The sequence below is a fragment of the Ostrinia nubilalis genome, chromosome 17 (assembly GCF_963855985.1).
Source record: "Ostrinia nubilalis chromosome 17, ilOstNubi1.1, whole genome shotgun sequence".
NCBI classification, from domain to species: Eukaryota; Metazoa; Arthropoda; class Insecta; order Lepidoptera; family Crambidae; genus Ostrinia; species Ostrinia nubilalis.
In genome coordinates this window covers 12,563,929-12,848,555 of record NC_087104.1, presented here as the reverse complement: position 1 = coordinate 12,848,555, position 284,627 = coordinate 12,563,929, and the positions used below count along the sequence as shown (strand labels likewise).

Sequence of the window (284,627 nt, the reverse complement as noted above, 5' to 3'; positions counted from 1 at the left end):
ATCTAAATTGAGCTTTAAAGACAAATTGTATTAAAAATAAATGCATACAGTATGAAAAAATATAACATTATTGATTAACAGCGCCATAAATGCATTATTTTGGAGTCATAAAAAATATATCATTCGCTGTAAACATTGTAACTAACAAAATAAAAAAAAACTCAATCCCTGTAAAGACCATAGAGTTTTGTGGAATCTTTGGAAGATTTTACGCAATTATTATGGTAATTGTTCTGTGAAACATACAACCATAAAAATAAAAATAATAATACAATTTTGCATTCTTTGCATAAATAAATTTGTTATAGAATTAATTTCGTTTGGTTTAATTTATACGCATCTAAACAGTCTTGAAACATCCAAACAGGACCATATAAGGTTTCAACTTTTTAGAAGATGCCAAAACTTATTACATTAGGCTTAAATTAAATAAAGCCTAGAAATTATACAATAATGTTATGTATCTATTTTTTCAACTCATCTTTCAACGAAGCATAACATCTCTATGCGATTTTGAAAATATATTAGTGTCGAAGCAGTGGTAGGGTCAAAGTAATATCGGGACGTGTAAAACTGCTTTTTAACAGCCTACTTGAAATGAGTATACAATACGGGACAGTTTTTGTATGGTCATAGGGTCTAAAATAATTTTGGCAATTTCTAAAAGAAAGTCAAGAATAAAAATAATTGAAATAACATCATCAGTCACATACAAAATTCTTAACATTCAAATTAAATTAATAATATATTGTTAAAAATATGTAATAATAAATGTTAATAATAAAAATGAATGGCACTATAAACTATCGTTATAACTTTACCACTAAGCATTGATTTTATCATCTTCAATTCAAAAATAAGGTAATACGGGCGACTTTCTAAAGCCATTTTCGTATTTTCTATCTTTATCGGTACTATCTATCGCAGTCACTCATATCAGCATCTTGCTTTGAGAAAAAGGGATGGATGTATCCAAAAAATAGACAATGTCGTAAAGAATAGCCTCGCGAAAACCAGAATTTTTGCAATTTTTGATTCGATAATTTATTGAGTTGATAGTAGAAATGGATGATTTTCAATTACCTATGATGATAATGATTAACAAATTGAATTAAAATAACAACAGCAGAACAGATTCCGTTCTACCATTTTCAAAACTAAATGTAACATACATTTATTTCTTTCTTTCTAACAGATTCTAATTGAAAAGGACAACCTACAGCTTTTAAGCTAAAATGTAATGATATTTTATCTTTTGAGAATGGTGAAACAAAATTTAATAATAGTGCGATGTAGTACTAACAAATAAGATTTTTAATATAAAAATATTTAAAAACTACTTCTCCTATGTTCTACATTACATGGTTTGTCTACATCAAACTAATGGAAGATACTTTAAGGTAGTTAGTTTCTAAATAAAGATCACACAAGTTTCATATTTCATATCACATCATAGCTGGCTTTTGTTAATAAGACTTTATTTATGGAAAAAATATAATAAATGGACCAATTGTTCGATCATTAAACATTGTGCTACCAAAAAAATATATTATTCATGTAAATAAAAAAATACTAGGTACGATAACTGAGTCAGAGCCTGAGTTATAGGAGCGGAGTGACGTCAAACGTCAGCAAGAATTCAGCTATGCTTCAGTGGGTCTAGTCAAAATGCCATCGCAAACCAATAGGAAGTTTTCACTAATGTCAGTCGCCGCGTCACCAGTAATTCGATTCGATCGGAAAATGGCAGCCAAAATGCACATTGAACCACCAACGACGCGGCGATATAAAAGTTCATTCGAAATCGAATAAAAGTTAAAAAATGTCTATGACTGCGATTGTTTTTACTTTTTTTAGCTTTTTTTTTTTAATTTGTTTCTTCCTTCTTTCTGCTCTCTGTTTACGTCTATGCTTCGCCGTCAAACTAACTGTCAAAACGACATCGCGATACGGATTTGTCAAAACAGCCTTAGGGTGGGTTGCACCATCTTAGTTTAACTTTGACAAACGTCTAAAATCTGTCAAAGTCCATACAAAAAACACCGGTTAACGTCATAGTTACGGTCAAAGTTAGGTGGTGCAACTCACCCTATTGGTTTTCGATCGCATCGAAGCTTATCACCGGGGTTTTAGTAATCGCAATGAAAATGGCGGGTGTTGCGATTCGATTCGATTTTGATTGAGTCTTAAATGCATGTTGGCTAAGCCTTTGTATGGGAAATTTCAATCCAGTCTTTCGATTATCGATAGGTAGGGCTTTGCGATTAGATTTTTTTGCCGTTTGACTAAGCCTTTTTTGTTATCGACCTCTTATGCGATTTGTTTATTTGTTTGCGACTGGTTTGCGATGGGTTTGCGATTTTAAAGTGCGTTTTGACTAGACCCGCAGATGTTGATATCTGTATGCTCTGTCAAAAATCTTATTAACAAGTCCACACAAAACAAAACGTATACTCGTACATTAAATACAACGTTACATTTAGTATCTCAAACCTTTAGAATAAGTAATATTGGGTGCGTTTGGCGGAAAAAAAAACGCTTGGAAGCGCTTGGAAGCGAAATGGCGATCGCTACGGCATGCCCGTATTCACAAACATTACTATGAGGTCTCACAGTGCTTGTAAACGCACAGGGTGATACACGAACTAATCACATAGCTCTATTCAACGCTGTGCGTTCGATTTGCTGCTTCACTTAAGCAAGCATCGTTTGTGAATACGGGCGTAACTAACTTCAATAGTGACGTGTTTCATTCATTGTTTAGCAGTGACAGCGCTTACCGCTTAGCGGTCGCTATTTTTCTCACAAGCGTTTCCGAGCACTTTTTTTCCGCCAAGCGCACCCAATCTATCGGTAAATTAACAATATTGTAGGACAACCGAACTAAAACCGTTAGCACAGCACCTTACATTTAACTATTTAAGGATTTTAAGGCATTATTGTGGTTTTTAGTTCACGTTAAAAAACAAGTCGGTTTGAATTACTTCGAGGTCACTTTGGCTATTTACAGGAGTTAAGGTCACAACGTATTTTAAACAAAAACTTTTCATGAGATTAAGAAAATAAGAGCTATATTTCTTTGCATTTTTTAACATTTTCACGTTTTTTGTTAATGAATAAAAGTTATTGGTAACACACACCTATTTAGAACTGGTGATTTCTTCAACTTTTTATTTTTTTAGTAGACATACAAAAAGTATTTACTATACTTAGTTTGACAATCGCTTTTAATATTGTTTTGTGTTGTGACCTGCCCTTAATTTCTATTAGCAGAAGATCTAAAAATATTTTAGACGGAAACTACACTAATTCGTGTATAACAAGGAACACCTAGATAGGGGGTATCTACACGACCTAGTAGATAAAGTTCCTCTAGATTAATACAAAACGAATGTATTCAATAACTTTGTTTTAATTTATGTGAATACCTCGCTTAAGGGTCCCACGTCAAGGCTCTTACTCGTATACGTGAATATCATACGTTTTTAATGGCGGCGAATTTAGAATTTCACTACATATTAGGACGGCTACATTTTGAGACGGGCTAGGTATTCATTCAAATTTAACCATACAAAGGATATAATATCTAGGTAGGTATTTTTCATGTACTCCTGAGAATTTGCTTTTGTCCTTGACATAAAATTAAACGAAATATAATTTAAAACAATTTGAAATAAAACGCCACCAAATAAATTGCTTTTTGAGTTTGACCTTGATTTTGGCATGGAAAGTGAGAAATTATTTGTTCCAATTCTACGTGGGACTCTTAACAGGGCCTACCTTTACACCTCAGCTCTACACAGGACTGCAAGGATCGTTATTCGAGTCGAGACAGTAGTCTAGGTGGTCATCCATCACAGCATAGCTCTCGCTCTTGAACCGCATGCATTTGGGACATTGGTAGACCTGGAAATAAAAAAGAGTTCGGTTATGTTCAGTTTGGTGAAAATAAGTGAGACGGTTATTGTATAGTTCCGTCGCCGAGCACGTAAAACTTAGTCTAATGAACCCAAGCTACACATCCTTATCACTCGCGCGTAATTATATTGCTGTCGCGCTCGCACACTCACTGCGGCCGCCCGTCGCACAGTCGCGGATGAGTAGCTTGGGGTCATTGGACGGAATTCTACGTGCTCGGCGACCGGGCTTTAGATTAGTGTTTTTTTCGGCGTTTTTTGGCTTTTGGGTTACGTTTAGCCCTCAAATAAATAGAACAACGTGCACACACGAACATTCGTAGGTGGCTCGCGTGAATATTAACTTAATCCGTCTTATTACAAAAGTGAAACCCGGGACGAACACTGGTTTAAAATGATATTTCCATACTAAGGCTAAGTTGCACCACCTAACTTTGACCGTAACTATAACGATAACTGGTGTTTTTTGCATGGAGTTTGACAGATTTTTGACGTTTGTCGAAGTTAAAGTAAGATGGTGCAACCCAGCCTAAATGTCAATTTAAACCAGAGTTCAATAAGTTTGTCGCGCGTCTACAATCATACGAAAACGTTACAAAAACGAGCCGAAAACACACTAATCTACAATTTTTTGTCCTATTTCTGTATACAACAAACATTCTAAGTAAGATTATCGAAAAGATGGCGTCTCACTCTAATTTAACATACTACCTCCATTTATCTAGAAAGAAGAAAGAGATAAACATAATACTATTTGTTTGTTGAATACAGAAACCGAAAAAATATTAATATTGTTAGTTATGAGTAGTTAAATCAATGGCAGTTTCGAAGAAAATACACAAACTAGAAAAACAAACATAACACTGGCAATCCGCGCTAATAAAATCCTGGACAAAAATATCTTGTACACACTAACACAAACGAGCAAAGGGTAAAAAAGGTAAAGGACTAAAAGGAAATAAAGAAATAGCACATCATATTTTTGTCACAGACATACATAATAATATGGCCTACAGAACCATTAATTATTTGGATTCTTGGAAAATAATCTTATGTCTTTATAACAAGGTTCAACATCAATTTGATGATTAAAAATACATTGATGAAATATCACTACAATTTTTAAGAAGTACCTACAAGGCATTTGTTAACACAATCATGCAGAATAATAGTGGTATATTCACATTGCTCTATGAACAAGTGTGAACAAACTCATAAACTAGCTAAAACAATAATTCACTCTAATGCGGAATTCACAGGGGTCACTTTAGTTAAATGATATAGAATTTTAAATTCTTACGGAATACGGGATACGTACGGAATCATTTTCAGGTAGGTATACTTGTATGAACTCAACTTATAAGTAGGTACTCTAAAAATAAAATAGTAAGACACGGGTCTTAACGCGACGTTTATTAATGAGTTACATTATGTACTCGCGGCTTGTGACCAAATTGACGTTTCGGCTGCGATGCTGAAGCCGTGGTCACAAGCAGACTGGCGGCTCGCGGCGTCGTCCGTTCGGGCGGGCTTGAAAATGTTCAACTACCCTCATATTGTCATTTGTTACACTACCACTAGTCACAAGCCGTGAGTAAATAATGTAACTCATTAATAAACGTCGCGTTAAGACCCGTGTTTTACTATTTTAGTTGAAATGGAACGCGAAAGTTTAAAATCTTTACTCTAAAAATATACAAAACCCATGTAAATTCTGCATAGTATCCATGCACAAGTGACAGTTATTTTTATGTAATCAAATTAAACAATATTAAAACGCTTGTTAAACTAAAAAGACACACATAATAAATGTCAGATGTGCTTACCTATAAATATCGTAAGTATGTGTGAACTGTAATAAATTGTGTAATAATTTTAAGTAAATAATATAAACTGGAATTGCCTGAAAATGTGTGTAATAAATAATACATACAATATTTATAAGCTTCTTAAAAATACTACAATATAAATAAAATGCATATCAGTAAGCTAAAACAATAAATAAATAAATACGTAAGTTGTAAATGCTAAATAAGCGTATCTTTCACTACATATATTTTTGTACTAAGTAAATAATTATGATTCATAAATAAATTATTAAAAAACCTAAAACCACAAAGGAGCATTACATACATCTAATCATATTCAAATGATGATATTATTAATGTAAAGGATGAATGATAGTTTTTCATTGAATTTTAAAAAAGATGTGCGCCACTGCGCCACTACAGTGGCTTACTTAAACTATTACTTGACAGTGGCGCCAACTAGTAAGCGAAAATACTACAAACTAATAATGTAAACCAGTTATGTAATGAGAATGACTATTGAATGACTTAGTTTGTAGACCTAAAATGAAGCGATTTAAATTACAAAGTACAAACATTTCAATCGTGAGAATAGGTTTTTAATTGTCAAATGTCTGGAACCCAGTGATTCGAATGTGCAAACACCGGAAAATTAAACAAAGTGTAGTTCCGCGGTCGAATACTGTAAGTGTTGTGTGTCGAGAACAGTTGCGAGAAAATAGTGAGTTGGAGAACAATGATACGAGAGGCAATCGTAATAAAAGACTGCGAAAGAGGGTAGACCGATATGTCTGCCCATAACTCGCAAAATTCTTCAGTTACTCCGTGACCATGGCGCTTGCAACAGTGCCGAAATATCGGAAACTCAAAATTAAGGTACATGGTAGCAATCCCGTCAGTAATAATAATTTTGTTAGTGACCATGAAAGTTTAAAACAACATACTAAAATGAACCTTATATCTTTTGGAATTGAATAGATTTCTTTTTTAACTGGTACAGAATGTCCTACGTCGTTAAGTCCGTCTAATAAGCCAATTTATATGGCATTCAAGTTTAAATAAATAAATAAATAATTGGTTAATAGTGTCAGCTACAACAGTTGGCCTGTTTAGGGTAAACGCCCCTACAATAAGCAACTGTCGACGTGTTGTTGTAACAAGACAAGAGTCTTGAAAGGCTTGTCGCACACTGGGCAGTCGAAACGCAGCGGCGGCGGCGTTCCTTCTTTATCCATCTCCATGCTTTCTTCTTCTGAGATTTTCTTCTTCTTGATGCCCTTGTCAAGTAAATTGAGACTTAGGTGTATGATACTTGAGTTGTTTTTAGTTTGTTAGTCGTCGCGCTTAAATACTTAGCAGATTAATGATGTTATCTTCTTCGTAGGGTTAATGCACGATGACTTCTCTGCTTTTTAGGGTTAATGGCGTTATTTTGGGCCAGTTTGTAATTCGAATCAGTATAGTTTGCGCCAATAGACTAACAAGTTCGACAATATTATTACTGGATTGTCTATGCCGGTGCGTATAAAGTTGTCATTGATTTCAAAGTGTAATTTTTAAAATATTTAAAACACTGTAAGAGCAGTCTCCAAGTCCAAGAAATTATCAAATAGATATTTAAGATTTATAAACAGACATAAGAACCATAGATAATCATAATATTTTGGCGCGGACTGCAAATGCTAACAATGTTAACAGCATTGTTGTGTTCCGGCAGTTAGAGGTAAGATAGCCAGTTCCTCCGTGGTTGAGGATTCTGGGTGAAGCTCGCTTCCACCTTGGGCCTGATCATCACTTACCATCAGGTGAGATACAGGCCAAGAGCTTCCTCGTTGTGGATAAAAAAATAATTGATAAGCGAACCAAAGACAACTCTTTGCATTGGCCAATAATAATTTCATTAGACGAACCAGACCACCATACGGCATAGACAAGATAAATTAGCACTTTCTATCATAGCTACTTATCGCGATCGTCATTTGTCGATCCCTAAACCTATGCGCAGACCATCGATTTTTCGTCGGCCAATACTTTAGTCGGGCAGTTGATCATTGATGTATGGAAGTGCGCACATTACACCGATTTGATTTGGCCGATTCTTCATACAAATTAAAATCGGGCCCAACAATATCGGCTAACTAAAAATCGGTGGTCTGCGCCTAGTCTAATCCAACTTACCGTCTTCTTAGTAGCGCCATTTCCAGCCGGTCTAGTAGTGCCGGCGCTACCAGCCGGTCTGCCAGTGGTACCAGGTCTACTAGTACTACTGGTAGGCCTGGAGCCAGCCTGCCTCGATGACGGAGCAGAAGGTGCGGTAGGCTGAGGGTTCCTACTGGTGGTCGCTGTCCAGAACACGTCTGGGTTGATCTTTCTGACTTCGTCGAGCTGTAACAATTGATTTTTTAAGGGTTTTTCTTGCGTGTTGATTATTTGACAAAATACTAAAATTAATCCTAAACCCAATTGATTAAAAAATATATCATCATCATCATCTCAGCCATAGGACGTCCACTGCTGAACATAGGCCTCCCCCAATGCTTTCCATGTTGCCCGGTTGGTAGCGGCCTGCGTCCAGTGCAGCGCCTTCCTGCTACCTTTATGATGTCGTCGGTCCACCTTGTGGGTGGACGTCACACGTTGCGTTTTCCGGTACGCGGCCTCCACTCCAGAACCTTGCTGCCCCATCGGCATAACATGTATAAAGTATAATATTTCTGTGTACTTTCTGTGTTTGTCGTTCCAAGTATGGAGATTATATTTAGGGGAGAGGGGCCTGGCCCCCTGATATGTTATGTCCGATTGATACGGGGTCGACGGCACACTACATATTTTTGTTGCAAAACCGACCTTATCACAACTACATAAGTTGCCACAGTGTTTACTTTGAGTGCTGTCGTCTGTATAGTCAACCGCACATCAGAGAGCATTTAGTTGCAATATCGCCCCTATCACAAGCACATAAGTTCTATGACTGCGCTGCGCCGTGCGGAGGTGACCATGATGTTCTCTTTCTCGCACGCCGTCTGTCTCGCTCACGCTCCGACTACATTGCAATATCGCTCCTATCACAAGCACATAAGGAACTATGGTATAATATTCAGATTAATGTACCGCTGTCTGTACAAATGCCAGCACACCCGACTATACATTCTCGTTGCAATATCGCCCCTATCACAAGCACATAAGGTGACTGACCTGCAGCACCAGCGGAGGTCGACAATGATGTTCTCTTTCTAGCACGCCATCTGTCTCGCTCAGGCTCCGACTACATTGCAATAACGCCCCTATCACAAGCACATAAGGAACTATGGTATAACATTCAGATTAATGTACCGCTGTCTATACAAATGCCAGCACACCCGACTATACATTCTCGTTGCAATATCGCCCCTATCACAAGCACATAAGGTCTACACTGACCTGCAGCACCAGCTCCTGTATCCTGCGCTTTGCCGTGCGGAGGTCGACTTGATGTTCTCTTTCTCACACGCCATCTGTCTCGCTCACGCTCCGACTACATTGCAATATCGCCCCTATCACAAGCACATAAGGAACTATGGTATAATATTCAGATTAATGTACCGCTGTCTGTACAAATGCCAGCATACCCGACTATACATTCTCGTTACAATATCGCCCCTATCACAAGCACATAAGGTCTACGACTGACTTGCAACACCAGCTCCTGTATCCTGCGCTGCGCCGTGCGGAGGTCGACCATGATGTTCTCTCTCACGCACGCCATCTGTCTCGCTCACGCTCCGACTACATTGCAATATCGCCCCTATCACAAGCACATAAGGTCTATCTATACTGACCTGTAGCACCAGCTCCTGTATCCTGCGCTGCGCCGTGCGGAGGTCGACCATGATGTTCTCTTTCTAGCACGCCATCTGTCTCGCTCACGCTCCGACTACATTGCAATATCGCCCCTATCACAAGCACATAAGGTCTATCTATACTGACCTGTAGCACCAGCTCCTGTATCCTGCGCTGCGCCGTGCGGAGGTCGACCATGATGTTCTCTTTCTCGCACGCCATCTCTCTTGCTCACGCTCCGACTACATTGCAATATCGCTCCTATCACAAGCACATAAGGAACTATGGTATAATATTCAGATTAATGTACCGCTGTCTATACAAAGGAAAACGGAAACGTGGTCGCCCCAAGCAAACTTGGCGGCGCACTGTGGCAGACGAGGCGAAGAAGATCGACAAGACTTGGAGCGAGATCAAACACATAGCTCAAGACCGAACGCGATGGAGGACTGTTGTGGACGCCCTCTGCCCCATCTAGGGGACATAGGACCATAAGTCAAGTCTATACAAATGCCAGCACATCTGACCATACATTATTATTGTTGCAATATCGCCCCTATCACAAGCACATAAGGTCTACACTGACCTGCAGCACCAGCTCCTGTATCCTGCGCTGCGCCGTGCGGAGGTCGACCATGATGTTCTCTTTCTCGCACGCATCTGTCTCGCTCACGCTCCGACTACATTGCAATATCGCTCCTATCACAAGCACATAAGGAACTATGGTATAATATTCAGATTAATGTACCGCTGTCTGTACAAATGCCAGCACACCCGACTATACATTCTCGTTGCAATATCGCCCCTATCACAAGCACATAAGGAACTATGGTATAGTATCCAGATTAATGTACCGCTGTCTGTACAAATGCCAGCACACCCGACTATACATTCTCGTTGCAATATCGTCCCTATCACAAGCACATAAGGTCTACACTGACCTGCAGCACCAGCTCCTGTATCCTGCGCTGCGCCGTGCGGAGGTCGACCATGATGTTCTCTGTCTAGCACGCCATCTGTCACGCTCGCGCTCCGACTACATTGCAATATCGTCCCTATCACAAGCACATAAGGTCTACACTGACCTGCAGCACCAGCTCCTGTATCCTGCGCTGCGCCGTGCGGAGGTCGACCATGATGTTCTCTTTCTCGCACGCCATCTGTCTCGCTCGCGCTCCGACTACATTGCAATATCGCCCCTATCACAAGCTCATAAGGTCTACGACTGCGCTGCGCCGTGCGGAGGTCGACCATGATGTTCTCTTTCTCGCACGCCATCTGTCTTGCTCACGCTCCGCCTACATTGTTGCAATATCGCCCCTATCACAAGCACATAAGGTCTACACTGACCTGCAGCACCAGCTCCTGTATCCTGCGCTGCGCCGTGCGGAGGTCGACCATGATGTTCTCTTTCTCGCACGCCATCTTCTCTCTCGCTTCACGCTCCGCGTCGAAGTCACTCCTGTCATTACAGTCATTTGTTTATAATAATAATAAATGATTCTTTATTCAAGTAACCAGGACTCAGTTTGTTAGTAACAATTGCACTTAAAAACTATGTTAGTTAAAACAAGATGTAAAATAAGAAATTAAATAAATTGAATTTAGATTAAGATTTAGAATTGAAATAAGTATCATAATAAATTATACTCATTTCAATTCCAAACCCACAATTAAGTGTGAGGTTATGCATACATGATATTATGATTTATGATATTATAAAAATAATTATGTTACTTAATTACAAAATTGTAATTATTCAGAAATATGACAAATCAAGAAAGCAAGGTGTGTGTGCAATCATATAAATGTTAGGAGGAAAAATTTGTAACTTTGTGGGAACTAGTCTCTGGAGCTATTAAACCGATTTTGTATTTCTCTTTTCTGTAAAAGTAAAAAGGTTCGTTATCCAGGAAAAATTAACTGATGAGTGACATAGGCTACAAAATCCACGTGGGCGAAAGTAACCTACTAATCAACCGACACATTTTGAGGAAGGGAGTAAGATTGATACATAAATACGTTGAACGACACCGATCTCACTGATGAGCCTCTATTTTATTTTATCTAATTTCTCACAATTTTAAAACATCTTAAAATCTATATAGTGCTTTATAATAAGGGGGCTTAGTGAGTTTACATCAAACGTCGTCACTAGCGAGCGCGTAAAAAAATGACATTCAATGTATGACGGATTGTACAGCGCCCCTAGCGGAAACTTTCAAGAACTATCGTCGTTCGTTTCAGCCAAATGACGTCCACTGCTGGACAAAGGCCTCCCCCAAGGTTTTCCACAATGAACGGTCCTGCGCTGCCCGCATCCAGGCTCTTCCCGCGACCTTTACCAGATCGTCGGTCCACCTAGTAGGAGGCCTGCCCACGCTACGTCTTCCAGCCCGTGGTCGCCACTCATAAGAAGGCTCAAGGTCACCCAAAGGGCGATGGAGCGGGCTATGCTCGGAGTTTCCCTGCGTGATCGAATCAGAAATGAGGAGATCCGCAGGAGAACCAAAGTAACCGACATAGCTCGCAGAATCGCTAAAATCAAGTGGCAGTGGGCGGGGCACATAGCTCGTAGAGACGATGGCCGTTGGGGCAGGAAAGTTCAAGAACTAAAATTTTCATAATATATTTTTAACGTGCTCACTAGTGAAGACGATTGATGTAAACTCACACTAAGCCCTCAGAAAAAAGTTTTCTTGTTGAATACTCACCTATACAAGTCCAGCTGAGCTTTCAACACATCTGTGTCGTCCGTCACATTGCGAAGCCTCCTGACCTCTGTCTGGAGGTTCGCTATCTCCTCGGCACGCGCAAGTAACGCATTGGTTAACGCCTCCACGTTGGGGGTAGCGGGTTTCTGATGAAAAATATAAAAACATGATTGTAAAGTCAAATATTAGTACAATAGGGGAAAAAAGGAGAGTTGGGAGTGGGGGGTTTCTGTAAAAAAATATATTTTATGTTTGTAAAGCTTCAGATACATTAGGGGAAAGATTTAGAGCAATTGCACCAAGTTCAGAAAATAATTGTACTCGGGAAGTGTGGAAAATGTTAAAATGTGAGTTACCTGAGAATTTTACGTCAATTTGGTGCGTTTTGGCACATTATTGAGTTTAATTAAATTTGTATTAAAGTAATAATTTGACGCAAGGAGATTTTCTAGAGCAGTCTTTCCCAAAGTGGGCGATAACGCCCCCTTGTGGGCGCTGCAGGCTTAAAGGGGGGCGGTAAGAGACCTCGGAAAAAATCGGGGCATTGTGTAGAGGCTTGGGAGGCGATTTATAGTATCATCTACTAAGAGGACTCTTAGACACCGACTGAGCACTCGACTCTTGACTACAAAAATGGGGGCGCTAAAAAAGAATTTATTCTCAAAGTGGGCAGTAGACAAAATAAGTTTGGGAAACGCTATTCTACAGTAACCGAGTTGATGCAAGAAATTTTGTAGAAAAGTGGCACTTACTTGTTCCTGTTGAGTCAACGACTTCTTCAGAAGTTCATTGTAGTCTTTGAATATTCCTTCAAATATCGACAATGTGCTCCTGACTTGTACACTGGAAACAATACACAAAACTTAAAGCCCATGACTATGAAATACCATTTAAAACTAGATTCAAACTTATGTACAGATTCAAGTTTATGATTGAGTAAATTTCAATACTTTAAACATATAATTATAATGCCTAGAAACCGAGTAACCGCAAGAAAAGTGAGGCACTTTACTAGAGCACTAGTTTAGTTTTTCAAACTACTGAAAACAAACACTAGTGAAAACGTATGTAATGTAATCATTGGATATAGATGACCCACGCTGAACTGTCCCACCAAACTCAATGACAGGGGGGCGCTACCATCGTTCAACTATATGGTTTCCAACATGGCAAAAATCGGAATCAGCGATCCGGTATTGACGGTGGCGCCCCACTGTCAATGTCATGGATAGGACAGTTCAGTATTTTGGAACTGTACATATGATTTTTTGCCCCACTTTAGACAAATCACGGAGACTATTCATCCAGGTGTCATTAATCTAAGACTGACTTATTAAAATCTGTAGACATACACGTAACCCAACGAATTGTTATGTAGTTTGTCCAGCTGTTGCTTCACTTCGCTCAGGCTCGCTTTGAACTGGTCGACGGTAGTCTTCTCCAGCTTGAAGTCTTGAAGGCTCGCCACTAGTCCTAGTGTCCCTACGATGCTGTCCGTTAACCTGTGAAACATAAGACATTTTAGTGAACCAAAATTTGTATAACGAATTTTCTTATTTAGCTGCTCAGGGGCAATATGGTAGTTGGTGTTAGCCAATAATTTCAAAGCACTGCTGACCATTTAACAGTAACTGTTGACCAGCTAGCAATATTTGCTGACAAGTTAGCGATACCTGATGACAAGTGAGCAGTAAATTGCCGACGAGAGAGCAATACTTGCTGAAATACTCGTCAGTATAGTATTTTTTACTAAAAATACCTGCCGATGAGTGAGTAGTACGTACGTACGTACGTACGTGTTCGTATGATCAATACTCGTCTTCGAATGAGTGGTACCAGCTGACCAGTTCCTGATCGGTTACCAATATCTGCCGACGAGTGAGTAATACAGGCCAATGAGTGAGCTATACCGGCTGACAAGTGAACAATAACTGCTGACTAGTGAGCAATACCTGCTGACGAGTGAGCAATACCTGCTGACGAGTGAGCAATACCTGCTGACTAGTGAGCAATACCTGCTGACGAGTGAGCAATACCTGCTGACGAGTGAGCAATACCTGCTGACTAGTGAGCAATACCTGCTGACGAGTGAGCAATACCTGCTGACGAGTGAGCAATACCTGCTGACTAGTGAGCAATACCTGCTGACGAGTGAGCAATACCTGCTGACGAGTGAGCAATACCTGCTGACTAGTGAGCAATACCTGCTGACGAGTGAGCAATACCTGCTGACGAGTGAGCAATACCTGCTGACGAGTGAGCACCACGTACCCGTGTGTTAGCGCGTTCATGAACTCCCCTAAATGCTTCAGCATGCGGTCATGTCGCTGCTGACAAGTGAGCAATACCTCCTGACGAGTGAGCACTACTTACCCGTGTGTGAGCGTGTTCATAAGATCCACTAGAAGCTTAAGCGTGCGGTCATGTAGCTTCTGACGAGTGAGCAATACCTGCTGACAAGTGAGCAATACCTGCTGACAAGTGAGCAATACCTGCTGACAAGTGAGCAATACCTCCTGACGAGTGAGCACTACTTACCCGTGTGTGGGCGTGTTCATAAGATCCACCAGAAGCTTGAGCGTGCGGTCATGTAGCTTCTGACGAGTGAGCAATACCTGCTGACAAGTGAGCAATACCTCCTGACGAGTGAGCACTACTTACCCGTGTGTAAGCGCGTTCATAAGATCCACCAGAAGCTTGAGCGTGCGGTCATGTAGCTTCTGACAAGTGATCAATTCCTGCTGACAAGTGAGCAATACCTCCTGACGAGTGAGCACTACTTACCCGTGTGTAAGCGCGTTCATGAGATCCGCCAAATGCTTGAGCGTGCGGTCATGTAGCTTCTGACAAGTGATCAATACCTGCTGACAAGTGAGCAATACCTCCTGACGAGTGAGCACTACTTTCCCGTGTGTGAGCGTGTTCATAAGATCCACCAGAAGCTTGAGCGTGCGGTCATGTAGCTTCTGACAAGTGATCAATACCTGCTGACAAGTGAGCAATACCTCCTGACGAGTGAGCACTACTTACCCGTGTGCGAGAGCGTTCATAAGATCCACCAGAAGCTTGAGCGTGCGGTCATGTAGCTTCTGACAAGTGATCAATACCTGCTGACAAGTGAGCAATACCTCCTGACGAGTGAGCACTACTTACCCGTGTGTAAGCGTGTTCATAAGATCCACCAGAAGCTTGAGCGTGCGGTCATGCAGCTGCTGACATGTGAGCAATACCTGCTGATGAATGAGCAACCCTGCCTTCAAGTGAGCACTACGTACCCGTGTGTGAGCGCGTTCATGAGCCCCGCCAGATGCTTGCGCGTGCGTTCATTTAGCTGCTGACAAGTGAGCAATAACTGCTGACACGTGAGCTATACCTGCTGACGAGTGAGCAATACCTCCTGACGAGTGAGCAATACTTACCCGTGTGTAAGCGCGTTCATGATATCCGCCAAATGCTTGAGCGTGCGATCATAGAGCCTGACGTTGGCCATAAGCCCGTTGCACTCGCGGGACGGAGACTCGGAATCTCTGGACGCGTCCCGCTCGGCACTTAGGGACAGGCGGACCGGTTGGAACACCTGAAAACAATGATTTATTAAAGTTAAGATGGACATTTACAGTCAGTTAAAATGATCAACTGAACTGACATAAACACAGTGTACAATGAATTTAAACTTAGGCTATTTACTCCCACTTAAAGCGAGTGACGTGTACGTGTTATAGTTAGGCGTGTGATTCCGACTACCCCCACTTTTTTCTCGTTAATGTCGTAGGAACACCAGGCTTTCTCAACTCGTCTGGCCAGCGTGGGGCGTGTAAGCCAAATCCTCTATTTGCAGAAGCAATCGCAATTTGAAAATGCGACTTAAGCAATGAGGAAGCTGCCGAGCTATTTATTTATTTATTTTATTACATTTATAAGTTATAAACTTACATTTTTTCATTTAATACCTATCTTAAACTATTGAGTATTTTGGTGGGTATAAATTCTTTTTATTAATGCAAAAAAACCGTCAGCTTACAGTGATTTGTGCGTCCTTGAGTTTGGTCTGCAGCTCCTGTAGCTGTTCCTTGTACAGCCGCGCAGCTTCCGACTGCTCGGACTTGTGCTTTGAGAACTCCAGCTGAAATGAATAGTTTCAGTAAGTTTCACCTGATGTTCGAAGATGCGGCATTTCGATTCGTAAAATAGGTATAGTTCCAAAATACTGAACTGTCCTATCCATGACATTGACAGCGGGGCGCCACCGTCAATACCGGATCGCTGGTTCCAATTTTAGCCATGTTGGAAACCATATAGTTGAACGATGGTAGCGCCCCCCTGTCATTGAGTTTGGTAGGACATTTCAGCGTGGGTCATCTATAAGTTACACGGATATGTTGTAAGCGAGTTCACGCGATGTTCTAATAGTTTTTTTTGAAGGAATTTCGGCAAGGTTCGGCCGAAAAAGGTGACTAAGTATCTTTCGCCACCTTCTCAGTACCAGCTGATAATTTGTCTTGAAGTGGTGATAGGGTATGCTATATTTAGAAAGTATGGGTATAAGTTCTCTAAATAGGGCCTATACACGTACTAATAAATAATCAGAGGTGGAATTGTGAAAAGCAATCGTTATCATTTGACAGTTCATAACGTACGATTATTCTGTCAAACGCTTTGTTTAACTGACTTTATCGTACGTTATGAACTGTCAAATGATTACGATTGCTTTACACAATTCCACCTCAGAATTTGAAAATCTTCGAACAAAAGCTTCACAAAGCTTCAGCGCTCACAAGCTGGCGCCACTGTCTTAGCCACAAGTAAGTGATCAGACTTGACTCGGCAGTAGCACCAACTGATGAGCGCTAAAGAAACCCCTCAAGGGCCTCGATACGATAATATTTTTTCCCAGGATCAAACTTAGCTTTCATAGGTTAGGTTTGTATTGGCGGTTAAGCTGTAGATTCTAGAGACACAGAAGTTGCAGCGGTGGAAACTAGAGATGGGAATAGCCCCCTATGAATGAATGAATGAATGAATGAATGAATGAACACTCACCCTAACATTCTCCAGGTCCCATACCCTGAGCTGGGACTCCTTGAGCTCAGTTTGAAGCCGCGATACCTTCGCTTCCAACTGCTGGATGTGGGAATCACGCTTGGTCAGCTCATCCGATGATATGCTGGACTGCAAAATGGAGACAAACACTTAGAAAATAAGGTGCATTATCGCTAAAGCAGAAATAAAAAAGAGAGTCGAAAACAAAATATAAGTATTTAGTGTGAGGAGTGAGAATTGTTACAAAAATTAGCATAGTGAATAAATAAGTTGGTTCCTGCGGTACCGCACGGTAAGCTAACAGCTTTCAGCTCTTAATACAAGCTACTAAGATTCAAAATATCTAGTATAAACCATAAAGTTAATGTAGCTAGCGTAATAGAGCAACAAATAACTGAGCGAGCGAGATGTCACTAGCAGCAACACTTGTGTGATAAAAAGAGATGTGCCGTCGCCGTCACGTCAAACAGAACCGTTTTTTGCAACTATTAGACAGTTCAGAGGCACTTATTGGCACGCTGAAAATTTGAACTCTTTAGATATTTTCAGCTTTTATGTGAGTGAAATCGTGGATGTTTATGAGAAATAGTGCTTCAGAAACGTAGGGACTGGTTCAGTGACTGATTTATTGTACAAAACAGTGAAATAATCCTGACACTGACACACAAATGATATCCAGTGTCATCCAAAATCGGTTTCGTTTGACAGCTCGTGGTTCTTGCTTTATTACGAAGGAATACTAACTTCATGGTATTAACAGTCACACTGTTCTACAAAGTTTAAAAACTTACAACACTGTTAGCGGACTGCAGTTTCCCGTGCAAGTCCTGCACGGTGGACTTCAGGCTGATTATCTGGCTGCCATAATCACTATCTTTACTGGACAGTTTGAGCTGAAACCCAAAAATATATTTCGCTTTAGCTTAATTGAAGCAAATCTAAATAAACATAACTCAAAGGTGACTGACTGACTGTCTGAAATAGTGATCTATCAACGCACAGCCCAAAACACTGGACGGATCTGGCTGAAATTTGGCATGCAGGTAGATGTTATGACGCAGGCATCCGCTAAAAAAGGAATTTACGAAACTCCACCCCTAAGGGGGTAAAACGAGATACACGCGTACGAAGTCGCGGGCGGCCGCTAGTTCAATATAGTATTAAAGCCTTTTATAGATCGTTTCATAAACGAAGATGCGCCCCACCATTCTTCCGCTAATGTTTGAGATTTGAGTGTTATCAGTACACGCTAAATCATCCATGAGTGCACACGCACACTACAATAATGACGCTCGGATTGCTCGGTACCTCAGTCTAGCAACTAACAACTTTTGTCATCGAATCGTTTGCGTATTCGACAATATTCGATACTCAACCTTCGAATTAAACGATTATTTGACAATTTTGATTCTCAAAATAACTTTTGTGCAACAATTTCTCATATTAAGTTCACTTTACGACACGTTCACAATGGTGCTGTTGTAGTTTTCGTACTAAATCTTTTGATGGCGATTCGAATACGCAAACGATTTGAACTCGAAAGTTTTTCGTGCTAGCCGTACTGATCAAACTCCCCGCACCCCGCGCTTCCCTCGAACAAAAATTGGTGGGGCGCGTCTTCGTGGATGAAACGATCTATATTAATATGGGAACATTAGGCTTTCTCTACCCGTCTGGCCAGAATGGTGAGTGTAGTATTAATCCAAATTCTCCCTTTTATCTATTGTAAATAAGAGAAATTATAAAGTGGAGACTAACGCCCATAACGCGCGTGGACGCACAGGGTGACACACGAACCAATCACAGAGCTCTATTCAACGCTGTGCGTTCACTTGGTAGGGTCCAAAAGATAAGGAGACATGTAAAGTGCCCCATAATAAGGGCTTTCCTTTTTTTATTATTTACTATATTTTGACGTTCATAAGTGCCACTTGTGGTCTAAACTGAATAAATATTTTTGATTTTGATTTTTATTTATTTCTTAATGCATCGTTTGTGAATATGGGCGTGTATGACCAGATTATAATAATTTACCTCTAAATTCTGTAATTTCTCTTTGAGCTCATCCCTCTCTTTGGAAGTTGCGTCGACTATATGTTCCAGAGATTCCTTCTGCCAGGTCAACTTCTCGTTTTCAACTAGCACCTGAAAACAGATAAAAATGATTTGTATTGTAAATATTTACTATTAACCACTATACAGGTTGCAGACCAAGGGTAAGCTTAAGTTTAGGTGAGCACGCAGTTTTCCATAGTTGTGTGCAAACTGCAAACTATGGGAAACTTTGTGCCATGCGAGCAAAGTTAAACGAACTTAGCTTAGCTCTAGCCTACAACCAGCTTTAAATTAACCCCTCGAGCTAAGTAAGAAAGAAAGAAAAAATGTTTATTCAGTATCATCTAACTAAACTAAATCTAACACTAAAATAACGTAAAATACCGTATGTTTTAGTTGGGAGGGGGTTTGTGGCGGTTCACCAAAATAACCCACAGACGAAAGGGGTTTGCAACTTTGCACTACAGACCCTTGAATCCGCAGTTTGACATTGTCTACTTAATATTGTACCATATACTCGGCACATAAAGTTGAAAATCTACTATGACTCTTCAACATTATGTGCTCCAACCGATCTTCTAATTATTTAATTAATATTGAACCATATATTCAGGACATAAAGTTGAAAATCTATCGACTATTTTCTCGGGGTGCCCTCTTAGACGCATAACATTTTTCATCATAATTTAGTTTGGTATAACAGTATTTGCATAAAGTTTTTTCGCATAAACTTTGATATGCATAGTTTTCTAAATGCATAATGGTTTCTTAGGCATAATAATAACTTTCTCTAATTTTCAATACCATAATTTAAATAATCATAAATGTAAAGAACATAATTTTTATATACATAAAGTTTGTTTTTAATAAAATACTATAAACATAATTTAATTATTTATAACATTTAAAGTCATAAATATTGTCTATAAGAGCAACCAACATTGAAGAGTAAATAATTATGTATTTGTGATGTTGCGAACGATCCTCCTTCCACCTTTATACTCTTTCGGCCTATAGATTTGCAAAAACTAAATTCTCTGTATCATTGTCATTTTTGTTCTTAATTTTTGACCTGTTTCTTAGAAAACTTAAGCTCGTGAAACTACATTCTGTTTGATCTTGAATCCCTCTTATCTATTATAACGCACATATTATACAGTCCACATTTCTTTTACAACATTAAGCTTGCCTGGTCTGAAATTATGTTGATCCCGACTGGCCGTGGTCTCTTCCACGTGGTACTAGTCTGCCCTATACTAGAGTGTAATTTAAAAGCCGGAGGCGCGGAGGGAGTGCGGTCCTCGCTCGCTGTAACATATATCCGGCAGCCGTGCGAGCTGGAGCGGCTGAGGCTGGTCGCCGAAGGCGACCAGCAAGCCGAAGCTGCGGAAGCGAGCATGGCATGCCGGGTATATGTTACGCCAGAGCGGAAGGACCGCACTTCCCGCAGCGCCGGAGATAAGGCAATCCTAATGCTTGCTTGCATGCTTGCTTGCTTGCATGCTTGCATGCATGCTTCCTTGCTGCTTGCTTGCATGCTTGCTTGCTGCTTCCTTGCATGCTTGCGTGCTTGCTGCTTGCTGCTTGCTGCTTGCTTGCATGCTTGCTTGCTGCTTGGTTGCTGCTTGCTTGCTGCTTGCTTGCAGGCTTGCTTGTTTGCATCCTTGCTTGCATGCATGCTTACATGCTTCCTTGCAGCTTGCTTGCATGCTTGCTGTTTGATTGCATGCTTGCTGCTTGCTTGCATGCTTGTTTGCATGCTTGCTTGTCTATTTATATTTGTTAACTTATAACATTTTTATATTTCATATTTGTTAAAATTATGGTATTTTGTATATTATGAATGATAATATTTATGGCATTGGTTTAGATGCCAATAAATGTTATGCCTAGAAATCGTTATTAAAAAAACGAGTATACAGAAAAAATATATACTAAAATATTATTATAATAAAAGTGGTTATGGCAAAAAAAATATGCCTTATGAATTATTCTGTATGAACGTTATGCGAAATGATGAGTATGCCAAAAAACTTTATGCACTCTTAAATTATGACAATATTTTTTATGCAACCGAATATGGACCCATTTTCTCGTCGTCGTCGTTTCAGCCAAATGACGTCCATTGCTGGACAAAGGCCTCCCCCAAGGATTTCCATAACAACCGGTCCTGCGCTGCCCGCATCCAGATTCTTCCCGCGTTTTATCTATTGGCGATTTAATTTTGCGGAAACTTCACGTATATCATACTTGCCTCCGTTGCTTTTCAATCAGCTACAGCTGCACTGTGAGCTTTTACGTGTGATAAGCCGAAGCACAGAGGTAGAGCATCACTAGGGCTATCCGAATCACCCCCATGTATGTTCCGCGATTTTTGATAATTTTCGAGTTATGATTGTTTAAAATTTCTGTGCTTAGGCACTTTTTTGGACACTGTCGCGCGAATGGATAAGGTACATGCCTGTTTTTTTAATATTGTTAGATGAATACTAGGCCTATCTGATTCAGAAGTACATATTTCCATCCATAACACAAATGTAAATCAAAAAAGTTAAAATCCTATAATGTTGTAAAAAAATCGTCATTCCGGTAGCCCTAGTGATGCTTTTTCTCTACTTTTTTAGTGTCCGACCGAATGTTCGGTTTCGGTTTCGTTTTCGGTTGAGTTTCGGTAAAAACACGAGTTTCGGTTTAGTTTCGTTTTCGGCGGCAAACTTGCCGAAACTACGACCGAAACCGAATATGCATTCGGGAGTTTCCGCGCTGTTATCGGTCATGTTCGGGGCGTTGAATGGGTGAATGAATCCGATCAGAGCCAATTTTATTTATTTAAACTTTAATGCCAAAATAAATTTGTACTTAAGGCGAACTTAATGCACTAACTAAAGCATTCTCGACCAGTTTACCTTTGGGTTGAGCAGAAAAGAAATTAGTTTGGCGGTACTTCTAGTGCAAAGAGAGAAAAAAAAACAAATATGCTACATAAATACATAAATAATATGTAAAATATACAATAATAAATAAATACATACATAGATAGATGATTGAGTTAAACTGAAATTACAATTCATGAAGGTGAAATCATTTGAAGGAAGTGGTTATGGACAGATTTTTTAAAAGAAAACTTATTAGACGCTTGCCTGGTCCCTTCAGGCAGAGAGTTCCAGAGCCTTATGGCCTGGAGACGGAAGGAGTCGGAGAGAAAACCAGTTCGGTGAAGAGGAGTGGAAAGAACGGACTTGTTGGAGGAGCGGAGCTGACGTGAGTGCGTAGAGCTGAGAAGGTTAAACTGAGACTTAAGATAATATGAAGGAGAGTTGGGATCATTTAGAATTGAAAAAAGGGTAGAGAGAATTCTGACTTTGCGTCGAAGCGGGAGAGGCAGCCATTGAAGCTGAGAACGGTAAGCGGAGATATGGTCATATTTACGCAGACAAAAAAAATACAGCTGGTATTGTTGACAAGGCGATCCAACCATCTGATTTATCTAAAGCTAAGTGAACAGTGCAATAAATTTATATTCACTAGGAAGTTCCGAGCCTAGAAGGTAAACTATTACTGGTTTGAAACTACACTTGTCTTACCATGAAAATCTATGTGATTTAAAGAGAAAACAATAAAGACTGACTGATTATAATAACGTTTTCTTTATTTTTCCCTCAAAATATGAGCCTTGTAAGGAAGTTTCGGTTTCGGTTTCGGTTTCGGCCGAAATAGACACCGTTGCCGAAATTCGTTTTCGGTTTCGGTTTCGGTCGTAAAACTAGTTTCGGTCGGACACTATACTTTTTGGGACATCCTGTATAGATTGGGCTATTGTCGCCTCTTCTAAATGATATTGAACCATATACTCAGGACTTAAAGTTGAAAGTCTACTGTTAACATCATGTGCTGTTCCGAACCTGTCGCCGCTGTTTTTCAACCAGCTCCAGCTGCGCCGTCAGCTTGTATATCGTATCGTCGTCCGGAGACGACACGAACTCCAGTCCGGACGACGGGCCGGACGACGGGCCGGACGCGACGACGGAGTCGGACGTCTGCACCTCCACCTCCACCTTGCGGAGAAGGTCCGCTTTGAGCTTCTTGTTCTCTAAGCGGAGCTGGAAGATACATTATTTATTGTAGTGTAACGTCCAAAAAAAAATCATCGGTAATCTATGGCCACTAACGCCCGTATTTACAAACATTACTATGAGGTCTCACTCTCACAGTGCGCGCGGACGCACAGGGTGACACACGAACCAATCACAGAGCTATTCAATGCTGTGCGTTCGATTTGCTGCTTCACATAAGGAAGCATCGTTTGTGAATACGGGCGTAAGACTGTGCACATTATCGGGACCGCATGATAAGGCTGCTTTGATATTCCTACGCACGCCGTGGAATTCTAAAGATGAGTATAGACTTGGGCATGTTATCGAGCATTTCTATGTAATGTAACGTTCTTATTAATGGTACAATACAGGTAAAATAAACGATGTTTGGTTCGTGAAATGGTAAACACTATAACATTTTATAGAGCGGCTCGTTGTTCTGTTACAAGTACCTAAATGCTCTAGTAACTAGACTAAAGTTTAGTCTATACTCACCTTAAAACCATTAACATTGCAATTTCAACCATAGCGTTAAAACTATAAATTGCATTATTATTCGTCACAATCCCTTACCGAGCCGTCCCGATAATGTGCGCGTCTCTAATGGGCCCCTGTCAATATCTTTTGTTGTCATACGAATGAGAAAACAGACAAAAGAAATTGTACAAGACCGAAACGGCACAATTTAGGTAGTCTTATCTTTAGGAAGATAACCCAGTGAAATGACAGCTGTTTACGAGAATGTAGGGTACATTATACTTAACCCATCAAACCTCAAGCAGTCGCATAGGACCGCGTAACAATTGATTTCATTGTATCGCGGGGCTTAAAAGGTTAAATTTTTTTTTCACTAGCATACACAAAAATATTGTTGAAATGTAAAAAAATATTACAAGTCATATACCCTCTCAACCAATTCCTTGGTCTCTTCAAACTTCTCCTTATGCAGTTCTTGTGTCCTCAACATGTCTTCCTGACACGAAGCTATAAGCAGGAACTGTTCCTTCATCGAATCGTTGTTTTGCTTCAAAGTCTCCTTCAAGATCACGTTTTCGTCGAGCAGTTCGCCGAAACGTTTCTGAAGTTCTTCCGTGCTTGAGTCGTCGGTCACGATTGTGCTTGCTGCCATCATACTGGCTGGTGAAGGCTGGAGAGAGAAAAAAAGATTTTAAATTTGGAATTGGAAAAAAATGCTCTTTTGTTTTTTGGCGGGAATTTGACAGAAAGATTTGCCGAAATTGGGAGGTAAAATAGAAATTAATGTTTAATTGCAAAATAGCACAGTTTTAAAACTAAGTTTAGCTTGACCTTTTTAACGTCATGACATTATTTCGAAATTAAATTAAATAATGAGTTATTTATCAGTTTTTTGGAGCACCGTCGCTATGATTTTTTTTACATGACTTAGATTGTGTTCATAGCACATAAAAATTAGTACCCTATCATTTTAAGACAGTATTGACACTGGTGGCACCTTTAAGTGGGGTCCAAGATCATCCTTCAACCTTCATTATACTTAGTCAACCCCTGCCTGAATAAATTGCATTTCAGATTATATTCTTTAGAAAAACATTTATTCAACCGTTGAAATCTTTTTACCGCACACAAAAGGAAAAACAAAGGTACAAAAAATACAATGGACTGAATGCAAAACGATGTCGAGTAGATGATGTGCATAATTTTGCCTTTTTCCATTCGAATGTTACACGTCAAAAATTTAAATATCATTATCTCGAAGCGATTTTTTCGTAAACAAAAGAATTAGGTACTTATATTAAGTTTAAAATATGATTCTAAAAAAATTGTTCACATACTTTTTTAAGATAAAAATACCTACAGATAAGATAAAAGTTGGCGTCTGAATACATTAAGGTAAATACAGTAAACTATACAATGGTTGTAATGAGGTAATTTTTATGCAATTAGGATTTTTAAGCACTTAGGCGGTCGAATTAAGAGAAATTTTGCAACAGAAAATTTAGTCATGCAATACTACTTACTAAAATGATGTATGTGCTGTTAATATTAAACTTCGGTACTTTCCTAGAAATATTCACGTGTTACAGACGTCAGCAGAGTGCTCTTCTTAGCGGAAACTCACACAGTGCAGTTAAGAAATGCGATTCATTCCACAAGGTCCGCAATACGATGCCCCGGTGAATTCCCTACGAGGCGCCTTTACACCGTACGGTGATTCACAGAGACAGTTAACCGGAAGTAGGTTTCGAATTGACTTGCAAAAAAGGCAATAATAGATAGACGTGTAACCGTAGTCTACTAACCATAAATAGATATAAGTACTTACTAAACTTAAATGTAATTTTAAATTAGCAATGTAAGAACTTTGGATCTATCTGTAATTTACTTGCATTTAAATTTTAAAGTAAATAAATAAATAAATTATTACTGTAGTACTGATAGGTTTTTTCTGTAGCTAAAAACACTGTTTTGTTCATCTTATTATTTCACTGATAAACATTAAAAAAAATTAAATCACGCACGCTATAAAATAAACGGAACAATCAAAGGGGAAAGTTTTGCGTTACTAGCAGTACAAGTAATTTTGTAAATAAATAAAAAGATAATAAACATTGATTGTGTCACAAAACTTACTGGTTACTAAATTAACGACATCACTAGTCCAAAGTAAACACCGATATGCCGAATCACTGTTACCGCCAATAATATTATACATAAATGCGTTTATCTATCCGCACATCACCTGCCCCGAGCATCTATGTAGATTATAGGAATACCCCTGAACAGGCCGAGTGATGTGACTCAATCCTAATCTATCAATATGTATCGATTGTACTACTTATCTAATATTACAGTGTCTGACGTTGATTTATTTTTATCTATTTAATACAGCCCAGTGCCTACTTATGAAACATGATTTTTTTTGTTTTAAAACGATACTAAAAGAGTAATGTATGACGGATTTTTTTTCAAGTAACCATTTCTCATAAACGAAGAGAACAGCTAAATTGAATCGGATTCATGATAAAAAATTTAATAGGTATTAATAAGAAAATCTGATCGTATAAATCGACCTTTTAAAGCTAAACAGTAATTAAACCTGTATCGTATGCTATAATCAAATCGAGAAATACGATACAATGATTTAGCATCTGCGTTTTTAGAATCGCATTACGTTTAGAAACACCTTTTTTTCAAAGCTCGGCAAGTAGATTAGTTATTTGAATAATGTTTTATTTTTAAATCCCTGTTTAGTACTTTGAGGAAACCTAGCTAGGGATAAGATTTATGTATTTATAACTGTTGTTTATGATCTTCTTTTCAGTATTTTCAAATCTACCTCACTATCGCCAGAGCTTAAATTTAGCTATGCGTGAGAGGGATAGTTAGTTATGTCCGTAAATATGGTCTTCTAGAGTAGAATAGCCCCATACAAGCTATACTTATTAGTTTAAGCATAACATCAATGATATTACAGAACTATAGATATGTTACGTTCATAGAAATTACGATTTTAATCCGTGCCGAGCTATTCCAAATTGCACACATTGACAAATGTAACTGATAAGTGAAACAAAAGATACGAAATAGCACGCAAATGAAAGAGATAGCTATAGTTTTAACGATTCTGCACTAACTAATCTATGTCCGCAGCGCACGCATCCTTATCGCTCTAACGTCAAAACAAGATCGCTTTCTCTTTCTTAACTTGAACATGGCGCATGGCGCGATGGCGTCTTGATTGTTTGCATAAATAATTGAAAATATAAATACTAAATAATTTTGCATAATCACGTGTGGTAAGAGATCCCTTGTATTTTGTTTACTTTAGAGTCATAATTGGTACACTTTCGAAACACACACGATGGCATTTTTTATTTATTTTGGTAAGAACAGGAACTTACGGTGTGGTACGCACGCGATTGCGCACGACGCAGGCCACACGAAGACTAAACACAAGACGTCCCAATTGGGACGTATTTGAGTATTCACAGCGCGAGCGCTTATAACATATCTGCTTTTGTTTTTATATAATATCATTGCATAACATTGATAACTCGTATAAAAAAGTATATTCATAAGGCAATCATGCATGAAGCTACAAATCAAATCAAAATCCATTTTCATGCATTTTCGTTTCTAATAGATTGGACATGTGTAGGTACATGTGTACCTATACTCGCGTGTCAATCTCGCTCTAAATTCCTAACAATATTAACCATCGAGTGTCAACTGTAAAAGCAAAATAAATAAATCTATACTAATATTATAAATGCGAAAGTAACTCTGTCTGTCTGTCTTGCTTTCACGCCTAAACCACTGAACCGATTTTGATGAAATTTGGCATAGAGATAGTTTGAGTCCCGGGAAAGGACATAGGATAGTTTTTATCCCGGTTTGTGGAACAGGGACGCACGCGATAAAGTTTTTCTGTGACAGACAAAATTCCACGCGGGCGAAGCCGCGGGCGGAAAGCTAGTAAATAATAAAATTAATAACCATTTCTACTAAAGTATAGTCAAGTATTATAGGCATGTTTGACTACTTGCCCTAATAGTCAATTATGAACTTTCTGTGGGGATAATAATAATAATAAATAAATACACTATTGCAGACCAAAGAACGGAACAGAAAGAAAAGGAACACAACTAGGCGGAAGGTACCTACAACTAGGCGGTCTTATCGCTATGAAACTGTTACCAGTTTATGTTAGTGCATTTATGTTAGTCTGACCCATTTTAATTATTCCAAATACCTATTTTTTTTTATTTTTTTTTATGTGACAGGAGGCAAACGAGCAGACGGTATTTCTTTAGTAACTTTAGTAAGGAGGAGAATGGATCTCCAAAGTATGGAAAACATCATCAACATCTATCGAAATAACTTAAGTTGGTAGGTAAATAGGTAAGTATTAGAGATGAAACGGATAGTTGTTTGGCCGGATACCGGATACCGGATATCCGGCCAGCTGCTAGGCCGGATAGCCGGATATCCGGCGGCCGGATAGTTGGCCCATTGTCTCGTTGCATGTCGTGACGAGTTTAGCGCCGCACAGGTGCTTTGAACGCGATCAGTGGGTCTATTAGTAGACTAGACGTAGACAAGTCACACTTTTCGAAAATCGAATCAGTCCGAATAGCATGTCAGATATTTCCACTTGTCTAGGGGGCAGATCAATTCGGGCGATTTCGGTTGCCATCGTGAGTGTGTGATTGAATAGCGAAAATTAAATTAGTTTACTTGCTGCGTAATCTGACTGAACTGCATCATGACATCAGACCATCAGTGAAAAAAAGATCGCGTATTTTATTTGGAAATATTTCGATTTAACAGATATTTACTATTTACGTATTCGTCATTACAGTGAATAGCCCAGAAAAAGAAATTAGTTTAAAGGCCTTAATATGGCTTTTTCTAACTTTTTGGACTTTAAATAAAAGCCGTCATTATTATAAGCCATTTTATTGATGTTTACCTCAAAGATTAATTTATTTCATTTTATTAATAGGAAATTGTCGCAGTTTTTTAATATCCGGTATCCGGCCGGATAGTGAGTTACTATCCGGTATCCGGCCGGATAGTAAATTTAGGCCGGATATCCGGCCTACCGGATAGTTACCGGATATCCGTTTCATCTCTAGTAAGTATGTCATTAAAATATTTTAAATTTTTTGAAATGACTCACGGGACGGGACGGGAGTCACGGGTCACGGGGTATCGTTACGTAAAGTCCGCAACCACGTAACCACGTAATGTTACAGCAAGAGAATCGTACATCTTAAAAATTTTAAATCAATAAATATAAGGTATAAAGACCCCCTTTTATGGCCATTGGCCACTGTACCTGTTTGTTTTGGCCACTTAAGATGAAATTAGTTAGTAGTCATAAAATTATTGTAATTTAAAATTTACGTGGTTAAAAAGAAACCACGGGATTTAGGAAGAGCATGGCATAGTTCAACTGCTCTTGAAGATTATGAAGACAACACAAATCTGTTTATAGTCTGACGACTGATTGCAGAAAAAACCTGCACAAAACAAAATTATAAAGCCATAGTGGCCGAAACTGGTACTTCTACCCTACGTCTCCAGACTATCACACTGTTGCCACCTCTAAAAGATTAAACAGCATTATCTCTAAACTATTAACATATAATGGACAAGTCTCTCAACCACAAATGACAGACTAACAACTTGTAATAGCAATTAAGTTGGTTTTAAACTTGTCTCAATTGCTATGAATATCTAATAATAATGAAACCAGCAATTAAATTACTTTCGCAATGAATTCATTGGCCTGTTACAGAGTTTGTTAGTCTTGTTATTTCTTATTTTATTGATTAAATAATTATTCACATTTACTTACTTAGTTCATTTGCATACCATGTCAAAGTACCTATTCATTAGTTTGAAGTATAAGATAACAAAAAGTTACATAATCCAAATTAAACGTTTTTGTCACAAACTGAACATGACATTGAATGCAGAATGAAGCAATAAAATAAGTAACTGTACAAAATAAAATAGGGTGGGTGTACCAGTAACAAACCGAATAAGCGACATTTTAAAAGTAATTTTGATATTGTGACTCAATTATTACAACAATCATTGCAAAAAAAAAAGAATTAACTACTCCTTGTCTATCATAGAATCAAGTAGCTTATTCCAATTTTCTTAATAGCTGTAAGGTTTATTTTTATTTACAATCAATGTGGAAAGTCGCAATGTGCCAAAGGTTGACCAGATCGTACCAAGTCGTGTTTGTCGCTTTTATTTATGACTAACTAGCGGCCGCCCGCGACTTCGTACGCGTGGATCCCGTTTTACCCCCTTTTCCCGAATATTTTTTGCTATAAACCTCACGGAGCCCGAGACCTTTCCAACGAATGCAAAACCGTGGAAATCGGTTCGTGCGTTCTGGAGTTATAGCGTCAGGGAGGAAAACCCGACTTATTTTTATATAGTAGATGATTGGTAGAAGTACGGCAGTGCACCAAACGTAACAAAAGTGGCGGAAAATTCGATAGATTGTTAATATTTTGGTGTGAAATTAGAAATGGTGTACTACTGGTTCCTGGTGTGGGACTGGTGAACCCACCCTACTTCAAAATTAAACTCACACAATCACCCAGCTGGAAATGTGCCTTGTATGCCATGTTGGCTTCGTCAGAGAGATCTTTCAAGGCATCCTCCAAGTGCGACTTGTCCATCTGCACATCTCCGTTGACTGGCCCACACTTCACGTCCAGACTTGAGGCCGCAGACGTCCCGAGGATGATGAAGGAGTCATCATCGTTGTTATCCACATTGGTAGCCATGTTTGTACATCAACCTGCACACAATGAGATGGTTACAATATTAATATGATCATAAAATGTAATATTGTAGGTGGATGAAACGCAACATCGTTTTGTTGTCAGGAAACTAATTTATAAATATGTTACAGCTTTGTAGTTTGAGAAGATAATAAATTGTCTATTGAACCATTTGGTGTAATTATTATTTATAAGATTGCTACCATATAATGTTAGTTCATGTTAGTGACCTTGAAAGAAAACAATAAACCATTTGGTGTTCAATTTAATATAAAAAAAATCTGTGCGACTGAACATTTTAAAGCTTAACTAATTACAAGTACCTAATTTACAATAAAGAAAGCTTATCCATAAGCCAATTCACATAATATGTACCGAACCAACAAATAACTGGCAATAATCCAACGAAAGAGTCAGATTTAAGTCATCTGGCTGTTTTTTCGTTGGTTTCTAAGAATCTGCATTTTAAAATGGAATAATTATTGGCTCCTATTTGTGCATCTTGTGTGTATATATTTTCCTATATTGTATAATACTGAAAAAGCTATAACAAATAACATGACTATTCAGATAGAAAAATACCAATGCTTATTTATATTATAAGAGAATAGGTTGCTTTGATCTGGAAATCAAGAGGCAATTAGTATAACAATCAACCTGGTGTTAAATTACTAGTTTTTTCATAATAATTATAATGTCTAATGATATTTATAATGAAAACCTATTTTACCTACATTAAACTGTGTAATTTAAACCATATTGAAGTTTACATTAATAAATATTTTATTCAGCTGTATCAATACAGCTCAAATACCTAGCTATCATTTTATTTTACTAAACCATTGGGAAAACCTTGAGACTGGATAATTAGTAAGTATCATAGGTATAATCAAACCACTCACCAAAAAAAAGTGACAAAAGGAAAGACAATAAGAAGTACACTGTATGAATAAAAATATCACACTGTCTATTATTTAATAGCTTTGTCACAAACTAGCCCACAACAAACCTGTTTATTTATTGCACAAATATTTAACAATCCAAAGTTTCTGATAATGCGTTCTCTGTTCACTTCACTACATAGATAGGCGTATCTTTTTTCCGAACACTTACAAGCAAGTACATCATACATACCTACTTCATGTTGAATGCAAATGCTATCAGCGCAAAATGAAAAGGATGTCGATAAAAACAGCAGTCGAGATAATGCTAATGAAAACAACTGTGACGCACAGGCATGCCAAATTTGTCGGGCTTCCCCGAATACGCCGTAATTTATGACGATATCCCGGCATATTTTCTCCGCAATTTTACCTCTAAACACAGCAATGTAATACTTTCAGTACGTCTAAACCGGCAAACGAACCAAATTTATGAAGCTAAAAATACTATCATCTACCTAAAAATAGTAAAAAAGTCCCCATTTCTGAGAACCCTCGAAAAGTTCAGTGATACATCATATTATTGCGAAAGAATTGCAAAATACGAAGCACTTACTGTAAACACCGCCAGATTAGCACGCCAGCAAAAAGTACAGAACTGAATCAATTGCAAATTTATCGGAATTTATTTATTTTAACAAAAAAGCACACATTGTTTACGACCTTGTACAATTTTTTTTATGAAATTGACAACCAAGATATGTCAGCTGATGCAGCTGATGTATGTCACTAGTGATGTGCCTATGCAGTCAGTCCGGTCACAAATCATTCAATTGAAAATATATTTTTCAATTGAAAATTTTGTAAGCTTTATAATGTGATGTCTTAGCTATGTACGACAATTTAAAAGCTTCTGAAATATGACGTTGACAACAGATGTCACTGATGTCAGTTGATCGAAAGCAGCTGAATCTGCTGTTGTATTCTTTGTGCATTTTTAAAAAATAATTTAGATTATTTTTAGTGAATTATGTCGAACGATAACACTTTAGATTTGCACTATGTGCAACAGAGTTTTCAGAGAAGTCTCAAAGAAGACGACGATGTCGTCATTGAGGCTTACATTGATGGATACAACGAACTCGTAAAGTATGTTAAAGTTAGTTATTTCCTAATTCCGTATGTTAATTATTTTAAGTCTAACTTGAATGGTGTTTTAGGTTCTTAAATCTGATTGGATCAGTGTTTTCGTTCGTGAGTAGCGACGTAAAGAGTAAGATTAAGGTCATGGAGAAACATAGGGAAGGGGAGACTGCTGTGTACTATGAGTCTTTTAAGAAAATGATGAAGTATGAGAAAGAAACGAGTCTCCACGACAAGAGCGGGTTTGTGTCGGGCTCGCGGACAATGTTGCGATTGCATAGAGGCTTGGGTAGGTGTGAATCATTGAGTTTACTTGAAGTTTTCCTGTTCAAAATCTTATTTGTAAAGCTTTTCTTTTTTACTAATGTATTTCTCGATAGTGCTATACCATGGTACATCACTTTAGACCCAAAAGCTCCTAATTTTAATTCCCAGTCAGATCATTTTAAGTTATTAATTTATTTTACAAATAAATTTTTTCTTTGTCCAGATTTCATCCGACTATTCTTGAAGCGCCTGAGTGAAGGTGACGAGACTATGAGCACCTGCTACACGTGCCAGGGCTCGTACAATGAAACGCTAGCAGAGTTCCACCCGTGGTACATCCGTAAGGCGGCCACTCTTGCCATGCACGCACTGCCATCTAGACCAGATTTATTAAAAAAGGTAAAGTTATCATTTTACTTCTAAAGATTCCTCAATAAACAGTAAGGGCAAAAAGGACAAATTGTTTTCTTTTTAATATTAAGAAATATAACTCTAAAGATTATTTTAAATATCTACTCTGCACCTGCGACTTTTATCAAAAGTCCTTAAAGTATCATTTATTATTTTAAGCTTGTAATAGATATGTTTTGAATTGGCTGTAATATCATTTTATCTTAATATTACAATGTTATCAATGGTTTTGTTTGCTCTTCTATGTAATAGAAACATTGTTATTCTATTGAATGTGTGACTTATGACTTTTATTATCATTAGGTAATATTGTAATAGTTGTTAAGTTGGTCTCGGGGTCGTGAAATAATGTTCAAGGCACAATTCAATCATCAACAAGTATATTGTCAATTTGGCACAACGAAATACACATAAAACTTGGATTATATCAGTCAAAACAAGATCTAAACACCGAAATATTGTGAGAGTAATATAGCGCGCGTCGCGGCCACGAGCGGACTGGCAATAAGGTCGAATTTAGAAAAGACGCCGGCGACCGTTGGTGAGAGCGTGAGTTACAAAATAAAGCCCGCCAAACTCAAATGCGAGCATTAACCCCAGAGGTCGCGTTACAACCTCCCCCTCTGACCAAGACATAGCGCCCTCGCGTCAAGGTCAGCAAATGATACCTTGGGTCTACCACGCCTATGCCTCTGACTGAGCCGTTTCGGCGGCCCATCGCCTACGGACGGGGTCAGCTGTGGGACGCGATACCCTCCTGCGTGTTCCTCCGGCCAGTATGCAGTACTCGCGGCCTCCCTAACATGACGAAATCGGTTTCGTCGATATAAATCGCCAGCGGAATAATAGCGCGCGGAATGAATATAACGTGCTTCGTCAGCGGGGTTGATGACCTCAATTACATTATGGAACCCCTTGTAGGGCCCTCTCCTCCCCCTAGACGGAACGTCGGATGGCAGCATGTCACGTGACTCTGGGTACTCGATTTGGTTCTTACTAAAAGAAGCTAAATCAACATTGGCACAACATGGATGAAGTGGGTTTCCGGGAGCCTCCCCCTGCATTGAACCTGCCCCGGGGCAATAACCATCGGGAGGCGATATCGTAGGGGGTTTCCGGTCGCTCCGACCGTTAACACGTTGAGTGCCGCGGGCTCCGTGCACTATACAGGTACTCAGCTGCATCGTCGGTCTTGATACGCCCTTAGGCCTTACCTTCCCCTGGAGTACCCGGTCTGCTGCTTCTACCTTCATCAGCTCTGCCTTGCCGGTGGTAGATAATTCGAAGCTGGTGATGAACGGATGCCAACGTCGCGGCCCATCGTTGAAACACCAGCTGCTCTGCGGTAAGTCCAGCAGGATACCAGCTTTGGTAATAAAATCTCTACCTAATAGGGTTCTTGTTCGCGCGTGTGGTAGCACCAAGAACGCGGTAGGTATTATACGACCTTTCAAGGTGACATTGACCTCGCCTTCGAGCGCCGTCTGTAGGTGTTGCGATCCATTTGCAAGCCCTACGATACGTTTGGACTCCCTAAATGTAACACCTGCCTCGCGTAACATATTATACAGGACGGGGCTTGCGATAGAGTGTGTGGCCCCCGTGTCAATAATTGCCACCCCCGTTCGGTTTACGACCTGAATTTCTATCAGCGGTCTCGGATCGTCGTCGCTGTCTATGACATAGGCCGTACTAAAGTCCGATTTACTCGTACTACTCGGACCGGGTGCGCCTTTACAATTATCGCATTTTGATCGAACTACTCCCAGCTGACCGCATCCGTAGCAACGTAGGACATTACTATCGTTTGACTCAAATGTAGTAACGTCACTTTTAATTTCTTTATTGCGGCAGTTATCTTTAGTATGGCCGAAAAGTTTGCAGTAACTACACCTGGGTCGAACGCGCCTTTTCCCCTCACTATTGCTATTATTCGCATTTGAAACTCGCGGGTTATTCGACACAGATTCACTACACGAATCGAAATAAACTTCGTCGCGATGTTTACTCGTAAATGAACTCGGGGGGTCGTTTACGGCATGCGACGGGAACGGGTTAACACTCGGGCCCGCGGTCGAGCGGCATCGCGCAGTTGGTGGGTTAACAGGGCTCGCGCTATTATTATTATCAACGTGAGAACTCACCTCTGCCAGCGACTCTTCCACCAACCTGACTTTACATATCAGCTGTTCCAGCCCGTCCACAGCGTCACGAGGCACTCGTTTTCTTATCTTACGATCTAAAAGTCCATAAACAATGTCTAGCTTCATTGCTTCGGGTACTACGTACGGTAACTTTGATAATAAGGCGCGCACTTTATTCACAAACACATCGGCTCGTTCGTCACTTTGTTCGGCGGAAAATATGTCGCGAAATATTTTATACGCAGGTCGCGGCACGCCGAACATTCCTCGAAGTCGCTGTAGGGCTTCGGTCCATGACGTCACCGACGACTTCACGCCTTGCCACCACACGGCGGCCTCGCCGACCAGCAGCATCGGTAGCCCACGCAGGGCGTGCTCCTCACTGACGTTGGTGCACTCGCGGTACACTTCGATGGCATCAATGAATGCTTCGAGCTCGTTCGAGTTCTTTGACCTTCCGTCGAAGCGCGCTGTGCACTTCGCGAAGTTACCCGGGCGCTGTGGGTAACCTGGCGTGTCGGGTTGTGGTGATGATGAGTGCGAATGTTGGCCTCTGTAACCAGTCAGGATGCTCTCTATCAGCGTACGGCTGGATTCCGTTTGGCTCCTGGTGATGCTGGAGACAAGGTTCTGGAGCATTTCCTCCGACATGGTGACGTTCGGTGATGACACCACTGTCCGGTTCACTTCGGTGTCAGTGTAGTCTGCGTCCGAGTCCGATCCCTCGTTTCTCGCGGTCCTCGCGGCATTCCTCTTCGGTGGCATGTTGAGACGATAGAAAGAGTGGGTTCTTCAAGTAAATGTCGAAAGGCTTTCGTTGTTTACACTTGTGTTGAACGTGCCCCGCAAGTTGGGCGTCACTGTAATAGTTGTTAAGTTGGTCTCGGGGTCGTGAAATAATGTTCAAGGCACAATTCAATCATCAACAAGTATATTGTCAATTTGGCACAACGAAATACACATAAAACTTGGATTATATCAGTCAAAACAAGATCTAAACACCGAAATATTGTGAGAGTAATATAGCGCGCGTCGCGGCCACGAGCGGACTGGCAATAAGGTCGAATTTAGAAAAGACGCCGGCGACCGTTGGTGAGAGCGCGCCGGCAGAGCGCGCGAGCCCGTGAGTTACAAAATAAAGCCCGCCAAACTCAAATGCGAGCATTAACCCCAGAGGTCGCGTTACAATATCTTATTACTCTAAATTATGACAAAATACCAATGTGTACATTGAGATTTTCCTATTTAATAATAGGAAAATAAAAAATAAAATAAAAGGTATTTATTCAGGCATAGCCCATAAAAGTGTTAGTAACAAAGGTCTTAGAAACTATGTTAGTAAATCACACAATAACCTACACATAATTAAATAACGACAATTTGGTGTCTTTAGTAAGATGCAGTGCTGCATAATAGTACTGAGATACTGACATAAAATAATCCATAATTATGTATGAAATTTTCATGGTATGGTCTACTCAAATATTTTTTTCTTTAAAGACCAATCATTCTTGATATTTAGTTTCGTTTAGCCCACTATTTATCACAGAGGTATTGTCCCCCTCCCCACTGATAACGAATTACCAATTTCCTATGTTTACTTATCTCAATTACATCATTGTAATCACTTGATAATGATACATTTTTCAAGTTGGTGTTATTCAAAAATATGATCAATTTACTCATAGATACATTTTAGTTTTCAATTCTAACAACTAGGCATGTAATAATAATAATAAAAAAAGACCTCTGATCTTATATCATTTAACTACACAAATATAATTTTATATCTTTGAACCATAATATAGTAAGGATGTTCATGTAAAAAAAGTATAGATATTTTTATCGATTTAATATATCGTAGTGTTCATGTAGGGTATCAATAAATTATAAATGAATATCGATTGTTGCTATGAAGTTAACTCCTTACAATGTCAAAACACTTAAGCCATATTAAATTCCCTACACACTTTTCAATTAAATTCAATTGAAGACAATAATAGAGCAATTTATTAATGTCTCAAAACACGTGAGTACCGTATAATTTTCTGCATTTAGCCACCACAGTAAAAAATCTGTCAATTAATATTGAACCTTAAAATATTATAAAATCAGGTCAGAAATTGTCATTTCTTTTTTGTAGTTAAGTATACCCACAGATATGGATTAGAGAGTATACCGGAATGATACGGAAACTGCGTCCACTTTAGACGTTTCGTATCGGACGTTTACCGTGCGTTTGTAAGATCGCACACTAAGAGTAGGCGCACACCGTTGATTTTTCGTCGGCCGATAGTTTAGGTATGGGCATGTATGGGAGTGCGCACTACGCCGATTCGATTTGGCCGATTCTTCATACAAATTAAAATCGGGCACAACTATCGGCCATACAATTTACAGTGTGCGGTCCTGCAAACGCACAGCAAACGTCCGATACGAAACGTCTAAATTGAAAGCGCCCATAGTGGCATTATTCTGCATTTCTTTAAGGTCATATTTAACGGAGTATAATTTCTAAATTCCAGATATTCGGGTCTGAAGAGAGCCTGACCGCAGCTATGACCATCCTACCTCAGACACTGATGTCGTGCGACGAGGTATACAGGCGAGTCGAGCAGTTGTACACAGACTTTGAGTTCCATGAGTTGCCATAGACAAAACAGACCACCAGTGTTCCAGACGATTCCAGCTAATGTTGCCAGTGTAAGCGAGGTAATCGCGCTTTCAGTGTTGCCTGTTAAGTAATAATTTTATGAGGCTGGTTGTCTTTTTGGACGCCTACTACGTAAATGTTTGGTGTGGCTAAAAAACGAAACATTTAAAAATTATAATAATCTGAAGTAAGCCGTATAAAACCTGTTCACAATAAATGCTGATATTGCAGAATGAACAAAGAAATACTTCCATGCGTATGCATACTGAATAGAAACGTACCTAAATATTGAATCGATTGATAGATATGTACTTGTTATAAGAACAACTTTGCTTGGAATACCCTGTATTAGATAAGTTAAAGTTAAAAATAAGATGATGGTACAAAACTAAAGCAGGTCTGATCATAAATATTGAATATCAACTTGATTGTTTTCAAGGGCTACCTAAACAAACTCCGACAAACTTTACTTCGACATTATGTTACTCCGACACTACTGAATATCGACATGACTTCGACACTACACTACTCAGACAAAGGATATTACGCCTTTGTACACGAATTCCATTCCATTTAGACACGAATTTTTTCGCCCTTTATAAGTATTTCCGACACTAAGTACCGTATTCGATTGTGCAGTATAAGGAAAGGAAAACTTCGATTCCTAAGTCAGTAAATATCTTTTATTCCTTATTAAATGGAAGGAGACTGCGAAATGTTTATATCAATAGAAACTGATAATTTACGACGATACAATTTAATTGTAGGTAATTGTTTTTGAAGTCACGTAATCTTGTTTTGCTATCACGTTTGCTATAACTACAACCAAGGTCGCTTATTAATGTTTTGCTCGTGTTTTAAAACATTGTGCAGTTTTTAATCCTACTTTTTGAAAGATATTTGGCTAGAATGTTGTTTTGAATTTGGCGCTTTAGCTTAATTTCCTTTCCACTGACGTTATTTTTATAGTTCTTATTTGTTTCTTTTCATATAATAAGAAATGAAAGAGATTATCAATTAAAGATACTTCTATTATACTATCTACTGATATAGATGATCCACGCTGAACTGTCCCACCAAACTCAATGACAGGGGGGCGCTACCATCGTTCAACTATATGGTTTCAAACATGGCAAAAATCTGAACCAGCGATCCGGTATTGACGGTGGCGCCCCTCTGTCAATGTCATCCATAGGACAGTTCAGTATTTTGGAACTTTAACAGTAATTTCATTTTATCGGTGTTGTAAAATTGATGACGTTTGTTTGACGTGGCCCTTATCAACGAAGGGATTAACCTTGGTGCCGCTTTTAATCAACTTTGTCCAGCTGATTGCTTGCTATTAAAATGTATTTAGCTAAGGGCTGATTTTTCAATCGTCGGATAACTTTTAACTGAAGAATAAGTTTGTCATTTTGGCATATTTCCCATACTAAACCTGTCAAAGTGCCAAACTTATTCTTCAGTTAAAAGTTATCTGACGATTGAAAAATCAGCCCTAAAGGAGTTAGAATACGACCGCGAACGGCGCAGGCGCAAATAAAAGAAAATTAAATGTCGCGGAGAGGCAATCACGCTCTATGTCTTTGATCGAATCGATTGTCTTGTACAGCCAGTTTCGTGACACCCAAAGTAGCCAATAAGTTCGCAACACGTCTTTGTTACAATTGGAATAAGGTTGTGTCATTTTTTGGTCACTTTGGGTGTCACGAACTATTTGACCTTAAAGCCCTACTAACGTGAACTATATTTTCCGTTAATTCTAGTTTAGCTGTAAAAAAACAATTTCCCAGCTAACGCAAGTCGCTCAGCTGAAGTCGGTTTTAGGTAATTCAAATTTTACAAAAACATGTAGAACATTTTCAACCGACTATTTGCGATTGTCTTGGGTTTGCCTAGGCGCTGGAAACTTTGTCTTTATTAATATGAAGTTATGAAACGCCATCTGTCTGTCGATATCAGAACTGAGCTATTGCTCATCTATAACGTAAATAAGATATCATCCCAACTAATATTATAAATGCGAAAGTAACTCTGTCTGTCTGTCTGTCTGTCTGTCTGTCTGTCTGTCTGTTACGCTTTCCCGCTTAAACCTCGCAACCGATTTTGATGAAATTTGGCATAGAGATAGTTTGAGTCCCGGGAAAGAACATAGGATAGTTTTTATCCCGGTTTTTGAAACAGGGACGCGCGCGATAAAGTTTTTCTGTGACAGACAAAATTCCACGCGGGCGAAGCCGCGGGCGGAAAGCTAGTAATAATATAATTGTGCGTCTTAATTTATCTATAAGCTTTACAGAGATTATTTTATTTTTGTTGTTGCATCTTCTAAAACACTTTTACTATTGTTTATTGCCACAGCACTATTAATCATTGGTGCTTTTTTAAGCTTATAAATTAGTAAAATATGAGTAGGTAAGTATAAGACCACTGCTGCCTATACGTAGCGTAGCATTTCCTAAATGTTTTTACATTGAGGAATACGTTATTTACTTATTCAACTATTTGATAAACGCGTGTTTGTTTGAACATAAGCAGGCTTACTTTATTTGTAAAATAAATAATTTTAATGTGAACAACACGAGTGCTAACCAACTGATCTCATTTTTAGCAATCCTTTTTTGAGAAGAGCCATATTACTTACAAAGTTGTAAATCATGTAATATCTTTAATAAATAAATGCTTGTAATGAAACGTGTTCATTACAATACTAGGTTTTAGAAATATTGGTTTAACTACGAGTGCTTATAATGTATGAATTCCAGATAAATAATCATCAGTCAATTTTTACAGCTTATAGAAATACCCTACTGAGATCTTATAGCGAATTTTTGAGAATAAAATTGACCTATTGATTTCAGATTGTTGCCTAAAATTGGCTTAAAAATTAACGTTAACGCAGAGATGTATAATAAGTAAGGGCTGTGTCCCACCAAAGCTCAGACGAATGGCGAGCAGGCAACATCAACCAAAGCGGAGCGGAGCTCTGTTTAACCATTTCCAGTGAAGCTCAACTGGTACGACTAAATAAGTAAATTCTATTAGTTGCTTAACAAACTCATCTGTAGATGTCCAACAATTTTTATCAATACTGGGTTGTTATTTCGCCACTTGAAGTTTCAGAATCGTTGGACTATACGCTTTGGTGGAAAACAGCCCTTACGTTGTCATTGTACTGTAGTGCTACAAGTACGATCTCAGTAGGACTCTGTAATAAATAATGTTTCATATCTGATGTTTGAATACTTATGTACTTTTGTATAACATCTTGAGCTCAATCGTAACTTTTGCTCAGGACTTTTGAACGTTTAAAAATGTAGCTTTTGATAACCGTGTAGCGAAAACAAGCTTTCGTATAATATTAATAAGATATACAGTACAATATCAAGCGTGTATGATCATTTACATGTTATTATTTAAGTATTATCGTTTAAAAAAATATCCATATTGTATTAATTTGTAATAGCTTCTAAAATATTAATTTCAAGTTCCTTTGTACATAAAATTGTATTACGTAATATGTATATTATGATAATTGTGTGCTTGCTTAAATATACATTCCCAAATCATTCCTGAACAACTTTGGGAAAAGTAACTTTAATATTATTTGTATAGTAAAATGAGATTTTTGTATTATAATAAAGTATTTTGCCAAGCATGTTGTAGTTTTTGTTGAATCTTGTCAATATGGATACAGCCCAGTAGGCCTAAGATGCGCGCCGCGATAAGCGGTTATCACGCCATTTTATCGATTTTGCCCATACATTTTGACGTCGGTAAAAGTTATCACGGCTACTGGATGCGTATTTACTATTTTTGAACCTATTGGTAATTCGTATAAAAATCGTTAACAAATTACTTTATTTCTAGGTGATTTATTTTTCTGTACAAGGAAATGCTAGTTTTTCTTTTATACTTAACCAAATGAAACAACGATATATAGTTTAATTTGCTTGTATTCAACGCATAAAATAATAGAAGGGTACAACATCTCCGACAACTTTGCTTATAAATCAACAAACACAAATACAATATGTACGTTGATACACAACGTAAAGAAACAGGCTTATCTATTGCTCTAGCACAATAAAAAAAATCAATACCTCAATATATTCAGCATTGAATAAAAAGGTAATAATAATGTTTATATGGAAATTATTATTTACTCTACCAACGTATCTGCGAGTCAAAGGCTCACACGGTATTTCCAAATCGGTCCAGCCGTTCTCGTTATACTCACCAATGAATGTTTACGATAACAATATAAATATTTATGCCCGTTTTCATCATCAATCCCTAATTCTTAAGTGACCCCTATGAAATCAAAATTCTTTGTGTTACCATAGGGGTCACTTAAAAATTTGGGATTGATGGTGAAAACGGGCATTCGATATTTAGTTCCATTTTGAACTGCCTCACAGATAAGTTGGTCGCAACGTAAGGCCCAGAACAGACGGTGAAACGCAACTGCAACGAAACTGCAACTGCTAGTTACTTTTGAGTTGCATCTAAGTTTCTGCCATAGCGTCCGTTGAGAGACCACACATGACACGACCAGTTTGAAACTTTCAGTTTCAGTTTCATTCATCAGAAAGTTGCAGTTTCGTTGCAGTTGCGTTTCACCGTCTGTTCTGGGCCTAAGACTTACATTACGTGTTGTAGTAGTTTAAGATTCTTAATGAAATTAATATTACATTTAACACATAATAATGTATCATTATAGTAATGTTAAATTACAAATACATAGTACACATTTTATTTAACAAGGTATTACATACACAGCTTTTCCTAAATGACCAAATCTAGTCCATAATTACCAACAGCTTATTTAAATATGTACAAAGTACGATTTTTATTATGCCAAGTTTATTAGTTAAATTTTATATTTTGTATGACTTCCACATAAATATGTTTAGCTAATTTGTCACAGTTTCATTGAGCTACAAAACGAGACAGATATTTCAGAACTACACAAAGCTCAATTTTAGCAATCAAATTCAAATCGTTAGGTAGGATATAAGAATATTTAATTTCACTTTGAAACCTGAAAATAAAAAGATATAATATATGGATTTAAGCTGCACTGTATTGTCGCTAAAGAAAACTGACTTGCGCTTTATTTTACACAAAATAAATTTAATATCAACAAAACAAATTTAACCAAATAGTGTTTTCATATTCGATATAATAAAAAATCTAACTATCTCACACTCACTATACATAAAAGTGGAGTAAGAAAAGTTAAAACACATAGGAACGTAAGTAGTGCATAAGATACAAAAATACATTCAAAATAACTTTATTTTCTTAATCCAAAGCTTAATTTTATCGATACAATTAATATCATATATTAGTCATAAGTATTTTAATCTAACTTCACAGCGTTAATTTTAATTAATAAAGATTAAATCATCCGATTTAATTAAGCTATTGGTTATGTACCTCCGGGATCCCACGCTACGTCTTCCACTTTTTATCAAAATATAAATTGCTGAACGAACGAACACAAAATAATAATGCATTATTATTATTGTTTGCAGCAATACGACTTTCTGCGCGTGACATTTTTTTTAGAAGAATTTAGTGAGAAGTTTCGAAATTGTTTATGTTATCTTAACTAGCTCTAACTATAACCTTAGATTAGACTACAATATTCTTATTTTATATCAATTTTCTGACTTCACCATACCATTTATATGCATGTGTTAACATGGGCTAGTGTCGGCTCATATACCCATTTACCTAACACCCTGTATTACATTACGATTAGTAATGAACAGAACGACAACTGCTTCAATGCAAGAAATGACTAGTTTTAATTTTAGCTTATAATCAAGACACTTACTTTGATCCGGCTCGAAGGACCAATACTTCTCTTGACTCTGTTAGTAAACACGTCATTTTAGGCTGTTACGTTACATTTTAAGGAGTGATCGTTGGCACATTGTGTAATTTCGTGAATTATGTGTTGGTTATATTTACGATGTCTCATCTAAGCTATTGAATTAAATTAAATCATACTTGGACACTTCCTTCATTGAAATCTTTGAGTGTTAGTTACAACTAATTATATGTAACATAAACTATTTATAATAATAAATGTTAATTAAATCTAAACTGTTATTTACATACCAATATTAATAGGCAGATAGTTTGCTGCGTTTTTTCGTTATATTTACAATAATAAACATAAAATACATATAACTACATTATTTTAGCTATATAGCTTCATAATCACATAGGTTGTTGAAATACATAAAGCACAACACTATGATCGTCAATTGATTTGCACTTCACTAGTGTCAATTTTCTTCTTCTTCTCTCTGGTCGCGCCGAGCGTCCCACCGGTGTTAATTTGTATTAATATAAAATGGGCTGAAATAAAAGCAAGTTGATCTACAAACAGTTTATCATTATTATCAATATGGTAGCAGAGCGTAGTTAGCTACAACAGTGGATAACGGAACAATAAAAGGGGTTGCGATCCTGGTGAAAATTGTGGTAGCACATTGTGAGTGTGACTTCGACAAAAATGGCGTCTGCGGGCGTTGCTGCGGCGGCTACCACTTTGCCACTTCTAAATGAGAACACAAATTTCAGCACATGGAAATTTCGTCTGAAATTGATATTGGAGGAAAAAGGTGTATCATATGTTTTGGAGGAGGACAAAACAAAGGAACATGACAAACAATTCATGAAGGATGATGCCCGAGCCAAATCACTCATAGCTCAGTGCATTTCCGACAAATATGTGGAAATTATAAGAAATGCGTGTAATGCAAAAGAAATGCTAACGTTATTGGAAAATAACTTCGAACGAAGAAGCGTATATAATAGATTTTACCTAAAGAGAAAACTTTTGTCCATGAAATGCACAGAGCCATTACAAACTTATTTGATCAAGTTCTGCTCGATAATAAGCGATCTACAAGCCATTGACGTACAAATACAAGAAGACGATAAAATTTGCTACCTGCTATCTTCACTACCCAAGGAATATGATCATGTCATAACCTCAATTGAAACAATGGCAACGGAGAAGAGTTTGAGCTTTGACTTTGTAAAAGCGAGACTACTCGACGCACAAACTAAATTAAATGTGAGTAATGAAGACCACGAAGAAAAGGCTTTCATCACCTGTTATACATGCGGAAAACCCGGCCACAAATCATACGAATGCAAAAATAAGGAAAAAGTACCGGAGCAGAGGAGGAATAATGCAAGGAGCCGTGGCAGAGGCCGAGGAAGGCAAGGACGAGGATCAAGAGGATATCAACCGTCATCTTTACTACATCAAAGTGACCTGAGTTTCATTGCGAGTGAACAAGAGATGTTAACTGCTGCTGGCAATGATTTTGAAATTAATTTTATTGTGGATTCCGGTTGTACACAACACATTGTAAGTAATAATTATGAAAAGTACATGTCAAATGTTAAAAGCTTGGATAAACATATAAAAATATTTGTTGCAAATGGTCAATACATAACAACCAATAAAATTGGAACCTTGAGATTTAAACATAAAAATAATAACATAAAAATAGAAGCGTTAATTGTTGAAAATGTCACTTATAACTTATTATCTGTAAAGAAAATAACTGAAGCTGGATTTTTGGTAAATTTTAACAAAAATAATGTCATAATAAAGGGCACACATGTTAATTTGGTTGGCTATTGCGAAAACAGGTTGTATAAATTGAATGCAAATATAAATTTTGTAAAATGTAACATGAGTAAAGCTAGTAATCAGTGTGATGATGATCTTTCCAATAATATCTGGCATCAAAGATTAGGACATTTAAATAGAAAATGTTTAGGTATAATGCAGTTACCAACAAGTAATAAAGTTTGCAGCCCATGTATGGAGGGGAAAGCTACAAGGCGACCGTTCAAGGAGACATCAAAACCAAGATCGAGGAGAGTGGGTGAAATGTTACACACCGATATAGCAGGACCTGTCAGAGAATGTGGACTTAACGGTGAGAGATATTTTTTGACTATTTTGGATGATTACTCTCATTTTTGCGTAGTGTTTCCAATGGTAAATAAATCTGAAGCAACCGATATATTAATAAATTACATAAGAAGGTTGGAAAATGACATAAGTAATAAAGTTCAAAGGATTCGATGTGACAATGGCGCAGAGTTTACAGCACTTAAAGTGAAAAACTTTTGTAGAAATAAAGGAATACGATTGGAATATACCTTACCTTATTCCCCGCAACAAAACGGAGTGGCGGAGCGCTTAAATAGAACCTTATGTGATAAAGTGAGAACTTTGTTTGCAGAGACAAAATTGCCTAAGTCATTGTGGTGTGAAGCGATACAATGCGCAGCTTACCAACTGAACAGATCTCCTTCAAGGGCGATCAATTTCAAGACACCATGCTTCATGAGATATGGGAAAACTGACTTATCACGACTGCGAGTATTTGGTTCAAGAGTGTGGGCTACTATCATACCAAGACAAGGAAAATTGAATAAAAGAGCGCAAGAAACAAGGATGGTTGGTTATGGTACTGTGGGATATAGACTGTGGAATCCGGAAAATAACTCAATTATTGTGTCAAGAGATGTGCAATTCGATGAAACTGATTTTCAATACAGTCAGAAGGAAGAAATTAAACAAGGAAAGTATTTACAACAGGAAGAAGAAATAGATACAGACAATGGAAATGATGAAAGAAATGAAAGTTCAAGTGAAGAAACTGAAGAATTAGATGAAGAAAAATACTGTACTAAAGCTGGAAGAATAGTGAAAAGACCTGCATATCTACAACAATATGAAAGTAATATTGTCATCTGTCTAAGCGCAAGCGTACCAAACTCATATGAAGAAGCAATAAAGAATACTGAGTGGAAAGAAGCAATAAATCATGAATTACAAGCACTTGAGAAATTGGAAACATGGGAAGAAACAAAATTACCGAAGGGAATGAAATCAATAGATACAAAGTGGATTTTTAAAGAAAAAGAAGAAGGAACTAAGAAAGCAAGGTTAGTCGTGAGAGGATTTCAACAGAAGAAAGAAGATATTTTTGAAAATAATTATGCACCAGTTGCGAGACATGCTACAGTAAGAATGTTTATTTCAAAAGCAGTACAAGAAGATCTTGAAATTGTACAACTAGACATACCAACCGCATTTTTGAATGGAATGCTAAAGTCGGATGTATACATAAAAGTACCAAAAGGATATGAAACTAAAAATAAAAATACAGTGTTGAAACTGAAGCGAGCATTGTATGGACTGACAGAATCTCCTAAATGTTGGAATGAAACTATAGATGAATTCGCGAAGAGAAATGGATTTCTACGATCAGAATACGACTACTGTATGTACTACAAAAAAGACTGCTGGATGTTGATATACGTCGATGATATTCTCATTATTGGAAATGGAGAAACTACTATAAAGGAATTAATTAGACAATTCAATGCGAAGAACCTAGGAAAAATGAAAACATTTTTAGGCATGCAAGTTGAGAGAAATGAAGATTCTATAAAAATAAAACAAACTAATATGATAGAGAGAATACTAAAGAAATATAATATGACTGATTGCAAAGGAATGAAGACACCTATGGAAATAGACTACAATATAAAAATAAATGATAATGAAGAAATACTGAATGTACCCTACCGTGAATTGATTGGAAGCCTGCTATACTTAACTGTGACTTCAAGACCGGACTTGACATTTGTGGTATCCTATCTGAGTAGATACCTAGATAAACCAAATGAACAACTGTGGAAAGCTAGTAAGAGAGTGCTACGCTACCTAAAAGAAACCAAAGATAAAGGTATAATATTTCGAAAGACTAAAGATACAAACCTGTATGGATTCTCTGATGCAGACTGGGCTGGAGACAGAAGCGACAGGAAAAGCGTAAGCGGCAGCATAATACTACATGGAGTGAACCCAATAGCTTGGTTTTCGAAAAAGCAATCGTGTGTGGCGCTATCCACCGCTGAATCGGAGTACGTCGCTGCTGCTGCTGCTGCACAGGAGCTGGTAAACATCAAGGGCCTCAGCAAACACCTGAGCATCAATAGTGATGCTATTTTACTTGTTGATAATATAAGTGCCATATCTATGTCGAAAAGTTACGAAAATTCTAAAAGAACTAAGCACATTGACATAAGGGCTCATTTCTTGAAAGATCTTATTGAAAAGAACATCATCAACATTGAATATGTAAATTCAAATGATAACTTAGCAGATTTAATGACTAAAAGCTTATGTAAAGAAAAGTTTGTAAACTGTGTTAATCACTTTATGAGTTAGTAACTAAAAATACTTTATTAAAACTTTATAAAAGTTATATACATTCAGGAGGAGTTGTATTTTGTTTAATTTAACTTAAGGAAAGTAATTAATGATATGAGTAAATATAAAAAGGTGTAATAACGCTGACTGTTGTGAGATTTAAGATTATATACTTACCTGAAAAGTAAAACAAATTAGTATTGTATAATTAAATAAGTTAAAGTAAATGGTTAATAAGATAAATAGGATAAATACTTACATAAATACCTAAGTTAACTTGTAATAAATGTATGGATAGATAACTAAAGAATACTAAATACATAGATAAATAGTAAACTAATAATTTTAAATATGTAAAAGCTGTAATTGTTATAGTCTAACTATTGTATTTGTATTTGGGGACATAGTGTGGTGCTTTACAAGTAGCAAATTTAAGACGTTATTGTTAAATTTGAGGAGGAGTGTTGAAATACATAAAGCACAACACTATGATCGTCAATTGATTTGCACTTCACTAGTGTCAATTTTCTTCTTCTTCTCTCTGGTCGCGCCGAGCGTCCCACCGGTGTTAATTTGTATTAATATAAAATGGGCTGAAATAAAAGCAAGTTGATCTACAAACAGTTTATCATTATTATCAATATAGGTTAGCGAAACTATTAATTTTATACGTGAGCAAAAATATACTTGGCGATATTATAACAATGATAATAAGACCTAACTTATTTAACAACTTCATTTTAGTCTCCTGCTCCGTAATTTTATAATTTTGAGTTTGAAATTGAATGTTTTAATTATGACGTCACAAAATATCTAATTAACTACAGTAAAAAAAGTGGTAATTATAGAGATTTTTGATGACAAATAAGGAACAAAATATGTTATTACATAAAACCAGTCGAATTATCTCTATTAGTTACAAAAATACCATCTTTATACATTTGTTATTATTTTTATCGAATAGACTTCTCTTCACTCTTTCTACAAGTGTTTGAAATACATATTTTTACAGTTATTTGACTTGAAAGTATGACGTCAACTCATCAAAGTAGCTTACTTTCTAATACCAGCGCCGTAAGGTTGATCAAGTGTGATGCCTTTTGGCAAACTTTTGGATAATACCTAATTTTAACTTTAACCATTAATAATAATTATACATATTATTTTTTGTTAATATATTCAACTTTTTATACACGAAATCTATTTAACATCCAAATGTTAACAGTATAATGCTGAATTGGTAGCCTTTTTGGCATATTTTGGATACCTACATCAAATTTTATACATAGTAATAGTATTACAATATTTATATTGTAATATTATAAACTGCGTACCAAACACACCTTGGTATTTCTTTATCAAAGCTACGAATGCTACGAATAAAGCGTTCAGTCACTTCAGTAAGTTAGTTATTGGTAGTTGACTCCACAAACTAAATGAATAAATAAAAACGACACCTTTTCACCTAAATTAAAATTATCGTTTTCATAACTTACTTTTGTAGGAATTATTCATGAGTAGTGCCCGGTAGCTATTTCAAATGTCAATTAATTTGAATTGTATTGTGTTCCCTGCCCCGGGTGCCAACAGTTGCGCAAATTAGTTCTCACTGGCGCATCTGCATGGCAAGGTCAGTCATGAAACGGGGGGTGGGGGGTGCAATGGGGGGGGGGGGGACGACGACAATCGCCCCGGGTGCCAACCCATGCTACGCCGCCATTGTACTCAGTAATTGCCTAGTCCTACCGTCTTGCTATCGCCTGCGGGTAGCATCGTTGCCTGCCAATGTCGACTATTTAAAGAGACACTGTGGAGTAAGTATTCAAATAGACACAATAATGGAGTTTGAAATCTTGAAACTGACTAATGGCGTCAACTAGTACTTTTAATCTACCGTAGTAAACTTCTACCGTCTTGCTATCAGCGCGGGCGCGGCGGGTAGCGGCGGTACCTGCGTATTCGCCAATGTCGGGTATTCATAGACACAATGGAGTTTGAAGTCTTGAATTGGTTTATGGCGTCAACTATGTAGTACTTTTATGCCCGTTTTCATCATCAATCCCTAATTTTAAGTGACTCCTATGCAAACAAAATGCCTGTTATTTGTTACCATAGGGGTCTCTTAAAAATTAGGGATTGATGGTGAAAATGGGCATCAATCTACCGTAGTTCGTCCTACTGTCTTGCTATCGGCGCGGACGTGGCGGGTAGCGGCGGTACCTGCTTATTCGCCAATGTCAAGTGTTTAAATAGACACAATGCAGTTTGAAGTCTTGAAATTGGTTAATGGCGTCAACTAAAGCCTAGTCCGTGAGCACGTAGAATCCCGTCCAATGACCCCTAGCTACCCATCCTTATATTGCTAGTTATATTGCTATCACGCTCACACACTCATTGCTGCCGTCCGTCGCATAATCGCGACAGCAATATAATTACGCGCGAGAATTAAGGATAGGTAGCTTGGGGTCATTGGACGAAATTCTACGTGCTCGACGACCAGACTTTACCACTTTCAATCTACCCATCAACTAGCAAACTTTCGTCCTACCGTCTTGCTATCGCCTGCGGGTAGCATCGTTACCTGCCAATGTCGACTATTTAAAGAGACACTGTGGAGTAAGTATTCAAATAGACACAATAATGGAGTTTGAAATCTTGAAATTGGTTTAAGGCGTCAACTAGTACTTTTAATCTACCCATCAACAAGTAATCCTACCGTCCATCAACTAGCATCGTCCTACCGCCTTGCTATCGGCGCGGGCGCGGCGGGTAGCGGCGGTACCTGCGTATTGGTCAGGCCTGCGGCGGCTCGTCCATGGGGTTGGCGCGCGGAAGCTCCGCGGTCCCCGCGGCCCCCGCGGTCTCTGCGCCCGCGACCCGGACCGGTACCTACTGCCTTCGTTAATATCGAGTAAATATAATAAACGTTATAGTCAAATAGACACAATGGAGTTTGAAGTCTTGAAATTGGTTAATGGCGTCAACTATAGTCCAGTCGCCGAGCACGTAGAATCCCGTCCAATGACCCCAAGCTACCCATCCTTATCGCTCGCGCGTAGGTAATTATATTACTCGCTCGCGCGCCCGCAGTGAGTGTGCGAGCGCGACAGCAACATAATTACGTGCGAGTGATAAGGATGGGTAGCTTGGGGTCATTGGACGAAATTCTACGTACTGGACGACCAGACTTTACCACTTTTAAATCTACCCATCAACTAGCAAACTTTCGTCCGCTGGCGCGGCGGGTAGCGGCGGTACCTACTGCTTTCGTTAATATCGAGTAAATATAATAGTCAAATGGACACAATGGAGTTTGAAATCTTGAAATTGGTTTACGGCGTCAACTAGTATTTTTAATCTACCGTAGTAACTTTTCGTTCTGCCGTCGCTCAACTATTATTTTTTAATCTACCCATCAACTAGCAATCTTTATTCTTTGCTACCGCCTTGCTATCGGCGCGGGCGCGGCGGGTGGCGGCGGTACCTGCGTATTGGTCAGGCCTGCGGCGGCTCGTCCATGGGGTTGGCGCGCGGAAGCTCCGCGGTCCCCGCGGGCCCCGCGGCGTTTTCTATGGCGCCCGCCGACCCGGACCGGCTGCGGGACGCGCCCGATGCCGATGTGGAGGAGTCGGCTTCCGAACTGCTGCTGCTGCTTTCTCTAGTAAAAAAGTTACTAGAGGTTAAGCCTTATTCGCGCTAGTCGAGTAATTAAGTAACTAAAATTTTAAAAACTTATACTTTATTTTGACAGGCGAGTAGGCCTTCCCTGCTTACTAGCCCACTCATTTAGTACATATAAAAACCACTAATTAATTGTAAACTGAACTAACGAAGTGAGAACGGTTTTTTGATCAGACAGAAGCGAGTAGTTTAGTTACTAAAGACGAGTTACTCTACTAAATTACTTGACTAAAGCCTGGTCCGTGAGCACGTAGAATCCCGTCCAATGACCCCAAGCTGCCCATATAATAACGCGCAAGCGATAAGGATGGGTAGCTTGAGGTCATTGTCCGAAATTCTATCTGCTCAGCGACCGGACTTTAGTAATTAAATATCTTCAGATTTTACTCTTAAGGAACCTTTGTGTCTATTGATTTTTCGCCCTACCAGCGCTTCAAGACAAACATTCCTTAAATAGGTTACTACAGGTCAGCAGTGTGTGATTCAGTAGGACAAGACCACAACCACTTTTCCTGTATATTCTCAAGTACAGTAAGATCCGAGTTTAGACGAAGAAGAAAAATGAATACAATGTATAGACGACATGCAATTCACAACAACAACTATTTACTACTATACATTTTTGTTGCATTCTTGCATTATACAACAAAATCTAACATTGACAACAAACTCACCAAAGTTTCATAGCAATCGGGTGAATGGTTTAGCATACGGGACAAACAAACATATTATATCAAACCTTTTTATCAATTAGATCAACTGACGAGTACAAAATCGATTACCAATTCGCTTATCGAATACGAGCTTAAATGAATTGATATCGAAGCTAAATGACATTAGCATTAGATTTCTAGCTCTAACATAAGGTTAGGTCTATTTAGAACAACTAGTTGTCTATTCAGCTATGTATGTGATACTCCAAACAACTTGCAATTATAAACCTCAAGACAAAGACATAAGGTTCAAAGTACACTGGCGAAAATGAATTATAAAAGGTTCATAGAATCAAATAATAATAATAATAATAAATAACTTTATTAACACACATTACAAATGAAACTTACTTGTGGAATCCATTGGTTTGGCACGTGTTGTAAGCCCCGCAATGTTGGCACTTTAGTCCTACCACGTGGAACTTGACAGTGGACAACTGGAACAAGAATTAAAAACAAATGTAAATAAAAACTACATATTTTTTTTAGCAAATTGTAACAGGTTAAAAAATTGGTAACATGTGATAGGGTATCTATTCATTATCAAAGCAGCTATGATACCCGAACATGATAAATGCGCACCTTGCTGGAATGCGAATCTCCCTCACACTTACCCGCCATCCCCGTCTGTACCAATAGCCTAATTCACGTATTTTGACACAGTCAAAATCTCGTTGACGTTGAGAAGTTGTCCTATTGAAAAACAGTTCTAAATCCGTATTCACAAGGGTCATTTCGATTAGAACGATTACTCGATAGGATCAACTCAGCGATTTGTTGTCATTGAAGTTTTGTTAGGTGAATAAGGCTACAGGGCGGTGATGTGACCGACGGCAGTTAACTCGACCGAGTTGTACAATTGATTATCAAAAATAATTTGGGACTTATACAGTTCGTGAAAACTCTTTTGGCAAAAGTGAAGTTTAATTAAGTAATTCTATGTGTGTTATAAAATGCTGTTTGGTTTCTAACAATAAAATAAAATTTAAAAAAAGTCCATTACCTTATGACAGTCTTTGCACAATATCGTTGCTTTGTAGTCCGCATATTCCGGCGGCATAGGCGTCGCTGCCACTTCCGAGTCCAGGTAGTTCCATAGCTATAATAAAAAAAACATAACATTAATAAAAAATATAGAACACCTCCGACTCTGTGGTCAGAAGGGTGCTCACTTAAACGAAATATTCAGTGTTTTCTAAGAGAGACACACACAGACAGAAAGAAGAGTGCTGCAAAGTTCATAAAGGTTGTAGTTTACAAACTTTACACTCATATAGTTTATTGTGAGAGTGATAAAATAGTTTTTTTGTTTTAAAGAATAGTAATTTGGGCAATAATAATAAAATAATAAAATGCTTGTGTTACGAATGGGCTCACCACAATAGTCGAGTGGCGGCGGGATTCCTCCTGCCTCCTTCCTCGGATGAGTTGACCAGTCCGATCACTTTTTTACATTTTAATTTTTTCTTCTTTCTTTTTTGAACGTGAAGTAATTTTAGGACACAATTCTGATTTTGGAGTAGCTCAAAGCAGGGCCAACACAGCAGATGGCCGCAGTGACTAGTATTCTATAGTGTAACTTACGTTGGACATGTCAATCATGCTAGTCTGGCAGGTAGGGCAAGCGTAGTGTCCCGAGTGCAGCAGCTGCTCGAAGCAGGGCCGGTGCAGCAAGTGCCCGCAGTCCGGGATGTGGCACGGGATCCGGGACGTGTGGATGTCTTCTAAGCACACCGGGCAGTTGGAGCGGGACACGTTCTCCACACACTGCAAGGGAAAAATTAGTTGTTTTAGACACCGTGGCACAACAGGCTAATGTAGGAAGCATCTGGAATCTGGATTATAAACGGAATTATGTACAAACTCATAAATCTCATTTATTTATGCAAGTAGGCTTTAAAAAAGTCCATAAAAGCATCTGCTTTACTATCTATCTAGAATGATATCTATCCTTTATGGTTCAAAAACAATAAAAATTCAAATTTATGTATGTTAAAAGATTAACCAGTTTGCACTGCAGAATAACTACTTGAATGTTGAATTACTGCAAAGAGCTCTTCCCTGAAATCCATCATCCATTATTTATTTGACTTCTTACAACATTAAGTCAAGTAACGGTCGCGGTCTCGCAGCGCAAACCGCCACCTTAACAGGTGTCATATCAGGCATGTGTACTGCGGGATACAACGATCACCCTATGGCCGACGCGTTGTAACTGCACCGGCAGACACATGTTGCACCGCTCGCAATGGAAGAACCAGGCTTATTTACAATAGAATCAAAGTCTGTGCCTCTGTGGACTTCTGAGCAATATAAGAAGTCAAGCAAAACTCACCCTGTGGCCGACGCGTTGTAACTGCACCGGTAGACACAATCATGTTGCATCGCTCGCAGTGGAAGAACCAGGCTTATTTACAATAGAATCACATACACAGGTTTTTAACCTAGCTCAGGCTACAAAAGACTGTGAACTATATGTAAACTCTAGCATAATAAGTTCGTATAATGCTCTTATTTTAATGAATAAATTATTTATTTATTATATTATTTATTTATAATCAAAGTCTGTGCTTCTGTGGACTTCTGAGCAATATAAGAAGTCAAGCAACACTCACCCTATGGCCAACGCGTTGTAACTGCACCGGCAGACACATATTGCACCGCTCGCAGTGGAAGAACCATGCTTATTTACAATTAGAATCAAAGTCTGTGCCTCTGTGGACTTCTGAGCAATATAAGAAGTCAAGCAGCACTCACCCTGTGGCCGACGCGTTGTAACTGCACCGGCAGACACATATTGCACCGCTCGCAGTGGAAGAACCATGCTTATTTACAATAGAATCAGTCTGTGCCTCTGTGGACTTCCGAGCAATATAAGAAGTCAAGCAACACTCACCCTATGGCCGACGCGTTGTAACTGCACCGGCAGACACATATTGCACCGCTCGCAGTGGAAGAACCAGGCTTATTTACAATAGAATCAAAGTCTGTGCCTCTGTGGACTTCTGAGCAATATCAGAAGTCAAGCAACACTCACCCTGTGGCCGACGCGTTGTAACTGCACCGGCAGACACATATTGCACCGCTCGCAATGGAAGAAGCGGTCGCGACCGCCCACGCGGCATATTCCACAGCCATCGCAGTGGTACTGTCGCTTGTCCTCGTCGTCGAACAGGTTGCAGATCAGACATGTGTACTGTGGGATAGATAGATAAATCGTTTATTTGCAAACACTTTGAGGCGATTATCACACTGCACCGGGGTCCGCCACGTGGCGACATTATAACGAATCCCGCGCGCAAACGCGTTGTCAGTGTTGTGCCGCGCGTGTTTTCTATACAAACTGAGGTACTTGCATACAATGATTAAATCTGTCGTCCCGCGTACCACGGCGGAGCGCGGTGCAGTGTGATAATCACCTAACACACATTATGTATAGTTGCAACAAGACAAAAGTGACAACAAAACAGCAGGAGACAAAGATGATGAGCACGTTTAATGAAACAAAATTAGCTCATAAAATAGTTTCCTGCGTCAGAGTGATGTGTGCTGCAGCGAAGCAAAAAGCAAGGAGCTCAGTGTAAGTAAACACTGCCCTCAAAAGGGCAGAACACTAATTTTCAGCTCTAGCTAGAGAACACACCAAGCTCACGTGAACGGATACAAAAAAATTATGTTAAATATTTTTGGACGTTGGACATTATACACTGTGCTGTCCAGTTCTAAGCTATGCAGACACCCAGATCAATACAAAATGTTTGTATTGTGTCCCCAAGATACAGGATTACCTAGTTTGGGGACTACTAGTAAGCTGTAAGATATTGTAATTTTTGGTAATAAAGGTTTTTATATTATTTTATTATGCTAGGATCGAACCCACTACCTCTAGCTTGGTACTCCATGTTAAACCTTTTTCAGAACAACTTAGCTATTACTATTAAATTGTAACTATTTAAGTATTTGATGAATAAAATTATTTGTATTACACATACCTTTCCAAACCGGACACCACAGTTCTCACACTCCGCCTGCACTTTCTGCCGAGTGTCACACTCCGTACAGATGAGCTCGGTGACCGACTTGCGGTTGAAGTAGTGCTCTTCGTTTTCATCGTGACAGTATCGGCACATGTACAACTTGTTGCAGCATGGCGTCTGGAATAAAGTATTGATTCTAAAATGGAGACAACAAAAATTAAAAGTTCTCCATTTACCAGCAACGCCAGTGACTGTTAACATTCTACGTTATTATTTAGTAGTAACACTCAATGAAACATATTAAAAAATAGTGGGAATTTATTATTCTAACAAAGTACTGCCATTGATGTAATTTTTAAACAAAGGATTTAAATATGTAAAGGAATTGGCTGAAAATCCTCGAGAATCCAGAATCCATGAACTCATAAAATACGCAGTTCGTTGACATGTCTTTGTTTTGTAAAGTCGCGTTTCATCAAATCATAATAATTTCTACGTCGCGAGTTTAAATATAGACCCGGGTGTTGTGAACCCTGCCGAACAATCTCCACGCATGTTATAGATTAACATCAATGGGGAGTATTGAAATTGTAGTTTTAACTTACTACAAACTTAGCTCGGCGCTTGTAGTGGGCACAACCAACGCGTTTTTCAGCGGCCTGCTCCGTCTGCATCGCGCAGTCTCCATTCGGCTCTGCTTCACCATTAGACATGTTTTAGACTTCAAAATTGAATGCGGTTGTTGCAAATAACAAAACAGTGCAACAAAATTGGCTTTGAATGGAAATTTCCAATTTTTTCACATGTTTTACAGGAATGAATAACAAATTAGCGTGACAGCTGGTCGATTTTGCAAGATTTGACAGTCGACATACGTGAATGACATGAGTCATTCATTCTCGATTTAGTAAATCGATTTACAGTCGAGTATTCAATTAAAATTACTTTCTTAGTGCCTCCCTAGACAAGTTGCACTTTTTGATCGAATCGAAAAACTAATTAATTTCGTCTTATCTCCATACAATGTACACTTTGTCTACTATACCCAATGAAAACAAAACATGCACGGCGACCTCTCCTGTGGGTTCTACTACACAAAGTGTTATTAGTGCACATTTTAATCGAAAACTAGTCGAAAAATTGTCGAAAGGTCTTTTTTTGTATGAAGTATTGACGGATTCAATTTCATTTCAGTTCGAATAAAAAATTAAAAAGTGCAACTTGTCTAGGGGGGCGGGGATATTTAATCGACAAGGCACTCATGCACGAGCGAGCATTGACGCTTGGACGCACGCACGCGCATTCTTCACCCATTTTGCATTGTTATGATAATTAATTTTACTGCCTGTGATCGACTCTTGAGACAAGCTATATTACACCCTATTGTTGACAACATTGAGCATACATTTTTTTAAATACTCTCGCAAAGAAAACCTTGATTTTGTAAAGTCGGATTCTTTAGAAATTTCCCTATATGTAAACAAATATGGCCAACTGACATTAAAACATTTTTAATCTGTGCCCTAGTAAGGCGACAAAACCTCTCGTTAATCGCGGATTGAAATTATTGTAGTACTTACGTACCTATAGAAAGAATTTATAATGCTTTATAAAGCAGTGCATTAAACAATTAGTAGTACATTCAATGAAGAAAAAATACATTGTTGATTAAGACCCTATTTAAATGCAATCAGTAATAAAAATGATTGAATAATTGAAATAAAATCGATTAAATTTACCGATTATTGTCTATGACTTACAGGTTACAACATGATGTGTCAGAGACAACATGGAGATATAACCAGACTGAGTACAGTCGTACCTGTGTTAAATTAATAGGCTAACTTTATGTATAAGGATTCAGGATTACGGGCTAATTTGATATTTTCATAAATTAACGAAAAAATATTATTATAGGTAACCTGGTTTAAATAAATTAAATGAAACCATCAATCGAGTTAGTAGGATTTATTTTATTATTCATCAATAATCAAATTCAGAACTTGAATATTCAACTGCAATGTCTGCTCATGAACGCTTCAAACTCGGTACTTCTTTCCCAATTCCATAAAATTCAACACTTAGAAAGTGACAAAAAACTTTAAAATAGGTAGTTGAAACAAACCACAGCTAATTTTCATAGTGGACTGTACTATACGATAAACATGTCAGTCAATTTGACAACCTTTGTTGAAAACATTATTCAATGAAAATATTGTCCGAACCCTTAGTATTTCTCTTCGACAAATACTTTAACACATTGTGAACCACTTTTCTTTCACGACTATAAAAAGATTTTAGCAATTTAATTCACAAAATCAATTGCGCACATTTAAATTAAAGTTTGTTTACACTTTGACAGCAATAGACTGACATGCAAGGTGACATGTCAATGAAGTTTTTTTTTTTTTTTTTAAATCCTTCCTGGCCTGGAAATTTGTACCATTGGCCGAATACTTGTAAGTTGTCAATATATTCTTTCATGTCGTCAATGAAGTTTTCAGTTACTGTTGCCATTAAAAGAAATTAGTACCATTAGTTTTCCGCAACATGGCGAGGGTTTTTATGTTCCTGGTCAGGCTATACTTATTATTATTCTGTGGTTTAACCAATACTGTTTGGTCATGAATAATGAATGTGGTATTTCAAAATAATTTTTGATATAAAGATACCAGATCGGGTACTTACTTAAATCTTGTTACCTTAGCGTAAGAATAATTTGTTTCTGATTTCAATACTCAATTATTCAATTAAAGCACTGTGAACGGCACATTTGGCTGAAACGAACGAACGAACGGCACATCCTTATTCTTGACAGTTTTCATGTTGCGTTTCGTTCTGTCCATAACTGTGAATTAATTAAACATTTATTTAATTTTACTTATTCAAATTATGTGCAGAGGATCAGGATTTTTGGCCTTAAAGAATTAAACCAATACAGAGTGGATGCTACATGCAATCCCTTCTGCCAAATAGAACATGACCACCTGACATACAAAATTTATAAAACTATGGTTGCAAAACGCGTTCCATGACATTTTAAACTAATAAATAAATGTCACGCTAAACGTCGAAATGGTGTGCAACCGTAAATATATTCTTTGACCGCAACATCTGAGAAAAAATGGGTTCCTGCTGCGTAATTAATTGTAAAAAGAGGTCTTCAACTTCAAATCTACAAAAGGACAACATTACTTTCCATCGGTAGATAAATATTATTTTATATATTTCATAAATTTGTAAAAAACAAATATCAAGAAGTGTTGCCACTGAATCACACAAGTTCCTAATTTTGTAATTTTTTGAAGTTGAACATACAACCTAGTCGAGTTAAACAATGTTTTTTGTAGACAGTTTTGTTAATTTTATTGTTGATATGTTTTTGTTGAGACCTATCTACAAGATAGGTAGAGGCTTTATCTTGTCTAATAATAAGACACCTACTATTAAACAAGCTTAATTTCAATATTTTTACAAATTATTTTACTATCGCTAAATTACGGACTTTCTCTATTACAATAATTTAGTATTGTTAATTTTGACTTCAATACGCTTGCCACCCTACAGTAAAGTTAGTGCTGCGACAGCGCAAAAAAGGAAATATCGATATCGACTAGTTAGGGGGCGTCCATAAATTACGTGAGACTTTTAGGGGGGGGAGGGGGTCAACGAAAACCTCACTAAATCTCACGTGGGGGAGAGGGGGGGTCTCGGAAAATATCACGTAATTTTTCCCGCAAGAAATAGAGTAAAATTAAATAATGAACCGTCTAATTAAATTAAACTAAAAATGCCTCCATCTGCATTGTGAACACTAAAGATGCAGAATAAATGTCGAAATTAAAAAAAAAACGTCATCGGCATCGCTATTGCGTAAAAAATTGACCAAGTGCATGTCGTGCCACGCGCATTGTAGGGTTCCGTAGTTGTCTGTCGTTACCACAATATATTTCAGAAGCAAGCAATTACTTCATCTAAAATCACTTTTCATAATTTCTTCTTAGGAATTTTTACTGGTTAAGAAATTGTTAAATTACTCCAAAACTATTAAAGGACATCATCCATTTTGGTCCAAAATCAAAAGTGCCGGCCAAAAAATAAAAGTGCTGTATTCTGATAGAATACGTCCGCCTTAGCATTTATTACTATGGCACCAAAGCTGTAGCACCACTGTGCATCGTAGTATTTGAGTTCTAAAAATATATGAAACGACTGACTTTGATCTCAAATACTACGACGCACAGTGGTGCTACAGCTTTGGTGTCATAGTAACAAATGCTAAGGCGGACGTATTCTGTCAGAATACAGCACTTTTTTTTTATTGGCCGACATTTTTGATTTTGAACAAAAAATGTATGAATCGTCGATGAATTTTAGATCTCAAATACTCGACGCACAGTGGTGCTACAGCTTTGGTGCCATAGTAACAAATGCTAAGGCGGACGTATTCTGTCAGAAGACAGCACTTTTTTTTATTGGCCGACACTTTTGATTTCGAACAAAAAATGTATGAATAGTCGATGACTTTTAGATCTCAAATACTCGACGCACAGTGGAGCTACGGCTTTGGTGCCATAGTAACAAATGCTAAGGCAGACGTATTCTGTCAGAATACAGCACTTTTTTTTGTTGGCCGGCACTTTTGATTTTGGACCAAAAATATATGAAACGTGGATGATGTCCTTTCGGATTTTTTTAAATATCACGTGAGATTAGGGGGTGGGGGAGGGGGTCAGGCAAAATCTCACCAAGGGGGGCGGGGGGGTTGAAAAATAGCCAAAATTGTCTCACGTAATTTATGGACGCCCCCTTTCAGAAAACAGATTAATAAAATAATATTAATAATTAATGTCGCTTTTAACCACCTTTTAACAGTACACACACGGCCTTAATACTTACAAAGAATATTTAAATTTGAGTATTTGTTTGATTTGATATTAACAAGAAATTGAAAAATTAAAATTTTAAACCAATTCATAGTTTCCAATTATTTTTATTAAAATCCATGCCATGAACCATAGAGCAATGAATCTTATCGACAAAAATTATCGATGGTGTCATGCTCGGCACTGGCACGGTTCGATTCTGTCAAGGATTTTTTTTTGTTTTAATGGCGCAAAATTTCAAATTGTCATAGCAGTGTTTCAGATAAAAGCATAAAACTAAATATTTTATAAATTTTAGTGTGAAAACATTCCCTAAAATTAGAATGAAGCCGTTTTTATTCATCGCGATTATAATTTGTTTCATCCAAAAAGCGATCACTCTTATACCTCCAAAATTTCAATGGAAACTAATCGACTACGCATGGGAGGGCGACTTCAAGGATACGGCTCTGGCCATGGGGGCGTATATTCCTGAAAATAATATGCCTACAGGGCTGGCGAGGTGGAAGGACAAATTATTTATTACCGTTCCTCGGTGGAAAAGAGGTGAGTTGGCCATATTTGTTTACATTTACTTAGGGAAATTTCTAAAGAATCAGACTTTAGGCCTGTTCCTAATACTTAAGTTTTCCGAATGCGGGCCCTTTAATCTCCCGGTCGGGGTATTATTACGTGCTCTGTGGTCGGGGTTAGAACAACCAAATAATGAGCCGTATCTTCTACCTATGGCGTTGAGTTGATTCCAATCATCAACGCCTCTTTTAACAACTATCTTCTAGCAGCTCGTCCTCCAGGGGTTCCTTCCTCCAGCTTCAGTCAGCAGGAGCCCCTGATGCTGTACCCGACGTGACCGACGACGCGTGTCATCCCTCCACCAACGCGACTAGTCTCCACCTTCATACATTTTTTACTCTATGTAATAATCTGTGGTCTCTTACTTTGTCCAAATTACGGAAAGTCCCCACCCTCATGCTGTACCTATACAGTGTGAGTCACGATAAAGTGTACCTACATATGAAAATAGGTGAAACTAGAACTCTTTTTTGTCGATAAAAATAGGTCTAGTTTCACCTATTTTTATATGTGCACTTTATCATGCGTGACTCACACTGTATTATTTTAGGTAGGTATACAGCGTATAGGAACGTGAGATCAAAGAATCTCGCAAAGCAGCTAGCTAAGGAATTGTGCGCTGGGATGTTCCCTCGCATAACGCGGTCGTCCCAAATCGACCAGTAAAAATGGTTCTACAAATACGGGGTTTAGGCCTGATTTCCATCAAAGCGGAGCGGAGCAGAGAAGTGTTGAATAACTAATCAGATTTCATTATTTCCACTGCGCGTCTCCGCTCCGCGTTGGTGGAAACCGGTTCTTATGGCATACGTTACAGAAGTTTGCCGCAACTCCAATGCAGGCCAGGGTAACCAACGAAAATGAGCTCTAAGACCGCATAGGCACTTCAACCGGCCTGTGGCGAATCTCCTTATTACTAGAGTGCTTACCAATACTTTTACTATTGGGTATTTTTTTTTGCCTGCGGTTACAATAATACTAATCCTGGCCCTCCACGAAATTATGTTGGACGCCCCTGCTCTAAGGTTTAGGAGATAAGAGCAACTCCTCTTCCAGGGGTTCCTTCCTCCCTCAACTACGTGTACCTGAACGGCAGCCAGCAGGAGCCCCTGATCCCGTATCCGACGTGGCGCGACGCGTTCGTGACCGACGACGCGTGCCATCCGTCCACCAACGCGACCGTCGTGTCCACCTTCCGCGTCCACATCGACCGCTGCGACCGCTTGTGGGTCATAGACAATGGGGTCGCCGATATGTCCAGTGAGTAACATATTAACCAGAATTCTGGCTTGATGAACTTCAAGATTTATTACAGCCTGAATGGAGCTTGACTTAAAGGTAGAGGACTTAAAAGTAAATAATTTAAGTATTTCAATTCCAAAACCGGGCCTTTTAGAGCGCTTTTACATTTAGGAGATTTGGCAGCGCGACAAACTCGCGATAGACGCGCTTCCGAAAATTTCATACTATGTGACAGCGGATGCATGCCTTCACATTATAAAAACTTCTTCTAACGCCCTAATGTGAAAGCGCTCTTACTCTCATATTAGGTAAGTACGATAGAGTTACGAGAAGTACCTACTTACCTAAATGTTTCTTCATTTGAGATTCGCTGTGTTTAATAAATCAATAGGACCTGACTTTTGGTAGTTTACCAAAAAGGTAAGCCATTTAAATCGGTCAGTTGACCAATCTAACAGTTTGTTGTTTGTTGACGTCACAAATTAAATACCTATTAGGGCCCTCGCCCACGGCGACTTAGGCGGTTTACGAAACGCGCGACAGCATCGCTACTAACGCGCGTTAAGTAGTCGCATTTTCAACGCACTACAGAAGTGTTGCCAACGCGCTACAGCAGCGCGACTGCATCGCTACAAAATGTCGCCGTGGGCGAGGGCCCTTAGGTACCTAAGGCTTGATTTCCTCCTACGCTGACGTCGGTCGCGTACATCGGTCGAGCGTACGAATAAACACAATGTTCTATGAAGCACCGCACTGCAACGCCGTCGTCAGCGGCAGATGATTACATAGAACTAGTGTGTAATCGTGCGCGCCGCTGACGTCGGTCACCGATGTCAGCCTAAAAGGAAATCAAGCCTAAATAAACCAACAACTTCCAGACGCCGTCAGGCAGATATCGGACCCGGCGGTGCTGGTGTTTGACCTGAAGACCGACACACTGCTGCGCCGATACGACCTCGGCCCAGACGTGCTCAAGGACTCTTCAGTTTTGAGCAGCATCGTAAGTGCACCATTTCAACCGAAGTACGTTCACTACTGAACATAGGCCTCCCCCAAAGATTTCCACAACTAAGTAAGAAGTCCTGCGCTGCCCGAATTCAGGTGTTTTCTACGACGGAAAATGTCTCTTAGAAGACAGAAGATTCAGTTTTGAGCAGCATCGTAAGTGCACCGTTTCAACCGAAGTACGTCCACTGCTGGACAAAGGCCTCCCTCAAAGATTTCCATAACGACTGGCCTTGTGCTGCCCGGATTGTACTTTATTATTTTGTGGTGTTACCCATAACGGAAAATGTCTATCTTAGGAGACAGAAGAATCACTCCCAATATTGTAAATCCAATTTTCGCACGTGTATTCTCAGTAGGCTCAGACAGTAGCGGGGGGCAGTGGGGGCGGTCCGCCCCGGGTGCCAAGCATCAGGGGGTGACAAGTCGCGTAGATTTATTAGATTAGTACTCACTGGCACATCTGCATGGCAAATCTGCGGTCTATGTCATGATACGGGGGGGGGGGGGGGGGGGATTTTCTGTCAATCTTCGAATCAGTAGGTAACCCCAAAATCCTGGGGGGTACCAGGGGGTGCCTTAGGACTAGTGATCGCCCCGGGTGCCAACCCATGCTACGCCGCCACTGGGCTCAGAAAGTCATTCCGTGATAGGACAACCGGTACTTTTTTCCCAGAACTGGGACTACTGGAAATACACACTTTCGCTATAAAGTTTTTACTTACGACACTCAGGTTGTGGATATCCCAGGCAAGCATTGCGACGACGCGTACGCTTACATAACCGACATGGGCTCAAACGCCCTCATAGTGTACGGTTTGAAGGCCCATGAAGCGTGGCGCGTCGAGAACCACTACTTCCATTTCGACCCACACGCGGGGGTGTACAAAGTTGGCGGGGTCGACTTCTACTGGAGCGATGGCGTGTCTTCGGCTGCTTTGTCTCACACTAAGAGCGATGGGTAAGTCTTATGACCACCAATATGGCTCAAACGCCCTCATAGTGTACGGTTTGAAGGCACACGAAGCGTGGCGCGTCGAAAACCACTACTTCCATTTTGACCCGCACGCGGGGGTGTACAAAGTCGGCGGGGTCGACTTCTACTGGAGCGATGGAGTGTCTTCAGCTGCTTTGTCTCACACTAAGAGCGATGGGTAAGTCTTATGACCACCAATATGGCTCCAACGCTATCAAAGTGTACGGTTTGAAGGCACACGAAGCGTGGCGCGTCGAAAACCACTACTTCCATTTCGACCCGCACGCGGGGGTGTACAAAGTCGGCGGGGTCGACTTCTACTGGAGCGATGGAGTGTCTTCAGCTGCTTTGTCTCACACTAAGAGCGATGGGTAAGTCTTTTGACACACCACTTAGTTCCAATCCAATCATAGTGTTATAGATCGTGTCATCCACGAAGACATCCACGAAATCATCCATCAATGCACACGCACACTACAATAATGACGCTCGGATATCTCGGATCAAACTCCCCGCACCCCGCGGTTCCCTCGACCAAAAATTGGTGGGGCGCTTCTTTGTGGATGAAACGATCTATACAGCTTGAAAGCCAACGAAGCGTGGCGCGTTGGAACCAGTATTTTTACTTCGACCCACACGCGGGGTTTTCTGAATGACACAATAAATTATAGGGTACTACAGAAGATAATTTTTTTTTGTTGTAGCTACCGAGATCTATACCTGCACCCTACTTCTAGTACAAAACAATTTAAAATGTCCACCAAATTGTTAAGACACAAGGATGCTCCGAGAGAGGATGTCTTCAACGGGGTTGAGGTATGTAAAAAAAGTTTTTTTTTGGACTTCCTTGTTGTTCAAAAATCCAAAATTACAAGTATTTGTAATTTACAGATCATAGGAGACAGAGGCCCCATGTCTCAAGCGTCAGCGTGCGATTACGACCAAAAAAACAATATCCTATTTTACACTCAGGTAAGAAAATAAACGTCTACTGCTGGACAAAGGTATCCCAAGGATTTCCACAAAGACCGGTCCTGCACCGCCCGCATCCAGGCACCTCCCGCGACCTACACCAGATCGTCGGTCCACCAAGTGGGCAAGTGGGAGGCCTGCCCACACTTCGTCTTCCGGCTCGCAGGTCTTGGGGGAGGCCTTTCTCCAGCAGTGGACATCATTCGGTTGGATCGAACGAAACAAATAAAAAATAAGTGGAGGATGAACATGTATGCAATTCCCCATCTCATTTTATTTATTTATTTTCTTAATAAATTGGACTTCACAACTCCCCAGCTGTGTAAGAACGCAATAGGGTGTTGGAACGTCGACAGGCCGTTTATTCCAGAGAACACCCTGATTCTCATGAAGGATTGCAACATGCTGGAATTCCCGAACGATGTCAAGGTTTGCCTCTTTTCTGTCTGAAATACAATACAAATACAATCTTACAATCAATCCATAGTAAGGAGTTACATATATCCTATTTCCTAATGACTTATGTTTTAAATAAACATTTACAATATTTTCTTTTCAATTTTAAATTATCAGTGAAAACTCATAGGCTTGTGTAAGACTTATTATTTTTATTCTACTTGTATCATAATATAAGCTGTATGTTTTCCTAATAAAGAAAAAAAATTATTACTTCCCAAGAGGTCCCACTGGTTGTGTAAACTAAAAATCCTATATGTTTTTTTCCGAAATCCTATGTTTATTCATATTATATCCTATATTACCTAGCTATATTATTTAATTTTGAATCTTAAGAAAATGTTTTTTTAAAGCCTCTAATTTTAGCTTGTATCAAAAGGATACTTTTTTGCTATTAGTTTGGGAGTAAAACAGGTTCTAGCCTTTGTCCAAAAAAACCTAAGTGAAAACAATGCTACGCAACGCAATTTGCTTCGCCCCCCAGGTGGACCAAGAAGGAAACCTGTGGATTCTGAGCGACAGGCAGTCGCGATTCCTCTACGACTCCATGAACTTCAGCCAGGTCAACTTCAGAGTCCTCACTGCCCCGGTGACGTCACTCGTGCAGGGGACTCCTTGCGAAAGGTAAACTAAAAGATTAACTTGTAGGGTTTAATGTAATAAAAAAATGAGATGCCTTCAGATGGGCGTATACTTTCGCAGAGGTGTTTTTATTATCAGAAACAGTACAGCTTGGCATTATATGTACTTCCTTTTCCTGTTTGCTAATTTTATTTTGGGAATAATAATATGTTTCTTCACATTTTTTAAAAATTAGTTTAAGTCTTTTATATCTTCAAAATTTCATGTCCTTTGTTTGCACTATCTACATCAGTGGTTCTTAACCTTTAAGTCACGAGGTACCATTTTCCCAAATTTCTGTCTTGTCAGGGACCACTTATATTTTTTTCCAAATCCTATGAAAGGGGAGGTCGATTGCTCGCCCACTGTGCGCCGTTTGCGTTGTGTTGACTCGACTCATCACGTCACGTCACTTGTTCATTACGATGTTTTCGTGGACCACTTGGAATGCCTCCAGGGACTACCAGTGGTCCGCGGACCACCGGTTAAGAACCACTGACTATATAATAATAAAAAAAGTACACAAAGTCATGGTGACTTCAGTTTGTGCCATCTTACTAAACTGTTTCAATCCTACATAACAATATAGCACGAACACGCTAGCCCTTAAGCATGAAAGTGTGTAAATAGATTTAAAACTAAAATACCTAGTATAAAAATAATAACACCAGTGTGGTTTCTCCAAAGGATGTCAATGCTGGGCCGGGCTCTAAGCGCACTGAGTTTCAAGAAGGCATCTAAGACCAAGCCAGCACCGGACCTGAAACCTCTGAAGTCCAATGACCCGAGGTCCGCGTCTTGTTGCTCACAGATGATGGACAAAGACAATAAGGAAATGAAGGCTGCTGATGAGAAGACCGATTCTTGCTGCTCTCAGGAAAACAAGGATAACAAGGACGCTTAATAAGGGTTGCAGAGTTTAGGGCTTGTTCTCATTGCAATCCAGTTTTACGGGACCCCAGTAAAGCAGAATTCTGCAAAACTGGACTGTTACGTGAACACACAATGACATGCCAAATCTCATAAGTTGTTTCAAATTCGAACGGATCGGTTTTTTTGGGACATTATAAACACGATTTTCGTGTGACTTTTATTATTAAAACACGGATACTTCTAAACGGGATATCTCCGTGGGAACAAGCCCTTAGTTAGCTAATGAAGTTTACCATAGTCTCCATAACTATCTGTGTGTAGACTGCAAGCTTCGCAAACCCTGGGAAAATGCGTCAGCTACGTGAGCTAAGTTAGGTATAATTTCGAGCTGTTCCCAAAAGCTTTAAACCTTTTCGAGTGATGCTATAGTTCTCATCGTATTCCAAAAAAAGCGCCCAAAACTTGAGTTAAACGGAGATTAATGTTTATGTTAAAACAATTTAGCAAATTGGTACTGATCGCCGAATGCACTATTTATTTAATTATAACTTTTGAATATTTATGTTAATTTATTTTAATACATTAAACATAATATATTATGGAACACTGTTAAATAAAACAATACAAAATAATTTAAATTTTTATTTAAATATACAACATGGTAAGTTATAACTATATAATTAAATAAGTCTATGTGATTGAATAATAATATTTGCATGTGTCACCGCCGGTTTTCTCGATAAGTTTTTCGTTCACGTAATTTCTCAGTCTTTTCACTAACATTATATTCATTGTGAACAAGCCTTACTGTTTTCTGTGATGTATTGAGATGAGGACACGCCTTTATTATTGTCTATTTCTTTCCAGATGGTATCATTATACCTCTATTGTATATCTAGCAGATAAATCTTCTACGTGTAACTTTGCTCGTAATTTTAAACTATTTAAAATAAAATAAGTAAATATACAGGGAAGGATCTCCTAATTTTCAATAGGTATAGGAAACTAATTTTCTATGTATACCTACTGTTTAATTCTCTCTTTCTTTACCACGAGAGAGCGAGTGTAGTTTTCTAAGCCCTGATTCTATAGTGATTTAATTATTTACAGAGTACCAACTAACCCTGCCACAAAATCTTATTAAATACAAGTGTTACACTAGCAAAGAGTTCAGAGTAACATATTGAAATGCATTAACACAAAGTTAGCATGAGCTTTATATTGGTATATAATATAACAATATAATGATTACTTCATAAAAGATCTGCCGAAGAGGCATACATAATACCCGTTTTGCGTTTATAAATACATAATAATATAACGAAAGTTATTTATAGTGAATTATAGACTTTAGCAATTATCAAAAACACTTTGATTTAAAAGTGAATTAATGACAGTTTCAATTGTTATTACTAGTGTTTACAAAATAGCTAAAGTCTAAGCGCAGACATTTTCATATTAGTTTTGTTGATATAACTAGACAGAAAATAATTTTATAGTTCTATCAGTACAACTGATGGAAAGGTTCAGCCAAACAAACGCGATCACACGCGATTAGCCGGCGTGCAGCGATGGCGATCAGACAAATGCATTGATCGCCATCGCTGCACGCCGGCTGATCGCGTGTGATCGCGTTGGTTTGGCTGAACCTTAACTAATGGAACTAGACGGAATACGGACGTGGACAGTAGAAATCTGTTTAACGTGATCTTATTCGAGTTTAGATTTTTTTATACCTGTCAGACTAACTAGCCTTTACCTCAGAAGTTTAATTTAATCTAGCTATGGCCAGGATATAAAATTTTAAACTTTCGCGTTCCATTTCAACTAAAATAGTAAGACACGGGTCTTAACGCGACGTTTATTAATGGGTTACATTATGTACTCGAGCCGCCAGTCTGCTTGAGACCACGGCTGCAGCATCGCAGCCGAAACGTCAAGCCGTGAGTACATAACGTAACTCATTAATAAACGTCGCGTTAAGACCCGTGTCTTATGCCCGTTTTCACCAATAATCCCTCATTTTTAAGTGACCACTATGAAAACAAAATTCCTATTACATGTTACCATAAGGGTCACTTAAAAATTAGGTTTTGATGGTGAAAACGGGCATTACTATTTTAATTTTATGGCCAGGATGTTCTCAATACGTTTCTCAGGTGGGGCATATATCGGTAAAGAAACCACTAGATCGTTATAAAGTTTGGTTACCTGATTTTTCGATAGCGATTCTATGTTCAAGAAGTAAAGCAGCCACTAATCGCTTTTGGTAGCGATCGTTACATGAACCATGAGGTAGACTGACTTTTGTACCCTCTTATTCATATAAAACTAAGGTACTGCTATCTCTATTTTTCACTTAATTACTTCCCTTGTGATGAAAAGAGACAAAGCATTCCCAAGTCTCGTGAAATAGAAATTTTTATAGTATTTTGTGTCAAATTTTAGTAATCATTATACCATTTTAAGATAGCTATGTTCCTATTCCCAATACACCAATTCCCATATTCTGTGCTCAGCGTGGTCGAGTCAAAGCGTAACGAATTGTCAAAGAGATTCTAATATTTACAAGTATTTATTTATTGCTCGACTATCATAGGCCATAGTAAGTTGTAAAAAGATATAAAATAAACAGAAGTTGCGCTCCATTCCGCCGGTTGACACTTGAAAGTGAAAATAAGATTATATTTCAATCAGTATTTAAAAATACATCCAAACGACAACGAGTAATAAAACACAGTCGCAAAGTACATTATGTATTATAAAAAGAATATGCATTTTGGTGGTTATTCTGATGCATCAATCTCATAAAAGTGAAATATTTAGGTAATTATCAAAAGAGACTGGTCAGTTAAGAACTGTATGAAGTATACAATTAATCAAAGAAAATTTCATACAAACATGGAATAAATTTGTAACAATAATGATAATTTTAATACAAGACATTTTGGGGTAAAAAGACTGCAATTAACATACAATATTATCGTTTTGCTCTAGCAATTAAAAGATATAAAATCTTTCAATGTACGAGTAATGAATATGTGAGCTGGGTTAAACAGATATGATCAAGCGATCATAAATCCCAAATACAAAAAAAGCGCACGTAAATGACGTACATTATCGTACTACAGTTACGGACATAACCACGCACGTTGTGGAGGCAGTGACCGAGTGACGTAATAATGATCTGTTTTCGGTGATATAAAAATAATTATAATTATTCTCTAGTTCATGTTAAGTTTTTTTTTATAGAAAACCTGATAACGGCTAAACATTAGCAACTATATTTTGAACTTTATTGTTGAAAACGTAAGGTTCAAAACCAATTAAAATACCAGTAAGAGGGTCATTGAAGTCACGATCAAGTGTCACCGGCGTCAACGCGATAGTCCTTACAAATTATGGCAAAGACTTACCATTCCTATCCGAATCTACGCGTCTAACGCCGAACGGCTAGCCTACGGGGCCTGCGCGGGATTTGCTACCTTACGGCGTGGTCTCAGAGCCCACTTTGCATTATCTGGTGCTTTCGGCGCTTGCGGCGGTGTGTAGGGGCGTTTTCTGCTCGTCGATTCGCTTCCGCAGTGGCGCGTTGTACTCCCAGCCGTCTTCGCCTTTGGGGCTGAATAGCTGTGGAAGGAAATGATATTTCGTTGATATGCTATAAAGAGAGGTTTTTTTTACTATCAGGCGTCAAATAAGATTCGTTGTTTGATGTAGCCTGATTGTCTAACCAATTCCTTCCTTACCACATAATGTTAGCAATACTGTTATGGTGGATCTAAGTTCAATAAGATTATTGTAGGCTTGAATAAGCGTCATAGGCAGCGGTCTAATTAAAATCATGTCGTTAAAAACAACAAAAGAGAAGCGGCGGCAGCTCTAATGTCGGCGATGGCGGCACTAATGTCGGCGGTGGCAGCATTAATGTCGGCGGTGTCGACTCTTAAGAGTCGGCGCCGGTGTCGGCGGTGTCGGCGAGAGGCTATTAGTACCAACCTGCGTGGCCCACTTGTCGTGCGCAGCGTCACGTTGCTTTGCGGCGTCGCGCTGCGCCTGCTCAATACGGCGCTTGGCATCGGTGGCGTCGGCGGTGTCATCTCAGGAGACTGGAGGCTATGGCAGCAACTTGCGTGGCCCGCCTACTTGACGTGGCGCTCGTCGTCGGTGCCGGTGTCGGCGGTGTCGGCAATAGGCTATAGGTACCTGCGTTGCCCACTTATCGTGCGCAGCGTCACATTGCTTGGCGGCGTCGCGCTGCGCCTGCTCGACCGCTTGGCGTCGGTGGTGTCGCCGGTGTCGGCGGGAGGCTATAGGCAGTGACAAGGGCCTGCGTAGCCTATAGCAGCGCGGCGGTGTCGGCGTTGGTAGGAAGCTAGAGTCGGTGTCGGCGTTAAGCTAGACTTAAGGTACCAACCTGGGTCGCCCACTTGTCGTGCGCGGCATCACGTTGCTTGGCGGCGTCGCACTGCACCTGCTCGACGCGACGCTTGGCGTCGGTGGCAGCGGCGGTGTGAGCTCAGGAGACTAGAGGTAGTGACAAGGGCATGCGTGGCCTACTGCGACGCGGCGGTCAGCGTCGGCAGAAGGCTATAAGTACCAACCTGTGTAGCCCACTTGTCATGCGCAGCATCCCGTTGCTTGGCGGCGTCTCGCTGCGCCTGCTCCACACGGCGCTTGGCGTCGGTGCCGGCGGCGGTGTCGGCGGCGCGCAGGGCGCAGGTCACGTGGCGCCACACGCGGCGCGACTCGTGCGGCGGCGGTGTCGGTGTGAGGCTAAAGACAGTTTCGGCTGAGGCAGCTATAGGTACCAACCATGGTGGCCCGCCTACTTGACGCGGCGCTAGGCGGCGCCGATGTCGGCGGGAGGCTATAGGCACCAACCTGTGTGGCCAACTTGTCGTGCGCGGCATCACGTTCGATGCAGCACTAGGTGTCGGCGACGGCGGTGTCGGCTCAGGAGACTAGAGGCAGTGACAAGGGTCTGCGTGGCCTATTGCAGCGCAGCGGTCGGCGTCAGCGGTGGAGGCAGTGTCGGCGGAAGACTATAAGCACCAACCTGTGTAGCCCACTTGTCATGCGCAGCATCCCGTTGCTTGGCGGCGTCTCGCTGCGCCTGCTCCACACGGCGCTTGGCGTCGGTGGCGGCGGCGGTGTCGGCGGCGCGTAAGGCGCAGGTCACGTGGCGCCACACGCGGCGCGACTCGTGCGGCTGTAGCGGTGTCGGTGTGAGGCTAAAGACAGTCTCGGCTGAGGCAGCTATAGGTACCAACCTTGGTGGCCCGCCTACTTGACGCGGCGCTAGGCGGCGCCGATGTCGGCGGGAGTCTATAGGTACCAACCTGTGTGGCCAACTTGTCGTGCGCGGCATCACGTTCGATGCAGCACTAGGTGTCGGCGACGGCGGTGTCGGCTCAGGAGACTAGAGGCAGTGACAAGGGTCTGCGTGGCCTATTGCAGCGCAGCGGTCGGCGTCGGCGGTGTCGGCGGGAGGCTATAGGTACCAACCTGAGTGGCCCACTTGTCGTGCGCGGCATCGCGTTGCTTGGCGGCGTCTCGCTGCGCCTGCTCCACACGGCGCTTGGCGTCGGTGGCGGCGGCGGTGTCGTCTCGCGACTGTGCGACGGGCGCCCGCAGTGAGTGTGCGAGCGCGACAGCAACATAATTACGCGCGAGCGATAAGGATGGGTAGCTTGGGGTCATTGGACAAAATTCTACGTGCTCACGGCAGGCTTTAGAGGTTGTAATACTAACCTGTGTGGCCCACTTGTCGTGCGCGGCATCCCGTTGCTTGGCGGCGTCTCGCTGCGCCTGCTCCACACGGCGCTTGGCGTCGGTGGCGGCGGCGGTGTCGGCGGCGCGGAGGGCGCAGGTCACGTGGCGCCACACGCGGCGCGACTCGTGCGGCAGCGGTGTCGGTGTGAGGCTAAAGACAGTTTCGACTGAGTACTGAGGCAGCTATAGGTACCAACCTTGGTGGCCCGCCTACTTGACGCGGCGCTAGGCGGCGCCGATGTCGGCGGGAGGCTATAGACACCAACCTGGGTAGCCCACTTGTCGTGCGTGGCATTACGTTTCTTGGCGGCGTCGCATTGCGCCTGTTCGATGCAGCACTAGGTGTCGGCGACGGCGGTGGCGGTGTCGGCGGGAAACTAGTCAGTGTCGGCAGAAGGCTATAGGTACTGCTCGACAAGCCGCTTGGCGTTGGTGGCGGCGGCGGTGTCGGCGGTGTCGGCGGTAGGCTATAGATACCAACCTGAGTGGCCCACTTGTCGTGTGCCGCATCCCGTTGCTTGGCGGCGTCTCGCTGCGCCTGCTCCACACGGCGCTTGGCGTCGGTGGCGGCGGCGGTGTCGGCGGCGCGTAAGGCGCAGGTCACGTGGCGCCACACGCGGCGCGACTCGTGCGGCGGCGGCAGCGTCGGTGTGAGGCTAAAGACAGTTTCGGCTGAGGCAGCTGTAGGTACCAACCATGGTGGCCCGCCTACTTGACGCGGCGCTAGGCGGCGCCGATGTCGGCGGGAGGCTATAGACACCAACCTGGGTAGCCCACTTGTCGTGCGTGGCATTACGTTTCTTGGCGGCGTCGCATTGCGCCTGTTCGATGCAGCACTAGGTGTCGGCGACGGCGGTGGCGGTGTCGGCGGGAAACTAGTCAGTGTCGGCAGAAGGCTATAGGTACTGCTCGACACGCCGCTTGGCGTTGGTGGCGGCGGCGGTGTCGGCGGTGTCGGCGAGAGGCTATAAGTACCAACCTGCGTGGCCCACTTGTCGTGAGCAGCGTCGCGTTGCTTGGCAGCGTCTCGCTGGGCCTGCTCGACCCGCCGCTTGGCGTCGGTAGCGGCGGCGGTGTCGGCGGCGCGCAGGGCGCAGGTCACGTGGCGCCACACGCGGCGCGACTCGTGCGGCTGTTGTCAGCGGGAGCTATAGGAATATACCTACCGCTGCAACTGCTGTGTAGCCAGGATCTACAGCTTGACCGCCAATTAAAACCCAACCAGTAAAGGTCAAGTTTGTCCCGGGGGAAAGTTAAACTGTCATTGGACCCGCAATGAAATGAATCAAAAGAACATAGAAGCTAAAGTCCGCTCGCCGAACAGATAGAATTTCGTCTACTGACCCCAAGCTATCCATCCTTATCGCTCGCGTGTAATTATATTGCTGTCGCGCTTGCACTCTCTGCGGCCGCCCGTCGCACAGTCGCGACAGCGACATAATTAGGCGCGAGTGACAAAGATGGGTAGCTTGGGGTCAGTGGACGAAATTCTATCTGTTCGGCGAGCGGCCCGCCTACTTGACGCGGCGCTAGGCGGCGCCGATGTCGGCGGGAGGCTATAGGTACCAACCTGTGTGGCCAACTTGTCGTGCGCGGCATCACGTTCGATGCAGCACTAGGTGTCGGCGACGGCGGTGTCGGCTTAGGAGACTAGAGGCAGTGACAAGGGTCTGCGTGGCTTATTGCGGCACAGCGGTCGGCGTCGGCGGTGTCGGCGGGAGGCTATAGGTACCAACCTGGGTCGCCCACTTATCGTGCGCGGCATCGCGTTGCTTGGCAGCGTCTCGCTGCGCCTGCTCCACACGGCGCTTGGCGTCGGTGGCGGCGGCGGTGTCGTCAGGAGCTAAAGGACTAGCTTGGGGTCAGTGGACGAAATTCTATCTGCTCAGCGACCGGACTTTAGCGGCCGAACCAACCTGGGTCGCCCATTTGTCGTGCGCAGCGTCGCGTTGTTTGCTCGACGCGGCGCTTGGCGTCAGTGGCGGCGGCGGTGTCGGCGGCGTCGGCGTTGTCTACTCGGATACTAGAGGTTGTAATACTAACTTGTGTCGCCCACTTGTCGTGCGCGGCGTCGCGTTGCTTGGCGGAGTCTCGCTGCGCCTGCTCCACACGCCGCTTGGCGTCCTTGGCGGCGGCGGTGTCGGCGGCGTCGGCGGTGTCGACTCCCGAGTCTAGAGGTTGTAATACTAACTTGGGTCGCCCACTTGTCATGAGCCGCATCGCGTTGCTTGGCGGCGTCTCGCTGCGCCTGCTCCACGCGGCGCTTGGCGTCGGTGGCGGCGGCGGTGTCGGCGGCGCGTAAGGCGCAGGTCACGTGGCGCCACACGCGGCGCGACTCGTGCGGCTGTTGTCGGCTGACGGGCGCCACTCGCTTGCGGCGTGGCTTCATGCTGGATACCTCGAAGAGGACTTCTGTTCGCTGGAAGGAGAAATTGAGATTAAAGCTTAGCTCTAAAGTGTAGGCTGACGAAATCACACAAATAGTCAATAATTAATTATAGATCGTTTCATCCACGAAGACGCACCCCACCATTCTTCCGCTAATGTTTGAGTGTTATCGGTACACGCTAAATTATTATCCATGAGTGCACACGCACACTACAATAATGACACTCGGATTGCTCGAATCAAACTTCCCGCACCTCGAGCTTTCCAAAATTGGTGGGGCGCGTCAAGACGCTGAATGAAACGATCTATAACAGATGTGTCCCCACCCCAGACCTTGTACCCAGAATTAAGATTGGATTTTCCCTGGTTTAAGATGGCATATAATGGAATCTACTTTCAAAATCTTGTGATGTTTCAATTTGGCCTCGCCCACCTGGAGGGAAAAGTCACACACAACCCATAGTGAAAAGCATATCACGACGGAAAAAAAAAGTCATAAAACAAAACTATGACCAACCCCAGAATCAGTCCACCTCCCGTCCATCCTGGTATTCCACTCGCCCTGCGCAGTATAATAGGGCTTCTTATCCGGACCAGCGAACACTTCGCATGTCACGCGGTGCTTCTTTCCGCCGTAGAAAGGCTTCGCCAGAAACTCTTGTATTGGCCAGGCTATTATACATAGACAAGTTATTACCATACAAAATGTCCACCTACCCTCGAGTCCGTTTATCCTGGTATTCCACTCGTCCTGCGCACTTTAATAGAACTTTGACAGGCCTGGTGACATCCACGGGAAAAATGGGTGGCTAATGCCCGTTTTCACCATCAATCCCTAATTTTTAAGTGACCCCTATGGTAACACTTTTCGGGAATATTGTTTTCATAGGGGCCACTTAAAAAATAGGGATTGATGGAAAATGGGCATAAAAGTCGCTAAAAGTAAGTTATCACCTAACAAAACTGTGACCTACCCCAGAATCAGTCCAACTCCCGTCCATCCTGGTATTCCACTCGCCCTGCGCAGTATAATAGGGCTTCTTGTCCGGACCAGCGAACACCTCGCAGGTCACGCGGTGCTTTTTCCCGCCGTAGAAGGGCTTCGTCAGGAACTCGATGTTGGCTTTGTCATTATACATAGACAAGTTATTATCGTACAAAATGTCCACCTACCCTCGAGTCCGTCCATCCTGGTATTCCACTCGTCCTGCGCCCTTTAATAGAACTTTGACAGGCCTGGTGACATCCACAAGAAGAATGGGTGGTTCTATTACACTCTGCCGGAATCAATCGACTAAAAGTCGCTAAAAGTAGGGCGGGGGTGGTCCCATCTACTCTGCTAGAACCTCACGGCTACGTCACTATAGGTAACAATATCCACCTACCCCCGAGTCCGTCCATCTCCCATCCATCCTGGTATTCCACTCGCCCTGCGCAGTATAATAGGGCTTCTTATCCGGACCAGCGAACACCTCACACGTCACGCGGTGCTTCTTCCCGCCGTAGAAAGGCTTCGCCAGAAACTCTTGTATTGGCCAGGCCATTATACATAGACAAGTTATTACCGTACAAAATGTCCACCTACCCTCGTGTCCGTCTATCCTGGTATTCCACTCGCCCTGCGCCCTGTAGTACAACTTTGACAGGCCTGGTGACATCCACGGGAAAAATGGGTGGCTAATGCCCGTTTTCACCATCAATCCCTAATTTTTAAGTGACCCCTATGGTAACACTTATCGGGACTTTTGTTTTCATAGGGGTCACTTAAAAAATAGGGATTGATGGTGAAAATGGGCATAAAAGTCGCTAAAAGTAAGTTATCACCTAACAAAACTGTGACCTACCCCCGAATCAGTCCATCTCCCATCCATCCTAGTATTCCACTCGCCCTGCGCAGTATAATAGGGCTTCTTATCCGGACCAGCGAAGACTTCACACGTCACGCGGTGCTTCTTCCCGCCGTAGAAAGGCTTCGTCAGGAACTCTATGTTGGCTTTGTGGCCAGTCTGCACGCACTCGATGACGACTGAGCCGCCTAACTCGATCCATGGCACGGTCAGTATTGATCTGGAAAGAGTTTAGATTTTATGGGTTTGGAGTTTTTGAATGGACCAAATTACGATTTAAATACTTAAATTAGACGAGCTGTTCTGAACATATAATTGTGTTACATCACAGCTCTGCTCGTAACCTAAAATAACTTTAAATGAGTGTTATAGGTTACTCAACGACAGTTGAGGCGCTCATACAGATATAATATTAGAATGCAATTTAAGACTTACACATTCAAGTTCTAATCGAATACACTAGCTACCACGCTCTTGTTAAATGTCTGCAAGCGAGACAGAAAGCAGTTGTCAGTCCGACTTCAAAAGACGTCAGCGCAGACAGATAAATAATAATAATAAACAATAATAAACAATTTATTTCATAACAATGGGTACATTACAATGTTAGTGACCGTAGCTCCCTTTTAAGCTAATGAGCCTGTATCAGGGAGCAAACGCTCTTCCATTAATTTATTCATACTATAGTAGAGAATGTACAGTTATAAAATAATATTATTCTGAACATATTAACTTGTTTTTTTTTAAAGTTTTTTTAAGTTTAATTTTAAAGTTACACTATAAGAATCATAAGCAGTAACTGCTCTAACATAAAAAGAAGCTAAATTATAAATTTAAAGAATTAACACATCAGCTAACAGGTCTATTATCCTATTTTTAACAATAATTTTAACACTTTCTAGCGTGGCTTGTATGTAGTGTATTGTGTGTGTGTGTGTGTGTGTGTATGTGTGTGTGTGCATGTGTGAGTGGGTGTGTGTCAGTGTGTATAATATGTTTTCGTTACTATTGAGTTTTCACTAATAATGCCTCTAGATCATCATAGGTTTTATCTTCCAAATATATCTGTAAGCACCTTTTACACTCGCGATATGTTTTAGGATATAAGTTTAGGTTTCTATTCAGAATTTTGTAGAGGTAGGCCGAACGAGCCATATATTGTCTAGTAGCAAACACAGAATTACATTTAAGGGTAACTAGCTTTTGTCGCCTTCTTGCAGCATTAGTGGCGTCAAATTCCAGGGTTCTATGTTTTCTAAGTATCGTCTGTAAAACATAAAGCTTTCTAATTGACGAGATTTGGGTAGTTTGATAAAGTCTATCTGTCGAAAACCTTTGTTTTTTAAAGTACATGACCTTTATCAAACCACGCTGAGCCCGTTCTACCTCAAGAAATCGAGTCTTGGCTGCGCCCCCCCATACGGGCAAGCAGTAGGTAATGACAGACTGCACCAGTGATACATATATATCCCTTATGAGACACCCATCCCTATTCCCCGCTTCCAGATCCGTCCTAGGCACTGCATGTCTCAACATCTTAAAAATCCACGTGAGATTCCTAATTCTTTGAGTAACCCTTTCAAGCTGAGGATACCAAGTAAGTCTCTGATCCAACCACACACCTACAGATACAAATATTTGATTGTGTTGATGGCCTCAACTCTCGTTGCGCGAGCTATAGTGGTGTCAAGTACCTACTCAATTGTTTTAAAGCACGCTCCGATGAGCACTAACCTGCCGTAACCATTGGGGAATGTGAGTGTATACTCCTCGCCAGTGTCCAGCAATGTAACAGTCCCCTTCCCTATATTGTGGACGCCTATGGACAGTCCCAGGAACTTGCTCTTAGTCCACACCCAGGCTTCGAACTGGATGCGTTTATTTGTTCCACGTAGAAGGCAGATATGGTTTGCAGGAAATAAATGACAACTAACCTGCCGTATCCATTGGGGAATGTGAGTGTATACTCCTCGCCAGTGTCCAATAGCGTCACAGTCCCCTTCCCTATATTGTGGACGCCTATGGACAGTCCCAGGAACTTGCTTTTAGTCCACACCCGTAGGGGCCACTCCGAAACTCTGTTTACGCAGTTTCGGGTCTATTTGTCACCGTGGCTCATGCTGGCATCTCGCTTTGTGCGAGAGGGATGGCAACATAGGAAACTTCAGATAGCTTTTTTCGGAGTAACCCCATAGGCCTCGAATTCGATAAGTTTGTTCATGTGTTCCGCGTAGATGGCAGATATGGTTTGCAGGAAATAAATGTCAACTAACCTGCCGTATCCATTGGGGAATGTGAGTGTATACTCCTCGCCAGTATCCAGCAATGTAACAGTCCCCTTCCCGATATTGTGGACGCCTATGGACAGTCCCAGGAACTTGCTCTTAGTCCACACCTCTCGTTGTTTCGCGTAGAAGGCAGACATGGTTTGCAGTGAGATAATGACTAAACTAACCTGCCGTATCCATTGGGGAATGTGAGTGTATACTCCTCTCCAGTATCCAGCAATGTAACAGTCCCCTTCCCAATATTGTGGACGCCTATGGACAGTCCCAGGAACTTGCTCTTAGTCCACACCCAGGCCTCGAACTGTATGCGTTTGTTCACATGTTCCGCGTAGAAGGCAGATATGGGCGGGTGGTGGGAGACTTGTTCTGCCACGAAGGAGAGTTGGTCTGCTGTGCACCAGGGGACTGGGCCGTCACCAACTTCCTGTTGGTAAACAATAACGGTTTTAGATAAGATCTAATGAAGATAGTTTTTAATCTAGTTCTATCTGGAATTTAGGATAAAATTAACAATGTGTAAAAAAGTACTTATTGTAAAAATAATGCGCATGCTTATTGCCCACGAGTAAAACATATTCATCTTTTGTATCCCTTGATACCTATGTTTATTAAAATTGGGAGTGAAAAGAGCGGCAATGCTATAGAAATGGATTATGCTTTACAGTAAGTTGCTGGGTCGTTGCGTAGATTTTCACATGGATAGTTTGGAGAAACATACAGTGCCTTTATGAGGTCGTCGGTCCATCTTCTGGGTGGACGTCCCACGCTGCGTTTTCTAGTAAGATACTTCTAGAACCTTGCTACCCCATCGGCCGTCAGTTCTGCGTACTGTGCCTTGCCCATTACCATTTCAGCTTCACTACTATATGGACCGACGACCTGATAAAGGGAGGCGCTGTATATACAGCTGAAAGGGGCTACTGGTGTGCGGGATGCCGCGGAAGGATCGACGATGGAGGAGCATTTATGCAATGTGTAAAGTGTAAGAAAATCTACGATATATTATGCGCCAATTTTACTGAAACCATGTTTCTTACACTTTCACCTGAATTTAAGAACACTTGGATCTGTGTGGAGTGCCGCAGTAAGATTCCAAAAACCGACAATTCTCATACTCCTATACGTCATTACAATTTGCATGATATGAGTATCTCTAGTGATTGTCCAGATATATCAATGAGCAGCCCCGATAGGGTAACAGTACGCGCTGGAGCACGATATGCTCAAGTGACCAAGCAAAATGATCCTGATCCGGTAAAAAATATCCTAGATTGTATGCAAGCTACCCTATTGAAAGAACTGAAAAAGGCTCAAGATGAGTTTGAAGCGCGATTAACAGAGAAAATCAGTACAGTACTTACTGAGCAGTTTTCGGTATTGAAATCGGAATTACTGGACAAAATATCTGACTTGACAATGAAAGTGACAGATCTAGAGAAGAAAATTGAAGATATGAGTGCCTCCAGCACTAGACCAGAGAAAACCAAAGTTCCCAAGGTCTCCAGGGAAATTAACATCATTCCTGGGTCTACTAACCCTAGCCTCAAACAAATCATAAACAAGCGTAAACCATCAGACAAGCAAGAAGGAAGGAGAAATACCGGGGCTACTAACGGAACGCCTACTAGAAACCTCTCTGCTACTCAAAACACGCAGACTCCTATCTCTGGCAAAAAAGATGAAGAAGCCGACGACGGTGGCTGGATACAAGTGAGACGGAAACGTGCGCATACCTCACTCCCTGGCGTGCTGCGAGGAACTGCTGTGCCCGGAGCCACGTCACTATGTGCTGCCGAGAGATGGAGATATCTTCATCTCTACTATGTACAGGAAGGTACTACAGTAGAGCAGGTGCGTACCCATCTTAAGTCTATTTGTGATAGTGACATTTGCACAGTGGAGGCATTAAAGCCACGTGGGCGCTATGCATCATTTAAATTGGGAGTTCCTGCAAAATATGCTGAAAATGTTATGTCTTCCAATAACTGGGCAGAAGACATCTGCGTGAAGCCTTGGCGTCAGTCCTTTCGTGTCAAGGAAAGTAAAAAGTCAGAGTCATAGACGAATCAAAAATGTGTCCTTGATCTACCAGAATGTTCGAGGGCTGCGGTCTAAAACTAGCGTATTTCTTAATAATGTTACTCAGTCGAGTTATGATATTATAGCTTTGACTGAGACATTCTTGACAAGCTCCGTGTCCGATGGTGAGCTCTTTCCACCGGGCTTCACTGTGGTTCGAAAGGACCGTGCGGGAGATTCTGGATGGGGAGGAGTTCTGTTGGCAGTACGGGATTGTTTCAATGTTAGAGTGATTAAAGATGTTGATGGTCTCACACCCGACATGGAATTAGTTTTAGCTATTGTAAATCTTAAAGGAATCAGTTGTTTATTTTGTGTTGTATACCTGCCTCCAAATTACAATAATGAACAGTATCTAAATGTATTGACATGTATTGAAAATGTAATCTGTACCTACCCGAATATGAATGTTTTAGTTATAGGTGACTTTAATCTGAAGTCATGTAGTGTTAACGTTAACATGAATTTTAATCTATTTTGTGACTTCTGTAATCTCCGGCAATATAATAATGTATTAAATAGATATGGTGGTATGTTAGATCTCGTGTTGGGCAACCTCGAACCCGAGCAGGTTACGGTGTCTACAGGATTGGAACCCTTAGTGCCAATAGACCAGTACCATCCTGTACTTGAAGTTAGATTTCAAATTTCGATTGGTTTCCTGCCCACCTCGCCACCTACTGATGTACGCCCTAAAACTAGGCCTGATTGGAACTGGCGTAAGGCTGACCTTCAAGGTTTATATGGGACGCTGGCTGCTATGGATTGGTCTGATTTGTTTGGCGTTGACGATGCAGATTCAGCTGTAGAACTGTTTTATACAAAATTATATGATAGCATAAATTGTTTTGTACCATCTAAAATCAAATCCACGTGTAATAAACGGTACATTTATCCTAAATGGTATACTGCAGACATTATACGTGATATTAAGAATAAATACTTTCATTTGAAACGCTATAGGACTGAAGGTAAGGAGTTCAACAAAGAACTTTTCAAATTCTATAGATGGCGAGTTAAAATATTAATAGACAACGCTCATAAGCAAAATTTGAAAGAACTCCAAAAAAATATTATCAACGACCCGGGTAAATTCTGGGAGCATGTTAAAGATAAAAAGAGGGAGAGATGTCACATCGATGCTTTTAAGTTTAACGGCAATGAAGTGACTGGTCAGGCTGCAGCCGACGCCTTTGCCGAATACTTTGGCTCAGTGTTTCAGAGTGAGGTTCCACAGCTAGATTCTGGTGAGGCTGCACGTTCAGCACGTGCGGATGCCACTGCCATTTCTATAGATATCATTGACAAATCTGATCTAAGAGAAGCAATGAAGCGCATTAAGGCGCGATCATCTGGTGGCCCCGATGGTATTCCAGTGTTTCTTGCTAAGGACTGCATATCTGCTCTTCAGGAGCCCCTTTTGTACATATTCAACCTCTGTCTCAGACGCTCTAAGTACCCGAAGCAGTGGAGGACATCGCGGGTTACGCCTATTCCTAAGGGGGAGTCCACTATGGATGTCTCTGGTTTTAGGCCTATTGCCGTGCTTTCAGTGTTTGCGAAAATTATGGAATCAATTTTGAATTTACGTATCGGCAAACAAGTCAACCACTTGCTGCATGATGATCAGCACGGCTTTCGAAAAGCACGATCGACCACTACTAACCTGGTTAGGCATGTCGATTATGTGCACGCTGAGATGGATGCTGGTCATCAGGTAGATGCAGCCTACTTTGATTTCAGAAAGGCGTTCGATATGGTAGATAATGATATTCTCCTTCAGAAACTGGCTCTTATAGGATTAACTCCAAAACTTTTGGATTTTTTTGCCAGTTATCTTGAAAATCGAAGTCAATTTGTAAGAGTGAATGGATTTGAGTCTGATGAATACTACACACGATCAGGTGTCAGTCAAGGTAGTACCCTTGGACCCACACTTTTCTTAATCTTTATAAATGACCTACCTACATGTGTTAAATTTTCTGAATGCCTACTGTTTGCGGATGATCTCAAACTTTGTTTGGGTGTCTCCAGTGTTCCAGACGCTATAGCATTGCAAAGCGACATTGATGCGGTATTAGAATGGAGTTTCGTCAATCGCCTAGCATTTAATACTGACAAGTGTAAAGTAATTACTTTTACACGTAAACGTTCTCCATTGAATATTAATTATTATTTATATGACACTCCACTGGAAAGAGTCGCTGACATACGAGACCTAGGTTTAATGCTAGATTCTAAGTTGGACTTTCACAAACATGTGACAAAAATTTGTAAATTGGCTAGTAAGTTATTAGGGTTTGTTATAAGGACGTCTGCTCAATTTGACGATATTAGGGTAGCTAAGATATTGTATAGCGCATACGTCCGTAGCAAGCTTGAGTATGGTGCTGTCATTTGGGATCCCTACGAGGATAAATATGCCTTAATGATAGAAAAAATTCAACGCAAGTTTGCTCGCTGGCTGTATAAAAAGAGATACGGATATTACCCCTATTTGTACCCGTCCTTGTTTGTCTCCGGCATGGTTGATTTGGAAACCCTTAAGTTTAGGAGGATAATGTCAAGTATAATATACTATTTGTCGATTATACATGGCAAAATTGATAGTCCACAAATATTAGCGAAAGTAGGCTTATCAGTGCCTACGCGCATACCACGGGATGTTACCGGGATGGTTGAACCGCGTCGCCGCCCTAGGCTGCTACACCGGCCGGTCACGCGCACCACTCGCGCAGCGAGCGCGCCTTCTACCCGCGCATTACGTTTAATCGGGGACTTAGTTGCTCAGCACGATATCGACATATTTGCCGACCGCTTAGGTACAATAATGGTATTAATTCATAGATTTTTGTGTAAGTAATAACTTTGACATTGATCTCTGGACATAAATGTATTTATCTCTTATTCTTATTAGTAGTCTTAGGTATGACATTCTATTTTGGACTTAATTATTTTATGTATTTAATTTTAATGTTATTTGACTATTATTTAATTTATCGTTTTAATTATTTGACAATTTTACATATTGAAATTGCTATTATAAATTATCTGTATTGTATAACTTGTTGGCGCGTTGGACTTTCTGTAAGCCTTCAAGCAGATTATAAATAAATAAATAAATAAATAAATACGCCGGTACCAACCGTGGGATGTGGAAGTCATTAGGGGAGGCATATGTTCAGCAGTGGACGTCCTGTGGCTGAAATGATTATGATGACTATACGATACAGCTGGTCTACTATTATATACGGTCGCGGGAAGAAACTGGATGCGGGCAGCGCAGGACCTTTAATTATGGAAAACCTTGGGGGAGGCCTTTGTCCAGCAGTGGACGTCATTTGGCTGAAACGGACGAACGAATTACCTTCTCCGCAGCGTTGGAGTGTGTGTCGGCCCCGTCCAGCTCCCAGTGGCAGCGGAACACCTCCCCCAGTATGGGGTTGTAGGGCTTCTTGGCCACCTGCGACTTGCGGCCTACTACTCTACGATACAGCTGGTCCATTATAAGCGGACCACTTGTATCATTCGGTCGCGCGGCGTCGGCTGGTCTACTATCATCATCTTCATCATTTCAGCCAGGTCAATTATCTCATCATCATCATTTCAGTCACAGGATGTCCACTGCAGAACATAGGCCTTACCCAATGATTTCCACTTCACCCGGTCGGTAGCGTCCTGCTTCCAGCGCCTTTCTGCTACCTTTATGAAGTCGTCCGTCTACCTTGTGGGTGGACGTCCCATGCTGCTTTTGTCCGGTACGTGGCCTCCACTCCAGAACCTTGCTGCCCCTACTCTACGATACAGCTGGTCCATTATAAGCGGACCACTTGTATCATTCGGTCGCGCGGCGTCGGCTGGTCTACTATCATCCATCATCATCATTTCAGCTGGGTCTGAAAAAAGGCCTCCCCCAATGATTTCCACATCTCCCGGTTGGTAGCATCCTGCTTCCAGCGCCTTCCTGCTACCTTTATGAGGTTGTCGATCCACCTTCTGGGTGGACGTCCCACGCTGCGTTTTCCAGTAAGTCACCTCCAGAACCTTGCTGCCCCATCGGCCGTCAGTTCTGCGTACTGTCCCGCGCCCATTTGTCACTTCAGCTTCACTACTATATGGATCGACGACCTGATAAAGGTAGCAGGGAGGCGCTGGATGCAGGCCGCTACCAACCGCGCGATGTGGAAGTCATTGGGGGAGGCCTATGTTCAGCAGTGGACGTCCTGTGGCTGAAATGATTATGATGACTATACGATACAGCTGGTCTACTATACGGTCGCGGGAAGAAACTGGATGCGGGCAGCGCAGGATCTTTCATTATGGAAAACCTTGGGGGAGGCCTTTGTCCAGTAGTGGACGTCTTTTGGCTGAAACGAACGACTATACGACGATAGTACCTTCTCGGCAGCGTTGGAGTGTGTATCGGCCCCGTCCAGCTCCCAGTGGCAGCGGAACACCTCCCCCAGTATGGGGTTGTAGGGCTTCTTGGCCACCTGCGACTTGCGGCCCGCGTGGTACTAGCTCAGGTACCACCGGACCACTTGGATCATTCTGTCGCTTGGAGTCGGCTGGTCTACTATCATCATCATTTCAGTCACTGCTGAACATAGAACTCCCCCAATGATTTCCACATTTCCCGGTTGGTAGCATCCTGCTTCCAACGCCTTCCTGCTACCTTTATGAGGTTGTCGATCCACCTTCTGGGTGGACGTCCCACGCTGCGTTTTCCAGTAAGTCACCTCCAGAACCTTGCTGCCCCATCGGCCGTCAGTTCTGCGTACTGTGCCGTGCCCATTTGTCACTTCAGCTTCACTACTATATGGATCGACGACCTAATAAAGAGAGGCGCTGTATATAGGCCGGTATCAAACGTGCGATGTGGAAGTCATTGGGAGAGGCCTATGTTTAGCAGTGGACGTCCTGTGGCTGAAATGATTATGATGACTATACGATACAGCTGGTCTACTATACGGTCGCGGGAAGAAACTGGATGCGGGCAGCGCAGGATCTTTCATTATGGAAAACCTTGGGGGAGGCCTTTGTCCAGTAGTGGACGTCATTTGGCTGAAACGAACGACTATACGATGATGTTACCTTCTCCGCAGCGTTGGAGTGTGTATCGGCCCCGTCCAGCTCCCAGTGGCAGCGGAACACCTCCCCCAGTATGGGGTTGTAGGGCTTCTTGGCCACCTGCGACTTGCGGCCCGCGTGGTACGAGCTCAGGTACCACCGGACCACTTGGATCATTGTCGCTTGGAGTCAGCTGGTCTACTGTCATCCATCATCATCATTTCAGTCATTGTTGAATACAGACCTCCCCCAATGATTTCCACATCGCCCGGTTAGCAGCAGCCTGCATTCAGCGCCTTCCTGCTACCTTATGAGGTCGTCGGTCTACTTTGTGGGTGGACGTCCCATGCTGCTTTTTCCGGTACGTGGCCTCCACTCCAGAACCTTGCTGCCCCTACTCTATGATACAGCTGATCCATTATAAGCGGACCACTTGTATCATTCGATCGCGCGGCGTCGGCTGGTCTACTATCATCCATCATCATCATTTCAGCTGGGTCTACTATCATCATCATCGTTCCAGTCACAGGACGTCTACTACTGAAAAAAGGCCTCCCTCAATGATTTCCACATCGCTCGGTTGGTAGCGGCCTGCTTCCAGCGCTTTTATGCTACCTTTGTGAGGTCGTCGGTCCATCTTGTGGGTGGACGTCCCATGCTGCTTTTTCCGGTAAGTGGTCTTCACTCCAGAACCTTGCTGCCCCTACTCTACGATACAGCTGGTCTACTATAAGACGGTGTTACCTTCTCCGCAGCATTGGAGTGTGTGTCAGCCCCGTTTAGTTCCTAATGGCAGCGGAATACCTCCTCTACCAACCGAGCGATGTGAAAATCGGAGTAGGTTCAGCAGTGGACGTCCTGTGGCTGAAATGATGATGATGATGACTATACGATACAGCTGGTCTACTATACGACGGTGTTACCTTCTCCGCAGCGTTGGAGTGTGTATCGGCCCCGTCCAGCTCCCAGTGGCAGCGGAACACCTCCCCCAGTATGGGGTTGTAGGGCTTCTTGGCCACCTGCGACTTGCGGCCCGCGTGGTACGAGCTCAGGTACCACCGGACCACTTGGATCATTCGGTCGCATGGAGTCAGCTGATCTATCATCCATCATTATCATTTTAGCCGGGTTTACTGTCATCATCATCGTGTCAGTCACAGGACGTCTCCTGCTGAAAAAAAGCCTTCCTCAATGATTTCCACATTGCTCGGTTGGTAGCGGCCTGCATCCAGCGCCTTTCTGCTGTAGTCTGGTCGCCGAGCACGTAGAATTTTGTCCAATGACCCCAAGCTACCTATCCTTATCGCTCACGCGTAATTATATTGCTTTCGCGCTTGCACATTCACTGCTGCCGCCCGTCGCACAGTCGCCAAGCAATATAATTAGGTGCGAGCGATAAGGATAGCTAGCTTGGGGTCATTGGACAAAATTCTACGTGCTCGGCGACCAGACTTTACCTTATAAAGGTAGCAGGAAGACCTGCTACCTTTATGAAGTCGTCTGTCTACCTTGTGGGTGGGCGTCCCATGCTGTGTTTTCCGGTAAGTGGTCTCCACTCCAGAACCTAGCTGCCCCTTCTCTATGATACAGCTGGTCTACTATACGAGGGTATTACCTTCTCCGCAGCGTTGGAGTGTGTATCGGCCCCGTCCAGCTCCCAGTGGCAGCGGAACACCTCCCCCAGTATGGGGTTGTAGGGCTTCTTGGCCACCTGCGACTTGCGGCCCGCGTGGTATCACTGGACCACTTGGATCATTCTGTCGCATGGAGTCAGCTGGTCTACTATCATCCATCATCTTCATCATTTCAGCTGGGTCTACTATCATCATCATCATTTCAGTCACAGGACGTCTCCTGCTGAAAAAAAGCCTTCCTCAATGATTTCCACATCTCCCAGTTGGTAGCGTCCTGCTTCCAGCGCCTTCCTGCTACCTTTGAGGTTGTCGATCCACCTTCTGGGTGGACGTCCCACGCTGCGTTTTCCAGTAAGTCACCTCCAGAACCTTGCTGCCCCATCGGCCGTCAGTTCTGCGTACTGTGCCGTGCCCATTTGTCACTTCAGCTTCACTACTATATGGACCGACGACCTGATAAAGGGAGGCGCTGTATATAGGCCGGTACCAACCGTGCGATGTGGAAGTCATTGGGGGAGGCATATGTTCAGCAGTGCACGTCCTGGCGCTGAAATGATGATGACTATACGATACAGTTGGTCTACTATACGACGGAGAATATTCTTCTGATTAATTTCGTTGCGGGTCCAATGACAGTTACTTCAATAGTTGAGTTTTTATTGGCAGTCAAGCTGTAGATTCTGGCTACACAGGAGTTGCAGCTGTGGGATAGCTCCCGTACTATACGATGATGAATTACCTTCTCAGCAGCGTTGGAGTGTGTATCGGCCCCGTCCAGCTCCCAGTGGCAGCGGAACACCTCCCCCAGTATGGGGTTGTAGGGCTTCTTGGCCACCTGCGACTTGCGGCCCGCGTGGTACGAGCTCAGGTACCACCGGACCACTTGGATCATTCGGTCGCGCGGCGTCGGCTGGTCTACTATCCTGTAATGATGATACATTTTATTGTACACCACACAAAATAGAAGGAATTTAGGCCAGGGGTTCCCAAACTTATTTTATCTACAAGGTGAGCAACTTCGAGAATAATTATTTATTTTTTAGCGCCCCCATTTGTAGTTGAGAGTCGAGAGCTCAGTCGGTGAAGAGGCCTCTTAGTAGATGAAATTACAAATCGCGCCTCCCAAGCCTATACACAACGCCCTGTAGCCTTATTCACGTAACATAACTTAAACGACAACAAAACGCTGAGTTGCGATCCTATCGAGTAATCGTTCTATCGAGATGACACTTGTGAATATGGATTTAGAACTGTTTTTCAATGGGACGACATCTGAACGTCAGCGAGATTTAAACTCTGTCAAAATACGTGAATAAGGTCACTGATATGTTTTTTGAGTCTCTTACAAGTACAACTCCCTTTTAAGCCTGCAGTGTCCACAAGGGGGCGTTATCGCCCACTTTGGGAAAGGCTGATTTAGGCGGTCTATAGCTATGAAGCGACCTCTGTAATAGAAACAATAAATGACTTGTATTGACCATCAAGCTCAGATTTTTAGCAGTGAAATACTTACTTAACAAACTGGTCGGGGTGTGCGAATGAGTCCGCGTACATCTCCAGAAGCGATCGCCTCTCAAGTATGAACGTCGGTAGCACAACCTGTAAACAAACAATATACTATAAATAAAACTTTTCACGAAATAAATATTAGTAAAGCCCGGTCGCCGAGCACATATAATATCGTCCAATGACCCCAAGCTACCCATCCTTATCGCTCGCGCGTAATTATATTCTACTGTGCCTTGGTGAAAACCGGGCCTCATAGAGGACGATTGAATGAACTTAATTCTTTTTAAAATAGAACTCTAGGCATTTTATAGCACGAATGAAAGGAGAAATAAACAAAAGGGCTCAAGCAAAGTGTCAGCCTACGTCACAGTCACAGATAGCGTGTTTTTGAAACAGCTTTGTATTGTTATTTTCTGACAGGCGAAATTTAATTATGTTATCGCCGCGAAAAACCATTTTGACATCAAAATATAATGAAATATCAGGCCATTCCTCACAATCATGGAAAGTTCAATGTTTCTAAATGCTAAATTTTATGAATCATGTCATATTAGATTTTTAACTGAATGTAACTAAAATAAATATGTATTATTTACATTTTGAGTTTTAATAACATGCAATATGGTTTACTATCTATGCTACTGGTTATTAGTAAAATAATGAATCAACCTGATAAGAAAATCATTGAAATACATTGTTATTGTTCAACACTGGCCGTGATATTTAAACAAAACGATTTTTAGGCTCAGTTGCACCATCGACTTTGACCGTGACTATAACGATAACCGGTGTACATTTTGTATGGCGTTTGACAGATGGTTGACGTTTGTTAAAGTTAAAGTAAGATAGTGCAACCCAGCCTTAAAATAAGATCCAGCCTTAGTGTTAGCAAGATATAATAACTGAAATGTACCATGTTTTATGCAAATAAATAATTTAAATTTGAATTTAAGATAAAGCAGTATGTTCTAATGTTTTCAAAATGTCTGTAACGATACGATGATGTTTTTTTACAGGTTATGAAGAGCGTTTGAAGTATTAAGCTCAGTTATGGCTAAAGTTTACTGAGCTTTTCAGTGATTTGGCAACCGCAGCGATCGGTATCTCTAGCAAAATGGAGCGATATACACAAAGTTGTTGGCAGCTAGGCGATTGGAATAGGGTAGCGAGCTGGCTAATTTCTACCTTATATACAATGGATTTTAAAGTTTGTGTAAATGTGTATCTATACTAATATTATAAATGCGAAAGTAACTCTGTCTGTCTGTCTCACTTTCACGCCTAAACCACTGAACCGATTTTGATGAAATTTGGCAGGGAGATAGTTTGAGTCCCGGGAAACAGGATAGTTTTTATTCCGGTTTTTGAAACAGGGACGCGTGCGATAAAGTTTTTCTGTGACAGACAAAATTCCACGCGGGCGTCGAGAGTGAGTAGAGTTGGTAGATGTGCTGCCGGTAAAACTATAGCCAGCAGTGGACTAATGGAAAAAAAAAAACAAAACAGGCAAATGTTTCAGATGCCAAATGTCATATTATTGATTCAAAGGTTCAGTTCTGTTTTTTATTCAAAATTGTAAAGTGAATGGAACAGACAACGGCAAGTGAAGTTAAACACTGGTATCTAGAAACAGGGGTGATTTTGCAATAAAAGATTGCTGTCTTATACAGGCTGTTGTTTTGATACTTGATCAAACAAAACGGATTGTTTTTATTGATGAAATGTAAAATCTTTTCTAAGAGAAGGAAGTATAAATCTAAAAAATATCTTTTTCAAAAGAATTTTGATGTTTTTCCTGTATTGTGTCCAGCAGTAGAATCAATCCTTTTTGTGTGGTCCGTACTTAAAGCGACACTCTGTATATTGTCGGTCTGTACAACTGAATCATATGGACTAACCTTAGTGAGATCCATTCCAATCTTGACTTGTGATAAGAGGTGGGTAACCACGGAGCCGTGGTTCTCCATGGAGCCGAGGTCGCTGTCTGATTCATCTTCGTATAACGCTGAAATTAAACGTCATCATTAGTAATTTTCTTTCGATACAATACTGTCAAATATAAATCCCAACAAAAACATTTTCATGTAAAATGTTTCCTAAGAGAATCTAACCTAGCCAAGCAAACGATGACAACATTCACAAACGATGCTTGCTTAAGTGTAGCAGCAAATCGAACGCACAGCGTTGAATAGAGCTCTGTGATCGGTTCGTGTGTCACCCTGTGCGTCCACGCGCACTGTGAGACCTCATAGTAATGTTTGTGAATACGGGCGTGACTCTACATGCCCTAACTATACCTATGAAACGAAGCTCAAAATTAGACACAGAACAGAGTCTAGACTCAACTGTGGCTGGATTGACTTAAATATTCAGATCAATCCAAGGCCTGAATTAATTTTTAAGTGTGAAATTAATTTTATACGGGTCTAAATGGGTTGCCATACGGGTAGACATAATATCTGTCTCGATCTAGAGGCGTATTTTGAAACAATTGAATTGTATTTTGCAGTTGAATATACATTAATCGTGTAACTTTCAGTATAGACGTCAAATTCAATATTTTATGAAAGGTCGCATCAATTGGCTAGTGAAGCAATAGCAATGACCTTCGTTTCTAACGATAATTGTTATTATTAAATATTAACGAATTCCACGACTTTTCCAATATCTCCAAGCCCTTTTCTGTCACGTTTAAACCCGAAAAATGACACCTATTCACTTATCCAAAGGCATTGTATGCAAACGCGCGGGCGATGACAGCGTGACTCACGCTCACGGTAGGGTTGCCATCTCTAAAGGTAACCAGGACAAGACGCGTGAAAACCCCGGGTTTTGGAGCCCAGTGTGCTTACCACGAGTTTACATTAAAACTAGTACATTTAGCGACTGCGTAAAAAATATATTTATTTATTTTGCACATAAAAGTGATGTACAAATATATGACAGCTTATACAGCGTTTCTAGCGGTTACTTTCAACAACTTCATTCTGTCATTTTCACTCACTAGCGATTATAGTTCCAAAATACTGAACTGTCCTATCCATGACATTGACAGCGGGGCGCCACCGTCAATACCGGATCGCTGGTTCCGATTTTTGCCATGTTGGAAACCATATAGTTGAACGATGGTAGCGCCCCCCTGTCATTGAGTTTGGTGGGACAGTTCAGCGTGGGTCATCTATACACGTGCATGTCAAGTTTTTTTTTAATTTGTCGCGTCACCCAGCATCGGCTTAAAACTTAATTTTGAAATGCCCGAGGGCGTCTTTCTCGGGCGTAGTAGAGACTAGGACGAATTCGGGGAAACTCGGAAAGGTGGCAACCCTGTTCACGAGGATATTTGAAGGGACGTGACAGGAATTTGGATGTCACCTGAACCTATTGTTTTGAGAGCAATTGGGTTTGAGGTGACGTTGCTGTGACAAATAGGGACAGATGGGATAGGAATACGTGAACTATTTGATATTTCACGGTTAAACGTTAAAATAACGTGTCGTAACTCGTTATTGTGCGTGAATATTGTAAGTGAATGCGTATCATTATTGCGTATGCGTAGTTCCGGGGGCGTTTCAGGTGCGTTGCCGGCCTTTAAGGTGTAAATATGCTCTCTTCTTGAAAGTTTGCCACCTAGTGCCTATATCCAGAAAAGAAATGACTCAGAAATGTGGAGATCCGAAAACGAACTAATGTCACTGACATAGCCCGACGGATTAGCAAGCTGAAATGGCAATGGGCGGTCAGATAGTACGCGGAACTGACGGCCGATGGGGCAGCAAGGTTCTGGAATGGAGGCCGCGTACCGGAAAATGCAACACAAGGTGGATAAAGACCTGATAAAGGTAGCAGGAAGGCACTGGACGCGGGCCGCTACCAATCGATCAACATGGAAAGCATTGGGGGAGGCCTATGTTCAGCAGTGGACGTCCTATGGCTGAAATGATGATGATGATTAACTTAATGTTTTGTACCCACCGTCATAGTCGATCTCTCCGTCCCTGGTGCGCGGCAGGTCGACCGTGGGCTGCGCCGCGTCCTGCTCGGGCGCGCCCTCGGTCGGGCAGTTGCGGCTGGCGCTGCAACAACAGATGCACATGGTTAAATTATGGTTAGATGGTGCTTATGTTTGGATAGTGGATTTAGAAGTCTGAATGGTAAGGTTCAGAGTTATTTGAGGAATTCTGTCACTTGGTTGGTAAAATGTTTAATCATGGATTTTGGGGTCCTATGTCTTTAGTCGGTGGACAGACGACATCTAGAAGCAGGCTGGAGTGAACTGGATGCGTTTGGCCAGGGACTGAAGTCGGTGGAAGGTTGAAGAGGAGGCCTATAGATAGAGACATAGATAGATGTTTTTAGTGGTAAAGTTCAGAGTTAAATGAAGAATTTGGGCATTTGGCTGGTAATTTGTTCATCGTTTTTCAGCTCCAAATTAAGAGGATTTTTACAATGTAAATCACGAATCAACGAATTTAGTTCAAGAATACTATGGATCAAGTCAGAAAAAAGGATATTTTAAATATTCCATCTGTCGCACAACATTACATAAAGATAGATAAAGCGATTGATGAATTACAAGAGTAATTTTCTTGCATAGCTAATCGTGCTTAATTAACTTAGAAATAACTCCGCCACTATTGAATATTAGTAACAGTCACGAACAGTTTTTTAACCAATTGAATTGCATGCATAATAGATTTATTTTCAGATAAAAACACTATAACAAAAAGAATTGCTTCGGTTACACTTCTGGGAAATGCATTGCACTTTCCTCACTTTGCATCAATCATAGTTTCATAATATAACTATTCACTTCATCATGATGAAAGCTTCAAAAATACGCCTTCTGGGCGTACACATTTCAAATTTAAACTTAACCAAGGTAATGAGTAGTTTTACTATGAGAAATACGTTTTAACACGCAGCTGTTACTATGGGGGTTGTATTGTTTAGTACACGTCAGTGTTGGGGACGTTATTGAAGTATTGATGTTTATTAAATACCTCAAGGTCAAATAAGGTAATCAGAGTTAAGGTTTGTTGTTGTTAGGCAGTTCATTGTAGGCATAGGTTTTCTATAAAATTATCACCATTTTTCAGCTTTTAAGTCGTGAAACACTTTTAGGATCAGTAACCAGTTTTACGATATCTTGTGTAGTTTTTAATATTATGTCCAGTTTATTCTGTAACCTATATTGATACCGTTTGATAGAGCTCATGAAGCAGTTTCAGGATCAGTAACAAGTTTTTTGTATCTTAGATTAGAAATAATCGAGTGAGGTCACTTATCGTTTCCACCCGGTATGCTACTATGCTGGGAAAGTTTGAAGATAACCAATCAATTTGGAAATTAACGCGAGTCTAACAAAATTACGAACTAACAACGCATCCGATAATTTCTTTGTAGTTACTTTTACAAAGCATGTCACGACATGGGAACAAGACATTTGCCATGACAAAGAAAGTTGCTCGTCACCTTCCCACGGAGTAGGGTTGCCAGGTCCAAAAACACAAAAGCCGGACTCTGTGCTTCATTTGGCCGGACATTTTACCCTAAAAGCCGGACATGTCATCGTAGCGTCTTTCCATTCTATACATAGCCAGAACGCAAGGGTGTGAAACTAATCGAGTATAGTTTGGATGTGACTTTTTTTACTAAGCTCCTCCAAACTATACACGACCAGTACGTATACGCTGCGTACTGCTCGCGTATACTTTGTAGTGACTTAGGTCAATTATCTTACTCCAAAATATACATCGTCAGTACGCATACGGACTAATCATGTATGTATTGTAATAAGTTCGCGATTACAATGTATACGCGAGTACTTAGTTGCATGCTCGTCATTTTGACTTATTTACCTCTCTTTCTATTACATATTAATTCATAACTGCGTGTCTACTTTAAACATTGAATCAATTTCGACACGTGCCATTGTTTTGATAAAGAGCTTTTTGGTGTTTCATATTCTGCCATAGAAAAGATATTTGTTTTGGGGCTGAATAACTCTTAAATTAAGAATTATGTATGTCAAAATGATTTTTGTTCTTGAGATAAAATTACAATTAAATAAATAAAAATAAATATCCCTGGACATTTTACACTGCGCTTCTAGTCCCAAACTAAGCAAAGCTTGTACTATGGGTACTAGATAACGGATATAAACATACTTAAATACTTTTTTTGTAAATACATACTTATTATACATAGAAGACACCCAGTCCAATACAAACAAATATCAAAATATGTTCATGCACACAAATTAATGTTTGTACTCCCCGCTACCTCCGGAACAGTTATCAGTTTCGAACCACTACACCGAACGGTCGACAATTTTAGTTAATAATGCACGTTTAACTTTCTTCATTCACTGTCACTAATAAATAATTGGTATTTAATTTGAAATCTACCTAATCAATTTAATTTCAGAAACCACTTACATTAGTGTTATAAATCTAGATTTATTATAATAATATGTAGATTCAGTAAAATAATAATATTTTATGTAATAATTAATGATTTTAAAAATGGCATCACCGTACGTGATCTACATAGGTAGTTCTTATTTCTAATCTCGAGGACAAAGCACGAGCATAATATCTAATAAATGTAATAATTTTAAATATAATTCCATATTTTATTAAATCAAATAAACTAAACACACTCTAGTCAACTGTAAGTGGTGTAGTATAGTTTGGAGCGAAGACGGAATCCATCCACGATACAAACTATACACGATCAGTACGCAAAATTCGTGTATAGTTTGTAGTGACCGACTTACAAAGAGACACTCCAAAATATACACGAGCAGTTTCCTATGGGTGCGTTCTGGCCATGTATAGAACGGAAAGACGCGTCATCGTATCATCAGTTGCCCAAATCCTGATGCGTGCGCTTCATATTATTCTGTGGCTCGACTTTCGCCTGGCGCGGCAGGCCAAATAAAAAGCCTAACAAAAGCCGGACAAGACCGTAAAAAGCCAAACATGCCTGGCAACCCTACACGGAGTGTCAATAAATGCCAAGGTTTCTCGAGGACTAGGTCAGGTCAGGTACACGTGGCACGAGGCTTGTCACTTGGACACGGTGTAATAATATTACAGTGCAATGTCGAGCGAAATTAACAGCTGTAAATCTTTGATGAAGGTCAAGTAGTAGTCCCAGACTTTAGGGCGACTAGTAAATAATACCTACACATAATTAAAGCAAACATTATAAAGAAACAGGTCATATACAAAAGAAAAGGTCCCAAAATTCTAACACCAAGATAAGAAGGTAAAAAATGCTTGACAGTAAAATATCTTTTATTTTTTTCATTTTATATCAGTAATTTTTTATTATCAAAAAGTATCACCTACTAAAACTTAAGCAGTTGACACACATAAGATGTACACTGCACAGCATATATTTTTTAACTTGACGTACTTAAAGTTTGCGTCAAATAGTTCGCATTTCGCAACACAACTTTATTCCAATAGCAAAAAAGACGTGTTGCGAACTTATTGGCTACTTTGGGTGTCACGAACTTTTTGACGCTGACTGTACCATCGTCCGTACTTACGCATTTTGTCATCTCAAGGGGGAACGATATAACTCAGCCTAATGCCACATTTTAACAAGTTCGAGGATCTAAAGTAGATAGTAAAGTAAAGGGACACCTTATTTCATTAATATGTATACCCATGCCTTGTGATCCATAAAACAGCTGTGAAGTGTTTCAAGTTTAGGTAATAAAATATTTATGTTTACAGAATGCCAAATCTACCCAATTTAGTATTAACTTATTCTGTTTTACTTGTTTTGTTGCTGGGTTTGTTTTGTTTTTACGTAACTTTGATTAAAATTCAAGCGAAAATGACTGTCGGAGATGTGATGAGCATGAAAAGGGATAGGCAGGCTGCTGCCTTTTGTATGATGAAAGATCTAAAAAATAATGTAGAAGGGACTAATCCCACATCACAAAAGCACGGAAAAATTTCCGTGCTTTTAAGCGATTTTGTGAAAAATATTATTGGCAGGTAGTTGCTAATTGCTCATAAGATAGGCCCCCTTAATTTAATTTATTGTCCGTGGTGCATAATCTTTTTCTTAAAGGTTTTAAACCTTTGTTTGTCACCTGTCATCCGCTTTGCAATGGAGGGAAGTCGAACCTTAATTTCGAACTCCTCCTATGTTCTTCTGATTAATTTCGTTGCGGGTCCAATGACAGTTTAACTTTCCCCCGGGACAAACTTGACCTTCATTGGTTGGGTTTTTGTGGCGGTCAAGCTGTAGATCCTGGCTACACAGGAGTTGCAGTGGTGGGAACGAGAGGTGGGAATAGTCCCGTTAATCCCACATCACGTTTTCCACGACTGCTACTCTTGTATATCCAAGATCCATTGACTGCCAAGCAATAATGAAAGACCAACCTTCAAAAGTGAAGGTAGTTCAAGACGTAGTCTCGCGAGATATCTAAATGTTCCCTAGCTGCATGAACAGATGGCCTACGAAGTTAGCTGGAAGTGACTGGACGATAATTTCGGGAGATCTCTTTGGCGTCTTTAAATGACGATGATGGGTCCTACTTAAGCCCTGAGTCCTGATACATTATTTTTCCAGCCTTGAGCGAGCGCGGCTCTAATATGACGTTTCCTCTCGAGTTGTCATCTATCATTCCTAATTCACACTATAACGGTCATAGAGCAGAAATATTTGACCATTATGAAGCTGCGCAAATGCAGAGACTTGTATCTTGTGACGTATACAAAGCACCAGTGAATATTTTATTTTTATTTAATCAACTTTATAAAATAATTTAGTCTACTTATACAACGACTCGCTTTGCTGTTATGGTGTGTCTCTACATTTGTGCAGCCCCTTGGTTTACTAAAGCTACAGTGTCTGTATTATGTATGTGCTATAAATGGATATTAGAATCGAGAGCACTGTGTGAGATACTCAGCGAACATTTATAAACATCGCTCATCCGCCGCCGCTGAGTCGACAGTAATGTTAACATTAACATTACGGTCAAGGGCACACTTTCGCGGATATGGAACCTAACCTACCTAAGCATTTGCTAGAGCTCGTATTTTTTACTACATTATGTGTTGTTTGTTTTGCTTCATCTTTGAGGGATAGCTGCAATTTAGGAAGACTTTATGGCCTATCTACGTAGTTAGTAAAAAGATATATACAGTCGAACATAGAGCCTCCTCCTTTATTGAAGTGAGTTAAAAAGCGTCTGTGCGTTTAGCAGAAGCTTTCGTTATTTCAAGCTTAAAGCGCCATGTCCAATTATTTCGGAATTACCTATGTATGTAAATGTTGCTTCGAACATTTACGTTATTACTGCGTCTTGCACGTGCACATCCACCGAAACTACGAGAGAGATAAAGTCAGAGAATTTTTTTAGTCTTCTGTTGGTTTTTTGAATAAATGAAAGCAATAAGTCTTTTTATTTATTATTCTATACGTCACCCAAGGAAAAAACGCATTACTATTCGTATGTTTTATGCAATACATGCAAGTCCTGTGGAAAGATTCAGCGGTGATAAACGCAGTTTTTACAATTTAAAAGATTAGTTGAGTGTTGAGCTCAGTAGACGCATTTTCGAATTGTAATTTTTTTATGCATAACAAGGCAGGTATTTGACCACAATCGCACCTGATGTTAAATGGGATGCAGTCTAGAATGGTACCTATCTGCCCTGTAAGTGCCTTTTCACTCTCGCCTTGAAAAGGCCCGGAACTGGATTATATTATAATAGCATACGAAATAACAGAAATCGTATACGAATCCCTCCTTATGTGGTTGGTGAGTGGCATGTGTATGCAGAGAAAGCAGCCTCTTCATATGTTTTTATAACCTAATTTTGAAGATGTTTTGAGGAGAGTAAATAATCTATTTGATCATCAAATCACTGTCAGTCTCTAGACTGAGATGTTTATACAAATGGTAATAAAAATACGGGAATAAACCACCCTACCTATCCGATCGAATCAATTTCCCAAGGGTTCCCGTTCACGCTTGGTAAAAAGGAAATTACTTCCACTTTGTCCGATTGATTCACAGTATACAAGGGCTAAAGCACTTGAAGCCCTTAAGACATAAGGTTAAGTATGCCATAGTTCTCAAGTCGCAACCCACGCGACGCCATGAAAGCCCTCAAATGCGTATAATGGCGCGTTTTTACATACATAAAGGTAGGCAAGAAACTCTTGCTACCATGCAGGCCCATTTTTCAATGAAAACCTCTCGACCTTGAATTGAGAGAAAACGAGAATATGAACAAAGAAAAAACACTTCGAAAAGACATAACATCAAGGTTACATAACATTTCCAAAACTGATAGAATGATTACATACTAGACATTATTCCATCAATTTTCCCTCGTTCTGGATAAAAACTTTTAAATCGATTTAAACTGCAATCGACGTTGACCGATCGACAGTATCGAGAAGTTTATTAATAGCTGGACACGCCTCAAAAGGCATTCACACTTCAGAAAGTTTAATCATGTTGTAGTCACAACCTCCCCATGCGTTGATAATACAACTATACAGGGTGTTAGGTAAATGGGTATATGAGCCGACACTAGCCCATGTTAACATCGGCATATAAATGGTATGGTGAAGTCAGAAATTTGATATCATCATTTTAATTTTTTTAATTTTCATACAAAATAAATTTTATAAAATCCGATTTGTATGAAAAATAAAATAATTAAAATTAAGATATCAATTTTCTGACTTCACCATACCATTTATATGACCATGTTAACATGGACTAGTGTCGGCTCATATACCCATTTACCTAACACCCTGTATAGTTGTATGTCTGTTGGCGGTCACACCTTCTGTTCCATGTGATGGATGGAAAACTCCGCAATGGGCGAGTTAAGGCTAGAATCGATATAAACTGCAATCGATGTTGACCGATCGAGAGTATCGAGAAGTTTATTGATGGACACGCTATAAAAGCCACTCACACTTCAGAAAGTTTAGTCAACAACCTTTCCAAGCGTTGATAGTATAAACGGGTATACATACTGTATGTGGTCACACCTTCTGTTCCATGTGATGGATGGAAACCTTCGTAATAAAGGCTGGAATCGATACAAACTGCGCTTGCAATCGACGTTGACCGATCGAGGGAAACGAGAAGTTTATTGATGAACTTGATGACTGGCCACACCTAAATTGCCGGTGTGTTTACTGTTTGTTAGTGCTTTTGTTGATTCTTTGTAATTTCTTTGCATTCAGAATTGTAGAGCGATGTCGACGAAATCTTCACTGTTTCGTAATTTCTAATACTTATTAGCTTTTGAGATACTTATTTTTTGCTTTACTATTAGCATTAATCAGAATATTATCTACATATTATGAGTCTTCACTAGGCTCACTTCCAGAAATAATACTGTTAAACTTTCAATGAATTGAATTCATTTATTGATTAAAAATGAGTGCTGCTGCTAAAACTAAAGCCTTGACTCGTCTTTGTATCAAACCCCAACACTTTATCTTGTTGACCAGTAAGCAATCAAAAGGAGACTAAGTTTTTATAGAACGTTTTTGTTGGTATTTTGCTTACAATAGTCTGGCTGAAACGCTTACTTTCCGGTTTTCTATTCCAATCAAGTAAGACCTTGATAAAATACGGGCTAATCAATATCGTTAGCACTTGAAACTTAACATTAGCCGGGGTAGGCCTGGGAATGTATCAGTTGGGTCAACTTTACAAAAGGCTGGGTTTATCGTGCACAGGCGGAGATCGTAGAGCACGCGTATTTAGTTTTCATGAACAGGCAAAGCAAGATTCAGTGGCTACATGTGCTAAAAGTGTAGAGCAATGTCCAATAGTGACAAGCTGCAACTTATTATGGTGTGAAACTATGCAAGCATAAAAGCGGCAATTTCCGATTGAAAACAATCAGTAGGTACTCAGGGTTCCACTCTGTTTATTATAATTATAGCTCTGGCGAGGATGTAATGGCGCATGGGGCCAACGACCAGTGTTCTTGATGTCAGTCAAGGGATGATAAAATTAATAAAGAATTCATTCATGTAAGATGTATTTTACTAACCTTTTAAGACTTAACTTTTCTTGTTTCCGCGGCTGTCTATCCGCGATAAACTAAAAACCTACTGAACATGACGAAGGTTTAGGTAACTGACCTAAATTCACGTGAAGCCGCGGGTAAAAGGTAAATAAACGTTTTTTTTTGGTCCGCGTCCGCTTTCCGCTCCGCGACAGCAACGTGCGTGATCGCACTTTTGGCCTTTGGCGGTCACTGCCAGGGCTGCAGACGGCTATCGATTGCCCATAGAGGCCGTGAAACTTATGCGACATTTTATGGGAAGGACGAGCGGTTATTTCGTTAGTTTGCCTTTACGTTCGCGTCCTTCTATTGCGTAGTTTCTTTTGGATTTAGTGACCGTTCTTTACAAGCTTTTTATTTCTTTTGGACCTTTACTCGGGCCAAAGAGGTTTGGGAGTTTTCCAACATAGCGAAAGTCATTGTGACACATACTCTTTGAGGCATGAACATTATCAGAATGTAAAAGTAAAATTATTTACGCTTTATGTTACTTGCATTGTACGTACAATTAAAGCGCATCTAGAACATGTAATAAAGAACAAATAATACATTATTTTTCATTTCAGCAAACAAACAGATATCAGCTCCGTTCCAGACCGTCTTAATTATGTCAATTAGCACCACCACACGTGTGTTTATTGGCAACAACTTATAAACTTTTTCGCCGCATTCTACCCATTACTGAAATGTTCATACGCATTTACCCATAGCCGGCTAGTCTGTGCTTTGTATTCTGCAGAACATTTGGCAAGACGCGCTAGACGACGAACAATAACACGCAGTGGGCGGGCCGCGTTCTTTGCCAAACGGAATATCATAAATTCGCGAATACATTCTCCGTTTCACTTTTTAATCATATTTCTCGAGAGTCTTGTAAGCCCGCTTAGCGACTCGGGGATCTGTCTTAATTTATTTTCTAATGTACTGTCGACAGTCAGCGACTTAATATTTTTGGAGCAAAATCGCCCCAATCAGAACTACATAAGATGCTACATTGTTTACGTTGATTTGTCATCGTCTACTATAGTTTACTATACTATAAATTGGTCTTGTCACTCGGCAGACTGTTTCTCAAAAAACTAATGACTATGATTCTATCTATAGTGGCTAGATGAACAAAATCGTATCTGTCTTGTTTATAAACACGCGTATATTAGTATTTATAAGTTGCGGGTATTGTTAGTAATGACATGTCTCTTCTATTACGGGGCGTCATGCCACGCGGATGCCTTATACGTCAAATCATACGTCATATCACGTAGCTAGAGATTGAAGAACCAAAACTTTCGTTTTAGGTTGATATAAGAAACCAGAACCAAAAGGAAACCCACAGGTTGGTAAAAGAAACTGGATGCAATTAGTATTCTACCCTCAGTGGCCGCTAAAAGCTTCAGAACCTTCTCTAGCGTAGTTTTGGAACTAGAGGTATAAAAGAGTTTGCACTATACTCGTAATTACTAAAATGGTAAGTAGTTTGAACAGAAGGAACACTTTTCGAAGAAAATATCTTCTTCAGGATTAATAAGTTTGAGTTCTTAGTAAACTTCAACCTACTTTGCCTATATTGATAGTTACTGTTTCAAATTGAGAATTTGAGATTTCATGTAAAATCTTTTTGTATAAAAACTCTATTCCTCAAAAAATAAAACACTGTAAAAACTTGCACTTTCATTAAAAACTAGCTTTCCGCCCGCAGCTTCGCCCGCGTGGAATTTTGTCTGTCACAGAAAAACAATATCGCGCGCGTATTTGCTCACCGTTTAGACCTACCCTGGTCTACGACAAACATTTTAAAACCAAAATCAGCTCAATCGGCCCAGCCGTTCTCGAGTTTTAATCAGACTAACGAACATCAATTCATTTTTATTTATATAGATAGATAGATTGTGTCTATGTAAGCACATTATTTCATACAATAGGGATGTTTCCTGGGTCAAAAAGCAAGAGTTTTAATTAGTCCGTCAATTAACTTATCAAAAAATACTCTACACGTATTTTTCACTTTTTCAAACTAATGAAAATTTAAAGAGATAAAGCGCGCCAAAGTTCATAAGAAGAGGCCCGTGACGTCAATGCGTGCATAAAAGTGCCGCACGTTGCGACGTCGTGCGGAACCTTAACGCACCATAACTATGTAATTATTTGTTAGATTGACAAATAAAAATATATGTGTCCAATATTTTTTGATATTAAACATGACGGGCTAAAAAAAATTTTTTAGGAAACTAGCCTCCTATACACAAACGTTCCATTCTAAGGCAAATCTGAAATGTAAACCATTTTCTATTGAAAGTTTATTGATGTCTATTCAACAAGCAGTAATTTGTAGTAAGATTAAGCTCTAGTAACGAATTTGCTACGAACATTGGACTACGAGATTCCGTAGCACAAGATGTAGTTCGTAACTTTCTATGGGGTCTAGGCCCTATTCACGCCTTGTTGACCAATAGAGGGTACATAGTATGTAGCTTAGATCTTTTAAAGTCCTCTTTACCTAAATAAATATTAAACCGTTATTAGTCTTTTAACCATAGATTCAGAAAATAAGCCATAAAATCAAGTCCTACACCAGAGTAACTATGCCTATACCCTATAATTTCGGATAGATATTGGATCGTATCTACATACTATACATATTGAGCTCCTTCAATAGGCACTATAACAGAACTTATAGGTCAATCAAAAGAAGCGAGGACATCTCAGCAAACAAGAGGGACAAATAATGGCGTCTTGAGACTTTCAATGACGGAAGTAGCTCTTAACGGTATAAAATTAAAGTCTTTATTAGGACATACTACTGTGACTATGACGACTGTGATAGAAACAAGATTTGGCGTAGATAGCGAAATCAAGCATTAAGCAGACATAAAGCTTTACTTTGATGGGCTTGAATCTAAAACATTTATTTAAGGAAGTTCAGAGTTCTTAGATTAAACAATAACACTGTCGTGGAACTTAGGCATTTAGCAGGGTTTTAAATTCAAATAAAATAACATTTCCAACAGGCTAAGAAAACTGAAGTAATATAACTTATCGAATAACTTTTTCGATTGTGATTGAATTCACTCTCATCTCGAGCCTCTTGGACGTTTGTGATATTCTTGGCACAAAGATCTGCCATAATTGGAAATATCTAAAAGCATTTACAAGAGGAAAAATTGATATTTACGAGAACGTCGACGACAGATTCGTTAAAGATAATAACATTTGCGTCAGTCCGGATAAATATCTGAGATTTAAAAGCCGGGACGATAATAATCCTGGGATGAGATATTAATGTACCCAAATTATATTCTTAAACTGTAATGAGACTCTCATTTAGGAAACGTATATTCTTAACGCAGTCACAATACGAGTATAGGTCGTTACAAACGAAAGTTATACAGCAGGCTGAATTGGCAATGAGCTTATGTTATCTTAGTTTGTATGCACACTGCGATTTGGCAAACTCCTAAGTTAAGACCTTGTTCAGATGTGAAGAGGCATATGCAAAGTATCTGGTAGCAGCTGGAATATAATGGGCAATATAGATAAGTTGTTTTAAAAGAGCCGACCTTTTTTGGGTAGTTTTTCATGGGCATCTTTCACCCTGAGGGGAGGCAATGGATTATGTGTGAGTCTACTAGTAAGTGATATTATCTGCGATAGGTCTTACCACTAAAACACAGCGTTTTCTGTCATTTCACTCTAGCCTTGTAATTCTCATTTATGTGTATAATAAATCTCAACGCGACATTTATTATGTATTTACATAAGTAAGGCTTCAACCACCCCAACGCGTGCAGATCGCCACATCGCCGGCGCGATCAAAGGCCAATGACAGGTCGCGAGACCCATGACAGTTCACGCGACCTGTCATTTCCCTATGATCGTGCCGTCGATGGCGATCTGCACGCGTTGGTGTGGTTGAAGCATCACTTAACACTTTCCCGGACAGTAACCTAGAAACAATAGAAGTTTAATTGTTATGAATGCTATAGCAGTTCAATGTCAATGAAAGTGTTAATACTGCTTGACGTTAAGGCTGTGTTGCTACAACCCTAAGGGTGGTGGATTCGACCAAACAAGAGTAAATATTAATCTCAGAATAAACTTGTCATTTTGACATATTTCCCATACTGAAACTGTCAATGTGCCAGTTAAACCAGGAGTTCTTGGATAAAAGTTTGGTCTAATTGGGCCTAAATCTAACTAAAGCTAAATTTTAAAATCTTACAATATAGAAATATCCAATTTGGTATAAAAAGGGTTACTGTACCTACACGGAAAGCTACATTATGTAAAATTGAAGAGGCAAATGGTTCGTAAAACTTCACCGGTGACCCTTATGCTTCGCTAGCTTTTTTGACGCAGTCAGGCGTTAAAACTAAGTCAGCAGTCAAACGTAATTTATTCAATTTAAACTCCACTTTTCATGAATATGTAATAAGCTAAGCAAATGCTATTTCTGAGATGGGGATTAAGTTTAAAAATATTTTCTACTTTTATAAATATACTTTAGCTACTATTAAATAAAGCTAGTACAGTCGACTGCACATCAAACTATTCACTTTTGTCGCAAAATAGCGTCATATTACAACTACATAAAACCACCAGTGTTTACCTTAAATTGCTGTCGTCTATAAACGAAGTCAGTCTTCGTAAAAGTCGTACAAACAATAGATCGTAAGCAATTGAATGTACTATGACGTCACAGCCACCGACCGTGACTCGAACCCGTATCCCGCACGATCTGTCCGCTCCACTGGTCATCGCGGACGGAAGAGGCGCGTTGCCCATACTTCGTTTTTGGTAAAAGTGAAATTGTTCACTAACAATAACACAGTTTATCTTTGTGAAAGAGTAAAGTGTCAATATGGCGAGAATTTCATTGCCTATAAGCGCAAGAAAAGTAAGGCACTGCAAATTAGACCAGTTTTACAAATGAAAATGTAAGACGACATTAGATGGCCTATGATTTTTGCCTCACTTTAGATTTAAACGAAATGCTTGTATGAAGGCTACTACATCTGGGTGTTACTAATCTACGCCTTGATATTATAAATCAATACAAGTACATGTAAACTTTAAGGAATCTGCTACAAGAATCCCTAAAGGTCCGGTTAAAATAATGTAACACTGGCTCAGATTCAATCCGTCGCCCAAACATTCTTAAAGTTTCCAAATAGTTGACCGAGAGAAAATCGCTTGGGTGAATGTCTCTATCGAATATTACCAAGTTAAGCAAGGGGTATATTTATTTATTTATCACACTTCGTATACTTAAATAGTCTATAATATAAAAATGAATCGCAAAATGTGTTGGTAAGCGCATAACTCAACAAAACGCCTGCCTGGACCAATTTTACCAATTCTTTTTTTAAATGTTCGTTGAAGTCCAAGGATGGTTTTTACGGCGAGAAAAATTCGAATAATTTCCAGGAAAACCCTAAAAACAGCCCTTTTTTCGAGCGGGCGAAGCCACGGTAGGAAAGCTAGTATATTGATAAAAACACATGTTCTGTAAAGAATAGGTAACACTATGACTAATACATAGGTATAAATGTAATTCTGGGCAATTTAAAAACAATTTTTGTACCAAATATCACAAGAGAAAGTGACCTTTTAGCGTGTACATTTAGTTCGGGGTCAAGATTTATGACGTCATTAAATTTACGGCGCATGGAACCACGAGAAGTGGCCGAGATTGCGTTATGGGGGGGTAGAAATATTAAAATTTCTGGGTAAATTAGTTCACAGCTTCATTTTTGTAGATATAAATAATCTGAGAGGTCAAGGGAGCTTACATAGTAACAACAGACGAATTTATTTATACCTACAGGGTTAATTTGCACACCAGCAACCTCGCAGTTATCTAACATCATATGCAATAATATTATTGGTTCTCCGGGTTTTGAAAATTCGTATGAAAAGATTGAGTTATTCTTCAAAGGAACGATCTTTAAACTTGAAAGCGCTTACTTAAACCCTTGGTATTAACCTTTTTTGAATGCTTTGCTTAAAACTACACCGACGTTGTCCAATTAAGTAACAAGCAGAATATTCTTTTGAATATTCGAAAATCCGACCATATTCCCCTCACAAAGGCAATTAGATGCCTTTAAAATGTCTGTAGGTACCTACTCATAAAGCCATTAAATGTAACCGCGGATGACATTTTAATAAGCGATATAATCGAATATTGCGTAGGCATTATCTGTAGTAACTGTAGCGGTTCTGAAAACCGAAACGCGTGAAGTGGGTACAGTCAACAGCGCATGAGACAACTTTGTTGTTGTAAACTAACACCTATGTAATTTACATAATACGATGCTATTTAATTTTGTGCGTCTGATACGCCGTCGTCGCACATGTGGGCGATTAACCCTACGGCTTAATGTAGTGAAAATAATCGATTTGAGAAGCCGAAGCACATAAGTCTATTAATGCGTATATTTATAACTAGCTCTCCGCCCGCGGCTTCGCGCGCGTGGACTACATTATCTACATAATTTACGGCACCCTATTTTTTTCCAAAATAAAATTTAGCCTATGTTACTCGTGGATAATGTAGCTTTCAAATGGTGAAAGAATTTTTAAAAACGGTCCAGTAGTTTTTGAGCCTATTCATTTTAACCAAACAAACAAACAAAGTTTTTCTCTTTATAATATTAGTGTAGATAACTTCAACAAATAAATGAAATACATATAGGTACCTAAATAATATCTGTAAGGTGTGAAGTAACTTTAATATTTCTGTAAACCGAAAAGAGCGAGCGATTCTCGTGCTTAATGTCCTGAAAGGAATCGATTTCAGAAGCCGAAGCATACAAGTCTTATGAATGAGATTGTGTAGTCCGACTTGATATATTATTTCTAGCCTGCTAGCATTTTAAAGTTTGTAATTATGTATTACATTTCAAAAGTAAAATAAGTCAGCACCGCATAATATGCTGATCAAAATTTCATTTATAAATTAATAAGTCAGCACCGCATAATATGCTGATCAAAATTTCATTTATGAATTATTCATTCATGAACTGGTTGATAGACTTTCCTACACGGTACTGCGCTACCAGGGCTTTAGGTTATTACGAAACAGAGATATTTGAAGAAAAAATAAAAGTGGTTACAATAGGCTAGATGACAAAATTTCAATTATTTGTCCGTCAGACAGATAATTAGAAAATATTAGACTCATATTTTTTATTTTCTCTCATAAATAAATAATAACAGTGCTACATCGAGTTGAAATGGCGCGATACGTCACGCTTGAGTACAATTTTTACTCAAAAGTGACGTCACGCGACATTTCAACTCAATATAATACTGTAATTATTCGATTATGGAAAAAATTAAAAAATACGAGTCTAATATTTTCTAATTATCTGTCTGACGGACTAAATAGAATTTAGATTTCATTACCTAGTCATCATCCCTATTAATTTACAAATCAATGATACCTTTAATGTATCTATCTGAATTACCATTCCATACAAAAAGTGATACAGTCATCATGATCGTTGATCGTGTAAAAGAGCTGCAAAAGGCGAGTCATTTTAATCAGATGTAAATCGCCCGCGCGCCGTAAAGCGTTCCCGTTACGTTGACCGATCTGCATCTTACGATTGATCTGTATAAAGTACCTATGCACATCAAGATAAACTGTTGTATCTTATGTGGTTATAATAGGTGCTATATTGCAACAAAAATTTGCCTGTATTGCCCGATCGTCAGCGCGCGCGCATTTTGCATTTTCGAATTCTTCTGATCTGTATCTGTTTGAGGTCACATCAAGCTTTTTAAAATATTATATGATTGCAATAGATCCTATTTTGTAACAAAATATTTCAAGCTGTTGTGGAATACTAAGGTTGGATGATTTTGCGTATCGAGATGTTTCCATTTGTTGATCTATATTTATAAAACACTTCAATTGGGAAGAGATGAATGGTGACACAACACATGTTAGCGTGTACTATAAATAATTTCTGGGTTTTCTTCCACTAATATTTTCAGGTGGACCGACGACCTGATAAAGGTAGCAGGAAGGCGCTGGATGCAGGCCGCTACCAACCGTGCGATGTGGAAGTCATTGGGGGAGGCCTATGTTCAGCAGTGAACGTCCTGTGGCTGAAATGATGAATATTTTCAGTCCCATGATAAAATAACAGGCCGCTATTGGACTTGACTGTACAGCGCATTTATTTTTCTCATCCGTTTACAATGTTGGCCAAACAATAAAACTTTTTCAGTGGTAGATTAAGAACTTTTCAGGCCCTCCAAATCTGTTTTCTTAGATTTAGGGAGCTCCAGCGAAACACAAAGCAAATCGGATAAGTTTTTTGATAAACGGGTGTCAGCCCGAATTTTTGGAAAATGCTTGTCTGATCCAATATAAAAGTGAACGAGATTTCATTTTTTCACGTTCACTTGTACTGTACTAGTAAAGAAAAAAAAAAGTTTTCTTGGAAAATGCAAGAATTAGAAAACCTACGAAGAAAACTACCACGATAACAACTAGTACAAAAATACTTATTAATGAATTTCATTGAATATAAATAATGTACTTAATGATCAGTAGGTATGCAAATATTTATGTGAAACACAAGTGTGAGTTAAAACAGTAACTAAGAGGTTTCTTACATAATTTCTTACTAGCAATGTAATTTTAGCTGTAAGTAACAATTAGCAGCAACAATCAATCAAGAAAATTGCTGTAACAATGTACGAAAATGTTCAACGTAATAATTTTGCCTATTTTAATCTGTACTTTAAGTTTGCTTTTCTACTCTAATTGGAAGTGAGATCTATTAATAAATAATTAAACAAAGGCTGGAAGCCGACAGGCATCCAGGTCGCGCTCACCCCTGACATTAAGGCTTGGTATTTCTTCTAAAGTAGGTATTTCGCGCTGTCAAAATCTGCGCGCGCAATTCTTCGCCGAAAACAACGCGTCAAAGAGCTCCCGCCACAATTTCCAGCTACACAGTATAGAAATACGCAGTTGGTTAGGTTAGGTTGACTTCCTTCCCTTCAAGCGTCACACTCACAACACTTTCTAATAGAAATCATATCCAAGTGATACAAATTAAAACACCTTTCAGACTTTTTGGGAATATATTCTAGAATCGAATAAATATAAAATATAACTGCAGAAGTAAACACTGTTCAAAGTGGCCGTGGCGTCGCCCGACCTTCTGGAAGTTCTGCGCCGGCTTAAAGAATTTCAAGATTACGTCACCCGACCTATCGGTAGGCCCTTGGGAGCTTGAGCGATTGGATTTTTTTTTTATGATAAGTTACTCTTAATAGCGATTATTTAGAGCTTGGATAATAAATTTAATTATAGTTGTTGCAATTCACGAAGCTTTGAATGTGGTTAATAACATTAATCAGTATAGGTACGCATCAATTTTGTTCAGTCTCTTTGTTTATTAATAAATTAAAATATCATACTAAAATTGCAGAAACATATTTGTTTGTATTGGCCTGGGTGTTTTCTTTCTATAATATGTATGACGTATGTACGGGGTTCTGTACCTATCGAAAATTGCTATAAGCATCACACGCGGTTACCTGCGTACCTCTGTGCACTCATGGGAGTTTAAGCAGAGGTCCCTAGAGTTTGACTTTGAGCTTTGTTTATAGTCATTACGAAGCAGACTGATGGGAAACTGCACTGTCTTGAATTCGAAAGGGTAATTTGACGGTGTTTGGGGAATTCTAGGAATAAATACAGAGTCTCCTCATTGAGATTGAGAAATTTCAATTTGAGATTTGACTTGACATTGAACACAATCTGAAATGGAGTTTTCAAACACTTGTAAAAATAAAAAGTTATTAAATCAAAGGCACTGAGTAGTATTGATATCAACTTCGAAGAAAATGACTGCCAAAATTACTTTCTACCCGTTCCACACGTCTTTCATGAATTATATTAAGGTATTGTTAAACTAAATTTCAAGTAGATTGAACCAAGGAATCACTTTGTCCCATACAAACTTTGCCCCCTTTTTTCACCCCCTTCATTTCATGACCCCATTTCGGAAAATCTTTTCTTATGAGATGCCTACGTCATAAAAAGAACACACCTTCCAACTTTCAGGTCTCTACGATATCCGTCAGTCATTTAGGACAAAGCATTTTTATTAGTTGTTCAAAACTCTATCGTTCCAGGTATGTCATTGACAGGAGGGCGCTACTATCTTAATGGGTTATTCATTAGTCCACTTGACATTTCAGAATCGTTTGACTTTAGATACCTAAGCGATTTGATATTCGGAGTCTTTTAATGAAATCAAGTTCTGAAATAACTTGAGGTGTTGTACCCGATCAAGCTTTTCATTGCAGGACAGTTAAATAGTTTTATTATTAGTTTCTTCTCTAAGTCTTAATTTGTCAGAGTAGTTAAAGGCTCCATGAGAGCAAAATTTAGCTTTATAATAGTTTTTAATTTTTTTCTTGAAATATTTGACGCCTTGTAATCTCTCGTTAATATAGGTCCACACAAATAAAGAATGTTTGACTTCGACTTTAATAATTATGCTCTTACATAATTATAAATAAACTAGCTTTCCGCCCGCCGCTTCGCCCGCGTGGAATTTTTTGGTTTTTATATAACTTATTACACTCAGATATAATGTGGCTTTCTATTGGTGAAAGATTTTTTAAAATCAGTTCAGTAGATCCCGAGATTACCCCTTACAATTTAACAAATATACAAACACACAAACTTTACCTCTTTATAATATTAGATTATAGATAGGTAATTTGAAACCCTATTTTGTTTTATTCTTTTTTTTATTTTAAATATTTCACGATCCAAACTAATATTTACTGTAAGTAAATGCTAAATAGTTAATATTAGTTTGGATTGTGAAATATCCTACTAATATTATAAAGGCGAAAGTTTGGATGTCTGGATGTCATGATGTCTGGATGTTTGTTACTCTTTCACGCAAAAACTACTGAACGGATTTTGTTGAAACTTTACAGTATTATTGTTTATAACCTTATGACGATATGTGGCAAATAAATTTCAATAAATAAATAAGTCGTGTCTAAAAGCGCCATCTATCGTCATTGGTTAAAATCTACAGCACTGGACAAACTACGGTATGACGTTCGTAAATATTCATTCGGGGGAAACCGTGAAACGCCATCTATCAACATGGGTAAAATGAGGTAAAACATCATATCTAACGGGGGTAAAACGAGGTCCACGCGAACGAAGTCGCGGGCGGCCGCTAGTTTATAATAGGTAGCTTTCCCTCCGCAACCTTATTGGTATTCCATGTATGTGTCTTTTAACTGAGTTCTGTTAAACATTTCATGTAAAATTTGTCCAATTATAACTCTATTTACATCTGCATCTGTAAGCAAGGATTCATGTTCTCCAGTCCAGATGCCGAGTAAACAGAATCGTCTTTCAGTGACGTGCAGCTGCCCCTATATTTGACCCACTGACCCAATTTTTTATTATTTATTTGTGTCAGTGTGCTCTTCTAAAGAGTGAAGACGATTGTATGTAGGTACTATTAAAATGTAATTTTAACTCATTGGTTTTGTCTCATATTTGAGGAATGTATCATGAGTAGAGTCTTAGTTTAAAAGGATGCCAACGATTTAAATTTCAATAGGTAGACAAAATTCAGAATTCTTAATTATCAAAAATTTTAGCTTTCTCCAGTAACACTGGTATTATTATACTGTGACTCATCAAAGTCATCATTGTCAAAAATATTGACATATCGAGAACTGTCACGGCCAAAAAACTGGCACGCGTCCGTCCTCCGTAAGCGCCACCGCGCGACTGATTGAGATTGTCCAAGCCGTCATGGGCGATTTTTTCCACATTTTTTAACATAGTAACTAAATAAGACGCAATATAAAAATTTCATCCGTTAAAAGCCCTCAAGTTATTTCTGAACTTTAGTTTAGTAAAAGATTCAGAATCTCAAATCGCTTATTTTAAAAATAAAACCATTATTAGAGAACGAATAGAGGTAACTTTGGGAATTTATTCTATCGAGTCAACTTCATCAAATCGTGTTTCCATCCGTTAATAGCCCTAGAAAATATCCTCAACTATGCCCAAAAAAAATCTTAGCCTTTTATTTTACTGTTTAGTACCTCAAAAATGAAAAATGAAAACCTCATTTTCGCCATTTTCTCTGTTACCCGGCCTTAAGCCGTGCAAAGCCAAGGGACACGCGTTAGGGGTGATAATGGCTTTCCCTCGTTAGTCAATATAATTTTATTTAAGCAAAGTCTAGAAATGAACAATTTTATTTAAGCAAAGAGAACATTTAATGTATTGGGCGTGGGCGATTGAAAGCAGTGACTGCAGTAAAAGCCACTTCAGTAAAGGTAACAAAAGGTTTTACAAAGAAATAAGACATAAATGGTGGAAGAAACGATATCATGAAAGCACTTTGAAGTGGCTTTTGACCTATTCCCAAGTACGACTATGTTATGTTGTGCAGCGAGATGTTAGAGTGGCTTTCAGTTTTCATATGATTTGATAGACATGGCTTGGGCAAAGCTATTTACTTAGACTTTTATGTGATAGGCAGCTAGAGGCTTTAATAAATAATGTTTTCGTCGGAGGATTCACGCACAAAAACATAAGCATCATGAAAGATTTTTTCTTTTCAACTTTATACTCCCATGGAACTCATTTTAATTACAAAAGATTACATGAAGGCAGCCCTACGTCATCTACGTAGCACTTGAAATATTTTTGAAACTAAGCCCGGCTCTCGACGCTTTCGGCAGAAATAATTGCATCATTCAGATGGCGTATATACCTGACGAGTCCAACCAAAATACTCGAGTAATGAACATTCTTGTTCCAAAGTGACCGTAGACCCGTATTACGTGATTATGTACGTGCGTAACGTACTCGAAACGTGCTCCGAAAGGTAACGTAATTGGGTCGAATTTGCTTAATTGATTTTTGGACGAGTGTTCTTCATTCGAAGGCTTTATATGACCTTTGCGATTTTTTGACAAAGCGGTTTCTACGGGTATGAATTTTTGTTCATTTTCTTCTGAATTGGTGACTAAGCATTATAAGCATAAGATTACTTGCAAAATCTTGTCCAAGTCACAATCACAAGAGAATCATTAAAGAAGGATCACGTTAAGCGTGTTGCCGTAGAATGTTACGGGGAGCAGTGCGAGGTGGTGAGATTTTCCATGCATTGCGGGGTCGTGAGATTTCCCATGCAATGCGGGACGGTGAGATTTTCCATTGTATTTTTCTGGAACCATGGAACATCACACAAATTCGACATCTGCTGCTGAATCATGCTGCGGGAATTGTAAAATGATGTGGCATCTTGGTACCGGTGAAGGCGTAAAATAAATGATTTAAGCACAAAATAATATGTTTTCTTCTACAGCAACATGATAAATAACTTAATTTTCAAAGACCCAGCAGTTCATAAATGTGTGATACTTTAGTAAATAACATATTATTATTTTGTCTCACCTTTCGCTGTCTCGGCGCAAAGACCACCTCCTACTAGTGAGCGCGCGGAACATTGTGTCGTTCACCAGTCTATCACTCAGTCATCACTTGCACTGTTACTCCATTGTCAGCACATTGTCCAGCTGTTTAGGTTCTACATTTGCTTGAACTAGTTAAACTCAAAACATTCCGAGGCGATTGTCTCTTGTATTATGTAAGGTTTTTGTAACTGAAAACGGGATAGATGATCGATGCGAGTGAAATTCGTGGGAAATTGATATTGGTTCTGAAAACATGTGATGGATCGAGAAACTGCTATTTTCGTAGTTTCGGGTCTGTCTGTCACCGTCACTCATGCTGACTACTCGTTTTGCGTGAGAGGGATGGCAATATTCGAAATTTCGGATAGCATTTTTCGGAGTAACCCTGCTGGTCTCGTGACCAATTTATTCGAGACAGTACCTTTTGGAAGATGTAATAAGGTTTTTGTCTATTGAATATTATTGATGAGAATACAGAGAATCGAATGTTTCAATTGGCTTGAAACGAGAAAACTATTTCGGGTCTGACGATGTGAACGAAAGGCTTTTCGGAATATGTAGTTTCGTTTAATACTCATATGTAAACGAATGTAATCTACATAGTTATAGATACGGGACCCCTACACATGCTAGGTTTATGCCCGTTTTCACCATAAATCCCTAATTTTTAAGTGACCCCTATGATAACAATTAATATTAATTTTGTTTTCATAGGGGTCACTTAAAAATTAGGGATTGACGGCGAAAACGGGCATTAATCGAGCTAAATGGCACGTGTATCGAGTAAATGGTAACAAAAATAACTTGGTTCAATTCAAACACCGCTGTCGGCTGAGCATTACTGTATTGTGCTCTGCGAAAAGGGTTAAACGTCAAGCCTACATGTTATTTATAGGGAAAAGGTCAAAGGCAAACCGAGATCGACGACAAAGTTGTGCATTGTGGAGCTACATTTGCGGGTCGTTTGTTATTGAGATCTTTTGCTAGTAACAATAAAGTTCAATACTGTTGAGCGACTCTACATGCAAAGTTTCACGCAATAAATAATGCATCCGCATACAATATTTACAGGAAAATGCGCAGTATAAATGAACGTGTAACCAAAAATGAGAGTATTGTTCGCACAACTCTATGGCGTGTGTGACATGTGATATTCCACAATACCCGAATTTCTGTATTATGTACGTCTCTATGTAAATATACACGTAGATACGTTACATATTTACAAAAAAGCTTTGCTTAGTTAAAAATTAGGTTGTGCCGAGCAAAATAGCCTAGGATAGTACTTATGTATTTACGTTGGCCTGAAATTATATTGAAACGATGATGTATTAGTTTTTAGACCCCTTGATTAGTAGATTCTATTAAAGAAAACATGTATAAAATAATTAAGAGATACCTACTGCCCAAAATCCTGAACGCAAGGTCAAAAGATTATCGCGTTCATTTCGCTAATTCTGAAATAACCAGAAAATACCCGGATTTCCCTTTGCCAACATCCCGTCCGGACAATCTGTTTTATTCAAATCTGGCTTTTAATTTCTCACATATAAGGCTCTGAATCGCATTTGCATATACGCCATTTTGGATTCCAAACCAAGTATTTCCTATCTTTATGTTTCGATATCTTTTTTCGCAAATGCCGATGTTTTATTCACTTGAAAGGATTAGTTTAGTGTACTGAGATAAGAGTACTACCTACGCTTTGAATTTACTTTGCGGAATAAGCTAGTAGTTGGTTCTTTGTATCATTATTTTGACCTTTTCTTTACCTTTAAGAATTTAGCGTGACCTTATCGCCCACTTTTGAATATTGTTACTTTATTAGTTCTCTGTTCTGTCGTGATTAGAAGTTTAATATGTTACTTAGTAGTTCTGTTTGTAGAAGTTGTTCCAACAGGGCTTCCTACTAAGTTTTTATTTATTTGCTGGATTCAAATTCAAAGCCGATTCGGGACTTTGGGATCTAATCATCCATACAGAGATGCTGAAGTCAGTGACAACGATAATATAGCTGAAAATACTGACACAGCATAAAGGAGGAGCGCCAGTGTTTAGATTTTCAAAGAAAATGCTTACAGAGTAGGTACATAGTCCAATGACTGGAACGTAAGCACTGTTGCTTAGCTACTGCCATAAGTTCACAGACAGGTACCTACCTACAGACTAATTTTGTAACGCAACAGGCAGAAGTAACTTTGTTTGTTGAATATAAAACTATACGAAATACTAAAACCAAACCTAATTGCATTTGAAGCTCTAAAAGATGTTCTAACGACATTGAAGAAGGGATAATGAATTTAATTCCTTTAATATTATGAACGCGAGTTTCATGAGAGTATAGAACGGGTGGCTCAGGACCGGTCCTTGTCGAAATCCTTGGCGGAGGCCTTTGCCCAGCAGTGGACGTCATTTGGCTGAAACGAAACGAACGATAGAACGTAGAACTGCTAACTGACAAGATAATATCAATATGAAAATGCGTTTGGCGTGCAATACTAACTCAGGAAGCTGAACTGCATCCTTTAGATTGCGATCGCTTCTGGAAGAATCCCTAACGACTATGAGTCGTGCTAGATAGTTCAAATTGTACGCTGAAGTGGACCGGGGCGAATGAGACAATTTCACGCTGCGGAACATTCCAACTTGGGATTAACATAACTCAGTAGTATTACGGGCCGAATGCGGCCAATCGCGCGATAAATACTGGCTATCTACGATTATTATCGGACTATTCTAAAAGTTTTGGCTTCCAATGAAACAATAGTTTTCACAGTGATTTTATCACCATTTCACGGAACAGCTATAGCTATATTTTGTTTGTTGAACATGAGGCACTGAATCATGCAGATTGTTACATTCGAGTACATTTTACAATAGTCAGATCTTGTTTAACGTTAAGATGTTAGTGTACATCAGTTATTCATCATCATCATTTCAGCCATAGGACGTCCACTGCTGAATATAGGCTTCCCCTAATGCTTTCCATGTTGATCGATTGGTAGCGGCCTGCGTCCAGTGCTTCCCTGCTACCTTTGTGATGTCGTCGTCATCAGTTATTACAACCCACACAAAAGAAGAAAATTATATCAGCTTCAGCTCAATCTCACTGGTTAGGACAGATTAGTAGCGTAGATCAAGACTGACATTTCTGGGAACAAAATGCGGGAATTACGCTTGATTTTCCGACAGCAAAATGGCTTTTATTTCCATATTAAATGTGATCTACTATCTTTAAATCTTGGAATGCAATCGCATTTGCGCAAACCTGATGTAAATCTTATTGCGGTTTAAACCAAGCATCTGAGTGTAATCTTTCCGCATTCGGTGGTTTGCCCATTGTTCGTGGAGCTAGGTTAAAAAGGTTCGTAGAATTGTTTCAGTCTTATTCTTCTTTAAGTGGTTTGCGCATTTTTCTTAAATCTAAAACACCTTTAATAAATAAATGTCGCTTTTTGTTTTGCCTTATCCCAGCCAATTTTGAGGGCCCTTTTATCTTGAAAATCACACTTTTCTCTTGGGATGCCGTTAAGAATCCGCCTTCTAGGGCAAAAGGCAAGGTACAAAATTAAGCGGATTACATACAGAGTGCGGTATTACCACGATTCTCAGTGTAATCCTCTTGAGGAACCTGAGAAAATTACTAAGACACTTCAAGGTTCAGAAGATTGTTAGATAATTCTTTGGTCAGCTTTTAGCATACTGCTGAAATTACTAAACTGCGCTTGCCAAGTTTAGAGTAAGTTTGCCGTCATAGCGTGTCAGTTCTTTTATAAGAAGGCTTTATATGGGTACATAAATATAGATAGATTTTTGAACTCTAGATTCCGGATATCTTCTTGGGTTCTTTATACTTAAAGTAAGAGACCAATCACCCAAACCAATCACTCTTGAGTGTCAAGTCTTTAAGTAATCAAAAGTCAAAACGTGAAGTGTCAAGAGACAAGTTTTTGGGTTGAAAATCTATAACCTGCGCGGCAGCATAATCTATGTATTAGACAAGCAAATATAGATTCGGCACTACCCCCTGTATCCCTGTTCTGGCAAGTCCATTAGCCACTATGTTACACTAGCAAGGCGGTTAACACCTGATCTCAAGATTCATGTCACACAAAGGCATAAAATAGTTATTTAGACTCAGGCTTAGTATTATTCAAATAGTTCGTAGCACCCAAAGTGGGCAAAAAGTTGAGAACACAACCTTATTCCAATTGTAACAAAGACATTTTGCGAACTTTATGGGTACTTTGAGTGTTCCAATAAAGGAGAATGGGCAAAATCGTACGGCGCTTGGTCTATCAGCGGCCAGGAACAATTTTTGTTTTTTTTGGTTTACTATCACCCTACAATCACCCTCAAGAAGTTTTATATCTGTAGTGTAATTATTAATGGAATTAAATACATTTTTATTTTAGATATGTAAGCCTGTGATTTAGCTTATTAATAACTAAGATTTAGTTTTAAAAACTAAGGAAATAATATAAAATGACTTGTTTACTTCAATATATTATCTATACATTTATTTTCAACACTGACAAACATCTCCAAAAATAATAATAATGATAACGTCATCAAAACTCAGTGCTATAATTATATTATGTCAGCCGTTTGGTGTAGCGGTTCAGAACGGACTACTATGCCGAGAGGTCCCGGGTTCGATTCCCGGCCGGGCAGAAATTGAAATGATGAATTTTAATTTCTGTAACGGGTCTGGGTGTTACTATGTATAATATAATATATGTATTTACAAAAAAAAAAAGCATTTTAAGTATGTTTATATCCATCGTCTAGTACCCATAGTACAAGCTTTGCTTAGTTTGGGGCTAGTGGCGCAGTGTAAAATGTCAAAAAAAATAAATAGATGAATACATTTAATATACATAGGCTAGACATCAAGACGAGGATATTTTATTGCCGTCATCAGGACACACTGTACATTATTATACATTAATACATTTAATGTAGGTACATAGGCTAGTCTTGTAAATGGTATGCTGACGTTTTGAATTCCTTTTGAATACATAAACTAATGTTAGTTAATAATTATTTTATACTTACAATGGGTTTGCACATTTTCTTGCACTTATTATCTAAGTATTTTACCTATGTGTATTTTTTTTTCTAAATGAGCTGCAATGTTACGTTCATAGTAAAAGTTAGTCCTTAGTAATAGTACTTTCATTTCATATCTATTTCGTTGTTGGCCGCTCATAGACCATTTTGCTCATTCTCCTTTGACGCTGACTACACATAAGTACTTAAATAGAATCTAAATCAGTTTAATCGAAATCATCGTGGTCTCTTCCACCTATGTAATGAAATGAAACAGTGAAAGTTAATCAAATGAATCACCCGTTTGCGTTATTAATCACTAATCTGATTGCATTTGAGATAGCGTGTTTTATAAATATTGAGGCAATTGTTCCGCAATACAGGACAAAGAATAATAAAGGTATGTTCACACGAAGACGGGGCGTTTGCGGGGCGTGTTGTGTCTTTTACTATTATCTTCAAAGAATCTACTAATCTTTAAATAATCTTTACTTATTGCAAACGCAAAAGTTCGTGAGAATGGATGGATTATTGTTACTCTATTACAAAAAACTATTGGACACTATGTTAATGAAACCTACTATATTATCGATTATACCATAAAAACATTCATTGTGGAAAACCTTGGGGGAGGCCTTTGTCCAGCAGTGGACGTCATTTGGCTGAAACGAACAAACTAACGAACGATACCAGAAAAGCACATAGTAGTGAAAACCACGGGGCCAATTCCTAATTAAATATTTGTTTGTCAATAACCAATTATGTCATAAAATAGTCAATAACCGACGACCTGATAAAGGTAGCAGGAAGGCGCTGGATGCAGGCTGCTACCAACCGTGCGATGTGGAAGTCATTGGGGGAGGCCTATGTTCAGCAGTGGACGTTTCAGTGGCTGAAATGATGATGATGATGAACCAATTATGGACTATGACGAGGGTCCAGTCGTCTCCAAGCAGAATAACATCCACCACACCACTCCTCACGCCCCGTCTTATTATGAATATACCTTTATAGCCCCGAAGAGACCGTGGGAGTTAGCAATGTGGCAAACAAAAGGCGATTCTCAACGACTGACGTACATTCATTACTAATGCCGCAAAACCTTTCTTTGAACACGAGTATAACAATCGCTATCCAGTATCCAGGTGCCCACCCAGGGAACGCCTATCCAACTGGTAACTGGTGACTGGTAATAGTGGCGTTTTGTGTAACTATTAATGAAGGCTTTTTCAAGGTCAATTTTGTTTGCCCCACCTGTGTGGATGACAGTTTGTTACCATCGGGATAGTAGGTACATAACATGTGTAGTTTGCAATTATAATAGGGATACTTTTATGCGGTTTTGGGGCTTATTGCCAGTAAAAAAGATTTCAAAGTCTACTCAATAGTTTTAGCAGACTACTAACTTGTCACATATTGCATGTAGCTAAGCTGTTTTTAGGAATAATTACATTTCCTCAAGGAAATAGCGAACAGCACGAGGAAAAAGTGACAGCTCCCATCGACATGGCTATGGTTTAATTGGTGTTTAATAATGTGTACATGGTAACAATCTATTAATAATTAAAAGCTATGGGAACGGCGACAGCTGCCAAGCCTGGTGGTTCATGTACCCGTGTATAAACAGATGCGGTTGCGGATTCTAATATCATTGGGGGCAAAAATTAATTTGAGCAAGAGCGTAATATGTAATTAGAAATCGTGCATTACATTACATTAGTACTTAAAAAGTCTTCTCTAAAGCGACTACATTATGTACTTTTAGGATTTTTTTCTCGAGTGCTAGTCTACTTTAATACAGAATGTTGTAGTCAAGGTTTACGAATTCCAGTCAAATAACCAAGCAAACAAATAGGCACTTTCTCTTTGTTAGTGTTAATACAATCTGGCTAATCTTTAAGCCTTTAATAATTATCTCGCACATAACCGTTTCATTTCATGTAAGGGCTGGATCCGCGCATTGGTACAGTCAATAAGTAAAATTTTCTCCAAGATTATGAAACATGTAAAGTTTGGCTGCACCGACTCCAAAAGTATCAATCATGGTATACATACATAAATATTAATAATTCGTCCTAATAAATAAGTAGGTAATTAGTAATTATTTTTCTACGTTTTAGTGTAGGTTTTTTGGAGTCGGTTTTATTTTTTTTTATAAAATTTTACTTATTTCTTGCTTTTTAGTTAACTAATTATTACCTTGATGTTACCACTGAAGGTAGGCAGTACACTGAGACCAAAAAAAATTGGTTCATAATCGGCGGAGATATTGCGTATAAAAAAGTTCATCCCCAATTTTCCACCCTTGGGGGTAAAATATTTTCTTCAAATTCGCATGAAACTACCCTTTTGATAATACCTATTAACAAAAAAATAATCGTTCAAATTGGTTTATAATCGGCGGAGATATTGCGTATAAAAAAGTTCATCCCCAATTTTCCACCCTTGGGGGTTGTTTTTTTTATTATTAAATTTAAATGGGACCACCCTTGAGGTATTACCTATACGCCGAAAAAAGATTTGTTCAAATCGGTTCATAATTGGCGGAGTTATCGCGTAACAAACATAGAAAAAAAAAAAAAAAAAAAACATACGGGTCGAATTGAGAACCTCCTCTTTTTTTGAAGTCGGTTGAAAACGATTATTATTTCGCAATGGGAACTCTTAATATCCCACCCCTATACCATTAAGGTTATTGTCACGCATATTACTCCGAAAATTTGAAAATCTATATATATAAAAGAAAGTCGTGTTAGTTACTCCACTTATAACTCAAGAACGGCTGAACCGATTTAGCTGAAAATTGTCAGGGAGGTATGTTAGAGCCAGGAGAAGGACATAGGATACTTTTTATCCCGTTCGAAATAAAAAAAAAGTCTGCTTATTTATTGCCATTAAGGCGGAACAAAGTTCGCCGGGTCAGCTAGTATATGAATAAAGTAGGTGTTTATTTCAAGGACTCTCAAAATTACATAGGCTGAATTGAATGTCCTATCAAGTCAGACAAAATGTTCTGAATATTGAAATATCACTAACCACAGACCTAAATATAGGCTCTATTTAAATAGAGTTCAATTTATGAATAGGTACGATCCTCAGACAAATCTGAGCTTTGAGTTTAGTTTCATACTTCTTCATATGAGACTGAAAACTGAGCTTTAGGATTCCTTGGTTGAGCGAAGACATTATGAGGACAAGTGGGAATGGAATCCTGGAAATGATTGCTGAGAGGCTGGACTCAGCCGTTTATGGTCTTACACATTAGGCATGTAAACCAATAAAGCGTCCATAATAAATATATTAAAGTTTGTCAAACCCATATGCTGTACTACTCGTACTAACATATTTCTAAGAACATTGTGACTAACCCTAATAACATAGATTTTAAGATACTGTTACTAACAAAATATGGACTGTTTTTGTCTGAAAATATTTTCTTTTTATTTATTTATTTATTATGGCGTACATTTTATTAAAAGAGTTTGCATTTTTGTGGCATGGTTGTCTGTGGAACTCTACCCCAATGCTTTGAGAAACTTGCACAGATAAGAACCAGCTAGTGGAAGGACAATATACCTAAAGTCCCTTCTGTCAAACCACGATTGCTTGACAACATAGTGCAATTAACGACAATGATTAATTTATTTGTTGCTTGTTTACAAGTGCGATTAAAATAGATTGTCTATGTAAATACATATTGTTATGTATTATTACTAGTGATGGGCCGACTATGGTCTTTGCCGACTAACCGACTAGCCGACTAATCGGTTTTCAAATTGCCGATTAGTCGGCCGACTAATCGGCACTGCCGATCATTCTAATACCTACTTGTCCGAAGAATAAATTATCTAGATTTTCTCAAAGAAATATGAATATCTAGATTTCTAAAGAGTTAAATATAACTTTTTGAGAAATGAGATTTCTTTAATATGAGAAAAAATAAAAAGCAACATTACAATCACCTAACAGTACCTAAAGTAGATGTCATAATTTTCGACGGCGGAGGGGTCAGAGGAGGTGACAATATGATCGCCTCCTGCTGGGTTAATAGGATGCCCTCCGTGATATTTATTCTTACTTATCGAAGTCAAAATGTATGGGCAAAATTGCGCTTATCGCGGCACGCATCCTAGGCCCACTGATTCCTCTCCACCCTCCACGGTGATGGTCAGCGAGCTGGGGGCGTGGGGTACCCCCGCCTGCATAGCACGGACTACCACCACCGTCGGATAGGCAGGACCCGCCATACAGGTGGGCAATTGCCGGGACGGACTGTGATAGTTGATGGCTTTGTCCGGATTTCCATAGATCTTCACACTAAGGCGATCTCAGGGGTTATTTATGTGGGTATTCCTCATCCTTCCGATGAGAGGAGCCGTACATAATCTACCACTTCCCCGCAGGATAGGTATGCAATTCCATGTATATTTTCCCCGAAAAAAAAGTGTCATAATTTTGGACAAACTACATAAACTTTACACATTTTTGATGATTTCCTGGTAATTTTAACAAATCTTAACTTTGTATGCACACCTGCATGCAGGTTGAATACGTGTACTAATTTTTTTGTAAGAACTTTATAACCTGTATTCTGGCAAATAAACGCTTCTTATCTGATGAATTTAGACTGATTACCAAAATGTTAAATCAGGTGAAACCACTTTTTACTGATTTTTTGCAGTCAAAAATGGTTTAGATAAACGCCCTTGGTCTACCTCATAATCATCTTGGTAAATAAGAGTTGTATTTCATTCACATATTTAATTTTGAAAAGCGCCGATTATAATCGGCAGATTTTGCCGAATAGTCGGCTTTCCCGACTAGTCGGCGACTAGTCGGCCCATCTCTAATTATTACATTACATAAAACATATACCTACAAATATTTGTGAATATAGTGCTACTGATAAAACACACTATGGTGCGGTATTTAATGCTATCCTGTATTGTAATGTTATCATTTTATTTCATGTTATATTCTTTATCGTACTTGAAATGGAAGTAAATAAAAACTGACCAGTCTTTTTCATTGCCTATATTGAGTTTCTACTTTGGAGTATTAATGTTAAGGAGCACAGTAGAGTTAAGCCAAGTCTATTAATATAAAAAGGATTCATAAATAGTTAGTACTACGATTAGCTTGAATACAGTAATCTTTATACGTATCTTAGACCAAGAAATTTTCCTGGAGATAAAGGAAGAAATGTTTTTGCTTACTTTTTTCAGTGCCTAATTTATCTCACAAGGTGGACCGACGACATAATAAAGGTAGAAGGAAGGCGCTGGACGCAGGCCGCTACCAACCGGGCAGCATGGAAAGCATTGGGGGATGCCTATGTTCAGCAGTGGACGTCATATGGCTGAGATGATGATGATGATGAATTCATCTCACAAGAATCCAAGATTGCCTAACACTCCGCAAATTGCTTACAGATTAGTATTATGGTCACGCTTTCTGCGCGAGTGTTCTGCGATTGTTCTACGTAATATAACATTATTAATAATTTCCTAAGAACAAGAAAAATAGAGCAATAGTTATTGTTGTGTTAACTCTTACGTGCAATTATGAGTTATTTAAGTTTTAGGTAATCGATCACCGCGTAACACCAGGATGCAGAAGCTGTTACAGTCATCATAAAAGAAACACTCAGGTGTTGAAAAGGAAGTCGTTCCATCGCTAATGAGACAGATTACCTCACAACAAAAGCGCTCTAACACTCATGCAGTAGAGTTTACATTTCTATACACACGAATTTCCACCCCTTCAGATCATTATGGGCATACAGAAAGAGAATGTTAAAAGGAGGACGTATTAACACATTTAGCACACCGACACTGGCAGTTAGAAAGTGGAGCTTCAGAAAAAAGAAAAGTAATTTTTCGATAGCGTAGAACTGAAACGTAAACAATGGAATGGTGAAAAAACAAAACACTGCCGTTGAAGCCGGCCATGCGTTGTTAAATGCACACTGTCACACAAACACAGGGTTGACGTACGTAATTTTGCCGATTGTTTTGGTCACGGGGTTTGAGAACGTTCCGAGTTGGGTTTAGGATGGAGAGCCGGGCGCGTAGGCGTGTATCGATCGAGCGCCGTCGGAGAGCGGTCCGCGGCACGATTCGTCGTGCACTGAAGTACGGTGCTGCCGATGCACAAAGATGGCGTAACGCAGACGGCCGGATAGGCAATAAACATCGATCGGCTGCTGACTCACGTAGCTAAAGTTTCGAAAAGTAAAACTAGCGGTTAGTCGAGGGGTTCGGACTTCGATTAGAGTTCGAAGTGGATAATTGAATTTCAAATCATTTCTGTTATTACAAGCTTTTATTAAATTTATTGATGACAGGATTGAGGGTTAATATTATTAACTCTTTCAGCGTCTGCAGAGAGTAAAACTGGAACTCAAATTACCGCCAATGAACGTAATCAGCATTATTGGCGAATTATCTAAAGACAAACCAAAAATGTAGAGCTACTTTGTCATTACAAACTTTTTCATTCTGTATACTTTAACCGACAATCGTCAATCCAATCTATTTCCACTTAAATAGTTTAGGTTTTAATTGTCATTTAGGTATTTTCTAGAGCATCTTTCAGTCTTGTCGCCTCTACATTGGCTTTTATAATCTTTGGCGCATGCTACAGAGTCGGCGCGCGACTGCGGTCCGCAGTCGCACGGATCGACGGACCACACGTTGTTTATAAATAACGCCGTATTAACACGAATTGAGTAATGTTTATCACTACAGGAAAACAAATAGGTGGGACGCGATACTATCTAATAAACAATGCAACGTGGATGATTGGATACGCGCGTATTTTAAAGTGCAGCCCTATTTTTAACCGACTTCAACAAAAGGAGGTTCTCAATTTGGTTGGAATATTTTTTTTTAAGGTACATTTTCACTAACATAATATTTGTGAAAGATTGTGTGAACTGATGGAGGGATATACGTTTGTTACTCCTTCACGCTTACACCACAAAATGGAAAGTTGTGCTTAAACCATTGAATCGATTTGAACGATATTTTGTATAGAGATAGTTTGAGACCCAGAGAAAAGCATAGGGTAGTTTTTTATCAGTTTTTGGAAGGGAACACGTGCACGATATTGACTTTCTGTGACATATGGAAATTAACTCCGTGGAAAAGAGCTTTTGTCGAAATAAGAGTGATACATGTTTTGCAACCCACTTTTGAGAGTAATTGGCATGCCCAATAAATAACAAGAAGATCGAGGTTATGTAATACATATTTAGGGAATAACCGTGTCTAGTTTTATACATACCAAAAAACTAGTTCTCTAAGTGGCCTAGTTCTTAAAATATGTTTCCTGGTTGTTACAAAGTATTATTGTTACTCACGTATTTTGCTGAATGCAAGTCTAGTTATTACAATTGTGTTACTAAATCCTGAGCCATGTCACGTACTGGGTTTATTTGTTCCTCCTCACAGCTATAAAGGTTCGTAATTTACCAAATAATTAATACTTTGATGCTTTTGCCGTTAGTCGGAGGGATCAAGAATTAGTTTTCAATTGTCTAGTTTTTGGAATGAGAGAAAGCTTCTTGTTTGGTAGAAAGACGCAAAATACCTAAATAACTTTGAGTCCAAATACTCAATGATTTATTAGTCAGTTCGGTTCTAAATTATGAAACATACAACGGATACAGATCATACAGGTAGGTTAAAAAAGAAGAAACAAACTTGACCCATTTTTCACCCTATAACTAAATAGTTTTACCGGTAGCGCATTTTCTTACATAACTTTTCAATTCCTATCATTGGAGGTCCGAAAATATTTCTCATACAATTTGATACCATAATGATCATTCTTCATAAAAAAATTTAAAACCTACATATTTAAAAACATAATCATTGATATTCATAATATCACTAATCATACACTTAGTTTTTACTAATATTTGTTTTCATATATTTTTCTATACTAATGATCGAAACTCATAATCATTCGAATAAATAACTATAATATTCATAAATGTGATGTATCCTAATATTTGTTTTCATAAATTTATTACTCATAAGTGTATTTATCCATATTATTGATAATCATGATGTCTATATTCGTATTAAATCATATTTTAACATTAAATTAATTTGAAATTGTCCAAAACAGGCAATATTTTGTGCCACAAAACTAACGTGATAGAAACGAATCGCTGCAAAACCGACTCCACGTAGTCTTGTCTGCCCTACCCCTAGAGTGTAATTTAAAAGCCGGAGGCGCGGAGGGAGGGCAGCCCTCGCCCGCTGTAACGAGGCTCAGGCGCCCGGGCGAGCTGGAGCGGCTGAGGCTGGTCGCCGAGGCGCCGAAGGCGCCGATGGCGATCCAAAAAGCCGAAGTTGCGCAAGCAAGCGTGGGTGCCTGAGCTTCGTTACGCAAGGGCGGAAGGGCTGCACATCCCGCAGCGCCGGAGACGAGGAGATACCAATGCATGCTTGCTTTCATGCTGCATGCTTTGCATGCTTATTTACTCTATTAAATTATATTATGATTTTTTTTAAAGATACGAGTATGTCTGTTATAAAGTAAATTATTCTGAACAACAACATTATGAGTTGAAGTATGTTCTTAGTAACAACATTATTAATTAAAACAATATGATCAATGAATGTTATGAAGAAAAAAGATCTGAAAATAAAAATTATGTATTTTAAATGGTTCTTGGTAGTAACAGTATTGATAAAAAAAATATGATTACTAACTGTTATGAGCTCCGATGGTAGTAATAAAAATGTATGAATAAAAAAAGTATGAAAAATAAAATTATGAAGAGAGATTATTATGAACACAAATCGGTAGTAAGACAAAGAATAGGATTTAGAATTTTATGTGAGCCAATATAGAACCAGTTTTACCACTTATAAAGGGGTTTTGCACTTCATGATACACCCTATCCTAATCTGAAAATACAGTCCAATTATCCTTTAGTTACTTTTCTAGACCCGTATTTTGACGGATCCAGATCGGATTCGGATTGGACGTAATGCTAAACCGGTCTTAGGATAATGCAGTTCCTTATGACTAATTTGAAGGGTTTAAAATCTTGATATAGCTATTATTATCCACGATTGTCAACCTTCTCAGAAGCAGGATTCGATTGCAGTCATTTATTATCGTAATATTTCGAGGAAATACACTTACTCAGGCGCCGCGTTACGAAACGCTGCGGGAAGTGAGAAATTGGGTTATCCATTATTCTGGTGACGAAAACGATATTCAAGTTAATTATGAGTTAAATCGGTTTCCAAGTTATAATAATTGGACAGTTGAGAACAATTTCAAGACACATTTTCCATTCAGTTAGTTGTTAAAATTAACTAAAAAAATAGATATTTTGCAGCTTTGATATTAACAGATATCAACAGAGTTGTTGAAAAAGTGACGTCATACTTATCTCCGTCTCTCCGTCATACAAAATCTATGGGCGAAACGTATATTGTGGATAGGATAGCTCATAAAAGTATGTCAATTGACTGCTGTAGTAATTTAGCCTATTACTGCAAAGAACAGAAACACAACACGAAGCGTAAGCGGGTTCACGAGCAGGGTAAACAGTAGCTGTATAAATGTTTGCAAAGTTACTAGGTACCATATTTCGTAGAGAGAAACCTCACAAAGTTTCTTTCAAATAAAGTTCGTCTTTGAAAAAAATAGCTTTCATAAAACTTAAGTAGCCATTTAGATCTCAATTTCTTTACCGTTAAAGCTGACAATCCCGTAATTTTATTTCACCAAACTTGGCCTGTTTTTATTAATATTTTGAGATGAAAATAACTTTTTATTGCTGAAGTAACTGATCTTAAGTAAAAGTGGGCGCAAATATGATTTTGAAATTGGGTTATAAGTTCTGGGTTGGAAGGTGGCCCAGACTTCCACATTAGGACAACGTGGGTTGCCAACATTAATGGCTCAATACTCCCAATATCCTAAGCTAGTCAGAAAATTCTGCCGACTATATGGGTAGAAAAGAAAAACAAGAACCGTGGTAACAAAATTTCCAAAAAAAGGTGTTCACACAGTCCCAATTTCTTTCATTAAAATAGCAACTGTTCATATCAACAATACAAAGATCTAAGAATACTGAATAAAAACATAGCTACAGCAAAAAATAAAAAATCGAGTTTCAGACTATTTAAGCAATCCTGGTAATTTGTGATTCAATTAGATATGAAAAGATACTTATTTTACTTCGTTATAAAGAATAAAAAAATCTGTTACACGAGTTTAGTTAGGTACTCGAATAACCAACTGGACGCTACGCTACGGTTATTTCGACGGCCTTCGTCAGGCGCTTTATCCTTATCAAGTCACGCGACTACTCGTTCGTCGTTCGCCGTGCTAACGGCTTTCAGGGGATATATAAAAATTAGGGAAACATAAGTCTGTCCTTGTATTTCAAGGTCGATATAAATCGGGCAGCCCAGGACCGGTCGTTATGGAAATCCTTGGGGGAGGCCTTTGTCTAGCTGTGGACGTCATTGAGCTGAAATAAACAATAAATCGTGCGTTTCTGGCTTGTGTCCCTTGCCTACTATTCAGTTTACTCTACCACTGCTTCGGAAAAGTAAAGACTAGGAAAATAATACGATCTTTCCTCAGTTTCATCATCATCATCATCATCTCAGTCATAGGACGTCCACTGCTGAACATAGGCCTCCCCCAATGCTTTCCATGTTACCCGGTTGGTAGCGGCCTGGCCTTTCCTGCTACCTTAATGATGTCGTCGGTCCACCTTGCGGGTGGACGTCACACGTTTCCTTAGTGTACCGCTACCGTATTACAAAACAATCTCAGTAGCATATTCTGTTCTATGATTGGTCTAAATATTAATAACGATTCCAATTTCATGCTCCGTTCTGTAATATGCACCGTAGTCTATTAAAAATAAAGGTCTATGAATATTAACAAAATTATTGCTATCAGGACTAGCCAGCCCGCGTACATAAATCAGTATATTTCGGCGTTTGCCTTGCCTAGCTAACGAGCGACACGCAATGCGAACCAACATTAATTATTATGTATCTACATTACAACATACATTTTCACTGCCTGTACCCAATTTTACAGAATAGGGATGTTTCCTGGGTAAAAAAGCTAGAGTTTTAATTAGTCCGTCAGTTAGCTTATTAAAAACTACTCGACAGGTATTTTTCACTTATTAAAACTAATGAAAATGTAAGAGATAAAGCGTGTCAAACTTCTAAAGAAAAGGCCCGCGACGTCAGTGAGTGCGTAAAAGTGCATCACTTTGTGACGCCGCGCGGAACTTCGACGCACTATAACTTTGTGATTATTTATTTGATTGACAATTACAATAACGACATAAAAATATAAGTGTACAATATTTTTTATAGTAAAATTGACGGACTAAAAATTTTTTTTAGGAAATTACTAATTAGCCTATTGTACTGCAATAGGTACTTACTTATTGGTGGTCTGCGAAAAATACTTATTGCACATAAAAGTTTTCAGTAATTTAATTGTTGATAAGACACATTATAAGAGTATGATTTGCGATCGGTGTACGACGTACATCTATCTAAACAAATAGAAGATATTGCAGTTGAAGCTATCGGTATTTCTGTTCAAAGAAAGCTATTAGGATTATTTCACCTTTCCACAATTTTAGTGTCATTTTACTTCAGAACCGTTTTACCCAGGTGACTCAGGTAAATTGATTGGACTAAAGCAGTCGACTTTGTTCACCTAGGAATTGATTCCTAAGTGAAATAGAAAATAGAAGCTGGGGGAAATGTCCGAAAGTGATATGAGGACACTAAGAATTTCACTTTTTTCACCCAGGTGAACAAATAATCCAGCTATTATTTATATTAGGATTTACTCCGGAGAATTATAAAGCTTTTTAATTGCGAGAATAAAACACGTGATTCGAGAAAATCTTTTTTGTGACGTACGAATTATTCTATCCCCGCAGGCGAATGTAGAATGTTAATCTTAGGATTTATTGCTCGAATTAAACTGTAATTAAACCCATGTCATACATAAAAGCTTTCAGGATAACCTGTTTAACAGAAAGACCTTTTTGCTCGCACACTAACTTTGAAGTTGAAGTTAAGGCGCTAACTCACTGAGAGCATTCATGTGTAAGAAGGATTTGACGACATAATAGTCGTTTGGAGTTCACCTCAACAACATTATACATTTTTATTTTATTATTCTTACTTTATTGCCCATTAGAATCACTTGCAATAGTAAATATTTTTTTTCATTTAAATAAATAAAAACATTAGATTTAACCTAATGCTTGTGCTCTTACATGTTCCAGTAAAAAGGTTCATCTTAATTGACGGACAGCCAACATGGTTACAGCATTATACAATTTTACTTTCATGTCAGTCAGTCAGTTGAACGTCAAATTGTATTAAGCAGGCTCCAATATCACAATTAGACTATTAGGCGCATACCACCGACTTTTAGTCGGCCGATAGTTGGGCCCTAATTTGTATGAAGAATAGGCCGATACCCAATCGGTGTTATTGACGCACTTTCATACATCTCCATAATGATCAACAGCCTGACCCAACTATCGGCAAACTAAAAGTCGGTGGTCTGCGCCTAGGCTATAACTGACTCTACCATTCTGGTAAAACCTTTATAAATGCTTGTCACTCTCATTTATTCATGCTCGATCTGTAGTGCTGGATTAAGACTACTTAATGCTTTATGCAATTCACATCTGGGTGCCTATGGGTATGAGTGTTTAGAAAAAATATAACGTATTTATTTCACATTGAAATGCAACTTCCGACGTTTACGGGCTTAGCATTCGCGGAAAAGGATTGACTTATAAAGCAGCCATCTTGCTTTATCACCTGAAACGAACTGCGGGTTCAAAGGTCGTCGACCGGTTTCAGCGCGAGTGCGACCCAGAAACGGACATCGATCCCGCTATGGGGCGATGGGACCACGCAGTATGGTGACCTAGGTCGCTCGAGATTATGAAGATTTTAGGTCACGTTTATGGCGCGTTAGGGCTTAAGTGTGATTGCGAGTGGACATTTTTTAATAATACAAAAAAAAAATACATCTATAAAGGACAATGGGCAAAATGGTACCCGGCTCCAGTAGATATGCTTCTAGTATCATTTGAAAGGTCTTACCAAGACGAACAACTTTTACTATGACCACCAGCCTCAGATCTGGTTGTGTTCGAAGATAAACATACTTTTTTGCAGAATGGTACCCGGCTCCAATAGTTATGTTTGTAGTGTCATTTGAAAGGTCTTACCAAGACGAACAACATTTATTATGGCCACCAGCCTTAGATCTGGTTGCGTTCGAAGATAAACATACTTTTTGTGTAGTCGAAGTATCACACGTGTCCATCGTATGGTACTTAGGTTATGCGAGGCATGAAGGGTTTACTGCTCCAGCATCCTTCCTTAACTCTATAATTATTTATAGGGATAATTGTGAAATAAATATTTTTATTTGAAGAACTACTACCCCTTATTAATAAAAAGTTATACCTAGGATGAAACATGGATTAAAATGACATTTCCATACCAAATAACAATTTAAGCCAGAGTTCAACTAGGGTGTAACTTAATTTTATTAATAAAGGGGTTAGAATTTTATTACTTCTTAAGGATTTTATTATGGGTTGCTAAAGTGAATAAACCCACAAGACCCAATAAGTCCACCCACAAGATGGACCGACGACCTCATAAAGGTAACGGGAATACGCTGGATGCAGGCTGCAACCAACCGGCCATTGTGGAAATCATTGGGGGAGGCCTATGTTCAACTGGATGTGCTATGGCTAAAATGATCATGATGATGATGATGAAAGAGAATCAAGGGCTAATAGCTTGGGTAGTTCGTCGTAGGTATAATTCTTTCCTTTTTAATGCTTCTTTTAGTTATATTAATAGATTGTAGTCATAGTACATACTCGTATACATGGATGATTGTGTTATACTTTGTTATAATACTTAGTGGAATTACTGCTTTCAAAACGTGAATTAAAACTGGCCCCATAGCAGATATTTTCCTACATCTAAAGGCCTTTTGAAATATATATTGGTTATGGCTATTGGAGCGGGTACCACTTTCCATACATTTGTGCCCATCATCCTTATAAGTTTCTTATATCCCGCTATGGGGCGATGGGACCACGCAGTATGGTGACCTAGGTCGCTCGAGATTATGAAGATTTTAGGTCACGTTTATGGCGCGTTAGGGCTTAAGTGTGATTGCGAGTGGACATTTTTTAATAATACAAAAAAAAAATACATCTATAAAGGACAATGGGCAAAATGGTACCCGGCTCCAGTAGATATGCTTCTAGTATCATTTGAAAGGTCTTACCAAGACGAACAACTTTTACTATGACCACCAGCCTCAGATCTGGTTGTGTTCGAAGATAAACATACTTTTTTGCAGAATGGTACCCGGCTCCAATAGTTATGTTTGTAGTGTCATTTGAAAGGTCTTACCAAGACGAACAACATTTATTATGGCCACCAGCCTTAGATCTGGTTGCGTTCGAAGATAAACATACTTTTTGTGTAGTCGAAGTATCACACGTGTCCATCGTATGGTACTTAGGTTATGCGAGGCATGAAGGGTTTACTGCTCCAGCATCCTTCCTTAACTCTATAATTATTTATAGGGATAATTGTGAAATAAATATTTTTATTTGAAGAACTACTACCCCTTATTAATAAAAAGTTATACCTAGGATGAAACATGGATTAAAATGACATTTCCATACCAAATAACAATTTAAGCCAGAGTTCAACTAGGGTGTAACTTAATTTTATTAATAAAGGGGTTAGAATTTTATTACTTCTTAAGGATTTTATTATGGGTTGCTAAAGTGAATAAACCCACAAGACCCAATAAGTCCACCTACAAGATGGACCGACGACCTCATAAAGGTAACGGGAATACGCTGGATGCAGGCTGCAACCAACCGGCCATTGTGGAAATCATTGGGGGAGGCCTATGTTCAACTGGATGTGCTATGGCTAAAATGATCATGATGATGATGATGAAAGAGAATCAAGGGCTAATAGCTTGGGTAGTTCGTCGTAGGTATAATTCTTTCCTTTTTAATGCTTCTTTTAGTTATATTAATAGATTGTAGTCATAGTACATACTCGTATACATGGATGATTGTGTTATACTTTGTTATAATACTTAGTGGAATTACTGCTTTCAAAACGTGAATTAAAACTGGCCCCATAGCAGATATTTTCCTACATCTAAAGGCCTTTTGAAATATATATTGGTTATGGCTATTGGAGCGGGTACCACTTTCCATACATTTGTGCCCATCATCCTTATAAGTTTCTTATATCCCGCTATGGGGCGATGGGACCACGCAGTATGGTGACCTAGGTCGCTCGAGATTATGAAGATTTTAGGTCACGTTTATGGCGTGTTAGGGCTTAGGTGTGATTGCGAGTGGAAATTTTTTAATAATACAAAAAAAAATACATCTGTAAATTATAAGTTTCTTATATCCCGCTATGGGGCGATGGGACCACGCAGTATGGTGACCTAGGTCGATCGAGATTATGAAGATTTTAGGTCACATTTATGGCGTGTTAGGGCTTAAGTGTGATTGCGAGTGGACGCAAAAAAAATACACCTATGAATATATGTTCGATCCCGCTATAGGGCGATGGGCCCACGCAGTGTGGTCACCTAGGATGTTTTAGATATTATGAAGATTTTTAGGTGCGTGTTAAGAGTTTAGTGAAGTGTGATTGAGTGGACGCATAATTTTTAAATTAATTTAAAAAATATAATAGTTTCATGACTGCGAAAAGAAGCTTTTTGCGACCTTGACCTTTTTCTTTAAATAAAAATAAAAACAACGTGTTTTTCGACGTGTACCTACACGAGAAGGGTTGATTCTATTTTTCAAAAGCAACAGCTTTTCCTGTGAGATCTATTTAAATATCGGATTTTTTTTTATTTAATAGCCGATAGATTTGAAGTTTGCAGCATCAATCTGTTCTGCTTGTATACTTATAAAAAATCACCTCTAATTCCTAGATCAGTTGGATGTTGCATAATATTTATTTGCTTTAGCATTTCAACCACGAAATAAGAAGTTTAGCTAAACAACTTCAATGGAGTCGTGTACGTTGTGCTTTTTATTTATTTCTTACGGAAGCTTGATTCCGATTACGGACTCATTGGTAACTTCGAACGAAAATATGGAGGGTGGTATAAATATACCGCAGAGCTAACATCCGGAGACCACTGCGGTCGATCGATTGCGTCTTATAAATAAACACTAACGTTTGGAACAATAAGGAACTCCTATTATTGGTTGGGTAGGAATGAGAGCAATTTAAAGCTGACATCTTCATGTTCGCTGTAGACTTCATGATTAGTAAGCTTGTGGTCTCGTACTCAAGATATGCTGTTAAAGGAATATAGAAGGCCGTTTGAACAGTAGAAAACTAGACTTTTTAAAACTAAGTTTTTAGAACAACTTTGGAAAATATTTATAACTAGCTGACACGGCGAACTTTGTTCCGCCTTAATGGCAATAAATAAGAAGACTTTTTTTATTTATTTCGAAAGGGATAAAAAGTATCCTATATCCTTCTCCTGGCTCTAAACTACCTCCCTGACAATTTTCAGCTTAATCGGTTCAGCCGTTCTTGAGTTATAAGTGGAGTAACAAACACGATTTTCTTTTTACCTAAAAAGACATTATCACTTAGCAGTTCAGTAGCATAACATCAACAATCCGTTCGTCTGATAACTGGATACTTGACAGGGATGTGTTCCAGTCAGAAGAGTAGAGACTAAATCACCTTAAGATGATGCATGGGGATAAAGCATCAGTTTCCTTGCCTTAGCAAGCCTTGCTTAGATATTGAGACTAGATGACAGTGTAAAAAAATGTGAGTGTTATAGGTTATATTTAACCCGAAAAATGAACTTTGTGCGACAGAACGAATTCATGGGGGCAAAAGCTAGTTTATTATTTACTAGCTTTCCGCCCGCGGCTTCGCCCGCGTGGAACTTTTCGGTTTTTTATATAACCTATGACACTCAGTAATAATGTGGCTTGCTATTGGTGAAAGAATTTTTAAAATCGGTTCAGTAGATCCCGAGATTAGGTACCGCTTACAATTTAACAAATATACAAACACACAAACTTTACCTCTTTATAATTAGTATAGATAAGGGAGGACTTAGCTAGCCTAAATTCGCATCGTTCGCGGCGTTATGTAACAAATAACTCATCAGCTTACATTCGACCCCAATCACCCCAGGTAACGGAAATGAGGTCTAGGGTGGAACGCGGCCATTTAACCTTCCACCTTGGAGGACATTCGGCGATTGGCTGGCAGTAAACTTGATTGCGTAAGAAAAATACCGATTATTTATAAAGGGATATTTTATTAGCCTATTTAAATATAGTTTGCTATTTTTGGTAATTTATGCTAATATAAGACGAATATTTGCGAGGGTTAATGTGCCGGTACGCACATTATTTACGCCCGTATTCACAAACATTACTATGAGGTCTCACAGTGCGCGTGGACGCACAGGGTGACACACGAACCAATCACAGAGCTCTATTCAACGCTGTGCGTTCGATTCGCTGCTTCACTTAAACAAGCATCGTTTGTGAATACGGGCGTTAATCTCTGCATATTTTAATTATCTTGATCACGTTCACGGTGTCAGCTATTTAACACGTAGTGTTAGATGCTGTGACGTATTTTACTTTAAGGCGGTTATCACACTGCGCCGCGCTCCGTCGCGGAGCGCGTGATTTCATATAAAAAACACGCGCGCGGACGCGTTGACAGTGTGAAGTGCCGCGCGTGTTTTCTATACAAACTGAGGTACTTGCATACAATGAATAAATCTGTCGCCCCGCGCTCCAAGTTAATAAACAGACTAATAACAACCTTTGTCTCATTCATACGGTCCCCTACCATGGCACAGTTAACAAATGGACGGTTGAGTGTTTGTGTTTACTCTATCATGCAGGTTATCCGTAATGTTTTATTAAATGAAAAGTAAGCGATAAGGCTGTCTAAATTGTCTCTTTTGTATATTTATTTGTTTTCTTATCTTGTGTAATAAAGGGTTTTCTATCTATCAAGTAATACTAATGTGTTGATGCGTAAATAAAACGGAACAAGGAAATTAGATGTGACAATTTTATGATTTAATTGCCCTATTATTTGTATGTTATTGTTGAACGGGGTAACTGAACTGTGCCAGTGACGTAACCAACAGACAATGGAAGAAAAACAGCAAAGCGCACCGTGGAAACTGTTATAATAACAGGTCCTAGTTAGCGCTGTAGATTATATCTTAACGACTTCTAAAAGATCCTGACTGCGATATACATAGAGTTCAAAATAGATTTCCTTTCAATTTTGATAAAGAGGGCAAATGAAAATTCTTTATCTCAATGAGGGTTTTCGCGAATGAAAGATCCGCTAGATGGCAGGACGTGGATGTGGGGTCCGACTGCTGTTTGATTGGTGGATTTTGACATATCTGTCAATGTTATGTCAAAAATAACCAATCATGCAGCATTTGGACCTAGCGTCTACGTATTGCCATCTGGCGGATTTTTCATTCGCGAAAACCCTCATTCAGACTTAGTACAGTCAACGTCAAATAGTTCGCCACACCAAAGGTGACAAAAAGTTGACAACACAACCTCATTCCAATTGTAACAAAGACATGTTGCAATCTTATTGGCTACTGTGGGTGTCACGAACTACGAGTATTTGACGCTGACTGTAGAAAGCATTTCAAAATACAGTCATGACGAATGGCAACGAAGAAAACCTACTTAACCCTAATCGTTAACAAAAGTTTTGTTTGTAAGGGTTTATTACAAACTTTTTCAGTTTTGAGAGCGTTAACATTCAACATCTACCTTATTTTTTTATGCATATCAAGGCAGGTATTTGATCACAATCGCACCTGATGTTAAGTGGGATGCAGTCTAGGATGGTATATATCTGCCATGTAAGTGCCTATTCACTCTCCCTTTGAAAAGGCCCGGATTATAGTCTTCGGGAATTTTGGAATCGTTTAAAAACATAGAAACTTTTAATTGACAGTTTGACAGTTTCTATTAATAACATGCGTAGGACGTTCGACAAGTTGGACTTTAATAAAATTAATCATCAAGGGGATGACAAAGTTTGATTGATCTAAGAGAAGAAAATATTATGTTAGCAATTTTAATTAATCCTTATTAAGTCTAAACCGACGCAGAGCCTTGAGTTAATAATGTCAAAGTTCGCAAAAATATAAAGATAAGGCAGTAGGGTCATTTACAGAGCCCCGATTGCGCTAACAATTTTCAACTGCAACGCTACCGGACGACGAACGAACTTCAGCTGTTTTGACAAATCCGTATCGCGGTGCCGTTTTGACAGCTAGTTTAAACGACGCTGTAACGTAAACGGAACGCAACTGCGCCTCTGCGTAAAAGCCGACAGAAAGCTACTTTTTCTCACACGCAATTCAAACGCTTCGCGAATATGCAAATAATACCCATATTTATGCGTGCATTAATTCTTCTACATATTCTGTGATAAGCATGCAGGGAGCACGCTTCCCTTTTTCTGTGAAAATTGTAACTACAATCTGCGTATGAGATACAGCTAAACGCAACTAGTCGGCTTACTAATCAGCGATTTAAGAACCTTTTAATCGGCTATTCGGCTACCGTAGCCCCCATAAATATCCTTTTGATGTAAACGTCGACTGTGTCACAAGACAAGTGTCAAAGCTTTGGGGCGTTCATTATTACTCGTTCGGCCGCAAAGGCGACCGCCTCCATTGGCATGCAAATTAATTTTAACTCTGCGTTTAATTACATCGCGAACTTCGTGCGTGGCGGGGAATATTTCACATGTTTCAACTTGCTCCAATTGACTACTGTTTTAGTGAAATTACATTTAAAGAGATACTGAGCTTGTTTATTTTTATGCTTAGTGTAATACAAAGAATACGACGACAACAATATGTTTCGTATAAGATTGAATTAAGTTTGATGTTCCGTCATCAGTATAACGAACATTGTAATTGAAACATAGCACTATACACCTGCATAAGATTCAGTGTCCGCAACTCTAAAACATACCTGGGCCCAACCAAAATAGAAAGACACGGATCTTAACGCGACGTTTATGAACGAGTTACATTATGTACTCACGGCTTGACGTTTCGGCTGCAATGCTGCAGCCGTGGTCACAAGCAGACTGGCGGCTCGCGGCGTCGTCCGTTGGGGTGGGCTTAAAAATATCTGAACCCAGCTTAGGAAACGTTTAGCATGATGTTGACCATTTGCACAATCGACCAACAGCACTTCATGCTTACATTGCTATTTGTTGTTACAATACAATACAGCATCTTTTTCCGTCGTGAAACGCTTTGCACCAGAAATGTGGGGTCTACCCACTAAAACCCAACGGTGTCCTTCTGGGCCATGGAAACGAAGCCGCGAGTGACCCCTATGGTAACACTTAACAGGGTCACTTAAAAGTTAGGGATTGATGGTGAAAACAGGCATTATTGTCCTAAAATTGGACATTCGTCCGCGGCTCCGTCTCAGGCTCGCTCTTGATAGAGTCTTTCCTGCAACATAGTACCAATCACAATTGCCTAAGATGCTATTTAGCTAGTACATACCTGGGACCCGGTTGAGGAATGTCGACTGGCTCATCATCAGCGTCGTAGAAGTCATCTTCTCCTTCTGACGAGGAGTATGAGGTATCTGGTACCAGCAGTGACATCGCTTGCCCTGGACGAAAAGAAATGTGACTGAGTTTCTTCCGCCACTTCTTCTTATGGTGCGTCCACGCTTGGCGAACGGGCTCGCGCGGCAAACTCGACATCCTGCTCACTCAAGAGCAGGGTGAGCAGGACGACCAGCGTGCCGCGGGAGCCCGTTCGCCCAATGTGGACGCACCATTAGAATTAGCCGATATACCTACTCGTATTGTCCCGAAGTGGCGGTAGAGCAAGCAATGAGGGTTTTCGCGTATGAAAAATCCGCCAGATGGCAATACGTAGACGCGAGGTCCAAATGCTGCATGATTGGTTATTTTTGACATGACATTGACAGATATGTCAAAATCCACCAATCACGCAGCAGTCAGACCCCACATCCACGTCCCGCCGTCTAGCGGATCTTTCATACGCGAAAACCCTCATTGGAATGTGTATAAGGGCCCTGAAAGACTAATAAATACTGCCCTGAAAGACAAGAAATAATGTCGAAGAAAATATGTAAAGACATTTTTGCTTTGAAATGTGAGCATAGATCAGCGTGGCGCTGCCCTGTGGACAGACGACCCACTCAAGCATAAAATAGAGACATTAAATGTATGTAATACATTTTTAGCAAGTTACTTATTTTAAAAACAATATTGGCGCGAAAAAACATTTAGACAATTTTATGCTCGTTATTTTTTCAGTAATGTGTACGTTAATGTTATTAAATATGTTCGTATATTATTATAGCAAACTGAAATCGAAGCCATTTGCAACATAATGATTCAGATATTAAGGAAATTCCATTAGTAGTTGTAGCAATTTGTTTTGATTTAAAGAAATATAAATAATCAAAATCCTAAATGTCCAGCGATGAGTGTGTGTGGTGAAAGCGTGCAAAAGGCGGACTTAAAGCCAAATGATGTTTCTACTAGTAATTGTGTTTTCCTGACCTTTCCTATACAAGCCTGCAAGTTTTCTAATGTAGAAAGTCATTTTGAACTGGTGTTTACTTAGTATAACTTATTATAACATAATTTAAACTATTTAGGCTCTCGAACCGACGAATGTCCTCTTTATCTGCATAGTGGGAAATAAAGATTTTCCATCCGCAAGATGTGGGATGATAGTGCTTAGTAGCGACATCTATCCGTTGCTAGCGACAAGTTGCCAGTGCTAAATTTAGCGGCTTTTCTGTTCAACGAGTCAGTTCTCGACAACCGTACTAGATGGCGCTAATAAAACAAATGTTTGATAGCGTTCTTGTGGCAGACAAAGTATCGTAATATTTTTGGAGAAGTACGAACAAATAGTAAGATAAAAGTATAAAGATGGTCATGATAAACTTGAAGGAAACATGGCTCTACAATAAAGAATGAATCAGGGACCAGCAATCTTGCAAAAAATATACTTTTTGACATTTATCAAATGTCAATACGGCCAGATGTGTGCTATATTTTCGGATATAGATCGTTTCATCTACGAAGACGCGCCCCACCACTTTTTGGTCGAGGGAAGCGCCGGGTACGGGCAGTTGGATCCGAGCAATCCGAGCGTCATTATTGTGGTGTGTGGTGGGCGCGTTTTCGTGAATAAAAAGATCTATAATATTGGCTTTATTAAAAGTTTATACTGACTGGGCGCATCGATGTCTTCTAACGGTGGTATGGGATGGGTGGGCGAAGGCAGCTCCCTGCATTCCGAGCCCATTTCCACTCTGGCCACCTCTGAACCTGACCAGAAAACGGTTTTAATACATTAACTTCTTCTTCAAATCTTTTTACAATTTATACAGTCAGCGTCAAATAGTTCGTGACACCTGAAATAGTCAAAAAGTTCGCAACACGTCTTTGTTACAATTAGAATAAGGTTGTGTTGTCAACTTTTTGGCCACTTTGGGACAACAACTATTTGACGGTGACTGTACAGTCGATATTAGCACATCAGGTGAAACATTTTTGCTGCAATATTTAGCCTAGGCGCAGACCACCGATTTTTTTGTTGGCCGATAGTTGAGTCGGGCTGTTGAAGCTGTTGTTGAGTATGAAAGTGCGCCGATTTGGTATCGGCCGATTCTTCATACAAATAGAAACTAAAAGTCGGTGGTCTGCGCCTAGGCTTAGCCTTTATTACAACGAGATAAGACTCCAACGTGTACAGATTAATGTACTGTCGTCCGTATAGAAAAATAAATAAACACACGATAGTAACTCTTCTAAAGTACTTACAAGGTGAAGGGTGGCGTTAATGTGGATTAAGCCGTTCACGGAGAAAGCAAGTTTTCATTTATCATTTTGCATCTTAAGACAATGCATAAAGGTACTAAATAGTGTAGCAATTACACTGACATTACACGGGTTGAGTTAAATATCACAGATACAAATGATTTGACCCTACATTTTTGATTTGATAGATCAAATACACCGTCCAATTCAAAATTGTCAAAGTTAAACACATTGTTCAACACTAGATTGTTTACCCAACAACTCATTTGCTAATCTATAGCTCGATTATAAATAGACACTGTACATTGCTACTTGGTTTTTATTCAATATCAACCCTTAGCATTATGTCCACAATGTTCACAATCACTGATGTATCATAACATTAGAATTTTCTTAGAAAACAACAAATATATTATTTATTGTAATGTTACTGATAGATAAATGTTTCTTAGTGTCACTGTATTGTATAAGTGCTCCGTTCAAGACGAAAGGCGACGCGAGAACAGATATAGGCGCATAATTAAATTAAAGCGCTCACCGAGTGATAGTACTCGGTACTATATCGTTTAATGTAATGGGTTGTAATTTTCTCGCCTCCATATTCATTTATCTATTATTTAATTCTGGCAACACTGATTCGGATATCATGAATAATTAAGAAATTATTTCGTTGCGAAGAACCACTGTTTAAAGTGGAATGGAGTTTCGTCTCTTTTCATTGCTGCTACCATTTTGGCTGAAATTCTACCATTTGAATTTGTATTTAGAAAGTTGCAGAACGATCTTAAGCTTAGGCGCAGACTATAGACTTTTAGAAGGCCAATAGTTGGGCCCGATTCTAATTTGTATGAAGAATCGGCCGATCCATCTCCATACTGATTAACAGCCCGACTCAACTATCGGCCAACTAAAAATCGGTGGTCTGCGCCTAGGTTTAAATGTATGATAATAAAATGTAAATAAATACTTGTCATATTAAAATTTTACGTAAATACCTTGTTTGATATGTGATTGGGAATTCGTTGGTCCTTGGTACACGCCATTGACGGGATTTACTGTATTCTGTAAAACAAACAGCATGTCAAACATTGATATATTTTATTAATAATCGTGTTATCAGTGATAAATAATTACGAATTTCGTGATAATTGCTGTAATATAATCAATATTGGGTGTGTAATACATCATTGAGATAACACACTTGAGTGTATTATGAATAAACATAATATGCAATTATAGCATGTGTTGAGGAAGGTTAAATTTTTGGTGCAAAATAGTGACGTGACTACGTGACGATATTTTCCAATCAAATAACCTTAGATAAAGTAAGGAGCATTTGATCGGAAAGTCATGAATTATGTGATTCATAATAGTGTGTAAAAATATAATAAAGTGAGCATAATATATAATAGCGTCAACTGTACCTTAGCTATTTGAAGAAGCACTATGGAATGTTTAATGTTATCCAACATTGCCTGCAAACAAAAAATAACGGTCTATGACTACGCTGAAATTAATCGCAATTTGCAGTTAAAATAGCCCATTAACATTTATTAAATTTTTATTACATAAAATACAATTTTATCAATTTTTCTTTTAAATTATAATTTACTTGAGAAAGGAAGAAGATAGCTTGCCGTGTATTCATCTGATATCGTCTCTTTTGTTGGAAAATTAAAAATAATATGAAGCTAGAAGTAAAGTGTCTATACGCAACGTTTATTTGTATGGGGATGGACATGGTCGAGTATATCTGTTGTTTAGGCTTTTGTTACAGGTTTAAATACGTAAATAAGTATTTACACCATTATTTTATTACACTTACATTGGAGTGATCTAAAATTACTTGTCCTTTACTCTTTTCATGAGGATCAGCTAGTTCCGACACCCGCGTGTTCATTTTCTAAAACAAACAAAATACAATAATTTAATCAATAGAGTCAAACTGATCTATCGATGACGTCAAATTTTGAAGTTGAAATACTGACAAATATCTATGGCTAGTTGACAATCGGTAAATCCGAAAGACTGCCCTCTTGACGGAATCATCAAGATCTGTGTCCCATGACACCATCGACCATGACCAGTGCCTCCCGCCAGTCATTACTTTATAGCATTCACCTAATGCTCTCGCTCTTTCTCTTACCGATCAATCATGATCTGCAGGTAGGCGTCTTCAGAGATCTCTAGCTGGCTTTCTTACCGACACTAGCTCGATCATAATTTGAAGATATGCGTTTGCTTCAGACATGCGGCGCTCTAGGTCATGTGTGGATGGCGCGGGGCCGGCATAGATCGCGACCAGCGCTCGCGCCGGCCGTGCCGTGATATCGTGTCTTCTAAAGCGCGCACCCACCGCGCTCTGATAGTCGTGACGCGATATCTTTAACGCATTCACCCATCGCTCTCGCTCTTTAGCTGGCTCTCTTACCGATACTAGCTCGATCATGATCTGCAGGTAAGCGTCTGCTTCAGAGATGCGGCGCTCCAAGTCTCCATGTCGATGGCGAGGGGCCGGCATAGACCGCGACCAGCGCTCGCGCCGGCCGTGCCGCGATATCGTGTCTTCTAAAGCGCGCACCCACCGTTCTCGCTCTGAACCGTCTCTGGCCTGGAACAAAAGGAATAGACCAATATTATTATTATAATTAAGATGACGGTTTGATTATGAATGTTGAATAATTTATGCGACAAATACTATACAGATTGATTGGATTGGACATTGATCCGTTTGTATTAGGACTAAAGCATCGTCGTCGTCTGATAATGGTTTTTGAACTATTATTACTACAGAGAAGGATTGGATTTCCTTCTAATAGCAACAATAAGAATTACCGAAATCAGCTTGTCTCCAATTACTTAAATGCTACTTCAGTTAATCATAGTAGATTAGAGCGATCATTTAAATTACCGACCTATCTTTATTGAACATAATCCGAACTTCAAATGAATGTTTTAAGTTCTATTAATTCAATGAAGAGTCGCAACATTTTCTTTTACCCGCTTTCACGTATGTATGATGTTATTTGTATCTCAAGCGACAATCATATTCATTCAAAACGCATACACGCCTCAAATGCATTGCTTGGAATGAAGTGATTTCTTAAAAGTTCACCTGTTTTGTTTAAATTGACAACAACCATTTCATCGAATTGTTTCGTACAGAAACGTATGTGTAACGTAAGTAAAAGTACTTATTTTGGAGACAAGTGAAATAAAATATTGATAGAGATAATTTTATGGCCATAATGCACGCAGAACTGACGGCCGATGGGGCAGCAAGGTTCTGGAGTGGAGGCCGCGTACCGGAAATCCACCCACAAGATGGACCGACGTCATCGTAAAAGTAGCAGGAAGGCGCTGGACGTAGACCGCTACCAACCGGGCAACATAGAAAGCATTGAGGGGGGGCCTATGTTCAGCAGTGGACGTCCTATGGCTGAGATGATGATGATGATGAATGCATAATGAGAATTTCTTTAAACCAATCAAGTTCTCATATCGAGCGAGATACGTTTTGTGTAGATTCTTATATTTAAAGATACGGCATAGAGAGGAGTTGTGTCAGAAGTATGTAGTACACTGGAGTCGGCAGTCGGTACAGCAATTTAATAATATTCGTAACAATGCGGTATTTGTTATATTTCTAGGGATCACACAATGGTCGGAAGCAAGCTGGCAGTTCGACTAATGAAGTTGATATGGAGACTTGTTTACACAATGAACGTAGTATTAATGAGGACAGCAGAAAGAAAGACGGAATTGAATTGCAGTTAGTCAAGATTCGGCAGCTTGAATTAGTCAGATTTTCAGAAATAAAGATGATTTCTTAAGTGTGTAAACTCTTGTGTTCTCTAAGTCAGGGTTTCCCAATTTTTTTTTTGCCCCGTACTACTCCGCCCGCACGCCCTGCCCCTCCCTTGTGCGTAAACAAGTCGGTGCGAGCGAACAACGTCGGTCACGAAACGTGGGATAATATTTTTTACGGAACCCTTGCGGCCTTTCCACGGAACCCCAGGGTTCCGCGGACCACCATTCGGGAACCGCTGCTCTAAGTAGTCACGAATTACACATACCTGGAAGTGGAACGTCTTGTGGTCGACCGTGATAGTGAAGGTGGAGTCGTCTTCGTCGTCGATGCCGATGACAGCCGCCCGCAGCCTGACGCAGCCGCGGCGCACGCCTCGCATCATCTTCTCTTTTGACTGGAAAGACAGAGAGGAAATATTAATTAATGAGTTTGTCACTGACATATTTGGAGAATGCTGGTGTCTAAGGTCTAATGATACATGTGATTGTGCACACTAAATATCTGAGGTTAGGTTCCAATATTTGACAAGTCAATGCCTGCGAGTTGGCAAAAAATTCACGTCTTCTTTACTTGTACATAGTATACCAAAAAAAGTTTTGCTCTAAAACGAGCAAAAGTTACCGTTTTGCATTATTTTCACATTAAAAATAACAAGGATAGCCTTGAATCGTCAAATAACAGCGCGTGCGCATAAAACAAAATCGCTAATCAACCGTTCAATTGTCCTTTTGAATTTTAAATACATACAAACTTACATTATATGTAAATACCTTTGATTTTACAGGATGATCCGAATGATCAGTTTGATAGTCGTATTCACGAAAATGAAATTAAATAAATATGAAATACCTAGTTACAATTATTATGCCTCTTTTAATATTGCGGATGTACGGCCAGCCTGTAAACAATTTCGATATATCTTTGTCTCTTTCTTATAAATAAAAGAACAGTATCTTCTAAGGGAGAGTGTGTGTGATATTGATTTTTAAAAAGTTTATCTAAATTCATCCTTTACTGTCCTGCAAGCCATAAAGTTGTCACAAAGCCCCATGACAAATAAAATCGAATTGAATACATCAAAAGGAATCAGACTGTAGATTGTTTTGTAAATTCTATCGTCCACATTTTACATGCAGGTTTAGGGCCAGTTAGAACTTGAACTCGTGACGTGAAGTGATATCGCAAATATTTGAGGATTCTGAAGATGGACACCATTCGCCGAGCTTACAATACAGTATTTTATGAGAGAGCAGGTAATAAATTTGTACTTATAAAAGCTTACTTTTTGACAAAATTTTAGTATAATTATTGTGCCGGACTTTTTTCGGCAGACCCATGTATTTGGGCCTTTTCGTGATCAGTGATATACATATTATTACGAATTCCTCAAAATCTTGCACGTAAGTTAAACTTCTTGAATTTACAGAATTTGTTAGACCTTCTTCAACCGTAAATTCCAATTAGTATAGGCATTTTTAGTAATATTAACTGCAAAGTTTGAAAGCCAATATTTTCAACTTTATTTACTTATTTCACCCGAAGATTTCTAAATACAACATCTTTACAAACAAAGGCAAAAGTGATCTTAACCAAACACTTCTCCAATAAAATTCGCAGTTAGTTGCCTGACATTTGCAACTCCAGTGGTGATAATTCAGCGCTAACCGAGGTGGCATTTAACTGGACGTTCGCTACAATTGCTGACCGGGGAGTAAGGGGGTTCAGTTCATGTCACAGAAAATTAGGGTTTGGCTTCGTCGCTTCTTCTACTTCACTTTTCAGAATACTAGTCATAAAAAGTTATAAAAGAGCTTTTTTATTCATTCATAACATTTGACGTCTAGAACTGGACTCTACATTTACAAATAACCCTCCTTCTGGCGCAGTCGGGTAAAAATGTCTCAAGTCATTACTTCACCTCGGAAAACTTTACCGAACATTAGACCTCCCTTTCCATATACACTTCGCAATATTCCACACCAGCAGTCATTTGTTAAAACCTTTTTTTTCTTCTGCATAACTTTGCAACTATGCAACCGAGTTCCTCTCACCGACATTTTGCTTTGTTACAAAACACTTAGGTGAATTCAATGACGTTTTAAATTTATGCTTTAATTTAGAGGTGTCTAAGTTGTCAGATGGACACTGAGATATGGATTTGGTCCAATTCCGCCGACCGATTTAGACGTCTGTCTCTCTTACAATTTTTGTGAGTGACTAAGACGGATATAGTTGACACATCGAAATTGATTTGCAAAGTAGCGTCGGTTCACGATGGGTTAATTCATTCCGATTATTGACCGATAACGAAACAATAGTGTGCAGATATAGAACGGTTCTAGTGACCCGCGATGGTATTACATCAAATCATACCGGAAGGTTCAATTCAATTTGAATAATATGTATTACATTTTACAGTATTATTATTTTTAAGTATGCTGTTCCATATTAATCCCCATAGTATCTATAGTAATATCATCATAGTAAACAAGCCTTTTTTTAATGTAGAGATACTAAGTATGTAATAAAATATTTGATCACCCAAATAACCTGACGAGTATTTACCTCGTGTCTATTTAGGGTTCGAATTAATCATTTGGAATTGACATTATTAAGCCGAAATAGGAATTCAAAATCAAAATAATACTATAAATAGGAGCCGATATTTGACTTCCCAAAAACGCACAACAAAGAAAGGTCAAAGTATCAAAGTAATACAAGATCCCTATTCATTACCATTTCATTTTGCAAAGAGCCTGTTGCCTTTAAACGTGAAAAAGCTGTTTGGCCTCTTGATGGATTAGTCAGGCTCAGGTCTCATTGCAAAATGTCTTTTCCTTTCAATAACATCCAGCGAAGCATACAGTAGATATAATAACACGGAAAGTGTAACTTAAGAGTTCAGGAACTGGAAAAACAAGACACCAAAAGGGAATTACGACAAAAAAGCCTCCGAAAAGTTTTCACGACTATTTCTATATCTAGTTTTCACTATTACTATGTAGAGCTATAGAGTGAAGAAAAAGCTTATTTGATAATGGTTAATAGTACTGGAGAAATTTCCAAAATCGCAACGAAAATAAGAAGAAATAGGAGGAATAAGATCAACTTTCATCCAACCAGATACAATGCTGATGACTGTCGCAGCGACATCAAAATTTTAATGGTTATAAAAACAGATAAATCACGGAATACTAGCTCCCATCCTGGGACTTACGCTTGACCATATTATAATGAATTACGCAACAAAAAAAATCTAGGTCGAACTGAACGTGATATAGTTTATCTCAGCTGCAATTTGGACACAATCCCTCTAACGAGTTGCATGGTCTAAATCACGAATTGTAAAGATAACAACAAAAAGAACATTTCTAGATCACATTATGACCTTGGAGGCAAAATGTAACATACAATCATAGCTAATTTTGATTGTCTGCTGATAACAAATGTCTTCGATTAGTTCTAATGCCATTTTAATGCCTAGGTTGGAATGAGGTATAGACAAGATTTATTGATCTGATACAAACACGATTGACTGAGTCACAAGTTATTGAATATAAGCAAATTGCCTTGTAGTAGATGGACAGATACTTTTCATTGTGTATTATGCTTAACTGACATTCAAAACGCAGCGTAGGACGTTCATCCAAAAGGTGGACGACTTCATAAAGGTAGCAAGAAGGCGCTGGATGCAGGCTAATCCAACTCGCAAATCTGGAACTCACTGAGGGAGGCCTGTGTTCAGCAGCGGACGTCCTGTGGCTAAAATGATGATGATGTCCAGAAGAAATCGCGGCTTTATATCTAGGAAGGATGGTAATTCTATGCTTGAATATGACTCTCTCGCTACAGTCCTATGATCGCTAAATTGAAGTCGAGTCCATTGAAGCAACTAAAGATAACTATAAAATCTTTTCAGATCCCCGAGTCAAGGACTGGTTTCTGATGACGTCACCCTGGCCAGTAGCGTCGATCATAGCAACATACTTGGTTTTCATCAAAGTTATCCTGCCCAGGTTCATGAGGGACCGAAGAGCGTACGAGCTGAGGACCATCATCAAGTGGTACAATGTGGTGCAGATTGTAGCTAATGCCATCGTTACTTGGGGGGTAAGTTGTACTACATTTTACTATAATGGTTTAGGAGGGTAATAAAATTAGGCGAGATACTTCAGACTCAGTCAACGTCAGGTCATTTATTCCCCACGGCAGTCTCGCACATCATCATCATCATCAGTTCCTGTCTCCACTGTACCAGCACCGTCTCTAATTTATCAGAGGCAAATGGAGGATTTTCTTTAACTCTCTATGTTGACCAGACGGGTTAGAGAGGACTGACGTTCGCAAATAAAAATTGGGATATGGAACGACGAATTTAAAACCACAGTCATGGCAACAAAAAAAAACTTGATACTTTATCGATATTATGTATCGACATTTAACGTGCATATCTCTACAGTTCCGATATTATTATCCCTCTCATTATAATAGCTTAACAATCTGATTGTTGAAATAGAACAATCTGAGAAGTGTTTGTCAACATAGCTTAGCCCACACGCATGACACAAAGGATTTTCATCGCTGATACCATCTGGTTCAGGTCCTCAACGAATGTGGCAACACAGACACTATTGTTTCGAATATACATTACATTTAACATAATTGTATTGCAAGACGAATTAATTCTACCGCTATTATTCTATCACGTCATCGTGTAGATTTAGGATTTTGTTTTTTTCTTCTGTTGCTTAAATGTGTAATCGCGTTTTTTCGCAATATTTCTGACAGACCTTGTCTACTTCAAGATTTTATCGTTCGTTCGTCGTTGATTCTTCAAGATTTTATCGTTCGTTTCAGCCAAATGACGTCCACTGCTGGACAAAGGCCTCCCCCCAGGAATTCCTTAACGACCGGTCATGCGCTGCCCGCACTCAGATACCAGATGCTTTTATATTTTTAATAGGTAATGATTTACTTAAATAGACGCAAATACAGATAAAACAAATAAACATTTGTAAAGATGATTACAATGAAAAATTGTAGAGCACAGCTAAATCCACACATTATATTTTTCTTTTATAAAATATTAATTACATTACAAAATTAAATACACTTTAAATAACAGACAGTCTGTATTGCGTTTCATTGTATATTTGTATTGTGAAGTAACCAGCTTCTTAACCAGTTTGTTTTGCGTTTAAACAAATATGGGTAAAAATATTGTACAAGAGAATGCATTTATTTTACGCCAAATATGTGTCACAGTATCTTTTCTTTTAAAAGTTTAAACCTCTAGTCCGGGGATTAAGCCCGGTTGAGTTATGTTTACGAAATAAGCGCTCCTAATAGAAATGACAGTGGACTCCAGTCTTGCAGAAGAGTCGACTCTTAACTTGGATAGTAATTAAACTGCTCATACAAAGCATTCATCCATAGGTATTCAAATAACCGAGATTTTATGATGTTGATCGCAAACATTTCTGAAGTGAAGTACGCAATCCTACTATTTCGCCCGTATTCACAAACATTACTATGAGGTCTCACAGAGCAGTGAACAGTGTCACACACGAACCAATCACAGAGCTCTATTCAACGCTGTGCGTTCGATTAGCTGCTTCACTTAAGAAAGCATCGTTTGTGAATACGGGTGTTTGTCTTCACGCACTTTTGTTATCTTGGTTATAACTAGTTAGGCTGGGATGATAAAAAGAAACTGTTCAGCAGTTTAGCAGATTGGATTAAGGAAAACCGATGTTACTTTTATAAGACTTTAGTGTCACAGATCGGCATAAATTATAGCCTATATGTTAATCTGGGTTATAAACAATAATACTGTAAAGTTTCAACAAAATCCGTTCAGTAGTTTTTGCGTGAAAGAGTAACAAACATCCTGACATCCATACTTTCGCATTTATAATATTAGTAGGATAAATAAAAAATAAGAGAGAATGCCGACTCTACCAACATTTTCCGTTAGTCTATCAGCGCCAAAATCATTGCAAAATCAACAGAAACTCAAAGACGACTCAAAGCAATTGATGGAGAGGGTACACAGCACAAAGCCGAATTGTGGAGGGCTCTCTTTCCCTCCTCAGTACCCCTTTGTGCCGAAATAATGGATCGCTGCTTTACGGAACAACTATGTTATGTAACGGCAACGCCATTCTTGAAATTGAAACCTTTGGATATTGATTTGATACATACGAATCAGATTGATGCTAAATCTTCTGGCAACTTCAAAGAATTTACAATTGCATCAGACCTATTATAATATCCTGGATGAAAACATTGGGCGTATTTAGGGAGTGGAAGAATTGGAATTTCTCTACTAACAGTTAAAAAAATATGTATACTTTGAGGCTGAAATAGTCTTACATAGTATTTTATGTCCACGCGCTTTAGCAGTTAGAAAATAAGATTAGAAACTATACGTATGTAAAGTTTGTATATAAATAAATGTTGTGTGAGAGACCCAGACAGTTGGGGCAAAAGCACAAAAATAAAATAAATAAATTACTCGGTGAAAGAGCGATTGGAGATATTATTCTAAATATTTACAACCAAAACATTGATAAATGCACATTTTATTTCTTTACAACCTGGACAATCATCATCATACATAAGCCACGAGTTAAAATAATTGAAGACCATTAGAAAAGTGGAAAAATTTACATAAGTGATGGATAGCCAAAGAATGTAATGTAACACATCAACCTACATAATACCTATAAAGAACGACTTTTAAAACAAGAAGAGGTGTTATACTATGGATACCTTTTTTCGTTGGGAAATGCTGCGCATACCTACCGTACTTGTACTACATGGGGACGGTCAGTGGGATACGTGGGATTTTCCCCGCCAGAAGAGCATATTGATACCTAGCCTTATCAAGCTGTAGATCCTGGCTACACCGGAGATCCAGCGGTGTGAACGAGAGGTGGGAATAGACCCGTTAGCCTTATCAAAATTTTAAAAAGCTTACATTCAATAAACTCGAATGCTAGCCCAGCTTAAGAGGGAAGAAAGGAAAGGTATTCAAAGAATGCTCGATGTCGGACTTGAACGCAACCGATAGTGCCACGCCTCATCCAGCACTTTCATATCAACCACGAATATTAGTCAGGCAGGTGACTCACGCGCAGTCGCGGATCTTTTGCAATTGTTCCAGCATTTTATTGTTGCACATTTCCAAAATTGGGCAAAGAAGTCGAATTCGTCATTGTTTATCTGTTTAAATGTGGCTTGAACTAAATCGGAACGAAAATTTAGACGTCCTATCAAAATGTATCAACAGACCATCGTCATTTCAACTACTGCCGAACACAACACTATCCCAATGATTTCTAGATTGGCAACTATGATGTAGTAATGCAAAGAAAAATACGAATATTAACATTACATTACGTACCATAGAAATGACCAATTTAAATCTTATAACTAGGTACTAGCTAGTAATTATTATATTCAAGCGTTACAGATAAGTGCTCTAATGTGAATTCGCCTCAATTTTACTGTCGCTTATCGCCCGACCTTTCATTCAGAGGCTATTGCTTCAACAACATTACAATGTATTATCGAGGAAGTGAACAATTTAATTAATGCATTGTAGTGGTATCGATCGATCCTAAACTCGATTAAGATTCATAGATCAGTCGGCATCAATCTTCAGCAGAGAGCAAACGAAATAAGCTTAGAGGCATTGAATATATGAAACCATTACGGTTGAACGAACGCTCTGCTTTATTCGATCACGAGTCAAAATAAAATAAATAGATTTAAAAATGACATAAATCAAAGGGCTAAAAGGTGCGTTCTCTTTTTTCGTATTCACTTTTAGAGGAAATAAATAAGGAATAATAGAAAAATGCAATTGTTCTGTCATAGTCATAATATATCCGGTTTGAAGGAGGATCAAAAAAGATATTATTCACTAGCTTATCTTGTCCTTTCTGCGATATACCAATTTCGCTAGTGAATGAATCATTCAATAAACTCGCTTTATGATATACCCATTTTTGTGACATTAAAGATTAAACAATTAAATGATACGAGCGTATACAAAATGAAGCTAAAAGGTATTACTAAGGCTGGGTTGCACGATCTTACTTTAACTTTGACAAACGTCAAAAATCTGTCAAACTCCATACAAAAAACATCGGTTAGCGTCATAGTTACGGCCAGCCTAACAGAAGCAAAAACGTAAAACTTACTGAAGCTTTTAATTTCTAGGCTTTTTCCTTGCATCCGTAGGTGTGAATGACAGCTTCTTCACAAGATAAATCTTGCATCACTTGTTCGGAATCCCGATTAGGAGTGACACAATGCATATGGTTGGAGATTAATTACAATCCTCTGTTCTACGTGTGTCCGATCGAAAGGGCGTAATGAATAGTGTGGTAGAGCTAGACAATCATCACAAATGGAAATAGATTCAGTAAGAAAGTTAGAAGGTGATATAGAACTATAAGTTTGATCTTAGATTTTTTACCACTAAAAATGTTTCGTTTTGGTACTCAACAGATTTTCTGACATATTAAAGTTGAGGTGCTCTATGTAAGGTACTGTTAGGCTGAGCTTTGGTGAAGTCTTTTTAAAAAATGATAATTATTATTGCTAATAGAAATACACTGGTTGATTTTGGAAGAGGCAGCCGTCACGCACGAGTGGTAGCGAAGAACTCTATCCATCTCGGGCAAAAATTCTGATGCCGCAGGATTTTCTGGGCATCAGGGGTATTGTATACCTACATCTGAGGGATGTAACAGTAGGTACGATACATCAAGGTATATTCTTTAAGTATTTTATGTAAAGGTTTCGATTTTGAATATAAGTAATGTTAGTAAGATTTGCAACATCATCACCAAATAAGAAGAAATAGACATGATCGAGCTCCCAAACGTAATTAGATCAAATTATGGCACTGACATCGACCTCAATTGTGGTATAATTGGAATCGTCACACGGCTGCTATCGGTCAACGGCTCGAATCGATGTTATCTAAACACAGGGCCCGAGAACCAAACGTGTAATCGATTAGATTCGTGATTGTTGCTTTCATTGTTCGACACGGTTGGAATAATGGATTTTGGTGATTCAATTCAATTTGAATGTACAGAAGGTTAGACGGCAGTAAATTAAGACTACATTTTCATCCTTTACGTTGCACTGAAAATGTAGCTCTATATCTCGGGGAATAAGTCTAATCTTGGGTTAAGATGTTTTATCTAATAGGTGGATCAACGACCTCTTAAAAGTAGCAGGAAGTCGTTGGATACAGGCCGCTACCAATCAAGCGATGTGGAAATCATTGGGGAAGACCTATGTTCAGCAGTGGACGTCCTGTGGCTGAAATTATAATAATCTGATGGGCTGTAAATGTAATGTATACCACTGTGCTTGGCTTAAGAATCAATAAATCTCTACCAAGGGCTCTCAGTAAATACAAGCAATTAGGCAGCAGAGCCCATCTGGCTATCGGTGAGTGATTGATAAAAAAAAATTCTCATTTTTAAAGTAACAACAGCCTAACTCGAAATAAGGACTAAAGCCCCACTGGTAGAGCAGAAGGGCAAAAGAAAACGCGAGGAACACCACACAGGTTGATTGTCGACTACATTGTACATTGGAGAAAGCGATACAAACCGGTACATTAAAATTTCCTGGAAAGTTTTTGTATGAATATTCCACTTTGGCCATCAAAGTAAAGAACATAGTCTTCTTGATCATAAGACGTTTGAAGCTCCTATGAATCTTTCTCACGTTTCCGATATAATTTAAGGTATTTACCTAATTTCAGATGACGTATTAATTTAAGTGTGTTCAGAAGATTTTCTTCCTACTGAAAGGAAATTTTTCAAGTAATTAAAAAAACAGTTTGAGATGCAACTCTTAATCCAAAAAGAACCGTCTAAATGTGTCTTGTAATTCGTTTGGTACCTACCTAACAAGGACTCGGAAATTCAGGAACAACTCATAATCAAAATAACCCCTACCAACTACCAAATAGGTGCGCAACTATAAACCGATCTACTTCGCTGGCCAACTAATTGGGGAACGCAGTGTTGTGAGAGTAATTAGCCAAGTGGGCTGTTCACGACGTTTTGTCGGTCGTTACGTTATTGACGTGTAATTGGCGCGATACACGTGTAGAAGACAACCGTGAATGGAACGTTACACGTTCTGGAACGTGGAAAGTAAGATGTTATTGGGTAGTTGACACCATTAACTAATAATTCCGAAGTAACTTGGGAAGTAACTAGTTTTCAACTATCTATAACAGATTTGTACCACAAATATGGTTATTTCAGTCCAGATAGTCATTTAGATACTTCATAAAAGTATGTACAATTGATTTGTGGTGTCAAAAGATAATAATTTATAAACTCATGGATTTTATCAACACTAGATGGATAATGGAGGACTAACGCTGGAAAACTAATCAGCAACTGTGAAATATTACCTAAAACTGTGTACATATTTCAATGTGAGTGAAGTTTATGTGTACACTATGAAGTCATGATGTTTCTCTCACTAGCAAACGCGAGTAGAAAAACACTTTCACACATACAATATGGTTAAGCTAAAGCTCATAAATAGGAGGCTGTACCGAGGGGAGAATCATATTAATAACTAAGCGAAGCGCGTCTACAATTTACGAGAATGGATAAGAAAGTACGTCTGACTCAACACCGGTTGGTTTCCTAGAAAATGCGGTGTACGTGTGCAGACAAACAAGATAGATCTCATCTTTAGGCTGTGGCCTCAGTACAGAGCCCAGCTAAGGCACAGTTCATATACAAAAGTCAAAGAACAATCGTTCGTTCGCTCGTTTCAGCCGAATGACGTCCACTGCTGGACAAAGGCCTCCTCCAAGGTTTTCCACAATGAACGGTTCTGCGCTGCCCGCATCCAGGTTCTTCCCGCGACCTTCACCAGATCGTCGGTCCACATAGTAGGAGGCCTGCCCACGCTACGTCTTCCAGCCCGTGGTCGCCACTTGAGAACTTTTCTGCCCCAACGGCCATCGTCTCTACGAGCTATGGCGGGGCACTGCCACTTGATTTAAGCAATTCTGCGAGCTATGTCGGTCACTTTGGTTCTACTGCGTCCAAAGTCAAAGAACAATAAGCCTTCATATAACCCAGGCAACTTCTGGGGATGTAAGCCTTCTCAAAATCACCAACACCATGGTGTACTCAGCGTCAAATAGTTCGTGACAACACCGAAAGTAGCCAAAAAGTTGGCAAACACGTCTTAAGGTAGCGTTGTCAACTAATTGGCCACTTTGGATGACGCTGACTGTACTGTACCTACACTACCTACAAATTGTTGTTAAAAGCAAGTTGATTTTATAATTTAGCATCTTATCATTTCAGATAATGTATTTTGAACTAGGCTTGGGATAAAACTATTTATTTTGATTATTAATATGTCATTTTGACGTGTTACTTTTTCACTGCATAAGCGGATGTTTGCGACCTTATCGGTTTTTATCAGATCAGATAACAGGAAATTTGCAATATTAAGTCAGCTATGAAACGTATCGAAGGCGTTACTACAGTGGTTCAACCTTCAGAGCACTCAATTTAATAACAGGCTTCCAAATAACTTGTAAAATTGAAGACTAATACGTGCTTAAAGATTTCCCGGATTATTTCAGGCTTTATATCTTTTCGAAATTATAATAATGCAAGCCTTCTATACTAAAGACTAGTAAGCTAGAAGCTTTATAAACACTAGGCGATTGTATTTACACAACTCAAACGTGAATGGCATTCATAACTGTGACGCTGGAATCAGAATCCCACTTCAGTTCTTTTAGCTAGTGGGAACACGGCTTTACAACCGTTTGCTGGCAAAGTGTGACCTATTTTGTGGCTATCCCCTTTACTGCCACGCCAAGGCTAGCTGTTTCATAAAAGATACGACATGACGGAGTGACATTCATAAATAATGAGTGGAACTAGCGAGATGGGAACTTATTGGGACGGTTGTCCAGTTTTTGAAGACCCACCATAATATTTGATGTGCTAATAAAATGGCTAAAAGTGACTGCGTTTCTTCCGCCATTTCTTCTCGGCACCAGCCCATATTATGTTGTCTCGAAGTGGTGGTAAGGCAAGCTATTTGGGACGTGTATAAGAGCCCTGGAAAGGTTAGGACCTTTCTTAGTACAAAATAAAAAAACTGCGACTAAAAAATAATGACCTTCACAGGTACTGATTACAAAAGTTTTATGCCCGTTTTCACCATTAATCCCTAATTTTTAAGTGACCCCTTTGAAAACAAAATTCCTGTTAAGTGTTACCATAGGGGTCACTTAAAAATTTGGGATTGATGGTGAAAACGGTCATTAGCCAACTCTATCCCCTATCTCGTAGGTACTATTATTTTTTAGAATGCACAAAATCTGTACATCATTAGTACTGTAATAGTATACTCCAAGAGTAATCGAACTGCCACGCGATAAATATAACTTGACCCGGTAGAATTATTAAGAGGCACTTATGAGTGGAGGCCTTTGTCCAGCAGTGGACGTCTTTCGGCTGAAACGACGACGACGACGACGACTTATGAGTGATAAGGTGGTTGCTGTGGCGCCATCCTACCTAGTCGCTTCAAATCGTAGCCCTTGTTTACTAAACATTATGATTAGATTTACATGTTTACGAAATCGGTTAGAGAATTCCTGATTTGGTAAGCAAATAGCACATTGCAGACTCAAAGCAATATGGTTATCTAAGTCAGTGTTTTTCAACCTGTGGGTACAAGTGGTGGCACAAGCTACATCAGTAAAAAAAAATCTTATTAAGACATGTTAATCAGAAATTTAATTATGCAAATGTTGTATGGATTGAAGTATTCGGTCCCTACAAACATATTTGTAACATTATAAAATGCATGAAAAAAAAGCGACCGGTCGGGGGGTCGCCAAAAAATGTTTCTAACTGGGGGGTCGTGTCATGAAAAAGGTTGAATAACACTGGTCTAAGTTACTGAGTCTGCTAGTGTGACGTTTGTAATGTTAGTTTTTTTCAGAGACTAAAAGAGATGGAGATATCTTTTGAATTTCAAATTTCTATGTGCAATTTAGAATTCTAACGCTTTAAAGACACGCCAGAGCTTTTACGACTAGTAAAAGAATCAATGGTTTATCACTCTTACTTTTCTTGTAGAGTCAGCGTCAAATAGTTCGTTACACCCAAAGTGGCCAAAAAGTTGGCAACACAACCACGGTAATACACAACCCTATTCCTATTGCAATAAAGACGTGTTGCGAACTTATTGCCTACTTTAGGTGTCACGATTTATTTAACGTTGACTGTACGACTTTAATAGCATACATTATTTGGTTGTACTTTAACCTTGGTTACTGTGATGTTAACATTTTTTTCCAGATAATGACGTCAGGCTGGACAACCACATACCACTTCGGGTGCATGCTCCCGGATTACTCAATGAAACCTGAACCTTTACGAATGCTGCGCTTCCTCTGGTGGACCATCATCATCAAGCTGCTGGAGCTGTGGGAGACAGTGTTCTTCGTTCTGAGAAAGAGAGAGAGGCAGGTGTCATTCCTGCATGTATACCATCACTGCAGCACGTTGGTCATTGTGTGGTCAGCCGCCAAGTACGTTGGAGGTGAGTATCAGAGTATCAAGATCTGTCATTCGCTTTTTTCTTCTTGGAGAAGCAATCCACCTTCGGCCTGATCATCACTTACCATCAGGTGAGATACAGGCCAAGAGCTTCCTCGTTGTGGATTAAAAAAAAAAAAAAAAAAAAAAAAAAAAAATTGGAAAAATATAAACTTTACTACAACCATAAGTTATAGCTAAAATCAAGTGGCAGTGGGCGGGGCACATAGCTCGTAGAGCTTATGGCCACTGGGACAGAAAAATCCTCGAGTGGCGGACGAGCCGGAAGACGTAGTGTGGGCAGGCTTCCCTCTAGGTGGACCGACGATCTGGTGAAGGTCGCAGGAGGTGCCTGGTAGCGGGCGGCGCAGGACCTGTCTTTGTGGAAAACCTTGGAGGAGGCCTTTGTCCAGCAATGGATGTCTTTCGGCTGAAACGAACGAACAACTACAAGACAACGCGGTGGCTTGAAAAGTGTAATAACATTGCATGTACTGTCACCATAAGCCAGCATTAAAATTGTATGTACGTTTCTATTCTAGACTTACTCGCGTGGTAAAAGTTACTAACACCAACCATTAAACATGGAAGACTAAAGACATGTTTATTCTGTGTCATAAAAAAGCTAAAGATAATCTTGAGATCATCACTGACGTCATTCATATGATGAAAGTCCCTTCCAGTTACGATATTAATTAAAAGCTCAGTAATTAATTAAGGCGTCGAGAATATAAAATAAGTGTACGTTAAGCATCCACCGTAATGACCGACCTAAATGGGTCTTTAAAATTAAATATGGGTCAAACGTAATATTTTTTATGCTTATGAAAGCTAATGTGCACATATAGACGCTAATGCCGGACATTAAAAATTAAATGGACGTTGTGATCGTTCAGATAAATTAACAACATCGTAGCTGTCCGGTAAAATCGGTAATTTATAAAAACGTAAGCCTCTACAGTTGTGTTTGTGTTTTTATGGATTCCTTTGAATTGGTGCTGATCCTCTGCTCTCAGAAAAGATCATACCATCAAGTCTTCATGGCATTTCTCTTTATCAAAATTGTCTTGATGATGATTCATCATCATTTTAGCTTAGCATAGACTTCCCCAGATTGATGATTTCTAGATTGACTATCTGATTTGATGATGATAACTCAATTTAATCATAATATTCTGCTTTTATGACTTTTTCGAGTCAGTCTTTCGGAATTTTTTTCGTTCCTAAACAAATATGCCCCGTCATAACAAATACAAACATCCAAAGTAGTTCGCATGGCGTGCAGCACGCCCCATTGTCGATAAACAACCGCCATTTGCACAATTTCGCCGAAATTACCTCATTTTACATACAGTTTAGCCATAATAAGCTCCAGCGTTACTAAATAAACTTTCATGGCCGATTTGGGCTTTATGATGTCGCTGACTTGATTATTTTACACGCTTGTTAATGAAATCAGTTTCGTTTGTAAAAAGTGAGTGGAATGAACTGTTCTACTCTGTACATTGTTAACTTTAAACAATCAAGACTGAGGACAGTACTGTAGGATCTTGTAAGGATCTAGGATCTTCTAATAGGTACTCGACAAGTGAAAATTGACTGTTTTTAGGTCAGCAGCCAATGTAAGTAAGTCAGAAAGCGTTTACAGTCAGGAGTTACGCGAGACTAAACGATACCATGTGGTGTCTTCCGGTTGTATTATTATGCCCTGTGTTATAAAATCATTGACAAGTCTCCGCCAAGTCTGAACATAACATATCCGAAGTTGCATCACAGTAATTCAATCTGAATCAGAATCGTTGGACTCAAATATTTACTCATTGAATCATTCACTGGACTCAAACATTGGCGACTGATGTCGATAAGTCGGATTACTTGTCAGTTCATGGTGAAGTCAGAATTTTTTATTTAACACAAAGATTCCAAAGTCCAGGTGAAATTCTGCTATTTTAAATAATAACACCTTTTCCAAATAACCTTGACCACTCACTGAGCGGGCAATGGAACCCTGAGCAAATTGTGATTGCTTTATCATTTGATAGACCATAATAAAGATATTATCGGCAGTATTGTGACTCGTTAATTTGGATAACCAAATGGCACCGACAAATGAAGTAATTGCTATTTAATGTTTGCCAATCAATGTCAAACTTTTCATAGCAAAAGGTTACTGCAATTTTACGACGTCTTCGAAGTAAATGTATTAACAACGAATGGACTCTTACGTAAAATCTTTCAATCAAATCGGGTCAATATGGATTCCAATTTACGTGGAAATCAATTTGACATGTGCGTCTTAATCATAAAGAACGCTTATGTGTGATTTACAACTCGAGATTACTACACTTGTATCGTAACGAAATTAATGCGAACGAAATTAATCGAGAGTGACATACATCAATCAATACCATTGCTTAATTGCCAATATGCACGTCATCGTAGGTACGGAATATGGAATGGCTGATTCATCAAATTAGTATGATCGCATGGCTATTATTGCCTCAACTGGAGTGTTCGAAAAAAAAAATATTTCAATTTACTGTATTTTGGATATTGCAAGACTTTTTTTCAGCCACAGGACGTCCACTGCTGAACATAGGCCGCCCCCAAATTTCCATATCACCAGTTGGTAGCGGCCTGCATCCAGAAATCGATCAAATACCTAATCTTTTTACGACGCTACATAATATTCATGAAATTAATGACAGTCAAGAATATACAATACAACCAAGCTTTTGATTAATCAAATATAGCTATATGCTTGGTTTGAATCTGATTTGGATATTTTTTTATGCATAACAAGGCAGGTATTTGACCACAATCGCACCTGATGTTAATTCGTTTTAGAATATGAGGCTAAATCAAAACTAGGAAGGAAATCTTTGGCAACTACGCAATGAGGGTTTTCGCGAATGAAAGATCCGCTAGATGGCGGGACGTGGATGTGGGGTCTGACTGCTGCGTGATTGGTGGATTTTGACATATCTGTCAATGTCATGTCAAAAATAACCAATCATGCAGCATTTGGACCTCGCGTCTACGTATTGCCATCTGGCGGATTTTTCATTCGTGAAAACCCTCATTCAAATCAATATGGGACGTGTATATTAAGGGTGTAATCAATTAAAGTTTATTGCACTGTAAGCACTTAGTATTTCAATTTGTTGGAAGCCTTCCAAGAATTACTACCGGCTCACTACAGTTATTGACTGTTTGCTAATTTCTAGGAAAGCTAATAATTTTCAGAGAACGTGCGTGCGTGCATATATGATTTTACGATCGTTGAAGGATTGTGCTGACATTTAATATGAAAATGCGTATGATTTTAGTTAAAAGGTGGACCGACGACCTGATAAAGGTAGCGGGAAGGCGCTGGATGCAGGCCGCTACCAACCGGTTTTTGTGGAAATCATTGGGGGAGGACTATGTTCAGCAGTGGACGTCCTATAGCTGAAATGATGATGACGCCTTCATAAAATAATGACACATTTTTCTCCTTACATAAAGTACTATTCAAAACAAACTGGGTCATCCCAAAAAAATAGGAAAGCATTACGTCATCGCTAAGCGGCTTAGACTAAAGACGTTCGTTAATAACTTACAACTACACCTTTATTCGTATTACGTAAAGACAATAAGACACAAACCTGATAAAACGCTAGACTTGAACTATTTCTGTCTAGCCTTTCCGGTGTAGATGTAGCGATAGCCGCTCAATAGGTGTCAGTTAACAAAAGAGCTTGCTCTTAGATATATCTAAATGGAGAGCTACATTTCTACTGTGTTATTTTGTTTTAGCAAGAGCAGTGTCCATTTGTTTTTAGAATTTAAGGAATTCAGACGGCCAACTAAAAGTTGGTGGTCTTACCTCGGCTTAGTTGCCAAAATTAACTTTAGTAGTGTCACACACACACACAGGTCGCAATATGTTTAGATGATGGAAGATGCATCCTCAACTAATATGTTGGAAAAAGCAAGGCTACTTTACACATAAAAGCTCAACAGGCTGCAGGAAAAATAATGCAATTGAATAAGAAAATTTCAGTTAAATTAAAACGTCAAAACTTCTGCAAAAATTTACTGTAAAAAGTTACCAGAGTCCAGACAAGTAAGTTAACCATTTGAGGCAATATACGTATCAAATCAGCAGACTACTACAGATACTTACTTGACAAAGAGTACCTATAAAGTCCATATCTGGACAGAAACAAACTATCCAGTACACAACAATGAGTGCTGTTAAAAGGTCTGTTTGCAGAAGGCGAGGCAAAATGGAACTCACTTGTTGACTGAGTAACTGACACAGTAAACTACCCTATGGACTAAATAGCGTGTGTACAAACAAAAAAAACCGGCCAAGTGCGAGTCGGGCTCGCACACCGAGGGTTCCGCCGTACAAACGTAGCGGTTTACAATTTATGACGTATTAAATCAAATTACTTACTTGATTCCGTTGCGAGTAGTGGCGAATTTCAAAATATGCGGTATGATTATTCTTTATTTATTTATTTTTCCTATATTTGCATTATAGGTAGGTACCTACCTCAGCGTTTTGAATTTTTGCGTTGATTTAGAATTTCTCACAGTTTAGAGGCAATTAGATTTAAGAAGTGTTTGATATGAATTTCAACTTTAATATCTCTACGCGTTCATGTGAAAAAGGGTAGGTAGTAAGTTTATAATTATTAAAAAAATATTTTATGTCATGTAAGCAAAAATAATATTTTAAATTTTATATAACTTCAAATTTAACATTTTCGCAATTTTTCCTTTATCTGTACTATATAACGTTGCTTCGTGTCGAATTTCAAGATTCTGAGTTCACAGGAAGTACCTTGTAGGTTTTGATTCCCTAGCGTGTGACGGAAATTCGTCTAAGGTGTCGGTATAAACTGCTGTATCTTTTGATCGCGTTAACTTAGAAGTTTGATTTTTTTACTTCTTAAAGGGACAATAGATCTAGGTATTTGGTATAAATTTCAATTTGATACCTTTATTCGTTCGTGAGAAATAAGGTAGTAAGTTTCATTTTATTAAAATATTTTTATTATATTATATAACTAAAAAAATGTAATTTTCGCAATTTTTCCTATATTTGCATTATATGACAATGCTTTATGCCAAATTTCAAGATTCTGAGTTTACGGGAAGTATCCTGTAGGTTTTGATTCCTTTGCGAGTGTCTAAAATTTGTTGAAAATATCGACATAATCGGCTGTATCTTTTGATTGGCTTGGCTTAGAAGTTTGATATTTTCACAGCTTAAGGCGATTAGAGTCCTCAATGACCTTGAGCGTTTGACCTTCACGCTTCGCACAACACCCGCGCACCCCGCACGAAAACTCCGATTTGACACCGATCAAAATTACACGGGCATAGGTAGGTACAGAATAGAAGCTCTTTCTTCATACATTACTGCCTATTATTTTAAACTTGAATTGATGAACCTTGATGTCGATGTCATTCAACACAGGCGCAAGTGATGGCCCGAAATGTTCTAAACTAGCGCACCGTATAGTAAGGTATTTATATTTAACAAAAATTACAAATCCATGAACATTTTGTATGGGATAATATTTTTTATTTTATTTTATTTAGCTTACAATGTATGTTGTGTGTAAACTATGAATTAGTTAGACCCATTTCCTGACGACAACCGATTGAGTTAAAATTTCGGATACACATGCAATTCGGATGACAATGCAATATTATGATGACATGGAGCTGATCTGATGATAGAGCTGGAAAGTCAGTGACCCCATAGGAACTCCGGAATAAAACGACTCCATCGAGTTGAGACTCGTTTGATTTGTATTTATTTATTTACATTAGGGTAGGTACTAACTATGTAAAGTTACGGTAAACTACTTTACAAATCACGAGTACCTACTTCAATTCTATATGTAAACAGGGTCTGATGATGGAGCTGGAATGTGGCCATAAGAATTCTTCGAATTATTACGAGCTACATTAGAGAAAAACGATGCTACTACGCCGTAGTAAATTCCGCATCATAAATACTAAAATGCTTAAATTAAAATTAAAAGAAAAACATTCTTTAAAAAACAAGGTTTTGTATGCTCTAAAAAGAATAGAATAAAAAATAAAGATTCTATCATTACTCAATTTATATGACTAAAAGCTCGTCGCGAGATTTACTTGTGTAAACAAAAATACATTCATAACGTAACTTAATTTTAAAGTAAATCTAAAAAAAACACGGATAGGTAAATAATAGGTACATCTACAAGAACTTACCTAAATCTCGTAACAAGCTTTTAGTCAGATAAATTGCGTAAGGACAGAATCTAGGTATATAATAGAAAAAGACACGTTCCAAATTAGTGAAGGAATGTTAGATAGATACTTATCACTGCATTTATTTTCAAAGCTCTCATGGCCGCATATTTCATCGAACCATTTTTTCGAGGCATTTTCATAAACTCAATCAGATGTCGTTATTTATGTCGGTATATGCGCGAAATAAAGACTTTGAATTACGTATTATTGCATACTTATAATCTTTTATCTGAGCTTTTATCTACAGAATAAAATTGTCATTTTGACAAAATATTTCCCATACGGAGACTGTCAATAGGCCAATTTTATTCTCCATTTAAAAGTTTCGATGCATTCAAAAATCATAAAATAACTAAAAATATAAGGTTCATAGTACCAACGAAAAAACAGATCAGGTTCCTAAGTCAACGCGCATATATTTTTGGGTTCCGAACCTCAAAAGGAAACAACTAATTATTTAACCCTTATAGGATTACTCTGTTATTCGTCCGTCTGTCTGTCAAGACCCTTTTTTCATATGTATAGATAACAGCACTTAACATAAAAAATATGGTCTCAATGTCGACTTTCAGTAGCAACAACAGGGTCAACAACAACAAAAGCATGAAATAAATTAATGTTCACTAAAAATTAAAACCAACTCCAAAACATATTACCAAACCGTAGGCTGCCAGTGTTGCCACCGAAATATAAATCATGGTATAAATTTGACCTAGTAAATAAATAACGGAATATATTTTCTACTTTTACTTATCTAGTGCAGTTTGTTTTGGAGTCGATTTTTTTACACTAATAGATTCTATTTAGGTAGATAATAGCGTCCAAGCATGCCTTAATTCAATCGTATCGTCTGACTGAACGTACTCTATGAACAACTCTGACATAAAATATATTGTCAAACAAAGGCTGGGTTGCACCATCTTATTTTAAATTTGACAAAAGTCAAATTTCTGTCAAACTCCATACAAAAAAACACCGGTTATCGCCAAAGCTACGGTCAAAGTTAGGTCACGTCAGGTGGTGCAACTCAGCCAAAGAAAAAATTCATTTTGATCGCTAATGTCAGTTTGCAGCGAGTAACACAACCTCCCCGTCTGAAGGCCAGCGGCCGACTGCCGCCCGCACCCCGCGAAGGCCCCCTCAACAGCAAAACGTTCGGAATTTATCAAAAGTAAAATTTATGAATGAAAGTAATGTTCGATTGAAAAACGCAACGTGTCATTTAAAGATTAAAGAATTCTTAATCTATTCGTGCAAAAATCTTTAAAATTAACATAGCCGTTTGGGAGGAGTAGGGAATTGAAGTAAAAAATCGATGTCCCGTATTTATTTTTTTAATCCACAACAAAGAGACGTAGGAAAAATTCAAACGTGTCAAATGTAGTCCTTGAACTGTTGTATAACATATATTGTTTTCAACGATTTCTGTCCAGCAGTAAAAGAGGAGTAGGCTTTACAAAATGACCATTTCACGCGGATTGAGGACACTAATCGCCTTAAAGGGACAATAGACCTGAGTATTTCATGTGAATTTCAGCTTGATACGTTAACGCGTTCTTGAGATAAAGGGTCTTGACAGACGGACGGACGGACAACAAAGTGATCCTATAAGGGTTCCGTTTTTTCCTTATGAGGTACGGAACCCTAAAAATGACCTTAATGTATGTTATTAGCGAAAAATAATGGTATAATAAACGCATACGTAAAGGGAAAGCTCAGTAAATCAACAATGTTTGAAGTAAAATGCGAATTTAATGCATTTATGATATATTTCGACATCTGTTAATGGAGTAGGTACTACCTGACTTACCCCATGGGATACATAGCGTGACGTGCAAACGGTAGAATTGTGAATTAACTCCATAAAGGGATAAATGCATAATGAATGCTCGGATATAAATAATAACCCTCCTTCTGGCGCTAAAAACACACCTAATACATCAGTCCGTCTGTGCATCACTGATTAATGAGTGCGTCCAAGGTTTGCCATCAGAACGCTTACCTTTTTCCTCAATAAAAGGGGTCGACAGTATTCCCTTGAACCCTTGCTATTTTTAATCCACCCCAATATACCAACCTTCATATTAAGTAAATCAAGCAACTAGTGAATCATAACTTTTCTGGAGATTATTAATGACACTTCAAAGCTTATGCTATTCCCGAATGGGCTTAAAAGCTTTTAGCGGTAGATGGGTAGATGATCGATCGACCTAACACTGAGAGTGGGAGTTTAATTCGAGATATCAAGGTCAGTTAAAGAGATTTAATAGTTTTAAAATATAGGAGATACCCAAATGTACTTAGAATTTGATAATTACACTATTGCGATGTGCAATAGTGTTGTAACTCAAAATGTGTCTTTTTTTCGACTCAACAAAAAATGAATTATTCAAACGATTCAATAAATATTCAATCAATGTCTGATCCTGAAAGTTACATATTAGTAAGTGACAACAGTAATGTGTTATCAATGCGAAAAACAGTCTGTCTTTTCAACAAGCGCGAAAAACCTACTTCCAGTGAAGTGTGGCGTAGAATAATAAAAGCTCATTTCATAGGCGCGCCGCATTCAAATTTATGGCTATTAAATAGTTCAGAAATGTATATAAACCCGCGAAGCCGACGTTTGTAAGAGAAAGGCGAAATAAATACATAATAGGATGTTTGCCCACTGAAATAAATGAACCTCAGATCAAAGCAAGCTTAGAGAGCTCACAGACGAGCGATATTATGTCGGCGACTGCTTGCGATAGTGGTAGGCGACAGTCAGCGATTGTAGGCGACTGTCGGTGACAGTCTCCGACTCGCACTTTTCACTGTCATGACAAGCTGAAACTGAGTCTCTGACTATACGTTAGTGACTGCCCGTCTTGGAGAGTTGCGACGCATCGGCGACTGTCAGCGACCATCGGCGGTATTTGCAATGCGTCGGCGACGGTCGTCTAATTTGAAGATCTCTCGTTGGCGATTACACTGCACAACAGCATTTCTGATGATTGGGTTATGTTACATGATATAAGTCCAATTTTTAATGACGATTTTAAATCTGTGATTGAAATATCTGTATCAGCTCTGGTTAAAAAAATATGACACTTGGGTCTTTTTGTAAAAAAACACTCTTTTTTTAGAGATGATCCTATTTTATGAAGTTGTTATGTTGAAAAAACTTTCTTTTATTTGACTTCCTTGCTGATGCTGAAGGCAGACAGCTCTTCTGAATGATTCAACAGCAGTCAGCCATCATGTGTGCATTCCAGTGGCCCTGATAGCGTCCCTCTATCGTACGAAGGTCCTGGTGGATTTGCTCGCCATGTTATTCACTTAGATCCTTAAGAGTTGTGATAAAATTGTTCAGGTGATAGCGAAGAGAGTGTAATTCGATGTTTATATTACATCCAACCAAAAAAACATGTTTGTAAGTGACTCATACGTTGTTCGATGTGTAAGAATAGTAAGATTTTTTCGGATTTTCCAAAAACAAATTAAAATGCCAAAATAACTCATCTATGTCTTTTCGGAAGACTTGAAGATCCTAAATCTCTAAAACGATCGTTTAAACCATCTTGGCTACATGGTTTTGAAAATTTCGGGTCACATTCAATGTCTCTACCACTCTGACAGTTTTCGCCTCAAAATCCTCATGTGAAGTATCAACATGAGGTTCAGGTGACTTCTTAGGGTTGAAAAGACGTCTACATGCCAAACGTATGCAAGGAATTACCATTTAGTTCAATATTTTTTGGTTAATACTATTTTTGTTCAAAAATAAAAATAACATTCGTCGCGATGGTTCAAGGGTTCCTTTCAGATCATAGCGGTTTCGTATCTAAATCTACACATATTCTTATTTGTTTATAAACGTAAAAACTCAACGCATCTTTTCCACGCTTTTTGCGGAATTCTAGGCTTATCTTTCATTTCCACTGGGTCCCCAAACTATTTACGAACCAATTTTACGAACTTTGTCACATTTAAACGGATTATTTAAACATATCCTCTCCGCAAATGAAACAAAATTGATTTAGATCATTCACACAAACACTTCTTAATGCTACCATATAAAATTATACAGAGAAAACATAGTATTTTTTGAACTGTCGGTGAATTAAGACTGAAATTTAGCAATTTTTGAGTGAAAGCTATAACACGTAAACAAGAGCTGCTACGAAAAAATGGACGGCAGATTCAGAATCAGCGACGTCAAATTAGTAAACATCATGTAATGAAAGTCAATCATCAGCCAAAAGTTGCAATTTTGTTGTGCAGTGTTATTATCGGTCGACTTAAGTCGCAAGCAGTCGTTAATACACTGTCGTTCGTCTGTGAGCTCCCTTAGGAGGCTGATTATAATTACCCGGGTAATGGATAAGATCCGGCTTCCGAGCCACTGCCCTAATTTGAGGACTGGATTTTGTACGGTCTTTTTCGCGCTAACAGTCCAATTATTCAGACGGTTTAATGTCACGAGCAAAAATTTGGTAATTCAAAGCTCTCTCTGCCAGTAATGTCTCTACATTTACAGAATTACAGGAACATAATTTTAAAATCTCAAGTTATGCACACTTAGCTCAACGACAACAAATGAAAACTGAAAAAGTGTTCACTTTTCGCTGATAAAAGAAATGTGTGCCCATTTGGGTTTGTGTCTTTACATAAAGTCTAACCTAAGTTAGTTGAATTCGTGGTGCTCTGTTAGCAATCGACTGTAAAAACAAAATACTAATCTAATCGTTCATTCACGTGTACTTTCATTCACCCAATAATTACAGATCGATATGATTAAAACAGGTACAAAATTGTAAATCTTTTTGCTAGCTAAGTGCGACCTACATAATACCTACTGCAATTTAGACCAATACAATAAGCAATAACACTTTCAATCAGCATATCAAAACATCCTTAGTCAGCAATTCAGCATGCATGAGTGTAATCAACATTTATTGAGGCGTCAGACAAACTTCGTGACTGTGGTATGCAGGATTGGACTTCATCGATAGTTGCATAGTTTGCGGTAAGCTTTCCATAGAAAATTGTAATCAAGTTTTAATAATTTCTAATATCAATAGGTTTCGTACAGCTAGCAGCTTTGTTTTCAGTTTAGGATATTGTTGTAGTGAGTTTTCGTTAGTATAGTGACCTAATTCATATTTTACAACATTATTGATTTCCAGAGATCGTCATATTTTATCAGGGCAGGAGTGAGATACATTTTTAAGACTTGAGGCAATATCAATCTGACAAGAAGTGTTTTTACAAAATCTGCACATTTTACGTGACTGAACTATTCTCGCCACTTCATTGGGGTCTATATTAATTCCCAACCGTTACATTTCTTTACAAAAAAGATATTTTTATTTAATAACCAAATCCAAATTATCTGCGAAACTGGCTGTTATCTTATATTGTTGTAATCGTTTACCACCAAATATAAACTTTTATAACGATCTCTAGTCCAAACACCGCGTGTTTTCCCAACATAATATGTGCAAATACAGTTTGCTGGCGTCAGCCAGTCCAGGAATAGTCGGCAATTAGGCTTTCTTTTGTTACACACCCTCCTTTCGTCTTTCTTTTACTTTTCTTTTGAACATACATCTTGCTTAATGAACAGGGTAGCTAGCTAGTACGTTTTTTCACACAGTTATTAGACTTCTTTGATACAATTTCGCTCTATGATTACGAGTAAGTCACTTATTTATTTCATTCACTTGTGCATTTCCTTGTGTATTTTTTTTTTCAAAATTGAGTTTTTTCGATAAGAACTGGAGCCCTTTTTATAGATTCCTTATTTGTTGTGTTTGTTTGTAAATGGTTCCCAAACGATTTTCTTCGCTTAGATGGTGTATAAAAATACTTCAGTTCATTGTTAAAGTTCATCAATGTAGATTTTCGCTTGTTATCGACTGTTGTATTGGCTAAGATGCAAATATTTTTCCTTTTCCAACAAAGTCAATACACCAAAGTCTGTACAATCGAATCGGAAAGGAAAACGAATCTTCTGAAAAATCCGACTTTTAAATTACTATAAATAACGCTTCTGCAAATAAAAGCCACGACCGAGTTTCTTTTGCGGTATCTTTGGGAATAATAAAATAGCAGTTTGTTTGAGATTTTTATCAAATGATTAAATCGCAGAATGGTATTTTCATCGCGTAACGTGTCATATCAGATAAAATTACATTATCATTTACGGAGTTAATATGAAAGTGTTATGTTCCTATCTACACTTTGGGAGTCAATGCAAACACTGAAAATTTAAGCAGATAATAATAGGTGGCATTTTGCAATAAAAATGTAAAGTGCATCTTGCTGTCAACTGCTCATTCACCCAGCAAATTCGATATAACATAATTAAGGTGCCAAAGTCTTGGCTTCAACAACTTCATGGTCAATTTACAAAGATTTCCTAAAAATGTTGTAAGAAAGAATTGGGAGAAGCATTCTCAGCGAAGCAAAACCTACGTCAAAGGGATTGAAAGCACGAAATCGACTTCAATCCAATCCCGATTGTGATCGGATCCGTCGGAAATTACAACTGCGGTGTATTTCACAACTGCCTCATACTCGTATAACGGAACAAGATGACACGTCCGAATATCAGTGACCACGTATTACGTGTCACGTAAGCTATAAATTACTATATTGGATTGAAAAAGAGGCTGACAAAGGTGACTTGAGTTTCTTCCGCTACTTCTTCTCAGCACCACTCCATAAAATATGTTGTCCCGAAGTGGTGGTAGGGCAAGCTATATTTGGGACGTGTATAGGTGCCCTGGAAAGGGCCTATGTACTGAACAAACTATTTCATTTCATTTCACGGTTTATTCCACTTTGTTCACCTGGGTGATATCACCTAGGTGAAGAAACTGGAATTTTCAATGTCCTCATTTCACCTCGGAACCATTTCACCCAACTTTCATTTTCTAGGTTCATTCAGTGACAGTCGACTAAAGCGGACGCTTTTATCCACCTAGGAATCAATTTATCCTGGTGAACAGATGCGAAGACCTGGGTGAATCATTTCCTATGTGAACAAAGGCGACCGCTTTAGCCGAATCAATTCACCAGGGTGAAATGGTTCCGAGGTGAATGAGGACACTAAAAAGTCCACTTTCTTTACCCAGGTGATATCACCCAGGTGTAACAAAGTGGAATAAACCGTGACCACACGTGTTGTGGACATTCAATAGGTCTACAACACCCCCGCAAATCTCAAACAAGGCCGTATGACGAGTCTTTGGACAATATTTCGTACGAATCGAGTGAAAGTATAACCCATTCTCATTGCAAAACATATTTTATTGTTAAAGGCGATATCCACCCGTTAACTGGACCACGGTGATGATACCGTGTTATTGTATCAACAAAGTATACAATATCTTGTTTGTATTCCACTCGTATCAGATTGCAAAAAGTACGTAATAGAAAGGCGGTTGTTATGAAATGTACAGAAATCATTTTTGTTGCAAAATAACACCAATCACAACTACATAAGATCCCAAGCATTTATCTTGATGTGCTGTCTGTAAAAATAGCTGAGGTTTTCTGTAATTCACGAGACCTCAACTGCTGATGTTACTAAATTAATTGCAGATATGAACGAAGACTGGAAATGCCTATTTGATGCATTTGTGAATAATTTATAATAAGATATTAGCCCTGAAATTTCAAGATAGTAAAAAACTGTGACATTCCCTCGCCTCGCAAGCTAAATGAAACTGTTTTGATTTGAGTAATCAACTCAAGGACATACGCGAGTGGCAAGAAATTATGGATTAAACCGGACATGGTAAGGCTTTTCGGATACCCGTTCAAAACACGAAAACCAAATGTCCAATGGTAACAAACTTCGATAGTTATTTCAAGTTTAAGAGTTAGCAAGATTTTGTGAAACTATGAATGAAACCTGTGCTTTGGAGAGCACTTAAGTATCGGTCTGAAAGACGCATCAAACCCTACAGGTACTATGTAGTATCAGTAGTTAAGGTAATATTCTGTGGCGTAGCTAAACATCATCATCATCATTTCAGCCACAGGACGTCCACTGCTGAACATAGGCCTCCCCCAATGACTTCCACATCGCACGGTTGGTAGCGGCCTGCATCCAGCGCCTTCCTGCTACCTTTATCAGGTCGTTGCGGGTGGACGTCTCACATGATGTATTATGCTATAAGCAAAGCTAAACATTAATTTCGTAAAACGCGTAATAAAAATACATACACTCGAAAAATACATATAACCCTCCTTCTGGCGCAGTCGGGTAAATACCCAATCTTATCCGATTGGCATAAGTCAAAAGGCTGAATAAACTGATTTAATAGCTTGACGCTGTTATCCGACTACGAGTAATTAAGTTGTTAAGAAAATTGCCAATTTCCATTCTAGAGTTAATTGAGTAACAAGATATTTTAAGGTCCTAAAATACTTTGGAAGATGAACGTTTATGGAACTACCTACTCTGGTATTGAAATATAGCAAAATAGCGATTGACATCGTATAAAGCATACCCACTCTCTGTTAGTCAAATGATATTTTTTATACGTAATAGAGTAACCACCCACAAGGTGGACTGGCGACATCGTAAAGGTAGCAGGAAGGCGCTGGACGCAGGCCGCTACCAACCGGGCAACATGGAAAGCATTGGGGGAGGCCTATGTTCAGCAGTGGGCGTCCTATGGCTGAGATGATGATGAGATTGAACCTTAGAAAAAGGCATAGGTTGGATATATTTGGCAAAAAATATCTGTACCTACCTACTTACCTAATTAATTGAAATTGGTAACTTAAGAGTAGAAGTTTGAATGGAAACCCATCATATCGTTAAGGCTATGAACAAGAACATTGTACTGAAAAATTGTTTGTTGAATACTGAACATACGATTGTTTTTCTGCTATATCGCGAAATGTACACATTCTATCGAAATCATTGAACCGAATATTATGTTACTCTCTGGAATTTATATTAACTGCTTTGTTGCATTTATTTACTAATAGGCACAGTAATTCGTGTTTTCATTCTTCTGGTGTTTTTTACGCTAAAGTACTGCTGATTGAAGTTTTTTTACTTGCTACATAGTTACTACTGTTATATCCATTCTAACATTAACAACATCACTTTTTTTTATTTAAGAATGTTCAAGAAAGGTTATATTTTTCTACAGTAATTTTTAAAAATTACAAATATGTATTTCAAAATCGAACTGAAACCATAGTGAAAAGACATATTAAGTTTTGTATTCAAGTTTGAAATATGTGAATATGTTTTTAAAATATTATCTTAATTTATTTATTTATTTTCCAGGTGGCATAACGTCTTTCTCACCGATGATAAACAATGCAGTCCACGTCATAATGTACAGCTACTACTTACTGTCCTCTGAAGGAAGCCCTACGATTAAGGCATACCTCATTAGGTACAAGAAGTGGCTCACTATTATGCAAATGGTGCGTATATTATGATGTTTAAGTCAGTTGATGTAATGGCATTGGCTTAAGTTTAGTATGTACCACATAAATGTTTCAAAAAGGTGTTTTAAATTCTTCAGTGAAGGCTTTCTGACTAAACTTGGATTTTCTCAAATTAAAAATGAAATAAGGCAAGGAAGTATAGAGAAGTTATTGAGATGAGAACTAAGGCAGTGAATTTCTTTTTGTTTTAAATTGGTTTATTACATTTTTGACTTCTTGTTAATTAGTTCTTTTTTGTGTGATCCCAGGCACAAGTACCACTAGTAAGGCCACTAAAGTACAATTATACCAGTTTTATTATTTCTTTATGCTGGTTTGGCCAGAAAACATGATTTCATAGCTTACTACTTACTTCTTACTTGACACTATTAAAATTACGTAAATCACTACGAATAGTTAAATAATATTTCATTTGTCTTTTTCAATTACAGATTCAATTCACATTGATGCTTGTGTACTCTGCGCAAGTATTTTTGCCGAGTTGCCCTGCACCGCTTGGGGTTACGTTTATGTACTTTCCAAACGTAATCTTTGTGTACTACATGTTCTATGAATTCTTCAAACAAAATTATCAAAATGAAAAGGCTAAATTAACCCTCCGTGTACGAGGTGACTAAAAGTTACGTCCGGTACCAGGTGGGGTATGACACACCCCAATATACAAAGTGATAAAATTTTCATTCAACATTTTTTTAGGTGGAATTTAATATTGATTACTTACGTATGCTAATTAGGTTTAAGAAATGCTCTGAGCTGAAAATATGTATTATAACATTTTTATCATAAAAAAACAAAAAGACACAATTTCCGTTGTTCTTGTAATTTAGAAATCAGTTTCCTATGTATAATTTTTAATTAGTGCGTTTAATTATGACAACCGTTTTTATTTAACAAAGTACAAGTATTTACTTATAATTTAAAAGTAAATTAAAAACTGGAAGGGTATAAATTTGTTTTGATCATCGGTTTTCAATTTACCACAATTCTGATGAAAGAAAATGAGTATGCTCAATGCATAAAATGGGAGCGTAACAATTTTATTTATTTATAAAATATGTTATTCCATTTCAGTAGCCCATAAATTGTATCACCAAGTATAAATTGTAGCCCATAAGTGTATGTTCACATACATCTTCGGATCTCAGTACTAAGCTTCCAGATTCGCACTAAAAGTCATCTCATTTGACTAAAAGTGCTTGAAAATTTCAGATACCGTAAAAATCACGAAAAATAATATTTTTATTGAATTTTATTCAATTGACAAAGCTAAAAATACATAAATTACACCAAAATTGTTAGATTTTTTTAAAAACTTTTTAACAACGTCCCGTACCAGGTGGGGTGTGTGACACCCACACGCACTTTAAAGGCATGTAACTCAGTTGGTAGTCACCGCTGGACTGATTTTGCAACGCTGATCGAAGCAGCAGTGTCATAATTCCAGCTACTGAGAATTTCAAATTCAGCACTTGCAAATTTTTAAAATTGTGGCTATTTTTAAAGGACTGGGGTGTGTCACACCCCACCTCGTACAGCGAGGGTTAAACAAAAATGGTGACGGAATGTTGTTTAACAATAAAGATAAGTGAATAAAAATATAAAAGTTAGTATTTATTTGTAAGACAACTCTTTAATACTCTAAACTCCGCCTACTTGTGTTAAAACCTACCTAACTTGGGTTATGTGACTGCACCAGACAGTCTGCCAATAGAGAGAGATGGAGGGAGATCGTGCGGAGAATTGTATCTGCCTCTACAACCGATGTGAACAACGCCTCAACGTGACCACGACCGCTCTGCCAAGAGCGTAACGAATAAGAAGAACTTGGGTTAAAACATGTGTGAGAAAGAATATAATCTAATTAATATTTGTCCAGCAGTGGACGTCATTTGGCTGAAACGAACGAACGAATAGCTATGTTAGTTTTGTAACTTAACCAAAGAAAATCTACTTAACACATTACATTTCAGGTATAAACTTACTACATTTAATCAGAATTGGCAAAATTTTTAATAAAAATGGCTAAGAAATTATTCAAAGTTATGCTTCATCTGAAAACATCAAGCTAGTTTGGTCTTGTACCTTTGTTTGTAGTTGTAAAATATTAAAAAGCAATCTAACAAGACTTGAAATTTTTGTGATTCATCTTCATTTCTACGCCACTGCTCCGATCAAGTAACTTTAATTTAGTTCTAATGATGTTTCTTCTATCAATTTTATCATAATATAAATCACATTTATAGCTTATTATTATTGGCATGAAAATGTAAACAATGCCAGTGTCACAAAGGTCGCAATACTTAACTGTTTATTTCAAAGACCTGAGTAACTTTTATAAATAAACCTACATTGGCACATTCTGCTGTAAAACTTTTATACGACGCATTAAAGAGTTTCCACGTAAACATGTTGGAATTAATAGTGAGCTAAATCTCTGTTTACCTAAGAATAAAATACGAATAAATCACATCATTCCGGCACCAAAAAGCAAGATTCAAACGTCACTTACCGTGTAATAGGACAGCAGGCCAGCGTTCTCGTCCAGGACAAACCAGCGGTACTGCCATCCTTTCATCACATTAGTCCATTTACTCAGAGAACCTTCCATCATGTTTACAACTTAAAATGTATCGGAAAAGTCATGAAAAATAAAAACGACGAATTTCACTCTGCGGCAAAACCTTTTCACCATAAATCCATAGGTTTGACATTTGGGACTGAGTGTTGCCAACAATAAAAAATCAAAATAGTGATGTACAAAGCAAACATTCAATTGAACTTATCGATTACTTTTGAAAGGCCATATTCTGTCATAATGATGGCGCTAGAATCGCGTGATCCTAAAATGAAACTTGTAGAAAAACTAATTTATTCTATTTTCATTGCATTTGATACTTTTCTCTCATATTATCTGACCAAAGTTGATTGTGATTTTATGAAAATATTATTTTATATACCTAATAATATTGACGAGTTAGCAAATTCTTTGATATTAAAAATATAATAAGTATGAGGTTTAAAAAAACTATAAAAGTTGTAAAAAAGGTACTTTATTTTGTACAAACTGATTATCACTTTCGTAATAGACTATACACAACTTCACGCCGCCATTAATTTAGTCGTACTATTCTAATTAGATCATACTATTTACAGAGTTTGCCGTATGGCTTTCACGAATTATGAATGTCTTCTTAACGATCTGCCGAGTTTAGTTTTGCTATATCCTGAGGATATTGACACTTGATTGCTATTTCCCTGATCTAAACTAACGTCAGATAAATCTAAAAATAATGGCACGTTTTCTGATCCTTCAGCAGTTTCATCTGTTTCGTCGTTTTTGTTGAAGTTTTCTGGGGTACCTTCTCCTTCTATGGCTAAGGATTCGATGTTTTTACTCAGTGAATTATTTTCGGCAGCTTCGACGAATGCGTTGGACAGTTCTCCACTTAGCTTGTTGACATTTCCCGAAGCAACATCGTACATGAAGATCTCTCTCTCTTCCGATGGCTCGTCGGTCCTGGAAATTATACAAGTTTTGTGATTTACACTTGCTCAATAATTCACACATTGGACTCTAGCAGTCAACATTTTAGTCGTATTTGAAATTAAAGATATTAAATTAATAATTAGGGCGGGATTAATAAGGATGAAGTAATTTTAAAAGATTTGAGTTTAAGCTATTAGGTACTTGAGACTGTCGGATTGTTATCTTGAAACATTGTGTACTACTAATATTTAAAGTCAGATCATATTTAGTTACTAAAATAAGCAAAAGAAATAAAAATAAATATGATTACCCAGTAACGAGGAGGATGACTGATTGTAAATCTGAAGCAGTCTTCTTTTCAACATCTAGCCATTTTTGAAAGTTATCTTTTGTTGGTTGTTTCAATAAATCTTGTAAGCTATCGCCTGCTACAAATTTGATTCCTTTCAAGCTTGATGTCTCTCGCTCCTTCCTTACGTGATCTCCATTTAGCGCCTCCGTTTCTACTGGTGCTAGCACAACAACTGACGTTACTTTTCTACCCTTCAAAATATCAGGCAAAGGGAATTGATTTCCACTTACTTTCAAGGGTAAGTATCTATTGTATTTTTTGTCATTCAAAGCCACGGGGTCCACCTGGGTGGCATCCTCTTTTACATAATCTTTAGCGATTTTCTGGCCTTCAGCTGTTTTGGGATCAAAGTGAACCACTTTCATTTCAACGGCTTGATTGGTAGAAGGAGGGGGAGCAACGTAAGTAGCTACATTTTCAGATGCTGCAATTTCTTGATCTTCCTCCACATCTTCATCTATCCTAGATTCTATACTATCGCCATTGGGTTTTACAACAATGGGTCTGAGCTCACTGGATGCTATCTGCTGGCCACCGCCTGCACTGAAAAAGTTAGCTAACTGGTCAGGAGGCAGCGACTCCAGAGGTGTATCTCCTACTTTATCGTAGTCCAGAACGCTAATATCAGCATTATCTAGGATACCCGAAGACAGTAATTGCTGTCGCAAATCATCTGGGACCTCATCAGGTAGTTCAATTGCGGGCTTTTTCTTCTTTTCCTCTTTCTTTGCTTCTGGGGTAGTGTTGATCGAGTTTGCCGTCGAAGATACATATTTTTGAGTAGTCGGTTTTATTTCCACGGTTCTGGACGTAGATTGATAATATGGCGGCGACGACGTACTTGAAACGTAGTTTTGCTGAGGTCTTGATCTTTCTTGAGATTGAGAATAAGTTGATCTTGGAGTTGAAGCCTGAATTTGCTGTTGTTGCTGATCAAAATTCCTTAATAACTGGTCGTAGTCTTGTTGATATTGTTTGTTTTGTTGCTGCTGCTTATATTGCTCATATTGCTTATTTTGTTCTTGTTGCTTATATTGTTCATACTGCTTTTGTTGTTGCTGTTGCCGGTACTCTTGTTCAATTTGCTTGTTTTGTTGTTGTTGTTTTTGTTGCTGTTGAGCTTGTAATAATTGCGCTTGGAGGCGTTGTATTTCTTCCTGTTGTTTCTGAACATTTTGTGCAAGTTGTAACCTAACTTGTTCTTGTTCAGCATCAAATAATTGTTGTTGTTGTTGCTGCTGTTGCTGTTGTTGTAAATGATGGAAACTTTGTTCAGTAGGGGCAGGAGATGGAGACGGAGACGGAGACGGGGAAGGAGAAGGCTGATTAGCCACACTAAAGCCATTATAATTGGGTTGAGCATTCGGTCCACTGACGGTGATATGTTGTTCATATTTTGGTATAGCAGCTACTAATTCACCTCCATTCGGAACGAATTGTCCAACATTCTGTTGATGATGAAGATTGGATTGATCTTGGAAGTTACTTGGGCGATTCAGAAGTGGCCGTTCCGAAGGTCCATGTTGCTGTTGGAACTGCGGTCTTTCAGTGGAAAAACTCGGTTGATGGAAATGCTGTTCAGGAGTTGGTGATGGCTGAGGATGGAAATTGAATAGTGGTGGTGATGAAGGTTGAGGGAGGAATTGATGCTGAGGAATTGGGGATGGAGAGGGCGAGGCAGAAATAGGGTTTGAGAAAGAATGTTGGCTTTGAATATTGTGTTGAGCGGGAATTTGGACTGAAGGACGCGATACTGGTTGAGGACCTTGATGGAAACTAAACAGCTGCTGTTGAGGGTGTTGAGGTTGATGTTGTGGTGGATGTTGAGGTTGATGTTGCTGAGCAAAAGGTTGACGGTTACTTTCAATTTGGGGTGGCGATGGTTTCAGGTTGAAGAATGGGGGTCTACTGGGATTTAAAGAAAATGTAGGCTTGTTTTGTGATTCTGTAAAATGCTGAGGTGGACGTTGTTGAGGCAATTGCTGATTAACTGGAATAATCGGTTGACGGTTATGGTCATGGAACTGAGGAGTTGGGCTTGGACTTGGGTGTGGAACAAAATTAAAGTTTTGTTGATTTCTGCCCGGCAACTGTTGGTCTTTAGCTGGTTCAATTTGGTCAGTAGTTATGGTATGATAATTCTCTTGTAAGTATTTGGGCTCATCAAAGAATGGTTGCGGAGGTTTATGTTGTGGGTGTGGCTGGTTAAATGGTCGTTGGGGTCCAGTGTGAAAACCAGTTCTTGGAGGTCCACCGAATTGAGGAGGGCGAGGGCCAAATGTTGAAGGGCCATTAGGACGAGGGTGGAATGAAGGCGGACTATTAGGTCTCGGGAAAGATGTGGGGAACGATGGAGCGGGTGGTCCAGAAACTGTTGGTCCAAAATGATTTATTGGACCTGGAAGATTGTTAGAAAATTGAGGATGTGAGCTTGGATGTGGGCTCAAAGAAGGCGATGGTCCGAAAGGATTCTGCCGTTGAACATTTGTTTGAGGTCTAAATGGAGCTACAGAAGGACCTTGCCTTGGAAGCTGCTGCTCATTTGCTAAGTAAGGAGGCTGGAATTGGATTCGGCTTTGTGCGTTTTGTGGTGGTGGCCTATATGTTTGGGGAGGTTGATGATTAGCCACTTGTCTAGGAGTAGGTTCTTGTTGCTGTGGCCTTGGTGATAGATGATTTGGTTGATTGGGAAAAGCGATAGCTGGTCTAGGTGCAGTTTCTTCATGATCTTCCGTGTTGCTTTCACGTCTATCACTATGATGATGATGATGACCTTCATTTCCAAAAGTTATTTTAACACTGCTATCACTGTGATATACTTCAGATTCTGGTTTGATAATTGCCCTTAAAGTAGTAGTTTGAGTTGGAGTATAAATCGGTTCAGGGGTGACAGTAACATATTCTTCATGATGATCATCTTCATGGTTTGATGGCGGAGTGATAGCCGGGACTGGTTTATCGTATACAACTTTGTCCTTGGAGTGCGGGTCTTTGCTGTATTTCACATAAAACACTTGAACAGGTTCTTTCTTCTTTTTCTGAATCGGCTGTGGCGGTGGAGCAGGTAAAGACTCATTGGACTCCTTGATGATAATTTCAATAATTGGCTCTGGAGCTTCATAGTAATGAGGATGTGGCTCTTGGCTATACAGCGGAGCGGTAGGAAGTGTTCCGAATGGTGGATTGTAGGTGCCTTCAGAAGCTGAATCCTGTACGTTAAGAATTTTCGGTTGCGCATATAATTCGTTTTGATTTACTACTGCATCGTCAAGGTTGTCGAGGTTAGGATCGTAAAGGGGGTCTTTCTGTGAGTATTGTACGACAGGTTCCATCTGCACTGCATAGGGAGGAAGTTTGCCCCCTTTGGGAACGACATTGGATATCCTTCGGCTACTGGTGAGAGCTCTAAAATGGGAGACTCTCGAGTGTGGGAGTACTAAAGAGTACTGGAGGTTGTGTGGTGATCGTATGCTTTCAAGCTGTCGTTTCGGTTTCGCTTTTGCTGTTGCATTTTTAGCTTGCGTTATGCTGAGCACAGCTAGGGCTGTGACCTGGAACAAAGAAACAGAAACGTTAGTGATGACATAACAAACAAAATTGAATGTAGTTTGATGAAGAATCGATTGTAATTGTCTCGATATGGGATTACGCCTTTTTGCATCACAGACAAGATAGAATTTAAGTTAGTCACTTGTATTGTGGCGGGAAAATAAAAATGGTTGTGAGGAAAATACGTATTTTATGGGATTTTTTTTAAATAGAGACTCAGATTGAAGGAGCTAGGATGTCACCTATTTCAACTTTTATTATTTTTTAGATGTGCTGGGAAACAGTAGAACCTACTAAAATTTCATTTCCTGGTGTTGTAAATATTTATTTATTAAAGATTTACTTATCTCTCAAACTACGGAAGTGTGATACACAAAAATGTTGAAAGTATTCAAGACAGGTTTGTATTTAAACCGTTCATCACGAGAATATCCATGCAGTAATACCGTGGACACGCTTAAGTAATGTTTATTTGGATATGGAGAAAGTGTTAACGTGAAGCACTAAGTATGTAATGTTTGTCTAAACTCAACGTACAGACAGCACATCAATGGAAAAATAGCTTTTTATGTAGTTGTGATAAGTGCGATATCGCAACAAAATGTGCTGTTGACTGTATTTAGGTAGATAGGTTTGAAGCAACAAGTTTAGAACATCAATCTATTTATACTGTAATTTTATAGTCAACTGTAGTATTCACAAACATTACTATGAGGTCTCACAGTGCGCGTGGACACACAGGGTGACACATCAGAGCTCTATTCAACGCTATGCGTTCGATTTACTGCTTCACATATGCAAGCATCGTTTGTGAATACGGGCGTCAGATTCCTGGATTTTTTAAGGGTTTGAATATTCACATTTAAAAGCATTCAGGCAATAAAAGTATCATCATCTTTAGGTCGTTTGTCTCATCTGCATGTGTAAGACCATCTCTAATTCTTCGGAGACAAATGGAGAGTTGGCTTACTCTCTCCACGCTGCAGACGTGTTGGCGAGGGTAAGGAAGAGGAATCAAATAAGTAATTTCAGGAATCAATTAACAATTTAGCACTAAGTCTGACGTGTTAAATAAATGGCTTCGGTAACTAACCTATAATTTTTATTGCTTTCAAAACCTACCAAAGTAAAAAAATATAAGTTTAGGGGTGGTTATTGTCGTTACGATACATTGTCATTAACATCAAAGAGAGAGCGCTTCATCCGTGACATCCTTGACGCAAGGAAATTTCGACGAGGCGCGTAGGCATTCCAATGAGAATAAAAGTGGACCGCTACTGCGTCGGCGCATGTCCGCCCATCAGATCCGGATTGTCAAGTGCCGAAATGCGTTAGAGAAGCCACCGCATTCCTTACGACAATAGAAGTCAAAAGTAGTTTATAATACCTACTTGTAATAAATTAGTTAACATATTTTTTTGAATCAATTTTTTTAGGAATTCTCAGACTTAAGTGGTATGTTGGAGTTTTGGTATCGGAGTATATTTAAAAACACCTGATTCCAAAGCAGCCGCTGCTGATACTCAAATACTTTACTACCAAACTTATTACAACTTTTTGTAAGTAATAAGATCTACCTACCTACATAATAACAACAAAACCCTTTTCCACCGATCAGCTGTTACGATTTTTACCCCTTTTGGGTCGGAGAGTTTATTTTTAGCCCTTGCACCTATTTAGGTAGGTATTTACGTTTCTATACAGTTTGTAATCCAACTGTACTGTAATGTACAATTTTAAAATCCAAAAAGTTTACCTTACAGTAATTTAATTACAAACAGTTTGTGTAATTACTCAACACACAGTAATCATTTGCGAAAAACGCAATCAACTTTTACTTTTGCTCACAAGTGCAAGTGGACTGTAATTTTCATTGCATAAGTGCGATGCAGTAATTCAATATGGCTAAAAGCTTTGCATTCTGAATAGTAAATAAATATGACGCTTACTGAATAATTCATTTTTAATGGTAAATAATGGTCAATTGCTTTTAGTAAAATAAAGTTTATGGAACAGGTAAAGTACTTACTTAAAGTAAAGAAAGTTGCCTAGCTGAAGCTTTTAAGCTAAGAAGAGTTTATGGCATAGGTATTTGGGGTAATGCATTAAATGATCGAGAGAAAATAAGCTATCCTATCCTTTGTAAAAGAGTAGAATAGTTATGTATAAATAACTTGAAGAGAAAGGTTGCCTGGAAGAAATGGCATATGGCATTAAGCTCGACTTTTGTACTCCGGTAGTTTTTTTATGTACAGGAGGCAAACGAGCAGACGGAAGAGCAGTATGTGAAATATTAAAGTTAAAAAAAAGCCAAAGAATTTTGAGAACGTTACTTTAACATGTTTTATATTAAGAGCTTAAAAAGCTCTAATAAGCTCTAGGGGATTATTCCACTATTCCCCGTTGACAATCCCCGTTATATTAGGATTTTATTTTTAACATTATAAGCTCCAATTGGCGTTAACTTTTTGTTCACTATTCCCCGTTGACGGGGATTTTCAATGGGGAATAGTGGAATAAGCCGCTCTAGGTAATTTTCCAAGTCACATTCACATTGTTTTTCAGTTTAGTTTTTTACAGAAGGTAACTAATGTATGGAAATTAAAACAAAGAACTGTTAGCCTGTTACATTGTCACACGATTTCAATTTCACCTTGTGTAATAGTTGGGTAACTAATCTGCTTGTACACAATAAATCTTATCTGGAAGATAAATATAACATCTTCAATTCAATAGAGAGATATTTGCATAAGAACATGAGTTAGAAGCGTACGATTTGCATATAGCTGGAGAAAGATACATTATTTGCATACAACTGTTTGTGTTTACTGAATTGAACTATATGTGTGTTGGTATAGACTTCAAAATAGGTTACTTCGTGGATAAGTGCAAGTGACGTAACACCAGTGGGAAGTTTTCTCACGATTAATGTAGGAGGCTCATTGCACTTGCTTTATGGAGTTTTTTATTTAGCCTACAATGGAAACTGAATTCAGATGCATTAATAATTAACATGACATTCGTTTATACGGAGCCAGAGTGACTTCACGTTAGTTTAACACTTTTGTTATTGTGATGTGAATGCTGGTCAGCGCTACTTTAACGTATCGGTGACTAATAGAGAGGAAAGATTCTTCATTATTTAGGCGGTACGGAATTCGCCGGATCAGCTACTTAATTGGTGATAAACAACGTGATTTAAATTAAATAATTATTATTTAAATCTAGCAAGAAGATACAGCAATTTTCTAACTCTACTTACTAAAAAAAAGTCGTTTATATTTTGCGAGTAGGCTTTTAAAAAGTATTATTTTAACCCTACCACTGCTTCGGGTCAATAAATGGGCCAGTGTTAAGAAGAAGCAGAGCGCAAGAAGCTCAGTCACTATTCCTTTTACTTGAGTCTAAAAAAGAACGAGTTAAATTCAATAAATCATGATTAGCCCTAGTAAGTCACATGCCATTCTTTTATAGTCATCAGCTCCTCAGACCGTAAAAAATCGACGTTCAAAATTAAACCTCATGAATATTAACTTATAATTGAATATTATTACGGCACATTATGTTACAGATTACCATTGTAATCTACGGTAGCCATGGTCACGGTTGTAATGTGTTATTACTACGTATGAATGTATTGGAGGCGGTTCCACGCAATTTACACCTCGAGGCAGATGGATTTGTGTCATTTATCAACTTTAGAAACGGGCGGTAGTCAAATTAAATACATATAAATAAAATATTTCAATTTTAAAGCACATGGATTGGTTTGTTGTTTGAGGGATAGAGATAGGAAAAATATAACATGCATTACTATCTAAAACCAGAGATTTAGCCTCGTTACATTATGCTAAATACCTAGGTCTCACTATCTTTTTCAGTTAATTTAGTTACTTAATAATCTGCTGGATAAGTCCAGGTATAATTCAGCACCCAAAGAGTCTTATTAGAACACGAAATATCTTAACCAGTGGAATTCATAAGGCGGTAATGACCTTCAGAAACAGCTGCAGGCTTGACCCTCAGGGTATTTTATATTATATTTTAGGTCAATGAACGCTGTGATGTGGATTGGAATGCCATAAGCGATTTGAAATCGAATTACCTGTGGTATAAGATAAATAAAAGAAAATAAATACACCCATTGAAAAAAGCAACCTCCTTGAATAAGAAAATCAGGGGACAGAGCGGAAAAAAAATACTGTGGTAATGTAATGTGTTCCTTCCAATCAGGCCCGCCGCTAGCTGTTTCGTCGCCCGCGTGCAAAACCGATTATGCCGCCCTACGACTGAGTACCTACATAATGAGTTTTGTCAAAAAAAAGGCTAATTTAATAGATGTTTTCTCATTTTTCATGCTATGACATATTTTCTTAAACTTAATAGTCCAATCAGTAGGTGTTTATTTCCTGCAAAAGGTGGAAAGTAAAATGTTTTAATTTGTATTAAGTATATTTTTATGTATGGGCTAGTTATGAAAAAAGTATGTTTTCGAACTTGAGACGTCAGAGCGTTAGTCACCATCTTGAGTTAAAGGGCCGAAAATTAATTATTTTTTACATTTAACAATAACAATAAATTTGAAGCAATAGTTGACTATATGGATTACTAATTTTTGGCCAAAAAACGTTTCCCAAATTATCACATCGCAAACAACGTTTCGCAAATTTTCATTTGGCAAATTTTCACTTGGCAAAACAACTTATTGCAAATTTTTAACTCGCAAATGTCGTGTTTGGCATATTATTGTTTACCAAATTATTGCTTGGCAAAGTATGTTTTGCCAAATGTTTCATTTGGCAAAAATATTTCACGATAAACAATTTACAAAATAATTTGATTGGTGCATAGAATGGAATACAAATAAGCCTGTGGTTATTATTTTGTTTCGTGAGTAGTAAATATAAAAAAAAATCTATATTAATTTTCATATTTCATTATTTTTTTTCGAAATTTCCAAATGATTCATTAACAATAAAGGTGATTCTAGCGCTCGGCGGCCGCTGCCGCGGCACGCTTTTCTCGCCTTCGCGCGTTAATGGTCACTGTTCTAACCTAACCTAACCTACTATTTTCTGCAATACCTACTCTCTGCAACCATACTGTTTTCTGCAATCTCTTTGTTTTACATAAAATTCTTGTGAAAACCATGATCATGTGCCTATGCTTTGATTTGTGGGTAACGGTGGGTAAGTATGTGAAGTGTCAATTTGACCAAACAAATTATTTGGGATATAATATTTGACAAAATAAAACATTTGCTATATAAACATTTGCCAAGGAAAATTTGGCCAAATGATAATTTGACCAAATGAATTAGTTGCGAAAAGTATAGTTGCTAAAAGTTCATTTGGGAAATGAAACTTCGGCGATAAGTTGTTTGCGAAGTGAAATTTGGCGAAAAGTAATTTGGCCAAACGGAAGGATACCTGACTATATAGAAAAATGACTTTAAGAAGTATAAAGACGATAAAATTTCAATTGTTTAAGTATTTTATTTATTCTGTACGTCGCGTAGATACAAAGTTATACAAGGGAGAAAATTTTCATTTGCACAAAAATCATTGTAGTAGCCTCCCCATCCCTCTTGGGTAGAGGGACGGTGCACACGAGTGTGCCATAGCAGGGAGGGTTAGTGGTGGACGTTTCGTGTGTTACTCCCGCTCTAACCGCCCGCTCAATTTCCTCTCCCTTACCCAGATGGGCGCTTACCCGCTTTGATCAGGAGATGGCCAAGGAGGCTGCATACGTATGCGATAGTCACGGACGGTGATATGGCGGCCATCCAATTAAGAAAATCGTTAATTGAGGTGTGTGATGTTAACATGCCTCGATCACGCTACCGCACACCTTGTCGTGCTGTCTACTGGTGGTCGGCTGAACTAGCTGAGCTGCGTTCACTCGTAGCTGGCGTAGACGTTCACGAGACCCGTCATATGGCTTGCCTTTATGAAATTGGAGCCGCCAAAGACCGAGCGAGAGCAGAAATGCTCGCAAGTTTAGACGACGATACTAACTGTGGGAGATTATATGCTAGAAACCAACTACAGCCTATTGGTCCTCTACTGGCTAAAGAGCAGGCTCTGCTAGACAAGGTTTTGCGAGCGCTCTTCCCGAACCAGTTTGCCTCTTTCGCTCTACCATCCATGATAGATTCCCGCAGTGTCAACTCAGCTGTGGAGGGGGCCCCTCTTTGCCTGCCTAGGCCGGACAACTATGCCTGCTGCGCAAGGAAGGCCGTCCAGATAACTCAACATCGGATATGACTGGGTACAAAGCGGCGCCCTCCTCCCGGGCGTACCTATATGTTATCAGCTATGCAGGTGACACTCGTCACAGCCTGAGGGAGGGATTGTATGGACGCGGCCAATTTGGCGACCACTGCCAGCACTTAAATTGCCAAGCGCATCTGGAGACTGGAGTGTTTCTCCTAACGCCCATATTATTTTACCGTGGATGGAGTCAGGATCTAAGTTAAGGTTCAGAGCAATTGCTGTGGCAATTGTCTGGGCCTGATAGTGGATAGCCGGTGTCAGTTTGACCCTCATTTTGCCATACTGTCATAGCGCCTGCTTAAGGCCGCGGATGCTTTATCGTGGGGTGGTTCGAGAGCCAAATGGCGGCTCCTTTACGCCAGCATTTTGAAAAGCATTGCGCTTTACGGGGCTCCCATATGGGTTGACATCCTCGACAGAAGTCGAGAGGCCCGCTCGAGAAGAGAGGTGGTCCGCCGCGTGGCTCGGAGGACGAGGCGCGATACCCTCGCAGTGTGTGTGGCGTGGGCTCGAGGCGCTGGGCCGGGACCTCGTGTTGGCTAGCATAGTCAAAGCAATGCTGGACAGTAATGAGGCCTGGGCGGACATAGCCTCCTTCTGCGAAAACGTCATGTTGCAAAATGAGTCCTCGGAGCGAGAGCACGAGGACGAACCAAACGCGCCCTCACTCCGTCGGCGGCGAAGGGGTCAGAGGAGGGGACAATATGATCGCTTCCTGATTCCCCTCCACGGTGATGGTCAGCGGCTGATAGTGTGGGGGTGCCCCCGCCTGCATTGCACACACCATCTCCTCCGTCAGACGGTAACAGCTGCGTGATCCCAGCTGTTCTGAGCGCCCTGAGCTTCTCTTCTCGCAAGCTCTGAGCGCCCGATTTGCCGCCCCCCTGGGCGTGCCGCCCGCGTGCGGTGCACGCATTGCACGCCCGCTTGCGGCGGCCCTGCTTCCAATCACAAGATTTCTTCCCCAGGAACGATGTGGTGTGATGAAAAAACATGTTATTTCAAAAAGATTTAAGATTCAACTCATTCGTTGATATCTGACATTTGCGCTGGAGAGAAGGCGTTGTGGGAGCCATATTGTCGACAGCCACAGACCTCTCCCACTGGAAGGCATAAGTATGTAATATTAATGACTGTGATAACATAAAATTAAAGCCCATGTACCACACCGGAATGAGCACAAATGATAATAATCCTTTAAAAAGACTGCGTGACGGGACTTATAAAATACAGGCTTTGTGCCAGGGGCTTAAAACAGTGAAATAGTCGTACTTCACGTGTAACATCTTCAGAGTCAACAAGCTCGTTGCACAAGCACATCAACCTGCGGTAATAGCTTAAAGACAGCAATGATGCGTCATTACCTGGCACGCCACCGGACCGTGGGAAGATGCTGCTGGGAGCTAAGTTCTAGTACAGAATAAGTACTAGTACTAGGTTTTCACGCTGACTTCTATTTGGTACAGAATAAGTACTAAATAGTACTAGATTTAGGCGTGAGCTAGGTGAGGGTATTGTGTGGAAATACTAAACAGGTACGGTCAACAGCACGTCAACGTAAACACTGAGGTATCTTACGTAGTTGCGATACGGGCGACTTTGCAACGAAAATGTATAGCTTGATGTGCTGTCGACATTAGATAATCTACAGCGGTATTAGTATGTTAAGAATAAAAATTGTAAGAAGTCTCATTTTTCAGTTTCATCATCATCATTTCAAACACAGGACATCCACTGCTGAACATAGGCTTCCCCCAATGATGATTCAGTCTAATAAATACTTCAAATGAGGTGCAGTCAAAAAGTTATACTGCAGGTCATGTAGGTGCAATTGTTTATGGATTTAGGTTTTTTAAACATTTTTAAATATTTACAGTGTTTAACTCATAAGCTTTGAACTGTAAGGTTTGTCTCTACATTTATTTGCCTTCTCATAGTTAGTTTTTTATGCATAACAAGGCAGTTATTTGACCACAATCGCACCTGATATTAAGTGGGATGCAGTCTAGCATGGTACATACATTTTGTTTGTTTTCTGGCAATTCCTATCTAGTAAGTCCTACATGTGCGCAAGTTTTTGAGCTTCCGCTCAAGCTCAAAAGTTTTGGTTCAAGTAATTGTTAAGGAGTACATTTTTCTAGAAGTAGAACAGAATATAATAGAAAACGTTTACTTTGCTGCCACATGAAAATACATAGAAGTAAAACAAATAGAATCAAAATTACAGAATACATTACAGTCTAGGCGATTCCAAAATTGTTCTTGTATTGTATTGTTCTTAAGTTCTACCAAAAGTTCCACTCTATGTGCATAGGATGTAAAATGCTGATGATCCAAATAACACCAGTGGGAACGGACGTGCAAACCAGTTCATATGTTGACATGGCCGTGGGACTGATACTCTATGTTATCAGCGCAGACAATATGGTTACAAACTTGCTGGTGATGATTTTCTCATGGAAAAACAAGAATGATAAATGATAATATGAAGTTTTGTTGCTAATTATTATAGAGCGAGAATGCTTTTTTAAATCACAGATAAGGAGGTACTGGTATAGTTAAAAAATATGAAGTGTAACAAAATAAATTAAAAAATTATATCGTTGGAATCAACAATCTGTATTAAGTAAACTAATTACTTACTAAAATAACTAAATGGTAGCACTGGTAGCTACTCTTGAACGAACTAAATGATATAAATAAAATACGCAGATCTAAGCTACACGTACCTATTCATATTGCTAGGAAGCATGCACGATAATAGAAGTTCTAAGAAAGACAAGCCACCAATAGACATAATTGTAAGAGAACCTCAATTCGAATACAATAATAATCTCAATCATGTTAGATAACTTGTCAAAAACAGAAGCAGTCACGCTAGCACTTGCTTGTTCAAATTCCATTTTATCACAGACAAAAAGTTCACCCAATTCCGTGTAAGTTTGTCGACCATGAAAACAATAAGAACACACAATTTGCACCGCCTTGAGTCACGGCAATCACCCGAAGTGGGACGCGTTACGTACGGACAAACAGTTGCATGTTATATATAAAATTGGAGATGAAATAATATTGCGATGTGCAATAGTGATGCAGACTGGGAAGCTATTAGAGTCAGAATTAAGATTGATTGAGAACTTTCATCTGGGATGTAACCAGAATGTAACCCAGGTTCAATCAAGGAGAGTCAAGGTGATAAATTGCTTTATAGTAATTGTAGTGAACCCTCTCTTAACACAAAAAAATTAGGGAAAATCGAAATTAGCAGTAGGTAGGAACTTGGGGACTAGAAACCGGTAAGGGGTACGCCTTTAAGAAAGCTAAAGAATGTGACGTGCTAGGCCAAGACGACTCTCGTATGTAAAAACACACAACTATGAATAAACTCAAAAAGAGATTAATTTGAAGCCTCTGATATTGTGATCCTATTAATGTAATAGGTAAGAGTTTTCTCGAATTGAGTTTTCGGTAAAACTTTTTGAGCTTCGTTTCATTATTTATATGACCCTAAAAAGCTTTATTTATGTATGAGTATTGAAGTATACCTATCTTGGAAGTTTAACATCCCAATGGTGGACAAATCCCCTGACACACATTCATGGAGGCAGTAAGGTGCGGTCATAAAACCGCAAAGATGATTGCTAGCGTGTTTCAGACAGATATTATTTATTTCGAATTAGTTACCAAATAAGATGATTGGGTGGTGTTACAGAACGAGTTACATAATTTAAAAATAGCTCAATAAAGAAGACCTGAGAATGAAAATCATGCACATAAAAGTGGGGCGCAAAGATGCACATGTCATTGCCAAAATTGTTCTTAAGTTTTAAATACGTAAGTCAGTATACTTAACTGGGACATGATAGAGTGACACTTAAAAATATGTGCTATTTTGGAAGAACATCATTTTAGAGGTGACTCTTACCTAGTCACGGGGAGAATACATAATAAATAACATAAAAAGTTCTTCCTTCTATGTCGCCATTTTACTTCGCCCCAAACCACATAAGTAAGAATAAATAATAAAAATATTTAGTTTCTTCACAATGGGACGTTTCTTCATATTGAGACGATATTTGACAGATATTAGGTACACACGACCGCACATAAGGAAAGATACAATAGTTTATCATTCTGTGATACATTATTTTGTAAATGGTACGATTCGTATCAATAGTGTGCTAATCGGTGCATTGGCCTGGCATATACCCGTATTGTGAAGACTGGTACCGGAAATAGGTTCTAAAAGAGTGAAAGAAAGATTCCGTATCTTTACTCATATACTCAAAAGAGACAAAGTGTGTAATACTTTGGAAACTAGATAACGAATAAAAATAAACTCTACTTAGTACTAACGTCATGTTAATCACTCTAACATTGATCCCATCGGTAATTGAACCCGCAACAGCAGTGTAGACAGCCGCCAATCACACTGATGTAATATCATGACAAACAAAAAGACAAACTCAACTAAAAAACAAAAACCAGTCCCCAAATTGAATGCAGATGCCGTCAGACTAATCTAATTACATAATTCATATTCCATCTAATAAATTTGGCAAATTACGAGTATCTTCTACCAAGATTGATGATCCGTACATATTTGTCTATCTTACGCAATATCTAAAAGTGAAAACTACATCGATTTTTAGATAAAATCTTACGGCCATTGAGAATTTGTTGTAAAGAACGGTTCCCATTCCCACAGAAGGTACTTGATGTACTCGTCAGTACTCGCACTTGTCGAATGGTGATCGGTGTTACGTGTAAAACAATTGAAAGCTTATTTCATGCATGTTGGGCGAATTGAAATTAGTCGAATTTGAACATTGAGAAGTCACTGGAGATAGTTTTCACGTGTGGCTTGGAAGTAGGTATTTCTTTTACAATTTACAGTTAACAGTTTGTATGAATTATGAGTGTAATTTTTTACAATTTTGGGGGTCTATCGTTGAATGGAAGTTTTCTTCAAATCTCTATTCTACAATTCATTGAACATTATTAGTTTTATGTGTTCAAGGACTCACAAATTAGACTATTCTCCAGTATTTAACTGTCAGTGAGAGAGTTTTATATGTGATCTATTTTATTTTATAGGGTAAGTAAGTAGTGGTGCCAAAAATGAAGCGACTCTACCACAAGTAAAGACAAAACAGAAAATGGCTCTCAACACATAGGTATTTGCACTAAACTTTACTATATCTTTGCCTATTTACTTTAAAAACACATTGCTTTTCCATGTAAATGATGCAACTCGGTGATGGTCGGAGCGCTCACGTTCACATTACGTAAAAAGATCGCAAACTCACAAGGTAAGAGGTTAGACGGTAATTAAAATGTAAAAGTAATTGCTGATTAACCTTTGTTTAAATGTAAACCGAAGTTAACGCTTTGTTGAATGACGGATGACTGTAGGCACAATTGATTATGCCTTTGCCTTACAAATATGTGTTTTGTGCAAAAACAAAGAGGTCGATTGTTTACGGCCTTTTGCTACAGTCTAATGTTTTGTCTGTGGTCGGGTATTACGGCAACTGGAGATTTTCGCCAACGTTGTGAAAGAGGCCTTAATTACGAAGTAGGATTTTCGACGCTAATGTCATTGCGTATGATGAAGAAACTTAATCTCTTCTACAGTGACATCAGTAGCTAACTGTTTCAAAATTGAGTCCAGTAACAAATAAGTAGTAATAATTATGCTACTTCTAATCACTAATTTATAACAATATTCGTTGTAGAAACTACGTAAAATGTTGTCAAAATACACATGCCTCATAAAAGTAATTAACTATTTTTTTGCAAAATTAAGTACAAGTAAATACCTAGCGAGTGTTCAATGCGCTGCCTGCTTAAATTTTAATCTAAGGAAGTCGTACGCTTTTTTCGTTCAAATCTCAAGGTGTTAGGATGGCAGGTCAATGAACCATTGAGTTTTGCTCTATTGGTATAAATGTCGTGTTTAAAGTACGAGTATCTAATTAATAACTGAAAAATCAGTAAAAACGATTGTATTTTATTCTCGTAATAGACAAAACGTGACTCCCAGCGTGTGTTCTCTGGGTCGTATCCCTCTCGCACCGATGCCCGACAATCATCCTGTCACTCATCTAACACTGTCGGCTGTCACTCATTCTCACCTCTAACGTTACACAGTATGACCGTAACACAGTAGGGTCAAATGGACAAGAACAGACATTGTTTAGATTTTTTTTAAACAAAGTTCATTGGAACTATTCATGGTCAAAAAGGAACTACTGTAAATGGGTTTTTTGAGAGTTTATGCACTAACTAATAAAAGCTACAAAGCTATCATGCAAGTTTCATGATGTCTTTTAGGCACTACTAGCTTTTCGCCCGCGACTTAACCCGCGTGAATTTTTTTCTGTTAAAAACCGGGATAAATTTTCCTATGTCCTTTCACGGGGCTCAAACTATCTCTATGCCAAATTTCATCAAAATGGGTTCAGTAGTTTAGGCGTGAAAGCAACACAGACAGACAGACAGAGTTACTTGTGCATTTATAATATTAGTAGGGATATGACATAGGATATAATAAAAAATGGTTGGGGAGTCCAACCCCATTATGATACCTGCTCGGAAGTGGTAGTTGTTATTGGAGAAATATACCTACAGATGAGTGGCAGAATATGATTTGCGTGTGACCTAGCAGTAGTTAAATTTCAAGCAGTTTTAGCTAAAAAAAAAAAGCTAAGAGCTTTACCCATGTCAGAACAGCTTTTACACGTGTACACGTAGACTAGAGGGTCTAGTGTGAGTTTACATCAAACGCGCTCACAATAAATGAATGACGGACGGATTTTACAGTGCCCCTAGTGGAAACGTTCAAGAACTAAAATTTTAATTTTTTTTAACGCGCTCATCTATGTAAACTTACACTCAGCCCACTGAGTGAAACTCTACTTGTCTAATGGACTTATTAAGTTCGTTTTGTACAGTGATGATACCGAAGTGTTATAATTACAGCTTTTTCATCGTATTGTGTGGAGGTGTTATAATGTTCTTGATGATTACCCACAAGCTATTTTAGTATTGATCAATTAAAATAAAGAGAAAGTCGTGTTACATTGATTAGTCAAGATTTAATGCCTATATTGTTTTATAATAAAATTGAGAATAATAGAAACATTCTAATACTTTTTAAAAGCTTTCAATTAGATAAGCTTTTGTATGAAAGTCAAATTTTCAAGCACAGTTCGTCTGAATAGCTATTACTTATTTAGCAGGGAATTAGCTCTCTTACTAACAAAAAGATAGTACGCGTGTTGAACACTGTTTTAAAATGACTTTTCCGCCAAAAGTACGTACGTACAAACGTAACTTTAAAACACTGTTCAACGCGTGTGTATTTTTTATTAGTAAGGGGGTACCTACTTACCTAATTGCGATGATGGTGATTACAAAAGTAAGAACTTCCATAAAAATATTTAGTGTCGGCATATTTATTGGTCAATAAATTACCAAAGTTTACTAACACAATTTATCATTTCGAGTCGTTTTAAAATCTAGGACGAATCCGAGCAACAGGTCGAAAGTTAATAGCATGCATGATATTATTGCTGTCATTACGTAAACATATGCAATGACTGCATATGTTTGTACATTTTAACATACCTTCACTTTTAGGCGCCTGCGCAAGAGAATGCTGGTTTACTTCAAAGATAGGCGCATGAAAAAGTTAAGACACTGAAGGTCTAGCTAGCGTTTAACCCAGTCATTGCCTGAGGTATGGAAGCGGCACGGGAGGGGTGATTATGACATATTAGGATGTGACAGAGCACACAAATCTGAAGTCTCGCTGACATTTGACGTAACAAAAACCCTCCCCGTGCCGCTACTATATCGTCATCATAATCATTTCAGCCACAGGACGTCCACTACTGAACATAGGCCTCCTCCAATGATTTCCACATCGCCCGGTTGGTAGCGGCACTAGCGGCCGCCATCCAGCGTCTTCCTGCTACTTTTATGAGGTCGGTCCACCTTTAACTGTCTGTTATTTTCAGCAACGTCCTACTTGCCTTATTATTGTTAAGTTTACACTCAAATCCATAACCTCCTGACTCAGTCATTGAGCTGTCGTTACATTCAAAATTTTCGTTATACATATTCAACGAGCGGTTAATTCATACATTACTATTGCATATATTACGTTAGAAAGCGTAATAGGCGTAACTTCAACAGACAAAAGCACATCAAGTCATACATTTTCGTCGCAACATAGTTCCTATTGCAACTAAATAAGACCCTACAGTGTACAGCTTGACGTGCTCTCGTGCTTGACTGCTGACAACGATTTTGTTTACTTTAAGTAAATTATTTATGATATAATTAAGGTTTTAGTTGACGTAACTTACATAATTAAATAAAGTAGATAGTAAACAATGTGACAAAAGTGTGTCAAGTCGGTCAATAGACTCAAGGTGGGATTTCAGTCTTCCAGCGACTTGGCCCACTTTTAGCTTGGTCCACGGGCCAAGTCGACTGTCGACAGTCTAAGATTTTAGAGTAGATAGATAAAACATTGAATATGGGCCCAGTTGCCAGAAGAAAAAATATTTAAAAATGGCCCGCGACTTGGCCCGTAGACCAATCTAAAAAAATGGGCTAAAGCTGTATCGTGTTATTCATGAAAATATCCACAGGGCTCTTAAGTCAACTAAGGCCACTCGAATATCAACTATCAACAAGTAAAGTCACCAAATCCAAAGTTCGCAATGAAAGATTTCACACAACTACCGTCCCCCTTTCTCCTACTTGCAATGCACACTAATTGTTTCCCAGAAGCCGATGGGGGCGTGCATTCTGAACCACAATGTCTCTATCACAATGTTCCGTTCAGTCGGAAGCCATCTTTGACATTTATGACCACACAATGAGTTCGGACAGGTGTTGAAAACGAAAACGAATCGATTAGCATATCTTATGGCGGGTCATGTTACTGGTTGGAGATGTTTGACAGTTGATGGGTGATATTATAGTCATTTATTTTCTACAAATAGGTTTTTAAAAAGCGCTTTTACACGTCGCAGTAATAGGTACTTAAACCCTGCTACTGCCTTGGGATACGGAAAACAAATTAGGGATGTTATGGATATGTAGTTTCGGTTATGGATACGGTTACGGATATAGGAATAATATTGTAGCTACCGGTTTCGGTTTCGGTTACGGTTATTTTTTTATTTCGGATATCCGAAAGTTTCGGTTACGGTTATGGATATCCATAACATCCCTGCAATAAATGTGCCAGAGGTGAGAAAAAGCTGCGCAAGAATCTCACTAAATCATTGTCATCCTCCTTTTCAAGGGTTTAAAATAGAAGTGAGTGAAAAACAAGGTTTTGTTGATGAATATGAAATCTTTTTTGTTTCATCAAGATACTTGCATACTCTGTTGTCGTGACATAATATTATTTGCTTAATACTTTCTTGTTGAAACCAAAGAAAACAGATAAACCTTCTGTCACGTGGAGTACTAAAAAATTGAAGGCGCCGTGACCACCGCATTAATAGGGTTGGCACTTGGAAAAAACAAAAATAAAAATTAAGTAATACAAATTATCTATTCACGAGAATTTAAATAATAACTGTTGTATTGCCAATTTATTTCTTTTCGTGGCACCATTAAACTTTTATTAATAACGCAATTAACGAGATTCGATCTCAAGTTATGTTTCAAGTTTCAACAGCATTAAACTATTATGTTATGTGGCCTAGTAAAATAGAACAATAAAATATGTTATGTACTGATGGGCTATGAAACTAAAACAATAAAAAACACATAAAAACTATCACACACGTAATCAGATAGTAACAGATGAGCCACAAATAAAGCTATAAAAGATGTAACACTTTTTATGTTTGTTAAGAACCTCATTATTATTTATGACTATTTGTTAAACGTTTGGTTGGCAGCCCTACAGGTGATAATGGCGGCTCTATATGGAGGTTGCGCACGCGACGGTTCAACGACACAAGGTACAGACGACGGCACGTCAAGTCAAATACCATGGGATCTAATGCAGTTGATATAGGGACGAATTTTCAACAAACATGTATAGTCTGATATGCTGTCGACTATGCATCGGAAGGGTACTTTCATCTGTCGATTGTTTTCGTCAAGCCGTGACTTCGAGAATCGATTCGAAAACGAGATGTGTTTGTTGATTTGAAGGTGTTTTGTTTATGATATAAGAGCAGGAAAGCCACTTTAGTCACACATAGTCTACTATAGATGATTTATAATTATTTATACGAGAGCTTCATGTTAAATGTAGGTACAGAATACTCAGTAACTTCAGTAGAATGGTCCGAAATTCGGTAACCATATTTATAGCTAACCTTGGTAGAGTTCTTGGCGATGTCTCGCTATATTTATACATTCCACAGTCCCTCATTGATGAGGATTGCGACCACATATAGTGTTCCTCCATAGACTACGGTCATGAGCTGTGTGGACCGCATGATGCATCTTCCACTCACCGTCATCATACGAGGACAAAAATGACAAATGTAGATCGAAAACATCATCATCATCTTTTCAGCCACATGACGTCCACTGCTGAACAAAGTCTCCCCCAATGATTTCCAGATTGGCTGGTTGACAGCGGCCTGCATCCAGCGCTTTCCTGCAAACTTTATGAGGCTAACCACAAGGTGGACGGAAACGAAAACATTATTAACTAAAAAATATATCTATAACTCAATCCCGTAAATAGCCTTTTTCCTACTTACACTACAGCCTAATTATGATTTTTTGCATTACAGATAATTTTCAGCGATTAGGTAGATACAGTCCGACCGCCAGTTTCATTCATTTCACTCTAACAAGGTGCGATTCCATCTTAATTAACTTGCCTGTGTCTGTCTATTGTCTTTGCCTGTAAAGATTATTAAATGATAGAGTGACTCTTTTAAGGTGGTAGAGCAGTGGCTAGATAGGAAGGAGGCTTCGGAAGTCGTTATTAAAAGTTATTAATAACTATTGCATCTATGTCACATGCGATTTGTGGGCGGGCGGGCGGTGCTTTTTACATTTGCTTGTACTATTGGCTCTGTGCACGATTTCAGCGGGTAGTGTGTGTGATAGTGCAGTTGGGTACTTGTGTCGGCGTCACTAAGCGGAAATTTTAAGCTAAGTAATTTTATCTTTTTAATATCTAACTATAGATTTCCGCAAAGTAACGCCCGATACTATTAATTCGGAAGTCGTACCTTCGATTCCAAAGGAGGAACACAAACTTCTTTATGTGATAATAAACCGGTCAAACTTAATTACTTAATTTAAATTAACAAAAATTCAGCTGGGTTCAATTCCTAGATGGGAAACAAATTAAGAAACCACTGTGAGTTATTACTTAGAAGTAAAAAAACTGGGAACACAAACTTAAAGGTACCTAACTATTCATAATAATCATAACCATTTGTATATTTCCAAATACGTTCGATTGAGCCAATAAATCAGAAACCAGAGTTCTGCTGACCACAATTTCCACAATATTCACAAGAAGAATTTGATTTGATTTGTTCATTTGAAGAAGCTGCTAAGACGTAGTCAACAACATCAACCGGCATAATAAAGTCACAATACGTTTGAATGCCAGTTAAGTGTGTTGTGAACTTCCAAATTTCCTCCAATAAATCACCATACAGTACATAAGACTATATTATTTTGTTGCAAAGTCGTTCTTATTGCAACTACATAAGGTCCAGTGCTTTGCTTGATGTGCCATGTGTACTATCAAGTTGTAAGTATTCACACAGGTAGGCGGATGTAGAGTTAATGTCAACGAAAGAGGGATGTCACTTGGTTGTAAGATGTAGTTTTTGATATAATTTATTCAAGGACAGCTTTTACTATGGGTACATTAAAATAGATTAGTCTGAATATCGGTTGATAAAAGTATAGTAGAAGAAATGTTTTGATCGTGTTTTTTTTTGACACAAATAAATGGGTTGGAGGCCTTTATTATTTTTTTGTCGCCTAGACATTTTGAGTATGCTTACAGGAGTTATTTTAATAAGTCAGTATATTATGTAGATCATTTATTACTGAAATACAAATCCGTGAATTTGAACTGAGTCTCATGCTTAAACTTTTCGCGAATTTATTTGTTCAAAGAAGCCACATTTAAAAGATGTTATGTTGTCTTTTGTATTATGTAGAGCCTTATTAATTGAATTTACTTGTAGTTCTATGTGGTAGGTGCTATAGTTTCTCAATTTTGTGTTACACACGATATCCAAAATTAATTCGTCAGCTTGTGATCATTATTGTTGATTGACAGCCCTATTAAAGTGCGTATCAATAAACAAAAGAGTGGAATGGGCCATTGTGCGGTGAAAGTGTCGCCACTGATGCGCTGGGAGTCGACCCGACTGCCAATGACTTCCGAACATCAATCCACAATCCACATTGATACCGTTGGACACCGATGGTAGGTGGATTAAGCTTTTATATGTGAGTATTTCTCAAAAAAAATGTACATTTTGAAAAAAAAAAGTGTGCTTTGAAACAGTTCAAAAGTTTTATATTTATAAATCATCACACAAAAAAAACACACGCACAATTTTGAAGGATGAATATTAATCTTTAAGATAACGAAGAATTATAGCTATAATCCTACTTATTACCAAATATTTAGATATTTTAAAAATAGTCCTTTTTTACCTTTCATACAAAAACCTGTTTGCCACCCTAGCTTTTTCATGTATTTTTGTTTCATAAAATGCGATACGTAACTAAATTATTGTAAATTTCTTTGTATTATCGTTCTACAGTAATCGCAGTTTCTGTATCAAATTGATTTTCTATGGGGTGTCATAATGAATTGGCAATTTAAAGCAAAAAAACAAAATGAGTCGCTCTCATTTACTATTTCGTTATTTACTCTTTAGTTACGATTTATTTCTACTTTCCCATGGTTTCTGAACAATTCCGTATTTATTTTACACGGACAACAATAGCTGCACTCTGAATGGCTGTTGGCCTGACGTCTCCGCCATAACATCTATCGCGAAAATTAGTGAAAACGTGTGTGTTTTGTGGGATTACTTTTTCGTAACAGGCAGTAAAATCAGCGATTTTATATAGAACGGTAAGTCTTCATTTAACCATTTTTTGTAATACGTGTGGTACGAACATTTAGTAAGCTTTTATATTTGCTGTAACAAATTTTATCAAAAAAATACTTGTTTCTGATCTCATTTTGTCTAATATTTCGTTACGTTTTTTACTAATTTCGTTACGTTACGAAAAAGTACAACATAATGCTGAGTGTATACTGTTATTACCTGACTAAGCATAGTAATATTCACTACTTAATTTATTTAAAAAAATATAGAGCGTTAATAACAAAAGGATTGGATACTATCTGCTTTACAGAAGTGCCACCAGCAAAAAATTATCAAATCATTTAGATTACGTTTTTATGTGATTACTTCTTTTGTTTTTTTAGGAATGCCGCCAAAAACCAATGCCGAAAGGCAAAAAGCTTACAGAGAACGACTCAAATGGAATCAAAATGGATAAACATGATGGAACAAAAATAATTTTATTAAAATAGTATGAATGATTACTCCCTTATTTTATTTCTAACCCCTTAATATTACCCCGTATTTGGGTGCATACTTACAAATATTTCGAATTGAATAAATGAAGAGCATTCACAATATTTCGCCAATGTATAACAAGCCTTATGGCCTTACTATTTCGTTACTACCGTTTCGTTACGTACATTTTTTTTGAGAAATACTCATGTATAATTTGTCTTTGTTTTATTTTTGTGATACCTTGTTTGTTTATGTTGTTTATTGATATTATCTATGTTGGCTTATTCCCAATTATTGCTCTTTTGTTTTACAAAAATGTTTGTAGTTAAATAACTTTTTAAACTAATTATTATTTTTAATTTTTCAACACACAAGACCGTCCGTTCCGTCTCTATTAATGAATGCTGGTAGAGATTATTAATATTGCTTAAAGTTATTTTAGAGTTAAAGGGGCATTCCCACCAGGTGGTCTCTTGTTCACACTGTCGTAACTCCTGTGTAGCCAGGACCTAAAATTTAGAGTGAGAGAAAAGATTAAAGGTGTTCTTTACAAAGTAGAAAGTCTATGGGCAAATTAGGTAGTGTATCTAATAATAAAGTTGTAGCTAAGGTAGTCTATGGTTCAGTCTGGTTACCTAGTTAACAAAACCGTTAAGTTAAAATGACGTGGGATCATCATTGTTAGATCTGTCACACCAATTAGCTCCAAATAACATAGCGTATACTACGAGTTCTTCGTCTGTCTTGGCCTAGTGGATGAAGCGTGGAGTCGAAAAATTTGGTGATTGCGGGTTTGATTCCCACGTAGGATTCTTATGAAGGATTTTAGAATTATAGCTGTTTAGTTAACCCATTGCGCACAGTTCAGCAAAAGTTTTTCTGGAATTTATAAACCGAGACCCAGTGGCCTATTTGGCACAATGTTTTGACAAGGAATTTTCCTGGTTCTTCTAAACTTAGTCTTTATATTCAAATCACCGCAAGGTCACCGTTTTCTATTTGGCGAGCCGTTGGTCGGCCCAGATCGATTCACGCTTGGCTCTCCATTCGATATGTATTTGGGCTTGTAGGGTAAGCGGCTACCAATTCGCATCAAGTGGATTCTATGCCTTTTGTATTGGAAACACAAAAATGTTGGCGTCCCATGCTTCTGGAACATGGCAGTAACTTCATATCAACGACTTTAATGATGTAATCTATGGATGTAATTTTATTTCGAAAATATTGACTGGGTTGGCTGTTCTCACTGACCGTTTCATCCCGAAGAGTATAGATGCAATCTAAATTGAGATCAGCTTGTCCAGAAATGCTTAGGCATTTAGGTACTCATTACCTTTAAGAATTTGAGAACATATTGGGTATATGTGCATGTGCGTAGTACACACTATACCTAAACTATAAGGGTGTACGTTACTAAAATACCAAATCCAATTACTTAAACAATAATAAAAACGAATATTATTATTCTAGTAATATAATTGTTTCAAAAATGTTTGCGTAGTATGGATTATTACTTTATAGTGTAAACCTCAGTCTACATCAGAATACAGGTAATACCTAGTTACAATTACACAAAAAACCCAACTGCGTAAAAATGAACTAAAAAGATAAAAAAGACAACTTAAGTATTGACAAATGCAGTCGGAGGCATCAATGAATAATTTTATGTTTGTGATAAGTATTTGACGTGCGAATCATAAAAATCGCCCCAAGCATTTGGTCTCTATAGTGCTTCAAAGGAACATACATACATATACATAGGCTGTTAAACACATTACCACTCCTTTGCCTCGTGCAGTCGGGTAAAAATCACAGTAGTTTGCTTGATGTACTGCCATCTACATATACTTGTATGTAAAGCTGCGTATTGACCATGTAGAGACATTCCACGAGTATATTCGCGTCGGCATTCGCAATGTACGAGTAAGGGCCATCGGCGGCCACTTTCTAATGACACAACGTGGCATATGACCAGATGACCACATGGTCATCGCGGTGTGCAGTTATATTTAAATTAGAGGAAAAATAAGAAACGTAAGAGAAGAAAACGATCAACGACTGGATAGTGAACCATATGACCATAGTGAAATGAAGTGCGTTATTTATTAATGGTGTAGATCATTCTAATGGAAGATTTTATAGGAATGTATAAGATTAGGTTACATTATACAATACTGATGATTATTAGGCATGTTTGCTGTTCCAAAGCTGCAGGATTTTTCTATTTGGTCACAGGAATTAAACTCAAATAGTCACCTACCTACATTCCTTAGTTAGTGAGATTTTTTATTTTAGAGTTGAGATCATAAGTAATGGGACATATAACAGACAAATTAAAGAAAACAAATAATCAATTTGCTTGTAAAATAACATAATAAATTTAAGTAAAGTAACTTTTCCTCACACAAAAAATCAAGTCCGAAATTCTTCATACAGAAAGCACCCCAATTCCGCATTCCCAAAAAGGTTTCCCCGGAATCATGTCAAGCGGCTCATTTCCAACATGGCCTCTATCACGTCAGCGTAAGGTGCATAAATCTCTAAATTCAAATGAGATTTCGAGTTGCGCGCGCGCCGACCGGTCCCGCAGCTTGAGAAAGCAGCGAGATCTTCAGAACAAGTTTGTTTGTTTTAGGGAGAACAATCCGAGCTATTTGTGGCTTTAGTTAATTAGATTATTGAATTCAATTAAGGATTTGATTGGTTTATTGGGCGGAATTGGAGAGCTATTAAGCGGTTGTGCTTTGGAAACGGCCTGCACGATTGTGGGTGGTGTTTGTGATTAGATTGTGGAACTAATTTTGATACTATGAATAATATTTAGGAGCCAACTTTTTCTTATTTTGACGTTCACAAGAATCACAAGTGCATAAATCTCGATCAAACTGAAAAATCAAATAATTTTTCAAACAAGACAATTTCATGGCAACATAGCTGTTTTGAAAATTATAAAATTACTTGAAAAAAATCGAACTGCCTAAGGCGGGAATTGAACCCACGGCCTTTGTCGGGCGACTTATCTAGTAGACACACACTTTTGTAATCAAAGCAAAATCAATATAAAACACCAAAAATGAAAACAAGATTTTCCTAACATTCCGAGTACCTACCTACATCTTTCGTTGTTTAAATATGACATAACTAAGTAAATAAAAACAAATGATCAATAAATTGTACGCCATTAACCCAGTTTAACTACCAACGTTGTCTATAAGTTTATGTTAAATTTCCCATGGCAAGAGGATATGGTTACGGGGACAGTTAAAACATAATCATAACACTTTATTTTTATTGAGAAAGTTGCCAACCTTTGTAGGGCCTGTATAACGACAGTATATGAAGCTATACAATGTGGTGTATCTTTTAAGGAAACTTAAAGCTATGTTGGGTGAAATACTCTCGCCCGTATTCACAAACAATGCTTGCTTAAGTTAAGTGAAGCAGCAAATCGAATGCACAGCGTCGAATAGAGCTCTGTGATTAGTTCGTATGTCACCCTGTGCGTCCACGCGCACTGTGAGACCTCATAGTAGTGTTTGTAAATACGGGCGTCTGTGTATTTGTTCTCAATTCGGTTATGAGACTTAATGCTTTGTTTTAAGCCTGTTTTACCATAAAAATAAATATAAATCCGTTATTAAGGAGGTAATTGGCACAACGCACACGATAAAAAAAAACCCTATAACAACCTATAACACTGTATCTTCAATTACAGCTTTGTTTTCTGTTCCTGAGCTTCTAATTAACCACTTAACAAGACACACGACACTAATCACGAGAATGATCCTCTGATGAACCTCTGGAATCCAATTCCAGAATTCCAGCTGGTTCCAATCCGAATCCGTCCAGTTTCACCGGCTGATCAACATCCTTGGCCGGCGGCTGATTGGCCGTTCCCACGGTGCAGTGAAAACGCGCGAAACTACCCGCACTAGTATATACTTAATCGTTGATAAGTACAGGTACAATCAACAAGAGAAGCCGTTACATAAACAAGCAACCTGAACACACGTAGGCAAAGTACATAACTCGTTTCTTCTTTTGACTAATATCAAATTTCAAACTATTTAAACATAGTAATTAGATTGAGAACTAATTTTTATTCCCGTCTTTTTTATTTCATTAACCTTATGAGAGCTAGATATTTAAAAAATACTTCTGAGGCCATGTGTATTTTTTAAATATTATGTGTACTAATTGCGTCATCTGAAATTAATATTTTTTGGGTTAAGTTTTTTCTTTAAAGTTAAAGCAGTCAACATGGTCCGTTCCAACAATTAAGTTCAAATAATTATACGCTAACCTATTTAAGCTTTAAACTTAATTTTAACTCTCGAGCTCACAAAGGGAATTTGTTATGTGCAAAATAAAGACCTCGTAGTCTTACCTTTAAAAACTAAAATGACTAAGATACAACATTTACTTAGTGCTAGTACTAACTAGATGTACGTCCTTCTTGTACTTATGTTCTTAAATAATGTAAAAATGTTATCAAGAGGTTGTCCCTACATAATAAGGGTCCGTATAAGGCCAATACCCATCGACTGTACCTACAATCGCTCATAAGGCGGTTGGCACACTTTGAATAATTTGTAGGTTTCATATAAGGCACTTTCTTCGTTAGTTGACACGATGATACAGATCCGTAATTACAGGCTGATAGTAGCGTAGCCAGTGCAAAGCTGTTTAATCGTGTAATCTGGAATTTTCCTAGCACTAGATTAAGTACAGACAAAAGCAGATAGGTGCTATAAAGGTGCATACAACCCGCTCGATCCAGAAAGGTAGGTCAAATTTGGAGAAAGATTGTTTTAACATTTGTTTCTTTACGAGATCGAATCAGAAATGAGGAGATCCGTAAACGAACTAAAGTCGCTGACATAGCCCGACGGATTAGCAAGATAAAGTGGCAATGAGCAGGGCACATAGTACGCAGGACTGACGGCCGATGGGGCAGCAAGGTTCTGGAATGGAGGCCGCGTACCGACAAACGCAGCGTGGGACGTCCACCTACAAGGTGGACCGACATCATAAAGGTAGCAGGGAAGCGCTGGACGCAAGCCGCTACCAATCAATCAACATGGAAAGCATTGGGGGAGGCCTATGTTCAGCAGTGGACGTCCTATGGCTGAAATGATGATGATGAAATGATGAACAGCAGAAAGGTGCTTTAAAAAGTATACAACCCAGTCAAATTAACTGCGTACCTGGCAGCCATGACGTCACCTCGACGCTTTTGTACAGACGGGGCGAACAAGGGGAGGTGAGCGGGAAGTGGGAGGGAGAATCGCATTCCGGCGAGGTGCGTAGTTAGCTCAATCGGGTTGTAGATATATAAATATGTATTATACGAGTATATATAGCTCGATCTGTCCTAATTTATTTTATAACTCATATATTGTATACTTACGAGAAAAAGTATGGAATCATACCCTTGTGTTTTGTTTCGAGCCCTCACAAGCCATTTTTATTTATCTTCTATAAGTAATTTAGTTCTCAACATATAGGGTAATTCCATTCTTTTGCTCGCGAGTGTATATTATTGTATTTTTGCATCGCTCATTGAATTAAGCAGAATTGCACCCAATATTCTGATTTGATACCCGCTCTCATCTCCAGAAAACCGTTGTTCTTCCTACATTATACAATATTGCTATAATTTGTAAAGGCACCGGCTCACTGCCGCCGCGGGACAATTTGTGGTCGTAATGCCTTTGGAGATGATTGTCATTTCGTGTTACTGTTTAAATTGTTGTGGCTCATCTTCTGTTATATAACTATGCGGTAAGTTGGTAATAAAACCCTTTGAGCTTTTATTTCTCAACCTTTTGGGCACATCTACGTGATCTAAGCTTTAATTATATTCAGAACTAGCTTTCCGCCCGCGGCTTCGCCCGCGTGGACTACATTATATAGCGGACCCGACTATTTTTTTTCCAAAATAAAATTTAGCCTATATTACTTGTGGATAATGTAGCTTTCGAATGGTGAAAGCATTTTTAAAAACGGTCCAGTAGTTTTTGAGCCTATTCATTACAACCAAACAAACAAACTTTTCCTCTTTATAATATTAGTGTAGATAAAGAGCGCTACTTTTGATTCTTGATTTGATTTAAGCTTCTTGGCCCTGGAAAGGGCGTAAGGAAGGACTGAATAAATAACTTGATATATGATGTGTTATAGGTTTATGATTCTTTCAGATTTCAGATTTGGTACTTTTATAGATACGTTTACTAGAGACATTGCCCTGATATAAAAGAACTGGGATGTGAGTATTTTGGAAAGAATCCACAGATAAATTTTCAACACAAGGGAAGTTGCATAATATACATAATGTTCCATATTATGGTAAAAACACAATTTGAAAATCAATTTCACTCAATTTGTAATATTACTAAGTTTGTATTTATGCGTAATTTAACGTTAAGGTGGCATCACTCTACAGTAATGTCATAGTATTAATGAATATTACATAGAACGTCGTGAAGAGAGGTTCTAACTCGTTGATGTCTTTCATGAGAAACAACATTCTTGGAATTAAAACGCTTCTAAATTTCATTTAAAAGTTCTAAAAGTAATTCAAATAAGTGTATTTTCATTTCCAAGCTATTCGGAATCAAATAAACCTCCTGATAGATATAAATCTGAGTTATTTATATGCCTGTTTATGCTAACGATAAGTAAAACGTAAGTTGGCTTTCTAATCTGATGGTGAGCCGACATTTTGATATTTGTCACTGGACGGTACTGGGAATGCTTGCTTAATTTATTTCATTACTTAAGTTATAGTAAAGTTTAGAGTTCACTTGTCTTCTTCACTGGTTAGGTTTTTTATTGGAGGTCAAGCTGTAGATCCTGGCTACATAGGAGTTGGAGCGGTGGGACCGAGGTGGGAATAGTCCCGATAAACTCCTTTAGGGAGTCTATATGATACAAGTAATTTCCAAAATATAGACTCTAAAGCGGGCTGGAAGACGTAGTGTGGGCAGGCCTCCTACTAGGCAGACCGACGATCTGGTAAAGGTCGCGGGAGGAACCTGGATGCAGGCAGCACAGGACCGTTCATTGTGGAAAGCCTTGGGGGAGGCCTTTGTCCAGCAGTGGACGTCATTTGGCTGATACAAACAAGATCTAAAACTGTTAAAAAAGCAAGCATACTATTATGCTGCAAATGACACGAAAAGAGACAATATTAAGAAGTACATACGAAGGTAAGCTACATTCAAAAATTGCGCCCTACATGGCAGGTAGAAAAGATTTTGTAATAGCAAGTTGCTTTTGTAGGTCAAATCCTTCATTTGCCTCTGGTTAAAGTCATGCTCTGGCAGTGGGGATACTAAATGACCCCCCATGATGACGATGAAGAAGCTATCTAAAATGTAAAGAATTAACCTTAACATTGGAATGACCGATGATCATGATATGAAATCCACGTGCCCATCGTTCGTTCGTTTCAGCCGTCAGACGTCCACTGCTGGACAAAGGCCTCCTCAAAGATTTCCACAAACACCGATCCTGCGCCGCTCGCATCCAGGCATCTCCCGCGACCTTCACCAAATCGTCGGCCCACCTAGTGGGAGGCCTGCCCACGCTACGTCTTCCGGTTCGTGGTCACCACTCAAGAACTTTCCTGCCCCAGCAGCCATCAGCTTCACGTGCCCATAAATATTTACATTTTATTTATAAAAGCTCTAGTTAGAAAGCTGTTCTTTTCAAAACGTATTCCTTTATCTAGTCTAATCTATTCAAATATTAATCCTGATCAAATTAATGTTCAAATGCCTTTCTCCAACACTGTGGAGTGAAGATGTTCCGTGATGTAACGTATAACTCGTAATAAATTCAATAAAGTTCCAGCAAGAAATTGTTTAATAGCGCGTTACTTCAAAATTAATGGTTACAAAAACTTTATTTTTTGGAATTCCTATCAATTTAGACCTCCGTGACCGCGCATTGATTTTTAAGATAAGAGCAATAAAACTTTAAATCCAACCGCAATTAGTTTTATTTGGGAATGCATTTTGTTAGTTATTTATTAAAACCATAAAGTTTTCGAAATGTATTTAGTTAATCGGATTATATGAGTGATGGTTGTTAAGCACTTATGTGTTTAAGAAAATACTTTTACTGAGTCTTTTATTAAGCTCTTTCTTTAAGTTATGGTTGTTTTTTAGGGTTCCGTATTTAAATTAAGAATCAATTACGGCTAATTGAATTAATGAAAAAGTGCTTAAGTATTCATAAAATCACTAATTGCATTGATGATCAAGATATGGCGCAAAACACAGTTTCAATTTATATTCAGAGTAAAATTTTGCATCATAAAGTCATAATAAAACATCTCATATTTGTAACTTAAGAAATAGATGACATTTAATTTATTAACGTTTGCAACAAATATGTTTGTGTTCTTTTAATTAAAACTAGTAGTTAGGCGTACTTATATTTAAAGTAAAATATATTTTGAAGGCATTTAAATGGCAGCCTTACAAAACATGCAATAGACTTTTGTCTTCAGCTTGAATACAAAAAACACGTAAACAATTTCTTCACATTGAACATGATGATTACTAATCCTTACAAAACTTAAAACACAGTATTTTCTGTGTCACCGCTGTATTTATATTAACCAACTTATATTACAAATTAATTGGCCGATGGGGCAGTAAGGTTCTGGAATGGAGGCCACGTACCGGAAAACGCAGCGTGGGACGTCCACCCACAAGGTGGACCGACGACCTGATAAAGGTAGCGGGAAGGCGCTGGATGCCGCTACCAACCGTGCGATGTGGAAGTCATTGGGGGAGGCCTATGTTCAGCAGTGGACGTCCTATGGCTGAAATGATGATGATGATTACAAATTAAATTTTTATACTAACCAATGTTGCGTCAAACGTTGGCCAAATAAACAGCGCCAACGAATATCACAAAAACCTGTTAATGAAAGTGAATCTGCCGGTAGTTAGCGTCAGAAAAAAGTAAAAGTCTCACCCAAGGCTGCGTGTACTTTGGGTCTTATTACCTAAGCGGTAAGGTTCGTGATGTAAGGTTTTGCTTAATTTACAATTACGTGTGATGTGTCAAATACTTTTACTGATTCGTACTCGGCTATGAACTTTCTCGGAAGGTCGTGCGGAATAAAACCGTAGAGTCGCTTGGTTTTTACATAGTTATTTAGTAAGCTCGTGGTAGTAACCTCTATCGTTATCAGTGATCACTGATCTCTTATAATATATCTCTAGTTAATCTCTATCATAAATTTAAGAGACTGGCTTCTTAATGTATGACTTGAATCCCGAAAATGCATCATAAGTAAAATGACAAAGAATTTTGACAGGTTAAATATTTAATTGATGACGAAAAATCTCAAATTGCACTTATGCAATGACATTGTATAACGAACGACCATTAGTCGCCACTTAAAATTAATTAAGCTACTTTGTATTCTACATTCATTTAGCAGTAGTTAAGAGGTGTCATAAAAATTTATAACCAAAAAAAGACGCTATCTCTACGGACGGCTCTGTTCCATTTCACACATCACTGCGATCGTGCGAAGGTTGATAGCAACCGAGTAATGTGATAGAAGAACCATCATCAGTCAATTTTACCGTCATTTGTCCAATTACATGCGTAGGAGCAGAAAAAAACATTACCTAGCCAATTATATGCGTCGAACCTTTAGGAATAGAGTTTAATCGGCTAACGACTCAATCAAATAAGCATTTTGTGAGTGAGTAAAAGTTTATGGTGATACGTAACACTGACATTACGTTTTAGTCGTTAATATTTGCGTGCGAATGATATACGATGCTAATTTCGTGTAAAGAAGATTTGTGTGTACTTATTGTATTATACTTTTATGGTAATTTATGTTGTTAACGGGATTTCTGTACTGTTAGAAATAATTAGCAGTATTGCATGTGTTTTGTAAGTTTTTTACATATACGTAAAATACACATTTATATGGTACGTTAGTGGCAGGGTAAAGAGCATTTACTTGTGACAGAGCAACGAACCGAACGTCATATTATTTATTTATTTATACATTTTACCTGTAATGGACCATTCGCAAGAACTTTACATTACATAGAAATACTCTAGTCTATATTCACCTTAAGGGGTAATTTTGTTAATATGAATTATGAGATATTTACATAGAAAATTTTACTAATCCTGAACGACTTAGCATTTTAGCATTAAAAGTGTTGAAATTAAATGAAAATGAAACTGCAGTCTCGAAGGTAAAAAGTAAAGAATTTCTTCTTGTAAAAATACATTCTAAACACAAACAATTATTATGTTTACAGAAGTCATTACCGTAATACTATGTCATTTAAATAACAGCCAAAAGTAATTTCCACGCGTCCAAGCGTCAAACGCGTAACATTACGAAGCTTACGCTACATTACACGCTGCTGCGCGCGCGCATGTTACGAGTTACGCGCATTTGTCACAAGTTACGCTTAGCTCGGGGTTTTGGAGAAATAATAGATGTTTTGTTAATAACAAAAGCGTTTTGTTTTGGGTGAATGAATCGCTTTGGAACAAATATTAAGACTGACCCGTTGTTGGGTTGTTGGTTGGGTTTTTGTGGCGGTCAAGCTGTAGATCCTGGCTACACAGGAGTTGCAGTGGTGGGAACGAGAGGTGGGAATAGTCCCGTTGACCCGTTGTATTAATTTTTAAGACAGCGAGAGTCTTAGCTGGATTCAAGTGACAAGAGAAAGAGTCAAAGAAAACTTTTGATTTCAAGTATTACCTACCACTACACCTGCAGTCTATATGGTCCCGATGTGGTGGAGTGGTGGTAGAGCAAGCATTGTTACTAGTCGATATGGTCCTAACAATATGGTGGTAGAGTAAGGATTGGAAAGGGGTGTGCTCTGATAAGGGCCTACTAGTAAGTCCTCGTAGTAAGTAGTAATTAAGAATTTTCTGGTTGCATAGTCCTTTTGAAGATCACAATCAACTTATGGGAGTTGAAAGAGACAACTTTAGAGTCCGAAACCAATGATTTTTCTCTATCACTTTTAAGTTTGTCAATGTGGGTGTAATACAATATGTTCAAATCAAAGTGCCTTGTGTCACAGTCTATAAAAGCATACAGTTTGCTTTCGAACGAGCAGAAAAAACCACACTACATACACGTATGACGTTAAAATATTTGGTTGAATCAGAAAGATTTCTCTATTATTCATCATACACTCAATCACAATTCGAAACTGGGTCAAAACACGATCGAAATGGCCAATTTCTTCGTGAAACACCTGCTTTTACGAGAAACGACAAAGATCGGAAATAGCTTTCAAAGTCAAGGCCGCGTTCAGTGGAGCGAGCCGCAATCGTGTTAGCATTTGCTGCGGGAGCTTATTCCGAGTTCTAGTCGATACTCGATATCGAGTGCGGTAAATATCGAGCGAATAAAATAGTTTTTGATGGAGCCTCCACCGCCTATTTTGTAAAATAAATTTTCTTTAAAGTAAGTTGGCTATGGATGGTGCAGCCAACTACAGTTATTCATTAGATAGGCATAGCTATTTACAATTTAAAAGAAGACTTATGCCCGTTTTCACCATCAATCCCTAATTTTTAAGTGACCCCTATCCAAACAAAATTCCTGTTAAGTGTTACCATAGGGGTTATTTAAAAGGGATTGATGGTGAAAACAGGCATTAATCAGCTAAATCATTATTATTATTATTATTTATGTATGTATATTTTATGCAGTATAGGTTAGTGTCCGTGACTCCCACTCGGCATGGGGCACACTGAAAACCAGCGTCGTGGCCTCCCTCACCGGGGGCCATGGCATATGCTGAGTGGGGTCCCATTGCGATGGACATCGCTGTGCGACAGGGTGGCACTGCTCAGTTTTACTTTCACTTTCATTGTATGTTTTATTTTATGTCACCTATGTCTTATTTACTTTTTACTTACTTACTTACTTTTTACTTTTTTTTTTCTATTATTTACATCTTTTGTCTTCTGTGATGTCCATGGCAATAAATGTTTCTTTCTTTCTTTCTTTCTTTCTTAAATTACTCGAGAAAATAGAAAAGCTATAGGAAAAACAAAGTTGAAACCACATACTTTATACGCAAACAAATTAGAATATATAACTTTGGTCATTTATTTGGGCACGTTATTATAAACGATGTGGTTCATTCCAACAAGTATGTACTACCAACCATTTTTTTGCCACAATTTCCATAAAAATCCATAAAAAAAACATTAATTTTTTAGAACTCCGAAAGAGCAACAGAGTAGAGCATATCGAATGTTTTGCAGTATTGTCGTAGGTTCTAATATAGTGTCGACTCTACTACACATACTAATATTATAAATGTGAGAATGGATGTGCGTTGTTTTTTCTCTTATTTTCAGGCTATATTTTAACCACGCAAGCGAAGCCGCAATCAAAAGCTTGTCGTTGATAATTCGATCGATCGTTTATAGTAGACCACCTGCGTTACTTGTACCGGTATTGCTTCCTTCGGTAAATGTCTGATTTCCTTCGGATTAAGCGGTTAATCTCGATAAACAATTTGCGATAAAAGAGATCACTAATAACTATGTAGAGCCTCGACTCTTGCTGTGTAATTATAAAGGGAATGCATTAATTCAAATGGCACACGAAGTTACTGGTTTATCGTTATATGTACTTTTATACATATAAAGTTACTTAAAGATGCCCTTGTTTCTTTATTTACCTACCTACATAACTTTCTCCATGTAAACTTTAACTCGACTTTAGCTTTTTGTAGCAAAAGCCGTGCAGCGGTATTTGTATTGTATGTCTCGATTGTCGACTAATTTACTTTTTTTTAACTATAACTAAATATTAAGTTTTAGTCATTTACTTTTAAACGGGCTTCTTGTATCCTTGGGTAAGTTTCAAATGCATTTATTTCACCATACCATATTTTACCATATTGCTATCTCAACGGTAGTTATAAATATAATCTGACATCAAACGAACATGGAGAAGTTCGCTTAATGTCAGACATAAGCATAATACCTACGGTTCAGGCATTAGGTTTATTTTACGCTTGACATTAATGTAAATTATAAGCAATGGAACTTATATTTATGGTTGGTAAACCCATAACCCCATCCGGGCACGTCCCGCCCCAGTTATCAAATCCTGCCGACCAGGTAAGTCAGTGTTACATCCGTTTTAACAGCTGTTTATTTAACCCTTAATTGGAAACGGGAAGTGAGCGCAACGGGACCATGATATTATAAAGGTTCCGTCATAATTTTTGAATAAACTTTATCCCTAAAATAACCTATGTCTCTATTTGAATCTTGTTTCTTTTTAACTGAGAAATTAAGATTTTAAGCTGTTTAGAAGTCTAGCTAGACTCAATGTAAAAAAGTTCTAAATACATGAAATATTAAACGTCCAAGTTTGTCGTACGATATATGAGAGGCGTAAGATTAAAGCGTCATTATGTAAATCAACCTATCTTTTTGTATCCACAAAGTTCGTGCGGGAGCTTTTTTCGACACGCACCTGTCATCCGTGTGTACAAAATTGCCTCCAGGCAGGTAGTTGTGAAGTTGAGGCGTGCTGCCTATAGACCATATACAGTACACAGTACCCGATTAACCAAGTTTGATGGGGACATATTTACTTTATTTTAATGTAACTATATATAAATAACTCAAAGGTGACTGACTGACTGACTGACATAGTGATCTATCAACGCACAGCCCAAACCACTGGACGGATCGGGTTGAAAAGACAATGCCGGAAATTGGCGTCTTTTTTTTTTCGCGCGGCCATCGACCAAACTTTGTTTTTTGATTACAAAATAGTGTAATAAACCAAACTTACTATGACATGTATACCTCTAAACTCAGTCTGAACTGAGTTACGAGCGTTAGAAGTTTGATGATTTACATACTAGATTTGCTTTTTGCGCGCAAGTTTTGTAAGAAATTGCAACAAAATATTGCGCTATTTTTTTATTGCGCTGATTCTACTCCACACTGATGTCTGGAGCCTTTAATGGATGGTATTGTTTGTTTACACATACAATGACACTATTTTGTTGCAATTTCTTACAAAACTTGCGCGCAAAAAGCAAATCTAGTATGTAAATCATCAAACTTCTAATGCTCGTAACTCAGTTCAGACTGAGTTTAGAGGTATACATATCATAGTAAGTTTGGTTTATTACACTATTTTGTAATCAAAAAACAAAGTTTGGTCGATGGCCGCGCGAAAAAAAAAAGACGCCACCTTCCATACAAAATCTGGCATTGCCATTTGGCATGCAGGTAGATGTTATGACGTAGTCATCTGCTAAGAAAGGATTTTACGAAACTCCACCCCTAAGGGAGTAAAACGGGATCCACGCGTAAGAAGTCGCGGGCGGCCGCTAGTAAAGTATATGCTTGTGTTAGGGCAGCGGTTAATGGGCATCAACTAGCGTTTTTAGTGCTAGTGTGAAAAGGTTGACCAGCATAGACTGTGTTATCGAGTCCAGCTGCTTCATGTATCCCTCTTTGAAAACCAGTGTCTCCTTAAAAACACTTACTACCTACCTCGAAACAATGCTGCGCCGGCGCATCTAATTTGATTATCATCTTTCGTGTTGTCACCGCAACGACTGTTACAACATTGTGACACCGTATGACACACGTTGAATCGTTCGGATGCAATTTTGGACATGTCGTGACTACTTGACGTAATTTTTGTGACATTATGCACTATTAAAATAGAATAACCTTTATGGTTGTTGGCTCATGTGTTATTATTAAGGTAAAATCAGGTAATAATTCGTTATTATTAGAGTGTTGAAAATGTTAATATTGACCTATTAATCTAGACTAGTTAACCTTTTTAGAAGATCCGTTTTACAAAATTATTAAACAAACTTTCTCACCAAAACAACTTGACGTGCGTAGATGTATTTTTGTTCACGCCATGCGAGCTTACACGCAAGATGCCATCAAAATCGTGGCACTAACTAGAGTTAGCACGTATTTTCTCTGGCATTGAAATGTTTTCTAGATTTAGATTTTGAGATTGTTCTAGATAATAGGATTTAGCTACTATATGCTCAAGTCTGACGAAGAATGGATGCAATCTTCACAGCCAGAAATGAAAACATCAGAATAAATAAATGTTTTTGGTTATTCAAAAGTAATTCTTTGATCCCAACAGGCTTTTTATTTCATGGTTTTTAAATTTCGATTGAGTCACAGTTATACATTGGTTCAAACCTGTAATATCCCATTCAAACTAGGTCTAAATATCTAAACAAAGTTGCCTATTTCAAAATGTTACCCCACCTAGGAATCAAACCATGAAAGTTTGAGTCAAGGGAGACCAACTGACCAACCATAGCACCATTATAGAGCCATTCACTGAACTCTATTCCCTCATGATTAGAATATACTTAGCCATTGAAACTACCCTACTTTATGATTGACCAGCATGATTGCCCGAACGTTGCACCGAGGTGTTATATCAGCTGCCGTTAGCAACTAATTTAGCATAATTATGACACAACCTCAGTGTTTATTATGCTTTATACATAGACTTATTAGCAGGTATAGTCGCCTGTCCCGAGTTTCTGACCTTTGTTTCATAAGGTGAAAGGTGAGGCATGGAAGTTAGTCTTAACATAGACTTTTGTTGACTGTTCCTAGTTAGTCAAAGGAATAATCTAGCCAGCAACGAAATTTAAATCTAATAAATCTTATGGATTAAAAAGTGAATTTATAGAATTCAAGATTATTTAGTTCAACCAGCAAATAATGTAACTTGTCGCAGGTTATCTGTTAATGCTAATCCATTTTGAATTTAACTCCCTGGATTGCTCGTAGAAATGAAGTAATCATAGCAAAACCGTTAATTTTCAATCTAGAAGGACATAATACATTTTAAGAACTATACTTGGTGGATGTTGGTGTAGGAAAATATTTATAATTAAAAGTGGGTCTCGGCTCACTTAGTCAGCATCAGTCATTAACACCTAATCAGAGGTATAAGGGCAGGTTAGTTTCCTAAAAAATTTTTTTTAGTCCGTCATGTTTAATATCAAAAAATATTGGACACATATATTTTTATTTGTCAATCTATTAAATAATTACATAGTTATGGTGCGTTGAAGTTCCGCACGACGTCACAACGTGCGGCACTTTTATGCACGCGTTGACGTCACGGGCCTCTTCTTATGAACTTTGGCGCGCTTTATCTCTTTAAATTTTCATTAGTTTGAAAAAGTGAAAAATACGTGTAGAGTATTTTTTGATAAGTTAACTGACGGACTAATTAAAACTCTTGCTTTTTAACCCAGGAAACATCCCTATTTCGAACTCTTCCTATTATGTTCTTCTGATTTATTTCGTTGCGGGTCCAATGACAGTTTCAACTTCCCCCGGGACAAACTTGACCTTCATTGGTTGGGTTTTTATGGCGGTCAAGCTGTAGATCCTGGCTACACAGGAGTTGCAGTGGTGGGAACGAGAGGTGGGAATAGTCCCGTTTTGTCACCAAATGGGCCCAGCGCGTGGTGGAATTTGCTCTAAGTTACCCCATAGGTGGGATGAGGCCTGTGCCCTTCAGCGGGACGTTTATAGGCTAGCTTTACTTTATCTTACGCAAAAAATTCGCATGAAAACCATAACCAAAGCACAATGCTATATAAGTGCCTTTCTATTTTTGAACGAGTTTAACTGTAACTGCTATAACCTCTCATCTGACCGCCTCCCAATCTCTCAGTTACGAAATACTTATAGAATGTGCCGACTTACTGTGCGAAAGGAAACATTAAATTTGCATGTCTGTCTGTTGCATTAGTTCGTTGCATAAAGGTGTGGAAAAGTTTGTTTTGTGCTAATGAAACTGTATTGACAGGCTGTTAGGATGTGTTTTTTGAATTTTGTAGTAGTAGCTAATTTTTGTATTTGTCATCAATAGTGTTTCTTCTATACATGTATGTATAATTACAGTGGTAATTTGTCGTTAAAATACCTATTTTTATTTTATTTTTTCTTTATTCGGAAAACCACAGCTCTTTATAATACTACAAACAGGGATTTTTCTATGTAATTACAAACACATTGTTTGTCACGGCAAAAAAAGTAGAGGCAGTAAAGTCAAGCGTGCTATTTCGTAATTTTATTATAAAATAAATTATTAACGGACTAATGCTCTGGCACGCGTCTGAACGGACACAATAAAAACACATTACTGAGCTAATAAAAGCCATAAAACCATTTTAAACACAACATTAGAGTATTTTTACTTAATATTTGGGGAAAAAATTGTATTTCAGTTACATTACTTTGTATTCGGGGTTCATTTTGAAGTTACAGTAGATGTCTTTAGTTCCGTGAATATTTGACCCACTTTTGTAGTGATGATGGCACCATATTGTACCAATTCTTGTCAAATGTTATTAGGATTTGAAAATAAATGCTGTTTTCAGGAATCAAAAATACTTAAATCTCATTTATTTACTATAGTCAAAGTATAAAGCTTAATCTAATAAACAAAGGATAATTGTAGCTGCATTTTGGGTTCATCTTAACTGAAGTTCTGAGCTTTACTACTTTTCTGTCACTTTCCGATAATAGCGTACGATTTTCTCAAACAAGCAACGCATGGGCGACTCATCTTGTTGCAAAGACGGTGGTGATGATCGGTATACCAAAATCAAAATATTAATCAGTACTTAGGCCCTTATAGACTCAAAATACCATTTATTTTGAAAATTATAAATAACTTGAAAAAATCGAACTGCCTAAGGCGGGAATTGAACCTACGACCTTCCGCTTGCCGGGCGACTGCTCTTCCAACTGAGCTACTTAGACACTGGATTTACCATTTATTATGATAACTTTAAAAAAAGCTCAATAAGGCAAGTAACGAATATTGTTTAGTGTTTATACTCTAAATCGGAATACTTAGAAGAACGAATTGCGATGAATCCAACATCCAATTATAGAGTTCACAGATCGGAAAATGCAAGCGTCTTCTACCCTAGCATAAGTAATAATGTTTAACCTAGTCTCCTTCTGTCCCAGATAGTCTCCGCTGTATAATATTGCCTTCTTTACATTTTTCTTTCAGTCAACCCGACTGCCAACTGACGAAAGAATTGCGATGAGTCCAAGGGTCACCCTAGCATAAGTAATCATGTTTGATCTAGTTCTGCTTCCAAGTCTGTCTTAACGGTTAACCATTGATAAGAAAATTTGCAACCATAAAAAGTTTATTTAACAAATTCACTAATTGAGTTTATGCGTTCGGCCGTCGTTAAACGATTCTCGTCTAAACTTGTTGATTCACTCTCACTAATTTCACCAATTTGAAAACCAGTCGATACCGAAGCTCGTGCTTTTTCTATTTTTATATCACTTAGAAATTAACTTTTTATAAAACGAATCTTGATTTGACTGTGCATATTAAAATTTTAATTGGGTAGGTAGATAATATTTATAAGGTAATTAAATATTTTGTAGTTATTTTATATCATACGAATTAATCGTTTATTTTCATTAAAATAGTATTATAGTAAAAAGGCGACAAGTTCAATATTAAATTTTTCCAAGTAAGAACCAGGAAGGAAATTTTTCCTAAAAAAAAAAAAACTAGTGATCCAATAACGGTAACCAGAATCGATAAAAACGAGCCCTCTTCCGATGATGAATCGATGATCACTCGACTTTCACTAAAGAAAGTGGACTCGCCCGCGGCGCGATCAAAACCTGGCCATCAATACTCGACCTCAAAACTCGGTAAAAAAACAAAATCCAGACTCACCCAAAAAATCAGCCTCATTGTATCCGAGCACAGCACTAAAAAAATAAATTAAAAAGTAAACTGTCACTGCACAGGCGCGACCGCGCGCGCGTCACTTCCAACTGAGGCGATGGCATCGGCGGTCATACAGCCTCCCCGCCAACCAACCTTCACATTCGAGGATTATGTAAACTCAAGCAAAAAAGATAGCGCAAGTGCATTATGAGCATAATGGAAGGCGAGAAATGTTGAGTGCCCCACAATGGATTGGGGAGATGTGACGTGCATTTGCCGGTTAATGTAACGGGTCTATTGTTGCATTTTTACTGTAATGTCTTTATTGAAATGACTGCTAAATCAATTACTGTTGAAAAACATTTTAAAAAAGCTCCGCAAAGCTTTTTTTCTATCTGATGTAATCTAAATAAACCTACGCTTAATTGTTTATGATTGTCTTAAATAGGTAGCGTGCTTTTACCACAAAGTTGACTGACAACAAACTTGAATTCGCAGCTTTCATTATAAACTCCAGTTTTTGTTTGCTAAGCTTGGCATACTTAGGAAAATGAAGGAAATATTGAAGATTGACGATTATGACGAATTATTTCAGTGGCTTCACAAATTACCCTATGTAAAATTACTTTCAACAACTATTTTTTATTTTAGGACTGGTCTAGGAAATATCCCTCTGACATGGCTTTTCAAAGTATTTTAAAGAAGTTCGTTCGTCGTTTCAGCCGAAAGACATCCACTACTGGACAAAGGCCTCCCCCAAGGATTTCCACAAAGACCGGAAAATTTAAAGAAGTACCTAAATGATTTTTATAAAACATAGTTTAAACAAGCAGACAGTGCCTATAGCTACCTCAACTGGGTAAAACATCACTTAAAGTAATTTATTTTCTGTGCCTCTATAAAATGAAAGTATTCAGTAAGTGCGTCCTTTCCCCAATAGGTTAAGTTTTAAAAATTACCATAATAATAGCCATAGAAAGGATAGACTTCCAACTGTGACAGTAAAGTTTATGGAGCCTTAACCTTGAGGCTTTTATTCGGCCATCGGTCTGACTTTCTTGCGGCCTAAACTAGGCAAGCGGGACAAACGGATTCACCGATCCGAATATAAACGTGAGTAATTAATTAGACTTTATAGATAGTGTCATCGATCCCTAATTTTTAATCGATTTATTGGTCGGCGGCCTTTTTTGTCAATGAATTATTACCTACTACGCTTTTGTTGACATCGGCACAACAGAGTTTAAGCACAGAATAATAATAAGTTAACATTTTGTAGCAAACTACTACTAACTGGGTATATAAAATCCCAGACTATGTATCTTGACGTAGAATTCTTCGTGTCACCTTTTTTTTGTAAATACAATTTCGTAAAAGGCGACTAAAGGACAAATAAGGAAACATAAGGCTTCCCAACCCGTCTATACAGCGTGGGAAGGCCACATCCTCCATTTGCATCTGGTAATTAGAGAGGGCGTGCTTCTGCATGCAGTGGAGAGTAGATGACCTGATGACAATGATGCAGTACTTAAATAAAATACCATTATCCTACTAATATTATAAAGGCGAAAGTTTGGATGTCTGGATGTTTGTTACTCATTCACGCAAAAACTACTGAACGGATTTTGTTGAAACTTTACAGTATCATTGTTTATAACCCAGAATAATATATAGGCTATAATTTATGATAATCTGTGACAAACTAAATTTCAGGCGGGTGAAGCCGCGGGCAAAAGCTAGTTAACCATAAAACAGCGACTATAAGCACAGAATAATAATAATAAGGTACAAATATGCGAACATCAGGCCTCTCTAATCCATCTAGACAACTTTACTAAAAGTGTATGCCAAATCCTCAATTTGTAACAAGTAAATAGTGAGGGGGTGCTCCTGCAGTAGTGAATAAATGACCCGATGGCAGTGATTTAACACTTAAAACACCGTTATTAACCATAAGAGCAGATACAAACAAACTTCCATGCATACAATTAAGTCTGTAGCTGTATTATGCGGGAATCGGTCCCGCGACCTTTCACGTAGCAGCCGTTCTTAACCATTTCACCTAATTAGTCATCAATAAGTAAGCTCAAAAGCTTCCGCACGCAATTATAGATTCAAAGTTTATTTTAAAATTATACGTTTACGTAAGAAATGCACATTCAAACTTCTTAAGCATTTACGTAACGCCAGTCATTATGAAAATATTACGGTTAGGTCTCTAATTATATCATTATGATAGACAGACGTATTGACATACTAAGAACAGGCTATATTTTTAGACTCTATTATTATAGAATAAAAGTCAATAGAGTTTAAATAGTCTTTTATAAATCGACCTTCGCAGATCAATTTAATGATTAAGTTTCAGGGTTTTGCTGCTTAATAGGACATGAGTAATGAGGTTAGGTCGAAGGTATTCACGATTTTTTTATCTTAAGTCATCTTGCCATTGTCTATCATTGATATGCCTGCGGTAAAAATAGTTCTTTTTATTCTTAATAGCTTATCTAAGTTACTTTACCCAATAGCTCATAGGTGAGTGTCGGACTGCCAATATTCGAAGGTTGGGAGTTTAAACCCAATCGCCACAAGATTATTGTGGTAAACCCTCTTAACACAAGCATAGAGTTCAGCTTAACTGGAGGGGTCAATATTCTTTGTATTGCACTAATTACTAATAGTCCCGTTAGCCTCTCCTAATATGCTAGTGTCACGAGTGCCCACTCGTGACACTAGCATATTAGGAGAGGCCACAATATTCGAGCGGCAGCTGGGTTCGAAGTTCGAGTCCGCGTTCGGATGGCGAGTCATCTAGTCCGACCCCTTCACCGTTCGGGTATTGTGGCTATTCTTAGTATAATTTCACATAGGCTTCTCCAATCATTCTTCTTCAATATCCAAATTATATAACTCAAAAGTGACTGACTACTGACTGACTGACATAGTGATCTATCAACGCACAGCCCAAACCACTGGACGGATCGGGCCGAAAGGCATGCAGGTAGTTGTTATGACGTAGGCAACCGCTAAGAAAGGATTTTACGAAACTCCACTCCTAAGGGGGTAAAACGGGATCCACGCGTACGAAGTCACGACGGGCGGCCGCTAGTTGCATATAAGACTTTTGACAATTATTTTTAAACTATCCCCATCCTTGCTCAATATCTACGCTCTCTCAGTTCCAAAAAAATCCGCTTACCTAAAAACCTCGGTACAGGATTATAGAATGTAGATAAATTAATGGCACTTAGTGAATTTACACAACACAAGACCAATTAACAAAGAACACATTACTCAAACGTAATTACTGCATTAAAAGCTAACTAAGTTCGAATCATTACGATCTATAAAATAAGAAGAGCAATTATTCTCTAAGGGCAATACAAATCATTTGTGCAAAAGCCTTGTTAGCTTAAGGCAAGTTTACACCCGATTTTGTATCAAAAATATCATTTTTTACTTGCCTATCTAATTAAGAAAGAAGGCGTCGAGTTAAAACAATTCATAGTCATTATCATTACATAGTATAAAACAAAGTCGCTTTGCGCTGTCTGTTCCTATTACGCTTAGATCTTTAAAACTACGCAACGGATTTTGATGCGGTTTTTTTTTTAATAGATAGGGTGATTCGAAAGGTTTATGTATACTTAGCACTCGTGCGAAGCTGGGACGGGTCGCTAGTACATAATAAACTTAGTGAAAAAAATATGGCTAAAAAGACGTTAGAGAATTTTGCAAAGTGTGCTTAACCCAATACAAGTTCAAGTTTAGTTACATATTAAAGAAGCTTTAGTGTATATCTTTTTAGGAAGGTGTATATGTCGCTTTATTCTGAAATTTTGAGGCCACACATTCGATCATTTAAGCCGATAAAGCCTTGGCCCAGATTTAACCATTTTCAGCAAATAAAACTATGTAATTTACTCGAAAAAAGACATGTGAGTTATATTTTTCGGACTCTATGCATCTGAATTAAATCAGCAGTGATTTTGACAATGTCGAAGTTAAACTTAACTTATTAATAAGTAACTAAATACATGATATCTAACCTTATAAGATTAGGCTGGGTTGCACCACGTCACTCTATGCAAAAAACACCGGTTATCGTTACGGTCAAAGTTAAGTAAGTCTTAAAAGCATAGTCCATTCCAGTTTATTTCTAGTGCATGTAATATTATCTAAATAATCATGTAAATATCAATGTTACTCTATTAAAGTAACTGCACGTCATTCGAGTTAATTAATCGTTTTGCCCAAACATAGCAAGTGATGGTACATAACCCTTCGCGAAGATAATCCGGTTTGAAGTTTGCCCTACTGACTGCATCTGGGCTAAAGGTCAAAGCAGATTATGTAATAACTACGTTAGGGCAAGTGGATTGTTGGTGAGAAGCAATTAACAGTGTGAGAGGAGAGTGAAGGGTAATAAGTAGTTTAAAAATAAAAATATTTGAGATCATCATTTAGTGTACTATTGCGGGAATACGACCCTCTTCAATTTATTAGAGGCAAATGAAGGATTAGACTACACTCGCTACGCTGTCCAGACGGGTTGGGGAGGTCTGATATTAGTCCCATAGTGGCCTCATTCATACGACATCCATACGAGGGTTAAAATAGTTTGAGATAGAAAAAAATAAAATTTGATCACGGTGGGTAATGCCTGTTTTCACCATCAATCCCTAATTTTTAAGTGACGCCTATGGTAACATTTAATAGGAATTTTGTTAGGGGTCACTTAAAAATTAGGGGTTGATGGTGAAAACGGGCATAAGCCTCCTAACCATAGGTAAGCCGGTATCGCAGCAGCAACAGTGGACATGTAGTCATAATGAATTCAAGACTAAATGAAAGAGAAACCATAAATTACCCAATAATAACCTAAATTATGATTGAATTACTACAAGATGCATGACATAAAACCAAATAATAAAAGTATTTCTATAGACCATTTATCTACATCGAATAACTACATTGTTTCACTGTAATCGACATCGTAATTTAGGTAATCTAACATAACATGCTTCAGTGTGAAGGCCTTGCAAAACTGGAGCTTTGCGAAACTAATTGGGTAAATACAAAAAGTGCACAATGCACTGTGCAACGTCTCGTGCATCGGATGATGAAACGGACAATCTCCAAGTTTGAAGTGGACAAAGTGTGAATTGAGTAAAGCAGACCAAGAGCTAGGCTAAGTTACTTGTAACTTAAATAATAGTTAATTTAAAAATAAACATTAAATTATCTCAAAATTGTAATAAACAAAGTTCTACAAATTTTATACAGACATTTTCCTTGGATTTTCAAAAGTCATTAATCTTTCTGGGACAACCTGTATGTTTAAAACTGAGCTGGCTATCGAGTGTCCAGTTACTTTGAGTGATGGTTCTAGTATCTAGACCAGAATCTAGATGCTTTAGGTTATGTAAAAGTACGGATGTTACAACTTGGTGTATGTTACAGAAGTGCTAAGGCTGTAGCCATACGATGCGAATTGGTTATACTTCTAATGCATAGAGATTATTCTTGTATCATAAACAATCTTCAATTTAGCAAAAGATGTCGCAACTGGCTGCTTAAAGAGCAATCTCTGGCACTGGCTAATTAAAAGTTCACATAGCAATTTGTAATTTTAAGTAATAAATTAAAATTTATTTACTTATGTATATCTTCGTCGTTTCAGCCGAAAGACGTCCACTGCTGGACAAAGGCCTCCCCCAAGGATTTCCACAAAGACCGGTCCTGCGCCGCTTGCATCCAGGTACTTCCCGCGACCTTCACCAGATCGTCGGTCCACCTAGTGGGAGGCCTGCCCACGCTACGTCTTCCAGCTCGTGGTCGCCACTCAAGAACTTTCCTGCCCGAGCGGCAATCAGCTCTTCGAGCTATGTGCCCCGCCCACTGCCACTTGATTTTAGCGATTCTGCGGGCTATGTCAGTCACTCTGGTTCTCCTACGGATCTCCTCATTTCTGATTCGATCACGCAGGGAAACTCCGAGCATAGCACGCTCCATCGCTCTTTGGGTGACCTTGAGCCTTCTTATGAGGCCCTATGTATATCTTGAGGTCTTATGTATATCTTGGCTATGGCAAAATAACAGGGTTTGTGGGTCTCCTGCAATTACTGAGTCATAGACCTTTTTGTCTCTTATGATTTTTGTATCTGTGAAAAACTGTAAAAGAAACCTGTTTTGAGACAAATAAATACTTTCTATTCTATAATATATGTATGTATTTCTAACAAACTTTGGAAAATTCTTTGGAAAATAATTTGGACCGAATGGAAATCAAACTAGCACCTCTCTGTTCCATCATCGTTTCATGAACAGAGGGCCTAGTGCGAGTTTTTGATGTAATTTTTTTTGATTGCGCGATGTTTTGATTTTTGATTTTGACATTAAATGTATGACGGATTGTACAGCGCCCCTAGCGGGAAACGTTCAAAAACTAAAATATTCATACATTTTTTAAACGCGCTGCTCACTAGTAAGCGCGTTTAATGTAAACTCACACTCAGCCCACAGTTACCCTAATTTTAATAAGTACGTACCTGTAAAGATTGGTGCATCCATTTTGCAAGATTTTTTTAGTTAAATATTTTTAAATATGTTATTTTGAAACTGAACACACGATTTAAATATTTGTATAGAGTAAAAATTCTCACTAACTAAATAAAAATGTCTTATAAATCAGATGGGAAACTATTTTTTTAAAAAAAGAAAAGAAAACAAGAAATCTAACAAAAACTTATATTCCAAACGTTATTTTAAAATTACAAAATTACGATCTCCTAACAACCTAAGACACGTCCACCACTCTCGAGCGCCGAAGGAAAAGTGAGCTCCGTCCGTAGCAACAGGCAGCAACCTGCTCCGGCGCGCCACGATCACGCCACCGCTGACGTCACCAGTACGGGCTGCTAGGCCCCGCCTCTTCTTCAGTTATTTGTAATACGGCCTCTCCTGACCGCGAGGCGTCCCCGACCGCTTCTTGAGAAGGTCCTTCGCCACCATCCTCTGCTTCTTGAGAGGGTCCTTCGCCACCATCCTCTGCTTCTTGAGAGGGTCCTTCGCCACCATCCTCTTGGCCTCCCAGGTCATCGGTAGAATCATCAGACTCTGGAATTGCAACAACTTCTGAGCGACATAGTAAAACGAAAATGAGATGAAAAAAAGAGGGCTCTGGATAACTTTGCGTTATGATAGAAAGCGTGCACTCAAACCATCACAAGCAAAGCCTTAATAGACAACGTCTATAATTTAACTAAGTTTGGGAACAGATAAATCTCAAAACTAAATAACAAATGACAGATTCCGGATTTCTGTCACCTGTTCGCATAACAAACGCATTATAATTTTAATGCAGAAGCTATGCCCCGCGACAGAGGCTCCAAAAGTTCGCATGTCACGACTCCTTGATCATAACATAGGCACCAAGTTCGCATATTATGACCATCCCTACTCGCATAACTAAAACATTAGGTGTTAAATGTAATGGTTATGCCCCGCGACAGAGGCACCAAAAGTTCGCATGTCACGACTCCTTGACCATAGCATAGGCTCCAAGTTCGCATACTATGGCCCCGTGACAACCAATGTCACTCATGGTGTTGCACATCAACATGTGTAACATCACTCACAACTCGCATAACACACGCCATAGGTAGCTGCCTTAAGCAAGCGCACGTGGTATAAGCAACACAAAGCTCACGCCATAGGAAGCTGCCATAAAGCAAGCGCACGTGGCCAAAAAATGACTTACCACCCTCGAAGAAGGCTGCACACGTTTCCGGCGTCCACTCCCCGCGCCACTGAACCATATGCTCAGCCGCCGCTTGAGTTCGCTTGCCATATGAACCCGCCATGAGCTCCAACTCATAGCGATGATGTGGGAGGTCCCGAACTACTTTGTAAGGGCCTCGCATGCCGGAATCCAGTTTGCCAGAACTTTGTGAACTTTTACCCACAAAAACAAAGTCTCCTACAGCATAAGTAGGTGGTTCGCGCCGTGTTGAGTTAACACGTTCATCTTGTTGACGTTGATTTGTTGCTAATAGTTCTGACGCCCTTTGCCTTCGGAGAGTAACTATCGCCTCGCGATTGTTATGTGTGTCGTCAAGAGCCACATCCCTTATGAGAGACCTTAGTACGGGAGTGGTACCTTCAGTCCCGATCAGAAGGTTGAGGGGTGCCATCTGAGTCGTAGCTTGCTTGGTAATATTTAACGTCAGTTGGATTTTCCATAAAGCTTCCGACCAACTTACGCCTTTAACGTTTACTTCGACTCGCAGCATGTTTAATACGGTTCGGCAATAACGCTCGACCTGACCATTCTCACAATGCATGCCGGGTGTGATTAAGTGTGTGGAGCATCCCATATTTAAAACCCAAGTTTGAAAACCTGAACCCTCGAACATTCTACCTTGATCAGATACGATCAATGTCGGAGTACCAAATAAAGACAACGCATTCGTAAAAACACGCTTAAGTTCGTCTGTGTCTTGCCTACGCATGGAATACAGAAGACAGAACTTTGAAAAGGCGTCTATTATTATGAGAATGTATTTGAAGCCGTCAGACTCCGGAAGCGGACCAAGGACATCCATGTGGATGGTAGAAAAAGGAACGTCGGGCTTAGTCCATGATTCAATGGGCATGTGAGGTCCACGGGGAATCTTTTTATGAGAAAGGCAGACCACACAATGGTTTACATACTTTTTCACAAATTGCCTCAGACCGGGGAACCAAAAATGACGCAGAATTAATTCGGTTGTTTTATCAATGCCAATATGTTGATGGTCATCGTGAAATACACGTAAGAGGCTCAGACGATGCCCCTTCGGTATAAAACATAACGAACGCGATTGCTCGCCAGTGGGACTGTATTTATAGTACAAGAGGTGGTTTTTAATTTCATAGCGGGAGGAATCTATCTGACCATCTCTCAACTTCTCCATCAACTCATGGGTTTCAGAATCGGCAGACTGGGCAATTTGAGCCCAATTGTTAGGCCTACGTATGTGTGAGACATTAGCCGGGTTACGACTCAAAAAATCGGCGTGTTGCATAAGGGCGCCTTTCCTGTACTCGATGGTGTACCGAAAGTCTTGTAAGTAGACCCACCATCGGGCAACTCGGGGTAAGAGATCTTTTTTACGTTCGGTCAACTTAAGCGAATTACAGTCCGTCACTATCTTAAAGTTAATACCGATAAGATAGTGCCGAAAATGTTGTAAGGCCTTCACTATCGCGAGAGTCTCGAGTTCGTAACTATGATATCGAGACTCTGCGCCATGTGTGGCCCTACTGAAGTAACCAACTACCCGTTTGCGTTTACCCTCATGTTCTTGTAATAGGACAGCTCCAAAACCGATCGCGCTCGCGTCTGTGTGCAACTCAGTGGGCAACTTCGGGTCAAATATTGCTAACACCGGTTCCTCCGTTAAACAACCAACTATGTATTCACGAGCAGCATCTTGCTCGTCACCCCAGATGAATGGGTGACCCTTTTTCGTTAATTTTGCAATAGGAGCAGTTTTGACGGCATAGTTGGCTATATATCGTCGGAAATATCCCGCGAGACCCAAAAATTGCCGCACTTGCTTCACGCTCGTCGGTTTTGGTGACTTAACCAAGGCCTCTACTTTCCTAGGGCTCGGCCGTACCTGACCCTGACTTATGAGCCTACCTAAGTATTCTACTTCGGTCTCTAGAAAAGAACACTTTTTCAAATTGATCGAAAACCCTGCTTTTGTAAGTGTCTCAAGGACCTGATGTAGAGTTTCGAGACCCTCATCTACTGTGTCAGACATAATTAACACATCATCAATGTAATTAAGGACTTTTCCGGTGTCTATTAACGGTTTTAACGTCTTTGATATTATCCTCTGATACACTACGGGAGCGTTCGTCAAACCGTAAGGCATTTTCAGATACTCAAAATGACCTTCCGGCGTGACGAAAGCGGTTTTACTAATGGAATCATCATCAGCTCTCATAGGAATTTGGTGGAAGCCTGTGGCCATGTCTAGACTGGTAAAGTACTTACTACTGCCAAGCTTGTCTATGTGATCGTCTATGAGAGGTAACGGAAACCTATCTTTGACCGTAATCGCATTGAGGGCTCGATAATCAACGCACATCCTATCAGACCCGTCTTTCTTTTTCACGAGTATGATAGGACTTGCGTACTCTGATTGTGACTCACGAATAATGCCTTTACTTAAAAGGTCTTTAGTTATTTCACGGACTCGCAACTTTTCATCCGCCGAAAGCTTATAAGGTCGATAGTGCACTGGCGAGTTACTATTCAGCTTAATTTCCATGCAGCCGGTATTAACAGTAGAGGTCGCGGTTCCCGTGACAAAAGAATTGTTATATCGATCGATAAGTGTAAGTAACCGGTTCTTGTCCTCGCCTACTAATGATGTTTTCACCGCACTACTATCCAAGCTACTTATTTGGCGCACATGAGAGGGATTATCAATCCTTACTAGTCGCTGAACGTCACTTGTACGTATATAAGCTACACCCTGACGATTTAAGATATCTGTGCCTAGCAAAATAGGAGCACTTATGCAGTCCGGGGAAACAACAAATAAATCGACTTCTAAAGATATCTCAGGAAATTCGATTACTTTCGTAATGTAACTTGTGGATTCTATTTCCTGACTTCCGATCCCGCGCATGACTCGATAGGTTGGTATAATACTACAATCGATATGTTTAAGTACCGCACTGGAAATCAGTGAAATATCAGAACCACTATCGATTAAGACATCGACTGGCACCTTCTCTATAACGGCAGTCATAATGTTAGTTTGAGAAGCATTCGTGATTTTTGTGCAAAAATTGACCTCATTTACGTTTTTCTTATTAGTTTCGGACCGTTGCTTCGCAAAACAGTGATCTACCAAGTGCCCTGTCTTTTTACAGAACGTACAAGTCAATGCCGATTTATTTGTGTTTGAGGCATTTGTGACTGTGCTATTTGAATTAGGCTTTTGTCTCTTAGGACAAAAGTCTTTCTTGTGACCGACACCATCGCAGTAAAAACATTTAAGATCGGATTTATTAGTCCCGCGTCTCGAGCTAAAACGGTTATCGTTATTTGACGAACGGGTAGGATTGTGGGTATTTCGAAAATCTGTTTTAGGTTTAGTGTACGCGGATAAAAACTCGACCAATTGATTGGGTTGTAATTTAGCGTTTGTAGCAGCAGCTTTCACTTGAGGATCACTTATGCCTCTTATGACGATAGCAGATTTTAAATCGTCCGACAACCCAGTAACAACATTTAATCGCAACAATGATTTACGGGCATACTCAGCATAAGTGGAAAAGCCTTTTGAATTTGTACACATTGTCTCAAATAAAATGTTAGCGACATCGATACTTCGTGGACAGAGTGACCGAAATTCCAATTTGAAATTAGTCCAGGTTCGATCGGACGTGACCCAGTCATTTAACCATGCGCGTGCATCGCCTTTAAGGCAACCACCTATGCGCGATAGGCACTCCCGATCGTCCCAACGATTTGCCTCGCGGCCACGATCCACCTCTGCACACCAAGCATCGAAATCGTTGATATTAGGATCAAAACTTGAAATGTAATAATGGTTCGATCTTACTTGTAACAAGGATGATAGCGCGCCAACAATCCTATCCGTTGCGTCCCCTTCATTTCTCGACTCGCGACCGCTGGCCCGCGTTGGCTCCGCCGTGACCTCGACTGCAGTGGAGTTCGTCGCCTGGCTTGACGAAATGGGCTGCAGCGGTGGCGTCTGGCACTCGCGTGGTGGACATGTCGTTGCCGTAATTGTCGATGGAACGGATAGCCTATTCTCAATAGCATTTAGTCTTCCGAGAATAACATCTAACGATTGGTTACGAGGGCTATCACGACGTCCGTATGAACTATCGCGACGCCGTTTACTAGATCTATGACGACGGTTATAAGAACTACTTTCACGACTGGAACTACGATCTCTTTTCTTAGATTTATGTTTAGGCATTATGAACGCGTTCTAAATTATTAACACTTACGCAAATAATAAATTCCAAGATTTCACACAATCCACCCACCACCACAATTTAAAAATTTTAGCGTTTAAAATGATTCAGCGGCACACACAAAAGTTAAATTTTACACCGTTAGCGGAAGGCTACGTGGCCTATCCCACTTCTGATCTTATAAATCAGATGGGAAACTATTTTTTTAAAAAAAGAAAAGAAAACAAGAAATCTAACAAAAACTTATATTCCAAACGTTATTTTAAAATTACAAAATTACGATCTCCTAACAACCTAAGACACGTCCACCACTCTCGAGCGCCGAAGGAAAAGTGAGCTCCGTCCGTAGCAACAGGCAGCAACCTGCTCCGGCGCGCCACGATCACGCCACCGCTGACGTCACCAGTACGGGCTGCTAGGCCCCGCCTCTTCTTCAGTTATTTGTAATAAATGTATAAATAGAAATCCAAAATAATTTTAAACGCATTACATTTTAGCGGTTAGTAAGCTCTACGTGCCACTAGGTCAAGGTGACCGCCAAGGGTGCAAGAAAGTTGTTTGTTTAAAACCGTATGTTTTCGACCGCGGTTAAGCTCGCAGTTCTTTTTTGCGAGCATTTCTGCCAGCTAAGCATTCACTGCTATAAGGTCTAGTGTTATTTTACGAACATAAAACATTTAACTTGTTCAAGAATTCAATTTGTAGTTTATCGTCCGCCATAGACAGACAGTCTTTGACAGAATTATGAATTAGTTTACTATTACATTTAAGAAATTGTTTATTATTTTTTTACTCAGAGTGTGGTGGGCCGAACGCCGAATATCATAAAGGTAGCAGGAAGGCGCTAGACGCAGGCAGGCCGCTACCAACCGGGCAGCATGGAAAGCATTGGGGGAGGCCTATGTTCAGCAGTGGACGTGCTATGGCTGAGATGATGATGAAAGGTCACTGATTGACTGACTGACTCACTCACTCATCACGAAATCTCAGAAACTACAAGTGCTAGGAGTCTCAAAATTTGCATTGGAATTCCTTTTAGGACGTAGGTGCTCACTATAACGGATTTTACGAAACTCCACCCCTAAGGAGGTAAAACGGGATCCACGCGTACGAAGTCGCGAGCGGCCGCTAGTTCTTTATAATTTAATATTAATTTCGTAACTTAGATAGTAACTTTTATTTAACTATTTGGTCTTATTCACCACAGTAGGGATGTTTTCTGGGTAAAAAAGCAGTTAGCTTATCAAAAACAAAATCGACACATATTTTTCACTTTTTAAAACTAATGAAAATGTAAAGAGATAAAGCGTGCCAAAGTTCTAAAGAAAAGGCCCGTGACGTCAGTGAGTGCGTAAAAGCGCAGCACTTTGTGACGTTGCAAGGAACTTCAAACTTCAACGCACTATAACTTTGTTATTATTTGTTTGATTGACAATTAAAAATATACGTGTCCAATATTTTTTTATATTAAAATTGACGGACTAAAAAATTTTGTTTAGGAAACTAGCCTGTTATGACTCTATTTGCGATAACTTTATGGTTAAAACAATGGCGGGTTTCTTGTTCTAGGAGTGTGTCCGGGAAAGTAATAAAACAACCAGCGGTTTATGGCCCGGCTTCCTCTGCCGGCACTTTCTCGCGGACACGTAACTGAGGGCTTGGCGCACGGTAGATGTAGGGCCAAGTTGCAATAGTAGTCTGACTATTTGTGCGGGATCTGAAAACTTTTAAGTTAATATTATAAAGTCCTCTGCCGGCACTTTCTCGGCGCGGACACGTAACTGAGGGCTTGGCGCACGGTAGAGGTAGAGCCAAGTTGCAATAGTAGTTTGATTTTTTGTGTGGGATCTGACAATTACGCTAATATTATAAAGTACTCTGCCGGCACTTTCTCGGCGCGGACACGTAACTGAGGGCTTGGCGCACGGAAGATGTAGAGCCAAGTTGCAATAGTAGTTTGATTTTTTGTATGGGATATGACAACTTTTACACTAATATTAAGTCCTCTGCCGGCACTTTCTCGGCGCGGACACGTAACTGAGGGCTTGGCGCACGGTAAAGGTAGGGCCAAGTTGCAATATTAGTTTGACTTTTTGTGTGGGATCTGACAACTTTTAAATTAATATTATAAAGTCCTTTCTCAGCGTGGACACGTAACTGAGGGCTTGGCGCACGGTAGAGGTAGAGCCAAGTTGCAATAGTAGTCTGACTATTTGTGCGGGACCTGACAATTACACTAATATTGTAAAGTCCTCTGCCGGCACTTTCTCGGCGCGGACACGTAACTGAGGGCTTGGCGCACGGTAGAGGTAGAGCCAAGTTGCAATAGTAGTCTGACTATTTGTGCGGGATCTGAAAACTTTTAAGTTAATATTATAAAGTCCTCTGCCGGCACTTTCTCGGCGCGGACACGTAACTGAGGGCTTGGTGCACGGTAGATGTAGAGCCAGGTTGCAATAGTAACTTACACGTTTGTATTCACAAAGCTGCCGGCATTCAAAATAACATGTTTTATTTTCCAAATTAAGTGACTGATATTGATAAGAAAGAAAGTATTTCCTCAAAACACCAAAAAAACTACACAAAGACATACATCACACTCAATTGTCAATGTAGCTCACACAAATTGTCATACACAATCCACCGCACTCTCTTATTTGGTCATCATCGATGTTATCAAGCCAAATCGTTACCGAGCGACAGCATAATGGCTGTTCTATTGACAATTTGACATCAAAAGCTGCGCGTTGACAGCCTGCCACAATAAATTTAAAGGCTACTTTGTGACATGCGATTGTGAGTCTTATTGCCAGGACTATAAGTGGCAGATTGTTTAGTGCTTTAGTAGGCAATCGACGTGTTGATATTCAGATATAAATTCTGCTAAATAGCTTTCGGCTTCCTTATTTTCTTTGGCAATATCATGATGTATAAGAATTTGAATAAAACGGTAGTGTACCTACCTATCACTTTCAAAACTAGATAACAGAAGTGAGAAAAAAAGTATGTCAGTTATATTTCTTATCAAATTAAAGTGATGAAACTTGACAGAAGCCTTTTTCTACTTGTACCCATCATAGTACAAGCTTTGCTTAGTCTGGGACTAGAAGCCTAGTGTAAAATGTCCAATGATATTTATGATTTACTATTTAAAGACTCTCTCAAAAGATAAGCCTCTGGAGATAACCTCTTTAGATAGGTAAGTTCTCCTTATAGCTCACAAAACAGACAAATAGAAGAAATACAAGTTGACACTATCCTGAAAGGGTTAATTATCGTACAGAGATGATCCAATAATTGTCAAACGGAGTGTACCGCTCCAAGCTCGAGACCACCAACCTCAAGATAACCAACCACCGAAATGAGAGCCTCCTCCTTTTTGAAGTAGGTTAAAAAGACAATACGTAGCGTGGGCAGACCTTCTACTAGGTGGACCGACGATCTGGTAAAGGTCGTGGGAGGAGCCTGGATGCGGGCAGCGCAGGGCTGTTCATTGTGGAAAACCTTGGGGGAGGCCTTTGTCAAGCAGTGGACGTCATTTGGCTGAAACGAACGAACGAACGAAATACAAGACTGGCAGGAAGAATAAAGTTAGATAACGTGCTTTAAACACTCATCCAGAAAATCAAACGCCTAGTTCAGTTTATAACTGAACGAATTCTTGTTTTAGGGCTCTTCCTTTCAGTTGCACATGAAGTCAGTTATGTTCTAAGTTAACGTAAATCAAAATAACCAACTAATCGCCAGCCCCACACAACATTAACCTTTAAAACTTAACGTTACCTCACAGTACGTAACATTGTGAATGATAATCACTAATAACTTATAACGAGTGACTGACATACGGTTAAGGTACGGGTAAAGGTAATGATGATGACTTCTGTGTTATGGTGTTTTGAAACCCTTTAATCATCACTCTTGACTTTTGGCTGTGTGATTTATGTTATCTCTTACGGACTCTGTAGATATGAAATGAATTAAATATGAATACGAGAAATTCGAGCTTTTTTTACAAACTTTTTTTTAATGTGAAAAACGCCCAATTCGTTAAAATTCATACTAGGATTCATTATTAATGTACGAGTGAAACCCCGGAAAATACAGCAACGTCATCTAAAACTAATCTTATTCTTACTGATCAGAGATATAGGTACAAAAATTCCCGACACCAGACCGGATAGAAAACGGAATCGTCAACACACTCCCTTAATCCTGCTGCATCAAAATTTATTTTATCTTAGCTATAACTACGAAAAAGTCATAATTTCATATTAATGAAGGAGGCAAACTAAGTAACCATTGGTATTGAGTAATCATCAACATAATCTAGGTCAGGATGAGACAGCAGATTGTCTTTCCCCGATTCTGTCGTTCTGTAATGAAAAATACGTTATTGCGATTACCTTTCATAGTCACTCATCTTCAAGGTTACTTATTTCACAAAGTAATAGGCGAGAACATCTGCCGTTTATGTAATATTAGTGCAATCTGAAGACTGATTTTATATCGCTTGTTTTGTACTTTTGTAAATCTTGCAATATAACGGCGCGTCCATACGATGCGCTGTAGCTTCTTCATAGACAAAACAGAAGTGTTTGATATCACAATGCTGTATAGCACTAATTTTTCGTCATCACCATCATCATTTCAGCTACAGGACATCCACTGAATATAGACCTCCCCCATTGTCCCCCAATGATTACCACATGGCCCGGTTGGTAGCGGCCTGTATCCAGCGCCATCCTGCTACGGTACTTTTATTATCATTTTCCTATAAGCAACAAAACCTTAAAAAAGGTAGCTTAGAAAAAAAAACTTTTATTTTGAGAGCTGAAGAATTTTGTCTCTACTTTTTGTTTCGTTCGGTCGTTCGTTTCAGCCAAATGACGTCCACTGCTGGACAAAGGCCTCCCCCAAGGTTTTCCATAATGAACGGTCCTGCGCTGCCCGCATACAGGCTCTTCCCGCGACCTTTACCAGATCGTCGGTCTACTTTATGTTTACTAACCTGTTATTTAAGATACATGTTTCCGCAGTATTACACATTGTACGGAAACTAAAATTATTTGCAAATACATAGAACGTGTAACCGAACTGAACTTTATCTATTAGATGCCCTTTGGTCTGCGAGATAGGATTGCGTAAGACGTATCGCTGGTTTCCAATAGGGTTTGATATTACACTAATAGCTTAACAAACTTTGTAAAGTATCGTCTACTAGCAGTTTAGTTCAGAATTTAATCACGTAAATTCACGTAATATACGTACATTGTGGTTCTTTTTGTTGTTGGTATAGTAAAGGCTTCACTACGGGCAATATGCAATATGTATCATAGGCTAACTCGTATTTTACCAGCTATACTTATCTGATTTATCGGTGACAAAATAGCAAGCAGCTAGGGACTATGATTAGACATTCAAGCTCTAACATAAATCTGGCTTGAATGTGCGTGTCAATTTCATACTTACAACTTGACAGTCATAATAACTGTATGTATCGTAGGTGCATCTCACTTAAGGAGTATGGTTTTCAATAGCATGGAATTTAATTTTTCTCTCACTGACGCTATCTTTTCGCTTTTAAGCCTGAGTTTCACCACCTAACTTTGACCGTAACTATAACGATAACCGGTGTTTTTGTATGGAGTTTGACAGATTTTTGACGTTTGTCAAAGTTAAAGTAAGATGGTGCAACTCAGCCTAAGTCCATTACCTATACTCTAGCTAGACCTAGAGACTTCAACATACTTTATCAAACTCGTTTGATTACTCTTTTTTATGGGTTGAGGTTTCAACGTCGAAGAATAAGAGAAAAACTATAATGAGATTGAGAATAAACCAAATCATGTGGTCAGACCCTAAATCACTAATTTGTTTTTATGATAATTGGTTAACGTAATTCGTAACACAATTATCTTCAAAGCAGATGGACCAAATATTTAGCAACAGATAAATAGTCTTTCCCAATAGTCTGGTTTAATTGTGATTAATATGGCGCGTAAACTTCGTGAGCTTGAGGATTTCGTATCAAAACTTTAATTAATTGAAGACGCGAGGGCAGGTCAGTCGGCTAACAGATGAGGGTAATTAGCTCGTCTTTGGTGGAATATACGAGGTTGTATTTTGAACTTAAACGTCAAATTGATAAATCTTTAGGTACCATTTTCCTCTCAAAAATACTGGGTTGGATACTTTCAGGAGATGTTACAGTGGAACAAAAATGTTATAGTGCCAATTAAGAAAACAAAAAAATTTAGGACTGATTACTTATGTAATTTCTTAGACTTAGATTCTAATTACCTACCAATATTAAAAATTAATACACAGTTATTGGACAACCATATTTCAGCAAAATTATTAAGCCGTAGTTTTTCGCTTTCAAATTTCCACCATAAATTCAATTTGAATTTGAACACACAATTTAGTCAAAGTCAAAGTCAAAATTTCTTTATTTGTTTGGACTAATAAATAGTTCTTACAAATCGTCATTTTGCTCTTAAGGAGCCTCTACATGTCTCATAATCTTTTTACCCTACCAGCGCTTCGAGACTAACATTTGGCAAGTGCTGAGAAGAAGCGCCGCAACAAACTCAGTCACCACTGTCTGCCGGTTAATATAAATAAATAGAAATAGTAGTAGTAGGTACATTCGATTCAGGAGCAGTTCACTGAATTTACCATGCATTCTTGTATGGTGTATCTTATAAGAATGGGTATACAAGATTGCGTGGTATATTAAACAAGGTAGTGACGTGCTAATATCTAGACTTACATATTAAGATACTAGTAGAAATGACTCGCATACATAAATTTGAATAACTTGGATTGACCAGTCCCCGAAAGCAGCGCCTGTTCACAGACATGACGAGTGAACCAGCCATCGCTTCACTCGACCATATTAGAGGGAATGTAACGACCCGCCTCACTACGCCACCACCCCAGAGACATTTTAGTGAGAATGACAATTCCAAGTTATCTCTTTAAAAAAAAAAACTAATAATAAAGCTAAGTAACAGTCCAGATTGAGAAGCATGACACTATAACATTTGAGAAATTATTATTAGTTTATACATTACTTTTCATTTTTATTAGTGCGATTATTCTTTTTAGTGCGAGCATGAGAGGACCATAATCCTACTCCCAGGATGACTTATCATTAAGAAAATCTCGAGTTGTATAATAGGCTTTTTTAAGCATGTGATCTTTTACTATATCTTTAAATTTATTATACGGTAGCTCTTTATATTTATCAGGGACTTTGTTATAAAAATGGATACCTTGTCCCATAAAAGTGGCAAACACTTTATTAAGTCTAAAAGCGGGTATAGCCAATTTATTTTTATTTCTAGTGTTAATTTGGTGAATATCACTTTTCTTTTTGAATTCAGTAATATTTTTTTGAATAAAGGTAGGTACGATTGATAGAAAAATGTACCTATACGAAAAAAAAGCTATGTATTGTTTTTAAAAACAAGTAGATGGGTACAGAAATAACAAAACAATGTATATCATTCATCTTTAAATACTCATTTTGACTACTATTAAAAGAAAACCGCGCGGTATCTGCTCATGATATCCACCCGTATGTTTACAACTTTAACCTCTGGCAGGCCTGGCTCACTCCGCGCGGTACATCCGATAATTACCTACAGCGAAGCGCCCCGCCGGCGGGTATTATATCAGTCGAGTGTCACGCGCGCGCCCGTCAGGACGCTGCATGGCGTGCGTTGTAGTACCTAATTCTATGATCGAAGTATTATTTAAAAATGGACATAAAGAGAAAGAAATATTGTGCGGCGTTCGGGTGTTTAAATTCGAAAAGAAATCTACCGGATTTATCTTTTTTTTCGCTTCCCAAAGATGCTGAAAGGTATGTTGGCAGCGTTGCCAGACGTCCCGAATTTGGCGGGACGTCCCGATTTTTAAATCAAATTTAAATGTCCCGCGCGGGACAGTCTCGGTCCCGCTTTTCGGAGAGAGACACTCACTTCACCAGACTATTGTTTGAAACGCCATATTATTCTAAAGAATATTTTTTTTTATTTCGATTTGTTTTTATTTTCTTTTTTAATTCTAAAGACGAATTTAAAATACATTTTCTATGGCTACTTTTGCTATCTATTGTCACGTAAACGTAATTTTATGTCAAATAAAAAGATAAATATTTGAAAACCTTTGATTTAATACGTTTTTTTACTATGTCCCGCTTCTGACGGAAGAATCCCGCTATTTTCACTCAAAAAGTAGCAAAGTCCCGACTTGGCGAAAAAAAAAACTGGCAACGCTGTATGTTGGCCATGTAGGTAATCAATAATTCTTAGGATAGTATAGGAAGCTAACCTACCATGACTACTGCTTAGAATACGTTCGTTCGTTTCAGCCAAATGACGTCCACTGCTGGACAAAGGCCTCTCCCAAGGTTTTCCATAATGAATGCGTACTTACATACATACGTGTCATGAGGTACGTACCTCATGACATATAAGTAGATTAATTATTTTTTTCACTAGACAGCAACCCTAACAGCGTAAGAAGAGTTCAGAGGCACGCGATAGAAAGAGACAAAACTTGTAGGTGAATAAAATTGTAGGTACGTAGTGCTGTGCGAGCTGAATTCCACTGTATCGCGTCGCAGCAAGTCTCGCATTTATTTAAATCGTCTTGCGGAGTAATCCTTCTGTACCTGTACTATTACTTATTCTGTGCCTCTGGTCCGCAGTAACCGTAAGCGTTATGACTGCGCTAGATTACTTCGCGGTGTTGTAACAAATGATCATCGCTGATCAATACAGTTTGTGATTACGCTGTACGTACTTTTACTTTTTACAAGTATTGGTAACGATGTTCTACAAGCTTACATTATAATATGGAGTAATAGTATGATACTAAATATTGGTGATTCATTGTAGGTGTTTTCTTCTTTAAGAATGAAGAGTTGCAATGACAGTCACAGGTTTTAGAATAAATACCTGAGATCGACGCTCCAAACCATGAATTTATCTTTATTCAAAGGACAATGGGTTAATAGCTGTGGGTCTCCAGCAGAGCAGAATAGGAATCACTCTTCCCGTGGATATCCTAAGAGCGAGGCGAGTAGGAAATTGCAATAGCAATTTGTCTATCCAGGGTGGAAAATGCAGGCCATATTCTCCATTTTCTCTGGTATATTGGAGTGGGTCATCCTTCTGCAGTAGACGTTAAATGGTGACGATGATGGGTTAATTCAAAGCAAGCGAAATACAACACAGACTCCAGAACTTAAGAGCCATTTTACATTTTCGTGCGAATTTCTAAGTTTTTGGAAGCATGAATTACTATCTTAAGCAACACCCAGAGATTATTTAATAACTGCGAAAGATAGGTCAATCCTTGGTATTGACCATTAATGAAACGGATTTACTAAAACTCTTTTGCTTAATTCACAGTGCCCCATCTCCCACAACCATTTTACGGAAAAATTGCCGCAGACTCATTTTCAAAGTCCTGTATCTATTATTTATGCTCATATAATAAGCTTAAGAGCCATTTCACAAAAATATTCCGCGCGAATTTAGGTAAAAGCTGTCAACGCAACGTCAAAAGAGTAAAAAGAACGCTGAAATGGACAAAAAAATCTTGAGCCGTGACCGTATTAAGACTTGATTTAAGTTATTAATTTTAAGGTAGAATGAGGTATTCAAACTTGATAAATTAATTTAAATTTTTAATAGAGTTTATTAAGTCTTTTATATTTCGATTCATAATGAAACACGAATAGGTATAATATGTAAAATATATATTAAATACAAAATAAAGACAGTCACATAGTGAAAAAAAAATCTGCCCCCTTACAGCTCCATCATCGGACCCTGGATACGAACTATTCGTCAAGGCGAATCACACAAGCCCAAACTCCATAGGGTTCTATTGTTTTGTTACGGAGGTGGCCATTGCATCTCCTCCAGATCCATTATCAGACAGAGCTAAGAAATAAATAAATAAATATTATTATAAGTAAACAAATAACTAAAATAATTCATCTTACTATCTTACTTCTTACTAGTCTTACTAATATTATAAATACGAAAGTTTGTGTGGATGTCTGGGTGTTTGTTACACTTTCACGCAAAACTACTGAACAGATTTTGATGAAACTTTACAGTACAGTACAGCAGTACTAGGCAGTCTGTGTTCAACTATCACTCGGGTCGGACGTTCCTATCGCAAGACCTTTGGTTCACTCAGTTCCGATACGACTCTAGTGCTGTGTGTAATCATTTTCGTGAATACACTGAGTTTATTAACAGCGACAGCGACAGCGACAGCGACGCTCATCCATCCCTGGCGTCGACCAGAATAACAATGTATAGGCTATAATTTATGACGATCTGTGACAAACTAAATTTCAAGCGGGTGAAGCCGCGGGCAATACTACATATTTCATACTAGCTTTTTGCCCGCGACTTCTTCTGCGATGAAGTGGAAAATGGTTCTAATAGAATTAAAATATTCTAAAAAAATTAATTTTGTTAAATGATTATATTTTTTGATATAAAATCTACAAATTATTATGTTTAAATATTTGAATACTTACAAAATTATGAGATCTTTCTAAAACAAAATTTAAACACTACACCTGCCGCAGATTTCTTTGTAAACAATGTTTTTTTGTTTTTCCTTCAGGTGCTAAAATCACCAGGCTATTGTGTGCGCATACTCTGGAGTATTCCACATACAACTGGTCGTCGGAGAAGCATAGATTTCCATTAAGTCTACTCCCGCTACCATATAGAACTCCGCTAAAACTCGTGAGGGCGCCAACACTTACTTTTGTATCGAAAATTAGTATGAGCAGCTGCGCACGCGGTTGCCCGTTGCAGGCTCTATGCAACCACACTATTTTAAACCGTGGTCCATAAGCATGAGATGGGAAACTGCACTCTCTTGAATTCTCTTGAATTTGATGGTGTTAGGGGAATCCTAGGAATGAATACAGACTTTCCAATGGAATCTCCTCATCAATATTGCGAAATTGCGAGTTGCAATGCAATGTTACGTTTTCACTTGTTATTTTATTGTTATCTGACCTTGATTTTTCAAACACGTGTCAAAATAAAAAAAATAATTTAAATCAAAAGTACTATGGAATATTTCATTGATATCAACTTAGAAACAAGCACAGATCACAGAAACTAAAGGGAAATGTGACAAGGGACAAATTGGAACATATTGCTTGTGAAAGCAATGATGACAGTAGCGACGTCATTATGTAAACAGTTTATATTGCTTGTATAGTACTAAAGATTATTCGAACGTTGAATGCTGATACCACAGTGGATAATGAGCACATAATTTGATTTCTTTGTGTGTGTGAATTTCTAATACGACACTGAGTTTCGAACTCAGCGCATTACTTAGCATCTCTCTATATTTCTATGGAACCAAGTTATCTCCAAAATAACATTCCACACCTTTTTAACCTAGTCAGGTAATAATTTTAATAAAATACGAAGCACGTCATCTATCAATAGGATATTTGTATATTTTAGAAGTTAATAAATTATGCATAAAATATAAACACTTAAGAAGTTTAGTTAAATCGTAGAATTTCTGAAAAACAAGTACTAAAATCGTACTGAAAAAAAAGTATTAATAATATGTTATCTAATTTATTTATTAAACGTCGAATTTTATCAAAGATTTTGGACTAAAGTTTTTGAAAATATTTTATAGCCTACATAGAAAAAAATTAGGATTCTAAATCGTGAAAGAATTTTTTTTCGGAGCTATTGCCTCCAAACAAACAAACAAACAATTAAATCTTTCCTCTTTTATTAGTATAGATTTAACAACAAAGCTTCCCTCTCGAAACAAAACGCTTCTTTTTCTTCTTCACGAAACAAAACTCAAAGCGGATAAATAAATAAACAAATCTTTGGACAATTTCACAGCGCAATCTAGTCCAAAAGTAGGCAACCAATATGCTTGTGTTAAGGGTGCTAGCATAATAATAAATAATAATAAATCTTTTATAATAAATCTTTAGACAATTTCACACATCGCCAGCTAGCCCCAAAGTAAGCAACTTAATGCTTGTGTTATGGGTGCTAGCTTAACGGATATACTACTTATATACTTTTTTTTTTTTTTTTTAAATACATACATATTATACATAGTAACACCCAGACCCGTCACAGAAATTAAAATTCATCATTTCAATTTCTGCCCGGCCGGGAATCGAACCCGGGACCTCTTGGCATAGTAGCACGTTCTGAACCACTACACCAAACGGCCGACATACTATGGCCGATAATGGATATACTTTTTTATAATTTATTTATCAAATTAAATACATGGTACCTACATATTATACATAGTTACACCCAGATCCGTCAAAGAAATTAAAATTCATCATTTCAATTTCTGCTCGGCCGGCCGACTCGAAACAGCCTCTCGGCATAGTATCAAATTCATTTGGTCGCCGTACAAATCACCGCTTCACGACACGAACGCACGTAAACGTCAGGGCGGGAAAAATGACACAGGTCCTACCTTGACGGGCGCTCGCGCCATACTAATCGATGTCGGCTTGCGTATTGTAATTTATACTGATATTCACATCAATATTTTGACAAAGTGGTTACTAATATTTAAACAATAACTGTAGAAATCAATTCTACAATGAATATTTTTTATTTTGGGATACTTTTATTGCAGTTATTGCTGTGTTTTTAAACCAAAAACCACGATCAAAATGTGACGTTAATCTTCAAATTTGCTATATTATTTTTAGATTTTACTCAATAATGGTAATGAAATTCAAGAATCTATTTCATTAATGGACTACAAGAATATATGTCCGATGACTACTATATATTTTTAAGCTTATTATATGAGCATAAATAATAGATACAGGACTTTGAAAATGAGTCTGCGGCAATTTTTCCGTAAAATGGTTGTGGGAGATGGGGCACTGTGAATTAAGCAAAAGAGTTTTAGTAAATCCGTTTCATTAATGGTCAACACCAAGGATTGACCTATCTTTCGCAGTTATTAAATAATCTCTGGGTGTTGCTTAAGATAGTAATTCATGCTTCCAAAATCTTAGAAATTCGCACGAAAATGTAAAATGGCTCTTAAAAATATATAGTAATCATCGGACATATATTCTTGTAGTCCATTAATGAAATAGATTCTTGAATTTCATTACCATTATTGAGTAAAATCTAAAAATAATTTGGCAAATTTGAAGATTAACGTCACATTTTTATCGTAGTTTTTGGTTTAAAAACACAGCAATAACTGCAATAAAAGTATCCCAAAATAAAGAATATTCATTGTAGAATTGATTTCTACAGTTATTGTTTAAATATTAGTAACCACTTTGTCAAAATATTGATGTGAATATCAGTATAAATTACAATGCGCAAGCCGACATCGATTAGTATGGCGCGAGCGCCCGTCAAGGCAGGACCTGTGTCATTTTTCCCGCCGTGACGTTTACGTGCGTTCGTGTCGTAAAGCGGTGATTTGTACGGCGACCAAATACATTTGATACTATGTCGAGAGGCTGTTTCGAGTCGGCCGGCCGAGCAGAAATTGAAATGATGAATTTTAATTTCCTTGACGGATCTGGGTGTAACTATGTATAATATGTAGGTACCATGTATTTAATTTAATAAATAAATTATAAAAAAGTATATCCATTATGCTAGCACCCTTAACACAAGCATATTGGTTGCCTACTTTTGGACTAGATGGTGCTGTGAAATTGTTCAAAGATTTGTTTATTTATTTATCCGCTTTGAGTTTTGTTTCGTGAAGAAGAAAAAGAAGCGTTTTGTTTCGAGATGAAGCTTTGTTGTTAAATCTATACTAATAAAAGAGGAAAGATTTAATTGTTTGTTTGTTTGGAGGCAATAGGCTCCGAAAAAAAATTCTTTCACGATTTAGAATCCTAATTTTTTTCTATGTAGGCTATAAAATATTTTCAAAAACTTTAGTCCAAAATCTTTGATAAAATTCGACGTTTAATAAATAAATTAGATAACATATTAATACTTTTTTTTTCAGTACGATTTTAGTACTTGTTTTTCAGAAATTCTACGATTTAACTAAACTTCTAAAGTGTTTATATTTTATGCATAATTTATTAACTTCTAAAATCCTATTGATAGATGACGTGCTTCGTATTTTATTAAAATTATTACCTGACTAGGTTAAAAAGGTTTGGAATGTTATTTTGGAGATAACTTGGTTCCATAGAAATATAGAGAGATGCCAAGTAATGCGCTGAGTTCGAAACTCATTGTCGTATTAGAAATTCACACACACAAAGAAATCAAATTATGTGCTCATTATCCACTGCGGTATCAGTATTCAAAGTTCGAATAATCTTTAGTACTATGCAAGCAATATAAACTGTTTACATAATGACGTCGCTACTGTCATCATTGCTTTCACAAGCAATATGTTCCAATTTGTCCCTTGTCACATTTCTCTTTAGTTTCTGTGATCTGTGCTTGTTTCTAAGTTGATATCAATGAAATATTCCTTAGTACTTCTAATTTAAATTATTTTTTTATTTTGACACTTGTTTGAAAAATCAAGGTCAGATTACAATAAAATAACAAGTGAAAACGTAACATTGCATTGCAACTCGCAATTTCGCAATATTGATGAGGAGATTCCATTGGAAAGTCTGTATTCATTCCTAGGATTTCCCTAACACCATCAAATTCAAGAGAATTCAAGAGAGTGCAGTTTCCCATCTCATGCTTAGGGACCACGGTTTAAAATAGTGTGGTTGCATAGAGCCTGCAACGGGCAACCGCGTGCGCAGCTGCTCATACTAATTTTCGATACAAAAGCAAGTGTTGGCGCCCTCACGACTTTTAGCGGAGTTCCATATGGTAGCGGGAGTAGACTTAATGGAAATCTATGCTTCTCCGACGACCAGTTGTATGTGGTATACTCCAGAGTATGCGCACACAATAGCCTGGTGATTTTAGCACCTGAAGGAAAAACAAAAAAACATTGTTTACAAAGAAATCTGCGGCAGGTGTAGTGTTTTAATTTTGTTTTAGAAAGATCTCATAATTTTGTAAGTATTCAAATATTTAAACATAATAATTTGTAGATTTTATATCAAAAAAATATAATCATTTAACAAAATTAATTTTCTTAGAATATTTTAATTCTATTAGAACCATTTTCCACTTCATCGCAGAAGAAGTCGCGGGCAAAAAACTAGTATGAAATATGTAGTATTGCCCGCGGCTTCACCCGCTTGAAATTTAGTTTGTCACATAAATCGTCATAAATTATGGCCTATACATTATTCTGGTCGACGCCAGGGATGGATGAGCGTCGCTGTCGCTGGCGACAGGGTCTTCTGGTTCAGGGTTCATGGCGTAGGTCTCAGGCAAAATGAAATCCACTCGTAGAAATTAATAAACTCAGTGTATTCACGAAAATAATTACACACAGCACTAGAGTCGTATCGGAACTGAGTGAACCAAAGGTCTTGCGATAGGAACTTCCGACCCGAGTGATAGTTGAACACAGACTGCCTAGTACTGCTGTACTGTACTGTAAAGTTTCATCAAAATCTGTTCAGTAGTTGTGTAACAAACATCCAGACATCCACACAAACTTTCGTATTTATAATATTAGTAAGACTAGTAAGAAGTAAGATGAATTATTTTAGTTATTTGTTTACTTATAATAATATTTATTTATTTATTTCTTAGCTCTGTCTGATAATGGATCTGGAGGAGATGCAATGGCCACCTCCGTAACAAAACAATTGAACCCTATGGAGTTTGGGCTTGTGTGATTCGCCTTGACGAATATTTCGTATCCAGGGTCCGATGATGGAGCTGTAAGGGGGCAGATTTTTTTTTCACTATGTGACTGTCTTTATTTTGTACTTAATATATATTTTACATATTATACCTATTCGTGTTTCATTATTCGTATCCAGGGTCCGATGCCGCGATGATGGAGCTGTAAGGGGGCAGATTTTTTTTTCACTATGTGACTGTCTTTATTTTGTACTTAATATATATTTTACATATTATACCTATTCGTGTTTCATTATGAATCGAAATATAAAAGACTTAATAAACTCTATTAAAAATTTAAATTAATTTATCAAGTTTGAATACCTCATTCTACCTTAAAATTAATAACTTAAATCAAGTCTTAATACGGTCACGGCTCAAGATTTTTTTGTCCATTTCAGCGTTCTTTTTACTCTTTTGACATTGCGTTGACAGCTTTTACCTAAATTCGCGCGGAATATTTTTGTGAAATGGCTCTTAAATCCATTCTTAGATTCAAACTTAGCATAGGCAGATTTCAGAATTCAACTGCCTATTAACTAGACAACTGGCTATAGCAATAATGGTTTCGCTTTTGCAATTTGGTGCCTATCTATACTAATATTATAAAACTGAAGAGTTTTGTTTGTTTGCTTGAACGCGCTATTCTCAGGAACGACTGATCCGATTTAATATCAAGGAAGGTTTTAAGCTATTCAGCTATGTAACATCACCCTACAGTATTGACTATTGGAGCAGTAAAGAAAAATGTTGCAAAAATGGAAAAATATTATTCAAACTTATTTTCACGCGAACGAAGTCGCGGGAACAGCTAGTTTTAAAATAAACAGGAATTATGAAACCTCCTTATAAGGGCATCTATTTATCTCCTTCGAACATTAGTTGTAACGGTCGTGGAATAGCTTTAGTGATGTTATAAGGTTACATCACATAATAACAACTAGCAGACTAGTGTTGTTAACAACCGGTGTGATAGAATGCATTTCCTAGTTGGCTAAATTGGTAGATAGATACGAGAATGTTATTTAAAAGCTCGTTTAAATGTTGGCATTAAAATAACATGAAGTGGTTTTTCGATTTCACTGTCTAATCCCGATAGGATTTTGATCCTCATCGATTTCATTGCTGTCAGCTATCGTTCAGAATCGTCGGTCCATCGATCTGGTGGGCGCTATGTTTGCCAAAATGTGTTCTCCTTTCGGGAACCCGTTTACTCAGTCAGTCTTTCGTCAGTTCTCCGACAAAGTGGCCGACCCAGTACCAAAAGCATAAGGTTTAGCCTGGATAGGTTTACGGAAATATTATTTTCGAAAATAAATTACTGGCGCAAGTATTCTCAGCACTGGCCCATTTATTGTCCTCAAGCTGTGGTAGGGTTTAATACTGGGACGTGTAAAGTGCTTTTTAAAAGCCTATTTGCAAAAATAAATGAGTTTTTATGAGTAACTCTATATAATTAATTGCAAAAAACTTTAGCAACTTTACAATGGTCTTACTTAGGACTAGTGGTGTCACGCAATACTAATTTAGATATATCGATAATTAAAATAACCGGTATTTACGCACATCACTATTACTAAACATATGGCACCGCGTAGAGATTATCTTGTTGGAGTATTTCGCCTCATTAAAGTGGTTTAAGTGGTGTCATCCGGCTTTATGACATAACACCCTTAAGTACACACAGATGTTGTATTATGGCTGTCATATTTTCTATACAAATGTATTTAGAATACCTACTTACCCAGATTTTTAGTAAAAGCTCCTGGCCACTGTTTCTTCCACGTGGATTTAGGCCAGTCTCAGAATTTGTTGGTAATTTTTACTTCTTATAGCCAGTTCAGCTACCAGTATGAATTCTGTAAATTTCATCCAGCTTTTTCAGAGATTACCTGAAACAAATAAAAATACTTTGTTTTTTTTTATAAATACCTACCTAACTTCACTAAGTGGAAGTACCTGGATGCGGGAAGCGCAAGACCGGTCGTTATGGAAATCCTTGGGGGAGGCTTTTTCCAGCAGTGGACGATATTTATCTGATACGAACGAACGAACCAAAATAAAACCTACTTTCATATAAATCGAAACACAACAAACGATCTCTAGTAGCAAGATCTACTTTATGTTATGCATTAATTTGCATATAAAGTGCAGTTATTTATATTTTTTCTTAGTCCAGTAGAATTAGCTTTTAAATCGGAAATAATTCCTACAAAAGATTTTATTGTTTTAATGGCTTCATTGGTTGCCCATTAAGACTCTCCTAAGTTTTCGACTTCGACGGAGTTGTGCTTGAGTGGTGGGGGCCCCCGAAAGAGGCATTTTTTCGGTTTTCCGGTTATAACACGTAAAGGACTTACCCTATCAAAAAGTGGTCTTCATAACGGTTGAAGGGCACTTAACCCTGCATTGAATAAGACCAAATTCATATGTTTTGGACAAACCGTTCTCGCGCTAATGTTCGGCAAAGTAGAAAATATACGTATAATTAATGACCCTCTCCACGTCCAATGGTTTGTTACCCACAGGCTTCCAAGTCTTGAAAAGGGCCACCTCAACCAGTGTAACCCTATCAAGGCTTACAAGCTTGATGCGCCTATCCTTGTTCGTCCCAGCCGTTTCTTAACTGCGGTTGCTGCACCTCTTCCTGGCACTCACCTGAACGACTCTGTGTTACCTACTGTGGCTGCCCCTCTTCCTTGTATCCTCCTGCATGACTACGTTGCCTAGCCGTATGCCTGGTCTAAGGTTCGACGCCAAAAATCAACAACAACAAGTTCATATTAAAACGCTGAAGAGTTTTTTGTTTGTTTGTTTGAACGCGCTAATCTTAAGAATTACTAGTTTGATTGAAATCATTATTTTTGTGTTGAATAGCTCATACATTGAGGAAGGCTATAGGATATATACAATCACTCTACGACTAATAGAGGCGAAGCAGTAAAGAAAAATGTTGCAAGCACGGAAAATAGTATTTAAACTATTTTCACGCGTACAAAGTTGATTTTGTGGCGTCGAACCTTGGACCAGGCATATAGCTAAGCAATGCAATCGTACAGGAGGGTACAAGGAAGAGAGGCAGCCACATTAGGTAACACAGAGTCGTTCAGGAGAGTGTCAGGAAGAGGTGCAGCAACCGCAGTTAAGGAACGGCTGGGACGAACAAGGATAAGCGAATCAAACTCGTGAGCCTTGTTAGGGTTACACTGATTAAGGCGACCCTTTACAAGGCTTGGAAGCATGTGGGTAACAAGCCATTGGACGTGGAGAGGGTCATTAATTATACGTATATTTTCTACTTTTCCGAACTTTAGCGCGAGAACGGTTTGTCCAAAACATATGAATTTGGTCTTATTCAATGCAGGATTAAGTGGCCTTTAACCGTCATGAAGACCACTTTTCGATAGGGTAAGTCCTTTACGCGGTATAACCGGAAAACCGAAAAAACGCCGCTTTCGGGGGCCCCCACCACTTAAGCACAACTCCGTCGAAGTCGAAAACTTAGGAGAGTCTTAATGGGCAACCAATGAAGCCATTAAAGCAAAAAAATCTTTTGTAGGAATTATTTCCGATTTAATCAATTTTTGTGTTTAATTCTACTGGCCTATCTATTTATAAAAGCGAGCGTAGTAAGCATTTATTTGACAGTTGTACATTCAGGTAATTATTAAGTATGTCAGGAAACTCAATCTGAAACATTATCAAATAAATCGGTGAAACTAGCTCTATAATCCCGTTAACCTCTCGTGGTAAGCTAAAGCTCGTGTTACGAGTGGGTTCACAATAGTCCAACGGAGGATTGAACCCGCCTCTCTCGGATAACGAATCTGAGAGTCATATAGGTACCTTCATCATATTGTACCTAATTAAATTAATATTTCAGACATTAATATTCCAATCACGTCTTTCCATTTGCCAAAATGACGAAGTTACTTCAAAGTTTTTCAATTATCTGATATCTAAAAGGACGCAAACACGAGGTCAGTAGCCGCAACAGTGAAAGGATGCACTGCTCTTCCAGATGCATCTGCACCGACCTTAACTGAACCGTATAGAGTCCAATTTAAAACGGCAGGAATGTCGCAACAACTGTTAGCACACTTAATAAAACCTATCTTCAAAGTAACGACTAGTGATGTGTAGTAGTTGAAATATAAACCTTATTTTTTCATTACCGAGTAGAAAAACTTTGATTTGATTAACTCATCACATACTTCGATAGTCAACCATTAAGGGGACATGACATGGGAATTCAATTATCGTTTTATTTTTGCGATAGACAAAACTCAATTAAAATTCACTTGAAACTAATTGAGCGATCCCGTTACATATTTTGGGGAAGTGATTTGACACTTCTATGACATTTCAATTTTGTGCCACCTAAATTGATCACCAGATTAAGACTTATTTCGATCGGACACTACATTATTTTATTTAACCACCTCTTTCTTAGATTTATTTTTTCAAATTATGATAGCCTTACTGGTCTCATACTGTCATAACATAGGAAAGAGTAATATCGACAAAATATGCAATAGAAAGATGCATCTCTATAAATCCTACTGCCTAATGCCTAGTAATTATTATGACTGGCCAATCTGGCCATTGCTTAATTTATTAGATGTCAGTCTAAGTTCTAGATGCCACTTTTAATACAAATGATTACATGGTGGTAGGTACAAGTTATGTTTTACCTTGGGGCTTAAAGATCAAAAGTTTAAATTAATAAGACAACAATTATACAAATGACCTGTCTGTTGGCCGACTATAGATCGTTTCATCCACGAAGACGCGCCCCACCAATTTTTGGTCGAGGGAAGCGCGGGGTGCGGGGAGTTTGATCCGAGCAATCCGAGCGTCATTATTGTAGTGTGCGTGTGAAGTCATGGATAATTTAGCGTGTACCGATAACACTCAAACATTAGCGGAAGAATGGTGGAGCGCGTCTTCGTGGATGAAACGATCGCTCGAACCGAGGAAAAGAAGGGACTTTGACTATTCGCAGAATAGAGAGTCAGGAGAAAGAAAGGATCTCGAGTCACTAAAGGCTGGAAGACCCGGTGGACTGATGAACTGTTTAAAAGAGCCGCTGCAAATAGATCGACATAGAGTTGCATGTCTAGCAGTGGACTGACTTTTATGATAAGGTTTAAATTTATAGAGAATTTTATCGTATCATCATCTTTCAGCTATATGACGTCCACTGCTGAACAAAGACCTCCCTCAATGATTTCCACAAAGGTCGGTTGGCAGCGGCCGGGCCTGCATCTAGCGCCTTCCTGGATACCTTTATCGTATAATTTACCAAAATCTTAAAAGTTCAGATGAACGTATAGACTAAAGCCTAGACGCAGACTACCGATTTTTAGTTGGCCGATAGTTGGATCGGGCTGTTAATCAGTATGGAGATGTATGAAAGTACATTACGCCGATTTGTTATCGGCCGATTCTTCATTCAAATTAGAGTCGAGCCCAACTATCGGCCGACTAAAAATCGGTGGTCTGCGCCTAGGCTTAGCAGTCACATGTTTAGCTATTATTTAAAATAGGGTTCATAATCCTCCGTCAAAACCTCTAGATCTCAAATGAGTGATTATTTTATCAGGCATCATTGTAAAAGTGATAGGCGGACAGGTGGTCTTCTGTCCGATGATAGTGTCCGACCGACATTCCAGCGGAATTACGCAATCTAAGTGATGTGCCGACGAAGATAGTAGTTATAATAGTAACGATATCTCTATTTACTGTTAAGGCGAAGGCCTTTTAATTTTCGTATCTACTTATAGCTTATTTTATGGTAAAATGTTCTTAAAGCTCGAGTCGACTCGGAAACACCTTGCCTGTGATTATAATTTTCGAAAATGGCTATAGGCTTCCCGCCTTAGGCAGTGCGCTTTTTTCAAGTTGTTTATTAAAATGGCTATAGGAGTTCATCAGTAGAACAATGGGAAAACAGGCTATGTAGAATTTTAGTCTGTCACAGAAATATTTTCACAAACTCGATATCCCATGTTGATTTTCAGACCACACATATCCCATGTAAATTTTCAGACCATTATCACCCCGTATTCTCCTTTTAGGGGTTGAATTGTGAAAAACTGAAAAACTTGCTTATTTACACATTTATTTATTGACATTAATTCATTGAAAAAGCTTCGCCTTAACTACCGGGTGATCGTCACCACTTACAATAAAATAACTTTGGCCCATACTCTTACGCCAGCTAGTACGTGAGATACGACTATCACTTACAATGAAATTACAATGTTAGTACATATTATATTACAAGTTAAAATAATATACTGCCCTATAGGTAGGTAAGTAACTCGAACTTACGAAGTTAACTTCGAACACCTCCTATGTTCTTCTGATTAATTTAGTTGCGGGTCCAATGACAGTTCAACTTTCCCCCGGGACAAACTTGACCTTCACTGGTTGGGTTGTTGTTGGCGGTCAAGCTGTAGATCCTGGCTACACAGGAGTTGCAGCGGTGGGAACGAGATGTGGGAATAGTACCGTATAGGTAGGTAAAAATTTCATCAAACGAAAATTTTAATATCATCATCATTTCAGCCATAGGACGTCCACTGCTGAACACAGGCCTCCCCTAATGCTTTCCACGTTGATCGATTGGTAGTGGCTTGCGTCCAGCGCTTCCCTGCTACCTTTACGATGTCGTCGGTCCACCTTGCAGGTGGACGTGTTAGCAAGCTGAAGTGGCAATGGGCAGGGCACATAGTACGCAGAACTGACGGCCGATGGGGCAGCAAGGTTCTGGAATGGAGGCCGCGCACCGGAAAAAAATTTAATAACTTGAAAAAAAAAATCTGAAGTTAGTATAAATGAGCATCTCAAATAGCACTCTTTTAAATCAGCATGTAGACCGTATATCGATTAATCAATCTACCTTTATTTGTAGAAATATGATGGAAGTGAATGGTAGTCTCTTTTTTGTAAGCACAAAAGCTTAAGTACTAAATTAGTCATCCTCATCATCATCATTACCAGGCTAATAGTTTATACTGCTGATGATGATGAAGTTATAAACGTAAATAATAAAAAAATATTTTTAGCACAATGGCCGAATTTTGATAGAAATAGAGTTACGACCGTATTCACAAACGATGCTTAAGTGAAGCAGCTAATCGAACGCACAGTGTTGAATAAATGTGTTACCCTGTGCCTTCACGCGCACTGTGAGACCTCATAGTAATGTTTGTGAATACGTGCGTTACAGTCTTTTGCTAGACTTGCTTGGGGTATTATTTACCCCAAAACTAGGTAAGATAATGCATTCGATTCAGTCTGAAAGGTTAACTTGAATGATGATCAATAAAACAGTCGGTAAACCTCGTGAATGTAACTTTATTTTACGGGTCAGTTACTTTTCACAACTTGACATTTACTCGCTTTTACCGACCCCGTCTGTTATTTGAATTACATTGTATTTCTCGTTTTTGGTAATGTATTTTTATGTACAGACGACGGCATATGAAGCTGAATATTTTAGCTTTTATGTAGTTGTAATAAGTATTATTTTTCAACAACAAAAGGTTTAGATTGCTGAGCTGTTGACTGTGGCTCATCACGTAGAGACCTCTTGAACTATAATTTGGTGGTTATTTTCTTACCACTCATCACAACACGGATTCTTGATGAAAGGTCATCATGCTGGCAGAATGTCTTCAGGTGTTAGTCAAAATTAGCTGTTTTATTAAAATGAGGTAAGGTTTTGCACGCACAAGGTGGACCGACGACCTCATAGGGTTGTTCATAGCAGGAAGGCTCTGGATGCAGGTCGCTACCAACCGAGCGATATAGAAATCATTGGGGGAGGCCTATGTTTAGCAGTGGATGTACTGTGACTGAAAATTATGATGATGATTGCATTATCGCTATACAAACACGGTGGACTTGTGACACTTGGAGTCCGTGGTTCAATTTCTGGCTAACGCAGTTGTAAATTGAGACGATTTTGGAACAAAAATTGATAGCTGTAATTGTAGTCATGTACTGTCCATTGTAGGTTTGAATTTGCTCTGAACTGCCTGGGTGTACCATTAGGAGACCACCTTGTATGACTAAGTATCTATCTATTATTAGCCTTTGCGGTTCATCAGTTAAAAGTTATTCGACGATTGAAAAATTAGGCCTAAAGGTTCGGCCAAACCAACGCGATCACTGCATTTAAGTCTGGTCGCCATCGCTGTACGCCGGCTGATCGCGTGTGATCGCGTTGGTTTGGCTGAACCTTAAGTCATTTTAAATGCCTGATAACTGCGTCTTAGACTATTATCAAACAAAAATCAGTGTCACTAGGTACTTAGAAGTAATTAGGATCAACTAGTTAGTAACCTCACTTGATACTCACATGCTACATTTCATAAACAATAGACCAGTTTCAATTATGTAAACGATTGTTTATGGTCAACGTCTGACGACGCAGGACCACTGTCGAAGCGAAGTCGGTCAATTGGACACACTGCTACGAAGGAAGACGAACAATTGAAGTGTATTTTTACTGATACTTTTGCTGAAAAATGACCATTTCTCTACGCTTCTTTTTTAAAGACTATGAAAACAAATATGTAAGTTATTCAGTGTTAGGTTATGTATGTCAGCTTACTCTTTATCAAAAAAAAAAGAAAAACTAGAAAAATCCGGTTTATTAGTCGATTGTATGTATTTAAAGTATTAAAATCGCGTGCGAATCGACTCCTTCGACACTACTAGTTCTCGAAGGAGTTTAATACATCCGGGCGAAAAGCCTACTAAAATAATAATTATTGAAAAGGGACGTTTCGCACATTCGATTTAGATTCAAATTCTTGCGAATCGACTACTAACCCTATTGTAACCATAACTTTATCTCTGTTACTATAACCTTATCTCCCATACCTATGGAAACCAATTTTATAGCCCGACCAGGAACATAAAAACCCTGGCATAGAGGCGCCTCAATTGCATTTGATAGTGCAACACTGGGTACAGTCGTACCTGTGTTAAATTAATAGGCTAAATTTATGTACCAGGATTCAGGATTACGGGCTAATTTGATATTTTCATAAATTAACGAAAAAATATTATTAAAGGTAACCTGGTTTAAATAAATTAAATGAAACCATCTATCGAGATAGTAGGATTTATTTTATTATTATTCATCAATAATCAAATTCAGAACTTGAATATTCAACTGCAATGTCTGCTCATGAACGCTTCAAACTCGGTACTTCTTTCCCAATTCCATAAAATTCAAAACTTAGAAAGTGACAAAAAACTTTAAAATAGGTAGTTGAAACAAACTACAGCTAATTTTCATAATGGACTGTACTATACGATAAACATGTCAGTCAATTTGACAACCTTTGTCGGAAACATTATTCAATGAAAATATTGTCCGAACCCTTAGTATTTCTCTTCGACAAATACATTAACACATTGTGAACCACTTTTCTTTCACGACTATAAAAATATTTTAGCAATTTAATTCACAAAATCGATTGCACACATTTAAAATAAAGTTTGTTTACACTTTGACAGCAATAGACTGACATGCAAGGTGACATGTCAATGAAGTTTTCAGTTACTATTGCCATTAAAAGAAATTAGTACCATTAGTTTTCCGCAACATGGCGAGGGTTTTTATGTTCCTGGTCAGGCTATAACTGACAATACACTTATTAAATACGCTTTAGGTTTACGTTCACAAAGACACCTTTAGGTTTCTTTTCTAATTCCTTTTTCCATCCAACCGATGCAAATATTTAGTTGAACAATAACTGGTGAGTATGCCAATATTGCTCCACGTTCTCTCACGCACGCCGTGTGTCTCGATCTGTCAGCTTAAAATCGGCGTGCGCACGCGTCGAATAGAAAGGCCGGTGAAAGCGTGTCCTTGTAATCGATCCGCGCTTCCTGTTCGCCCATTAAGTTTGAGAATGTCTAAAATGTGACATAATGTCGGTCAACGATAAGAATGGCGAGGTCAAAAGGTGATTAGGAAGTGCTTCGGATACTTAAGCATTGGTAGACAGGTACTAGTTCTGACTGAAGACATATACGATAAATTCACGCCTATGTAGACCTAGGCATAGACTAATAGAGCCTAGGCGGTACAAGATTTATGCCCGTTTTCACCATCAATCCCTATTTTTAAGTGACCCCTATCCTACGCCATAACAAGATTTTTTTTTTCATATAGGTCAATTAAAATTTGACGGGAATAATGCCCGTTTTCACCATCAATCTTAAGAAGTTTAGGTGACCCCTATGAAAACAAAATTCCTGTTATTTGTTACCAAAGGGGTCACATAAAAATGAGAAATTGATAGTGAAAACAGGCACAAGACTCTCATCCCGAATTCCCATCAACTTAGTAACTTAGAGGGACATTAAATGTAGTTAAGTAGGTACCTACCTAATTATGGAAATAAGTTAATGACTTCAATGGTTAGCAGTACTTATAAACTATTACTTAATGGCAAGGAACAACTTGTCTTAAGACACTTTATTTTTGCCTTGAAATACAATAGCTTCAAAGTTAATTTTAGTCGCTTTGAAGTCCAATAGTCTTGGCTAGTTTGTAAAAAGTGACGTCATAACTTCGACTTGCCATACATTTGTGAATGGATATGGTCATTTATGAGTCACATTCTCAAACAAACTTTGACTATGAACTGGTGATGCCAAATTCATAAATTAACTATAAGCGGCCCGCTCTGGCTTCGCACGGGTGCAATGGATTTTCTCGGCTTTTCTCTTCTATAATATGAATGTTTTATAGATAAAAACCTTCCTCTTGAAGCACTCTATTAACTAAAAATCCGTTGCAAAGTTCTAAAGATCTAAGCATACATAGGGACAGACAGACAGGAAACCGACTTTGTTTTATACTAAGTAGAGATAGAGATTTATTAACAATTTTCGCTAATAACTGCAATCTACGGTTTAACAAAAGTTTAGAGCCATAACGTAGAGAAGACGAACGTTTAGTAAAATCGTCTTATTCGAAGTTATACAACAAGAATTTGTTACTTTACTAGCATGATAGCCTTTTAAACTTTACTCTAGACCAAGTTTAGGAAGTGATAGTTCATGTAACCGATGCTTTAATCCGCGTAATAAACATTTTAATTAACTTTATGAACGGCAAGATGGCTATCTACCCACAAAATGGTCTGTATGTAGGCTAATTCTAGTATTTTGACTTTAAATACCGCTTCCTAGCATTTGTTTCGGCAGGTTTTAGTTTCTGACTGTTATAACATAATGGTTGGATTGATGATACATCTTTTAAAAGATAAGATTAAGATAATAATAAATGATACGTGAAGACTCTGACTTGGTCGTAAAGGCTTGGTAGAGTTTTCCTCAAATTGGGAACAACAACTTTTTTGGGGTTTAAGTATAATATTTTGATAACTGACTGGCCATTGGGGAATTAAGGCCCAGTATAGAATGAGCACGTGATTGACCGGAAAAAGAATAGAAATATATGAACATACTAGCTTTCCGCCCGCGGCTTCGCCCGCGTGGAATTTTGTGTCACAGAAAAACTTTATCGCGCGCGTCCCTGTTTCAAAAACCGGGATAAAAACTATCCTATGTTCTTTCCCGGGACTCAAACTATCTCTATGCCAAATTTCATCAAAATCGGTTGCGAGGTTTAAGCGGGAAAGCGTAACAGACAGACAGACAGACAGAGTTACTTTTGCATTTATAATATTAGTTGGGATTATTTAGCTATTAATTAATAAGGTAGTTAAGTAAATTAGATTACGAGTAGAAACATAGAATAAAAAACTATATACTTAGTGAACAACTTAGTAGGTAGGTAGGTAATCTACATTCGGCAAATATGAATTTAAATAGGTTTCGTTATGACCAAAACTTACTTTAAAAAAATAATGGTCCATTCTCTACAAAATTGACTCAATGACATCTATTGTTAATTTAGATGTAGTTTACTTAATTGTAATAACTAGGTATTTTGCAAATAACTGGCATTGAAACATTTCACAAACACGCGACAATGTGCGAACATTACAAAATACTTAATAAGTATCCGATGCCCTTGGTTCTAGTAAAATAATATTCTAGATTTATTGTGTGAAATTATAACGTATCAAAGGATTTACGCAACGTTTTATCCGAATCCCGTGTGATTAACTTTAGAAAATAACGAGTTTAGTGTTGTAACCCATTGTTCCGTTATACAGGGTGTCGCGTTAGAGTGGTCAGCAAATTAATCTTTTAGCAATTCTGCGGGCTGCTATGTCGGTCACCTTGGTGGATCTCTATGCTGATTCATCACGCGGGTAAGGTGCCCTTGAGCCTTCGTATGAGGCCCACTATAACGTATAAGTGAATAGGCACTTACAGGGCAGATATGTAGGTACCATCCTAGACTGCATCCCACTTAACACCAGGTGCGCTTGTGGTCAAATATCTGCCTTGTTATGCATAAAAAAAAACTATCAAAACTTAGATTAATTTGTCTGTCATCACTGGCGACTCTCCACACTGCTGCACTGGTTAGACTTTTGTCTTGAGACACTGGTATTTCGGACGTGAATATTATATCGCGAAGCTTTCTGAACGCTGCCTAGCCGAGTTGGGATAGCGCAGGACCGGTCGTTCTCAAAAAATTTGGGGAAGGACTTTGTCCAGCAGTGGACGTCATTTGACTGAAACGAACGATGAATCTTTAAGTATCTACTTAACTTTGAACAAGAACAAGTATTTTCTTATGCCAACCCAAAATTGGAACATCCTGTATACTCCGTTCATTTTCGGCTTAATAATGTGGTGTGTCTTCGAAGCTTATAATATCTGTGTGGGAGCGCGATACGGTTGTTTTGTTTCGTCTGTCATTGGTATCATTTCAAATTGAATTGTAACAATGCCTTCCATCTTATAGGCAGCTAGGGTTGTCAACAAATTTAATCTGAAGACACTTCTACTTCTGATCACCCAAGATTTTCAGCAAGATCGAAAAAATCCTGCATAACAAAATTTTTGTTAACGAACTACCTACTAGAAATAATAGACATACAGATTTTTTTATAATAGGCTAGATGACAAAATTTCAATTATTTGTCCGTCAGACAGATAATTAGAAAATATTAGACTCATATTTTTTATTTTCTTTCATAATTAAATAATAACAGTGCTACATCGAGTTGAAATGGCGCGATACGTCACGTTTGAGTAGAATTTTTACTCAAAAGTGACGTCACGCGACATTTCAACTCAATATAATACTGTAATTATTCGATTATGGAAAAAAATTAAAAATATGAGTCTAATATTTTCTAATTATCTGTCTGACGGACTAAATAGAATTTCGATTTCATTACCCAGTCATCATCCCTATTACAGAAAACCAGCTTTTGCTTGCGTCTTTGCCGGTGTGAAAATAATTCAGTTTTGACTCGCTATGCTCATGTATAAAACTGTTTCATCGAAATCAGTCCAATAGTTTTTGGATGAAAGAGTTCATTCAAATCGTCCACCAATCCCCACAAGCTTTCATATTCATAATATCAGTAGGACATTGAGGATCAAATAGCGTCTAGTTCACCCAGACATTATTTCGTCAATCTTACCCTGACGGCCCCGGTCTAACCGGACGCTCTTGAAGCTTAGGGCCTATCGCTCTTCATCCGGACGATGACAACCCTGGCTAGGGCTGATGTTACGCAAAAACGTTACCGCCTTTTTGGTTCAGATGAAAGATATGCCTCGGAGTTGGATCACACACTTTTGTATCAATTTGAGGATGTTACACCATCGGATGGAGGAAATTGGTGGCGCCTTCTTATTATTAATTTGTATGATGAAAATGACCATTGTAAACAACATCGTAGTTAATTTAAGAGCAGAGTAAAATGATTATACTATGGTTAACAGTATCGCTTGTTTTTTTAAGAACTCTGCTGGTAGCTGTAGGCGACTTTTCTAGATATACCTGGCAATAAAAAAAAGTCATAAAACTCATTTTATTTTTGCAAGTAGGCTTTTAAAAACTACTCCTGAAAACTTTCAGTATGTACGAATATGTTCCAGAGCAAGCTTTTAGATAGTAAACACCCCTCAGATTATGATTGTCTGACGGTTGTCAAATCTACCTACTTAACATCTTAATGTGCACTATATTTTTAATTACATAAAGCTAGAAAGATAAACCTAATCCTATTGAAGAGTTTAGGTCCAATGACACTACCCTGAGTTACGCCACGGACCCGTCCAATGCGACTTGTTATTAAATCTAGGCCACATTGTCACTTAGCACTGTCCAGTTATACAACTCAATCGCAGACGGAAGGCCGGATGGAACAATGCACAACAATGGTGACGGGTCTGGGACGATTCCGAGGCGATTACGTAACGATTCAGTTAAGCTAGGCTTCCTAGGTGCATGGTTAATGTCGTTAGTAAGTGCCGTTTATTTTTGGATTACTAAATTATGACCCTAATCTATTGTTGGGTAAGAATGATTTTCGCAGAAAAATGGATGATGGAGTCACGAATTGTCGGCACATGTCCAGTTGTGGACTGTCAAACTGATCAGCTGTTACGAATCCCATACTCATTATGTTTTTTTTACACTTTAAGCAAACCAAATGCCGATTGGGGGAACGTTGATAGGTCATACTATGGCTTGTAGATGGTGCTGTCCTGACTCACCAATTCTAATGGCTTCCAATGACAGATTCTACTGGAAGGCAGGTGGGAAAATAATGGGGGCACCCTACTCTTCCCGTACCCTTTCTGGCGGGGAGAACCTTACATTGCGATCATCAGGTGCGATTGCGATCAAACACCTAGACAGGTGTTTGATCGTAACAAGACTGTTATGCATTAAAAAAAGCATAGTGTAGTTACTAGCTATTCGGGATTTCATGCACTTTACAGACTGATACATGTTCAGCTGTTGCAGGATGAGGTTGCCCATGATGTACAGTCGACACCACATTTTATACTACACGACTAATTTAGAAAAATAGCACCAATTGCAACGGTATAAGATACCACAGTGTAGCTCGATTTGCTATCCGTACCATGATTGTGGCGATCGAAAGAATGTTAAGATCTTGAGAGATGACTTGCCTTTAAAAATCTCAAAAGGCTGGGTGAAGGTAATTTGATAATTTGAACGATAAGTGGTTGTGGGGTGATGGTGGGCTAACACGGCATCCTCAAAAGGCAATGCTACACTTAGCTCGAGCCTTTGACCTGAACTCACGCAACTGGGCAACCTCACACCTACGCGCACGCGTCGCCTGTAGTATAGCTGAGCTTTAAGCAGTAACATTTCTATGGATCACAAAATTGTAATTGGACTGTTGCTTATGTAGGATTTTTTTTCAACTTTTCACCACACTCATTTTCCGATTCAAGATTCCAGGAACGTTTACTTCGCCCAGTTGATCGCTGTCCAATTTAGGTGGTGAATCTACCCGGTTCCTCTACTCAAGAGAAGGTTAGTAAAAAGACGTGTTCTAAAGTAAGTAGTAAAGTAACATCTTAGGTTCCTACTACACTACTACTGGCATATAATTAAGGTGATTGCTATAGTAATTAGCCTATACATAGTTATTGGCATATTGGATTGTTAATAAGTAAGAGACAAAAATATTTACTACATTGGTCTGCGTATTGCTCAGAAAAAATATTTGTTTCTTTTCCTCTCTTAATAACTTCCATTAGGCTTGTTTCTTTTCATTTTAGGCAAGTTGGCCAATAACTATGTGTGGCGACACGCCAGTACAAACTATTTACTACATTGGCTAATTAGTATAGCGATCACCCTAGTACTTACTAGATTTGTATAGTTTATAGGCCGTGATTATTTTAATCCGTGCTAACGCGAAACGTGAGCTTACTCAGTGTTCCCGCACTGCGAACACTGCGGTGTATCAGTCTGAAGAGTCGTGGGAGAGCATTCAATGGCATTTTCGCAATTCCAACTGTTATGGAACTTACTAAATCATGTCATTTATCGCATCCATAAAACTAAGCGTTGTTTTTGTGCTGCAACATTTTGAGACTTGGAAAATTTTAATGATAGGACCTACATAATATTCGCATCGTAAGCAAGCAGTCAGCGAACAGTACGCAGAACTGACGGCCGATGGGGCAGCAAGGATCTGGAATGGAGGCCGCGTACCGGAAAACGCAGCGTGTGACGTCCACCTACAAAGTGGACCGACGACATCGTAAAGGTAGCAGGGAAGCGCTGGACGCAGGCCGCTACCAATCGATAAACATGGAAAGCATTAGGGAAGGCCTATGTTCAGCAGTGGACATCCTATGTCTGACATGATGATGATGATGAAGCAGCAGCAGCCCATACTATTCTAACCGTCTCTGTGGTCTTATAAGACCACCTGTGCCCTGACTCAGACAGAGCCAGAGGCTCCAGGTTCGATTCCCAGTAAGGAAAAAAAATTCTGCTCGCCTTAGTTGGGCTTGTTCTAAGTCCGACTGGCTACTTAGCTACACCACTATCTCTATCTATCTAAGTTTGTCCCCATAACAACAATGTTAAGAGCTTTGTTGTTTCGGCAGTTGGAGGTCGGATATTTAGTTTTTGTGGTTGAGGATTCCGGGTGAAGCTCGCTTCCATCTTCGGCCTGATCATCACTTTCCATAAGGTGAGATATAAGTCCAAGATTCCGTTGTGTGTAAAAATATCAGTCCACTAGCTTTTGCCCGCGGCTTCACCAGCGTGAAATTTAGTTTGTCACAGATTGACATAAATTATAGCCTATTATATTATTCTGGGTTATAAACAATAATACTGTAAAGTTTCATCAAAATCCGTTTAGTAATTTTTGCGTGAAAGAGTAACAAACATGTTAACATCCAGATATCCATACAAACTTTCGCATTTATAATATTAGTAAGATTTAGTGAACAAGGTAGGTACCTACTTAGGATCTTTTGCAATGAGGTTTTCGCGAATAAAAAATCCGCCAGATGGCAATACGTAGACGCGAGGTCAAAATGCTGCGTGATTGGTTATTTTTGACATGACATTGACAGATATGTCAAAATCCACCAATCACGCAGCAGTCAGCCCCACATCCACGTCCCGCCATCTAGCGAATCTTTCATTCGCGAAAACCCTCATTGTAATAATAGCGAATTTGCAACAAAAACGGGTAGTCAGACATGCTGTTCGTACCTATACCTATAGGTAACCGACTATTAATCTATTTTTGCAAGCACGTGCGGTTTCGAAAAAACGCTACAAATGTCATTTATCATCTCGGAACAAGAGAACTTTACATTCAAGAGTTCAAAAGGCTAATGGGCTGAAGGGACCTTGTTACATTTTGAAATCCCCAGTTTACAATACGCGATGAACTATTAAGAATACTGTTGCAAAATTGACTGTTGCAGTCATAATAGTAAAGGCTATGACCGCTAACATTAACTTTGGTTAACGTATGAATTTAGAGCCAAGCAATTTATTTAGCAACAGTTGTAAAATCTCACAGTACGCACAAAATAACGAGAAAATGTATTCTAATCTTCAAAATTGTACCGAGTTCGATTTCCATACAATGCATATGAGTTTACCTCAACTTTAGTTGCCCGACTAAGAGTAAGCGCACACCGTTGATTTTTCGTCGGCCGATAGTTTAGTCGGGCAGTTGATCAGTATGGGAGTGCGCACACTACGCCGATTCGATTTGGCCGATTCTTCATACAAATTAAAATCGGGCACAACTATCGGCCAACTAAAAATCAACGGTGTGCGCCTACTCTAATAAAGCTTTACGGAGTTTGTTGGCGCGTGTAAAACGTTTTAGGAAAATTACGATTAATCCCTGGAACTGTGTGTAAGTAATTTGTTGGGAATTGTAAAATTAAACGCTGAAATATTATCACAATAAAAAATTTATTATCTATATAACATAACATCGGACCATAACCGTAGAATGAAACGACTGTATATTACATTGTGTATATAAGTATGTATATAGCTATACATGGCGCTGTTAGGTACCGGGCCTCCAAACGTTTACATACAACTGTCACGCACATAAGCATCTAATTGAAAAAATACCTAACTAAATAATTTAAAACGAAACATAATAATTCACCCTTTTTATATGAATAACGCTTTGACACAATCTCATTTTGTACATATTTTATATTATTCATAATAACTAGTGGAAAATGGAAGAGGTTAAAATCATTAAAATGTAAATAATGCTATTTTATAGATTATTTATAGCAAATTTATTATGACATAGAACGCACAAATTCTATTAATATATAGTATTCATGTATCACTTACCACTAGAGTTATACAAAAATAATTTCCCATGGGAATGTAGACAACACAATGACATATTTATATACGAATCAACATTTAGACAAAGATTTCATCATGCATTATGAATGAAATGATAGTAGAATTAATTAAATGATAGTAGTTTAATAGAGCTTAAAGTAATGTTTATGTGTAATATGAGTATACACGGCGTAAAATGTTTACTTTGTATATGTTTAGACTGTGTAAATAAGCATAATTATAATTTTAATTAAATGTATGGCAAAACTGTGGGGCAAAATAAGAGTTTACATTTAGCGTAGTTTACATATTGCGTATGGATGTGGCATATAAAAAGGGCGTGATGACGTCAAGACGCCGGGTACCGGCCTAACTACAGCGTGTTTACATAAAGTCATCGTAGTCGTCGTCGAAATTACCGTAGTTGTCGTATTGGTTGAGGTGAGCCTGAAAACAGATAAGATATTTTATAGATTTACTTCTCAACTGAAGTCCGGTCGCAGAGCAGATAGAATTTCGTACAATGACCCCAAGCTACTTTGTTCTACCAGGCCTGTTCATCTCCGCGAGTTCACATCGAAAACAAAACACGCACGATAGCCCACCTACAGGAGGCGATTCGACAAGGCGTCACATACGAGATACGAGCGAGCATTGACACACGCACGCGTACTCTTGTATTATGGAAAAAAATAAAAAAATACTGTGCAGTATTTAACTGCCTAAATAATAATAAAAACACACAATGTACTTTTTTTAAGTTGCCTGAAGACACTGAGAGGTAAATAAGTGGTTATTGTTATTCATGATAATTCATGCAAATTCATGTATTTCTTCCGACATTTTCCGCGATTTGGCACTTCACGTCACACATTAGTTTGCCGAAGTTCGCCGAGCCAGCTATTGTCAATTATTATAGGTGTCAAACAGGATAGGGTCTTTGCGCTGGTTTTCGTCCAACTATCGGAGTTGCCAACTTTGTGATCTTAAAATACCATTACATAAATGTATCATATTATTTTATGTCGTTCGAGTGCTCATAAAGGCAGTCAACTAAAGTCCATACTGCAACGCACACACAATCCGCACCGTAACGTAACGCCTTGCCTCGCCGATGACAGTGCGCGAAGGGCAATGACAGCTCGCAAAACACTGACGTATATCAATGTCTCATGGACTTGGCGTAACTTTAAAATAAACGTACTCGGTACATTACGCACACATTTACACGCATTATAAATACATACACGATTTAAGAAAACAACATGGCCGCAATATAGGCAATCAGCTGACAGGTATTTGTGTGTGTGTGTGTGCGTGTAGTTGTCAGCTGATTGCCTATAAATATGTTGTTTTCTTAAATCTTGTATGTAGGTACCTACTCGGCACAAGTCAGGTAGTTAGTGACGTCACATGAAAATGTTGCCAGAATGAGTACTGACCAAACATTATCTATTTCTTTTTTTTATACATCACCAGGGGTAAGTTAGAAAGAGATAAACAGCTGTTTGTCATTAATTTGTCGAATTTTTGTATAGATCTATATTTCCTCTCCACTATTACCTCCATGCCACAAAAGGCGATACGTTGTTGATTCCTTTCCGAGTTGATTTGCCAGCTATATGAACTGAGCTTTGCTTTAAAAAAATGACCCTTAGTCATCTAAGATTTAATTTTGTATGAAGAAGTTTAATAAACACTTAAAATTGTGTTTATAATGCTATCAATTAGACATACGTGCCAAAAACTTTTCCTGTCAGCACGTTTTTTTTCTAGCGCGATGATTTCTGCAATGTACTGTGACCGGTGTATGGCCGCGCATTTACGTAATTTTTTGGAACTCACTACTTTTTAAATTACATTTTCATTTAGGTAGAACTATTGCTTAGGCATTATAGATTGCAACAAAACTAGCGCGGGATGGCTACTGCCTTCTGTGAATACAATACTTTGTATTCAAATTTTACGCATGTATTTATGGCAGCTCAGTGAAATGGACGAAAACCGAAGTTAGATAGAAAACCAGCACAATGACCCTACTTTCAAAAATTAATATTGCGATTTTATAAATCACTTAAACAACTTTATATTAATTTGCGGGTACGCCGGGACAGCTCGTAAAACAAATTCATTATTTACATATTACTAATTTATCAACTTTGTTCATTGTTAGTTCATTAGTTGTTCGTGTTTCGTTTGGGTTAGACCAAGAGCCGAATGCAAAAAATAAATGTTACTTAATTATATGAATCCTACAAAAAACGGACGGACCGGACGTGTGCAAGTCTAATAGCCATATACTTGGTTAACTCATTTTAAAAAGTGCACAAAAACGTTCTATGTTCAGACAGACTATATGACGAATCTATAAGGGTTCTGTTTTTGCCATTTGGCTACGGAACCCTAAATACCGTATCAAAATCTGTTGCATAGTTGTAAAGATCTAAGCATACATAGGGACAGACAGACAGGAAAGCGACTTTTTTTTATAATTATTACGTAGTGATGATGGGCATATAGACCAAATAAAGACATTTTGATTTAAGGGGGGGGACATCGTAAGAGCCATTCACATTTTTATCAGAAAGTTAATAAATTAATATATTTAGGTTTTTGAAATCTAAAACAGCCAGGAAATCAAAGAGGCAAACATGATACCTTTGTGATTTTATAGGAATTTTATTGTAAAACACGGTCATATTAAACTTTTATAAAAAAATCCAGAGGTAAATGTTTTTTTTCGAGAAAAATTTTTTCTAATCGTGTTTTCGAAAATATCATCCCATCACACATACGTTCTGTAATACATAATATTGAAAACAGTGCGAAATATCGTCAATTGCAGTTTTCACATACTAAGGGCCCATAATGAAATTAGTATAATGTTTGTTTATGTAATAAAATTTGGTTTGAAATACCTACTGAATTGAATTTTTATTTCTTACTAGCTTTTTGGCTTCGCCCACGTGAAATAAATTGTCACGGTTATGTGTGTTATAAAATATTTAGATGCTAGCTCTTACACTATATAACTGGCGGCCGCATGTAGCTGCGCGTTGCCGCGAAGAGCAGTGAATGCAAGTGTGGTGCGCTAGATGGCGACACAGTAGCTTCTTGTAGCAGTCAGCCCTATGGCATCAAGACAGTACCGATCACTGACGTATGTCAACAAAACGGTGCTCGACTCTTAAGACAAGCTAAATTACACCATATTGTTGATGACATTGAGCATACATTTTTTTGAATACCTTCGCGAAGAAAAACTTCTGTACGTAGTACTTATTATTATTCTGTGGTTCTACGCACAGTGAGTGTGCGAGCGCGACAGAAATATTATTACGCGCGAGCGATAAGGAAGGGTAGCTTGGGGTTATTGTACGAAATTCTATCTGCTCGACGAGTTCGGCGATCGGACTTTATCAAGTTCTCGGAAGACTGTGCGTCTTCAGACCATTTTGGGCAGTTGACACCATTCACTGCTAAAAGAAAATCCGTTTTTAAGCCTAGCTGCAGACTACAGTACAGACTTTTGGTCGAAAAATTACAAATATTTGGGTCGAGCTGCTAATCAGAGGGTGTAGTGTGTTCACACGCATTCGATGTCGATTGCGTAAAAATTGGACATTAAATGTATGATGGATTGTACAATGCCCCTAGCGGACACTTTCAAGAACTAAAATCTTCATATATTTTTAAAGCTCACACTACGCCCTTAGTACATGTATGGAAGTGGTCACACTTAGGGTTGCCAGGTCCAAAATAAAAAAAGCCGGACTCTGTGCTTCATTTGGCCGGACATTTTGCAATTAGTGTCATAAGCTCACGAGTGAGTACTGTCATCGTATCATCGGTTGCCCAACATAACATCCTGAGGCGTGCGCTTCATATTATTCTGTGGCTCAACTTTCGCCTGGCGCAGCAGCGTCTTTCCAATCTATACATAGCCAGAACGCAAGGGTGTGAAACTAATCGAGTATAGTTTGGAATATACTTTTTTTACTAAGCTCCTCCAAACTATACACTGCCAGTACGCAAAAACCCGTGTATAGTTTGTAGTGACGTAGGTAAATGATCGTATTCCGTAATATACATAGCCAGTACGCATACGGACTGATCATGCGTGACGTAAAATGTTGGAATGAGTGCGCTATTACAATATGTGAGTATGTAGTTGTATTATTCGACATTTTGATTTATTGACCTCTCTTTCTATTACATGGTAATTAATATCCGCGTATCTTCTTTAAACACTGAATCATCTTTCGGCACGTGCCGTTATTTTGATAGAGGGTTTTTAGTTAAAAATGCCGAAAGGCATTAAGTCCGCCTTATGTACACTGTTTTATGTGCATACAAGTTTAAAATAAATATAAGTAGGTAGTAATAAAATAAAATAAATGTAAAAAATAAATGAACATAATAAATTTATTGTTTTATTAAAATTAGTAAAGGAAGCACGACAAATAGTGTGTTACACACATGTTTAAAAAATAATCTTCTCTTAACTCACTAGAAATAGACTAGGTATCTTAAAAAATGTGATAAGCATGTAATTTTTTTTTACTTCTGCTTCGTTCGCTACGCTACTCAGCCAGGGATGTCCTAAAGTAGATCCCGTCAAATTATAGATAAAGTGATGTATTTTAATTATTATGGTGCAGTAGCAAAATGAGCGAGGAATAAGAATTCAGAATGTAACGACAGACTTAAAAGATAAATTTTCCTAGTTCAATTTTTGTGTCTTATAAATATATTTAAATCATTTCCTATTACGTTGAACTTTTTTATGTTAAGTTTTTTATTAATAGCTTTTATTTAACTTTCACTATTCGTTTGTACGTATAAATGTAAATTTTCAAAACTTGCAAACGATTTTTCGACCATACGTAGATCCAGACAATTAAATTGCAGTAATAATTTCAGGCCTATTATTTAACATAATTTTAAAGGAAATGGAAAACTCTTTTAGACAGAGCTCAATACTTATCTAAAATAGCAAACAAAATAGTATTTGTAAAATATCGATACTCCTTTTATAAAGTGTATTAATCCAACATTCATTCTATCGCCGAGATCATTGAATTATGAACCTTAAATCATTTGCAATAGATAATCAATTTAATCTATTAAATTTTTAGTGACATCTACTGTAGAGTAGCGGAATTATTACTTCGGAATTTGTAATTTGCCCAGTGATTTTCAACTATGGTCCTTATTACTTTGCATTAGATGTTGTATACACTGAATCATGTGTTTAGTGTCACCTAGTGATGAGTAGCAGTACAATAATGTAAGTAAAACGAGATTTTAGCTTTAAATCATATTGCCTTTTGATAAGGTTGGATTTCAATTGATTTGTGACATGCGCTCTTTCGAAAGGCCAGACCAGTGCAACGAATGACAGACAATAATCTAAGTGTTCTTCTCTGCTGTGGTTTCTGCATAATTAATTTTATAAAAAGTGGTAAATATAAGTGAAGCTCATCAATATGAGATGATGATTTTCAGGACTTAAGATAAAACATGAAAAATGATGTACGTGCCTATAAAATTTGAGGGTTGCCCTCGATTTCCCTAGGATCCCATTATCAGACCCTGACTTGGTGACAATGGGACCACCTCAAGAGTATACCCTATCGAACAAAAAGTCGGTTCATAATTGACGGAGTTCTGCGGTAACGTACATACAGAAAAATCGAATTGAAAACCTTTTTTTTAAGTTGGTTAAAAACTACTTACAAGTGTTAAAAAAATAGTTTCATATTGATTCAGTAAAATAATAATGTGTTACATGAAATACATTTCACTTTAAATATAATTCCATATTTTAGGTACTACATCAAAATCAAACTAAATTCATAATATTATTTATGTCAAGTGTAAGTAGTGTAGTATAGTTTGGATCGAAGCCGCAAGCATCCACAATGCGAACTATACACAGCCAGTACGCAAAATTCGTGTATAGTTTGTAGGAACAGATTTACAAAGGAGCACTCCAAAATATACACGAGCAGTTTCCTATGGGTGCGTTCTGGCCATGTATAGAACGGAAAGACGCGGCGCAGCAGGCCAAATAAAAAGCCTAACAAAAGCCGGACAGGCCGGTCAAGACAATATTTGGCCGGACAAGACCGTAAAAAGCCAAACATGTCCGACGCCTGGCAACACTAGTCACACTACACACACCGATTTGGTATTCGATTCCTCATACAAATTGACGCCGACCAAACTATAGATCGATTAAAAGTCTGTAGTCTGCAGGGACTATAAATATAAAATACTTTTTACGCCTGAAAGTTGAAAGGTAAAAAATTATTTGAGAAAGAATTTGTGGTGTAGGTCCAATCATCCCGATTTTTCTCTGGTATATTAAAGTAGATCGTCCTTTATAATAAAATGACTAGAATGACAATCTTAGGCAAAAAGCAGTTAGAAAATGTTATTTTTAATTTATAAAATAGAGAAATAAAATTCAATTCACACATTCATTCAACTTATCCGATTTCTTATTCGTTCAAGTATGAACTTTATTCCAAAAATAATACTTTTTACATGTCGTGAAACATTTTAGATAGGAAATGCATATTGTCACTTACATCAGAATTCTTCAGGGCAGAAACATCTTTTTTCACAATTATGTACCAAGTTTTTCATAATAATATTTTTTACTTGGTCATAATTATTATATCTGGCATTTTTACAGTATTCTTGTATTCAAGCACACCAATGAAAGACAGAATTTTTAATAGACAATTTCACACATAATATCGGCGCATTTTGTTCTTATACTGTGTGTAGAATTAGATCTCAAGTATTTATTAATTACGATAAATAAACGCATTTTTATTATTTATTTACAAAGTCAACTGACTTACGAGCAATAAAACGTATACTGCGTCTAGAAGTTTTGTCAAATTACATAAAATTTCAATACATCTCATAGCATTTAATGAACAAGAATTTAGTTTTTTCAGCGGTTTTTCAATACTGTAGAATCTAATTGAGACACTTTATTAAAGAGCTAAACACTGTGGCATCTTATGCAAGGAATAGCTGGTATTTTCCAAAAAACATAATTTTTGTAACAGTCAAGGTGCAGTTCGGAGTGGACCGCACACAAATATTTGACTTTGTGTGTTTCTTTACGAGATCGAATAAAAAATGAAAAAGAGATCCGTAAACGAACTTAGTCGCTGACATAGCCCAATGGATTAGCAAGCTGAAGTAGCAATGGGCAGGGCACATAGTACGCAGAACTGACGGCGGAGTGGAGGCTAGGACCTCAAGGTAGCAGGAAGGCGCTGAATGCAGGCCGCCACCAACGGGCCATTGTGAAAATCATTGGGGGAGGCATGTTCAGCAGTGGACGTCCTATGGCTACAATGATGATGATGATGAGTATTGAACTTGGAATACTTACGTTGTCACCTTCAACTTTTAACTTGGCCTTGCCTTTGCCCTTAGTGGGTTTCTTAGACTTCTCATTTTTCTCTGCTTTTTGTTTCTCAATGTACAAGTTGTCAACGGACATCTTTATCCTTTTGATGTCCGCTGAGGCCACTGGAATAGAAACAAAGAAATATTAATTAAAAATCATATAATTACGATAATGAATGCTTCATAATAGTCGTTTTATGTACATTTAGATATGGAATGAATAGACCTTGTCAAGAGACCATTAACAAGACGCAAATAAACTTGGCAGATCCGCAAAGGGGCTTTGGTATTTAAAATTTACTTCTCCATACACTTGAGTTTAGTTGTGTTGTCTCAAAAAATGTTTGTAAATGCAATGGTATTTTGAAACAAAATATGTTAGATGAATGTGCATAGATATTCTGCAATAAGCGATTTGATTGCCCAGCTAACCTCAATTTTCTGCAAACATAAATGACTACGAATAATACTCACTTTGTACAATAATATTCCTAAACAGTTCATCGACGAAGGCAGGGAATTCCTCCTTAGCTTTATACAGGTTAATCTTCCTGCTCAACAGGTCAGAAAATTCTGTAAACTCCTCCTTGGTAGTCGGATGGAAGCTGTCCAGTTTGCCACCACCATCGCCGGAGACTCCTGAAAAGTAAATACAATGTAATCCATTAGCAGAATTCAGCGAAGCTAAAGCGCGGTCTGTGAGCACGTAGAATTTTGTCCAATGACCCTAAGCTACCCATCCTTATCGCTCGCGCGTAATTATATTGTTGTCGCGACTGTGCGACGGGCGCCCGCAGTGAGTGTGCGAGCGCGACAACAACACAATTACACGCGAGCGATAAGGATGGGTAGCTTGGGGTCATTGGACAAAATTCTACGTGCTCACAGACCAGACTATAAGAAACAACGTATTAAGGAAACCAAGTCACTGTACTCCACCCCATAACCTCAAGGAGTAAGCTGATAGTTTTCGCATAAGTACCGGGTTAGCTGATAGTGACTAAAAAAAGTGGGTAAGCATCAGAGAAAAAATGAAACAAATGAGTACTAACCGAATGTCTCCATAGCAAGTCGGAGGTCGGATTCCTCCTGTAATTTCTGCCGACGAAGCTTTTCAGCTAACTTCTCTTCAGGAGTGAGTTCTTCTACTTTCTCAGGCGTAGTGAGCCTCTCCGACTTCTCCCGTTCCATGCGCTGAAATATTGAAAATTAAATACCACTATAATATTGTATGTTCCTGCCGGTGGATATTTTTCTATAGAAAGTTTTTAACATGTCATACAATTATCTACACTATTATGTAGTGTTAGTCATACATATTACTTTAAAATAATATCCTAATAATGAGTTTGATTAACTACCTAATTACAATAATAACCAAGGGACATACTATTAGCACTTGGAAGGAATTTTAATTTGATGAATACTCATTAAGTACAATTTCATTAAGTAATTGGCCTAATTTTTTGGTCTAATTTTGGCTGTTTGAAAATAAATTTCCGAAAGAAAGTTGAGCCTCAGGCAGATATTGCAAACATTTAAGAGATTGCTTTTGTTAGTATTGTAACACCTTTCAGAAAAGACAGGATTAACAAGAATTTCAAGATTTTCTAACAAAAAAAGAGCATACAAATACAAAAGGTTTTAGTAGTCATACTTGTTAGTGACAGAAAAATACCACAATTAATATTTTATGGTATTTATGTGACTGGGAACTTAGTGTCGCGATTGAAGGGTGGAAATGAGACTAAAGGCTAATAATACACGTTTTACTATAGTAGAAAGTAGTTGACCTCCATACCAGGAACTATAAATGACATTTGGTTACTTCTCTAAATGATTTTCGTGCCATCAAACAGAGAAAACTAATGGAAAAGTGAAAGAACTCACCTCACGTTCGGCTATTTTGTCGTGAATTTTCTTTTTGGGTTTCGCGGGAGGCGGAGCAGCCTCCTTTTTCTCTTCATCTTTTTTTTCCTCTTCTTCGTCTTCCCAGCTGTCCTGTAAAAGGACCCAGACGTCAACACGTAGGCAATAAATTTGAGGTTATAAGTACACTTCACGCACAAGAAAAAGTAAATACCACGATACTAATACGTAAAAAACCAACAAACAAATACTTGGCAAAAGCACACGTTACCTTGACGATTTCTTCCTCGTCTTCACCCTCCCATTTGTTGGAAGAGGTCAACGTGGTCGGAAGTTTAGGCTCAAAATTATCTGCGTCTGCAAATACCACAAAATGTCATCACAATGACACCAAATGAAAAATCAATATTTTATACGCAATAACAAACACTTACCCCACGACACATCCATGATTGCAGGCCTTAAATAGCACCAATCTAATTTTGTTACCGTTTCACGCGAAGACAAAACCAGACAGCAGCGAAGTAACTTGCTGCAATAATGCTTTTCTATCACAAGATGTCTCCAGGGTCGACCGAGAATTTACAAACAACACACTCAGGACAATTTCGTCAAACGATCGACGCTTTTCTGAAATGACCACAACCAAATTGGGAAACGATGGACAAATTGCATAATTTTGGCGATTCCCCAACAAAACTATCAGTATTTGATAAGCAAAAATATGACTCCATTGCAGACGATAATTTTTCTGATTCACTAAAATTTTCAATATGGCCGCCTCTCATCCGCAATAGAAGAAAAAATAATAATGTTGCCATAGAAAAATATAAAAGCAATTGAATAATCGATAAGTTATATCGATTAATTATGTGTAGAATTTCATGTAGAAATTATGGAGACGACCATGTATTGTGTAAACGTTTGTCAGTATTTATTATATTTAATAATAGCTTTATACAATCTCGAAAAACTTATAAAAGGTGAAATTGAATGAAATAAAAACCGTTTTACACACTGACATCTAGCGGAAATGTGCAAAAGCTTTTTAAAGCCTTTTTGGGTGCCTTTGGGGTTCAAAACTTGCATTGCCTGGTGCAGACCAAGAGCTAATAGGTATGTTAGTATAACTTCTTAGCATAGAGAATTAGTAAATACATAAATCAGTAGGTACCTGTGGGTCTAGTCAAAATGCCATCACAAACCAATAGGAAGTTTTCACTAATGTCAGTCGCCGCGTCACCAGTAATTCGATTCGATCGGAAAATGGCAGCCAAAATGCACATTGAACCACCAACGACGCGGCGATATAAAAGTTCATTCAAAATCGAATAAAAGTTAAAAAATGTCTATGACTTTGCGATTGTTTTTACTTTTTCTAGCTTTTTTTTTTTAAATTAGTTTCTTCCTTCTTTCTGCTCTCTGTTTACGTCTATGCTTCGCTGTCAAACTAGCTGTCAAAACGACATCGCAATACGGATTTGTCAAAACAACCTTAGGGAGGGTTGCACCATCTTAGTTTAACTTTGACAAACGTCTATAATCTGTCAAACTCCATACAAAAAACACCGGTTAACGTCATAGTTACGGTCAAAGTTAGGTGGTGCAACTCACCCTATTGGTTTCGATCGAATCGAAGCTTATCACCGGGGTTTTAGTAATCGCAATGAAAATGGCGGGTGTTGCGATTCGATTCGATTTTGATTGAGTCTTAAATGCATGTTGGCTAAGCCTTTGTATGGGAAATTTCAATCCAGTCTTTCGATTATCGATAGGTAGGGCTTTGCGATTCGATTTTTTGCCGTTTGACTAAGCCTTTTTTGTTATCGACCTCTTTTGCGATTTGTTTATTTGTTTGCGACTGGTTTGCGATGGGTTTGCGATTTTAAAGTGCGTTTTGACTAGACCCGCTGAATGCTACTGACAACGCCACTCGTGTGGCGGAGTTTTGGGCTGACACTGTGTAGGTTTGTTGTCGACACGAAAAGAAGAAGAAGAAGTAGGTACCACAAAGGATTGAAGGTGGAAGAGAGCTTCCACTCGGTAATTTTATTCTCAAGCATAGAGTAACTTTAACTGACTTCCAATACTGTGGCGGATACGCAAAAATGCTGTTAAAATTATATTTTTAGGCGGACTTAGAACAAAATCCCTATCATCAATCAAACCAAGCAATAATTTTGTCACCACTTTTGAACCCGGGACCTTTGGGTGGTGTTCTTTCCACTCGACTTCAGAGGTGGTCAGATGTGATGAGTGATGACGGAACTTAATGTACTTAGTTTACCATGGAATTACAAAATTACTTATTAAGTAATTAAAGTTATTAAGACAAGTTGTGTTTTGTTTAGAACAACGCCATCTACCTCCAAAGATAAATAATTCTTATACTAAGTAAAGAATAGTATTTATTAAAAAAGCAGTTTTACTTACTCGTAAGTAGGTATGTAAGTATTAACCTGCTGTTGTTAAATAGCTATCGTATTAATTCGACCTAGAAATTCTAGAATCCAGACAAAGATACCTACTAAAATAACACTCAATCAGATAAAGATTCAAATAAGATTGTTGTACGATAAAAAGTTCAAAATAGATTTCTAAAAATTTCCATTGCTACGCAAAACGTGTTGATAAAACTGCTGTCGTTCATTTTAAGGGGATTCCCCTCCGTGTAATATTACGTAGGTAGTTAAGTATGACGTGACATTTTTCATTATGAACTTTGAACGTTTGCGTTTGTATTTTTGTTTATCGCTAGCAGAATGTTTCCGATGCGAAATCACGATGATAATGACCGTCAATGTTATTTTAATTTTAATTATCTATCCAGGAAAAGATTGTTGATACTTACTGAGTTTATAAACAAGAGCTTTTGAACATAGAAATAAAAGAACTAAGGTAGGCCTAAAGTCAAGGCGAATTTATTCATGAACTAGCTGAGCCCCCGATTTTCAGTAAAAATATAAGTTTAGTAAGACCTCCCTTAGAAGTTCTGCTTAAGTAAGTAAACTATAGGTATTAAGCATGACCAAACTGATTTTAAGTAACAAAAAAAATGGCAGGTCGACGTAAAATTGAAATATTCTCAGAAATACACGATGAAAAAGAATTCGAGAGTGTACTCGAAAGCCACCCTGATACTCTCATTTGTAAGTGTCATACAGAAATAGTTAAGAATGATAAAATTAGATGTGATTTTGCATCAACAATGTACCTACTTGAGGGGTACCAATAAATAACATTACCTACAAGTGCTAGAAAATAAGTTTTCAGGAGACACAAAAATATTTTTAATGAAAAAAAAATGCATAGTTTGAGTCTCCTGAAAACCATAATTATGAATATATGGGGCAGAAAGGTTCTGGAGTGGACCAGTTACCAGACAAGGGCGGCGTTAAACGTCCACTCAAAAGGTGGACAGATGACCTCATAAAGGCGCTGGATGCACGCCGCTACCACCACCCAATTTGGAAATCATTAGAGGAGGCCTATGTCAGCAATCGTCCTATGGTTGAAATGATGCTGATGACAAATACCATTTTGGTGACGTCACTTGCTGTGCAGGTGCAGAAGTGTACAGCCATTTTGCGGGCTGGTGCACTGCTCTCGATCGTCTCTTCAACACTATGAAGCTGGATTGGAGCGATGGCAAGATGGTTTTACTTAAGGCATGTTTTTCAAAGTTCTTTTAAGAAGCTTCAAAAAAGTAGATAGCCTTAAAGTAGGTACCGCCAATCGAGTCAAAATAAAAATCAAAATATGTTACCGCAGTCTCATGCGATCGCTTAGGCTGGGATGATCCAACTTACTTTGACTTTAACGAACGTCAAAAATCTGTCAAACTCCATACAAAAAACACCGGTTATCGTTATAGTTTCGGTCAAAATTAGGTGGTGCAACTCAGCCGTGTTTGATGGGCTAGGCAGGATTGAAAAGACTGTTAAAACTCTCGTCTGTTATTGTCCCATATTGAAATAATCCCATTTAAGTTAATTTTAAGTAGAGTTAGCACGGGGTATGGTTTGGTGCACGTAACAATAGTTAAACGTAGCAATTAAACCTATTTATTACCAATTATAGGTGCCTGCAGACGATATTCAAGCATTCCACAGATTTAGAAATCAAAGCCAGCCTGTATACATATTTATTCTGGTGAGTTTCAGGGCCTCTATATACCGAAATTATCATTTCAGTCACTGGACGTCCACTAGTACAGTAGGCGCGCGAGTTCATGTCCATCCTGAGGAATGCGGTAGTGCTGTTACCTAACTAATTATGCTAATGTCGATATCGATAATTATTACCAATTAAGTAGGTCAACCTTATCTATTAATCCATATTTTTCCATATTTTTTGCAACTTATAAGTAAATCAAATCAATTTTATCAAATCAAATCAAATCATTTATTTTGCGAAAATGGGTTTACATCAGTAGGTGTTACAAAAAAAAAGTATAAGTAAATAAGTAAGTAAGTAAGGCCCCGATGGTCATGAACTCGCGCGCCTACTGTACATAGGCCTCCCCCAATGATTTCCACAATCGCCCGGTTGGTAGCCTGCATTGTGTTTCTGAGTCCTATATCGCCTTATTGTGATTTGAAAGTAATGTTACTAAAAAGCAAATAAACTATCGTTAATTTATTACAGAATAAGAAAACAACTAAAGTCTTTAGAGGCGTGGATGCTATCAGAATGGCGGAGGTAGCCAAGAAAGAGATTTATTATTTCAAAATGGAGCTTGGTGGGGCTTGCTTTGACAGACCGATGTACGAATTAGACGAGCCTACTCCAGATGAAATGGTAATACAGTTGTGCATCATTATCATCGTTCCTTTCAGCCGAATGACGTCCACTGCTGGACAAAGGCCTCCCCCAAGGATTTCCACAACGGCCGGTCCTGCGCCGCCCGCATACACATTTGGGTGTCATGAACTATTTGAAAGACGCTGAATGTACCTCGTTGTCAATTTTAGGAATGGATCACAACTCGCAAAGCTGAGATAAAGCTCGATACTGTGAATGCACACGCTCGGAGAGAAGCTCGCCAAGCGTCTCGTAAGAAGCACAGAGCAGAGCTGATGGTGCCACATCTGCAGCACCTGAACTTCGTGCTGTATTGGCCCCACACTACTCACGCACATTTTGAGTTGTACGAACGCTGGGACTTGAACAGTTAAGTTGATTTACATAGGATTTTTTAAATAAGGTGGATTTAATTGCTGGATTCAACAGCTATCTGGTC

The 284,627-nt window shown here is 38.5% G+C and overlaps 10 protein-coding genes across 11 annotated transcripts in view; 4 read left to right on the top strand and 6 right to left on the bottom strand.

The window, feature by feature from the left end:
- Window positions 1–5,747: 5,747 nt before the first annotated feature.
- LOC135080270 (uncharacterized) lies at window positions 5,748–10,704 on the bottom strand. The gene is made up of 4 exons (XM_063974956.1): window positions 10,630–10,704; window positions 10,131–10,208; window positions 7,904–8,110; window positions 5,748–7,002 (listed from the first exon to the last, which is right to left on the bottom strand). Exons 1-4 carry the CDS (start codon window positions 10,702–10,704, stop codon window positions 6,850–6,852), a joined length of 513 nt encoding a protein of 170 aa, XP_063831026.1. The 3' UTR covers window positions 5,748–6,849.
- Window positions 10,705–10,867: 163 nt separating this feature from the next.
- On the bottom strand, window positions 10,868–31,745 carry LOC135080269 (optineurin-like). Its single transcript, XM_063974955.1, has 13 exons — window positions 31,645–31,745; window positions 30,548–30,759; window positions 24,352–24,594; window positions 23,256–23,453; window positions 19,333–19,443; window positions 18,090–18,191; window positions 17,299–17,427; window positions 16,280–16,381; window positions 15,678–15,835; window positions 13,611–13,760; window positions 13,011–13,101; window positions 12,259–12,404; window positions 10,868–11,006 (listed from the first exon to the last, which is right to left on the bottom strand). Exons 2-13 carry the CDS (start codon window positions 30,743–30,745, stop codon window positions 10,868–10,870), a joined length of 1,767 nt encoding a protein of 588 aa, XP_063831025.1. The 5' UTR covers window positions 30,746–30,759; window positions 31,645–31,745.
- An 834-nt stretch (window positions 31,746–32,579) lies between these two features.
- LOC135080103 (ceramide-1-phosphate transfer protein) lies at window positions 32,580–39,873 on the top strand. The gene is made up of 4 exons (XM_063974783.1): window positions 32,580–32,772; window positions 32,844–33,055; window positions 33,257–33,432; window positions 38,114–39,873. Exons 1-4 carry the CDS (start codon window positions 32,654–32,656, stop codon window positions 38,240–38,242), a joined length of 636 nt encoding a protein of 211 aa, XP_063830853.1. The 5' UTR covers window positions 32,580–32,653; the 3' UTR covers window positions 38,243–39,873.
- An 11,091-nt stretch (window positions 39,874–50,964) lies between these two features.
- On the bottom strand, window positions 50,965–57,734 carry LOC135079756 (RING finger and CHY zinc finger domain-containing protein 1). Its single transcript, XM_063974362.1, has 7 exons — window positions 57,488–57,734; window positions 56,898–57,059; window positions 55,943–56,101; window positions 54,490–54,672; window positions 53,909–54,004; window positions 53,257–53,342; window positions 50,965–52,169 (listed from the first exon to the last, which is right to left on the bottom strand). The coding sequence occupies exons 1-7, from the start codon at window positions 57,593–57,595 to the stop codon at window positions 52,007–52,009; spliced, it is 957 nt and encodes a 318-aa protein (XP_063830432.1). The 5' UTR covers window positions 57,596–57,734; the 3' UTR covers window positions 50,965–52,006.
- Window positions 57,735–61,746: 4,012 nt separating this feature from the next.
- LOC135080102 (L-dopachrome tautomerase yellow-f-like) lies at window positions 61,747–69,089 on the top strand. Its single transcript, XM_063974781.1, has 9 exons — window positions 61,747–62,314; window positions 63,398–63,601; window positions 64,462–64,583; window positions 65,323–65,549; window positions 66,269–66,380; window positions 66,456–66,536; window positions 66,855–66,965; window positions 67,477–67,616; window positions 68,301–69,089. The coding sequence occupies exons 1-9, from the start codon at window positions 62,092–62,094 to the stop codon at window positions 68,515–68,517; spliced, it is 1,437 nt and encodes a 478-aa protein (XP_063830851.1). The 5' UTR covers window positions 61,747–62,091; the 3' UTR covers window positions 68,518–69,089.
- A 3,953-nt stretch (window positions 69,090–73,042) lies between these two features.
- On the bottom strand, window positions 73,043–180,651 carry LOC135080268 (oxysterol-binding protein-related protein 9). Its single transcript, XM_063974954.1, has 22 exons — window positions 180,431–180,651; window positions 148,782–148,910; window positions 147,137–147,316; window positions 146,531–146,608; window positions 146,130–146,180; window positions 145,701–145,767; window positions 144,118–144,213; window positions 142,397–142,508; window positions 95,049–95,149; window positions 92,975–93,081; window positions 91,081–91,166; window positions 90,319–90,490; window positions 80,952–81,208; window positions 78,494–78,716; window positions 76,453–76,680; window positions 76,178–76,361; window positions 75,998–76,116; window positions 74,528–75,393; window positions 74,241–74,412; window positions 73,995–74,102; window positions 73,559–73,698; window positions 73,043–73,262 (listed from the first exon to the last, which is right to left on the bottom strand). The coding sequence occupies exons 1-22, from the start codon at window positions 180,530–180,532 to the stop codon at window positions 73,043–73,045; spliced, it is 3,798 nt and encodes a 1,265-aa protein (XP_063831024.1). The 5' UTR covers window positions 180,533–180,651.
- On the top strand, window positions 149,666–178,538 carry LOC135080162 (very long chain fatty acid elongase 7-like). The gene is made up of 5 exons (XM_063974845.1): window positions 149,666–149,769; window positions 152,436–152,626; window positions 161,914–162,157; window positions 177,755–177,897; window positions 178,353–178,538. The coding sequence occupies exons 1-5, from the start codon at window positions 149,721–149,723 to the stop codon at window positions 178,536–178,538; spliced, it is 813 nt and encodes a 270-aa protein (XP_063830915.1). The 5' UTR covers window positions 149,666–149,720.
- Window positions 180,652–180,955: 304 nt separating the features above from the next.
- On the bottom strand, window positions 180,956–224,036 carry LOC135080104 (uncharacterized). The gene is made up of 3 exons (XM_063974784.1): window positions 223,940–224,036; window positions 181,719–185,311; window positions 180,956–181,438 (listed from the first exon to the last, which is right to left on the bottom strand). Exons 1-3 carry the CDS (start codon window positions 223,955–223,957, stop codon window positions 181,099–181,101), a joined length of 3,951 nt encoding a protein of 1,316 aa, XP_063830854.1. The 5' UTR covers window positions 223,958–224,036; the 3' UTR covers window positions 180,956–181,098.
- A 45,625-nt stretch (window positions 224,037–269,661) lies between these two features.
- LOC135080101 (eukaryotic translation initiation factor 3 subunit J) lies at window positions 269,662–280,164 on the bottom strand. The gene is made up of 7 exons (XM_063974780.1): window positions 279,820–280,164; window positions 279,657–279,742; window positions 279,407–279,517; window positions 278,569–278,710; window positions 277,991–278,155; window positions 277,500–277,639; window positions 269,662–270,526 (listed from the first exon to the last, which is right to left on the bottom strand). The coding sequence occupies exons 1-7, from the start codon at window positions 279,833–279,835 to the stop codon at window positions 270,464–270,466; spliced, it is 723 nt and encodes a 240-aa protein (XP_063830850.1). The 5' UTR covers window positions 279,836–280,164; the 3' UTR covers window positions 269,662–270,463.
- Window positions 280,165–282,448: 2,284 nt separating this feature from the next.
- LOC135079754 (uncharacterized) overlaps window positions 282,449–284,627 on the top strand; it is a 9,323-nt gene continuing 7,144 nt past the window's right edge. For both annotated transcript variants that reach the window (XM_063974361.1, XM_063974360.1), the window contains exons 1-3: window positions 282,449–282,534; window positions 284,033–284,185; window positions 284,359–284,557. In XM_063974361.1, the coding sequence (XP_063830431.1) occupies window positions 282,484–282,534; window positions 284,033–284,185; window positions 284,359–284,557 (403 nt within the window). In that variant the 5' untranslated portion in view covers window positions 282,449–282,483. The remainder of the gene's footprint in view (window positions 282,535–284,032; window positions 284,186–284,358; window positions 284,558–284,627) is intronic.

Excerpts from the sequence above, each read along its gene's own strand:
- LOC135080270 (XM_063974956.1), bottom strand. The coding sequence starts at position 10,704 with ATGGCGTGCGAGAAAGAGAACATCATGGTCGACCTCCGCACGGCGCAG. Across the intron at positions 10,209-10,629 it reads TACAGGAGCTGGTGCTGCAG|ACAGATGCGTGCGAGAAAGA; the intron begins GTCAGTGTAGAC and ends AGCGTGAGCGAG. Across the intron at positions 8,111-10,130 it reads TACAGGAGCTGGTGCTGCAG|CTCGACGAAGTCAGAAAGAT; the intron begins GTCAGTGTAGAC and ends CAATTGTTACAG.
- LOC135080269 (XM_063974955.1), bottom strand. The coding sequence starts at position 30,745 with ATGGCTACCAATGTGGATAACAACGATGATGACTCCTTCATCATCCTC. Across the intron at positions 24,595-30,547 it reads ATTTCCAGCTGGGTGATTGT|CCTTCACCAGCCAGTATGAT; the intron begins GTGAGTTTAATT and ends TTCTCTCTCCAG. Across the intron at positions 23,454-24,351 it reads CCAAGGAATTGGTTGAGAGG|CTCCGCTTAGAGAACAAGAA; the intron begins GTATATGACTTG and ends TGTATCTTCCAG.
- LOC135080103 (XM_063974783.1), top strand. The coding sequence starts at position 32,654 with ATGTCGAACGATAACACTTTAGATTTGCACTATGTGCAACAGAGTTTT. Across the intron at positions 32,773-32,843 it reads GGATACAACGAACTCGTAAA|GTTCTTAAATCTGATTGGAT; the intron begins GTATGTTAAAGT and ends ATGGTGTTTTAG. Across the intron at positions 33,056-33,256 it reads GCGATTGCATAGAGGCTTGG|ATTTCATCCGACTATTCTTG; the intron begins GTAGGTGTGAAT and ends TTCTTTGTCCAG.
- LOC135079756 (XM_063974362.1), bottom strand. The coding sequence starts at position 57,595 with ATGTCTAATGGTGAAGCAGAGCCGAATGGAGACTGCGCGATGCAGACG. Across the intron at positions 56,102-56,897 it reads GTGGTGTCCGGTTTGGAAAG|TACACATGTCTGATCTGCAA; the intron begins GTATGTGTAATA and ends TCTATCCCACAG. Across the intron at positions 53,343-53,908 it reads TGTGCAAAGACTGTCATAAG|TTGTCCACTGTCAAGTTCCA; the intron begins GTAATGGACTTT and ends TTCTTGTTCCAG.
- LOC135080102 (XM_063974781.1), top strand. The coding sequence starts at position 62,092 with ATGAAGCCGTTTTTATTCATCGCGATTATAATTTGTTTCATCCAAAAA. Across the intron at positions 63,602-64,461 it reads TGGGGTCGCCGATATGTCCA|ACGCCGTCAGGCAGATATCG; the intron begins GTGAGTAACATA and ends AACAACTTCCAG. Across the intron at positions 66,381-66,455 it reads ATGTCTTCAACGGGGTTGAG|ATCATAGGAGACAGAGGCCC; the intron begins GTATGTAAAAAA and ends TGTAATTTACAG.
- LOC135080162 (XM_063974845.1), top strand. The coding sequence starts at position 149,721 with ATGGACACCATTCGCCGAGCTTACAATACAGTATTTTATGAGAGAGCA. Across the intron at positions 149,770-152,435 it reads AGTATTTTATGAGAGAGCAG|ATCCCCGAGTCAAGGACTGG; the intron begins GTAATAAATTTG and ends AAATCTTTTCAG. Across the intron at positions 162,158-177,754 it reads AGCCGCCAAGTACGTTGGAG|GTGGCATAACGTCTTTCTCA; the intron begins GTGAGTATCAGA and ends TTTATTTTCCAG.
- LOC135080268 (XM_063974954.1), bottom strand. The coding sequence starts at position 180,532 with ATGATGGAAGGTTCTCTGAGTAAATGGACTAATGTGATGAAAGGATGG. Across the intron at positions 146,609-147,136 it reads TCATGATCGAGCTAGTATCG|AAAATGAACACGCGGGTGTC; the intron begins GTAAGAGAGCCA and ends TGTTTGTTTTAG. Across the intron at positions 76,362-76,452 it reads ATGACAAGTGGGCGACCCAA|GCGCAGCGAGACTCCGCCAA; the intron begins GTTAGTATTACA and ends CGTGTGGAGCAG.
- LOC135080104 (XM_063974784.1), bottom strand. Across the intron at positions 181,439-181,718 it reads GTCATCCTCCTCGTTACTGG|GACCGACGAGCCATCGGAAG; the intron begins GTAATCATATTT and ends TATAATTTCCAG.
- LOC135080101 (XM_063974780.1), bottom strand. Across the intron at positions 279,518-279,656 it reads ACGAGGAAGAAATCGTCAAG|GACAGCTGGGAAGACGAAGA; the intron begins GTAACGTGTGCT and ends GTCCTTTTACAG. Across the intron at positions 278,711-279,406 it reads ACAAAATAGCCGAACGTGAG|CGCATGGAACGGGAGAAGTC; the intron begins GTGAGTTCTTTC and ends TCAATATTTCAG.